This window comes from Cupressus sempervirens, chromosome 7 (genome assembly GCF_028749045.1).
Source record: "Cupressus sempervirens isolate cs-2001-9-10 chromosome 7, ASM2874904v1, whole genome shotgun sequence".
Lineage (NCBI taxonomy): Eukaryota > Viridiplantae > Streptophyta > Pinopsida > Cupressales > Cupressaceae > Cupressus > Cupressus sempervirens.
Genome location: NC_143124.1, coordinates 613,563,634 through 613,851,991, shown reverse-complemented (window position 1 = coordinate 613,851,991; position 288,358 = coordinate 613,563,634). Strand labels below are relative to the sequence as shown.

The following is a 288,358-nucleotide window of genomic DNA, read 5'->3' as shown; positions in this document are numbered from 1 at the left end:
AATTCACAAGATGTCCTTTTCATAAATACCATGCCTTTACACAAATTTTTTCTAGGTCAACTAAGACCATAACATCTAGGATGTTAGTCCTAATTGGTCAAGTAATTATTTTGTAAAAAAAATTCCTTTCCTTCAATACTGCTATCTTGTTTCACTAGTAAAACATGAATATCTCTTTTTTGTATAGTCTGTACTAACTTTTGAGGTTATACACATCATCATCAACATGTATACAATCTCCATCTAACTTCGCTAGTCATAATATGATGTCAGTTACAAGTTACATACAAAACAATACACATTTGTATACTAAATTCAAACTTAGAAAATTTTCTATGTATCAAAAGCTAAGTATCTTTATTTTTGAAGTTTTCAATTAGCATGTAAATCATGTGTTGTCATAAATGATAACAATTACATATCTTTATTAGCCAATTATCAACAAGAAGTACTATACATACTCCATAAAATAGCTTAGGGTTAGGGATTTTATAATGTGTGATGTGATAATTGGTTCTTGAAGTAATATTGAGCTATAAGGGATTACAAATTGCAATCAAGTTGTAATCACTAGATAAAAATAATAATATTGGACTCATTGTTTGGGGGGCATAGCCTAGGGATTGGGTGAATCACATTAAATATTTGTGTCTTGTGTTCTCTTCTATGTGATTTATTATTTTATGATATTGGCTATATTTTCATGTAGTTTTTATTTATGTTTGTGGTTAATCCTAACAAATGATATTAGAGCAAGGTTTTTTTTTAGTTATCCTCTACCAGAAAGTCTCATGGTTGAGCAAGAGTGATGGAATATGAGCATAAGCTAAAGTTTAACAATTATAATGTAAAAAACTTTCAGTTATGGAAAATGCAAATAGAGGGCTATCTTTGTCAGAAGGATTTATAGTGATCATTGGAAGGAAAAGCCAAGAAAAAAGGAACTTTGATAGATTAGGAGTGGAAAATTTTAGATAGAAAGGCATTGGAAAGTATTTTATTATGCCTAGTACAATTGGTGACATTTAACATTACAAAAGTAAAGATGACAGAAGAGTTGATGCAAACCCTAGAGAAACTATATTAAAAGCCCTTTGCTTCAAACAAGGTATTTCTCTAGGGTTCGCATTTAATATGAAGATACTAGAAGGTGGATCTATTACAGATCATTTAACTAAGTTTAATATAGTTAATACTCAACTATCTTCTATGAATATTAATTTTGATTATTAAATTAGGGCTCTCTTGATTTTGTGTATTTTGCCTAAAAGTTGGAATGGCTTGGTAATGGTTGTGATAATTATATTTTTGTATCTAATACCCTAAAATTTGATGATGTGATTGGTGTTATTCTAAGTGAGGAAACTTATAAGAAAACCTCATGTGGATATACATCTAGAAGTGCTTTAAACACACAAAGCAAAGGCAAGATGGCTAAGAGAGGAATTAATTTTGGAATCATGAAAAATCAAGACAAAAATCAAAGGGGAAGAGGTCTCAATCCAAAGGACAAAGAGATTGTTGGTACTATGGGAAACCAAGGTATGAGATGAAAGATTGTTGGACTCAAAAGAACAATAAAGGAGATAAATGAGAAGGGAACAAGGAGGAAAGTATTGTAAGTAACAAATCTGAAGAGGATGATTTTATTCATTCTTTAAAAAGTGTTGATGATTCCTAGGTTTTAAAATGCTACACCCCATACAGGTTATTTTATTGATTATGTCTAAGGAGGTTTTTGGCTTATTTATTTGGGGGATAATGAACCCTGTTAGATTATTGGAAAGGGAAAAGCTAAGATTAAGTTGTAGAATGGGAATCATTGGCTACTACATGAGGTAAGACATGTTCCAAGGTTGGGTAGGAATTTAATTTTAGTAGAGAAACTCGATGATGAGGGATGCATAGTTACTTTTAATGATAAAAACTAGAAGGTTTCAAAATGTCCCCTTGTAGTAGAAAAAGTTGTGAAAGTAGGCACCTTATATCTTTGTACAAGTCATAATGCTCTTTCTACTTTAATTGTTTCAAAGAAAAATGAATGTTAAGGAATAGTTGTTGTAGTTAAGCATGAAAAACAAATAGTTTTTATAGATTCAGATACAATGATATAGTACAATAGATTTGGGCACATGAATGAGAAAGGTATGAAATTAGTTCATTCAAAAAAAAATTTACTACGTCTAAAATGTATCAATATGGATTTTTGTAAAAGTTGTGTGTATGGAAAACAAAAGAGAGTGAGAAGGAAAAGAAAAATGACAAATTAGAGCTTGTACATGTAGATGTATGGGGACCAACTTAAGTATCTTCCCTTTGTGGTTCTCATTATTATTTACATTTATTGATGATGAAGCTAGAAATTTATAGGTTTATTTCCTTAGAAAAAAATTCAATGTATTTCAAAATTTTAAGAAATGGAAATACTTGGTTAAAAATGAGACTAGTATGAGATTAAAATTTCTTAGATATGATAATGGTAGTTAGTATTGTGGTTATGAATTTGAATATTAGTGCTTCACTAATAGTATTTATAGACTAAAACCTATTCCAAGGACTCCATAGGAAAATGGAGTGGTTGAGTGCATAAATGGGACAATAATGGATTGTGCAAGGAGCATGAGGTTACATGATGGGCTGCCCTTAAATATATGGTTGAAGGCTATCAATACTATTGTACATTTGATGAATATAGGTCCCTCTACTCCTTTGGGTTTTGGTATTCTAGAGGAACCATGGACTGGTAAGAAGGTGAGTTATTCTTTTCTCAAAACTTTTGGTTGTGAAGCATTTGCACATATAGATTCTGAAAATAGAACCAAGATGGAAGCTAAGTCAAAGAAATGCATATTTGTGGGATATGGAATTGATGAATTTGGTTTTAGGATTTTGAATTTTGAAAATCATAAAATTATAAGAAGTAGGGATGTCATATTGAATGATAAAGTGTTGTACAAAGATCTATTGCAATGACAACAGAAGAAAGAAAATAATTGTGTATTGTTGGATTATACTCCAAAAGATGATGTTCTAGTAGTTCCTTGTGCTATAGAACAACCACAACAACAAATATCACACACCCCAATGAATGTTAGATGATCAATAAGGCTAAGTAGAGCTCCAAAAAGATTTTCTCCTTCTTTGTACTCTATTTTATTAACTGATGTTGGTGAACCTAAATGTTATGATGAAGTTGTGTAGGTGGATACTAAGTTTTAGTGGGAGTCTACAATTACAAAAGAAATAGACTCTTTATTGAAAAAAAAGACTTGAAATTTATGTAATTTTCCTATAGGTAAAAGGGCTTTACATGATAAATGGGTTTACACATTAAAAGAAGAGGATGGAGGTAAGAAAATATTTATAGCCAGGTTAGTTGTAAAAGGATTTCCATAGAAAAGGGCCATTGATTTTGATGAGATATCCTCTCTTGTTGTTAAAATGACTTCTATTTGCATTGTTTTAAGTATTGTGGCTACTAAAGATTTCCACTATATCAACTTGATGTTGAAATATCCTTTCTTCGTGGTTATTTGGATATATATAGCACAATCACTAGGATCTAAGGTCAAAGGTAAGGAGAACTTAGTGAACATATTGTAGAGAATTTTATATGGCTTGAAGCAAGCACCTTGGCATTGGTCTGAAATTTGATGGTTTTATGCATGAGCATGGATACAGTAGGTTTCATTTAGACCATTGTGTTTATTTTAAGAGGTTGGATGATGACTACTACATTATTTTATGTTTATATGTTGATGATATGCTTGTACATGGGTCTAACATGGATCATATTAATGGGTTAAAATAAAAGTTAGCACATTCATTTTCTATGAAGGATTTGGCGGTAGAAAAAATCCTTGGCATTAAAATATGAAGAGATAGGAAGAACAAAAAATTGACCTTATCTTAGGCTAATTATATTGAGGTGGTGTTACAATGTTTCTCTATGGATAATGCTAAAGTTGTCAGCACACCTTTACCTAGTCATTTAAAGTTGACTAAGGAGATGTGTACAAAGACACAAGAAGAGGAGAATATGATTTTCAAGGTACCTTATGCTTCAATTGTAGGAATCTTGATGTATATTATGGTATATACAAGGCTAGATATTGCATGTGTAGTGGTATTCATTAGTAGTCATATGAGTCATCCTAGAATTGAGCATTGGAATGTAGTCAAATGGATTCTTAAATAATTTAGAGCAAAATATAGTAAGTGTTTACATTTTGTGGGCTCTACTACTGACTTACAGGGCTATGTTGACTCATATTTGGTAGGGGATATTGATGCTAGGAGGGGTACTATAAGTTATGTATTTACTATTCATAGGTAAATAATGAGCTAGGTTTCTTAGTTATAAAAGATGAATACCTTATCCACTATAGAGGTAGAGTATGTTTCTATTATAGAGGCAGACAAGGAGATGATATGGCTTCAGCTCTTCCTAGAATAATCAAGACACCCATAGAGAGATAATTATTTGTTTAAAGATAGCCAAAATTCCATTCATCTTGTAAATAATTATGCTCTACATTCAAAGAAAAAATACATACAATTGCAGTACTATTTCATTCAATTAGTTTTGGATGATGGATAGTTAAAGCTAGATAAGTTACATAAAGATGACAATCCAGCAGATATGTTTACAAAGGTAGTGAAAAGGGAGAAGATGAACTCCTCTTCAACTTTGGTTGGTCTTCTCAACTGAATAGAATAAAGGTATAGCTAAGTCTAGGGTGGTTTGATCTAGTGGGAGCCTCATGGAGTAGCGACATTGCTACAAATTCACTCTCCAAGTGGGAGATTATTGTCATGGGTAGAGCATGATTAGTCCCCAAGTGGGAGATTTTTAGTTTTTGGTGATTGATTAGGGAAGTTTTGTTCATACTTCATAATTCATTGGTGGGGTTTGGGGCTAGGCCAGGCCTCAAGCAAAGGTTTGGGGGTAGCAGCCCCCAACACAATTGTGGCCGATAGGGCACAGGTGTCCAAGTTTCAAGGGTGTAACCCCCAAGAAATTTTTTTGGCTTATTTTATTGACATTTTTGGGTCTACATGTTGTAACTATTTTAACCCTAAAGTGGTAAAAATAATTGTATAAAATGGCTTAGATTTAGGGATTTCATAATGTCTAATGCAATAATTACTTCTTGTGGTGGTATTGAGTTATAAGGGACTATAGATTGTAATTAGGTTTTAATCACCGGATAATAATAATATTGGACTCATTTTTCCTTGGATGTATCCTAGGGATTGGGTGAACCACATTAAATCTTTTTGTCTTGTGTTCTCTACTATGAAATTTATTATTTTCTAATATTGGTTATATCTGCATGTAATGTTTGTTTATGTTCATGGTTAATCCTAACAAGAGTAAATACCCTCAGCCTTCATACAATATTATTCCTACTATGCCCACTTCAACTAGTCCTCATTGATATCTTCAAGATCCTACCTTGCAAACACCATATTCTCCCTTGTCCTTAGAAGTGGCTCCATGTTGAGAGGAATCTCAAAAATATAGAGATATAAAGGTCAAGAAAGATCAATATCAAGCACCCTTTCATCTCCTTCAAGATGTCACTCTTCCATATCATATGTCTTACCCACCTCCTACGTATGATGAAGAAACCACTTCCACTATCTCCATTGAGCTTATTGAAGATATAAAAAATGCATTATGCCTATGCTATCTAAAGAAACTTGTCAAGATCAAAGTATCCTTTCTTTTTCTACTTTGCCATACTCACTTCAAAACTATGCTCAAGCTTCAAGCATTCCTATCAAAGATGTTTTTCCTATCAAATCTAATCATGAGTCTATTGATGGCCTTGGTCATGATGCTCACTCTAAAGATATTGATATCCCTACTTACTATCCATTTGCATCTCCTAAGTCTATTCTTGGTCCTTATCCATCTAAGCTAAATCCTTCAAAACTTGCATCCATATTAGGACTTTATGTTCTTCCATATCCTACTTTGACTCCTAGCTCATACCCTAGTTCTCCTATCATGCCTCAAGATCAAAAAATTGACTCATCCTTGGTGAATTTCCATCCATCTATCTGTGTAAACCATTCATATCAGCCTTATTCATCCATAAATCCTAAGTCTTTTGGAAGCAATTTGGATGATCAACTTAAGAACAAAAACAAGAATCCATTTACAAATGAATATTATTGTGTCTTGTCTAATTGATATATGAATACAAAGAAAGAAAAACTATTCAAGAGACCACAAAGGTCCACTACCCAAAGAGATAAATCAAATAAATATGGGTTTCTGAACCCATTATTGAACCAATGTGTGCTAACATATCCAAAGGAAAATCTAAATCTATATGGGTTCCGAAGTCTCTCTTAAAAGACTTGAAACCTAAAAAATAAATCAAAGTTCATATTCAAGTTTCCAAAGGCTTTAACTTCATCTTCTTCCAAACATATTCCTAAAATTATTTTGAAGCCTTCCACTCCATCTTCCTCCAAAATTACTCTACTAGCTCATACATCTAAAACTCAAACTATTTTCACCATGATAATTTCATCATTCCACTACCCTTCAAGGTGCATGCCAATGTTGATCTTTCCCACTTTCTCACCTACAACTATGTCATATTTTCAATCTTACACATACTTACTATCCATACTCCTTCTTTCCTTCCAAGGCATGCACTCTTATCCTCCATATGCTCTATCTAGTATCACCTCCCTTCCATCATCCTATCAACAGCTTTGACAATACCTTTTTATGGTCTTGGATTATCATCACTTATCCTTCTAATAGGAGTGCTATCTATCTTGAAAAATATTGACCTATTTCTATAAAAAAAAATTGAAAATTGGAAAATTTTGAAAAAAAACAATTCAAAAATTGGAGGAAAAAAATGTGCCTTAGTGAAAAGCACTTATTGTGATGCCTTCATAGAAAAATTAAAGATAAATAAGTTCATCCTATGGTGAAAACCACTTTTTTTATGCCTTAGATAAGTACCATGATGAATTTAGGATGTCATGGACTAGAAGGCTGGAAGCATCGGGCATGTTTTACTTGTTTTTTGCATGTGGGTATACTTTGTCAATCTTAAGTGTCATGAGCATTCATGCTTGCCCTACTTGACATTTTGGGTCTAAAATGTATTATCCTTGTCTGTTTTGTAAGTGTGTGCTTATGGCCATCTCAACATTTTGTGTCTCAATGCAAGCATAATATTGCCACATTAAACCTAGGGAATCTAATTACCTATTCATCTTGACCTATATGTCTTTGATTCATAGGTTGGGTTCCCACATTTCTATCTGATATAGATCATAGTCATATCCTCATAGTTGTACTAGTAATGTTCGTATGATCCTCAAATGTCCCTAATAAGGCTCGATGATAGAAACTAGGACCTATCTATGTATCCCTTGCAATTTCACCTTTTGCATACTAGCTTGCATTTTAGGGTTATTTTTGAATATATTTGCATTTTTGAATGTTGAGAGAGTTCATGGATGTGTTAGCTAAATATGTTCATTCTTGTCTTCTTCTTCATCATATCTTATCATCTTCTCTTGGCTTTTGTACACCTCTTTTTAATCCTATCATCACATATATCTACCCTTTTGGATCCTTTTTATAAAATTTTGACCTAATTTTTCAAAGTCTTCGATTTCTATGAAAAATTGAACACTTACCTAATTTTGACTTCCTAGATCCATTTTTGGGAACGAAATCAAAATCTAGATTCATCTTGATGATCAAAAATTGTATTTTAAAATACTTCCTTCTTCTATGTAGTTCTCTGACTTTCTGAGGCTTATTCTTTGAATATTTCTAGGGATATCATCATTTCTACTCTCTTTCTCTCTCCTTATTCATTTCATTTCATCCTTATTCTTGCTTTGACATACTTCTAATGCTTTATCTTACTAGTCAAAGTTTGTCAAATTGGGGCATTGTATCACTTCCTAATAGTCACTCTTGGGTTTTAATTAGTTATTTCTCATCATGAATGTTGATTTATTTCAATTTGATCTTTTTTTTTATCATTTCTATATCTCCTCTACCTCATTTTGATTTCAATCCTGAGGGGGTAGTAATAGTCTATCACCTTTGCAAATTGCTTGCTTGTTGTGGCTATCTATTTTTCAAGAGCATATGCTTGACATTTCCATTTTCTCTTGATCTATCTTTTTTTCTCAACATGTTAGTCCTCTTCTTGAGTTTTGATATCATCTCTCTCCTACTGTTTAGTATTTTTGCTACTAGATTGTGCACTTAGAATGGTTTTATATTTCTTTGCACTTCATTCTTTGAAGTTAGATTCTACTAGTTGCTTGGCTTCTTTATTCATTGATGTAATGTGTTCCTAGATCGATCACACATTAGTCAAAGAGGGGCAATTGTAATCACCCAAAGATGGTCATCTAGACTATGAAGCCCCTTTCTAGAAATTTTACATAATTTATCCATGGCTCATCTTTCATCAAATCATCAAAAGTATAGTTATTTTCTTATAACCTATTCTTTGACCACTATATCCTACAGTTCATATTTAATTAAAAGTAACATGTCCCCCTTTGATTAAATAAAAATCCCCTTTTATCACTTATCCTAAGTGTGCACACATAAAGCATTATTCCTATTTTAAAATAAAAGAAAAGTCATTTTTGTCTACACATGGATGCACAATTTTCTAGGTGGGAGGAATCTTCTATTTTTTTAAATAAATTTAATTCTCCTCTACACATTTCAAACCCTCTTAAAATTAAACTATTGATTGTGATTGGTGGATATGCTTCTACACATGGATCACTTAAGATGCATTCTCCTCCCTTGATTAAGCCTCTCTTGGCTTTTAATACCAATCATCCATTTTTCTTTAAAAGAGAGGGATCTCTCCTCATTATATAATCTTGGTCTTTCATGCTAATGATATGCTACATGATTTTTAGGTACTTTTGGAGATTTGAATACTTGGAGTTTTTTCATTCTCATACTAGTTTCTTCATACTTGCATCTTCCTTCACTTGCATTGAAGCTTAATGGCTTTCTTCATAGCTTAGTTCTCCTTTATGCTTTTAATATCTCACATAGTTTAATTAGGTGGTTATTGAAACTTTCTTGTTATCTTTCATCTCATTTAGTTTATATCTTGCATTCGCATTTCATACTCTTGATTATTAGATATTGGCACTCATTGCCTCTACTCTTTGAAACTCTCATTCTATGGTGCACCTTTCAAGGGTTGCATAGCTTGGTTCATTTGAAAGCCACCATACTTCTATTTTCACCTTTGCACATTATAGATAGAGAGCTATAAGATGCCTCTTAAGATGTCATAGTCTTTCTGTTAGAAATAGGGATTACTAAGAGGGGGCTCAATCAGTAATCTACAAACTTTAGTTACCAATTGGATATTATTACTTGATTTAAACCATGCATAACAAATAAATAAAGTAATGTTGAACAGTAATAGTAACAATACACAAAGATAACTCATAACACCATATTTTTTTAACTAGGGAAACCTTGGACAAGGAAAAACCCCGGTGGGGATGATACCCACTAGATAATATACTAATACATAAGTTCCTTGTTAGAGGATGGACCCTGTTAGGATTCAATGAGGAAATTTAGTATAATTAGTCCCTATTAGGATACTTTGAATCCCTATTAGGAGATTCCAACCCTATTAGGAGTTGTAGTACAGTGTATGCAAGATGAGCCCACTACCCAAACATGCACTTCCAATTACAAGTAGAGCTTGTTGCTCAAACAAGTTAATAGACTAAACATAAGTACTATATCTTATTCCTTGACTGATCTCTGACCTTCAACTTGATCTCAGATCACCAAATAGCTCGTATAAAACTTTGCATTTATCGCTTTCACAGTAAGTTTGCACATCACAATATTCACACAACTTACATTACAATTATGCTTTTTATCAAAAAATGTAATTTCACTTAAATACCATGCCTTTACACAAATTTATGTTGGGTAAGCTAAGACCACAAACCACTTTTCCAACTTAGAGTAGACATTTAGGATGTCAGCCCTAATTGGACAAGAAATTATTTTGTAAACAAAATAATTCTTTCCTTCAATTCTATTGTCCTATTTTTCTTTAAACATGATTATCTTTGTTATGTACAATACATGCTGACTTCTGAGGTTATAGACATCATCACCAATATGCATACTATCTCCATTTAACTTTTCTAGTCATAGTATGACATCAGCAACAAGTTATAAACACAACAATACACTATTGGAAACCAAATTCTATAATTAGACAATTTTTTGATTACCAAACACTAAGTATCTTTATTTCTGAGGTTTCCTGTGAACATGTACATCAAGTGTTGCTATAAATGACAACAATTGCATATCACTATTAGCCAATTGTCAACCATCTCCCCCTTTGGCATTAATGGCAACAAAATAGGAAAAATTGGCTAAGTGACAAAAACTTAATACCACAAAAATAAGTAACACTTTACATTACATCTATTATAATGTCTTCATCTTTACATATGCTCCCCCTCACAATATACTTTACAATATTATATTTATATGATTTACAATTTTCACATTGTATCTCTTCCCCTTTGAAATCAATGAAAAAGGTCAAAGTGTCAAGATTCTATCCAAAAACTGTCCAAAAAATGTTGTCCTTCCTTATGCTAATATGATCTTCAAGAAATCATGAAAATTATCCTTCAAATCATCTATATCCTTAGTCCATGTTTCTTTGGTAGATTTAGCTAAAGGGAGAATTGCACATAAATGATATGATGCAATCTCAACTGCATTGAGCTTTGAATACAAAAACTTGGAATATGTGTCCTTAGCCTTAACACATCCCTCTAACTGCTTTTCAACAAAAGATAATTTTAGAGCAATAAATTTTCTGAAATTAGATATCCTCTTCAAAATATTTTCCTTCCAAAGTTCTAGTTTCTTGATGTCACTATGAATAGTAGCCACTTGTCCTTCAAAATCATCTACTTTGTAAGATGGATGTTGGATCTCATGGGATAAAGCCTCTAGCTCACTCATCTTTATCTCTATCTGACTATCAATACCTTTAGTTAGTTTGTATGATAAGGTAAACTTAACATACAAATTTTTCCCATCTTGTTGGCATTTTTGAAGTTCTTTTACACAAGTATCAAGTTTAACTAAGTCATTCTTGATATTTTGATAGATGGTTCTAAACAAGTTAGCATCATGGGAAATATGTGTCTTTGTCTCTACAACATTCAACAAATTGGTAAACTCATCATCAAATGATTTCAAAATTGGTTTTATCCTTTGTTCAGGATCTAGTTCTATGTGTTGTACTACCAAAGTACTATGTAGTCTATCTATAACTTCCATTACGGTTCTTTGTAAACTCTTCACTTTCCTATTCTTCTTAATAAGCTTGGTCAAGGATGAGATTAGATCTATTTGATCATCATCATCAATAGATAAATTGGTAAGAGAGAGCAGAGTAGATAAACTAGATGGTTTAGTATCATCCTCCCTTTGTTTCTTAGTTGCGTCTTTTATTCTTTTCTCTTCTTCTTTCTTTTCTCTTTCCTCTCTTTCTCTCTTCTCTTCCAACCTCTTCTTCTCATCTTCCTTAGTTTTCTATCTCATCTCTTTTTCCACAATTCTTCTCTTTTCTTCCTCTTCCTTTCTTTTATTTTCTTCCTCAAACAATTTATGCTTGGCTTCTTCTATTTTCCTCTTCTCTACTTCAAGTGGCCTCTTCTCTTGTCTAGTTCATTATGTTTGAAACCACCAAATGGATTGGTACCATAAATGTTAATCATAAAATTGGTTTGATTAATTTGCATAGTGTCACCACTCACACTTCTAAGGTTTTAGGTGCTAGAGGAGATGATGTCTTTGACTCTGACATCATTTGACTAATTGTTGTTGCAATCTCATTCCTTAGTTTATCCTTTTCACCAACCATAAATAGAAATGGTCTTAATTTATTCCTCAAATATGGTGTGAGGTTATTCAATAATCTTTTTATTTATTTTTCATCATCAATCTTGCAAATATTCCTAAGCATAGACTTCTAAATTTCAAGATCTTCTTCCCTTGTAGGATCCTTCTTCTAAATGAGTCTCTCATATACTTTTTGGTTTATTATGCTCTTAAGATCCTTCAATTTTAGATTGTTCTATATAATATATCTTATAGTAGATATATCAATTTGGTCCTCAAAATTTTTATACAAATCATAAAAGTTGTTCATCTAAACAAAGTTACCTTCATTAGCAATAGTTGTATTGATCTTCTCTATCTTTGGCTTCCAAGGTTGCTGAGCTTTTCCACCTACTTGCCTGGATGGAGTCACTTTTTTTGTTTTCTTGGTTTCTTTTTCCTCATCTTCTTTATCACTAGAATCAATTATCAACAATGTTTTCTATTTTTTTCCTGGTCTGGTGGCCTATTGTTTGACTCTCTTTGTCTTAGTAGACACTACTTCCACCAATTTTTTAGATTTTCTTTTTATTTCTCTAGGTTGAACATTAGACACTGTTGCGTATGAAATTCTCTATTTCAAAGATGTCTTTGTAACTAATATTAAAAAAAGTTGAATGTTTAGTATACCTTGCTTCATTATTTTTCTCTCTGTCATTTTGGCCTCTAATAGTGCCTACTTCATTATAGACTCAATTTTCTTGTGTGATACCTTCTCTAAGGTTGCTTGATGAGTTTTCTGTGTGATCTTGTCATATGTACCAAATCTATATTTTGCTTTATCTCTATTTGAATTCAACAACAAATCAATATAACCAACTGCTATATCATCATTTAGTTCATAGCTCAAGGGATCAAGAAATGTTTCCTAAGGTTTCACTATTTGAATATAAGTATGATTTGTATCAACCAAAATACAAATGTCTTCCTTAAATATGTCAACAATTACAAGTGCAATTCTAAATCTTTGTTTTATTTCATTTTGAAATGTCCTCATTATCAGGTTGCCACTATCCAATATCTTGTCTGCAAGGTGCCTTCTACATACATCTATAATCTTCTCCATTGTGCATCTATCACTACTCATTATGTCTGTGACTAATAAGTAAGGAAATCTTTTAAGTACATGAACGATTATGTGATTGATCAATGACTGGAATCTAAACACACCATTCTTTGTTCTCTTGATCTTTTCTAGGTTCTCTAACAATTGCATTCTTATAATTTCACTAAGATTCACTTGCTCTTTCTCTACACATACCTTATACACTGCACAAATGAATCTTGTTGAGAGTTCATCAATCTTAGAACTTACACAAACAAAATAGGCAATAATTCTACTTTAAAATATTACATCATCTTTCTTGATGGTGCTAATCACCATAGCCTTTCCATTGTATACTAGTTTAGTATAACTTTCAACTTTCTTCTTGACCAATTTCTCACCTATAGGTACACTACCTTGCTTCTTAAGACCAATTACCTCATGAATAAGGTCGATAGAAATATCAACTACATTGTCTTGCATCCATAATTTACCAACATGTATCCTACTCAATATAATCTGTGTCTAACTGACAGTAGAAGTGATATTTAAACAAGTCTAATTCCCTTATATATTCAAATCCAGGCTTCATAGTCATGTTGTGGTTGAAATTAAATTCCATATCTTTGTTCATGAATTCACTACCAACAGAATCAAACTTACTATTCAAATAATTTCCTACATCTTCAAGATATACTACATTGTTTAGAGTGATAGACAATGTTGAGTTAGGGTTTCCTTTAGTAGGTTTTATGGAAACATTCTTTAACTTAGGTCTACCTTCATTCTCAACACTATACACTACTGACATATCCATGATTCTATCAATTATGAACTTTTGCCAAATAAATTTGGAAAAAAATGATAAAATACCTCTTTCCAAAAATAGGATTTTCTTCAAAATCGCTCTAATAATTTTCTTCTGAATGTTCTTCACTTTGGATATGTTCACAATGAAGTGAAAATAAATTACATACTCCATTTATTCCATCAACTTGACCTTGCATTAGTTGCATACTTTGTAACTATGAAAAAGTTGTCAATTACAGTATGTAATCAATTAACTGCTCAAGATGATCTATCTGATCTTCAGATGTCACCTAAGGTTTACTATAGCCTACTTTCATCATGAAAAACCTCCTCGAGATTTCACACCATGAAATTCTCTAAAAAAAATATTTTTCCATTTTATACTATAGAATTAACCTTTTCTCTAATTCTAGTAACTCTAAATCCCTTCATAACTTGTTTAAATGAGCTCCAAATTACAACTGAGCTTAGGTATCATCTAAACATAGATACATCTTTTCCCATCTTCACTACCTCTAATTCAGCTTCTAACTGAAGTTCTCAAATTCTAATTTTGTGGACAAGCTTAATTGAACTTAATTGAGTCAAACTCAATAATTGAATTTGATCTTCCTATCTCATCATCATCTAACTTTTCTTTTGAGATATCTACTCCTTTCATAAATGCTTCAATAAGTTTTTCTCAAAGTTCACTAACAATTTTTCTGTGTTCTTCATTGTCTCTATTAGTTATGGAGTTCCTTCCATGGTTCCTTCTATCTCTAAAGTTTCTATCCATTTAGTATTACTTCATTGTGTGTTAGAATTTGTTGCATAACTAACATACAGGTGCTCTGCTTCTAGGATTCTATTGATCATCAGGTGCATGACAATTTCAAGCATTGTGTCTTAAATTATTACACTTATAACATACGATCCATCTTCTATCTTCATAAGATCTTCCTTCTTTCAATGTCTTTTCATTAGATCTTGTTCTATCTATAGGGTTAGTATTTCTAGACATTTTACTATTTCTTATATCATTATCATACTTAGATTTCTTACAATTAATTGTATTATGACACATACCATGACAATTATGACAATAAAAGTCCTTAACATGATTAAATGACTTATTAGTAGAATTTCTTTTTATATTTAACCTATTTCATTACATAAAAAGCACTTACCTCTAAATTCATACCTGGTTGCCTAAGGAGATTCCACTTGCTTTGGTTCATCCAAAATTTCAACTTCCTTATTTTGCTCAATTTCTTTGGATTTTTCTGAGGATTGACTGGATTCAATCTTATCATCATATTTGTCTTTTTCTTTTAGATCTAATCTTAACTAACATTTCTTCGTAGACATGTTAATTAGATGACCAAGACCAATCTTATCATAAGTAGGTCTCTATATTGACATTGAATCATCAAGCTTTTCTCTGCTAGAATAAAGCTTATGAAGTTGTTGGTTACACTGTGTTAATTCACCTTTCACAATAGCATTGTACTTATGGAGTTCTTCATGAGCTTCTTTCAATGTTTCAAACTTAGATGTTTTATTAGCCAAACTTTCTCTCAGATTTGCATTTTCAGTCTTCAAATCATATTCAACTTTGCTAGGATCATTTCTCAAAGTCAACTTTAGATTTTTAATCTTCAATTTATGCTTCAAGATCTTCTATTCTATCTTTAATTTTGAATAATCATCATCATTTATTCTAGATTCAATAGATTCAGGATTTGATCCAAGATGTTCAATCTTTTCCTTTAATTGACCAATGTATACTTTAGAGTCTTCATATATGTCCTTCAGTTTATCTCTTTCTTTAGTAAGGAGATCAATCTGTTCAAGATCTTCTTCAAGATTCTTTATCAACTATTCCATATCCATAGGGATCTTACTCAAGCTATTAAGCCTCTTCAAAGTAACTGGGCTTTGATACCAATTGTTAAAAATAGGGATTATTGAGAGGGGGGGTGAATCAATAATCTACAAACTTTAGTTGCCAACTAGATATTATTACTTACTTTAAACCATGCATAACAAAGCAATAAAGTAATGTTGAATAGTAACAATAACAATACACAAAGATAACTCTTCACACCATATTTTTTAACTACAGAAACCTTGGCCAAGGGAAAAACCTGGTGGGGATGATACCCACTAGATAATATACTGATATATAAGTTCCTTGTTAGAGGATGGACCCTATTAGGATTCAACAAGAAAATTTAGTAAAAGCAGTCCCTATTAGGAGCTTTTGAAACCTTGTTAGGAGATTCCAACCCTATTAGGAGTTGTAGTACAATTATGCAAGATGAGCCCATTGCCCAAACATGAACTTCCAATTACAAGTAGATCTCATTGCTCAAACAAGTAATTAGACTAAACATAAGTATTGTATCTTCTTCCTTGACTAATCTCTGATCTTCAGATCGATCTCAGATCACCAAATAGCTCATATAAAACTTTGCATATATCACTTTCATAGTAAGTTCACACATCACAATATTCACACATCACAATATTCACACATCACAATATTCACACAACTTATATTACAATTATAGTTTTTATCACAAAATGTCCTTTTTATAAATACCATGCCTTTACACAATTTTATGTTGGGTCAGCTAAAACCAAAAATCAATTTTCCAACATAGAGTAGAAATCTAGGATGTTAGCCCTAATTGGACAAGTAATTATTTTGTAAACAAAACAATTATTAACTTCAATTCTATTGTCCTATTTTTCTTCAAACATGATAATCTCTATTTCGTACAGTTTGTACTAACTTCCAAGGTTATACATGTCATCACCAACATGTATACTATCTCCATGTAACTTTACTAGTTATAGTATGATATCAGCAAAAATTTATAAACAAAACAATACACTGCTATAAACCAAATTCTATCCTTTGAAAATTTTATGATTACCAAACACTAACTATCTTTATTTTTGAGGTTTCCTATGAGCATGTACATCATGTGTTGCCATAAATGAAAACAATTACAAATCACTATTAGCCAATTGTCAACACTTTCATGGGTATTCTTAAGTAAAATGGTTTATAGAAGTGTGTCACTTTTTGTACACACAATATCATCTCCTTGATTGTCTCTATAGGGGAAACATAATCTTCCTTTGTAGTGGATAAATCATTAACCTTCCTACAATTGAGAAATCCAACTCACTTTTGTCCCACCAAAAGTAAATACATAACATGTAGTACCCTATCTAGTATCAAGATCCCCTACCAAATCTAAGTTAACATAGCCTTGTAAATTAGTATAAAGCCCCCAAAATGCAAATAGTTATTGGATGTTTCTCTCAAATATTTGACAATCCATTTGATTGCATTCAATACTCAATCTTAGGATGACTCATTTACCTGCTAACAACTCGCAATATCTAGCCTAGTACATACCATGGCATACATTAGGCTTCATACAAAGGTACCCTAGACATCTTATACTTCTCTTCTTATGTCTTTCAACACACCTCCTTTTTCAATTTCAAATGACCAGGAAAAGGTGTGCTGACATGTTTGGCATTCTCCGTAGAGAAACATTGCAAGACCTTCTCAATATAATCATCCTAAGATAATGTCAATTTCTTTTTCTTACTATCTCCACAAATTTTCATACCAAGGATTTGTTTTTCTACCCCCAAATCCTTCATAGAAAATGAATGTGCCAACTATTGTTTTAACCCCTTAATGTGATTCATGTTAGACCTAGCTTCAAGCATATCATCAACATATAAACATAAAATAATGTAGCTGACATCATCCAACCTCTTAAAATAGACACAATTATATGAAAAAAACCTAGTGTATCCATGTTCATGCATAAAATTGTTAAATTTAATGTATCATTATCAAGGTGCTTACTTAAGCTATGTAAACTTTTCTTCAATCTACATACTAAATTTTCCTTACCTTTGACCTCAAATCTCTATGGCTATGCCTTTTTTTTTATCATCCAAATCACCATGAAGAATTTTTTTTTAATATAAAGCTTATCTAAATGAAAATCTTCAGTAGCCACAATACATTAAAAATTATGAATAGAAGTCATTTTAACAATATGAGAAAATATTGCATCAAAATCAATGCCCTTTTTCTATCCAAAACCTTTTAGAACTAACCCAATTTTATAACTTTTTTTACCTCCATCCTCTTCTTTCAACTTGTAAACCCATTTTTTCTATAAAAGCCTTTTACCTGCAAGAAACTTACATAAATCCCAAGTTTGATTTTATAGATAGGAGTCCATTTCATTTGTTATTGTAGACTCCCACTAAAGCTTTGTATCCACCTCGACAGCTTCATCATAACATTCAGGTTCACCATCATCTATTAATAAAATAGAATACAGAGAGGGAGAAAATCTTTTTGGAGATTTTAGCCTTGTTTAACATGTAACATTCACTGGGGTGTGTGGTATTTATTGTTGCAGTTATTACAGAGCATGGGAAATGGCTTGAACATCATTCTTTTGAGTACCATCAAGCACTAAATAATCATTTTTTTTCTTCTTACGTTGCTGCAAAAAATATTTGTACACCACTTTCCATTGAATATGACATCCCTACTTCTTTCAATTTTATGATTTTCAAAATTCAAAATCTTATAACCAAATTCATCAATTTCATATCCAACAAATACACAAGTCTTTGACCTAGCTTCCATCTTTGTTCTATTTTTAGAATCTATATGTGTAAATGCTTCATAATCAAAGGTTCTAAGAAAAGAATAACTCACCTTCTTACCAATCAATGCTTCCTCTTGAATACCATAGCCTAAAGGAGTAGAGGTATCTCTATTGATCAAATATATAGTAGTATTAATAGTCTCCACCCACATGTTGAAGGGCATCCCAACATGCAACCTCATGCTCCTAACTTTATGCATTCAATGACCACTCCATCTTCTTGTGGAGTCCTTAGAACACTTTTCTTCCTATGAATACTATTAATGGAACAATAATCTTCAAATTCATTACTACAATACTCACCACCATTATAATATCTGAGACATTTTAATCTTTTATCAATCTCATTCTCAACCAAGCATTTCCATTTCTTAAAAGTTTGAAATATATCAAATTTATGTCTAATGGAATAAACCCATACTTTTCTAGTTGCATCATCACTAAATGTAAAATAATAATGAGATCCACCAAGGGAAAATACCTAAGTTGTTCCCCATACATTTGTATGCACAACTTCTAATTTCTCATTTTTTTGTTTCCTTCACACTCTTCACAAAATTAACTCTCTTTTGTTTTCTATACACAACTTTCATAGAAATCTATATTGACACATTTCATAGTTGGTAAAACTTCTTTTAATGAATTAATTTCATACCTTTAATACTCATGTGCCCAAGTCTATTATTTCATAGTGTTGTTTCAAAATCTACAAGAACTATTTGTTCTCCCTACTCAACTGCAACAACTATTCTTGAACAATCATTTTTCTCTAAAACAAGTAGAGAAAAAGGAATAGTATGACCTATACAAAAATATAAAATTCCTAATTCTACACCTTTTTCTACTACTAAGGAACCTTTTAAAACCTTCCAATTTTTATCATGTAAAGTAATTATACAACCCTCATTTCCAAGTTGCCCTACTAAAATTATTTTTTTACTTAGTCTTGGAACATGTCTTGCCTCTTGTAGTAGCGAATGATTCCCATTCTGCAACTTAATCTTAATTTTTCCCTTTCTAACAATTTGATAGGGTTCATCATCCCTCAAATAAACAAGCCCAAAATCCCCTTGGACATAATCAAGAAAATAATCTCTATGATGAGTAGCATGAAATGAAGCCATAGAGTAGCATGAAATGAAGCCCTTGAATATAAAACCCATGACCTATCAACACTTCATAAAGAAAGAAGCAAAGCATCCTCTTCAGATTTATTACTTACCACATTTTCCTCCTTGTTCCCTTCTTGTTTGTCTCCTTCATTATTCTTTCAATTCCAACAATATTTATTTCTATGCCCTGGTTTCCCACAATACTAGCAATCTCTTGGTCCTCTAGATTGAGACCTCTTTTCATTTGATTTTCCTCTTGATTTCCACAATTTATAGAATTGTCTCCTCTCTCATTCATTTTATCTCTTATTTGTGTGTTCAAAACACTTCCTAATGTAGATCCACCTAATCTTTTCCTACAAGTCTCCTCACTCAAAATCATACAAAGCACATCATAAAATTTTAGGGTATTAGATCCATAAATGGAATTACTCACAACCATTACCAAGCCATTTTAGATTTTAGGCAAAGAACACAAAACTAAGAGAGCCCTAATTTCTTCTTCAAAATTATGTTGAAAGTTTTATTGGGAAGTAAAATATTGAGAGTGGGGGGGGGGGGGGGTGCGGTGGGTGAACCATGATCTATAAAACTTTTCACTTATTTAAACAAATAGTAAATCAAGTGCATTCACCATTGACCCATCTCATATCTAAATCATCAACTATATAACCATAAACTGTTATGCTGAAATTGATCTAAGTATGCACCACATTCATAAAAATGAAATAAATGTAAAAACATAACACACAATATTTGGTTACCCAAAAACCCTCCAATGTGAAGGTAAAAATGGGGTGGGGATGACACCCATAAATCTTCACTACTGTAGTAATAAAGTGTGTTTGTTAAGGCTACAATGTTTCATCACTTCTAATGATCTACCATGTGAGGGGTTAAATCTATTAGGAGATTTGAATAGGAATATTAAAACTACCCTGTAAAGATATTTTCCATGATGTATGGTTAGAATGTCTCATTACTAGATCCTTTAGTTAGCACTCTATTTCTAGCTTACAGATCTTCTATTTCCAATTTAGTTTTGATATCCTTATCAGATATTCTTTGTTCTTCTCTTTCACTACTAGGTTTCTCTATCTTATCTCTCTACTCCTAACAAACATAGTCTCCTTCTCTATCACTTTTTCTTTTCTCACATCCTTATGATTTAAGGTTTGGGATTGTTACGAGTTAGAGTTGTAATTGTACCAAAAGATTGACCTATCAATGCCCGATACAACTACTAGACTTATAGAATACATGAGGTGGTTAAGCCATGTTATGAATCTTGAAGAGGAATATTTCTAGTTAGTCCAAAAATCCCCCCTCAACATTACCTAAGGAGATTTGAACCTATGACCAAGATCTAATATCACTTGTTACAAGCTATAGTTTTCATTGCACCAAAAAATCGACATGTCAATTCCCAATCAACCACTAGATTTATAGAACATGGGAGGCAATTAATCCATGTCATGAATCCTAAAGGGGAACATTGATAGTAAGTCCAATAGGACCCCTCTTGAAATAACCAAACGATGTACCTTCTAGATCAAGATCAATGATCTAGATTTGTCCTTTTTTTCATTTAGTCTTTCCATTTTTATAATTGGTTGATCACCTCACATAGGGATCAATGATCTCTAAAAAAATGTCTACTTACCCCCTTAGATGTATTTATAATCAATTAATTAAGTATAGAAGTTGGACCAAAATGTTTTACATAAGTGTTTGTGCCATTACAAACACATATGTTAAAACTAGTTTACTCAACACTTGAATAACTTGATGCCTAGTCCATACTAATATTCATGTTGTCCCTTGACATTTGAATGCTCAACACATACTATGTCACTTGGCATAAACTATCTCTTCTTCACTTGGCATTTACTGACTTCTTACACACTCGGCATACACTATCACTTGGTCAAAACTAGAATGCTCAGCAACCTAAGACTTGATTGGCTTGTGCTTGAATATAAACAAGTCCATAACCATTAAACCTTTATTATGTGGCTCAATCATAATGATGACCAACCAACTCTTCCTAGGAAATGGCTTAACATTTAACACTAATAGGTAACATGGCCTAGAGATCAACAATCTCCCCCCTTTGACATTAGTGGAAAAAACACTTTGTCGTGACTTATTATTCTATTCAAAATTACAAAATAGCACTCCCCCTTTGATTATAACTTAGTCTATGTACACCATATATATGTATCTCCAAAACTTATTATTTTCCCCTTGTTATGATCTATGATATGAATTTTTTTCCCTATTATTTCCCCCTTCATTTTGTCACTCATGGTGTGGCATTTGTAGGGGTCAAGTTATATTCTCCCAAAAATGTTTTATGAACCTAAAAAATCATTTTCATTACATGATCCCAACTAGATGTGGCTGATTCCAAAATCTATATTTTGATCTCAAGCTGTGCAGTGAGATCAGCCAAATTGTTTGCTATAGAGAGTTGTGAATCTCTCTTCACTAGATCTTTTGTAGCTAAAAGTTCTTTTTGAATCACTTTCAAATAAGGTAGCAACATGGATTGAATGGAGATCAATTAAGCTCTTAAATTTCAATCTTTAGCTTTTAACTCCACTTCCTTGAGAAAAAATTTAATCTATTGAAATGAGTAGAATCCCTACTCAAAGAATGTTTTGATGATTTCAAGTCTTCTTCAAGTTCATCAATAGATTGTTGATTCTCCAATGTGAAGAACTCAACATCACAAATTTTTCTACACAAATAATAAATAATGTACAAAAATCCTACAATATTTACAAGATTGGAAAGTTTAGCCTATTTGATTGTTATCTTTGTTGAAACTTTGTGCTCAAATTTCTTTTTAGGCAATTTCAACAATTTTTCATTGGCCTAAATATCATCATTATTGACTTTCTCAATAATGTGAACCAACTAGTCTATTATTGGGTTTTCCTCATTTACATCATGAAGATCAAATGCATCTACAAAAATATCTTTTATTTCATGCAATACTTGTCGTTGTTGATATTCCCTTCTCAGCTCTTGGTGTTTTGTCTTTCTTTTCAATAGGTCTTTCAAAGTTTGAATTTTCTCAAGGGTTATGTTTTCAAGGTAATATTTTGGAATGTATGTGACCTCATCCAATGTCACTGGCTTCCCAGGTGACTTTTCATTTTTCTTCAACTTCTTTAACCTAGGAGTACTAGCACTCAACAATGATATTTGCAAGGGTGTTGCATTTATACTTGGTCCATGTGTGTGTTGACTAGTTGTAGCACTTGATGGTTTAGTAGATACTACCACAATACTCGACAATTGAACTAAGGTTTGAATTGTCTCTATATGATTATGACATTACTCAGTGTTTTGTCGATCTTTTTATCTCCCTAAATGTGAGGTCTTGAGGCATCATGTACAAATTTATCTACTTCATCTTCTTCCTTGTCAATGATAGTGGTGTCCTCAATAGGAGAGATCTGAATTGGAGTCATTGGATTCCCTTCCTTCTCTTTCATCTCAACTGTGAATGTAGGCATGGTGGCACTATCTAATAAAGTGCTCATAGCTGAAAAACTCTCTACCTTGGGATATTCTTGAATTTTAATGAGTGCATGGTGAGTGCATGGAAGAGGTGAATCAGAGGTTACCTTAGTGAGTGCTTCACTTTTAAGCTCTTTCTCTATCAAGATATTGACATTTTTTTTATTGCCTTCTAGTATATCCTCAATGGTGACAATTTATTTTTTTCACTCTCCTCCACTTTCTTTCTTATTGCATCTTCCCAAATTTCAGATGCATCCATGTCTTTTATGTTGTCTATCTCTATCTAGCCTAATGTATCTTCATCCGTGTTAATAACTTTTTCTAACATTAATCCAAAAATCACTTTCCAAATCATAGTGCTTTGTTGAAAAAATTCTTCAATTTTATTTTTTAATATAGAGAATTCTCTATATTTGGGAGAAAAACTCTATTTCTATATTGTTTAGTAAACTTTTCCCTTTTCTTTGGTGTCAGTTTAGGCATTACTTGGGCTAAAGTTCCTTCCCTTATTTTATTTTTAGTAGTTATGGTAGATTCCCATCATTCACTAACTTTATTAGACAACTCCTTAGGTATGATATTTACAAATTCTATTGGAGTCATCTTGAAAGTTCCCATCATTTCTATTATTGCTTCTTCTATTTGTACTTTATCAGTTTCACTTAGTTTCTCAGACTTTATGAATTTGAACCATGAAAAACCTACATTACTTTTAATTTTCTAGAAAATTTCATCCACATTAGTTGGATTCTTGTGTATAGCCACTTTGAATTGGCTAACATCATTAGAATCAATCATTTCTTCATCTTCTTTCTTACTTTGCAAAACTATCCTCCTCCTTGGTCTCTTTCTAGGTTGACTCAGTTCAGTCTTTTTTTGATCTTGCTTTATTTTTCTTGAGCTAGCCTCTTTTTCCTTTTTTTCTCCTTTTGTGGCTCGGCTAAAACTATAGTCATTGTAGCCCTTGTTCTCGGTCTAATACTAGGATGGGTAGGCTTCTTCAAGCTCTCCTTCACTGATGACTTGGCAATAGTAATAAGTTTTGGTTTCTCTACCTTCTACTCGACCACTACTATCTCTTTACCTTTCTTTTTTGAAACTTCTTCATCATCATCTCTCTCCTCCTCATCACTAGATAGGTCCTCAGCTTCACATTGTATAATTTGTAGTGGTGCACTCTTCTCTTCACCTTGACCTAAGGTCTTCTCAAGGTTTTTCATCATTTTCTTCATTTTCCCCTTTAGGGTAGTAGTCTTCAAACAAACGGTAATCTTTGTTTTGGCTTATTCATAATTACCAAATGCTTTGGCTTTCTCATCTACCTTTTTTTCCAGTAATGTCTTGATAGATGTAGATGTTTCATCAATGTTTATTTCATAAGGAAAGGATCTTAACCATTGTACCCTTGGTATTACAACTTGTACATAATTATAATCATTATGTATAGGAGCTTGATCCATATAGTGATACTCAATCACTATAGACATATATACCAAGCAATGAGAAGAATATATTATGACCAAATAGTGATATGTATAGGAGCTCGATCCATATAGTGATACTCAATTACTATAGACATCAATATTGATACTTGATATCAATCATGCATATAATTTATTTTCTAGAATCTATCCTAATACATCTTAATTCATTTAGATGTGGACTTTAACTTATCTTATGTTAGGAATCGGTGTGTAATGTAATATTTAAATGTACAATTGCTTAGATAACTTCTTTTCTTAGTTTGAGGTGGTGTGATCACCTGATCCATTAGATTGGGAAACCTTAACTTGAATAGTTCTAGTACTTCCATCTTCTTACTTCTTTCTCCAAGTTTTATTTATCTCTTTCTTTTCTTTTCTCTACATCAATTTTTTCTTCTCTTTTGTTGTGTTCATTACTTGATGTTGGTGCTTGGGTCTTGCAATTTTTTCCTACATGTACAATCTTGTGACAACTAAAAAAAACTAGATTACCATTCAACCAACTCTTGTATTTTCCTCTAAAATGTGTCTTCATACAATTTTTTGGAATATGACCATATTCACCACAATAATGACAACTATACCATGTGTTGTAATCCCAATTATAGGATTTACCTTGTTTGGATCCATATGTTTTCCATTTGGTTTTCTAATTGGATTTTTCTTTAGATCTACATTCTATGTTCATATTTTTGACAATTGTATCAATGACCTTCAATTCTAGGTACAAATTGTGTATTGCTAGCATTTGACCTACATTCATGTGTTTTGTGTCCTTGTTTCTTGTAGTTAAAATAATGTCCATTAAATTTTGCTTAGGATTTTTCTTACCATTCTTGCTTCTATAAATATTGGTTGTATGTCCAAGCTTCCCACTATGATGACATGTAGGTCTTTTTTTCTTTGGATTTTCATTCCTCTTTCCTCCACTCTTTGATGAATCTCCCTCTTTAGTGGATGATAGGTTCTTGGAATATCCTAGTTCAGAGGTGTCACTAGGTGTTCTTGGTGATCTCATCATCTCTTCAAAGTATCTTATAGCTTCATTAGGTTTTTTCATCCTTTCCATTAGTTTATTCTCAAATTTTAACTCATTCCTTAGTTGATCATTTTGTGATCTCAAATTTTTAATCTCCATATCCTTTTTGTTTAATTCCTTATTTGCAAGTAGTAGGTGATTCACCATGTCCAATTGGTTGTTTTTGAGCTTCTGCACATCATATGTTCTTTCATGAATTATGTTAGTCATTTGTCTCTTGTCTTCTTCTACCATGATTTTTTCTTCCTAAATTTTCTTTTTGTGTTTGGTCATTTCACATAGACTTACCAATTGGATTTCATGTTCTCTCTTCAATACTCTGACCTTTTCATTCAATATGTTGTTCGTTTCTAATAGGTCTACTATTGTTCTATCACTTTAACTAGAATTTCCATCTTCAAGTTGTCTTGCAGTGTCTTCTACATATAGAGTATCATTCTGCTAAATAGCCAAGTCCTTTCTCTTCTTTGATGATTTCTTCAACTCCTCTCTTGCTACTTCAAGATGCTATACTATGACCTAGATGTCAATTTTTTGATTCTCAATGATTTTTCCCAATTTGTAAACCACCATCTCCAAGACCTTAATTCTCAAGTCATTAGACTTCTTCTAAGAGAACTGAGCTCTAATACCAATTTTTGGAAGCCTTATTGGGAAGTAAGATACTAAAAGCGGGGTGAGTTGAGATCTATAAAAGTTTTCACTTGTTGAAACAAATAGTAAATCAAGTGCATTCACCATTAACACATATCATGTCTAGATCATCAACTATATAAGCATAAATTTTTATTCTCAAATAGATCTAATTATGCATTACATTCATAAACATGAAAATAAATGTAAACACATAACACACAAGATTTGGTTACCTAGAACCCCTCCAAGGTGAAGGTAAAAATGGGATGGGGATGACACCCACAAATCTTCACTACTATAGTAATAAAGTGTGCATGTTAAGGCTAAAATGTTTGATCATGTAGTGTCTCTCATGTTTGTAGTCTATCACTTGTCTATTTTCATTTAGGAGATACTCAATTCTCTTATTTTATGTACTTTGAGATGACTTGAGGGTCAAATGTTATACTTTGATTTAGTACCATAGATGCTTTACTACTATGTTGTTCAGTTTATCATATTTACATGTTGATGCCATTTTGAGATGATAGTAAATTTGTGATGATATCTAATTATCTATTATTTGGACATACTTTCTAACTATGTTATGTGATGGATTCTATGTTATGGTGATTTACGTCATTCTTGTCTCTTTATGCTTTATGCGAACATGAGTGGTGTAAATGCATTAATTAGGTATTTAATGTATTATTTCTTTGACTATGATATTATTATGTAATTGCACTTGATCATGTGTTTTAGTGTGCGAGAATTATATCCCTAGTAGTGGCACATGGAGTTAGTAATTCAACCATTCATATTTTACCAATGTCATCCATGTATGGCTGACATATCCTTATTTAATTGTTTAAATTAAAACCTTTCAATGATTATTAAATCTAAACTCATCTGCATTATGTGATTAGACCAGTAAGCATGTTTGTGCATTTAGAAGCTTGCATTGTCATGAAAGTTGTTTAGTGATTTTTTGTAATTTTGGGTTTTTGGGCTTTAAATCTTTTCGAATTTAATTTTTGGAAACTTTACCTTAGGTGAATTCCCATTAGAAGGAATAACCTATTTGTATTTGGGTCAATTCAGAGTCTAGCTAGTCTAACTGGCTATTTGCCTTGATCAACTATTCACTCAAAAAGTGAATAAGTATTGAAAAAGGGATTTATTATTCAATTCTCACTTTTGAAAATACAAATTTGAGAGCTTTTCTAAAATCCTCTTCCTAAAGGATTGGATTTTTATTTGTTCTAGGAGCTATGAGCATGGGATCTTCACAAGGTCAGTCTTGTTGGATCTAGCTCAGGTAGACCTTGCTTTGTTGTGATTTCCAATAGCTTCGGTGGGTGTTCTATTTTATTGTATAGGTTTCAATTTCTACCCCTTTTTGCTTTCAAGTAGGGCTTTCTCATTTTATTGTTTATGCTCCACTTCAAGTTCTATTTTTGGTAGTCATTTGTCTAGATGCTATGAACTAGTGTTCCCCTCCATTTCTATTTGTTTGTTCTACCCGGTTGGTCAAGTATGAACATTTTCCCAAATTTTGGGATGGGGGTTTGGGGTTCTACATCGTTATGCTAGTCATTTTTGCATACAGTGTCCAAACCCAAATATTATTGGATTTTTTGGGGGTTTTGTACCCAAAGGTCAAATGGGTTTTAATTTCTAATTTTTGAGATTTTTACCTCATTTTGCACGTCACCCATTTTTCTCAAGTTTTCTTGGCATGAGTTTGGTTGTGGACATGGATTATCCATTTGGATGTCATTCAAACCATTGTTGCAATTCTATTGTTGCATTGGGATGTGTGGCACATCCATACTTGAGTTATTTTCAATTGAGTTTTATTTATGCTTGTGTTCTCATCAGATCCTTGTGTTATGAACTTTGTGATGGTGGTGTGCCACACACGAGTATGTGCACATACATTTTTTAGGTGACTTATGAGTCTTGATCTTCTATGGTACTTTTAAATTTTATGATCATTGGGGTTGGGTTGGGAATTTGCATGCCTATGGGCACTCATCATTGGATGAGCATGGTTAGGGCAGGGTAGCGTATGGAGGGGGCTTCTACCTCACAACCTGGTGATCATTGTGCCCAGAGGGTTGGCAAAGGAAGTTTTAAATTAAGTGATAAATAAATGAAAATTCTAGGTGGTAATAAATTTAAGATAGTTAAAACTAGACTATGGGCCTTCCATTGGGGAGAGTAGTTGCCAATACTAGCTTGGGCTTTTTGATGCCAAGCAACTCTCCATGATATCAGCCCCTACTTAGTAGCCCATTGAGTGTTAGTACAACCAAACTAAGTATGCAATTCCTTCGAACCATAATAGCATCATAAGACCATCATGGGACCAAGCCACCCCCCACGTATAACATCCCAAGCTACCAACTAGATCATTGGTACTAACATAAAAAATGATGTCACTACTAAAACATACTACAACATAATCATAAGGAAATCTAACATGCTAAAAGTCAAACATAATATAATCCTACGAGTACAAATAAAATCATCTATGATATGCTAATAATCAAAATAAGGAAACACATCAATAAATAAAACCATCTAAACATGATATAAAAGCATCCTAATGAAAGCATAAATCACAAGAAGGCATACATTGGAAATCAAAGAACCAAGTGAAAACATCCAGAAAAGGTTTTATGCATTTTTTATGTCTTAGTTGTAGTTATCATACTATCTAGCGTGAGTGTTAGCCATGGACGTTGTGTTTTATGTGTGTTTGTGCTTGGATCATTATCTCCATCAGCATGATGGGAGTGGACCTATGGGTGCCATGTAGTTGGGAGGTGTAGCTACCTATACCATTGCTAGGGGCTGGTGTACAGAGATAGTCTTTTGTCCTAGTGTGACCTTTTCTAGATGTTTTCACTTGGTTCTTTGATTTCCAAAGAATGCCTTCTTGTGATTTATGCTTTCATTGGGATGCTTGTATATCATGTTTAGATGGTGTTATTTATTGATGTGTTTCCTTATTTTGATGATTAGCATATCATAGATGATTTTATTTGTACTCGTAGGATTATATTATGTTTGACTTTTAGCATGTTAGATTTCCTTATGATTATGTTGTAGTATGTTTTAGTAGTGACATCATTTTTTATGTTAGTACCAATGATCTAGTCAGTAGCTTGGGATGTTATACGTGGGGAGTGGCTTGGTCCCACGATGGTCTTATGATGCTATTATGGTTGGGAGGAATTGCGTACTTAGTTTGGTTGTACTATTCATTGCGATATTAATTTCTATTTTTTGTGATGTTGTTTTAGTACACTATGATGTTTCCTTCTATACTTTCCCTTCACTACTAGTTTCTATGGTTAGATGTAGTTTCCATCTTTTAGTAGTGTGTTTGAGTGTTCACACCTTGAATTATGGATTCAGTACTCCCCGGTGTGGAGGTTCTGAACTTAGTTAAACCTATTGTTCATCCTTAGGAGGTTTTCTTACATTTCCTAGGTGACCATGTGTTAGCATGGGGTGATACAATATTGTGTCACATGCCCATTTAAATTATTTCATGCCTTCCCTACTTGTGCCACATGCCTCTTAGAGAAATATCATGTGATACTTTCCAGTATCACACCCCCATTGAAGAATTATTGTACGATACTTGTAAAGTATCGCATGCCCTTAAGAGAAGTGTCACCCATTCCTTGAAAGTGTTTCCCTCCTTCTTGAGAAATATCACATGATACTAGAAAGTATCACCCAATGATAATTTAAAGTAGTGCCTAGTGTTTGCAAAAACCTATCTAGGCAGACAATGGGCACTTTACGGTATGACCTAAACTTCTCAAGAAATGTTTTGGCTACCCTCTTAGGTGCTCTTCAATCCTTTGGTGTCAAATTTTGAATTTGAGATGTTTCAACTCATATTCAGTTATGTGTCTTTCATTGTCAATATTTTTGGTTAGTAGTAGCATTTGGAGATCCCTTAGTGTTAGGATGTTTGGTTAGTCTTATGTTGCAATCTTTTTTATCCTTGTATGTTGTTGCTATGTGCATTCATACTTCTTCTTTTTTATTATTATTAAATTATCTTGGCTTATATTTATCCTTGTTTCCAAGGATCTCCAGGCGGGACATTACAGATCACTTCTGATGATCTAACCTATGAGGTTTATACCCTATTGGGAGCTTACAAGACTTATTCAGTCTACCTTGATTAAAAGATTTAAACTTGCAACTAAGTAAGCACTCTATTAGGAGATTTGAATAGGCTTTTTATAACCACTCTATTAAGAGATTTTCTTTGATACACTAGTTAGAATTTCTCAGTGCCTAATCCTTTGGTTAGCACTCTATTGCTAGATTATAGATCCTCTCTTTTCAATTTTGTTTTGGTCTCCTTATCAAATATTCTTTGTTCTGCTCCTTCATTTCTAGGTTGTTATATCTTATCTCTCTATTTCTAACAAACATAGCCTCCTTCACTATCACTTTGTTTTTGCTTGCATTCTTATGATTAAGGATTTGGGACCCTCTTTGAATAACCAATTGATGAACCTTCTAAATCAAGATCAATGATCTATATTCATCCTTTTTATATTTAGTCCTTTCATTTTTCTGATTGGTTGATCACCTCACATAGGGATCAATGATCTCTAACAAAATGCATAGTTACCTCAAATGTCTTTACAATCTATAAATTAAGTATAAAAGTTGGCCCAAAATGGTTTACATAAGTGTTTGTGCCATCACAAATACATATGTCAAAACTAGTTTACTTTGCACTTGAATATCCTAACACTCAGTCCATACTGATACTCATGATGTCCTTCAGCATCAGAATGTTTGACACATATTGTGTCATTTGATATAAATTATCTCTTCTTCACTTGATGTTTACTGACTTCTTATACGCATGGCATACACTGTTATGATCAAAACTAGAATTTTCAGCAACCTAAGACTTTCTCAGCTTGCACTTGAATATAAACAATTCCATAATCATTCACTATTCATTGTGTGGTTCAGTTGCAGTGATGACTGGCCAACTCTACTTAGGAAATGACTATGTGTTTAACACTAATGGGCAACATGGATTAGAGATCAAAAAATTAATACTTACAAAAGATAATTGACTAGTAACCATATTAAACTCATTTAAATAATTTGGAATAGGTCCACCTTTCACCATCTTCATATTAAATAAATACTTTATGAAAAATGTCTGATTTGAAGTGGGGTTTTTTTCATAAAACTTCACTAGGGTTTGCATCAACTCTTTCATTGTCTTAGCTTTCATAATGTCAAATGCCACAAAATGTGCCAAGCATAAATGAATACTTCCAAGTGCCTTTCAATCCAAAATATTCTAGTCCTCATCTATCATAGTGGTTGGTTTCTTGGATTTTCCTTGCAATTTCCACCATAAATCATTTTGATAAAGGTATTCCTCTATTTACATTTTTCATAGTTGAATTTTTTTCCCATTAAAATTCTCAACCTTTAGCTTACCCTCATGTGTCATCTCTCCCACTCAACCATGAGACTCCCACTCAATTGCGAGAATGTTAACGATAATTGAAAACAACCTTTCTCTTATACCACTTTTTAGGATTAACAAGATAGAAATGTAAATTACATGCAAATATAATGAATATCAGAAAATAATAAATCACACATAAAGTAACACAAGACACAAATATTTAACATAATTCACCCAATCTCTTGACTACGTCCACCAAATAGCAAGTCTAATCTTCTTATTATCTAGTGATTACAACCTGATTACAATCTGTAATCTCTTACATACCAATACCACCACAAGAAGCTACAATCTCATCATTCATTATGAAATCCCTAACCCAAATCCATTTCATACAAGATTTTTTCACTTAAAAAATTAGGGCTAGATTAAGCCAACCAATAGAAAAAATATAACTCCCAATGTCAATGACCCAAGGAACCCAAAGGGGTGTTGCCCCTTGACGCCACCTAGGGAATTTCCCTAGGAACTTGTAAATGGTGTTTCCCCTTGGCCCCTAAAGCATGGGAGTGCTACCCCAAAACCCCCATAGTAAAAATTGGGAGGAAACTACATTGAATGAAGTGGGCAAAAATTAACGTCCTTGTCTAATTAGGCTCCACATCACAACAACTCCACAATGATAGATTGTTAAAGGATTGGTTGGGTGATTAAAGAGGTTAATCTATGTGCATAGTGAAACTATACTAATTAAATTGTTGAGTGTATGTAGTAAAGGCAGTTCTAAATCATTTGAAAAATATTAAATAAAATAGATTAATCAAATAATCAAATCTGAAAATGAAACTTCATAAGAAAAATCAAGGGTGGGTAGGGTAGATGAATAAAAAGTGACAATTAGATAGGCTCAACATTAAATACAAAGATTATATAATTTTAGTAAATAAATTATCTAGGCTAATTCAATGATTTTAGAAAAATAAACAACAATTAACCTAGAATAAAATCCATATTTGAACTAAAAAAATTATTATAAATAAGGGGATATGTTGTACTCAATTCTAAGATTGATGTCACATAATAGTAGTTGATATCATGTTAAATTAGTTCACCATTATCCAAAATCTTACCATCATTCTTTAAAATAATCTTTTGGAAAGTGTAGACATAAAAACCTTTTGGTCCAATTTATCCCATGAGTTCAAATCCCACAATGGTTGTCTTCTATGTAGCGTTGATATACATCATGCAAGAATGGTCTTACAAAATGTGCACTTAAAATTGTTTCTTTCCTTCATCTTCTATGATGCAATGGCATCTAAGGGTCAAGGTTATTGACTCATATATGGGTTTGGGTCGAGATTTACTTCCAGGGGTCATAATTTTTGACTCAGATGTGGGTTTTGGCTGAAATTTTATAGGCAATTGCATTAGGAGTTATTTGGATTGTCGATCAAGCTCAACTCAATAAGTGGTTGTTTCCACATTTTTTTGCGAGCTTAAAATGTCTTCTTGACCTCTGAATTTGGCTTTTTGTGTTTTTATCTATTTTTTTAAAAAAATTGTTTTTATAATAAATCCAAAATCATAATTTTGATTTCATTGATTCGTTGGCAATTCTTCTTGCCTTAGTTGGGGGTTTTCCTTGGGAAAAATTGGGCTTCATAGGAATCATTTTTAAAATTACCGAAAATGGAAAATTTTGTTTCTCCCAAAAATCTACCAAGTATGGTATTTTTTGGAACTGTAATAAGTAGGTGTTTTATTCCATTGTAGAGGTAGACTAGAGTTGTGAAAGTTTTAATAAAAAGTTATGGTATTCTAAACCATCTATCTTGTGTTAATTTCTAAATTATTCTTTGATGAGATTGGGTTAGAGCATTTGGTATCAAAGCAGTAAGATGGCTAGAAGAGGAAGAGGAAGAGGAAGAGGAAGTGTCATGCTAATGTAAAGATTGGTACTAGATATGAAGAGGGAGATTGAACAACTCAATGAGTGACTAGATAATCAAGGAATACAAAGAGGAAATGAATTTGATGAAGACGGAGAAAATGTAGATGAAAGACTGGTAGAAATGAGCTATGAAGATAGAGTTCTCATGGCCTTAGAACAAAGGAGTGAAGCAATAAAAATTGATGTTTCATACTATGTTGGTAGTCTTAAGCCAGAAGAACTAATAGACTAGCTGAACTAGATGAGGAAATTTTTTGAATGGAAGCCTATGACAGAATAAAAGAAGATGAAGTTTTCATGCACAAAACTAAAAGGACATGCAATGATATGGTGGGATCACCTCCAAAATAAAAAATTTAGAAATGAAAAGGAGAACATTAAGACATGGATCAAGATGGAGAAAAAGTTAAGAGAAAAATTCTTACCCATGGATTATTCACAAACCCTCTTTTTGTAGATTCTATAATTTGAAGCAAAATTTGTTTTTAGTGAAACACTATATGAATGATTTCTACAAGCTATCCATGCACATAGAAAATCAAGAAAATAATGAGTAGATGGTTGCTAGATATGTGAATGGCCTAAAATTTTCTATTCAAGATGAACTGAGCATGCATCATGTTAATAGTATGGAGCAAGCCTACCAATTAGCTCTGAAGGTTGAAGAAAAGTAGAATAGGCAATATCACTAGAGGAATAGAGGTGGTCGAAGGGGTACCTCAATGCCATTTCAGGGAGGTTCTAATAATGGTTGGGGGGAGAGTTTTAAAGGTTTTGAAAAAAATATAGACACTAGGAAAGATCCTCCAAATCAAGAATGAGAAAGGGGGTTTCAGTGAGGTTGAGGCTATAGAAGTGAAAGAGGCTAGGAAAATTAGAGAAGGCCTCTCACTTGTTTTAAGTGTAGAGAAGAAGGCCATAGGGCTTTTGAGTGTTCCAATTTCAACATGCAAGATATAAATCAAGGAGGGCCATCTAAAGTGAACCTAGCCTAGGCTAATAGTGAATCTGAACAAGTATCTCTAGATATGGGAGAAAGTCTCATGATAAGAAGGATAATGATTATTCTAGCCAAGGAGGATGTAGAGGAGAAAGGTATTGATGATTCATGGCTCAGGACCAACATATTTCATACAATGTGTGCCTCAAGGGGAAAGGTATGTTAAGTAATTGTTGATGGAGGCAGTTCTAAGAATATGGTTTCTAAAGAAATGATGGATAAACTAAATCTCCAGTATGAAAACCACCCTCATCCTTATCAGATTGCATGGTTTAAAAAGGGAAGTGAAGTCACAATAGATAAGAGGTTCCTTGTTAAATTTTCCATAGAGAAGGTCTACAAGGATGAGCTATGGTGTGATGTGATTCTGATGGACATATGCCATGTCCGCTTGGGTCATCCCTGGCAATATGATAGAAAGGTTATTCATAATGGGGAAAAGAATACTTACACCTTCTAGAACAATGGATCTAAGCTATTCTTATTACCACTCAAGGGTGATGGAAAAATTGAAAGTATGCTATCTAAAAAGGAACTTGTCAAGGAGATGAAAGTGATAGGGTGTTGTTATGCATTGGTTGTAAAAAAGGGTAAAGAGGAAGACTTAACTATACCACCAAAAGTAGCTACAATGTTGGAAGAATATTTAGATGTTATTCTAGAAGAGCTACTTGATGGACTTCCCCCAAAACAAGATATCCAACATCATATTGATCTTATTCTAGGAGCAAGTCTTCCCAATCCAGCGGCATACAAAATGAGTCTGACACAACATCTAGAATTGGATAAACAGATGACTGAGCTCATACAAAAGGGCTTAGTATAGGAAAGCATGACCCCTTGTGATGTCCTAGCATTATTAACTCAAAATAAATATGGAACATGGAGGATGTGCACAGATAGTCAAGTCATCAATAGGATAACCATCAAGTATCATTTTCCTATCCTATGTTTGGATGACATGATGGATCTTCTTGCTAGAGTGATGTATTTCTCTAAGATTGATCTACAAAGTGGGTACCATCAGATCTGCATTTGAGAGGGGGATGAGTAGAAAATAACTTTCAAAATAAGGTATGGTTTGTATGAATGGAAGGTTATGCCTTTTGGTTTATTCAATGCACCTAGTACTTTTATGAGACTCATGAATGCTATGTTGTGTCCCTACATTGGTAAGTTTGTAGTAGTTTATTTTGATATTATATTGATTTTTAGTAAGGGAAGGGAAGAATATCTACAACACCTAAGGATCATATTGGGGGTATTAAGAAGAGAAAATCTCTATGCTAATTTGAAGAAGTGTAGGTTCATGCAAGCAAGCTTGGTTTTTCTAGGATTTGTCATTTTTGCAGATGGTGTCAAGATGGATCTAGAGAAAGTTTGATCCATTCTTGAATGGAATAGTCCATGTAGTATCATCGAGGTGAGAAGTTTTCATGGCTTGGCTACTTTCTATAGAAATTTCATTCATAATTTCAGCAGCATTGTAGTCCCTGTGATAGATTGCACTAAGGGTCAAGATTTTTCATGGACCAAAAAGGCTAAAGAGAGTTTCCAATACCTAAAGAAGAAGGTCATTGAATCTCCAATACTAGAACTACCAAATTTTGACAAAGTGTTTAAAGTGGACTACGATGCCTCACATATGGGCATTGGTGTTGTACTCAGCCAAGAAGGTAAGCCTGTTACATTTTTTGGTCAAAAATTGAATGACGTGATAAACAAATATTTTACATATGATATAGAATTTCATGCAATTGTGCAAGCTTTGAGGCACTATTATCATTATCTAGTAGCCAAATAATTTGTGTTGTTTGTAGACCATATTTCTCTAAAATACTAGAACATACAAAAGAAATTGAACACTAGACATGTAAAGTGGGTCTCTTTCCTCTAGGGGTTTACCTTTGTTCTGAAGCATAAATTAGGGAAATAGAATCAAGTTGCATATGCCTTGAGTAGGTGAGTTTTTCTTCTAACCATCATGGAAATAGAGGTGGTTGACTTTGATGTAATCAACAACTTGTATGAATCTGATAGTGACTTTTGGGAAGTTGTTGATCAATTGAAGAATCTAGTACCTAGGCACACAGACACTATTCAAGGTGAGTATCTAATGCAAGATGGTTACTTATTCAAGGGGAAGCAGTTGTGAGTTCCTTTAGGCTCAATGCGAGAAAATATTATACAAGAATTTCATAGTGGTGGTATGGCTGGGCATTTTGGGAAGGATAAACTAATAGCTTTGGTGGCATATAAGTACTATTGGCCAAATATGAAGTGAGATATCACAAGGTTTGTGGAGAGTTGTCAAATTTGTCAAGTAGCCAAAGGGCGCTCCTAGAAAATTGGATTGTGCATGCCATTACCAGTGATAGTAGGAACATGGAAAGACTTGAGTATGGATTTTGTATTAGGAATACCACGTAAATAGCAAGGTAATGACTCTATCTTTGTAGTTGTGGACATATTCTCAAAAATGGTTCATTTCATTGCTTGTAAGAAAACTAGTGATGCTACTAGGGTGGCCAAGTTATTCTTTTTTGAAATAGTCAGATTGCATGGGGTTCCAAAAATGATCACCTCTAATCAAGATACTAAGTTCTTGAGTCAATTTTGAAGGATCTTATGGAAGAAAATGGGAACAAAATTATAGTTTAGTAGTGCTTACCATCCACAAATTGATGGACGAACAAAAGTTTTCAATCATAGTTTAGGTACTCTATTACGATGTATTATTGGAGAAGACCAAACAATGGGATTTAGCATTGCCTCGAGCAAAATTTTCTTATAACATCTCAGTGAACAGGGAAACTGGTAAGTCACCATAGTTGTTTATGGATATAACCCTAAGGGCATTCTCAATTTGATGCAACTTCCCTTGGGTGACAAAGTTAGTGATGATAGAGAAGCCTTTGTAGAGAAGCTCCACTAGTTGTAAGAAGTTGTAAGATAGAAGTTGTAGAATAGTAATGAGTGGTACAAAGCTTCTACAAATGCTACTTGAAGGTATTACATTTTTAGTGTAGGGGATCTAGTGATGGTTTATCTCAGAAAGGAGAGGTTTCCTACCACTTATCATAAATTGAAATATAAGAAAATTGGTCCCTGCAAGATTTTGAAGAAGATTTATTATAATTCTTATGAGATAGAGCTCCCTGGTGGTCTTGATATATCTCATGTCTTTAATATTTCTGATTTGTATACTTTCCATGGTGATGATACCTCTGTTGAAAAGGAGGATGTGATCAACTGGACATACACAATAGCCAGCAAAAAAAGAGAAAAGGTTGCATAGATTCTAGACAAGAAGACTATTCGGACTTTCCATGGTGACTACAATAGATATCTCATGCAGTGGGAAGGGTTGGCACTAAAAGATAGCACCTAGAATATGGAATCAGATTTGCAAAAGCCCGATGAGCCTAAATGGCAGTAGTTTGACAACTGAAACTTATAGGAGCTGCATTCTTTTCAAGAAGGGGAGAATGATGCAGGGGCATCCAAGGGTCAAGGTTGTTGACTCAGATATGGGTTTTGGTTGAGATTTACTTCTAGGGGTCATTACTTTTGAATCAGATGTGGGTTTTGGCTGAAATTTTGTAGGCAATTGCATTAGAAGGAGTTATTTGGATTGTCGATCAAGCTCTGGTTGATAGGTGGCCATTTCACCATTTTCTATGAGCCTTAAATATCGTCTGCACCTCTAAATTTAGCTTTTTGTGTTTTTTCTAATTTTTTTAGAAAGGTGTTTTTGTAATAAATCTGAAATCATATTTTTGATTTCGTTGATTAGTTGGCAATTCATCTTGCCTTATTTTGGGGCTTTTCTAGGGAAAAATTAGGATTCATAAGAAGAGTTTTAAAATTTGCCAAAAATGGAAAAATCTATTTTCTCCCAAAAATCTACCAAATATGGTAATTTTTGGAATTTAAATAAGGAGGTGTTTTATTCCATTGTACAGGTAGAGTAGAGTTGCAAAAATTTTAATGAAAAGTTATGGGGTTCTGAAACATCCATCTTGTGTCAATTTTTGAATTATTCTTCGACAAGATTGAGTTACATCATTATATTATCTAAATACATCAAGGTTATGTCTAGGGAAATCAGTAAGGATATTATTTAATCAAATGATAAATATTTTATCCTTGGTTAAAACCCTTAGCTAGCAAAGTTAATGGTAATGAGTAGTATAAAAGGAAACATTCACGAACATATAAATGACCTCTCTTTTTAAAATTAATTCTTTTGTTCTTAAAATAATTGATAGAATGCACATTTGAAAATGTTCCTTGCCTTGATCTTCTAATTTTTGTGTACATCTAGGTGATATTTAGAGACACCACTAAGGAGCTTGTTGAATTAATAGGTGAACAATTTATCCTAGGTCAAAACCCTTGACTAATTGAGTTAACAATGTTTAGGTCTTTCTTAAATAGGCAATTTTATGTTGTCCAGGAAGGTTCTAAACACTCAAACTTAATACCTAGGGCCAACAAACCCTAACAATACATATAGAGTCAGCCAAATACACTTTTGACACTTAGTTTAGAAGTTTCAGGTAGCCCAACTTCGGAAGACCACAACTATCAAATTGTTTCTCTGATTAGCTATTATAACCACTTTCAAAAACCTCAGCTCCTGATCTACAAGATTGGAACAATGCAAGTGCCCATCTAGCAAGTTTTCAGGTCTCATTTGGGGCCTCTAAACCCTTCAAAACTAAGCCTAAAATTTTTATACCAAAACTACACATCGAAAATCCATAATAACTTTACAAATACATATAATTTGGCTATGAAACTCCACTGACAATTTGATATAACTAAATTGAACCTTCACCATTGAAATTAGAACATTCCAAGCTTGTATGACTAACTTACTAAGAAGCAAGCCTCCATAGACAATAACTCTGCATTAAGACAACCATTATTAAAACAACTAAAAGGAAATGTTTTTTTGGGTAATGGAGGATTGCTCTTACACCAAGGATGGTCCTGCATCAGATACCTACGGTAATTTGAGAAGTGACCCCATCATATCTCAAGTATTAAGAGAAAAATCAAGATGGCTAACCTCCTCCTTTTCTATCAATAATGAATCCTCTAGTAGCCTCCCTTTCCATTTGACCAAGTATTATTCATAAGTTTTGTTCCTTATACTTTTTCCAACATAGATGTCCAATATCTCCTCAATCTCTTTTTTAATTGAACTAGCTACTGGAATACTCCACTACACTTCTACAAATTCATCCCCATCACCTCCTCCATTGTACTCTGTCAAATCTGAAATATTAAATACTAGTGAAATATTTAATTCAGTAGTCAACTTCACTTCATAGGCATTTCCAGAATCATGCCTTTTCACTATCTTGCATGGTCCAAACTTTTTCATTTCCAGCTTATTATATGTACCCACTAGAAAATGTTCCTTTCGCAAATGAACCATAACATCATCTCCAATCTAAAATTCCTTATACCTCCTTTTCATGTCTTCTTTAGCCTTATACTATGCATTCATCTTGATAGTGTGTTTCCTCACCTCCTCTTGGATGTTCTTCAAATGTTTATCAAATTCTTCTTTTTCAACACTACGTATCTCTCCTTTATGCAACTGCCTCAACTCAAAAGCATTTTTAGGACTACTCCCACATACAATTTGGAATGATGATTTACTAGTACTATTGTTGATAAAAATATTACATGCAAATTTTTCCTGTGGTAAAATTAGATCCTAGCCTTTTGTCTTGTCTCTAACCAAACATCTCAGCAAATTTCCAAAATTGTAATTCACAACTTCTTCCTACCCATCAGTCTATGGATGATGTGATGAATTGAACATCCAATCTATCTTCAATTTCTTTCAAAATGTATGTCAGAAATGCCCAACAAACTTGGTGTCTCAATCTAAAACTATAGTCTTTGGTAGATCATATAGTCTCACCACTTCTTTGAAAAACAACTCTGCCACATGAACAACATCACTAGTCTTCTTGTAAGGAATGAAATGTGTCATCTTTGAAAGCCTGTCAACGACAACAAAAATAGAATCATGATCTTGTTGATTCCTTGGTAATCCAAGAATAAAATCCATGCTGACATCCTTCCACCACTTCTTTGGTACAGGTAATGGTTAGTACAACCCTGTATTCTACTTCATTCTTTTTGCTATCTGACATACTCTACAAATATGTAAAAACTTCTTCACATCTTGCTGCAGTTATGGCCAATAATATTTCTCAATAACCAAAGTAATGGTCTTATCTCTCCCAAAGTGTCTAGCAAATCCTCCACTATGCTTCTCCTTGATTAGATTCTCTCTCTTTGAGCTTTTAGGAATGCACAACTAGCTTCCTTCAAAAAACATAACATTTTGGATTATGAAATCCAACCACTTCATCCTATCAAGTGTAACAAGTTTAGTACAAGCCTTCCACACTTCACCAAAATCAGGATCCTCTTGATACAAATTCTTGAATTCATTTAACCTATGCACCTCAATATGCATCTCTATTAGAAATAGATGTCTTCTACTAAGAGCCTCTACAACTTTGTTAGACTTTCCACTCCTATGTTTCAAAAAAAATGTATAACTCTGCAAAAATCCAACCCACTTCAAATGCCTTTGGTTCAATTTTCTTTGACTATTCAAAAATTACAAAGCTTGATGATCAATATATAAAAAAACTCCTTAGGAAGAAGATAGTGTCTCCACTTCGTTAATGTCTAAACTATAGCATAAAATTCATAATCATAAACAAAATATTTTCTTTTGGCATCATTCAATTTCTCACTAATGTAAGCAACAGGTCTACCTTCTTGGCTCAAAACAACTCCTATTGTAGTACTACTAGCATCACAATCTACCTGAAACACCTTGTTAAAATTTGGAAGTACTAAAAAGGGTTTCTCTATAACTTCCTATTTCAATAGATTAAAACTCTTATCTTCTCCTACAATCCATTTAAATTCTTTCCTATCCACTCTCATTGTTTTAGTCAAGGGTCCACAAATACTGCTAAAACCTCTTATGAACTTTCTATAAAAACTAGTTAGTCCATGAAAAGATCTTACCTCTATAGCACTCTTTGGAGTAGGCCATTCAAGGATAGCCTTCACTTTCTTTAGGTTCATTTTTAGACCTTCTTTTGAAACTACAAATCCTAGGTAAACCAACTTCTCCTTCACAAAACTACACTTCTTTAAGCTTATCAGCAACTTATCTTTCCTTAACTTATCAAACACCTTTTGAATATGCATCAAATGCTCCTCAAATGACTTACTAAAAATCAAAATATCATGTAGATAAATAATGAAAAACTTACAAAATCCTTCAGTACTTCATTCATGAGCTACAAGAAAGTTCTTGGTGCATTGGTTAGCCCAGAAGGCATGACTAACCACTCATACAGTCCTTCCCTTGTCTTGAAAGCATTATTCTACTCATCACCTTCTCTGATGCTAATTTGATGGTATCCACTCTTTAAATCTATCTTTGTAAAATACTCAACTCCACTCAAATAGTCCATAATATCATCCGTCCTTGGCAATGGAAATCTATGCTTGATTGTGATCTTGTTAATAGCATGAGAATTTGTGTGCATCCTCTATCCTCCATTATTATTTGGTGCTAATATTGTTGGTACAACACATGGACCCAGACTCTCTCAAATCAATCCCTTCTACAAAAACTCATGAACTTGTACGTTCAACTCTTCACTTTTTGTTGGCATCATTCTATGTTGTGCCTTGTTTGGAAAACTAGCTCCTAGAATTAAACCAATATGGTGATTGGTCTTCCTCACTACAAGTAATCCATCAGGTACAATATCTAACACAAAATCAAAAAACACTCCCAACATGTTTGTAACTTACCTCCTCTACTTCTTCTTTACCATCTTTTGGAATTATAGAAAAACACATATCCTCAAACTTCATACCTTTGAGAAACTCTTTTCCATCAAAAAAACATATTCTAGTAGCACTACATACCTTTTCTTCTTTGTCCTTCAACAACTTTAACTTATGCTTCACTCCATCCTTTATTAGAGTGTAGGTATTTGCTCGCCCATCATGTACAACATGCCTATTAAACTACCAATGCCCTACCTAGCAAAATATGACATATGTCTATAGGTATGATATCACAATGCCACTAATCTTGATAGCTTTCGATCTTGAACTTTACTGAGCATTAATCATTGACCATGACCTTGTGGTCATCTTACACCTAGGAAATATGATATGGATGCGGGTGTCTCTACCTCTTTAGCTTCAACTTTGTGACCATTGTTTTTTACACCATATTGTTAATACTTCCACCATCAATGGTCACATCACAACACTTATCTTCACATTTGTACCTTGTCTAAAACAAGCTCCTTCTTTTATTAGGTTCATTCTCACCACTCAATAGGAACCTTCTATTAACTAGTTTGACTTCTCCTCTTTCAACATCTTCAGAATGTGATGATCTAGCATCTTCATCAACATGCACAACTCTATTTTGGCCTTCTATTCTTCATTCTATCATTTCTTGGCCCTGGGAACATTCAAATGCTCTATGCCCTTCTTCTTTGTAATGAGAACATTTCCCACAAAAGCTTCCTCTTCTAGATCCTTGTCCTTTACCTCTTCCTCTATGATCTCTATTGTTTTGATCATGGAAATGAGAGGAGTTATTTCCCCTCTATTTCTGACTGCTACTCCTAACCTCATCCTTGTTCTTCTAATCATCATTTTATCCTCTATAAGATTGTCTTCCAGATCTTCAACCGTGACCTCTACCACTATTTTTATTATCAATCTTTTTTATTAGGTTCTCCTCAACTATTAGGGAAAATCGGTATGTCTTTTCAATACTGGTCACTCAAACAAGACTCATCTCCTCTTGAATGCTTGGCCTTAGCCCATTAAGATAATAGACCACTTTCTCCTTATCAGCTTCTACATGGTTGGTTCTGATGAGAAATCAGTAAAACTCTTCAGTATACTCTTGAATAGATTTTCCCACTTGCTCCAACCCTTAAATTTTCTTCAATAGATCAAGCTCATAATTAATGGGAATGGCCTGTTGCTTCATTTTAGCTACCATCTAATCCCATCTCTCATATTTTGATCCAACTGGATCACCTGCCACCATATTTTTGCATGACCCTTCAGTTTGGCAGTTGCAAACTTGACCCTATTTGAATCTTCAACATCTTCATATTCGAAGTACTCTTCCAATTCATTGATCCATTTGATCAATTCCTCTAGGTTGAGATTTCACAAAAATGTGGGAACATCAAACTTAGGTATTTTTCTAATATTGGAAATGGTCTTTAAAATATTTTCCTACTCTGGGTTAAGAACTTCCTCTACTACGGCTTGGTTTGCATTTCCTTCTTCTCTTTCATCCTTTCTTTCATCATCTCTTATGGCTAGATTCATTCCTCTGCACATCTATTCTTACAATGCTTTCATTTTCCTCTAGAGGGTTCACAAATCCTCAAGTGTAACACCTTTGACTCTTCCACCACATTCTCTTTGTGGAGGCATTGTATTGAAACCCTAGTGCAAATTACCTCATAGTCAACAATCTGTCTATGTGCACAACCCAAACCACGATCTTGGTGCAAACTTTCTCACAATTGGTGATCTATCCACACACTTAGGAACTCTAGCTCTAATACCACTTGATGAAGGATTCTCTCCTTAATACCATAAACACATAACAAAAAAAAAAAGAAACAACAATAATTGTGAGAACAAAATATGGTCTTTTTATTATCACCACAAATGAAAAATTACAGAATTCAGAATTACAATATACTAACCCACATAGATGCCTTCATTATAGTAATTTGCAAGACAAAGCTGCAAACTATCACCCAAAGCTATCATAGAAAATGTTCAAGCCTTTCTTAAATAGGAAATTTTGTGCCGCTTGGGAAGGTTCTAAACACTCAAACTTAATACCTAGGACTAATAGACCCTAACGATACATATAAAGTTAGCCAAATACACTTTTGACATTTATATTAGAAGTTTTGGGTAGCTCAACCTTGGAAGACCATAACTCTCAAACTATTGCTCTGATTGGCTATTATAACCACTTTTTAGAAACCTTAGCTCCTAATCTACAGATTGGGATTGTTGTAAGTGTTTGTTCCTTGAGTTTTCATGCCTCATTCGGGGCCTCTAAGGCCTTATAAACTGAGCCTAAATTTTTTAATACAAAAATTACACAAAAAATTTGTAATAACTTTACAAATGCATATAATCTAACCATGAAAGTCCACTAACAAATTGATATAACTAAAATGAACCTTCGCCACTAAAATTAGAACATTCCAAGATCGTATAACTGACTTACTAAGTAGCAAGCTTCCATAGACAACAACTCTACATTAAGACAACCCTTATTGAAACAACTGAAAGGAAATAATTTTTTGGGCAATGCAAGATTTCTCTTAAACCTAGGATTCTCCTACTTCAAATAAAAAATATCCTTTAAATGCATAATAATAATATGTCACTTTAAGGAGAAAACCTCCTTATCCACTTCAAAAAGAATGCCTCCAATAATCATTAATAAGAATTAAATACTCAAAATGTGTTGATTCATGGAGGAATAAACTAGATACTGAGAGGGGTTGAATCAGAATCTATAAAAACTTATACCTTTTTACATATTCATCTGCATCTAATAATAACTTATGCATTCAAATCTATAAATGTAGACTTGTTGTAACATATAAATCAATTCAATCACATGCATGAAAGTAATAATACATTACATAGTATTTCTTACCCAGAAACCCTCCAAGGTAAAGGTAAAACTAGGGTGGGGATGACACCCACAAATCTTCACTAATGCAGTAATAAAATTAATGAGTTAAGGTTATAGTGTTTGACCATATTATATGATCTACTCTGTGAGGAGTCTATCCTGCTAAAGACTTAAGAAACTATTAGGTTTCACTTTGGTAGAGGATTTGACACTTACAACTAAGTAAGGACTCTATTAGGATATTTTCAAAGTTCTGTTAAGAGATTTACCCCAATTCAAGTCCATTAAAACTAACTCAGTACCTCACTCTCAATTTTCTTTGCAAGCTAATTTTGAGTCTTCTCCTCACTAATTGATCCTCTCCTCTGATCTAATACTCTTGTCTTTCCCTTCCACTCTCACTTCTTATGAATAGGTCACTTTTTTTGTTAGATAATAAGAGAACCCTTGAGTGACTTCTGATCTTCTCCTCTCTAATCTTTACACACATGAACACAATCACTTATGATCTAGGTTAAGATCATCACTATATAAAGATTCCATGAAGAGTCTTCTAGATGGTATCGTGTTTTTCATCTTCATCCTGATCGTTGAACATACACGTGGGGATATGTGATCCATGTCATGTAAATGTTCTATAACAACCTCAACAAGTAATAAATGTTCTATAAATACCTCTTCAAAACTTAAACAATCCTTCTAAGTCATCTTGATAAGAATTTTGCATAAAAATCTATTCTATTCTTGACGTTTATGTAGACTTTGCATTGCTCAACCTCTATTGTTACTAGTGCTCAGCACTGCTATTGCTTAGCATAGATTAATCTTCCTATGCTTGGTATATACTATCTGCAACACATACTATATCACTCAGTACTTATATACTTGGAATTTCACTAGGTTGTTGATGACTTTCTTAGTCGTTGAATGAGCTTGGTCACTATAGAAAGTTTCTTTGTGACCATACTTACTTTGCTTCTATAGAATTACTTTGTATATACTATCTTATGTACATGACTCGACCTATGTAGAGTAGCTTAGTCACAGTGATGATCATTTGACTCTACCTTGTAAATGACTAAGTGATTGACATTAATAGACAATAGTGGTTAGAGATACCAACAAAATATTCAAATAAGGTACATTGTATCCTATGTATACCCTCTTATTGTTGACATTGTAGTCAAGTTTGTTTATTAGTGACACACACACTTATTCAAATGGTTAGTAGCTACCAAGCTTATAGTACAACTAATAGTGTTAACCAAGTAATTTAGGATCTATTGAGTTCTACAATTGCTACCGAATTCCAAGAACAATATTCAATTTGCATTGAGAAGTATCTACCAAGTTGGTGATTATTAGTGTAAATTGGGTTTCATAGTGTTTATCGAGTTTCTCAGTACAAACCAATTTTTCTAGTGCTTACCGAGTTTTCAACTTTAGCAATGTCAATCTAGTGTTGACCAATCCATATAGTGTCAACCAAGTGATTCAGTGTATACCAAGCTCGCAGTGATAGTGTTGACTAAGCTATGCTATGTCAACCAAGTGATTTAATTTATATGATGAGTTTTACAGTGTTCACCGAGTCACTAGTGTAGACTAAGTTTAAACTACTTGGAAGTGATTAGTATGAACCAATCTTCAACATCTATTGAGTGCATGATGATGCCAAGCATTTACAATGGTTGTTGAGTGTTAGAACCTCACTGAGTTTGTCTTCAAAATCCGATTACCATCAATTCGGCTAACTCTATGTATTTTGGTGAAACTTGTATTCTAGCTGACTTTGATGAATTGTAATTTTGATTGGTATATATAATGTATTGTATCACATCCAAAGCATGATATATCATGGAATATATATGAGACACACTAATAGAAAAAGTGTGAAGGCTGCAAGCAATATAAGGAGTAGCAAAGATTTATCTATCACAACAAGGTGATCATTACAGTCAAAGGAATCTCATTCAACAAATCAAGGTTGCAAATTATAGATCAATTGTGGGTTCATCCTAATAGGTGGAATAGTTAAATCCTTTTACAAGTAACTCAGCTTATCTTATATTTCCAACAATTGGTATTAGAACTTTATGGTTCTTAGAGAAGAAGTTTAACAGTTTGAGCAAAGATCAAAGGAAATAGAGGTATTTAGACTTGATAAGGCTATTGGCAATGAAAAGCTAGATTTGGAATTGGCTATTGGGAAACTTAAGAAAGCAAAGGAGAAACTCTCTCAGTCCCTAAAAAGAAGAAAAGATCTTGTAGTACAAATGAATGACAAACTCTACATTGAAGAAAGAATTGAAGATATCCATTCAAAAAATAATTCAGATGAAGCTAATGAGGCAATCAAAGAACTATTAGAAAATAATGGTACACTTGAAGAAGAAGGAAGCTAAAAAGAGACCAATAAATTCATTTAGTAAGACTATGTGAAGTCATGAAAGAGAAAAAGAAGATAAAAGAAGAATAAGAAAGAAAGAATAATGAAATTCAGCATCTATCCCTTCAATAGGTAGACTTCATTAACTAGCTTACTAAAGCAAATGAAGAAATCGTGAATCTAAGATTAGAAAATGAAAGATTGCATAATGATCTAAACACTAAAAAGAAAACCAATGAGAGAATGATGAAATCTCAAGCAGACATGGATCAATTAAATGAGAAAATCCAATACAGACAAAAAGGCAAAGTAGGAATTGGATATATAGAAGAAGGTAAAGCATCCAAGTAAGGAGCTCAAAAGAATCAAAGACCTACTTGAAATCATTGTGGTAAGTTAGGTCGTACATCAAATAAATGTTGGAGCAATGGTAAAGCTAAATTCAATGGAAAATTCTACAATCACAATAAGTATGGTCATAGAGCTAATGAATGCAAAGAGAAGCCTAAATTTGAAGGAAAATGTCACAAATGCAAGAAGCATGGGCACAAATCTTCTGAATACAAAACTAAGATATTGAATCTAACAAAAAAGATTGTAAAAGCTATATTTGGTTGGGACTACAACACTTGGTGCAGATGTCACTACTATGGAGAATTTGGACACATTGGAATAAGTTATGTAAAACATCACATGAGGACAAGAGACGCCACTAAAAGATATTTTATTAGCATAGAACTTGGACATCTTGCCAAGAACTATATGAACACTAGAAGAATTGAAGATGAAAAGAAAACCAAGGTTGATAACATAAGAAAACATATGAGACAGTAGTTGATTCTAAAATCTTCTGAGAATGCAAGTCTGAGAAATGAAGAAAATGTCACTCAAGAATTGGGTGACTCAAGCATTTCTACTTGATATCCATAAGGATAACTAGAACTAAGATTCTAAAGTAGACATCTAACATCAATTCCAATCAATCAAATGGAAAGATTCATATCAGCATTCAAGATGCAAAGGGATCACTGAGTATCTAAGGAAATTCTAGACCTTACCAAGCTAGGTCGGGTTACAAGACTATGCCAAGAAAGGTCAGGAGTAACTAAGTCATTGTGCGGATACCAAATCATGAATGGCTCTACCAACCATTTAATTCAAACTAAGTAGAACATAGTTTTTCATCAAGCAAGCAAGTGTACCATGTATTCATGGCGATGGGAAAGTGAAATTTGTTAAAAGGGGTAAAATCAGATTCATTTATCACTATGAATTTTCAAGAGCTTATGCGAAGAGAAATTTTTGTGCATCCAACCGATCTATGTGAATTGTTGTTGAGGTTTTCCATGTTTTTCATAAACCCTATTGAGCAATGGCATCCTCTAGTAGCAAAACCAAGAAAGGATCCAAGATGTTAGTCTAAGAAGTTGAATGGAAAGCATCTGACTTCAAATTGAGTCTAGAAATTGCGGAAACACTTGATCCTACTAGAGCTTAGTCATAGATTCCATCTAAGGTACTTATGGTTAACAATATCCACTCACATTTTTTTTATTCAATTCAAGACATGGGAACACTAGATATGGATGAAACTTTGGAAAAGTTGTGTGTGAACAGTGTGTTGAAACCCGAGCATCAACACTTGGAAACCAAGGGTTTAACCCACATTCCACACATGCCTTGGGACATTTAGATAAAATAGATAAGGTTTATCCTTAGTTGTGTACACAATGGGAAGTTATGGTTGGAGCAGCTTGTTCTCATTACAAAGAAAACAATTCATCAAATTATGAGACTCCCAATGTTGACCAAACCAAAAACCACCAAAACCCTAAGTCAGGTAGATCCAAAGAAGAAAACCCTTTCCAAATGGGATGAAAGAGGTATGAAGATCAGCTATGTAGTTGACATGGAGTTGAAATTTGGAATTCATTTAGTTGCACACAAGATATATAGCTCTAGTCAACTCAACAGTGTATCATATGAGGCAGTTGATCTCACTCTCAAGGTAGTGAAGAACATGTCCGTTGACCTTGCCGAGTTGTTGTTGAACCAATTCAACAAAAATGTGGAGAGTATTGGGACATCAAATAATAACCCATGTAAGTTTGGTTCACTTTTAACTTGTTTATTCTTCTTTGTGCAAAATTTTTTCTCTTCAAAAGGTACAGCTGTATGGAGAAATCATGTGCCTATACTATATGAAATCAATGAGTATATAATAGAAATGGGTGAAAATTATGTTAGTATCATGGATAATTATTTTGATTCATTCAAGGAAAAGATGAATAATAGATTCAAAATTCCAAAGAAACTTGTAGAAGATTACAAGGATGATATCTTTTTTATGGTAGATTGTGACAAAGTGTATATTCAAGTAGTCAAACCGAGAGTGGTATGGGTCAAGCCTCTAGGCTATGAGGTTAATTTTAATGACACTATGGATATTATTGAGGCATTTTAAAATGAACCTATGGATCCCAAGGCCACATATTTTGGTACATATGATGAAGCCAAAGCTCGAATAGAACTAGAGATAAAGCTTCCTCAATTTGTCAGTAAAGGAATGAAGAGGATAGCAAAAATAAGACAAGCTAGTTCTACTCTCCTATTGATAGAAGGTAAAGGAGAAGATATAATAGAAGATGATGGAGAAGATGAGGAAAATCAAAAAAAAAATTAGAAGAAGAAGAGATGGTCAAGAAGAAAGGTAAGGTTATCATAACAAAACCTACCAAGTCATCTACTATAGTGTTTACAAGGAGAACATCTAGAAAGAAACTGAAATTGGGTGAAGAAACAGAAGATGTGATTTTCAAACAACCTCCACCCATATTTCAAGAGAAATTGAAAGAGATTGATTCTAGAGCTAGCATGGAAAATTTCAAATCATTGAAATATGAAACTAGAAATGCAGAAAAAAAGAAGCAAGTTGAAGACATGGTTATGTCTAAGATAGGTAAATGGAAATATTCACTAAACCAACTTGCACAGCAAATTCCCAATGAACTAATGAAAAAAATCAAGCCAAGATGGCAACATGCCAAACAAATTTTAAAGGACATACATGAGCAGACTCTGAGGCAACTCATGTTGAGTCTTAATGACAAAGAGGTAAAATAGTCCATGAAGTAGAATGAAGCAAAACTCACTTTGAAATTTAAGACCTACTTGATACTGGTTAATGGCATTGAACATGTGATGAGGAACGCCACTAATACATGCAAGAATATTTACAATGTTCATAAGAAGAGTGACTTTTTTGTTCATATTAGTGATAAAGATGATGATGGTAAAGATGATAAGGAAGGAAAGGAAAATGATGAGGAAGAAGAAATAAATTATGACAATATAGATGATGAGGAACAAGAATAGAAAGCCACCAAGGAGAATATCCCTGAGGAAACCAACCCTGAAAAGATTGCAGCAGCAGTTATAGCCTCGCTTCCTCATTCTCTGAGCAAAACTTTAAAGCCATCAAGCTCAAATAAATCTACTACAGATTTGGTTGTGATAAACACTACAAATCCAAGAACTCAACCAATCTTTTCACATGTTCATCTCAGTACCTCATTGACTGAAGTGAGTAGCACTTTAGCTATCGAGCAGTCAGTGGTTCCTCCTTCATCAATTTTGGCTACTTAACAACTAGGTATTTCTTCAATCAGTACAATATCAACTTTTTTTGCTAGTCCTTCCATTTCCACTATTGTTACTATTATGAGTATGCAAATAGTTAGTACAAAGATAGTAGAGAGCAAGTCTCAATCGAGTACTAAGATTTATAGCAAAGGCAAAGATAAGGAAGAAGACATTTATCTTGATGAAGATATAGTTATTCCACATTGGGATATCTATACTCTAAATCTTGATCAAATGCATATAGTAGGAGAGCTTTTGCAGAAGAAAGCTAAGCAAAAAAGGCTTAGAGAAGAGAGAAACAGAGAGCATCAAGTGCTTGAAGATGCAAAGAACATTCTTTCATATGCACTCAGGATTGAGGTTGATACTTCTCAACCTATTTTGGCTCAATTAGTAGAAGTGGTTCAAAAATTCAATGAAGATTTGAATGGGTAGGAAAAATTGTTGCAAAGAGCAAAGAAGAAATTTGAAAATAAAGTACTGGAGCTAACTACACAAAAGATTGCACTATATCAAGTAGAGTTGTCTACTATTCTAGGCTCATTGGAAACCTCTGCCAACATCTATCTTCATCACTTCTCTATTTGGTAAACTATGTGACACATCTATCTTCATGCAAGAAATCAAAAATAAAATTTCCAAGATGAATGAAGATCTAAAGGCAAGTGTACACCAGTTGTCACTTGATTCGAGCTTCAATTCTTCTCATTACACAAAGATCAGATTTCTGACTGATATGCAAGTAGAATTACTAAGGGAAGAAATTAGGATAAGGGATACACTTGTAGATATACAAGGCATGATTCTTCCAAACATGGATGCATTGTAGAAACACATTGCACATGATAAAACTCTCATTCATGATAACAACTTCTCCATAGCTGGTCACATGATGGAATTATCAATAGAAGTTCATATTGCATTACATGCAAGCAAGGTGTTGCAAGAAAATTGGGACAAAACAATGTCACTCATTTTAAACATACATTCTGACTTCTTGTCACATTTTGACATTACCATGTAGCTAACACCTTTGGCATTTATGTCAAAAAGGGGGAGAAGATGTAATATGTAAAAGGAGAGAATATGTGATGATACAATAAAAGGGGAGAAGATGACAAGATGTATATAATGTGTAAAGTATATTGAATATATATGTATGGGGGAGCATCATAATATTATACATATACATGTACAGATATTTAGATAAACATCTCTTACAAAAGCAATTTTGAAAAAAAAAATCAAAAAAAGAGTATGTTACCGAGTTGAAGACACAAGATGGAGACTAAAATTGTTTTGAACTTTTTGAATTTAGTTTTGATTGATAAGTGTTTTTGTCACTAATGCCAATGAGAGAGATTTTTGACATTATAGTCAAGTTTGTTTATTAGTGACACACACACTTATTTAGATGGTTAGTATCTACCAAGATTATAGTATAGTTAACAGTGTTAACCAATTAATTCAGGCTCTACTAAATTCCATAGTTGCTACCAAATTCCAAGAACAATATTCAGTTTGCACCAAGCAATATCTACCAAGTTGGTGATTATCAATGTAAATCGATCTTCATAGTGTTTACCAAGTTTCTCAGTATAAACCAAGTTCTCCATTGCTTACCCAATTCGCAGCTTCAACAATATGAATCCAGTGTTGACCAAGCCCTACAGTGTCAACCAAGTGATTCAGTTTATACCAAGACTACGATGATAGTGTTGATCGAGCTATGCAATGTCAACCAAGTGATTTAGTTTATATGACAACTTTTGCAGTGTTCACCGAGTGACTAGTCCAAACCAAGTTCAAACTACTTAGAAGTGATTAGTATGAATTGAGCTTCTACATCTACCAAGTACATGATGATGTTGAGCATTGACAATGGTTGTCGAGTGTCAGATACTCACCGAGTTTGTCTTCAAAACTCGAGTACTAGTAGTTGGGCCAACTTTGTGTATTTTGGTGAAACTTGTATTGTAGCCAACTTTGATGAATTTTAATTTGGATTGGTATATATAATGTATTGTATCACATCCAAAGCATGATATATGATGGAATATATATGAGACACACTAAGAGCAGAAGTGTGAAGGCTACAAGCAATATAAGGAGTAGCAAAGATTTATCTATCACAATAAGGTGATCATTACACTCAAAGGAATCTCATTTAGCAAATCAAGGTTGTAGATCAGAGATCAACCACTGGTTCATCTTAATAGGTGGAATAGTTAAATCCTTTCACAAGTAACTTAGCCTATCTTATATTTTCAACACTTATGACTAAAATAACACTATAGGAAACCTAAATATGAATATACATGCAAATGTATGACCCAAATAACTAAATAAGGTAATAATGATATTATGACTCAATTAGGAGATAAAGTAGCTATAATTTAACTACTCACTATTGTGTCTATGCTCTAAGATCAAAGGTGTCGCATTCTCCAATTCTTGAGAGAAGCATTTGTTGGTCCCAACTAGTACTAAGAGGGGGAGTGAATCAATACACACACTTTTACAAAATCTATTAGTTAATGCATTGAACTTTGTCACACACTTTGTTGCTACTTATTTAATGGTTAAACAAATAATAAATTATATATAGTAAAACCATACAATATTCCACACAGAAGCATACATTAATGACATAGATATTTTTATGTAGAAACCCCTAATGTGAGGGTGAAAATCGTGGTGGGAGTAATATACCCACTAGCTTTTCCTTGAAAGAAAAGGGTTCCCTATTAAAGGCTTACATTTGTTCTTTCTGAGAATGCATCCTATTAGGAATGTCATAAACCTGTTAGGATTATAATAGCATGTTAAGGCTACCTTGTTAGAGGATTTAGATCTCTTTTTCAAAGACACCTTGTTAGGGGATTTCAAAGACTTATTACAAGTATTCCCTATTAAATTTGTACAATGGATGTTATGGTTAGAAAGAAAACTAAACTATTGATCTAAATATATGGCACACCTTTCCTAATAGATAATCTATTGTTGCATCTTGAATATGTTTTGATCTAACATTGTCATTCTGGCTTGGGTGAGCCTTTCTGCTTCTTCCTCTCATGCGCTTCACACTAGCCTATTGATCACTCTTTATTCACAATTGACCTTCTTTTATAGGCTCTCTAGTTCACACAGTTGTGACAACAATTTTCTTGGCTTATCCTCTAGACAATAGTCTTTTCTTCTCCTTGTTTATAAAACAACCACACACACTAAATAAGTGCTAAGTGATGTTTTAAATGACGTTCTCTAAATATGGTTTGAAACCCAAAAGTTATCTCGCTCAAGTTGTAATTTAAATTTTTAACTACATAGTGAGAATAGTCACAAGTCACCTATGAATTTCTATACATAGATGCCTATTCTTATAGGCCATCTTGTCCTTTTGCAAATCTATAGCTCGACTTGGGACCTTGCATGCTTTAGTTGCACTTTGTCTCTTTTCTTTATTGCATGTTTTTATGTTATATCTAGACTTCTTGTATCATCACATCAATGGTGAATGCAATGAATCCATTATACTTTCATTCTTTACCTTCTCTCTTATGTCTTTGATTGGTACACCAATCCACTAGTGGTTGCACTTGCAACACATTATGAATTCTTGTTAATTGGTTTCCAATCAATGAGAATACATTCTTCTAACTTAATGCTTGAGTTCTTCACTCACCACTTGCTTGGTTGATATGGCTTAGTCCAACAACATTTTCTTTAATGCAAAGTGAGAATTCTTCTAAATTTTCTCTTCACCTTGTTATCTGGCATCTTCAACTGGTATATTCTTTCATTGAATGAGATATTCTTTGAGTCTTCTAGACCTTAACTTCTTTTTATGTGTTTGTAAAATGAATTTTGCTTCTAATATAATCCCTCCTTCATCAATCTCTAGTATATAGTATTGTTTGTGTAGGTATGTTGTTTCTTTTTACTTTCTTCAAAAAAGAAACATAAAAAAAAAGATGTATATTTGTCTTTGGATTCAATTATATCTTGTAGGTAACACTACCCATCTTGTAATATACTATGAACCATAGTATTTCGATGACAAATTTTATTATTTGTTTTTTTTAGATTATGGTAAAAGCAAGTTTTGAAGGGACCTAAAACCCTTAACAAAATACTAAAGATAATTAATAAATCACTACCAGGTTTTACAAGGACCTGAAACCTAAAGTTTTTAAAAAAACATCCAAACTAGGTTTTACAGGGACCTGAAACCAATAGTTAAAACCAAGCTAAATGACTAGGTTTTACAAGGACCTAGAACCTAGAGTTTTGAACAAACTAGAAAGCAAAAGGAAAAAACCAGTAAAGCTACCTAGCCTAGAAACCAACACATCCGATCCACAGCCAACACCTACAACAGCTCCTTGATAATGTTCACCACCTCTTTACCTACTTCAGCAGTACTCTAGATGATGTTAGTTGGCAAAAGAACAGGAGCACCAAGAGCCTCAGCAACCTTTTTCTTTGTTTGTTTCTTTAATAATATTTTCTTATATGGTTATAATCTCAAGAATACCAAATTTCCTACTTCAAATATTTTTGACATTGGTGTTTATTTTCCTACTACTTATTTGATTTTGTGTCATAGTCAAATACTCCTTGATTCTTAAAAGCACTTGTTGTCGATGATGCAAGTGGTCCTCTAGTACTTGAAATTTAGTTAGAACCCATAATTATGATTCCATAGAAGTAAGATTATATCCATATAGTCTCATGAAATGAGACATTTTGATGATCTTTGGAAGGGATTTATACCACTATTTTTCTCTAGCTAGCAAATCTATCCGTTGTGATTGCTTATATAAAGTGACGCAATGTGGATATCCTTCCAAACATTTATTAGCAACCTCAATTTGTCTATGAGATTGAGGATGATATGAAGAACTATGAGATAATGGAGTTCCCAAACATGAGAATGTTTTTTTCCAAAAGCTACTAGTAAAGATAGGTTCGTGAACACTAAGAATTACCATTGTTCTACTATGTAGCTTTTGTATATTCTCCAAAAATGCATTTTCCACTGCACTTTTTGTAAAAGAATATGATAATGCAATACAATGAGCATATATAGTGACGTAATTGACCATCTCCATAATAACATATTTACCTATACATCTTGGGAGACTTGTAATGAAATGTATAGAGACATCTTCCCAATGTGGCTAGGAATAACAAAGGAGTGCAAGAGATCTCGTGTCTTGATTTTATTGCCTTTATTTCTTTGACAAACCAAATATTCAATTACAAAAATTTCAACATACCCTTTTAGTCATTCATAAAATAATTCTTTATTGACTCAATGATATCTTCAAAAAGATTGAATGAAGACTTCTCAAGTTCCATGAGAATCTTTTGTTTGAGAGTGGATTTCTTGCATGAGTATAATTGATTATTATACCACAAAGCATCTCCCTTACAAAAGAAATTATTTGAACTATTTGGATCACTCTATAACCATTGAAATGACACACAATAATGCTTCATCTTTCACATAGTTCTTGGATAATGCATATGCCCCACTATTTAATTTTCCTTTCTTGTATACAATTATCTCAAGTTCATATCCGAACATCTTACTCAACCTTTTTTGTTTCTCCTTAGAAGATAATCTTTGTTTCAAAAATTTTTTAAGGCTATCATGAACCATTTTAATTTTGAAGTGTATTTCCACTACACATGGCCTCTATTTTTTACCTATAAGAAGAAAATTTATTTCCTTCCCATAAATAGGCTTCATTTATTTCTTACACTTTAATTGAAAACTTTCAAAAGAAATGTGTAAACCTTCTTGCATGAGAATTACTCCAATACCATTACCTGAAACATCACATTGCACATTAGAATCCTTGGTGAAGTCCAAAGTAGCAAGAGCTAGGTAGTGTGTCATCGTTCAACCTCTCAAATTTTATATTAGGTAACTTCTTTCATTGATATGAATCCTTCTTTAATAGAGAAGCGAGAGATGCTTTCATGTGATTATATTACTTCACATATCTTCCATAGGACCAAATCAACGCCCCCATTAATTTCTTAATGATTTTGGTACATGTCAATTCATAATAGCCCTAATTTTGTGAAGAGCCACCTTTACTCTTTTGTGTGAAACTATGTGTCCCAAATACTCCACCTCCTTAAGACCAAAATAACACTTGGAGGGCTTAGCATATAGATAATCTTCCTTAAGAACTTGTAGTACTAGATCAACATAATTTAAATATTCCTCCCATGTTTGACTATAAATAACTATATCGATGAAGAACACTAATACAGACTTCCTCAAAAAATTACTAAAGATGGATTTCATCAAATTTTGAAATGTAGATGTTACATTAGTTAGACCAAAAGGAATCATCAAAAACTCATAATTACCTTCATATGTCATTAATGTTTTCTTGGGAATATCTCATTTTATCTAAATTTTATAGTAGCTTGATCTAAGATCTAACTTTGTAAAAACTTAGCTCCACTCAATTCATTTAGTAAATCATCAATGAGTGGAATAAGAAACTTATCATTGATAGTGTTATATTGAGCAATATATAATTTGGACACATATGTCATATTTCATTCTTTTTAATATTACAATAGGTGAGGGCTACACATTTTGGCAATGTCATACAATTCCCCTTTCTAACACCTCTTTAACAATCTTTTCAACTTTACTAATTTTTATATATGGATACCTATAAGGTCTAATGTTTGGTAGTTGGCTTCCAAACACTAGTTGAAAGGCATGATCAAGATCCCTCTTAGGACGACTCCTTTATGAACCTCTCCAAAAAACTATTGACAATAAATATTCTTTGTAGGTTTATATTGATAAGGGAAATAGATTCATAGGCTTCCAAAGAACATAATTGGGTCACAAACCCATCCACTCCTTTGTTTAGCATTTTTTACATTTGATGAGAGCTTACGAATTGTGGGGTTTTGCATGCATCCCTCTTAGTTCCACTACTTTTTCTACTAATTTAAAGACCATGAGTAGTTATTTAAAATTTATCCCAATTATTCCCAATGTATTACTCCCAGAATAATAGCTATTTATTCCAAGGAGATAGCATACATTACACAATCAAGATGGTAATCTCACATGGATAACTAAATGCTACTTCAATAACTAATTGTACCACTATCTACAATCCAAACTTGAAAGTATAGAGTTGGGTGTATAAAATAATTTAGATGTGTAGACAACATTTTGTTGATGAAGTTATGAGTACTGTCCAAGTCTATCAAAATTTCTCCTCTTTCCTTTTTCAAGAAACCTATGAGTGTGAGCATTATTTGTGCGGTGGTAAAACAAGCAAGAGCATTGAGAATTTTTTGTCTCCTTTCCATGACATGAGAATCATCTAATTCTTTGTCACTTTCTAATGATGATGCTTCCCCTTCTTCCACACCCAAACCTTCAATATAGAACAACTTCCTTTCATTACATTTATGTCCTTAATAATGTTTCCTATCACAATTAAAATATAAACAATTTTCTCTCTTCTCATTTTTTGTGGTGATTATGGTGATTATCTAATGGGTTAAGGATGAGAAGTTGACAACCCTTTCTCTCTTATCCCGCTAAAACCTTGTTTTACATAAATTAACTAATTCTCCTCGACCCAATATGTCAAGAAAAACGACTCACGTGTAGAGGTAGGATTAAAAGTTCACACCTCATGTTGAATGTGGTATTTGAGACCTCCCAAAAATAAGTCATCCAAGTTCTTTTCCATAGTTGTATTTGTGCTATCATAGATAGATTTTGAAATTTTTGAATGTAATCGTCTACATATCTTGTTTGTTGAAGTTTGACTAGTTAGTTGAAAAATTTGTTGGTCACACTATTGTTATATTATAATCATACATCCTTTGTAAAAATTGATCATGAGACTTAAGAAACCATTTTTCTAGAACCATATAGAACAAATGAATTTCTTTAGATATAATTATAAAGATGTCATAGTAACCTTTTATCCACTTGGTATTTGGTGCACATTTTAAAATTCCCCTTTGCGTTATTGATGTTAGCAAATCATTTCCATCAAACTTGTGCATATTTGCTTTTGATATCCAATTCCTACACTAATGCATCTGCCCTCGATTTTCGATGAAAATAATATATGCATTCATCATAATATATGGAATTCTTTTCAACGTGGGCATTATATTTTTTAACATTAAAACATCATTCACGTCATTTAATAATTCACTATTCACGATGAGTGGTCGACGAAGCACAAAGTATTCATGGGAAATAGTCATCATACATGTAAATTTGTGAAGCAATTAGATTTGTGAGTTTTATGATCAGATTTATTTTTTGTGAGTTTAATTCGTAGTTTTTCTTAGTGTGTGTTTATGCGCCAAGGCCCCACTTTCATTAAAAATCTCTTTTGCATAGATGAATGCAAGTGCTTTGCAAGGGCAAGGGTTTGTGTCTATTTCCACAAACTTTGCCAACATGCTCCCTATGTAGAAACCTCTAATTCCAAGTGTGAGACCCTAGGTGACTATATTCCTATCTGATTTTAATAATTTGGGTAATCTTAAGCATATTGTAGATTCAATGAAACTTTTTTTTTTTAAATCATGAGTTTAATAAGGTTAAAGGAAGACATTATGGTCTCGTCCACATTGTGATTGATGAAGTCTTGAGTGTTGAGTCATTTGTATCTACTATTTAGAAATTTTGATTTTATGACATTCAATAGGAAAAGTTATTTTTTCTAACATATGGGAGACTTACTAATGTAACTTGATATATTATCCATGGTTGGCAAGTGTTTAGGAAACTCATCAAATCCTTGGAAGTCCAAACAACAAAGTGACAATAAATATTGAGTACTCATATAACGACTATAATCAGATTATTGTGACAATGAGTAGCAAGGTCTTAATTCTATTTTGTTGAATAAATGTGTGAAAGGAATGAAACTCAATACTTTTATGGATTTCCTATACACTTATCAACCAATGAGACACATACCTTTACATAAAATGAGTCTTCTTTTGTTTACAAAGAGAACAAACAACTTTCATTGTTGACTATCATAAATAAGAATTACCAAAAAGTGATATAATGGTTACAAGTGTGTATGGTTTCATCAAATGGAAAATTAAATACTTATATCCTTCCCCTATAGTTAAAGTACACACATTACTCATTATTTAATGAAATCTCAAGGGATTCTACAACCATCCATTAACAAGACTTCAAGTATTAATACACTAACTATAATTGTTAAAAATTAGAGATATACATAATGATTTGTGGTTTGAACAAAATGATATATCCAAGTGCATTTTAAACATTCCTCACACCTACTTCATAGCATAGTACCATTAAAAAACATTCCACTTTAGCAAACAAATCTTCTCACTATTTTTACCAGTGAAAAACATTGTAACAAAGGTCCTTAGGCATCATTACTAGTTTATCAATAATGCTTACTAACATGGTGTGTTCCTTGGAGGTACTAAAAAACACATCACATTGCATCATTCCACCAACGCAGGGACAAAAACCATTCTTAACCAAATTTGATTTCAATGATTTAGTGTTGAAATAAATCCTTATAGGATTAATGTGTATAGTATTATAATTCATTGATTGCAAATAATCTTAGGATTCAAAATTCAATTTAATTAGATAATGGTTGTCACATTTGATCATTTACAACTCTCTCTCAAAAACAAATCTTTGTCCTTCTACCAACTTGGAATATCTCATTTCCATGGTGAATTTCTAATCTTTTCAATAGCTATAGGACACCTTGACTGAAATTCATTGTTCATTAGAAATATGTACGCTATTTATGAACTTTTAGGGATGTGTACAACATCAAAACAATCAATTACTTCTTTACAGGAGTATAAGAATCTATTCTCATGAGAAAAGTTCCTTCTATCTCTACACACTACTCTAATCTCTACACGCTAATCTACTCATATTTAGTAGGCACTTGATACATAAGGCTTAAAATTATCTGCAATAAAACTTCCCTATGCTCTAGCCTTGATCAGTGAAGCATTAAAAGTTGAAACATTCTGTCTATATTCTAATAATAGTGAAACCTTTCGATGCATCTTCAAATAATCATGAACATTTCCTTCATACTCGCTAATTTATAATCTTTCTATCATCAATTAGTACTTGGACAATAGCATAATAACATTGTTCTTAGTGACTGCTAAAACCTTTAATATTGCAACTCTAATCGTGTCCTCTCACTATTTTTTTAAGTTTTTTTTTATGAATAGTCCTTTTCTATTATAGTAGTGCACAATTTATCACTACTTTAATATCATACTCTTTATTACGATGATATCCTTGTTATTGGAATTTACTACTTCCTTGTTATATGTTTCCCTTTGATATTAGATCCTTCCACTTTTGTCATTGGTTGCATCTTCAATCACTACTTTAAGCTTCTATATGTTATAAATATTCTTGAGGCATACGTATTATCACTATTCGTATAGTAGTGCACAATATATCACTACTTTAATATCATACTCTTTATTACGATGATATCCTTGTTATTGGAATTTACTACTTCCTTTTTATATGTTTCCCTTTGATATTAGATCCTTCCACTTTTGTCATTGGTTGCATCTTCAATCACTACTTTAAGCTTCTATATGTTATAAATATTCTTGAGGCATACATATTATCACTATTTGTATTTTTCAGCTTTTCTCTTAACACTTAGAGCTCTGATATAGTTGCATTCAATGTGTTGTCACTTTAAATGCTCCTAAATTTCACACGTAACAACAATTGATTTATTTCTTATGTCCATATTACTATATCTAATATCATTGAAATGTTCTCACATTTACACATGTTCTCCAAAAATTTCTTTTTGATTACAATAAACCTCTTGACTTTCATTATGACACGTTTGACATTACCATTATCATCAACATTATTTATGTTTGGCTACAAAGGTTGAAATCACTTATCCTCCATTGGTTGCTAGGAATAACCATGCTTATCATTGTTCTTGCATGATGATATATCAGAGATCGAATGACTTTGATGACATTGGAAAAGAACTTGGATGACATTATCAAAGTAGTTACAAAATTCCTTGAGGATCTTCAAATATCCACTTTGGGTTCAGGATTGATGAGATTAGTGGTTGATTGAAAGTTTGAATAATAAAAATATTAGTCTGATGTCATTTTCTCTTCAATTCTCTATGTCAATCACATGCATCTTCATCTAATTGATGTAAATCATTAAAAATCCATATTTGGAAGGTATATTGTGGTGTTATATTTCAATTGAACCAAATTTCAAGTCTTTTCATGCTCTAAGAAGAGAGATCCAATAGTTATTTTCAAAAACACCTTCAAACCCTGACTGCCAAAGGTTTCCATACAAATTGTTCGGTAATTTGAAACTCAATTGTCAAAAAAATATACTTCTCTAGTTTTTGGTAGATTTTATACACTTTCAAATGGTTTTGGTTTTACCTTGATTGGATTTGTGTGCAAGGATAAATACTAAGTGCTAGCACATTGAATTGAAAGAAACTATGACTTTAACTATGTACTTCAATGTCCTTGACAATATTAGATTGAATGAAGGGTTGAAATGAATGGATTTGGTTGGGAAAGGATTATAAGATATTGATACAATCTTCCATGATTATTTGAATATGAGTGTACACCTTGAAATGGCGCATAAGGTCTCAATTGCACTGGATTGTGATGTATCTCAAGATTGATAACAATGACACTTAAGGATACCAATGTATTGAATGTCCTTTCCTAAGCATTGCCAAGGATGCACAATGCAAGGAAAAGTTGTAAGGATCCTAATTTAACATTCCAACACTAGTATCCAAGATTTGGAGGTCCATTTTGATCCTATTTAATGATCTCAATTCTAATTGGTTGATACAAACTAGTTACTATTAATGATCTTTTTGGTATGATCTTATACTGCATTTTGTCATTAGAAGGGGGTTATGTATTGTCCTAATACTCTCTATCTATTCCTTAGGGAGTAACATCTCTTTTGGTTCCATCATATTGTCCTCTAAAGGTGCCATCTTCATTTATTTCTTATTGTTTGTTTATTGTTCATAGTCATATATGAACTACTTGCCCACATAGATCCATTGTACTCTTTTTTTTATTGAGGTACTTAGGTTTTCTTATAGTGTTAATAATCTCTATTCACACTCAGTTGAAGTTTTCAAGGAGTTATTAAGGCTTATGAGTCAAAGGTATCATATCTACTGTCAAAACTGGGACTGACCTAATTCTAGGCACTCTGTTTTGTCAAGGTTGTTGATCACATAGGGATATGGTGTTATTTAGGGTCCCTTGACATTAGAATGGTGTTTTTGCAAAATAAAACATGAATCTTGAGGAGCGTCATTCTATCAAGACCATTGGAAGCCACATTCGTGTACCTAAGCATGTTCATTCATATTTGTGTGAGCCCTATAGTTAGGATTGATACTAAGATTTAGAATCTAATATACGTCTTGTAAAGATTCCTCGTCATCAATTCAAAAAAAAAATCACATTTATCTAAGCCTATTCATTCAAATTTGGGAAGTTGTTCTCTTCATGCATCTAACTTTGTTCATTGAGACTCGCTTAAACCCACATATTTATAATTCACCATCAAGACCATCTAGATGTTTCCAAATCCTTGTCATTTATTATAAGGGTAATAGGCCTAACATTAGGGCTAGTCTTTAAATATAATTTTACTATTAATAATAGAACTAATTGTCCCTTTCAAAAGTCAATTATCTAATATTTATACTTTAATGTCAAGGGTCATGCAATGAACAATTACATTAATGTTCAAGTCTATAAGGTCATTTGGATGTATTTCAAGTCATTATGGGTCTTTATGTAAGACAATTCAAGTCATCTTTGCTAATTGTCCAAGTTGTCCTAATAGGGTCAAAGTATGAAAATATACTTTGGACAGTGTCAACCATTTGGAAAGTTGATATCTATTTAATTGGTGTAGCCTATTTTTGTTATCAACAATAGTATTCATCCATGGACATCAATAAAGAGGGAGCACATTATGTTGTCAAAGATTGTTCCAAGTTTTTTTTAAAAAAATTTAAAAGCCATCTAAATTCAATTATAAATATCGCAGTAAAATAAATAAAATAATTGTGTAATGTTTTTGTTCATTCAATTAAGCAAGCGCTAAGTCAAAGATATGAATGTATATATTGAGTCCCTTATCGACAAGTTGTTGGAGTTATAGAATGGTGTTACTATGTATGACATCTCTAAACAAATAGGACAACAATAATTTCAATTCCGTGCAATGTTTGTATACCCCAGGACTATCACATTTTGTGGTATGTTAAAATGTTGAACTTGCACATAATTATAATTATAAAATTACCATATTTAATCCAATTATGTAATGATCTTATAGGTCTTCAAAGGGAAAATTTGCATGTCCAATTTGTGGGCCAAAGATGAAATCTCATTATTCAAAAAATAAATAAAAGCAGGTGTTCGATGAATATAGGCACTTCCTTCACAAAAATAAAAAGTATCAAAATATTGAAAAACATTTTTTCAATGGAAAAGAAGAGACATCAAAACTACGAAGAATAAAACCACAACTAAAGGAGTTGGACTATAATAGAAATAATTGTGAAGGTTATGTCATTGTGTTTTATTTACTCGTGATGTAATTAATGATAATTGTTGTTGTTAACTTTTTTAATGCATATGCCTCATGAAGGTTGTCAAGACAGTAATGACCACCTTCCAAAGGGACTATAAAGTTACTCAAACAATCTAATAGTTTTTTGTACTATGGGCAACTACAAATTGTCCATTTGTTTGATAAAATGCATATTAGAAAGAGTATAACAGAGACATTGCATATTGTTTGAAAGAAAATGTTGTAGGTGTGGCAACCTTGTCGATCCTATGGCAATTGTTTGTTGGAATTTGATGAACCATCCAAACTTGCGATGGTTTCTTTCGTCGCAGGTTTGGCAAACTCGTTAATACTCTAATGGACCATTTCATTGAAATTTCAACAACTTATCATCACTTCACTAATAACAGAAAAACTTCTTATTGCTAATTGTTTCCAACATGGATTTCATTAGAAGATGTCTAGGTATTTGTCAGAACTTTCGACAAAAATATAGCAACAAGATAGTTTGCCCTTGTTTGTCGAAGGTTTGACACTTGTTGGTCGAAATTTCGACTAACTCTCTTCTGAAATTGATCTCAAATGTACTACTACTAAATCTCAAATGAATATTACAATCTAGATCACTATATTCTAAACTAAACAGTTCTCCTCTTGATAAATATTTTACTAATCCATTCTTATAAGAAGTTAACATACACTTTATGTTAAAATAATCTACTCCCATTCTTTGTATATCTCATTGCATCAATATATACCTTCTTTAACTAAATATATCTCTTTTTAAGAAAAAATTATTTTTGCCTCTTCTTGAGCACCCTACCATGATAATTTTAAAAAAATGATTTTATAACAAATCACACAAATGAAATGGAAATGATCTAAAAATTATATGGTAGACTATTCAATATCCTTCTCAAAAATACTTTAAAAATTAAAGTTTAATTTGACCAAGATTTGGAAGTTGTGTGATTTTAAATTATTTTTAGAGAACTTATTTGCATAATAATAACTTTCTCAATTCACCTCCAATAGCCTCATGAATTTGACTTAGTGTCTTTTAATATGGTCTTCAAAAACCATGTTAAAAAATAATTTAAAAAATTTGCCTCTAAATTTGATCAACTTTTTTTTGTATTTTTTAATACTAAGTACCATTCACAATGAAATAACTTGCACAATATAAGATACTCTTAAATACTTGATAATACCACTTTGAGGGAACAACCTCCTTATCCACTTCAAGGGAGAAACCTCCGATAATCTTTAATAAGAGTTCAACATGTTCAAATAGACACTACCTCCTATACGTATCCTCTTACGACTAAAATACTATTATGGCCTTTACACTCAATTTGGACACTTCTTTAAACCCTTCTATCCAAGGTATCCCATAGATTGGAATACTTGAATGTCGGCTTAGAGTTCCCTATCCATGGAGTGCAAAGGTGTGTTTGTACATATGAGAAGCTCTCAGCTGAGCCTTAGAGACACAACCCTTGCTAGTAAACAATGCAATGGGAGATTCCTTAGACAAGAACAAGAAAGTAAATGTTCAAAGGAGCTCTCAAGCATACAATACAAGAAATGAACTATGCTAATATGGAGTGCAAGGATGCAACTAGACTAAGCAAGATGAGCATATTACAATCATTGCTAATTAGACTATGTGAACTATACTATGTCAAAGGAAATCAAGCCATTCTAAATGAATGTAGTGCTAAGATGAAGGATGCAAGGATGAGATGAGAAGACTAGAAATTCTCCATAGGTCCTTCAAGAAATCTGTGAAGAAACCTTCAGCATAATATTAGCTCAAAAACCAGATACTTGAGAGGAAGAGAGCTCTCTCTTTTAAAGGAATACAGACGGTTGACATCAAGATCAAGAAATGGATGATCAAGGGTGGGGGTTGAATTTTAGCATGTGTAATAACCCCAACAGGTTATTACTCCTTCCAACACTAGAAATCTTTATACTTAGTTGGGGTTATTACAGTGGTACCAGAGCTTGTTTGCAAACTATTTGACGAAACGTCAGACAACTAAGTATAAAGATTTCTAGTGTTGGAAGGAGTAATAACCTGTTGGGGTTATTACAGTGGTATCAGAGCAGCATTCCTGCCATCCTGTTGGGTAGAAAATATTTAATCCAACCATATTCAGATATTATTTTCAGGAGAACAACACTTAAGGGCAGAGATATGGGTGAGAGACAGTCACAGAGTTCTCCGAGACTCCCCAGAGTTGATGCAACCAGAGAATTTTACAGAAACATGACTACCGGACAACATGGAATAGCTCAGTCACTACAAGATTTGACTACCTTAATGGAGATAGTTGTTCAAGATAGAGGTACACCGGATAATAGAAGTGTGGTAGGCTCACAAGGTGCTCCTAGGCGCAAATCATGGACAGCAAACAGGCCTACTCACCCCACCTTTCTACAAGAGGAGGGCTATTCAGACGTTCGAGATGAACTCAGGAAAATAAGGCATAACATGTCTGAACTGTTGGTTAAGCACCGTCGTACAAATGACAGGCTGTCTGACCTAGCTAAGGTGAATAAGTCAACTGGATTTCGATTTGGAAAATCTTCTCACAAAGCATTGACTGATACAATGGGAGATGTTACTAGGGACCTTAATGAGGAGTTCGAGAAACAATTGTGCAACCGGTTAGAGGTTTCGGTTTAGTCACAGGAAGAAGTGGTGAAGGATATTACACTGATGGATAGTAACTGTCAACTTGGTACTCAAGTTGAGACAGTTGTATACAAGTTTCCCAAGGGTGATGTCTTAGGTACGCAGGATGTTTCGGTTCCGATAGGCAATGATTACAGTGGAGTGAGTTCAGATGATGATAAGGATGTTGATGGTGAGATACCTGGTGGAGGTGAGCAGATATTAAGCATTTATGATTTTGTTGACAGAGAGTACCGGGCACAGTTAGATACTTCGTCACATGAGGTAGAAGCTGGTAGTACTTCACATGATTTGTCCAGCCAGCTGAAGGTAAGCGAAGATAGTATTGTGACTTCATTATCTCATCATGACAAGATGCGGGACATGTTAGAGGATCACATCCAGATGATTCAGTTACAGAGAAGACATAAGGAAGTTCAGGCAAAGTCCTCTTGTGTTGACTTACAGATGATTAGAGAAGGGATGGGAACGATGAAGTTGAGTTATTTACATCTTCTATCAGATCGTGACCATCTTCTTAGACTGGTCAGAGTTTTTTCAAATGCCTTGAGAAGGAAGGAGGGAATTGACAAGTTTTCTTGCAAGCTTGAAGATACTCAAGTTTCTCGGGTAAATATTCCCTTGGCATTACAGGACGGGAAGAGACATGGGCATGAGCACGACATGGAGTTGAGCTTAGTTTCATCTTGCACGCCTAACACTCAGCTTTCTACAGTAGACGGACCATATGTGATTGCTGATAATGTTGCGCGTTCATCTTGCATTCACATCCAGGATACAAGGGCAATGGCAGACAGGTATGTGGAGTTAGTTGGTCACATTACTCAGGTAAGGAGTTTGCTTGAGTTACCAGCTGTCTCTTGTTTATGGATATGGACTCAAGAACGTTTCAGCAGCATTTGGGATTCGATTAACTGGAGATCTTTTAATGGTAGCAGTGATTGTTTGGGTGCTATCATGGATTTGATTAGCAGAATACACGGTGTTGTCTTTCCTTGTGCCAGCAGCTCATCTGATGTTGGTATTAGTTTTTATACACCGGTGTTGGGTTTGGTTCATATATACAGACGACCCTTCTTGTTGAAAGGTGTTGAAGATTTTTCATATTTGGCAGTGTGTACAGATGAGTCCCAGGATCATTTTGGCCTTGATGACATCCAGGAGGATGAAGTGGACAGTTTTGAAGATTCAGCTTCCTTGACAAATTCTTTGGGTACAGGTGAGTTAGACAGTAGTACTACAGATTGTGACACTATGGATGTGGATATGAGTTTTGGAGATGATTCGCGAGATATGGATGATAATATTGAGGATACTCCTTTAGACAGAGCACCAGAAGAGGCTTGTAGGAGACAGTTCAGCCAGAGCCATCAGGTGACTAGCCAGTTGAAAGTTAGTGAGCGAGACATTGCTATCACTTGTGAGCATTTTGATACTACTCGTCAATTGTTGGTCGTTACTGGTTGGGGAACTTCTATGACAGATGAGTCCAGCGGTGGTTACTTTTCTTTGGCAAAGATTCATGCCTTGCATGAAGCTGTACGGATTTTGAAACAGGATTACTTACGATTGGTAGCCGACCGTGATCACTTGGTTGAGTGGGGGAGTACAGCCTATGAGGCACTCTTGGATCATGAAGAGGAGGTGAGTGAGCTTTCCCAGGAGCTCATAGCGACTACTGAGGCTTTAGAGAACACACAACAAGATCTGCATAAGTCGCAGTCTCAATTAAAGGAGGTTACCATGGATTTGGAGCATTTGCGATCAAAACCAGCACCGGCTCATTTGTCTATTGAGGTAGATGGTGGTGAGTACACTCCTACAGTTGCTACTAAGGAGCATATGGTTGGAACTGACACACATGTTCAGGATTTAGAAGTAGCTGGTCTTAATGAGCTTGAGACACCAGTAGAGTCAAGTCTCTAGATTGATTCTTCTCAGACAGACGACAGTATGGTACAGTTGAGTATGCCACCCTTACAGGAAGATCAGTTGTGGTGTACAGGGAAGTATATTGATGCTTCCTCGTATAATTTTTACTGCACTGAACCGTTCATGGAGTATTTACTGATTAGTGCTCGTGTTCATTTGAACTCGCATAAAGTGACAGAAGATGTTCTCATCCAAGATACTAGTATTATTTGCAAATTGGTTGAGAAGATTATAGTGGTCCTCTCTACTATGCTACTTCACGGGGATCTCAAGGAAGGGTTTGTTGAGCAGAATGCACGGGATCCTAATCAGCCTACAGCTACTCGGAGTTTGAGATTGGAGCCATCTATTGATTTTTCGTTCAGTGATGATGAGCTAGCGGCGGAGTTTGGGGGTTCTTACCGGCATTATACGGTGGGATACGCTCATCATTTTTCTTTTGACCTAGAGATAGAAGATTTGATTTCATGCAGGTGTAGAGCAGCTCCAGTTTCTTACCACCCATTATGGGATGGATTGGCACCGTCTTTTGAAAATAGAATTAGTAGTTGCAAACTGCACAGCCTGCAGTATCGACACACCCGGAGCGGTTTATCAGAGAGTGGTTTTGATGGCAGTGACTCAGGTACCTATTATTGTTGTATCTACAGTGTAGCTGGGTGTAGGTGTCAATTAGACAGGGACTTGAGTCTTGATAGAGTCGTTGTTTCAGTTGGCTTGAGTTCTACAGAAAGGTTTCTTCCACCATCATCTACAATCGGTTTTCATATGATTTCATCAGAGTTGTCAGTTGTTTGGATATTGAGTACAGTTTCTCAGCTGCTGGTATTGATGAATTCTCCACGGGAGTATGATGAGGATTGGGATGATACTCAGATTTACATTTGGGATCCAGGCAGACTGATTGGTTTATGGTTCAGCCATTGCTTGGGGACAAGCAATTTCAGGAAGGGCGGACTGTCATGTCCCCATTTTTGGTGACAGTTCGATTTAATTAATTTAATTAATCTGGTTGTCCAAAATAATGAATATTTTATAAGGACGACTAATTAATTATTTTAATTAAATAAATGAGTGATATTAAGTTAATTATTTATAAAGTTATCAAATAAATAAATATCAAAAGGTAACTTTATATTTAATTAATTTAATAAAGTGACTTGGATTATAAATTATATTTAATAAAGTCACTTAACAGATAAAATCAAGAATGTTCTAGAAGTCTCTGGAGAAGATGGGAGAAAAGAATAAATAGGCACCCCGGGGCTCCATTCGAATCAGGCAGTTGTTTATCTCTCTTTTGATTTCAGATTGTGATTCAATCACGGGTGCATTGTGGAACCTAGGGTTTCTGCAATTGACACAATTGGCCATTGAGAACGAAAACTCTCAATAGGTACGCAATTTTGAGGGTGTGAAATATCATCTGAATTATTGCAGATTGGAGGTGACATTTCAGTCATTTCATCAGGGCGACTATTTGTGGCTTAGGGCCAATTTGTGGTTCTTGCAACACTATCTTTTGAAGGATTTGATTCAGATTATCAGGTCAAGAGCAGAATTGAGGAGTTTGGTATCGGGCGGGTTTCAAAAGGAGTTCGATTGCTGATTAAGAAAAGTAAGGGACTTCTTTCTGTATCCTATATAGAAGTTCCAGTGTGAGCAGATCAGGGGTTAAAGAACGAATCTTCCAAAATATCTTATCAGCCAGCGTTCCGTAGCCGAAGGCCATCACAAATATGATATTATAAGGCGACATCATTTAAGATGAGATGGGGCGGAACCGAATTGAATTGAGTAGAAGCCGTTTGGATTAATATGCACAATATTAGCGGTTTGGATTAAGGAGATTTCTTTAGCGTTTTACATAGAAGGTTGCCGTGAGAACAGATCGAGATTAGAAGAACGAGCTCCAATGGACATCGATTGCATTGAATTGCATAATCCCTGTAATCAGGCCGGCTAGAGCTGGGGACATTCGCTGCACAGTTATATTAATGGTCGGGTATATTACTATCATGGACCTGCAGCTATTCCAGGCTTTACTTTGACTCGATTTAGAAACCCAAATTGCAGCAAGAGTGGAATCGGGATCTTACAATCTTCCAGCACTCCAGACGGGTATTGCATTCGAGTGTTACTGCATAGGGAAAATTCGTAGTAGCAAAGATAGGGAAGCGAAAGATGGAAATTATTTTGAAAAAACCAAAGCAACAGTCACATTATTCTGCCCATCGCAAGTGTTGCAAGGAATGATCTGTGATCGCTGGAGCACTACTTACAATTTACGAATCTCATGGTTGGCATGATCACCAGGCTGGCCAGCATTTGTCCCAGGATAGCCCTGCGTCCAAGTTTGAAGGCCTGCGATCAGACTAAGAGAGGCCGTGTGGGAACTTTACAGCCCCTACAATAATTATTTGATGGACCATGCTACTCTTAATTGGCAGACGTCTATACACAGGAGGCAGCGAGCAGTAAGCTGAACACCGTCTTCAGCATCAGCACCTCTATCGGCAAGTTATATAATTCAATTGTTCATAGTTTCTTGCTGTCTAGATTAGTGTTACGGTAATGTATGCAATTGGGGAAAGTTAGGAGAATGTATATTAGACTTGTAACAGATCCAATAAGATCTTCTCTCTCTGAATATTATTGATGTTACTAATATTCATTGTATTCATCTTAATTGGTGAATTGTCTAAAACCTTATTTTTGCCGTTTCATGACAAGTATTAGACGAATTGCCATAATTCAGTACTAGTTCTTAAGTGACTTAATAGTAAGGGTCATTCCAGTGGTATCACAGCTTGTTTGCAAACTATTTGACGAAATGTCAGACAACTAAGTATAAAGATTCACTGTAATAACCCCAACAAGTTAGTACTCCTTCCAACACTAGAAATCTTTATACTTAGTTGTTTGACGTTTCGTCAAATAGTTTGCAAACAAGCTGCGATACCACTAGAATGACCCTTACTATTAAGTCACTTAAGAACTAGTACTGAATTATGGCAATTCGTCTAATACTTGTCATGAAACGGCAAAAATAAGGTTTTAGACAATTCACCAATTAAGATGAATACAATGAATATTAGTAACATCAATAATATTCAGAGAGAGAAGATCTTATTGGATCTGTTACAAGTCTAATATACATGCTCCTAACTTTCCCCAATTGCATACATTACCGTAACACTAATCTAGACGACAAGAAACTATGAACAATTGAATTATATAACTTGCCGATAGAGGTGCTGATGCTGAAGACGGTGTTCAGCTTACTGCTCATTGCCTCCTGTGTATAGACGTCTGCCAATTAAGAGTAGCATGGTCCATCAAATAATTATTGTAGGGGTTGTAAAGTTCCCACACGGCCTCTCTTAGTCTGATCGCAGGCCTTCAAACTTGGACGCAGGGCTATCCTGGGACAAATGCTGGCCAGCCTGGTGATCATGCCAACCATGAGATTCGTAAATTGCAAGTAGTGCTCCAGCGATCACAGATCATTCCCTGCAACACTTGCGATGGGCAGAATAATGTGACTGCTGCTTTGGTTTTTTCAAAATAATTTCCATCTTTCGCTTCCCTATCTTTGCTACTACGAATTTTCCCTATGCAGTAACACTCGAATGCAATGCCCGTCTGGAGTGCTGGAAGATTGTAAGATCCCGATTCCACTCTTGCTGCAATTCGAGTTTCTAAATCGAGTCAAAGTAAAGCCTGGAATAGCTGCAGGTCCATGATAGTAATATACCCGACCATTAATATAACTGTGCAGCGAATGTCCCCAGCTCTAGCCGGCCTGATTACAGGGATTATGCATTTCAATGCAATTGATGTCCATTGGAGCTCGTTCTTCTAATCTCGATCTGTTCTCACGGCAACCTTCTATGTAAAACGCTAAAGAAATCTCCTTAATCCAAACTGCTAATATTGTGCATATTAATCCAAACGGCTTCTACCCAATTCAATTTGGTTCCGCCCCATCTCATCTTAAATGATGTCGCCTTATAATATGATATTTGTGATGGCCTTCGGCTACGGAACGCTGGCTGATAAGATATTTTGGAAGATTCGTTCTTTAACCCTTGATCTACTCACACTGGAACTTCTATATAGGATACAGAAAGAAGTCCCTTACTTTTCTTAATCAGCAATCGAACTCCTTTTGAAACCCGCCCGATACCAAACTCCTCAATTCTGCTCTTGACCTGATAATCTGAATCAAATCCTTCAAAAGATAGTGCTGCAAGAACCACAAATTGGCCCTAAGCCACAAATAGTCGCCCTGATGAAATGACTGAAATGTCACCTCCAATCTGCAATAATTCAGATGATATTTCACACCCTCAAAATTGCGTACCTATTGAGAGTTTTCGTTCTCAATGGCCAATTGTGTCAATTGCAGAAACCCTAGGTTCCACAATGCACCCATGATTGAATCACAATCTGAAATCAAAAGAGAGATAAACAACTGCCTGATTCGAATGGAGCCCCGGGGTGCCTATTTATTCTTTTCTCCCATCTTCTCCAGAGACTTCTAGAACATTCTTGATTTTATCTGTTAAGTGACTTTATTAAATATAATTTATAATCCAAGTCACTTTATTAAATTAATTAAATATAAAGTTACCTTTTGATATTTATTTATTTGATAACTTTATAAATAATTAACTTAATATCACTTATTTATTTAATTAAAATAATTAATTAGTCGTCCTTATAAAATATTCATTATTTTGGACAACCAGATTAATTAAATTAATTAAATCGAACTGTCACCAAAAATGGGGACATGACAGCATGATCCATGTGTAAGAGCAAGTCAACCAATGAAAAGGACTTGACTTTTCATATGAGACAAAAGCCTTTTCTTTTAATTTGAAAATAGGAAAAAGACTTTATGTGTGCACATTGTGTGGGTTATAAGAATGGGGTCTTTATATAATTAAAAGGGGACATGTTCTTTTAATCAAATATGGACTTAGAATATTATAATCAAACTATAGGTTAAAATCAGATAATTTGATTTTTTGCACTTTAGCCTAGGGAAATAATTAATTAATTTAGCCAAAAATGTTAACAAGGGTGTTAAAAGTCTATATGACCATTTTTAGGTGATTACATGACCAACATAGATATGAATATACAAATTCATATCAAATGCAAATAACTAAATAACAATATAATAATGATATAATGACTCAATTATAGTTAGTAGCCATAGTGGCTAAATAAACAACTAAAACGTTAAAAAAATGGAGTTTATAAGAAAAATATAAATTCTCCCCTTAGTAAGATGCAAGTCTTAGTTTATGATTAGACATTCCTAAGTTGACTACTTGCAACCATATGTATGCTCTAAGATTAAGAGCGTAGCACTTAAAATTCAACTATAAGGGTCCATTTGGTTCCTGGAAGATGACAAGAATTGGCTTTTTCAAAATCTAGATTTGAAAATTTGTGCGTTTGTTTCAAAATTTGCAAAATGGAATTAACATATGGGATTTCCAATTTTGCCTCAAAACAAGGTTTTCCAACTTCCTACTAGCAAGTAGGAATTGAAAATCAAAACCTGGTTTTATTTTTTAAGGAGTAATAACAATAGATTGGACTACTTTTTGAAATTTTCCTTCAACTCCAAGCTTATGCACTTCACACGCATCTTCTGAGTGAAACAAATAGTTTTAGTAAAATCCCAAAAATCGGAATGAAGATATGCAAAAACTTGATTTGGCTAAACCAAGGTTTGTAGAAATCCGGGTTTTTAAAATTCCACGAACCAAACGGACCCTAAACTTCTCCACACCTTTCTACTATCTTTAATGAGCCAATTGCACGCATTCAATGTTGATAGGTTGTGATACAATATTTAGAGATATTCCATGTGGAATTAGTAGTAGAGTAGGGTACAGCAAAGAATCGGGAATTAAGTAATAGTAGAGTAGTGAACCACAAAGAATCAAGAATTACTGTCACTATGTTCTTGCATTATGGCATCCTCATAAAGGTGTACACAAATGGGAAATGGCATGCGTATGCTAATTTCATGTAAACTTGAAACTCACTCAAAGCTAACTACTTGTGTTCAGATGTGAAATTTATTAGTATATACATAATTGCAATTAAACCTGAAATCCATATACAGCTAACTTGGGACTTGGGTTCACAAAATTTGCCACAGAAAAAGTAGTTGTAAGCTTACAAAATTTCCAGAGAAAAAGTAGTTGTAAAGTTGCAAAATTTCTAGAGAGAAAATTGGTTGCAAATTTTCCCTCCACTGTTTGTAGAACCTCCAGATATGCGTTTGCTAGGACAAATTCCTAGTGATCGGCATACAATAGCATTTCTGATGTTTTTGTTAACAATGATCTTTGCAAACAATGATAATTTTTGTTTCTCTTAATCATCTTCCATTTTTCTACTCGAATATTTATATTAATTTCAAAATGCTGCTCTCCACAATTCCATCTAGAACTTTAAAAAGAGATTGGTATGGATATTTTTCTCTCATCTTTTACACTTTCATTGTCATCAAAGCCAAGAAGGCTAAATGCTCACTGTATAAGAACACAAATAGTTGATGCTAATAGATAATCATAATATCTACGATGTTTGAAGCACTTTAAACATTCAGAAAAATGTCCACAGGCAGCAGGCATACACTCTGCTAAGGTGTAAACTTCAACCTGCCGAAAAACTTAAGTAGCTCAGAACAAGGAAATGAGGAAGCCCAGATGATTTAAAAATTGCTTTCCATACTTGAGTGTTTGCAAAACAAAAAAATAAATACTGTCAGACTTCTATACAATAGGCAAATGAAACACAAAAAATACACAACATCATTTTTCTGTGCCTTGATTTTTTTGTCCTTGTGGCTTCATTATGTCCATTCCTCTCATATTTCCATCCTTGAACTTCCACCGAATGAATTTAATAGGATTTGAAGTAACTAGATTTGTAATCAATTTATAGCATTTGACCTTGGGCAATGGAAATAACAAAAATCTGTACAATTATATGCAAGTGATGAATCATTAACAATGTAGCCCATCAATGTTGCTGATGGTATGGTACTTTTGTAAATCCTCTTTGATAGCAACTTCACCCTTTGATCAGCTTGATTGTCTGGGCTTTTCAGTTTCCAGTCAAAGCTTTTGCTGATTGAACTTAAAGCATGTAAGGAGCATCAAATATTGTACAGGGATTCAGCAATTTCACTTGTTTGTCACTATTACAGAAGTTGATTTCTTCTGTTACAAGAATTATTGAAAGGTATATCTCTATTTTTACAGGCAGCCGCAACGTTAGCCCATATAGATATGTATGAGAATCTGTCCTGATTCAGACTAGTCTCCCAAACACTCGCTCGCAAACTTGCATGTGATTTGCAACAACCCCACCTCTACCACTAACCAACCCTGTCCCCACCATAAATTAGTTCCATCCAATCCAGGATAACATCTACACTGAATCTCAGTGCCAAGTTTATCATACCTTCAAAGTTGCAAATCTTGACAAGACACTTTGTTTTCCAGCCCACGAGTACCCGAATGTTCAAGCACAACCTCCCAGGGGAATGCAAAGCAAATGATTTTGACACTGCTCTCACGTCTCAAATGGTAAGCATGATTTTTCGATCTCTCATACCATCTCCAACAACTTTATATTCCCAGTTGAATTTGCAGCCACTAGCATTTGTGATTTTCCTCTCCAACACACACTTGAAACAAATAGGCCATTATCATCTTCTGTCTCTTGACCAGATATAGGGTCTACAAATCCAAACTTATGCGATGCCATTGGCATTGGCAAAGACTTGTAGTATGCAAAAATCTGCCATTAATAGAAATCAATTATCAGTTCCAATCCCGATAATTAAAAATGTACTAAAACATAGATACATGAAGATAAATATTACAATCAAAATTTCTCTGTAACATGTATGGGAAGCCATGATAGATTAGTAGAACCCAAAAACTAGAACAAACCAGTATGCTTCAAATAGGTTTTTATTGGTTAGACTATAATAAAGTATAGTTATGTCCAAATGTGTTTCACTAAATTAATGAAAAAAAAAAGCAAAATGATAATTATAAACCATCAACAGAGATATGTATAAACCTTAAAAACGTTTAACAGTGGAGAATACCACATATTTATGCACAACAGCTAAAAACACAATAGAATTCCACAGGCAAGATAAAAAATAACAAATGATCATCAGGACAGAATAAGAAAATTACCCTAAATCACAGCATGCATCTGTTAAACATTGGTATTTTAAAGTCTGTCTGTACAGTGGAAAGGCTAATGGGTTCACAAAGCAGTCACAAACTGTTTTCTAAGAGGACTATGACAAAGAGAATGATGAAGCAAAAGGGTGCAACTAAAACAAGTCCCAACAAGAAGGAATCAAAATGTTCCTGCAAAAAATATTGCCTTGTCCTCTGCTTCAATATTTTTCACCCATCATTGTCATCCGGATAGAGTGAGAAAATAATTACAGTACAGTGACATTGGATTCCAAATAGAAAAATCACTCTTAATTTTGAAGATCTCAAAATTAGACTCGAGAATTATTGAATTAACAAGTTTCAGTTTTGGCAATTGCTAAAGTTTCTCAATGCTGCCACACCTCGGGGTTATGGACTAACATGGAAACTTTCTGAAACCTGGAAAATAATTTGGATTCTGATCTGTCTTGTGTACATTTAGAGAGTATATTTTAAACATGTTAACTGCTGGTCCCATGTTTAGCTATCTTTTCCTATAGTCATGATACTGGACTCTTCTATGATACTTGATCCATAGAAAAGTGTGATTAATGAATATCTTAGAAATTTGTAAATAATGAGAGGTGTGTAAGTGTGTATACATGTGATGTGAGTATGCAGAGTGAAGAATGACCCAACTGGGGCAGGTACTGAGGCTAGTAGAGTCAAACAAAGCTGAGTTGTGCAGAAGCATACATGTCTAGCAAGTACATAACAGAAGTACATGAATAGTGGCAGTAATATAGACAGAAATGCAGGAGAGATAAAAGCATCTCTTGTTGGATATCTAATAGTTATGCACATAAAGCATATGAATATCTTGAGCCACAAGAAATTTGACCCTTGAAAAGAAAGTTAAATTCTAGATTGATATGTTAAAACCGTTAATTACAATTGACAAACTCAAAAAGAAAATTTGGTTTGATGGAAGGAATAGAAATACATAACTTGGGCCTTCAAAGCTAAATCTGCACAATTTGGTCGACCATCTTTCATTACTTTCTTAGATTTAGAAAATTATGAGAAATTGTCACAATCATCCACAAGGGAGAACAATTATTGTTTTCAGCACCCATAGGGAAGGAGGGACAGAAGCTCTTCTGCTTTCAAGTCAAAAGGTTACTTTGTTTAAGACCAAAAATTGTGCCTTAGAAAGAGAAGCCAACAATTTCTCCACTATTTGAAATATGTACTAGAGATTCCAATCCAGGTGAATCCCTTTTTGGAGGTGAGCCCATCTGACAATGTGAAGCAAGAAAAGGTAAGAGCGTGACTTACTGGATTGAGTGTTGATTAGGAAGGTAAATGAATTAAAAATCATCCTTGAGATATGAGTATGAGTAATAATGATGAATCTAGAAAGGATCAAATTGTTGTCAAACAGCTTAACTAAACAGATGTTGTAGAAGTAAAGAGTGACCTGAATGAGGCAATCATAAAAGCTAGCTAGAGTAAAATAAAGCTGAGTTGCGCAGAAGCAAAAATGTCTACAAAGTACATAACAGAAGTGCATGAACAGTGGCATGAATGTAGACACAAGTGACTAGCTACTAGTTAAGTACAGAATAGAAAAAGTAACTTTTATGGATATCTAGCAGTCATGCACATAAAGACATAAAAACTCGTGAGCTGCAATAAACTTGGCGCTCGAAAAAATAAGATGCTCTGTTTGATATGATAAATCAAATTATTTACAATTGCCAAATTCAAAAAGGATATTTTCTTTGATGGAAAGATAGGAATACAGAAGTAACTTGGAACTTGGAAGCTAAATATGGACAATTTGTTTGACCATATTTCATTCAATTCTTAGATTTAGAATTGTAAAAATTCAACTCAGCTCTCCACGGGAAGAACAGCTCTCCTATTCAGCACCTGGAAGCTCTCTAATTTAACCTATTGGGAAGGAAGAACTAGTAACTCTTCTCCTTTGAAGTCCAAGGTAACTTTGTTCAAGACCCAAAATTGTGCTTCGGAAGAAGGAGTGGCCGATAAATTTTCCACTATTTTATTCATAGATTTTAAACAGAAAAAGGACAGTCACTCTTTCTCTCACTAAAATGTGGATAGTACATAGAGTGATATTGGAATTTGAGGGGACCAAAGATGTTGATCCTTTTCCACACCTCTCAAATAAAGATGAGACATGGAAAGAGGAGTCACTCATTCTTTCTTGTTTCAAAATGCATGTTGAGTAAAGTTAGAAGTCCTCCATTACCTCATTGCAGAGAAGGTGAAGGTGATATGGAACAAGTGCAACTGCCACTAATTCTGCCACGATAAAAGGTGATGGTAGGAGGAGAGAGAAACAAGGTTTTTCCCTTAGCCCGTGAAACAAGTGGAGGTTGGGAATAGACAGAAAAAACATTTCTTCTGATATCACAAAAAAAGTTGTTATTGCAAGAACTGATAACGAACCCTTCTCTTCTTCCCTCAAAAATAAATGTTCATTGGAGAAAAAGAAAGTTTGTCTCTACCACATAAGAAATGCATCTTGTATGACAACAATTGTCTAGTACATAAATAAGTTAATAACAGGCCAATTTCCAGCAATAAATACATAACACGTCAAATCAGCATGATACATGTCTGCAGGTCAATTCAACATGACACATGACTGCAGGTCAGTTCAACATGTATGACCGTTGAAATCTGTATAGTTGATATCATGATTTGAGTTTCAATGGAAACTAGGCAAAATAGTACTATACTCATTAACCTTCTATCATAGGACAACAACCATCTTTGGCACAATCATACTCATCAAGATCTACAGCAAGATATAAGCAAATAAACCTCAGTTGCTTCTTTCAAGGTGATGATGAGCTCATCCTTTTTGGCTAACTTATTAACCTTTGTTAGAACATTTAATCTTTACTTAGTTTAGGTTTCTTTATTTGTATTTTGTTTGGGATATTCCTTTGGAATCCCTACATGTAATTTGTCCTCTTGTATGTGTGAGGACAAGTCATTTCTTTTATTTTCCTTTTTTAAGGAGTATTAGTTTATCCTCCTTATGAGGATGGTGACACATCGCACATACATATTGTGAATGTGGCACTTATAGATATAGGAGTTGCTTTGTAACTCCTCTCCTCATCTCTATTTAAGAGACAATTCTCCTCTCATTCTTCACTTTTTTGATAGAATTGTGATGAGCTTCTTGCTCTCCTCTCTCTCTTCTTCTCTTTAGTCTTTGCCTCTAAGTTGCCGGTTTGGATTCTGGTTCAAATGCGGGTTCGAAATTCGTTCAAAAATTTTTGGGGCTGGGTTCGGGTTTGTTAAGATTTTTTTATATATATATGTAAAAATATGCTGCAACAACTAAGTTCATACACCACTATGCTAATACAAAGCAATCTAGTAAAATACACCACCACATATATTAACGATTTCGTTGGAATGACATGACTAAATGTCAAAATACACCATCATATGAATGTTTGGGTTTGTTGTGAAGTTTTCACACCATCGCCCCAAAATTTTTGGGGACCCCCCTTTTTTCTAATCACCTTGGCAAATTTTTGGATTGTCCAACAATTTTGAGTTTTGAAAATTTTGAGCCTTGGACACCATAGTTGGCATAATCACCGAATAATCGGCGAGTTTCTACTAATCGCCGAGTTTTTGGGACTAGCGAGTTTTTCCCAAATTTAATCGCAAGAAAAAATCGCCGAGTTTTTGTGAAAAATCGCCGACTAATCACCGAGTTTTTGCAAAAAATTGGGGAGTTTTTCAGAAAAACTCTTTTTTAATTTTTTTTTTTTCCGTTAAAAACAAAAGGCAAAAAGCCTATATATATTATGTAAGATAGAGAGTTACAATATGCTAGTAGAGCTAGGAAGAGGAAAATGTGATTGTAATGATGTTTTTACTTCTAGTTCGACAATTTATTTACTATTATGCTTCCCGCCATCAGCATTCAGCATGAGAATGTGATTTTGTACCCACTATGCATTTATATATATCTAAACTCCTGCTTCTTTCTTTTGTGTTCTCTATAATGAACTCATTAGATGCATCTTCTCATTGAAATTTGCAAAAAAAGGTATTTTGAATTAAATTTTAGCGGTTTTTTTAAGTTCCCAAGTTTTTTTTTTAAATGGCCAAATTTTTTCCGATTAAACTTTTGGGGGGCTCGGCGAGTTTTTGGATTTGGCGAGTTTTCCAACTATGTTGGACACCTTCAGGGCCAGTGGGGAGAAGGTTAGATTTATTTTCACCCGGTTTCAACTTGAATTTTTAGAGCCACCAATTTCATCCTTAGGCCGAACAAATTTTAAAATAGCAACAATTGGCAAGATAAAATTGTAAATTTTGTACTTAGACATTTTCTTTTGAAAATTTGGATATAATTGTATAAATTTGGATAATTTTCAAAAAATGAAAATTTTGTTAAATCTCATCTTTTGGAAAATCTTGATTATTTTTGGTGAAAAGGATTAATTTTTGTGATGGTGAAATAAAATTGCAAAATCGATTTTTGGCTTTAGAAGAAATTTTATTTTATTTTTGTCAAAAAAAATATATAAATAAATAAATTTGTTGGCATAGCAAAATCGATTTGGGTAAGAAATTGCAAAAATTGATTTTAATAGATTAAAATTGTCTTGAAAACTTTTTTCCTTTAATGAAATTGGTAATTTAATATTGAAAAATGGCTTTTGGTTAGCCAAAATCCTATTTTAATGACGTATTAATTACTAAATCCTCATTAAATGGAAATATTTAACACCCTCAAGGCCATTTAATTTTGTTTTGCAATTGGAGCTAATTGGTAAATTTAAAAGTGCAATTTTCTTTTGGCAAAATTTTTTTTTTTGAGCTAAGTATTTAATTGTGGGCCTTAACTTGAATTTAATTTTTGTTTTTTGTTTTCTCCTAGACCATGTAGGCCAGCTTTATGGAGAAAAAAAATTGGCTATAAAGGGAGTCTCCTCCCCATCTCATTTTCACAAATCATTTCTTCCTCTCCATGTGGGCGAATTTTGTGGAGGAGCAAATTTTTTCCAGACTTGGGCAAATTTAGTGGAAGGTAGTTTTTTGCATGCTTGGGCAATTTTTTTGCTTGCATTCTCCATTTTCAGACCTTGGCGATTTTTTTGTGGGCAGATTCTTGCATATTTTGGTGATTTTCTCCTCCATTTGTGGGTTGCAATTTGTGCCCTAGGTAGCATTTTGGGCAGATTTCAGACTTCATGCACAGGCAAATTTGAGACAAAGGCAAAATTTTCCATTCTTGGCATTTTATTGAGGCAGATCTGATTGTGACTTTTGAGCAATTCATGGTGAAGGTCTGATTTTTTCCTACTTAGGACTGCATTTTTATACCAGATTTTGGCAATTTTGTTGGGAGAAGAGATACATATGAAAGTTTGATTTTTGCATAGAAGGCAAGTGTTGGATAGTTTTAGGAGTGTAAATTTCTATTTGCAAAGTGATTTGAACTACTTGAAAGTCATATCCTAGGTTCCAAAAAGTCGCTGTAAGTTTATCGGTTAAGGTGAATTTTCATCATCTAGAGTTGCAAGGAGTGCTTAAGCTGACATCCATCTTTCGTTCTAGTCTAAGGATTGCTCCACTTGGTTCTTCTTGCCTTTAGGTCCACCACTCTACCATCCCGTAATAGGGCGACGAGCATGGAGGATGATAGTGCAAGTAAGAATCCCAAGCAAGCGAACACTAAGAAAGACAAAGAGGATATGATGCCCAATACTTCCTTCTTGAAAATGAAGAGAATAACCGACACCAATATCTGTACAGTGGACATGATACAGATGAGGGATAGACTGAAGGAAGGACAATCCCCTTGGCAAAAAGGATTTACAAGAGTAGAATTGTACACGCAGCGGCCTTTCCTCCCACATTGCCTTGTCCAGAATTGATTATGGAATGTGCATCCAGATTTGGTCTAAACAGTAATTCCATCATTTTTGATGAAGGGAAGAGAGTGTTGACCAGCATTGGCGAACAAGCAATTGAAGAAACTTTTAACATTCCCCAGTACAAGGGCATGACAATTGTAATGATGGATCAAGAAACTAAGTCATTTCAAGATAACCAAGAGGCCTATTACATGCATCTAAAGCAGAATTGGATACGCGAGGGAAGAAAAGAAGTTAACAGACCATCGAGGCTTACAATGGCACTTGATTTTGAGGATATTAGAGAAGAGGATGTCAATGAAATAGATTTTGGATCGAAGTTGGATGAGTTGGGAAAGGTTGCTATCAAGAAAAAGCATTTGGGCACCATTTCCTCTCTCAGTACTTTTATTGGATTTGCGAAGGAATATGAGAAGGATCATGAAAGGATACTACAAGCAGCGAACAGCGTGGCGAAGTCAGCAGAACTCAAGGCGAAGCACACACCTTGTCCTCCTATGGAAGAAGTTAACGAAAGGCTAGCTAAGTTCATTTCCTTAGCGAAGAAGATGAAAGAAAAAAGGAAGAGTTATATCAGAAGATCATTTGATGTAAGCCCAAGTGGCAATTTCCCTTTCTTCTAAAATAGGACAAGTGTCTATTTCTGATTGGCCACCATTTTGGTGCCTTCTCATTGGTTGCCACTTTTTGCACTTTTTTCATTGGTCCATTAATGAGGTGGCAGCTTCTCATTGGCCGATGGGGTGGCAACCCTAATTAGGGTTTTGAGGATCCAATCTGGATCGTTTATCTTGTTTTGATCTCCACTGTCCATTGTATTTCTGGCCCCTATAAAATGCCATTTGCTCTCGTTTGTAAAGTGGTTGGAAAAATTGTTGCGAAGATAATACCAAAATGCTATCTTTTTCATTGTTGCGATTGGCATATTAATCAAGAACATTGGGTGTTATTGCATGTTTTCTACTTCCACTTAGTTAGATTTCCTTTCAAGTTGTTAAAGTTGGTTCCATTTCAAGTTGCTAAGTAGGAGTGAAGTTGATGGATAGTTGTATGGTAGCATTGGTAAATGTTTGATAGAGATCAATACTAGGCCACTAGCATCCTAGCGGCTGGTTGGGAAGCTTTGTGTGGTAAACTAGTTTATTATTCCTTTGAATCATTGCACCTGTGGAAGTGAGGCCGCTGGTCAGCTCTCATTTGGTTCGATCCCCGTCCATTTGCTAACCTTCCATTCATAGGAGTAGGAGTAGAATAGTAAGTAGCTGGGTAGTCGAAGCTTAGAGAAGCAAGTTAGAGGAGTAAGTTAAGTATTAGAACACATCCATTCACCTCCCATAACCATCGCTTTCCCATCAACATCATCACTGGCAGACACATCCTTCATCAACATCACCATCAACATTATCTGCCACTTGCATATTTCACAAACCCATCATCATCTCCATCATTCCACCAAAGTTCAAGTCATCCTCGAATGAATAGCGTAAGGCCGCCTACGTGATTACTAGCAAATCACATCGATAAAACTGAGCGAGTATCCAACGGTGTAAGGAACATTGGAGCTATTGCTTATGTCTTCATTAGTAATAACTTTTCAAGAGAGGAGTTGCATGTTTGATATCCCATATTGAATATTCAAATCCTAATATGTTATGTAAGTGATACAAAACTCGCATCAACAGGGTTCAAAACTTTAAAACACCAATGTCAACTATACTAATGTAATCAGTCATAGACTCATATGTGATCAAATATCAACGCATCATAAAAAATCATCAAATAATATCCAAACCAAGCCAATAAACGGGGACAGGTTCCTTCCAATGGGGACCAGACCAAGCCAACAACAAACATACGCATCCAGACTGTCGCTGCCAAATGTGGGTTGCAATATGGAGAAATCCCAAACGGCATCATTTTGGGTTTTAATATGTAAATCGCTACCTAAAACTAAGTTGACAAGTCAATAAGATGATGTGGCCTTGAAATTCACCCAAATTTGTTTCACATTCTTCCTGGGCTCTGCTGACAATAACCAAATTTGCTCAAAATTCCCCTAAATTTGACCAAGGTTCAAAACTATGAATTTACAAGGAAGTTTGATGGTAACTTCGAACTGACTTCGAATTTGAGCGAACTGAATGTCGAATTTCTTGGTTTTTGAGCGAATCTGGTAACTTAGCTTTGCCTCCATAATGCAAAAGGGGTTTTCTTTGTTTTCCTCCTTTCAAAAGCTCTTGTGTCTCCTCTTGGGTGATTGCTTTCAAATTGCTCTCTACTTTGGTAACATGATCAATCAACATACTTGAATTTGTTTGGTTCTCCTGGGCCTTTTGGCCTGTTGTTTCTTGGTAGTTTGTAATGCCCCACCATTTGACCCAAAAGAAGTTAACCTAAAGTTTTACTAAGTTTGTCAAACTTTTTTTTTTTTAAAGTTAAAGATAATAACTTAACAATAGTTATAACATAGCGGAAGCAATTAAAATTCACATAAACAAATACCATAAAACCAAAAATGACAAGTCAACTGAAGGCAAAGAACATAATCAAACTCCAAGATCAAAATCACGAATTCACGTCACTTGACAAATTCAGATGGGTAAACTAATTCAAATACTTGTCCTATTTTCTATGACAATTGGCTTAGGGTTTAGGATTCGGACTCAAGAGTTATCTCCCCACTTATACCATTGAAATATTGCGATAGGGTACGCTCATCCAAGCAATTCAAGGAAGTCAATACCCGATACTTGCAATCTGCATAAAATCCACGCATGTACAAACACAATATTCTAAACTAAATAGGCAATGGTACGAAGTGGTTCATCATGTAGATCCCGACTAGCAGGTGACTACGACTAGCGGTCCATATCTATTTTTAATGATTCCTTTCTATGCATTCCCCAACTTGTAAAGCCTTAGTTTTGTTGTCTTTTTCATTTTTTTAGCCTATTTACTAATCATTTTTATTATTCTTTGGTAATGCCTAAGAAGATTTTTATTTATTCCCATTCATGATTGCTGCCAAAGTTTTTACCAATTATGTGTTGATATGCCTTTATAATTTATTTTATTTTATTTTATTGGCTTTAGTATGCTTCAGTTTTATAAATCAGGACATCCTTTCATTAATTGTCTTTAGATAATTAGTTTTAAGATTGCTATATTGAAATCAATCTTGAAATTTCTACCTAACTCAAAGTTCAACGCTTTACTTTCATAAGTCTTAAACTTACTGTACCTATCAAAAAAGTCTTCAAGTTAGAGTTATTTAAGAAATTTTATTTATTTAAAGTTTTTCAAAATAAAATTTTATTGAAGTTTTAAATTGTGATATTTAATGCAATTTATTTGTTTATTTCTTTAAACCTTTAAGATTATCGTTCAAGCTTTTTAGTTTTTGTAATAATAAGAACCTTTTTTAAACACTTAGTTTTACTTCCAATTTATATTCTTAAAACACGAGAATTAAATTTTCATTGATTTTAAATAATTATTGATCTTTGTATTGTTTTTTTAGTCATAAATTTAAAGTCTCAATATATCTAATCTCTTTCATTTTTGGGGAAAATTTGTTGAATATATTATTTTTTTTTTTAACTTAATTTATTTAAAAGCATGTTTTTTTCTTACTGTTTTATATTTCTAATAATTATGTCTACATTGATTCCTGAAGTTATACTAAATACTTCTAACTAGCATTCATAGAAAGTGCATTCTTCCTCTATTTTTCTTTTCAAATACTTTTTGGATGTTGCTAGTAATAAAGGTTCACAGCCCACTTCAACCGCTCCTTGAGCCTACCAAGGCAGAATGAATGCTCAAAATGAGGAAACACTTGGTTTAACTGGTATTTCAATGCTTCCTGATGTGTATGTTCTCATTGGCCACTGTACTAAAGCCTATGAAGCTTGAGAATTTTTTACAACGTACGTTAGTTCAAAATTCAGCTTCAAGATCAACTCAAAGACTTTAGCTATACGGATTTTAAAACCATGGATGACTACTTATCAAAGTTTGACTCTTTAAGTGGTCAATTAAAATGTTTAGGGGTGCAACTTGCAGATCTTCATTTGATTCATATTATGCTTAAAAAATGTCTTCCTAGGCAATTTTAGCATTTTATTACTGATATTCATACTCAGCTTGTCATTCCTAGTTTAGTATTCAATTAACTTACGATGATTTTCATCATATATTATGTCAAGAGGAAATTAAATTAGCTGAATTTGGTGCTCTTAAAAAATAGTGAACATGCTTTTATGTACAAAAATCAAAATCAAGATAATTTTTTTTATTCAATAATAATTATTATTAATCATTTATTCTAATAATAAATTTAAATCTAAATCCTATAATAACAATTCTAATTATACTCTAAAAAATAATTCTTCTAAGAGGCCCCATTGTACATGTGGTAAGGATGGTCATGTGACCAATAATTGTTCGAAAAAAAAGAGGTAAAAACCCATAAGCCAAAAAAATCAAACCTGATTATAACAAAAGCATATTGGTGGCTCATCTTGTCATACATTTACTTGTAGCTACTATGTTTCAAAGTCTCTTGAATGAATTATTGATTCTGGTACATCTCAATGTGTTAATTCCCATAAAGAATTTTTTTGTTGTATGCAACTTCATACTACAAATATTCTTGTTCGACATGCTAACAATTGTACTTGTAAAGTAGAAGCTATTGGTGCTGTCTATGTTCCTAATGGTAGATTACATGATGTGCTTTATGTTCCTGAATTAAAGTCAAACCTATTTTCTGTTGCTAGACTTTGTCGATATTATAAGATTGAATTTTATAATGATGTGTTATATCATTTTGATCCAAAGCGTAGCCAAGTTATTGCTTATGCTAAAATGGCCAATGATAATTTCTTCAAATTTTATGAGTTTGTTCATTCATAGCATTTCTTACTACCATTGACTTATATATTTGACATAAAAGACTTGGCCACAATTTTTCTAAAAATATTGCCTTGATACAAAGCAAATATGGTAAATGGATTTCCTAGTATTGCTCCTTCCAAAATCATATGTACAAGATTCATGAGTGGTGAGATGCATAGGGAGCCCTATACTCATGGTCAAGCTTGGAGAGTAAATCATAAGGAGCACCTTGTTTATAGTGACCTTTTGGGACATGTGGAGAATAACTCTATCGAAGGATCAATGTATGCACTTACATTTGTTAATGATTTTTCATGGAGAACTTGGATCCATTTTCTTCATTTTAGGATCAATTTCTTTATGTTTTTACTAAATTTCATATCTTTGTTAAAAGACAATTTAGTTTAAGATTAAAATGCCTAGAGCTGAAAATGGTTAGGAATATGTTAATAATGCATTTAATAGTTATTTGAAATCTTTTGGTATTAAACACGAGCTTACCATTTCCTATACACTTCAGCAAAATGGTGTAGTAGAAAGGAAGCATGGAGCTATTGTTTAAATAGCTAGATGTTTATTGCATGCTAAGAATATGGATTATAAATTTTGGGTCAATGCTATGGCTTGTGCCACGTATCTCATTATTAGGACGCCAGCAAAATCTTTACAAGACATTACTCCTAAAAAGGCTTGGTCCAATAGGAAACCCAATCTTAGGCATTTATGGCTTGTTGATTCAATTGCTTCTGTTCATTAACCCAAAAAGGCAAAAGTTAGGTTCCACATCTTCTCCTTATCTATCTTTTGGTTATGATGAACATCTAACGCATATAGAGTTTACAATTTTATCAATAACAAAGTTAAAGTTGCTAGAGATGTTTGTATTACTGGAAAGTGGAGTAGATGATTGCTCCAAAGTTCAAGATAGGAAATCCTCTCAAGGTAAAGCTGTAGCTGTGGAGAACAATCCTCCTTTTTTAATTAGTAAAAGGCTCAAGCCAGGATTTGTGTTACTTTAGATAAAAATATACATAATAAAAGATAAAGATAAGATATCAGTCTAATCAAAACTAGCTCAAAGCTCCTCAACAAACATTAGATGGCCAAGAGCCCAAAAAAAGCCACCAAATTCTAACTAAAGAACAGAATGGTGCATACTTGAACAAAACCTAAGAAGCAAAATTTCCTTATCTGAAATAGGCCCAACAGTATGGGCTTCGAAGTTTCTAATCAAAGGACAATCCTCCTTTCTAAACCCTCCTAATAGTTCTATTAATCATAGTGATAGTGATGATGATCATGATAATTCTACTCCTAATGATTCTTCTTCTACTAATGGTTCCATTACCTCTAAAAGGAAGCTTAAATAGTTTAAAACTTTGATTCAAGAAAGTGATGATTATTTAGCTAAAATGGGCAAACTTAAGGATAGAAGATTAAATTATTGCATCTATGCTTTCATGTCCACTAATATCGATGCAAATGATCCTAATTCATTTGAGCAAACTAAAAACCAACCTAATTGGAGAAAAAAGAACATGAAGAATATGATACTTTGCTTGTTAATCAAACTTGGGAGTTGGTTCCTCTCCCTCAATATAAGAGTCTCATTTCTTGCAAATGGTTATATAAAACTAAATTCATCGACAACAATGATGTTACTAAGTTTAAAGCTAGATTAGTTGTTAAGAGGTTTTACTCAAATTGAAGGTTTGGACTATAATGGAACTTTTGTTCCTACTACTAAAATGCCTACAATTAAACTTTTTCTTACTTCAGCATCTTGTATGAATTGGCATATTCATCGTTGAAAGTGTTTTTCTTACTGATGAATTTACATGAGGAGATTTATATGTCTCAAACTTCTAGATTTGTTAAGGAAAGTAGTAAAAATTTAGTCTGCTTTTAAAGAAATAAATTTATGGTTTGAAACAATCTCCTAGAGAAGAGTATTCTAAGATAAATAAATTATTTATTTCTCAAGATTTTATTAGAAACAAAAATGATCCAAATCTAAATATTAAACATAGTGAAGATGACAGTATAATTATTATTTTATATGTAGATGATTTGATACTAACTTCAAGCTCCATTAATTTGATTCTAGAAGCTAAATTTCAACTCAATCAAAAGTTTCAAATGACCGTTTTAAGATTTTTATATTATTTTTTGGGAATGTAGAATAACTAATGGTATTTTTCTATCTCAAAGTAAATAGGTTCAAGTTCTTTAAACAAGTTTAAAATGAATGATGTTAATCATGTTTCTACTCTGTGAATTTTGAACAAAGTTAATGTTTGATATGCAAACTCCTTTAGTTGATCCTACTTTATATAGACAATAGCTGATTTAAATCTTACTAGCAAATATTGCTTATATTAGTTTCTAGGCTTATGTCTTAAACCCCAACTAAAATATTTCGAAGTGACAAAAAGAATTTTGAGATATATTTGGTTTAATTTAGGATGCAAATTGTGATTTCATTTAAAAGGATTTGCTGATTCAGATGCAGAAAATGCACAAATACACAGTCAATGGAAGAAGTCTAAATAATATCACTCTCATCTCAGCTTATTGCTATTACAGCTTGAAATCCACTTCCTTATTGTGCCTATTGTAAGACAGATATTTGGTAAAATGTTGAATGAATAAATGAATAGGCAAGACTGTCATAAATAGTTTACAAAGATATCATTGTTAGAAACATTCTATATTTACAAAATTTAAAATATTGACCATTAAACTAATAATCAACAGGATATTATTGAGATATTATACTGATAACCTGCCTAAATGGTCAATCGATTTAGGACACCAAGAAGCCCCCTGAACTTAACAAACTTTTCTGGAAAGAGGGAGCTGGTGAGAGTGTCGGTAGACTGATCTGTTGTAGGAGTATACTGCACATCTATGGATCCATCTTCAACCAGCTGACAGATGAAGTGGCAATGAATGTCAATATACTACATTCACTCATGGAGACTGGATTTTTAGCAAGTTTGATGACTCCTTGGTTGTCACAAAAGAGGGGTGAAGGTTCTATTTGAGGCCTATAAATGTTGGAAAGCATCCTTCAAAGCCAAACTGCATCACATTCTACTTTGACTATTCCTCAATATTCAGCTTCTACTGAGGAAGAGATATGACTTGTTGCTTCTTACTGGTCCAAGTCATAGCATATGTGTCCAAACTGAAGACATACCCAGAAGTGGACTTTTGTCATCAATTGAACCTCCTCAACCCGAATCTTTGTAACCAGTAAGGCAGGCATCTTCGGTGCATCCGTAGAAGATACCAGAGTCTAGAGTGCCCTTGACATAGCACAAGACACGCTTCGTCACAGCCCACTGATATAAAGTAGGACTTGTCATGAAGCGAGATATGTAACTCACTACAAAGCTGAGATCAGGTCTAGACATAGATCAAGTTGCCAACTAGTTGCCTGAATGGGGGTTCATTGTCACTAGGAGAACTAGATTTGGCTAACTTTAGATCGAACTCCATAGGTGTAGAAGCAGATTTGCTATATTGCATTCTGAATTTGTCGAGAAGAGCTCCTGCATACTAAACTGAAAGATGAAGATGCCATGTGACTATTGCCAACCATTGACACCTAGATAGTAGTGCAAAATCCAAAGGTCGGTCATGTCAAAAGACGAACATAAATTTTGTTTGATTTCTTGAATCAAAGATCGCAAATTGCCAATGGTGATCAAATCATCAATTTTAATAACCTGAAGGATAATATCACTACCAATCGTCTTGACATACAGATTTGAGTCAGGACTCCACTGGAAACCCTAATCAACAACATAGTTATCATAATACCATGCCTGAGGAGCCTACTTGAGGCCATAGAGTACTTTTCCTAGTTTAAGTATCTAGTGTTCTTTACTAACAACCTTGAATCTAGAAGGTTGTTTCATATAAATCTCTTCCTATAAGTCACCATTCAGGAAAGCACTCTTAACGTCCATTTGATGGACCTTCCAACCACACTGAGCTAACATGGCTAGGGCTAATTGGATGGTCCTCATCTTTGATGTTGAAGCAAAGGTCTCCTCATAATCAATTCCTTTATGCAAAGAAAAGCCTTTGGCAACAAGACTGGACTTGTACTTATCTAGAGTACCATCATTCTTGTATTTGACTTTGTAGACCCATTTGCATCCAATGGGTCTCTATCCTAAAGCAACAACTGACAAAACCCAAGTGTTATTTTTCAACAAACTATTGTACTCAGTCTTCGTAGCTACTTCCCACTCATGTATCGCTTTTGTCTCTACGTATGTTTGAGGCACATGTGTACTGCCAATGCTGCCCATGAGAGAGAAATTTGTAAAATCAGAAGGTTTTCTCTTTTCTTGAACAGTTCTACCATCGATGAGCTCATCATCATGAATATCGTCAGTCATCGTATCTCACCAGTTAGGTCGGAGACTAGAAGTGCCAACATCAGAAGCAGGTGGTGTAACAGGATCATCATGAAACAAAAGCTCAGATGAATCCTAAGAAATATCAAGTGTTATGGTCGCATATCTAGGTAGGTTTGAAGAAGAAGGAACTAGTGCAAAGGCGGGAATAGTAATAGTTGGATCCTTCACAAGTGAATTACACCCATTAGGTGGACCGGATGGAAGACGGATATCCAAGTCCTAAGCTTGGGGAGACTAGCCTACTCAATTCATAGCTGGAAGAGAGAGATGAAATGGCCCTCATTTCTCATCAAAGACTACATCACGACTAAAGATGAGACAATAAGTTTCGATGCCAATCAAGCAGTAGGCTTTGCAATTAACACTAAAGCGAGTAAACATCAATTTTTGGCTCTTAGCATCTAACTTCCTGGCACTTGCCCCAATGACCAAGTATAGGTTGTGCACTTCAGTGCCATCCATTTTTGGCTAGTTGATTTGGCAGGTGAGTTGTTACACACTTCTTAGCGAATTTTGACTTCCATGACCATCATCCTACTGTGTTAATCAACCAACACCCTTTGTGGGATCTGGGTTAGTGCACACTTTGTCACCATAACTCGGCTCTCGATTCATCCCGCATCGCCAGTTCTGCTTACCAAACACGACCCACTTGGAGCTCACGATTTCATGGCACAACGCATACCATCATGAATCCAGACAATGCAATGGAGCCAAAAACTTTGAGATGGCTAATTCAATGTGCTTGACCAAGCCTCTTCCATAGTCTACTTCCCGACAACTACTATAGTAGAGCAATTGAGAAAATATAAGGCAATGTGGACAGCCTGAGCACAAAATTTATCTAGACCCTGCTTGTGTTCAAGCATAGATCAAGCCATTTCAGTGATCATGTGGTTGTGATGCTCAACAACAAGGTTTTGCTGAGGGGTGTAGGGTGTTATTAATTTGAGCTTTATTCCATGTTGATCACAAAATGGGAGAAGGTAGAGGAACACAAATCTCGCCCATTTCAGTTCAATAAGCAATAATATGTTGACATGAGTCTTTTCCTACAAATGAATTTAAGTTTTGAAATACAACAATCATAGTTGGTTTTTGACAAAGGAAATATACCCACATTTTATGACTGAAATCATCAACAAAAAGTAAAAAAATACATGTACAAAGTAATAGAGGGAATAGCAATAGATCCACAAACATCAACATGATCCAATTGTAATGCTTTAGAAGCTCTCCAAGAGACTCCATCTAAATAAAAGAGCATAATGTTGCTTCCCATCCTGACAGAAGCAATAAACTCCGAGATTTTAGGTTCGAATTTCTTGCAATCCGATGAAAAAAGATTCCCAAACAAGCTACGAAAAATAGCGCACATTCAAGTGTCATACTATTAATGCTAGAATGTACTAATAGAGGAGCGATGGGCTGCTAGAGAAAGCTCCTCAGAATCCCAGATCAACAAGTCCGATAAGACTATGATCTTCAACACCAATGGCAATTGTTGATTGATTTTCCATTCAATGATATTATAGTGACGTGAATTGAAGATCGCGTCAAGCTAAGGAGAATGTCTCAAAATTTGACTAATGGAGCGAAGATTGAGTTCCATGCCTGAACTGTATAGTACACTCAAGGAACTTCAGTTTCCTTTGCCTAGACTGAATCTAGATATTGCCTTTTCCAGCAACAATGTACTCTTCAAAAAAAATTGAATACGAGAATCATTAGAAGTCTATGAACCAATTCTGAGGATGAACAATGTGGCGAGAGGCACCTAAATCTATATACAAAGAAGAGCAATTGACATGATCGGTAGGTCTTTTAGCCATCGATGCATAAAAGGTGATTCACCTGTCGCAGTGTGCTCTGCAACATGTGCTTGAGGCTATGAACTAGATTGCTCGCCTTGAGCAACTAAGCATTTCCAACACTCCAACTTCATATGACCAAACTTCTGGCACTAGTTGGTCTTAACATTTTTTTTCTTTGGGCCTTCTAAGGATTGAGCAAACGGATTCTACTAAGAAGATTGAAAGAATGGACAGTGGCTCGTGCATTTAGTTGAGAAGGCTTAACTATTAGGTGATGAAATCATACTATTGCCAAATTGTTGTTTTCAACGATCTTGTTGAAGATGCATTATACAGATATTAGAAAAAGAACTATCAGAATAAGTGGAAGCAGTGTTGAGAGTTTTAACAAAGTGTTCATAAAAAGATGGGAGACTCTTCAAGGTGATTACCATGTGTCTTCTTTGCTTCCAACCAATCACAAATATCTTTGATTGTGTTGAGATGCTCATGAAAAGATACTTGATCATCCATCATGATTGAGAAGAGTATGTTCTTTAGAAAGAATGCATGGCTTTTGTCCAAGGTTTCATGCAAACCTTTCAAATAGCACCAAATTTCTCCAACTATTTGATCGGAAGGAACCTAAAGGAGCTGATCATTAGTGACAGAAAGTCTAATGAGCATGACAGCCCACTGATTCTTCTCAACAAATTTATCCTTCTCTATGTCTGCTTCCTCAGGACATTTGGTTGACAATTGAGATCTTGAAGATCCCCAGATGACAATTTTTTAAAATGGTCATTAGACCCCATGTGGCAAATAAGCTGGGAATTATTCATGAATGAATAAGTCACACAACTTAGCTTATATTGGAACAGTCAAATCAATAGTGAGGGAGCGGATAAATTTTCCTATTACTTAGGCCTACAATCCCACCAGCTCAAAGTCTCTACCTCGCAGACATGATAATCTTTTGTAAAGCATGGTAGGTTTTGGTATATAAATGGATTTGTGCAGGGTGACATATCACATATAATGAATCCTAAAAGGAGAACTTAGGTTTCATGAAAGAACAAAAACCAGAAATGAGCTCATTGCCCTTGACTTATGCAAACTTCAAGAAATCTTCAGTCTGTTGGTACTTGGTAGTATTAGTTATGTTGAGAAGGTGTTTTATGCCTTGCATATAGAAATATTTTGTAGATTATAACATTGTGGTCCATGTCAAGAGAGAACACTAAAAAATGGGCTCAAGCCATGAAGCTTAACTATGCATTTACTGTCTTTTCCTTAGATCACCCAAGAGGAAGAGGACTAAGAGAATCTTTGGGTAAGTATTAGAGTCGTTGGCTTGTTCTCAATTCTACTCTTAAGTTGTGGGCACGTCAAATTTTGCAATGTCAGTAATTTTAAGTAGTTAGCATGTCTTTTATGCAACTCAAGTGACTCCTAGTCTAAAGAGTTATAATTTCCCCACTTTTGAGATTATAACTTAAAGAGACATGTACTCTTAAGTGATTTTCACTGAACATGTGCATAAAGAGTCAAGGGGGCATTGCAAAATAAAGAACTTACTGGCTCATTTTGTAGGGTTTTATTTGGAGCATTGGAATGGTCTTGCAATGCAACCTATGGCTGGGATTAGATCATTCTTTTGAGAGTCATTATATAACATATTAGGATTCTCTTGGAGTTCATTACGTTAACAGACTTTTTTATATTGCTACCGGACTACAATCTTTTCCCTTGACACCCATAGTTTTCATGGACTTTGGTCTATGATGCTCCAGAACATCAATTTCGGAGCTGCCTATTCTTATTAAGTTTTGAAGCCTATTTGGGATGAGTGATTCAGAGGAATCAGAATTAGATTTGGACAATTGACAGCAATATTTGTCTGCGTTTTCTTGAGAATCATTGAAGTTACCATCAGCAAGAACAGGTGCATCGTCTTGATACAACTCAATACTGAATTTATGAGGATTTTGGCAGGGGGGGATAGGGGTTTGAAGGCATTTTATGAGGTATTTGAGCATTAACCAGTACATTACTGATTAGTTTCATCTCAGGAAAATAATATAAGCTGTTTCTAAAATTTCTGGGTAGTTGTATGGGTGTCTTGTAACTTTTTGGCATTCCAAAATATTCAAAAATTTCTAAAAATTCACAGAAATATTTCGAGTGTAGATCTGAGTTTCAGTTTGTTGAAGGTTAATTTATTTGTGAATAAAATCAGAGGATTTTTGCTGCCAATTTGTGCATATTATGTTATTTTTCCATTGTCCTATACGGGAATATTACTTTGGGATTTGGGTATATTTTCCTACAGGTATGTGAATTTGCCGATATATTTAATGCAGGTGTCTGCATTAAATTACAGATTTATTTAAGGCAGGTAGCACATAGGGAAGGCCATGGTTTAGGGAGCAACATGATCAACTAGGCTCACTGAGTGAATTTATTAAATATTTATTGAGTGATTGTAAAATGCATTCAAAATTGATAAGGTATTTAATGCTTTACTTCATGTGTACACTGATCTTGGGCCAGAGGTTTGGAGAGATCTAAGAGGGCACACCTTGGGGAGCATGCTACACACATCACATGGCTTTAGAGGCAAGCTTGGAACCCAACATTGTGCATTGATTGTTTTCATGGGGTGTTACTTATTGGAGGTGAGGAGGTTTGTTAAACTTCTAGCAGATTTTTCTTCTCCTTGTTGCTCTCTAGCCTATATAGAGAGGGCTTGGATAGGAGACTATTTGTTATTGTGCGCTTGAATATTCTTTCAATGTAGATGTAATGATGTCAAAGCCATATTGTATGTGTGGGTTAAAAGAAGAATCTATGTCGATGCAAGCAAGTTAGAGGCGGATGATACTTTAGGTGGAACACATATTGAGGAACAAGAAATGAGAAATATTGGCTTGGATATTAAACAAACAAACTTGAATCTATGAAGGGAAGAAATGTTCTCCAAGAGAAAGCAATGGAACAATGACAACAATGGTTCCCTATCGATACTAAGGTGTGCATCTCTTAGAAGACCTTGGACCTTGCAAGTGGATTATAATAACTTTGGTTCCTGAACAATACATTAGTTCAAGGTTTTCGAGGTTGGATTTTTTCAAAATATATTTTCGTAATGATTATTGCTGTTTCATTCTCTTATGTGGTTGTTTCATTACAATCTTACATTCTTGGTATTTCTATGTGTTAGTATTATATTGGAATATTGCTGTAAATTTGTGTAGATCGAATAGATTATAACACTCTTCTTGTATTTTAAATGTGGAAATTGTTTACCATATGGGGTACATAGTTTAATGCATACAGGCAATAGACAAGAACATGTACAGTACTCCTTTTATTATTTGCATATATACCGAAGGGATTACATAGTGCTTCCAATCCTGATTACAACCATAATCCAAAGTTGTACATATACCATTCCGAAGAACCTTCCCGAAGGGGCCCATTGGCTACATAACAAGAACCTTCCCGAAGGGGCCCGTTGGCTACATAAAATTACCGACGACATCAACCCGTCGGCTACTCAATATTTACCGACAACATCATCCCCCCCAAAAGAAGAAGTCGTCTCCAGACAACAATTACAAAATATCCGAGACAGATTAACAAAACGGAATATATTAACTACAATAAGATAGATTTGATTCTATCACACCACTTTTACATTCATTCCATGCCTGCATCAAACTGGTCTCCAAAATATGTTGCATCTATAGCCTTTGCTAACACAATACTATTTCCTTAGCTGACCTTGACAGCCAACCGTGCCGCTTTCTCTATTTCCAACTCCTTGGTACATTGAGCCAAGTGTCGTTGTACTGCCTCCAACTGGATGATCAAGTCCTCCCAAGCTCTCTATGCATCCACCAAGACAACCTCACGTCCAACACCTACTCCAAGTGCCTCAAAGCGTACCACCCCTCTCGAAAGGCTTGCTCTGTTGATCTCTCCACCTCTGGCACACTATGCCTGCAGCAGCTCTAGGTCTTATCAATTGGTCACACTTCCCATGACTGATAACTGCACCGACTAGGGGTCTAAGGGGCGTCGCCCCCAGCGGGGTCTTGGGAACACACCATTTTTGTGATTTTCATCCAATTCCACACTCTTTTTGGCAAACTGCTTAAGTTTTACTACCTATTTATGTCTGTCCCTTCCCTTTGGCATCATGTGTTATTCATATTGAACATTTTTGATTTGTTATCGTTTTTTTTTTTTTATAGAAAACCTTCTATCACCCTTCCTCTGTATCTGTATTGTGGTCTCTCTCTATTATGTTACAACCTCGCTGCCAATGTATAGCTACACAATGGATTGCTTCTGCCATAGCCATACTGTCTTTCTGCTACCGTACGGCCTCCCCACTCCGACTGTTGCTGCCAATACCGTACAGTATGGTTCTTTTGCTACCGATGTCTGTACAAGTAAGCCATACGGTCTTTCTCCTTGGTCGTACAGTCACTCAACTCCAAGCAATCTGGTCTTACGGCTGTATGGTGCTCTTACCTTTTCTGCAACTTTCCCAGCCATGGCCGTATGGTGTGTCCTGATTTATTCCCCTATGCTCCAAGTCTGTACGACATACCCTGCACTAGATGGTCGTACAGCGTACCCTCCTTTCTGCTTTCCTTAAGTCATACTCATCCGACTGCCATACAATGCAATGCTTAGACATAGCTTCCCCTTAACTGTTTGTTGTATTGTCGTACAGTACATCTCTTTGGTTGTACGATACTTCTCATGTCCGTACGGAAGGCATTTACATGGCCATACGGTGGTGGCTTCTTGTCCATATGGTATCCTAGTTGGTTCATACGGTCCTTTCCTGAATCCATACGGTTGCTTTGTCTAGGCCATACAGTACTTCCTTGCCTACTTCCAGAAGATTGTACAGTGGTAGCTCCTTGTCCGTATGGAGCCTGCAGTCTGAACAGTATTTTTCCCTTGCCTTGTGCTTGCCGTATGGTGCACCTCCAAGTCTCTTCCTGCAAATTTCCAGCCGTACGGTGTATTCTTCTCTTTTCCACATGGGTGAAAGCTCTCTCTTCTCCCACCAATACGTTTTTTGGTTCAATATCATCTCCAAGGCTCATGGTTTGTACTATGGCCTCTTCATATTTTATCGGCTTATCTTCACTAAACGTATGGGTTGGTGTTTCATCCACCTGCGCTTCTCCTTCCTTTAGTTCACTATATTCCTCTGGGAACTCGTTTCTTCCTTTTTCTTCTTCAATGCCCAACATGTTGCAACTCGGGAAGAATTCGTAATCCTCCATCTCCCAGTGAAATAGTCCATTCACCGAATCTAGGTCGTCCTCGTTCAACCCTCCTTCCAATCTCAATACTCCCTCTTCATCAAGTTCCATTCTCCTCTTCCCCTTGTCATCCCCTCCACCTTCGCCTTTGGAATCCGACAATGCTGCCTCCTCGCCTACCATTTGTCTGTGTAGGTCAATTATGAATCTTCTGCCTCCGCGCTCCATTGATAGGGTATTTCGTTTCCAGTCATGTTTTACTTTTGCTTGTACCAACCAACTCCGTCCAAGAATAGCATCATATCCTCTCTTCAGTGGAATGATGACGAAATTGAGTAGAAATGGTTGTGTTCCATTAGTTATTGGTTGTGCCATCAGGACGTCGAGAGGTTTAATGCCGTGTTGATCCACCGTTAGTAACTGGAATGATGGTGGCCACAGCGTAGGTTGTCCTAATTTTTTCCATACATCTTCTAGTAACACATTCATGCCTGACCATCCACAATTGTGTCTGTCAAAACCGTTCCCAGAATGCCCATCTCTATTACTGTCAGATGCCTTCCCATTGTGAGTGCCAGAAGCATTGGGCTTGTTGCCGTCATTCTACTACTGTCCCTTCTTGTTTCCTCTGTCTCTTTCAGAAACGATGTCATATTCAGAATGGTTGTCCATAACTGGGGCATTGTGAGAAGGTCGCTTAATTTGATCGGGACTTCCATTTGCATCACCTACCTTATTATGTTTTGCTCAATGCAGTTCCTCGTTGAGGTACCAGTAGTGTCCTTCAATTGGGATTTCTCTGCCTGCATTGCTTTCTCAATTTCCACCCGTGCTTCTTTCAATCTCTTCTTTTCTTCCGTCAAGTCAAGGTACAATTTTGCTTGTTTAAGGGTGATTGCCAAGACGACTTCTTTGTCCGCACCGTTACTGATCAAATTCACTCCTGATTTCGGGCACTTGGCATCTTCATGATCTCCAAGACCACACCATCTGCATAACAACTTTGGTGCATTTGTTGATGTACAGTTCCGTGCAAAGTGGCCCCACAAATTGCATGCTTGGCATTGAACCATCAGGTGACCGTTCGCATCGTACTGAATTCGGCTGTGGCCCCTATTATTATTGTTGGTATTGTTGCTTTGCCCTCTGCTATTATTTTTGTACCCACCCGAAGTGGCACCATCATTGTTTGTGTTTCCGTTCCCTCCTGACGTGGAAGTTACCTATGTCAGGAGCACTTGTTGAGGTCCTCTTGTTTTCATATTGAAGGGGCATTCTTTTGTGGAATGTCCCATAATTTGGCAAATATCGCAGAACTGGTTTTTCGGACAGGATCCCTTCGTGTGACCTTCTGTCTTACATTCTGTACACCATAGCTCATTTCCCTTTGCCTCTTTCTGCATATTCTTAAATTCCTTTATCATTCTGATCATATCCTTTTGGAGAGCTCAAACCTTCTTGCTGCCCTTTTCATCATCACTGCTATCTTCTTCCACAGACGCGTCATCTTAGTCGGATGAGCTACTTTTCTTCTTCTTTTTCGTTTTCTGTTCTCTCTAAGTCCATCACCCAATTGTATGCTTCGGTGTATGATGATGGTGGCACAATCTTCATTTTCTTCCTTAACTCTAGGCATAGTCCCTCAATGAACCATCACTTTTGCAGCCCATCTTTTGGCTTACTTTCCATTTTATTTATTAATTCTTTGAGTTTTCTGGCATATACACGGACGGTTTCATTTTTCCCTTGCTTTGTGGTGTAGATTTCTGCTACGATTTTATTGTCGTCACGCAGCAATTGAAACTTGGTGATAAACCTATTTTTAACATCCATCCATGTAGTTAATTTCTGAGGATCCATGTCAGCAAACCAATCAACTACTACACCCCTTATGGTTGCTGGAAATTGTCACACCCATTCATTTGTGTCAGTTACGCCATTCGCCGTCCAAATTGTTTTGCATGTCTTACAATCTCTGATTGGATCGATCGTTCCATTACTATCAAACTTTGGCAACTTCTCCTTTGGTCTTGCCATTGTTACTTGATTTTGTGTACGGGCGTTGTTCAATACTGCTCCACCGGCAGCGTTCGGCACTGCAACACCGGCCCTGTTCTGCACTTCGACATCGGTGCTCTATATCCCGGTAGTGTGCACTCCGACACCGGCACTCTGTATCTCGACGATTTGTACTCTGATACCAGTGCTCTGTATCTCGGTGGTTTGCACTCCGATACCAACACTGTTTTAGATAGTCGTCTTATCAACAACTACGTTCTTTGGTGAAGAAGGATCGTCGTTAAGCGAAGTTGTCCATTTCGAAAGTGTATCGTGGACGAAGAGTTCACTCCATGCTCATGCTCCCTCAGCAATTCGAGCCGTGCGAGTTAATTCCCTTCCATCTAGATTCTCTTCCCTCGGCATATATAGGTTCAGATATTCCTCCCTTGCTTCTTCCACCAAATCCAACCGCTGTCGAGTCTCTTCCAACAATTCCTCGATGCTTCAATGTCCGTCGGCAATCTGTTGAAACCTCCGTCTGCGCTCAGCCTATTGTGCCAAAATTAAATTTTCTTGTACGGTGCGTATTCCATCTTTTCCCTTTATCTTATTTCTATCCTTGTTAAGCTGATTTGGCATTAGTCTTCATTCCTCTACCTTCGTTCCAGGTCCATGGGCAACAGTGCCAAATGTTTATTGTATGGGGTAAATAGTTTAATGCATACAAACAATAGACAAGAACATGTACAGTACTCCTTTTATTATTCACATATATGCCGAAGGGATTACATCGTGCTTCCAATCCTGATTACAACCATAATCCAAAGTTGTACATATATCATTTCGAAGAACCTTCCCAAAGGGGCCTGTCAGCTACATAACAAGAACCTTCCCGAGGGGGCCCGTCGGCTACATAACAATTACCGATGACATCAACCCGTTGGCTACAAAATATTTACCGATGATAGAAATTTCACATTTTTTTCATTTAGCACTAAATCTTAGCTGGCTTGTTAGCTCTATGAAAGAACAGGACTTATTTATATTAATCCTTATTGAGTGGAGTTTATTGAAGTGCTCATGTTTTTAGGATACAACCATGGCAAGCATGTCTAGGACGGAGGTGGCAAAATCCAATGGAGGCAACATTTAGCTTGCAACTTGAACATAGATTTATTCTCATGGACAAAGATCTATAAGCGATGATAGCAAATTAAAAACCATCTACATGAAAGATGGTGATGAGCAAGTGCTTGACCAGAAGGCAAAATGTTCCACTAAGTTGTCTTACAGCTTTGGTGATCTTGAAAATTGCAAAAAATCCTACTACCAAGAAGCTTTAGGATTCAGTTGGGCAATTTATATCAAACAAAGTCACTTGTGAATAATCTCTTTATATGGAAGAGGTATTCACTAAAGACACATGATGACAACTTAAGGACAAAGACTTTGAAGGTGTTCAAGACTTTGGTGAGCCAATTGATGTTTGCAGATGCGAAAATGGATGATTAACCTATTCTTGTCTTATTCTTCACTCGATAGTTCAAGCAATCTCGAGTTGATGACCAATAGCACTACTTAAAGCTGAACATTGACATGGCAATGAGTTTGTTACATTCTAAACAGCTAAGGCAAAAGACTTTAGATTTGAGCAAAGATGCCTAGAAAGGAACAAGCCATTCCCAAGACAAAGGGAAGAACAAGAAAAAGAACTCATACTACAAATCAAGGAAAAGATCTTAGTATTCTCATAGGTGAAAAATGCAATAAACGAGTCAAATGGTGATACAAACTCGAGGGCCTCCGACGAAAATTGTAATGACACTTTTCTTGCAGCTTTTATTATGAATGCATGAGTACATGGATCATAGATTGAGGAGATACTTTTCATAAAACTCCCAATAGAGATGGTTCTCAAAAATTATTAGAGGATCAATGATGCCAGTACATAATTGGGAGATAACTCTTCTCTAAAAATCATTAGACAATGAAAAGTCATGCATTTGAGCATGGAAGGACCAAGACCCTCTCCATTGTTGTGCAAATTCTATGTTTAGAAAGGACCCTTCTTTTGATGAGTAAATTTAATGATGGTGCTAGTGCATGTTTGGGCACATAATTCTTCTCTCAAAACCTTTGAAAATGGTAAAGCTATGACACATTTAGAGGTGGTAGGACCATGGCCCTCTCCATTGTTTTGAACAATCCAAATTTAGCAAGGCGCATTCTTTTGGTGAGAATATTGATTGATGGTGGTTGTAAATATTCAAAAGATAACTATTCTCTCAAATCGATTGGGGTATGGCAAAGTTATTCTTGAATTTGGAGATGAAAGGACCAAGACCAACTCCAATGTTTTGCACATTCCAAATTTACCAAGGAACCTTCTTTTGGTGAGTAAGTTGAATGATGTCGGTGCACAGGTGGTCTTCAATTGGTGCAAGGGCAATGGTATTGGCCAAGGGAGCTCAATTTCATTGTCTTTTTCAATTGGAGAAATAGACCAAAAGCTGAAACTTTGATTATTGATGATGAGCAATAAGAGAAGGTCAAACACTTCCTAGAGTATTACAAATGAGGATAATATGAAGGTAAAAGAGAGATCCTAGAGAAAGATTTTATAATAAAATAGCAATTACGCACAAAATCACAAATAAACCTTAGAACACTTTGAACAAGGCAACTTTTGCCTTCTCAAAAAACATTGTAGCCAAGCAAAATTATGGGATTAGAATATCATGAGAATTTTGCTCAGGCTTTTTGGATGTCCAAAAATTTGTAAATGTGTGAAATATAAGGAAGACAAATTTTCTATGTTCCGCAAGTTTCTAGGACGGGGATGGCAGGGGTTAGTGGGACAGATTTCCGGGACGAGAAATTTTTTTGGCAATTTTGCAAACGGGGTGGAGGGCAAACGCGAACGGTTATATATATAGGGAAATTCTAAATATACGCTAAAATTTGCAAATATACATGTTATTCATATGAAACTAAGCACAAAGCATGTCATTTAAACAATATAGAACCTTAACATACACCATTTGAATGTCATCTAGGAAATAAAAACGATTTCAGTACTCAATTGTCAATATGTGCATCAATATGTGAACAAAAATATTTAAATATATGTTTAGTAGTGAAAAATATCACAAGAATTTGGGAATCTAAATATGCCCAAAGGCCAGAGGGCTGCCATAAAGTTTCATCATGTTCAAGTTCAACATAGAAAACAAAATATCGAAAAATGAAGCAGACTGCTGCTCCTACTCTTCCTCTGCCACCATGGAAGCAAAAAAATACCTCTTCTTCCAAAATAAAAACCATCACAAGTTGCAACACACTCCAACTTTAGGCAAAACCAAGGAAATGTCAAAACAACCACAATGTGGTCTTTTTTTATCTTTTAGGGCATTGGGAGGGGCGGGGCCCATTGGACAACCAAGTAGGGACACAAAATAAAGTTTTTTGATTTAAAAAATTTTTTACAGCTTCACAAAAACTGGGATACAGTCAAGGGACTTCTGGACGTCCCCTTTCTGTACCAGGGACGGCTGGTTGTCCCTTTTTTTCTCCGAGAAATCCCCAAGTATCGAGGACATCTCCTGCATTTTTTGCCTAATTGGGGACGACAGGGGATGTTCCATACTAATCCCCCCATCTCAGAAACTTTGGCTCTTCGGGAAGGAACAAATCTCCAGGGTACATAGAAAATTTTAGAATGCAATAAATAATATAGATGTTTTGGAAAGACAAATAACAAGCATCAAAGAATCAAGTCAAGAGAAACTCAAAATTGGCATTTTAAGAAGAATGGGTTTATTCCTTGAAAATGACTTCAAGGAAATAATCAAGGTTCATGCAAAAGACAAGGACCATGATAAGATAAGGTAAGATAATAATATTAATGTCCACGAAAAACCAACAAGGTTTATGGGACTGAGCATACAAACATAAGAGCCGGCCAAAGCAGAAGCACCAAACGGTGACTGGGAAGAAACAAAAGCAAGAAACAAAACAAGAAAGAAGACAAGGTAAGGACTAAGAGTCCTTGTCACAAAGAAATCAATAATAGAGGGGTAAACCCATGAACGATCCATAGTCTTTGAATGTCGTGTAGAGCCACTGTAGGACTGTCGCTACCTGGAGAGACTGGTGTAGTGTCCAACCGATCTAGAATGAGAAGTACTAGAAGGCCTTTTCAAACCCCGTGGAGGAGACAAGGGAGAGAAAAAGGCAGTAATGAGCTGGTTTGAAGTACACCCCTGAGGTATAAAAGACTGCAGGGTAATCTCTTGAAGATGGGTGGCCTCCTGAAGATAAAGTGCAAGACACCACTAATCGATATAGCTGAAGAACATCGAAAGAGAAGAACAGTCTCTAAAAAGGCAGTAAAACCTCCCTCTGATCTCATTGTAAAGAGGGCATCGAAATATGAAGTGGATCTCAGTCTCAACCTCTGCCAAAGTACATAACTGACATATCTGATCAGCCCAATCCATATGGTGATCGGTCTGAGCCCTGAGGCGATGAGAACCAACTCTGAATGAGCCTAAGAAAACTGTAAGGCATGATTCCAGGGCCGACAAAGATAAGCAGGGCAAACAATAATACCATCCTGAATCTCAAGAAAATGCTGAGCATAGAAGGCCATCTTAGGTCATAGACCTCCTCGGGGATTACTCCAAGTAGTGGTAATGTACTATCTGACATGCCCATTCAACTCCTGACGTGAGGGGAGAAGATGAGCAGGTGCGTCAAGTGAAAACTAGTAAGAAGGAAGACAATCTATATCAATACCAATCGAACCCAACAAAGAGGTGGCCTGGGCGTACCAACAATAAGACCTAGTAGAGGTGTCAGATCTCAAAATCTCAACAGAAGAACAGTATGCCAGATGAGAGTATCTGTGCCAATTAACACCCGACTCCATAAAACCACAAAGTCGATGAAGAAACCAAATCAAGTCAAAAATGGCGGCAAGTTTGAGAGGATGAGCTCCAAACTTAGCTAAAACAATGCTATGAGGGGTGAGTCTGTGACATCTTATGATACGCCGTAACATCAACGTCTGAACCCTCTCTATAGAAGCCCAATCAAAAGCAATAAGAGAAGGCCCCCAAACCACCGAGTCATAGAGAACTATCAAACGAACGGAGTCCAAAAGGGACAACTTGAATGAAATATCCTGGAAATGATGCCTAAAGCACTATCTTTCCAACAAAGCCAGAGAACCCATGCCCTTATTAACTTTGGACTGAATAGCTTGTCTCAAGCTTAAAGCACGGCCCCAAAAACTTCACACTGAGATACATATAGGAGAACGTAATCTCAACCTCTTGACCCTAAAAGAAGAAATGAAGATGAGAGGTCTTTAAATAGTTAAAGACCATAACCCAAGTCTTAGACAAATTGACCACAAGTTGCTGCTAATCACAAACATAAGCCAAACTATCAAGGAGTCTCTACAAGCTATCGCAAGAAGAGGCCAAGAGAACCACATCATCAGCAAAAAGGAGAATGGAGATCAAAACCTGATGCAAATAGCACCCATCTCTCGGTTGGGAAGAGTTCACAAGGAAATCCTCCAACTCATCAATATACAAACCAAACAAAGTAGGAGAAAGAGGACAGCCCTACTTCACCCCAATGGTGCTCTGAATCAGAACAAAAAAGCTCTGCGAAGTCCTGAGCCAACCGGTTACCCTCTCATAAAGCCTCATAATAGCAGTTTGGAACATATCTGAGATCCCAATCTCCTAAAGTCTCTAAAATAAGGCCAACCTAGGAACAGAATTAAAAGTCGTACGGAAGTCCACAAAACAACAATATACCTTCTAAGAGAGGTGCCTAGCCTCCTCAATAATAGCCCACAGCATGAAAACATGATCCATAGTCTGATAGTTTGCCCAAAAACTAGCCTGCCCTTTAGCTCTACAGCCTCTTCTATCAAACTCACTAGATAATCTAGTGTTCAAAGCAATGGCATAAAATTTGGCAAAAGTATGTCCGTTCATAATAGTTCTTTAGTTACCCGAATTGGAAGCAGGCCCAGACTTGTGAATAGGGTAAACCACATGTCTAGACCAGGACTCAAAAAACCCAGTGCAAACCACTCTATTAAAGAGTATACGAAGGTAAGATCCAAGAACCGAAGCACCAAGTTTGAAAAGTTATGCCTGGAAACCTTCTTCATCTGCTACTCTACTGCATCTCAAAAATCTGATGGCCTCAATATTAGTGGAGTAGGAGAACAAATGGCAATATGGAGGTGGAGTGGAGTGAAGAGGTGGTTGCCTAGGAATGTCATAAAGTATAATGATATGGGAGGTCAGAGAGAGGTGGTCGAGAGTGGAGGACAAGGGGGAACAACGAGGGAAAAGGGTACGCCAAAAGATCTGAGGATTCTAAATAAGCATGGAGCAAAGGGTTCTGCACTGAAAAGAGGCAAAAGAATGCTTCTTGTGGCGAAGAAAATGAAGGTACTAAAGGCGCAAAAGGGTGAAGGCAAGGGACTGAGCCTCAAAGGCAACGCGAACAGAGTGATTGAAAGCTTTGCAATCAATATCAAAACATTTATTCATAGGACAAGTATTTTGACGCTTAACTTTGAGAGAGGGAGGGGAACAATGAGGAATAGAAAGGAGGGCACAATCCCAGATGGCAAAGGTAAGTGAATCAAACATGTCAAAGGCAGCAAGCGACTCACTAAAACTAGCAGGTGTCAGAAGTCTCCTAAGGTGGTAAATAAAAAGCTCACCATCACTCTCGAGGTAATGAAAGCGAGTAGGAAAGGAGACGGTATCAGCCGAGCAATGAGAGGACAAGGAGCGCGATGGTGAGGTGAAATGCAAATAGAAATGCTAAGAGCATGATGAACCAAGGGGAGATGCAAAATGGTGAAACTGCGAATGGAAGAAATTAAGGAATGAGAGGAAATGACATAGTCAACCACACTCGCACCACCACAGTGCGGACAGTAGGTAAAGAGGTCTGATCCATGAAGGATAAACCGTTCAGAATCAACAAACTAGAAGACTCACAGAGCTGGAGGAGGTGACGGCCATAACATGAGAGCGATCCAAGAACATCCTTCGAGGTGTGCTGAAGTCCCATACTAGTCGGGTCTAACTCAGAAGTGCAATTCGAATTTGAACCACGATCATGCAAAGGAGTTTGAAGATCACTGGTTTGAGCGTAAAGTCTCCAAGAATAATAATATCACCCAAAGCCTTAAACTATGAAATGCTCTCCTGAAGGTCACAGAAAGGATCTCCATTCTCTGGGTCATGAATGGCATAAGGAGGAGGTCGGAGGAATAAAACAAAAAGCAATAAAAATATCTCTGTCAGTATTTTCACCGACCAATCCAGACCCACATAAATCTGGCAAAGGCATCAGAGTGAACAAGTGAAGTGAAACTGAAAATATCATCATGAACCAAGCAAGCAACACCCTCGGACCCACGGACCCCACCAAAAGTCCAGACCTCATCTCTGCAAATTGGCAACCACTGATAACCAAAATAACCTGGAAGAGGGCACATGGGGCTCTCGTGAGTCTCAGTAACGGCCAAAATATCTGAGGACCCCATTGCATCTTGAAAAAACCCAATAATGACCATAAAGAGCCATTACCATTCCAAAAGTTGACAAGAAGAGAAGGGGGCTTCCTCTTGTCAGACTGTTGTCGAGACCATCATGCTAGTTTGAAGGTTGTCCTCTCTACCCAACCAGTAGGAGGAGAATCACAAACCCCTGCTCTAAGATTTCTAATAACAGCGCATTTCCCAACACGTCTAGCATCTGCCACAATTCCCCGAGCATGTTTGAGTTCTGTAACCTGTGCCTTAGTAAGATCTTCATCCAAATAAATTTTAGAGGGGAGAGAACAACTTTCTCTTTGCTCTAAGGGCACGAAGCCTATCTGAAAAAGAGAACAATCTAATGAAAAGGGTGTCCCCCATACCAAACCAGCAATGTCCAAGGTAATATCCGAGATACCAAGTTTATCAGAGAGAAAGGAATGTCCAGCAGCAGAAAGATCGGAAGTGGGTGTAAGACCACGAACACGCAAGTTGAGCTCATGTGCACGTCGTACATGCTCATCATCAATCTTACCTTGGACGATCTTGTCTATACTCAGCCTAGGTGTAGTACTATCTGTGTTAGTGCAAATCAAAGCCCATGATTTCACTTTCTGTTCAGTTTCTGCAATCAAAGAACAGTGAATTGTAGCCATTTCGGTTTGTTGTTCCTTCATTTTATCCAGCCCATCAAGTTGTTCAATAACTGCCTCGAGATTGGATTTTAGCCCTGTTGTTTCAGAGATGAAGGTGTCCGAGAAATGTTTGATGTTCGATTCAGTTGACTGTTTGAGCTCTGAAAGTTCCGCTGTCAAAGTCCCAATTTGTCCTCTCAACATGGTGTTGTCAACCTCTAGCTTAACCACTCTATCGCATAATCTCTAATAAGTCAGAGTTTGAACCTGGGGAGGGTAGTTGTCTCCTATAGTCATTGTAACGGCTAGGAAAGATGAACAGGGAGAGAGGTCAGGTGTCCTTCACTCTACCAGCAGTGGGCACAAACAGGTATGGCAAAGTGAAAAGTTGCAGAAATCGTAGGAAGTCGTAGGTGTAAAGCCCTGCACAAATTGTAGCGTCCAAGAAAACAACACCAGTAGCACACCGAAGCATGGGATATAGAGAGAGGAGAGGAGCCACTTGTAACTGTATCAGGATCCCCCACTCAGATGGGACAAGGGTCGTCAGACAATCTCCCTTAAGATCCAGTACCAAACTCCGCAAAAATCCACCATCAACCCTTAATCCTGATGCAAACAAAGTAAGAAAATTGTGACCCGTAACCCTCAGATGCCGTGGAAACAAAGAGAAGAAAATGACGACAAAGAGCAGCAATAACCAACACGTAATCACCTGTCTCCACGCAGACAGAAGCCATTAGTGATCGCAGGAGAAGAAATGAGGCTCAGCCGTGGACGCGACACGACGAGAAGATGGGCGACTCAGAAAAACACTGCGGGAAGAGGTCATCATAGGTAGTTTTTAGAACATAATTGGTAAAAGGGAGAATTAGTTGTGTGAGCCACAAATAGTGAAAACAAATGGAGTCCTTTAATGCCCAAGTTTGCTAGAGCCCTGTTGTAGTTTACTTCAAATCTCGCTCTCCACTCAAAACACATAAAAGAGTAGCACATTGAGTGAAGGAAGCGAAAGTTCCTTTGTTAGACATCACTCTCAGCCCAAAAACTGGCTGGATCTTCGGTGAAAATAAAGCTAAACTTTTTGTGTGACCCCTAACAAACATTTTAAAGAACCAAAATACCTTTTTAATATCCCCCTTTTGAAATAAAATTTAAAAATGAACAAAAAATTTAATTAAAACATTACAGAAGTTTGTATGCCTATAAGGAAAAGAGGAGATAAAAATTTACATCATGAGTCCAAAATCATAGAAACAAGGGGCAAATAGAAAAGCAACTGAGATACAAAGAGAAATTCAAAAAAAATATTACTAATTGAACTTTATCCAAGTTGTAGAGGACTCCTTCACTATCAACGTGTTCACATTGAAATTGTGACAAATCAATAAAAAAAATTCTCAACCTGTAATAAATTGCTTTTCTGCTCAATAAAAGTAAATAAAGCTTCATTTAAATTATCATGAGCCACAAGTACTGCTCCTTCCATGTAATTACCTTGTCCTTTTGTTCCTTGATCATTTTGTGTCTTTGCTTGTTTAATGTTTTCAAAAATCTTCTCCACTTGATTAATTTGTCTATGGTCGTTCATCGGTGGTTGCCCTTGGTGTTTTTATTGTTTTCCCGCTCTCTTGGCTTGTCACGTGGTTATTTTTTGTCTATCTTCTCCTTTCTTCTATCATGGCTGCTATTTTCTTCTCTACTCCTATGGTTGTGGACTCCTGTGGTGTTTGTTAGTAGCTGTTTTACTACCTACGCTTTCTGGACTCCTGTTTGTTGGTTGTCTTACTTGCGAGTGCTCGAGGCTTTGGTTTTCTGACTCTATTGCTTCAATTTTGGGCTTTTCCTATAGGATTGTGTTTTCCTACTATTCTTTGTCATTTTGTTTGGCTGGGTGGTGTTTGTTTGGCTTGCCAGCTCTTGTATGTCGTACTGTTTGGTCGGGTGGTGTCGGTTTGGTTGGTTGTTTTGACCTAATTGTCTCCTACTCGTGGTCTTTGTGCATGTCAAGATCGTCTTTGCTTTGTCTTCGCGAGTGGTCTCTACAGATTGCCAATCTCAGCAGACCCCATGGAGTCTAACCAATCCCAACCTTAATCTATAACCTATTAGAGGCTCATAGATCGGATGATTAAGCTAGAATCTAAGAACTAACATTTACAGAACATTGTGCAATCCCTTTCTAAGACCTTAACAATTTACAACAGCAAGTTGGCTCCAATACCTTGATTTTCAACTACTTTCACTATTGAAAAGAAAGCATTAAAACTCATTTTGCTTCTATTATTGATTAGCTTGGGGAACTCAACACCATTAAAGACAAGAAAACTGAACTTGTCATGAAACAAACTTTCATGTCAGAAATGGAACAACAGATTAAATCGTGTGCCTCCATTTGTAACAACACCAGCTTTGCACTCTATCAGGTGTGGAAAAGATCATACAGGAGAAGTTTGTTGATGAACATGTGAGACGTGCCCGCAAGCTGAATCTAAGAGTTTGCAATCTTTCTCTCTTCCACTGACCCTACTTCATTCAGGTATCCTTTCCTCAGTAATCATCTTGGCATCTCCGACATTACACTCAACAAGAGATGGGTTGGCCTTGATGGCACCCTTTTCCTCATGTTTCTTTCTTTGACTAACCGGTTGCAAGTTCTTAGAGTGAAGAGGAAACTTTTCCCTCTTCTTACTAAGATTTATCTTGAGGAGGATCTCACGAAATCACAGGTGGCATTGAAACACTCTAGAGGATTCATTGGGGAGGCCAGGAGCAATGGGAAGTGGTTGATTATTCGGAACCTCTGAGTTGTTATTCACGATTACCCTCGCCCTGGTTAAGAACCGAGACTAGCCTACAAGGCCAAATGACGGTCTCGCTAGCAGTTGAGCAGAAGGGAGCCTCCCATCGGCTCTCTACTTGTCAACAACAAGAATGCCAACAACACTTTATAGTCCTTGCCAAGTCTTTTTCAGGATGCGGTTGGCTCTACTAATATATTGATTATCACTGAGACTTGAAAGATTCTTGTTCATCCTCAACTTGGATTCGTCGGGCACCAGTGGCTTTTTGTCTTAAGAGATGGAGTAAGCACCTCTGGTAGGGTTAGAGGGTCGAGCAGTGTTGCCTATTTGGTTAGAGACTATCACTTCAGTGCTACCTCAGTGGTGATTTAGAGGTTGGCTCTCCTCTGCATCCCTCACCGCACCACCTCCTTTTCTCTTAGTCCCAAGTGCTGGAATACCCATTCTATAAACCAATGGTTTGACAATAACTGCGAGTCTTTCCATCACCACGTGCTCGGCCTTCACCACTCACTTCCCTTCCTTTATCTAGCTAAGACTCTCGTACCACCACTTTCTTCGCCTCAAGAAGCGGATGTACTTTGCATCGCAATGTAGATCCCTTTGTGCCTTGCTCCTGCATTCCACAAGCTCTTTTGGCATACGTTGTTCCCCGGCCCTTCACCTTAGACCACGGCTCCCTTATTTGTCATACCTCTACTCTTTATGACATTCCCGACCAGCCCTCTCTCCATTTGACCCCTCTACCCCACTGCCATCTTTTCAGTTTCTCTAGCATTTGCAAGGCAGTTAGATCCATGAGTTGCAACAAGGCAACAGATGAGCAAGGGTTCCAAACATAAATCTTCAAGCTCGATATATCAATTTCTAGTTCCTTTCTTTGTGTCCTTTAATAGAGTGGTTTACATTGGCTTTTATGATTCCTAATCGAGGCACATTATCTACCTGGTCCATAAGGTTGGATCAGCTTCGGACTCTGACAATTATAGGACCATTACAATTGAGCATACTTTTGCCAAACTTTACACTACTACATTGAACACTATTTTATCTAGAGAGCTTGACAGAAGGTATTGTCATACAAGGGTACAACTTGGGTTTCGTGCCAAATTCCAAACAATGGATCATATCCTGTTGCTGTGGAATATCGTTGAGGAAGCTTGACACCACTCAGCGAAAATCTATTGTTGTTTTGTGGACTTTTGCAAAGCATTTGATTCTATTCCTCGAGTGGTGTTTTTTAGAGGCATAGAGACATTCGAATTTTTGAGACATTACTAGTGCTTATTATGTGACTCTATGAGACTATGATGGGCGGGTTTAGGACTCGAGGGATTCTTCAATCCAATTCCAAGCACCACTGGGGTAAAGCATGGCTGCCCTCTTTCTCCCACCTTGTCCAGCATCTACATTGACGAGCTTGAGGCTTTCCTTAGGGATTTCTCACTACTCGATGATGGTTGTTACTTGCACCAAGTTCCGATCTCCATTCTCCTTTTCATCGACAATGTGTTTCTTTTGGCCTTCTCTCTGGAGGGTCTTGACCGGCTTCTTGACAAATTGGACTCCTTTTGTGACTTGCACAGTTAGTGGTGAACTTGGGCAAGACCTGGGTGATGGTCTTCAAATGCTTGAAGACCTCCCAACTCCACTTCTATTTTCAAGGCCTGGCGATTGAGATTGCATCCTCTTACACCCACCCCGAGGTTAAGTTTTCCATACCCTGTTTTAGTTTGAGACTTGTTGTGCAGCCCAGGGTTAACAAGGGATTAGGCTCCCTGGCCATGTTGGAGAGAGAATGTTGCAGACATCACTTTTAGGACACTATGTCCAAGTTTTCCCTCCAAGAACCCTTAGTCAAACCAACTGTGTTGTACAACTCTATTTTGTGGGGACCCTGTCACCTGGATTTTGACCAGGCTTCGGTTGAGATGTTGAGACACTTCTCCTTCACTGTATCATTAGATGCCATCAGTTCTAGGCTCATCAATTCAGGCTCGAGGCCATCTTTGATCTAGTAAGGTTTCTTCACCGTCTTCGAGGATTTGCGAATCCGGCTAATGGTCGTCACAGATACTCCTACTTGGCCTATTACTCTTGTTTATGTTGTTGGTTCTGATCCGGCCAGCAGGACCCGTTGTTGGTGCACCTAGACCATTACTTTATCCGGCTCGATCAAAATTGGGATTGATCATCTCGCTACTTTCAATTCTGCAGGAGCATCCTAGGTGTAAGTGCAATCTTAAATCACCCAAAAATAGTTCAATTTCCAGTTTTGTGTTCTCAACAAGGGTTATTCCTATGCAAAGTTGCTATTTGTGGAAGCTTAGTAATTTTAGTAAGTTGGTCTTATGTCCTCAGATTTTTCTAGTCTCATATGTGGAGGTTCATCTAAGACATATTAGCCTGCAAAATGAGTTTCATTGAAATATCATATATGTATTCATGTTGTTACTGTAGATTTTCGGTATGAATTTTGGCTATCCGAACTTCAGGCTGAGTGATTAAGGCCTAAATGGCTCTAAAACAAGGTCAAACCTTGGCTAATGGAATCTTGCACAATCAAGTGTTGTAGAACTTTAGCTATCATTTCTGAAAAGGTGTCATAATAACCCATTGGGTCAACGATTTGTTAGTCATGGTCTTAGGAAGTGGGCTATTCGATTGTAAATTGTCTTGAACCGATTCTATGTAATAAAGTGTAACAAAATAATATAATATGAGGTTGGTCGGCCTCAAGAGTTAAGGCTTAGTGTCTAGAACCTTCTCGGATGGTGAAAAATGCCTATATAAGGAAGGCCTGTAGGTTGTCTAGGGTAGTTCTGGGTGATAGTCGCAACTCTGTCTTGCATATTGTTCTAAGGAAGGCACCCATGTGGGTTTGCATATTGTAATTCTAAATTATGTAATTCCACACTTGTGGATATACTAAGAAGCTCATATTTTGTTCACTCAATTTGTTGTTTACGTAGTTCTGTTGTGTGTTTTTGGTATATTTAAGGGAACACTCTGCATCAAGTGGTATCAAAGCGGACGCTCTTGAGTGTGTAAACAGATCACCGACCGTAAGGCGATTTGCACCAAGATCGTGGTTAGGCTAAGCACATGGTTGGATCGCCAATTATGAGGTAGTTTGCACTAGGATTTCAGCAGAAGCACAAAAATGTCTCCACGAAGAGAGTGGTGCTGAAGGTGTTACACCTGAGGGTTTTAGAGCGCTCCAACGACATGCAAGCATTGCAAGAACAAAATTCGTAGAGGGATGAATCTTGCCATAAGAGATGAGCATAAGGATAAAAAACGACACATTTGATCAAGAGGAAGAAGAAGTTTTGAACCTAGAAGAAGAAAAGCTTTTTAGGGCCATTTCCAAGATTGGAAAAAGACCTATGTTTGAGGTTCCCACATTTTCCAAAAAGCTTAACCCTAAGGAATTGATCGATTGGATCAATGAATTAGAAGAATATTTTGAGCATAAAGATATATTGAGGATCCTGATAGGGTCAAGCTTGCGAAGGCCAAACAGAAGGGTCGTGTGAAGATCTGGTGGCAAGAGATTCAAATGGAGCAAAATAAAAGAGGGAAAAGATAAGATCACAAGATGGGATCGAATGATAGCTAAATTAAAGCGACAATTCATTCACGTTGTTAATGAGTTTGATCTATTGAAGAAAATGCAAGGGTTGAAGCAAACGGGAAGATCAATTCAGTAGCATATAGAAATGTTCTACCAAGTTCTAATCAAAATCAGCCATGCAGAAGCATACAAGGAGAAAGTTACTTGCGACCTTAATCAAAGAGGCCAACCGTTCAAAAGTTAAGTCTGGTTCGAATGAACAATATTGAGGAGGCATACCAATTTGCCCTAAAAGTAGAAGAGAAGTTGAACAAGAAGTTTGACAGTCAACAAAGCGAAAGAGGTTGCGGTGGAAGATCTAGTGGACGGTCTTATGGAGGTCGAAATGATTATCAGAAGAAGGATGAGGCTAGCAGTAGCAATCGGAATCAGAGGAGAAACAATCATTCCCATGATCAGAATAATAGAGCTCAGAAAGGAAGAGGAAGAGGGCAAGGCTCTGGTAGAGGAGGTTTTTGTGGAACATGTTTTTACCGTGGAAAAGAAAGGCATAGGGCATTTGAATGTCCCCAGCACCAAGGAAGGACGAACAAGAGAAATGAATGCCAGGCCAGAGTTGCGTATGTGGATGAAAATGTCAAGTTATCACATATTGAAGATGTTGAAAGAGGAGAAGTCCTAGATATCAAAAGAGTCTTGCATAGTGGTGAGAATGAACCTAATCAACAGAGGATCTTGTTTCACACAAGGTGAAAGTGTGAAGATAAGTGTTGTAATGTAATAATAGATGGTGGAAGTACTAAGAATCTGGTGTTAGAAAAGGTGGCCACGCACAAACATTGGCATCCATATCGCATTGCTTGGGTGCAAGATGACCAATAGGTCATGGTCATTGAACAGTGTCTAGCGAAGTTCAAAATAGTAAGCTACCAAGATGAGATACATTGTGATTTCAGCCCTATGGACATATGCAATATGTTGTTGTGTAGACCGTGGTAGTTTGACAGGCATGTTGTACATGATGGTCGTGCAAATACCTACACTGTGACAAAGGATGGAGTGAAACATAAGCTAAAGTCATTGAAGGATAAAGAGTAAAAGGTATGTAGCGTTGTCGAGTATGTTTTGTTGATGGAAAGAAATCCCTAGGGGATATGAGGCGTGAGCATGTTGTTTTCTATAATTCCAAAAGATGCTAAAGAAGAAGTAGAAGAGGTGCCTGCAGAAGTTGCAAATTTCTTGGAAGAATTTCAAGATCTTGTATCTAATAATGTGCCTGATGGATTACCACTAGTAAGGAAGATTAGTCACCAAATGGACTTGATTCCAGGAGCCAGTTTGCCAAACAAGGCAACGCACAGAATGACACCAACAAAAAGTGAAGAGTTGAACAAACAAGTGCATGAGTTGTGGAAGAAGGGGTTGATTCGAAAGAGTCTAAGTCCATGTGTTGTGCCATCAGTATTAACACCAAAGAAGAATGGAGAATGGAGAATGTGCACAATTTCTCGCACTATCTCAACACAATCACAATCAAGTATAGATTTCAATTGCCATGGATCGATGATATCATGGACTGCTTGAATGAAGTTTTGTATTTCACAAAGATAGATTTGAAGAGTGGATGAATGAGGTAAGGTAAGTTTGTCATTGTTTACCAAGATGATATTTTGATCTTTAGCAAGACATTTGAGTAGCATATAATGCACATTCGTAAAGTGTTTGAGAAGTTGAGGGAAGAAAATTTGTTGATAAATCTAACGTGTAGTTTTGTGGAGGAGTTGGTGTAGTTTATGTTTGTAGTTTCAATACAAGGTCTAAAAATGGACCCTGAGAAAGTGAAGGCTATCCTTGAATGGCCTACCCCAACAAGTGCTATGGAGGTAAGACATTTTCATGGACTGGCTAGTTATAGGGAAGAGTTTAAATGGACTATAGGAGCAAATAAGAATTTCAATTTATTGAAATAGGGAGTTACAAAACGACCTATTTTAGCACTTCCAGATTTTAATAAGGTGTTTCAAGTAGACTGATGTTAGTGGTAGTGCAACAAGAGTCGTTTTGAGCCAAAAAGGTAGACCTATTGCTTATTTCAATAAGAAGTTAAATGATGCCAAAAGAATGTATTATGTTTATGATTAGTAATTTTATACTATAATTCAAGCATTGAAGAAGTGGAGACACTATCTTCTTCCTAAGGAGTTTGTCTCGTATACTAATCACCAAGCTTTGTAATATTTGAATAGTCAAGGAAAATTGAACCAAAGGAATTTGAAATGGGTTGAGTTTTTGTAGAGTCATACATTTTGTTTGAAACATAGTAGTGGGAATTGTAACACAATTGGTAATGCTCTTCGTAGGAGGCAACTTTTGCTAACAAAAATGCAAATTGAGGTGGTTGGGTTCAAGAAACTCAAGAATTTGTATCCAGGGGATCTTGACTTTGGTGAAGCTTGGAAAGCTTCTCCAAAACCTATTACACTTGACAAAACAAAGTGGTTGGATTTCATAATCTAGGATGGTATGTTGTTTAAAGGAAATCAATTGTGCATTCCAAGAAGTTCTATAAAGGAGAATCTCATCAAGGAGAAGCATAGTGGAGGACTAGCTGGGCATTTTGGTAGAGATAAGACCATTGCTTTGATTGCTAAGAATTATTACTGGCCACAATTGCAACAAAATGTCAAGAAGTTTATGCAACGTTGCAGAGTATGTCGGACAGCAAAAGGTGTGCAGCAAATTACAAGTTTGTATCAGCCATTTCCTATACCAGAGAAGCCGTGGGAGGATGTCAGCATGGATTTCGTTCTTCATTTGCCAAGAACTCAACGAGGGCATGATTCAATTTTTCTGGTGGTTGTCAGATTTTCAAAGATGGCACACTTTATTTCCTGCAAGAATACTAGTGATGATCATGTGGTGGAGTTGTTTTTCAAAGAAGTGGTGAGACTATATGTTCTACCAAAGAGTACAATTTCAGATCGAGCTAGCAAGTTTGATGGGTATTTTAGCATACATTGTGGAAGAAATTGAAGAGATATTTGAAGTTCAATTCATCACATTACCCACAAACAGATGGACAGACAGAGTTGGTGAATCAGAGTTCGGGGAATTTGTTGAGTTGTTTGGTTGAAGATAAGCCAAAAGCATGGGATCTGATTTTACCACAGGAAGAATTTGCATACAATAATTTTGTCAACAAAAGTACTGGTAAATTGTCATTCAAAATTGTATATGGGAGCACTCCAAGAAATACTTCTAAATTGAGGAAGTTGGATAATGGAGAGATAAGTAGTGCTAAACCGGAGAATTTTGTAAAACATTTGAAGAAAATCCATGAGGAGGTGAGGAAGCACATTACAAGGATGAATACACAGTATAAGGCTAAGGAAGCTGACAAAAGGAGGTGTAAGGAATTTCATATTGGAGATGAAGTTGTGCTTCATTTGAGGAAGGAGAGATTTTCAATGGGTACATACAATAAGTTGAAAATGGAGAAGTTTGGACCATGCGAAACACTAAAAAGGCATGATTTTAGAAATGTCTATGAAGTAGAGTTGCCTGCTGAACTGAATATTTCACCAATGTTTAACATTTCAGATCTGACAGAGTATTATGAAGGCGGTGATGGAGATGAGGTTGCCGATGTGCAATGGAGTATTTTAGCAACTACTTCAGCTACAAAGGAGATCGAGGAGATACTAGATAGTAGAGTTGGAAGAAGCACAAGGAACGGAACATATGAAGAGTATCTGGTCAAATGGAAAGAAAGCCTAGCGAAGGATTCATCATGGCTGGCGAGGGAGGAGGTTGACAGTCTTGGTTTTCCTCCTACTACCTAAGACGTGACAATGTCACTTCCCAAAATTACCTAGGGTGTCTAATGCAAGAGCATCCTGAGTGTAAGGGATATCTTGCATCACCGAAAACTAATTCTATTTCTAGTTTTGTATCTTGAATAAGGGCTATTCCTATGCAAAGTTGCTATTTGTTGAAGCTTGCTAATTTTAGTAAGTTGGTCTTATGTGCTAAGATTGTTATAATCTCATGTGGAGGTTCATCTTAGACATATCAGCCAACCAAATGAGTTCCATTGGCATATCATATGTATTAGTGCAGTTATTGCAGATTTTTAGTAGGAATTTTGGCTATCCAAACTTCAAGCTCAGCGATGAAGGCCTAAATGGCTTTGGAACGAGGTCAAACCACGGCTAATAGATGCTTGTGCAATTACTAACTATAAAACTTCAGCTGTCGTTTTCGAAAAGGGATTATAATAGCCCATCAAGCCAATGGTTTGTTAGTTATGGTCCCCAAAAGTGTCCCATCCAAAAATGTAATTTGTAAATTGTCTTGAGTCGATTCTATGTAATAAAGTGTAATAAAATAATATAATATGAGGTTGGTTGGCCTCAAGAGTTAGGGTTGAGTGTCTAGAACCTTCGCAGGCGGTGAAAAATGCCTATATAAGGCACGTAGGTTGTCTAGGGTGATTATGGGTTATAGTCGTAGCTCTATCTTGTAGATTGTTCTAAGGAAGGCGCCAATGTAGGTTTGCATATTGTAATTCTAAATTCCGTAATTTCACACTTGTGGAGAAAATAAGAAGCCCATATTTCATTCTCTCAATTCGTTGTTGTTTATGTATTTTTGTTGTGTTAGTGGTATTAAGTGGAGTACCATTCATCAAGTTGTCACTGGATACTCCTGCTCATCTCCTTCCTTTTGAGTGGAAGTTAAACGAGCATGTTGGACTTGATATTTACATGCACTATATTATCACGACTTGGACTAACCCTCTGGGGTGAGCTGCATAGGAGGATGGCCTTTTATGTTGTGCACTAGATGTACATTCAAGATGTGGTTATTGTACGCCCCTTTCACCTGACTTAGTGTTAGAATCACGCCCTCCGTATCTGTTTGGGTTCCTTTACAATCAATGCCTACTAGCTTCGTATTCAAGTTGACCATCAGATCAATAGAGATGACTGGATATGCCACCTTTGTGCCTTGGCAGAGGGGAAATAGAGACTCACTTCATCTTTTGTTGTCCCATCTACTATGAGATCATAGGGAGGTTTCATTGCCTGATTAGAGAGTACAGACCCCTTTCAACTTTCTTCAGATACACCGACAAGCAGTGCCTTGCACTTTACCTCCGGGAGACCACATAGCTTCATGACCACAATTTGCATCCTATGTTCACTTCAAGCCAAGTTACTGATCAGCTTATTGCCTCCTTTTTGTCACCTGTGTTGTCATCCTAGGACACGAAGAGGTCACTCAGCACTCCTACCTCTGGTCACACAAGATCTAAGTCCTCATTGTGGGTACACTCGATAGTGGCATTCCACTTCCAGTGGTACTCTAAGACAGTCGAAGGCTCTTTTGCGCCAGACCATATCCTTTGGTGTTGAACTTCCTCCTGCCTAGGAATGACCTCTAGTTTTCTCTCTTTGATTCTTTTTCTTTCTTGATTTCTCTGTCCCAAACACCATTTGGTGCCCCTATTATTGGTGGTTGCCCTATTTGTTTTCTTTTAGTCTTTTTGACCCCCTTAGTGGTCTCTTGTTAGACATTAATAAACTTATAAAAATCTTATCTCATATATAGTAAATGTCTCAAGCATCTAGTTTTCAATGTCTATGATCCCTAGGATTACCACCTTCACATTTCTTATTAATGGTATTATTTCTCTAACACTTCTATACCTCGATCACAAATGTCTTCAAGCCACTTCTCCAAAATCTCCCCATGTAGCACTAGCCAACTTGTATTTTCTCTTCGAGGAATTCTAGATTCTAGCGTATGAATACCATAGGCTCTATAGTGGATTGTAAAAGATAAGAAATACATTCTCTATGTTGCTCATGATTAATTCCAACTTGTTGACATCACTCTACCAAGAACCTAGTCCCAAAAAGCTTTGAATAATCTGAAAATTGGTAGGATCTGCAACTTGCATAGACTTAATTTGCGAGGAATAGCCACTTTGGTAATCAAATTTCTCATTGCAATCTTTGTCATCCTAGCTTGGATTTGGATTGCTTCACAAATGGTTCCCCAACTAGTTTATAAAGCCCATTAAAAATCAATTCGATATGAAGGCACTTTCCTCTTTCTCCCTTTAACCTCTTATTCCCATGTAGTAAGTTCCTCTCGAATCTCTTTTCCACCAATCTAGAACATCTTAAAGAGCAAAAGTATCTTACATAAAGACAACATTCTAGCCTCTTATTGTCTACATGTCAATACAACTCCTTTTGAATTTGCAAGGCCATTTAAATCATCTTCTTTTAAATTTCCCTCAAAAAAATCATTTTTCTTCTTCTTTCCCTCTGCATCTTTTCCATTTATTTTTTACTTTTATAACTACTTTTGAAGAAGGAAATGTTGTTTTAGGTGACAGCATTACTAGCATCTTCCCTCTGGAACCATCATTTTTTAGTTCATGAATAACCAAATGCACTTGAGAACAATACTAGCCCAATCCTGACTTGAAAATATCTCTTTTTACTACCAATTTATAAATCACATGAATTGGTGCCTCTATCTTACTCTTTGCAAACTATCATGATAAGACATCCTTCAGTAGAAAATAAGCAAAGGACTCTTAAATGGTTCAAATCCCATTTAAGAAACTCACGATTTATTTGCACAATTGGTCCAATAGAATTAAATCCTCGGAATAGGCATATATGTATCCCCCTACCTTGATTGCACAATGGCCTTTGTGTTGTAAGTGCATATCTAAGGATATTGAAGTCCAAGATGGTCATTTCCTCAATGTTTTTGATAAGAAAAATAGGTTTTACAGGAATCCTAAAACCCGAGAGTTAAAACATATCATAAGGCTAATAATAAGCAGTTAAAGCCCGGCCAGAAAAAGAAGGCCAACCAAAGGGCCAGTTCAACAGACAGACAAAAAGCCAAAGGCTGATAATAAGCAGTTAAAGCCCAGCCAGAAAATGAAGGCCAACCAAAAGGCCAATACAACAGACTAAAAAACCAACTAGCCAAAAAACTACAGCAACCTAACAGTCCAAAAGATAGGAAAAGAAAAACCAAAGTTATTCCTCTGTCTTTCTCTCAAGCTCCTGCATCGTTTCCGCTGCTTCATAGGCTTTGTTAATCTCCTCGACCATCTGTTCCTGCTTCTTCTAACCATCCTGCTCCATGATGTTGAAGGTGATGTCATTCGTCACATCCTCTTCCATTCTGGCTCTTCCTCTGCCCTCATTTTCATCCAGAAGACCTCTGGCTTTCAGCATTCCAATAAGGGACAAGATATTATCATTGATAGAAGTCAGAATGGAGATCATCTGATTTGCCAGATTATGATTGTAGTTTTCCAAATTCTGGATTCTCTTCTCAGCCAAACTAAGTCAATCCTCATGGTCGTTCAAATTACCACAATCTGGCATCTTCCTTTTGTTTTCCAGCTGGCCTATTTTTTCTCTAAACTCCAACTCATGGCAAAGCCATTTGTCAATCATGTTGTTTCTAGCATTATTAAGCAAATTCATGCCAATCTCCCTTGCATTATCCATTATGGCCACCATTGTTGGATAAATGAGATCCCCCAACTGGAGCTGACCCTATTTTTCTTCTAAAATTTATGGGTTCATAGCTCTCTTACTATACCCATTTTGGAAGTTCTGACATTAAAGTTTCTCCAGGCCATTAGCCTATCCTTAATTACCACCTCTCCTCCCTCACCATCTTTCTTCTCCTTGTCCTGTTCCTGAGGATGAATAGGGGAAAGAGGAATGGCAAAGAGCTCTGACCCAGAATCCAAAATCCCCTCTGCATCCTTCTCTTTAGACCTCCTCTGTCTTTTAACCACCGACTCCACTATCTTAGTTTCTGCCTCCTCTTCAACCTCTTCATCAGTTTTCATATCATCCCCTTCCTCATTGTACTCTTCATCTCCCTAGCCTAATGATTTAGATCCATGTCCTCTAGGGCTCTTCCTGCTCGGGGTTTTCATCGACAAGGGCAATTTCTTTTCTAAATCATTCGCCTTCTTTCCAGGCATAATGTTCTCTTCACCCTCTGAACTAATACTTTGGACATCCTCTAAATCAGACGAGAAGCTAGAGCTTCCCATATTCACAGAAGCGTCCACGCCCTGCAGGGGGGTTTTGCTTATGGTCTGAGCCTTGAAATGCTCATAAATTAAAAGCAATAACCCCTCATGTAGGGCCAGATTCGCAGAGGGTTTCTTCTTGTGCCCAAAAATACTCTTACACATTGAAGTATATAAATAAAAAGGGAATGAAATCTTGACGCCATAGCGAAAGTGATTGAGTAAAACAAAATGGTGTGTTCTTACTCTATTGAATCTAGTGTCCAAAGAAAAATACTCTATAATGGCCCGTAAAACATACCTCCATAATTTCTTGATAGAATCCATTTCGTAGTAAGTTTCACACTTTACTAGTTCATTTCTCTCCTCCGTATTCTTTGCAAATTCCTTCACAGCATTCACTGACACCTTGTTATCTCTGTAAAACTTCAACCCCTCTGACAAAATTTCAGTTACAAGAGCAATGACTTTCTTGGTGACCTGAAACGAAACCCCATCCACTTTAACCCTCCCATCCTTCCATGAATCAACCATACTGCTAGTGATCGCAGTGTTCAAGCCATGAAGTTTAGTAATATACTTGGCTATACCACCCTTCTCTAGCTTATCCTAGACTTTAGTCCTTTGCTTCCATTTTTCTGCTTCGCCAACAGGTTCCTTCCTACTTCTTTCCCCCACCATTTCTGAATTTTCAACGTTAACTATTCTCATAAACTCCGACCACTGATATCCCTTCTCCAACCTCTAAAAACCCTAATGGCCGCCTCTCTGATAATCGCCAATATGTGTTTCTTTTCCCCAAAAATGGTAAAGAAAGAGAAAAAAAGACCTAAGAAACGTGTCGATTTGACACTGATAACCTCATCTAACTGCTTTTTCTGTAAACACCATAATTATAAATACTCAAACCCCAACTCTCATTAAATACCATTATAACAATTAGATATCCACCGTACCTCCCTAGATTTTGTCCAGCTCAATTAGGCTTTTCGCTTCTTCCAGGATATTTCCGCCGAAATTCCAAATCATCCCCTTTTCTTGCCTAACTACTTCGTTGGCAAACCAGTCTGCCACAGAATTTGCCTCCCTCTATTCATGGGTGACGTGGACACTTTCAAAATTGCCAAGAAAGGAGCGGGTATCTTCAATAATATTAGCTATGGACCATGATGGTTGGGTGACCCCTTTAATACACCTTATGATGTTATTTGAATCCCCCTCCAACAATAATTTTTTAACTCCCATGTCCAAAGCTAATTTCACTGTGTGGCATGCAGCACTGGCTTCTGCATAATGGTTTATCTGATAACCCAAAGGATGGGAAAAAGCCGCCACCCCTCCACAATAGCTATTTCTAATGATACCTCCACAACCCGAAGGTCCGAGGTTTCCTTTAGCCGCACCATCAAAATTTTCTTTATGTCATCCCTCAGGAGGGAGCAACCATTTCACGTCCTGTCTTTTAGTCCTCCTGTCCTTATCTTTCTCCTTATTACCACCATTTTCAATATCTCCCCCCTTTCTGACTTGGTAATTTTCCTTTATGCTTCTATATATCTTTTCCCCCAGAACAAAAGCAGGTTCCTCTCTATCTCTGAAGACTATTGTTTCTTTCCTTCCAGACTCCCCAATAGAAATGAGGCAAAGACCAGGTACTTAAATCCTGCAAATCTGTACCTTTAAACATACTATTCCATTGACAAAAGAAATCCAGTACATTACCTAGCTTGCACTAACTTACCCCAAGATTCTTGGTTAAGCTATCCCAAACCTCCCTTGAATAAAGACAATGGATAAGCATATGATTAGCTGATTCCATTTGAATTTTACACAATATGCATCTATTAGGCATATAATGTCCTCTTTTGATTAAATTATCCTGGGTAAGAATTTTATCTTGTAAAGCCAGTCAGAAAAAAATATTAATATTTGGGGTTAGACCAGGTACCCAGGCTTTGGCCCAAGGGAGCTTCTCATTCAAGCTCCAAAGAGAGTTATATCTCGATGCAACCGAGTAACAACCATTTGGGTTGTCTCCCCATATTAACTCATCCCTCTTGTTATTAAGAATCATAGAGTTCAGCATTATCATAACCGGCTTGAGGTCATTTGAAATGAAAGGCAGGTGTCTCCAACCCTGGTCAGTTCTATAATCACTAACTTTCAAACCAAATTGCCTAATACAAATATTTGACCAGTTTTCAAAGATAGGATTATTTATAAGGGGGCCTTGAATCAACCAATTATCATGCCAGAATAGAATGTCATCACCATTACCCACTTTCCACTTAATCTTAGCTTTGGCCAAGTCCCTTGCCTTAAGGATTCCATTCCAAATGACAAACCCATTCGGGATGTCTTCATTATTGAGCAAGAACTGAATAGTAGGTCCTCTAACATACTTATTAACAAAAATATCGTCATTTCCTCAATGTTGAACTTAAATCCACTGTCATTTTACACTTGTAGATTCCCAATTGAATCAAGAAACAACTCAAGAGAAAGTGTATACCAAACATATGGTGAAGTATGTTCATAAAATATTGTCACTTGGGTAACTTGATATCATGTGATTTTTATTCTACACTCACAAACCAGGTCCATAAGAAAAGTGTCATCCACTCTTATAAAATAATTCAGAGAGCCAAAATAATCCAACTGCAAGAGGTTCCTACAAATGCAAGTGAGTTGATGTGACCCAATAATGTTCATTCTTGAAGGCATGCCATGATGAGTCAACAAATATACTACATATGATATCATTAGAAACTGACAAGCTTGTTGAAATTTCATCAGCATACAATGCTTATGAGAAAAAACATCCATGGCTTGAAACTGCAACCTTCTTCATGGCCTATGCTTTAGTTGAAAAGTGATCATGATCTCAAATTCATCCCTAAAATTTCACCCAATATTCTTGGGAAGACCTGATTTCTTTTCCTTTTGCCAAAATGTGGTAACTTGATTGTGATATTTCACCAAATGTTTCTCCCAGGCCCTTTTACACTCCTCTAAATCCACTTCAAATGATTCCTCGTACATTGGTATGGAGAAGGCTACCTTGATGTCATCTAAGTTGAGACTACACAAAACACATCCACCAAAAGATCTTATTTCTCTCTTTGCAAGATCATACTACTTCACATACACTAGAAAAAATTCTAAGCTTTCTGCAGCAATTGGCAACAAACCCAATTGTACAAGACCACAATCCATTGATATGTTTGCCCACTTTGCTTCCTTTTAATGTTCCCCCTCAAGTTGAACACCTTGTTGGCTAAAAGTTTTGTAAGTTATTGTGACCACAACTTGCAAAACTATGACTTTAGGCAATGTCTCATGAGATTTCTCTCTCCTCTCAGTGACAGCAAAGGCTCCCTTCTTACCATAGGTGGCTTCAATAGAAACTTAACTAAAATTACAAGAGGGGTGATATTCTTAATCTATTCCTCTTTTTTAGGAATGATTCTGCAAACAACTTATGAGTAGCACTAGAATTTAACAAAAAGCACCTATTGCTACAATAATATAGATGGCTCATGAGTTCACATAAGAACAACAAAAAAGACACCAATCTAATTTATATTGGTCGAACAGTTGCATAAACCAAAATTCTCTTGTACACTTATTCCAAATGAATATTTTATAACCTGAACAAACAAAGCAGCACAAAGCCTCTTACTACATATTCACTAATTTTAATTTAGTCATTACTAAGGCAAAAAGTCTTTCAGCTCTAAGTATTTGCAGCCGTAATCAATTATAGCAATTTTCCTTTTTGCAGCATAAAGTCTTCATAAAGTTCCAATTGAACTATAACTCTAAATGCAATAATACACACCTCCAAATCTGCAAGATTGAATTCAAGTCCCTATTGAACGAAGCATAAAACTCACAATCAATATTCAGAAAATGTCGTCACATAACATCTTGAATCAACACAAAGTCTGAAAGCAAGTTGCCTCTTTCATTGAAAGCAATTTAATATATATCCAAGCACAAAGTCTTAAGAGTGTATATACAAACTGACAGAACTTTCTTGCATTGCCAAAAGATGACAATTACAATGAAGCTCCCTTCTATAAATAGGTGGGGCTAAGAGAGAGGTCAGAGAAACCCAACAAATTTTGACCTATTCAAAAACTAATAACTATGTTTGACTTATTCAACATTGCAAATCCTAATGTCCTACAATGTGATTACATGATATAGCTTCACGGGTGATATTATTATAAACAATTACATCTTATTACATTTCATATAATCTGTCGAAATGAAATTACAAATACATAATGAAAATGGTGTCTAACAAGACACGAAAACTATTTGCCCCATCCTTTCTCGACCGTCAAGTTACTACAAGGATCTCCATGATTGATGTATTCAAGTTTGGTGAAAGCATCTTGAACTGGAATAAAAACCTGCATTCTTGATTGTTCTGCATTTATAATGGTCATACTGGGAAAGCATCTTTTCATTTTTCTTTCCATCCCTATTTTGAAAGCTCTATCTATCATCATTTTTTATCACTTTTCCCCCTCGTATGGCTCCATCATGTGGTCATTCTTCCCTTATGTCACCCTTTAGCCTTGAGATTTGTTTGCAAAATAAGACCAATGCATTAATCTGTTGCTTAGGTAGATCTTATGGCTAAACAGAAGAAGTCGCGAATCTTTCTTCCAAGCTAGAACTTTGCAAATCTATAGTATGCATGATGGACATGACTGGAAGGCCTTTGAACAAATGAAAGATGGAAGAAAGTGGATGAAATCAGTCTTTTAAATGGCAGAACAGATGAAAATTGGGGTTTTGCTGGAGCACTACAAGTGAACTAAATGAAAGTATTTGGTATAAAATGAGATGCATAAGCATATATATATACACAAGTGGGAAAGTTTTTCTCTTGTAATTGGGTTTTTTACTTCCCTATTACAAGTCTTTTGGAAGGTATTTGCTGCTTACAAAAGGGTTTTTAAGTCCATTTGCGCGCACCCGCACGCCCGAGACACACCCCCGCACCCGAGACGCACCTGTCGAGTTTGTTGAACAATGTGGCCACGGTGCGGCATTGCTCTGGCAGTGGTGGCGAAGCGCGAGTGTGCAACATACCCACACCTGGGACGTACATGAACTCAATGCGCCAAGCTTTTACCCCACGTGCACACACCTGAGTAACACTGGTAATGATCTGCTTTTCTATTCTTAGTTGTCAATATTATCCTTATCAAATAAATCATTTCAAGAAAATATTTGCACCTTTGTTATATCAAAAATATTGGTAACCATTCTTTGTCATCACTTTTCGTAATAAAGGAGAAGACTCCATCTATCCTCCACTTTGTCAATTGGTGCTATCCCATTATGGTTGTGCAAGTCATCCACTTATGATATATTGTTTGATGCTAATAGACCTTGTCCATTCATCGTCCAATAGTGTAGCCAAGGGCTTTAGTCACAATTTCGTACAATTTAGACAACATTGTGTGTGTGCACGAATTGCAACATGTGCATGTTGCAATTGTTACACAAAAAATGTGTTGGTACATTCATTATTTGCTAATGAATTGATATAAAAACTCAAGACACTACAAATAAGAGGAAAGACTGTTAATCGTAATAAAAGTATCATAAAGAATCTTGAGAAAAGCACCTAGCATTCAGCCTGAAAGAAGTGGAAAAATAAGAGCGTGTCCAAAGAAAATTGAATTTTAATGGCATTTCAAGGAATTAGTTAGTAATATAAGAATTGTAGAAACTTGAAAATAAATGCTCCTAATGCAACAACCTATGCAAGGTAAATAAGCAAAATCAAACTGTTCAATTTGACAACATTGTGTGTGAGTGTGTGCGTGCATGAATTGCAAAATGTGCATGTTGCAATAGTCACATAAAAAATATGTGAGTCTATTCATTGTTTGCTAATGAATTGATATAAAAACTTGTGGCACTACAAATAAGAAGAAACATTGTGAATCCTAATAGAAGTGGAAACATAAGCGTGTTTCAAAGAAAAATGAGTTTTAAAGGCATTTCAAGGAATGGGTTAGTAATATAAGAAGTAATGTAAAAACTTGAAAAATACAATGACCCTAATGCAACAAACTGTGAAAGGTAAACAAGTTATAACAAAGTTGTTCGATTTTGACAACATTGTGTGTGAGTGCACGTTGCAATTGTCACGCGAAAACATATGTCAGTCCATTTATTGCTTGCTAATGAATTGATATAAAAACTTGGAGCACTACAAATAAGAGGAAAGATTGTGAATCCTAATTAAAGTATCCAGCAAGAATCTTCAGGAAAGTGCCTAGCATAAAGCTTGAAACAAGTGGACAAAAAAGTGTGTTTCCAAAGAAAACTGAATGTTAATGACATATCAAGGAATGGGTTAACAATATAAAAAAGTAATTTACAAACTTCAAATAAATGCTCCTAATACACAAACTTTGCAAGATAAATAAGCAAAAAATATAAGAGCTTTGAGAGGACACCTATTCTCTCCCATAAGACTTGTTAATAAATACTAAATAACAAAGATTTCATATACTTCAGGCATGGCAGTTACTGCCTCATGAATGCTGACATTCTATATACTCTATACCTCCATCTCTCACTTGTTCTTTCCCTCACATGTATGCACACTCATTTACAGAATAAGATGCAAAGTTTACATATTTTCAACTTACTGAATTTGTCTCTGAACCACATGCAATGTATCCGTCAGCAACAGAAAGGCCTACAAAATTCTGAAAAGGAACAGTGACAGGTAAACATCAATTTCAGTATTTAAAGATGCAATTCCCAAGCTCTGGTGACATTCATTAAAAGCATTGCAAGATAAAGTCCATCTAAATAGCTTTCAAAATGACAGAATGTTCACAGGCATTTTGAGAAAAAAATAGGGCAAAATTGGTTCAAAATTATTTCTGTAGAACACACCTTTTCATTGGTATGGCCAGTAAATGTCAGAGTGCAAGCATTGTTGGATCCTCCACCAGACTTCGCTTTTGAAAGATCCCACACTTTAAGGGTATTATCTGTAGATGCAGAAACTAGTGTGCTTTTATCTATAAACTTTACATAACTAACTGCCTTCCCATGGCTTGCCAAAGTGCACCATGGAACTTTTGTATGACGCAGATCATAGCAATAGACCTTGTAATCAGCAGATCCAAATGTAATCATATTGCCAGAATCAGGTGGAAACTGAACGCAACAGACATTTGCCACTGTCTTGATTGTACCAATGCTGCTCTCCTGCAAACAATTACAAAACCGTAATTAAAAATTTTGCATACAACAAAGCAACATGCAGAAGAAAACTGGAACTAAAAATCAGGAAATTGAAATTGTACTTTTAAACATGGAACATTCCACAAATGGAAGCAAACCCTACCTGATTAATGCTCCAAAGTTTAACAGAACAGTCGTCGCTTCCACTAGCTAGCTTTGTTGGGTCTGCATGAGAAAAATCCACAGACCATGCACGCTTCTGATGTTCCTTAAACTGTGCAATTGATTGGCCAATACTAGCATCCCAGAGCTGCAATAAATTGGCAATATAGAGCATAATTAGGTACTAGATATTATTCTTAGCATGAACATTAGTTTCCTGCATTTATATCCTTTCAGAATATCAAAATATGGAATGGTATGATATGTTGATTAGCGTTCTTTGAACAAATATGATTCAAATCCAACTTTCCGTATGTAACAGTTTTTATAACAGTCAGAAAAAATTGTAGACACATCTAACAAGTGTTACTTTCAAGGAAGCTGTCACGAACAAACATTAATATAAATATATTTTAATGCACAAATAATTTGTTCAAGTTAGAAATTGCTTGAATATAAATTTATAATTAATTTCTATATAATTCTGTATTTAAGTGAATATATTATTCAATGCTCCAATAATTAATTATGCTAAATACATTAAGTTTCCACAATCCATGCGCATGTAATCAAATTGCTTCTCTCCTAAACTTGATCCTAATGAGCATGTGGATCTACTTGGAATAGGGTGCTTGACACCAATCTATAAGTAGGTTTTGTTAACAATTGAGGATATTGTGGGCACCTGGGAATGTGCAGAGATGTTGTATAAATGGCAGGTTTCGTCATCAATGTCAACATATGTTCATTAGTTCATGACAGACACAAATTTTGTATATCGCAGGCTACTTATCAGTTCAGCAAGGACAGTGGTTGACACATCTGGCTATGCAAGCTTACATTTGTGTAGCAGGATGAGTTTAGACATCATGTCTATGCTTGCTATACTTTATGTGATGTTTTGGTTGAGTTACAGATTGTTTTGTGTAGACTGGTAGCAGACCAGTCTACAGGAAATAATCACATATAAAGTTAACGATATTTTTGTTATGTCTTATTGGTGAACAGGAATTAATACTGGCCAGCATGGTATATGGTAGAAGACTTGTTCGTACGTACATGTTCAGAAGTGAGAAGCACTTGGCTTATTCTGGGAAGGTCTCTAGCATGTAGCATGTGATGCATTTTACTGGCAGGCAACTGTGTTTCTGTAGCATGTGATTTATCGTTAGCAAATGTAATATTCTCATTGTAACATGTGAAAAACTTTATATAGTGGTTGTATTGATGCTTATGAAGGTGTAAATGTCTTGGCATGATCCTCTGTAATTAATTGTATATTGGGGAAACTCTAATAGGCTGACCTAATAAATTATTTATAAAGGATATAAAGGAAAGACGTTTTCCTTGTTTGGCTATGTATGTATTTATGATATGTGCGGAATGTATATGATGCAAGCCTTGATGCTGAATAATCAAAGCAAAGCAGAGATGATGTTGGATGATTGAGTGGCATTGTAAATCAGTCAGTTCATGACCACTGGATATGTTATCCTGAAAGAATTATCTTTCACTTTTGTTCGAGCACTTAGACAGTGGGTCTACTTGTTCTTATCAGCCTTTAACAAGGTCAGAACCTCTAACAAGGGTTCAAGGTCTCCTAACAGGGATTTCTACTTTAACAGGAACTGCTGTACTGAATGAATTGTATCTGACTCCTAACTGGATCACATTCTCTTAAGAAACTTATGTATTAGTACACTATCTTGTGTGTACCACCCCCACCGGGGTTTTCCCTCTAATCAAGAGTTTCCCTAGTCAACAAAATCATTGTGTTATATTGTATGGTTACTTATTGTTGTGCATCATTGTTTTAATTGTTGGTGATCAGTTTTATAAGTTTGGAAATAAGTATATTTGTTCATAATTGTTTCACCCCCACCCACCCCAATTATGTGTGGTCTTTACTTCTTAATAGGTTCCCTAAAGGTCTTAGGACACCGTCCCTATTCTGTCTTGGGATTTACCTACTTTGGGGGGATTTACTCCGCCTCTCCCTACAAAATACCAACCTATCATCTCATGGGGCTATAGCAAGATCCTTACTTCTCTCTGAAACTCAACCCTAAGTAGCGGTAGATTTACTTTACGCCACACAAGGTAGGTGAATCCCAAGACAAGATTGGGATGGAATCCTAGGCTTTGTGGGAACCTAGTTATAGATTTCTGTACAGCGCCCTAAAAGTAAATCCACATGCTTTTTAGGGTTGAGTTTAGGAGAGAAGTAAGGAATAACGGCTTAATGACCAAATGTATCATGAAATATTCATTAGTTTCTTGAGTTGAATTGATTTATACAGATAGTGATGTAAATTAATCACTGAACATTGACAGCCTCCTAGTTGGGGACATTATAGAGGCCTTGATATCAATTATTATGACCAATATTTATATCAATGGCTCCCCAACAGAGACAAGACATTATATTTTTATTTTAGTTGGAAATTTCCTTTGCATACTACACTAAATATCTTGTCTCTGCTCCTTTTATAAATCTTGTCATATAACCATGAAGCGTCTTAGTAAACAAGTCTTGAACTTCTTCCTCTTGAATCAAGTTTAGCAGTTTCCATTATCTTCAATTTCATGATAAATATTTCCTATCTATCTATCTCTTTCCTTTTATCCTCTGAGGGTATGTTCTCAAACTTCTTTTCTCTTCAGATTTGGAACTAGATGAATTAAAACAAAACTCTTGTCCAATAGATAGGTAGGAGCTAGCTCAACATATACAATAATCTTTGTTCTTGACTTCAGCTTTTAATGTATGGAAAAGAAAATATACACTAACATAAAAGATTATAGTCTTATGTACGAAAAGGAATTTGTACAGTGGTTTCCTAGACATGTGGCTTGTCTTGCTCCTAAGGACTCTACCAAAGCAATTTCTCAAAAGCACAAAAGATGGCTCCAAAGAACTAGTCTACAGTAAATAAAAAAATATATGGATTCATATAGAGCTTGTTGGTTCATGGCTTTCCAACAAGTATTCAAATATTAGGATAAAACCCAAATGAATCTATTATCCATTAATAATTTTGAAAAAATCATGATTTACATCCCCATATATCAACACATCAATCAACATAGTTGACTAATTAATCAATTTAGTTAACCTTCAATCAACATGGTTAATGTTGGTAAACAGATTGTTCACTTCAATTAACTCTTTGAATGCCCAATACTTCTGAACAATGACTGATTACAACAATTGGGAAATTGTAGTTAAAACGACTAATTTCCTTCTGAATTTTATAGGTACAGCTCCCTTATGGTTATGATTTGCAATGAATTTACTTGTTCCTAATTCTAAAGGGGTTTGTTCTTGACCAAAGAACAAAAGAGGTCAACCAAGTTAGGCCTAAACAAGAACTAACTCAGGCAAAGCTTCAGGTGTTAATGCTAATCAAATCTGTGAATTCACGCGTCTTATGAACCTGCAGAAATTGACAATATAGTGATGAATTCTATCTATGAATTAACTATTTAACAGAATGATTCTAACTCTAATATGCAAGGGACTAACTTAAAGAAAAATGCAAGATAGGATCTCTTTAACCTTCCATAACACTATTATTATCCTCAATTCATTGTATTGAATAGGGGAACAAAGCTTTGTTTATTCATTAACTCAATTCAACTGAAAGAGATATCTTAAACTAACAAAAACAATGGAACAGGAAATAATTGATATAAAACACATTCAACTTGTCTCTACAACATGAAGTATCTCACACCAAAAATTAGCCAACCATTCATTAATCTTTCAGTTAAGTATATATAGGATTCTGCGATGACCATTACAAAAAGGAACTCAACAGGTTCATCTCCTCAAAAACGACAAATGGCAAGGAGCCAGTTATCAATTACAATTGCTCATCAAAATACAAAAGGGCGGGAGAGATGTCACTTCACCTTCTTTCCTTCTTCCAACTTCCCCTTATAGGCCTTGGCGGTGACAATTATTGGAATAAGATCTTCGTGTTGGTAAACATGAACGTTCGTGTATCTCACAAGCCACTTGGAGTGTTCTCGGGCCAAATCTTTGATAGCATTCAATCGCCACGTGTATACACCCACTGAGCTGTTGGAGATCCGACACTATCCTGATGATTGGTAGATTTCTCTATTAGCTTATCCAGATAACTAGAGAAATTATTTTGCATGGAAGCAACTCCTACTATCTCCTTCCCTTGTCCACTGGTTTGGGAGTCAGTGTGTAGGCCTTTTAGCAATTTATAGTTTCTGTCCTGTTCCTCCATAACTTTGCTCTTTGTTTCTTTTAGTCATTCTACTACTAAAATCATTTCGGCCTTGAATAGCATACTCTGTTGCCATTCAAATAAGGGCTCATCTTCCTTTGGTGGAGTCTTTGCCTCCACTGCTTCCTTAGCTTTCATTTGGATGACGATCTTCAATAATGAGATGCACTCCTCACTCTTGGCCTTTTCTGTTGACATGGTAGCCTAGTTAGCCGAGATGTTATCTTTCTCCATTTCAAGCCTCAGCACTACATTTCCGAGTAGCTCTATGACTACAAGTCCTTCAGACTTGAGTTTTCTACTCCACTCCCTACCAATTTGCCCAAAGTATTTGTCTTCTTGTAGTTGGGAGATGATAGCTTGAATGTCTGTGGCTGTAGGGTCGTTGATGGGTGACACTCCCGAAATACTTGCAAACAAGGTAATTAGTTGCCTAATGAAGCAAATAAGCTGATGAATCTCAGCCTTCATTCTGACTTTGGCAGTTTGAGACCTTTGAGTTGTCCTTCTATCACTTCATTTGTTGATTTCCACAGGCCTACTTTGGTGTCGCATCTAACTTCTCCGAGGTCTATAGACTACAACGCGAAGTCCTCTGTAGTCAAGTCTTCAATTCTTCCTTCCTTGGTGGGCTTAGCAATCTCCATAGTTAAGTGTCTTGTACAGTCTTCTACTTCTTGAATTTACTCAATGCTGACCCAAAATGGATAGCTAGAGATAAAGTCTCTTTGTTTGGGACTCCCTCTCTTTTCCTTTCCTCTTTCTGTCTAAGGTATCTTCGAGCCATGATTCTATGCCAATTGGTGCCGGAGAAATGATTTTTGTAACTTTGGGCACTTTCCATGCTTCAGATGCTTTCTCTGATTCAAATGCTTTCTCTGCTCTAGATGCTTCTTTTGTTGCTTCATCTAACTCTGTAGATTCACTTTCATTACTTCCTCCACCTCCAAGGTCAACCACTTGTATTTGGGGGCTACTTGGAAGGAGTAATGTGGCGCTTCTGGATGGAATTGGACTGTTGTGGAGTGAGAGAGCCACCATGACTGCACTGTTCCTCAATTCTTTCGCCTTCTTCTTGGACTCTGTTTCTGTTCCAATTACAAGCACAGAACCGTCCTGACAAGTTTTATCAAGTGGTATGTTCTTGTCAAGAGGTTGATCACCTCCTCGAGTTAGTTGAGAGGGTCCTTGAGTATGAGGTAGGACTATGCCTGAAGCAACACTTTGAGAAGATGAAGGTGTTCCCACATTTGGGGAGGACTAGGTGGACATGCCTTTGCTCCTGCTTCGTTGTGTCGTGGTCCACTCGACCCACTTTCCACTTCTCTTGTAGATTCTGGCCATCATCATATCTAGATCCTCCACAGCATCTTCATAAGGTTCTGAACTTAGGGGAGTGTTCCTCATCTTGGTCAAATAAGTATTGCTATACATATTTTAACCATCGTCTTCAACTCCATTTACATCAACGTTTACCTTCTACAGTTTTACTTGGTCGACTGTCGACCTCGCAAAGGCTCGATCACGGCTTTCGAACTCATCTTTGCAATCGGCCCAATAATCTTCAATGGTAGTGATGTGTTTTATCATGCTCCCAATTTGTAAGACATCTTTGGCATACCCATTCGGGTCGAACATAGGCCTCAAGACTTCATACATGTCCAGCTTGTATTTCCTTTCAAACACCTTCAACATGTTCTTGGCATCGGACCAGATATCACAACTGAAGGCTCCAACACTCATGGGGAATTCGTAGCCTTTCTTCTTCAGGCTTCCGCTCAATATGTTCACTTGCAGGGCTTGTCGTATAATCTCGATCAACACAATCATGTCACTTGGATAAATTGATAGCTTCAAGGGAAATCCATCAAATGTTGCAAGACACAAATAAGAAAATGATGAGAACTTAATAAAGTAACATCCAAACTGACTGATGGCGGCCATGGCTTCTAGGCTGAATCTCCTTTCCGGCATCCCTATAGTTCCCTACAAATCCTCATGGTAAACGCATCATAAACTTTAACAGAATCTACATAACTATTTTGTAATTGGAGACATGGATAAAACTCATAACTCTTAACATCATCAGGGAAAGTCTCAAATCTTGGAAGGCCATGCTATAATTGCAATGAGGCCAGCATGTAAATCAAGAAGGAAGACATATAGAATGTATTGTAAAACTTGGTTGACTGGAGAGCATTGGACAGAATCTCACTTACCTCTTGCGCCCAATCAATGTACTGGGTGTTTGAACATATAACTTGAACTAGAAAGAAGTATTGCTCAATGAAATTTAAAGCTTCTACCTCACCTCTCAACCTATGCAGAAGGACCAAAACGTCAATTATTTATGGCTTAAGGTTGGTTCCGAACAAAGTTTTAGGAACTTTGCTCTTATCACTTTGTGGCTTCTAAGACCAAGTTCTCATGATCTTCTTCCTCCAAATCATCTTCTTTGCTGAAAATTCTGAGGCAGCCCCACCGATAGTTAAGTCAGAGAACTCCTTTCACTCTAGCACATGAAGACAATTCACCATTGTTTGCCTATCAATTGAGATTAATATTGTATCATCAAGCAGAACAATTTGCCTGGTTTCTAGGTTGTAGTGGTGAATGCATTCGTAAATCAGCTCTGGGGCTTAATTTGCAACTCGAAAGCCAGTAGCCTCGACTAAACCGTATCCTTGGAGTTTTTCGGTAATGGGGTGAATTCATTCAGATTTCACCCTCCTTTGGAAATCTTTCATCTCGTAGAAGTGGAGGGATGTGTCCATGAAATTCTGCAATTGGGACTTGATCCCAGTCAAACCATCGAAACCCGTGAACTTGGTTGCCATGAGTTTGTGAATAAGATTTTGAATTGAAAGATTGAATGAGACAACAAATGCAACAGCCACAGACTCTTCAAAGGCTATGCGTATAGATAGAATGAGGAAGCAAAGAACAGAAGTAACTCATTCAATTGCTTGTGCATCTTTATATGAGGGTCTCGGTTCATCCTTATTCTTCAAGATTCACGCCACATAGATGAAACATAAAGAAATATCCGTTGGATAGTAAATGCAAAAGATCAACAGACATTTAGGAGTCTTTTCACTGTTTCGTTGAGCTCAACGATAACTTTCTATAAGCCCATTACTTACTTTTCCGTTTCCATTAAGTTTCAGAAAGTTGCCATCGGAGTACTCCATTGATAAAAATCAGCCGCATGAGATTCTGACACTATCCTCTTTCTATAATGGTTTGATTCATTCTAGTATCATTCTGACATGCTCCAGATCTGGTGTGGGGAACAAATTCACTTGCTAGCTCAATCTTTCTTGAATAGTTGAAAAGCTATCTTCATGGGTTGGAAACCTGCCAAGGAGAAGACATTTTCCATTTTTCCGCCAATGCTTCCTTCTAGGTCGAATCTTTGACAATTGCATTTCTAGTAGTTGGGAATGCTTAGTTAAGGTGCAAGGACCCGTTTGAGGGACATTCAACCTCTTGTTTTTCAATTCAAACTGCTTTGCGGAGAACTTTCTTCATGGGTTGGAAACTCACAGAGAAGACAGTTCTAGGTTTTCCTCCAAGGTCGAATATTGGAGTAATAATGAATCTGACTAATGTTTAGGATTATTATCTTGGCTTCAAACATCAATTTCTTTGAAATTTTGCGCCTTTGGGGACTTCGTGAGTTTTATGTGTCTCGAAAAGATCTTTAGCAGGAAGTTGCCTTCATGGGTTGGAAACTCACCAAGGAAAAGACAATTCTCGAATTTCCACAAACGCACGTTTTATCAAGAGATGGTACGCCATGAACCAATAGAGCACACATATCTGATCTGCAATGAGTAAATTTGATCTCTACAGTACTAGGTACTAACTTCCCCGACCAATCACAGGGTAAAAACAAACTCCCACCCGGCTATAAAGAGAGAGAAGGCAAAAAGGGAAAATCTAATAGAGATCACCTAGCATTCAATGCTGTAGACTCAAAAACATTTTAGGGAAAAGACTGATCTTATCTAAAACACAAAACTCACTTTTGTTTTCCTATAGACTGGAAAACAAATGTGGGGCAACAATTAACTAATCAATAAAATCGATCGACCCAGTTAAACTCATAAATTAAATGAGATAACTAGCTAATTACCTCCATCAAAATGAGTGATTGCTAGCACCTCTCCATATCAGTTCCACCATCAAAAGGGGTATGGTAAACAACAGAAATTGACTAAATCCCTTTTCCTTTGAAGATAAATCTGATTCTAAAGAACAGTGATTTGAATCCTATATAGTACAGGGACACAATTCCAAGCAGCTTAATCTAAAAGAATGTTAGAGACACATTTTCTCGTCTATGTCCAGATGGTATAGTGTTTGGGACAACATTTGACAAGATGCAAAAGCGTTAGCAAGGTTTTGTAATTTCCCCTAGCTAATCTTTATGAAGTTATAAGATCTCTCCAAGGTATCAAGTGGAGTTTTGACCAACCTAGCACCACTTTCATTGGGTTGGTGCAAAAAACAAAATGACCATATTTACAGTGAATATACCAAGGCCACAACTTATGAACCAAAGAAAAAATTCATAGAAGAACTCATCTAAGCAACAAATTGAAGGCCATTATTGGTACCCACAATTGCAATGTCATTGTAAAAAAAAATGGTGCTGGTTGAACCGAGAATAAAAAGCTGACATTGAAAAGTGATCTCAGAGTCATGTATAGTATAAATTAAAACATCAAATAGTTGGAAATTCTAGTTATAGATTTACAATTGACAAAAGTTGCTCTAGTGGCACATAACTACCAAGCATTTAATAGCTGCTACATCCAAACCAGCAGGCAACAATGCTTTCTTCCATAGAAAAGTAAAGTATTTTGGACAACAATTTCAAATAGCTAATCATAGATGAAATACTCTGCAAGTAATCACAATACCTGCAAGGCAAATGGCATACAGAGAAGCTCATGGTAATACTGGACAATGTGTTTTTGACATACTCTATTAGACAAATGATTTGGCCAAATATTGGATAATACATTTACAAAGCACGAATTGTTCTTATAGTTTACAAACGAGATATTCTAAAAAGAAATATGTTTACCGTACTAGTAAAAAAATTAACGCATACAGACAATGGAATAGAATAGCAGAATTATATTCGCATATGCCAGACATACATTATGCTTCATAATATCGGTAATACTAGATTATTCATAATTTACAATGATCCCAGATGGGATATAAATACTATCCGCCGAACCTTCCCGGAGGAGTCCGTCGGCCACAAACATTATGTTCGCTACAAACTATTTACTCGTCGGCTACAAAATACAAAACACCGACGACAATCATTCCATCGGCTACAGAATACAAAACACTGACGACAATCATTCCGTCGGCTACAGAAACACTGTCGGGACCATCCAATCGGCTGACACCATCCCCCCCAAAAAGAAAAGTCGTCTCCGGACGACAATTACAAAATATTTGAGACAAATTAACAAAAAAAATACATTATCAGAGTGATTACAACAAAAACAATCTGCTTCTGTCACATCACTTCCACATTCATCCCATTACATCTGTAGCCTCTGCAAACATAATACTATCTCCTCAAACTGACCTTGATAGCCACCCGTGCTGCTTTCTCTGCTTCCAACACTGGGTCCACTGAGCTAAGTGTTGCTGCACTGCCTCCTGGATGACCCACTCCTCCCGAGCTCTCTATGCATCCACCAAGACAGCCTCTCAGCCAACACCTACTGCCAATACCTCGTGCCTCTGGTACACAAACGCTCTGCAGCAGCTTCAAGTCTTCTCAACTAGTCAGACTCGCACGACTGATATCTGCAACGCCTGGGGGTCCAGAGGGCAACGCCCCTAGCGGGGTCAAGGGGCAGCGCCCCCGCGGGGTCCGGGGTCTTGGGGTTCAGTATAGACCTAATTAGCACTTAAAAACCCACACAAAACTGCACAGAACACACCATTTCTGCCATTTTCTGCCGATTCTACATTCTTTCTGGCAACCACCTGATGCTTCCCTTTCCCTTTGGCATTTTCTGTCACTCATTCTGAACAACTTGAATCCGTCGTCGTTTTTTTTTTAGAAAACCCCGCACACCCATCTTCTACACAAACTCAAACAATCTCTCCTTCGCAAATGAGAAAAACTCCAACAATCTTTCGCTGAAACCACTCCTCCGGCAATGAGAAGCTCAACAATTCTTCTAGCAATGAAAACAGACAGATAGATCATGCTGCGGAAGACCTCCCGCAAAACAGTCCGTAGACATCTGCCGCGGGACAGTCCACGGACAGCTACCCGCGGGACATGTCCGCGAGACAGTCCGCAATCCTCTGCCGCGGGACTACCTGCGGGACAGTTCGCGAACAGCTACCCGCGGGACATGTCTGCAGACCTCTGTCGCGGGACAATCCGCGGACAGCTACCCGCGGGACATTTTCGCGCACCTCTATCACGGGACAGTTCGTGGACAGCTACCCACGGGATATTTACTATTTTTTTTTTTTTTTTTTAAATTTATTCTTTCTTCAAAAAAAAAATACAAAGCACCTCAAATTTGCCTCTGACCATCGCCATTCGGCAACGACGAGGGAGTCCCCTTCTGCGACAACGACAGAGTCTTCCTAGCACCATATATTTTGAATTTGGATCCGTTGACTACCAGAGGTACCTTCTGCCCGTCCAAAGTTGATAATCTGATTGCTCCATTGTCGCCGACCTTTCGAATCTGATATGGTCCAACCCATCTGGCCTTAAACTTTTCCACTTTGATTTCATTCCGACCGTCGTACGCCTTACGTCTGTTCTGTGCCACCTCCGTCGCCCATTGTGCCTGCGGTCGCCGCACAACTGGATTATTTCCTTGCTGTCGGTGCCCTTCCACTAATTTTATGCTGCGGTGTAACCTTTTCTTTCCGCGCAGTCCATTCACCATGTACCGGACAGTGAGATCTTTCGTTTTTCTATGTTCGGACTGTATGTTCTTCCCCTCAGCTTCAGCTATGGCAGCTTTTCCTTCTTCCGCTTCCCTGCATTCCTCCGGACATTCATTTTTCTGTGTTTTGTCACATTCGTCGACCGTTAACATATTGCTACTCGGAAACAGCTCGTAGTCTTCTATCAGCCAGTGGAACAGGCCATTCACTGAGTCCAGGTCGTCGTCATTCGATCCTCCATCAAGTCTCAATACTCCTTCGTCTGGTTTCATTCTCCTCTTTCGTTCGTCATCACTTTCGCCGTCACTTTCTGAATCTAACGATGCTGCCTCCTCACCGACCATTTGTGTATGCAGGTCAATTGTGAATCTTTTGCATCCGCGCTCCATTGATAGGGTATTTTGTTTCCAATCATGTTTTACTTTTGCTTGCACCAACCAATCCTGTCCCAGAATAGCATCATATCCTTTTCTTTTCAATGGAATGACTACGAAATCCAATAAAAATGGTTGCGTACCAATAGTTATCGGTTGCACCCTCAAGGTTCCCAACGGTTTGATCCTGTGCTGGTCCGCCGTAAGCAACTGGAATGTAGGTGGCCACAGTGTCGGCTTTCCCAACTTCTTCCAGGTATCCTCCGGTAAGACATTCACGCCGGACCCTCCTTCAACAATGGTCTCTGTCAAAACATTTCCCAAAATCCCCATCTGGACGACCGCTAGATGCCGTCCGAATGTGAGTGCTAGCAGCATTGGGTCTGTTGTCATCACTTCCCTACTTTCCCTTCCTGTGTCCTCCGTTGCTTTTGAAAATGGTGTATGATTCAGAATGGCCGTCCGTAACTGGGGCATTGTGAGGAGGCCACTTATCTTTACCAATATCTCCGTTTGTAAGATCTGTCGTGCAATGTTTTGTTCTACGAAGTTCTTTGCCAAGGTGCCGGTGATGTCCTTCAACTGAGATGTCCCTGCCGACGATGCCTTTCCAATTTCTGCTTGCATTTCCCCCAATTTTCTTTTTTCCTTTGCTTGCCTCCGTGTAATTGCCAGAACCTCCTCTACATCTGTGTCGACAGTGATCAAGTTTACTCCAGACTTTGGACACTTGGAATCTCCGTGATCGCCAGGTCCGCACCATCTGCATAATAATTTCGATGTGTTTGCCGCTGTACAATCCCGCGCAAAATGACCCCACAAATTACATGCTCGGCATTGAACGATTGGCCGTCTGTTTGCATCATACTGAGTTCGACTTCGGCTCCCATTATTATTGTTATTGTTTGCATTGTTATTTTGCCCTCTGCTATTATTCATGTACCCTCCGGATGTGGCACCACCAATGTTTGCATTTCCGTTACTACCCGACGGGGAAGCCTGCTGCGTAAGAAGCACCTGCGGAGATCCTCTTGTCTTCATGTTAAAGGGACAGTCCTTTGTCGAATGGCCCATGATCTGACAGATGTCACAAAATTGGTTCTTTGGACACGATCCTTTAGTATGACCGTTGGTCTTACACTCCGTGCACCACAGTTCACTGCCTTTTGGCTCCTTTTGCATGTTTTTAAACTCTTTCATCATGCAAACCATATCCTTCTATAGGGCACGAACCTTCTTGCTGCTACCTTCATCATCGCTGCACATCTCCGGCAGGCTCCTCGTCATCAGAATCAGAGGCGCTAGTTTTCTTCTTCTTTGTCTTCTATTCACTTTCAAGATCCAGTGCTCTGTTATACGCGTCCACATATGACAACGGTGGCACAATTTTCATTTTCCTCTGCAACTTCGATCGTAGGTCGTCCACGAACCATCTTTTCTGCAATCCGTCCACCAGCTTGCTTTCCATTTTGTATATTAAGTCTTTTAATCTCCTAGCGTAGACGCGGATAGTTTCGTGCTTCCCCTGTTTGGTATTGAAAATGTCTAATACGGTTTCATTATCATCCCGCAAGAGTTTAAATTCCGCCAGGAACTCCTTTTTAATGTTATCCCAGGTATTCAGCTTTTGTGGATCCGTATCCGAAAACCAATCAATCGCCACACCCCGAAGGGTTGCCAGAAATTGCCTGACCCATTCGTTGGCATCTGTGATTCCATTTTCCCGCCAGATCGTCTCACATGTCTTACAATATCGGATGGAGTCGATGATACCATCGCCTTCAAACTTCGGCAGCTTTTCTTTGGGTCCCGCCATCACAACACTGGAGGTCTGCACTGCCACACCAGAGGTCTGCACTCCCGCATCGGCGGTCTGCACTACCACACCGAAGGTCTGAACTCCCACACCGGTGGACTGCTCTCCCACACGGGCGGACTGCACTCCCACACCGGCGGATTGCTCTCCCACACCGGAGGTGTCGACAGTTGCGAACCTTGGTGAAGGAGGATCTTCTGAAGTTGTTTCCCACGGAAGTCTATCCCGCACGAAGAGGTCACTCCATGCTTGTGCTCCCTCGGCACTGCAAACCGTACGAGTTGATGCTCTTCCGTCTGAATTTTCTTCCCTCAACGAACACAATTTCAAGAACTCATCACGTGCTTCTTCCACCAATTCCACCCGCTGCCGAGTCTCCTCCAACAATTCTTCTGCACTCCGGTTTCCGTCGGCAATCTTCTGAAATCTCTGTCGGCGTTCGGCTTGCTGTGCCAAAATTAAATTCTCTTGCGCAGTACGGGTTCCATCTTTTTCCTTGACCTTATTCCGATCTTTGTTAAGCTGATTTGGCATTAATCTTCATTCCTCCCACCTTCCAGATTCATAAGGCAACAACGCCAAATGTTTATCATACTGGTAAAGAAATTAACGCATACAAACAATGGAATAGAATAGCAGAATTATATTCGCATATGCCAGACATACATTATGCTTCATAATATCGGTAATAGTAGATTATTCATAATTTACAATGATCCCAAACGGGATATAAATACTATCCGCCGAACCTTCCCGGAGGAATCCGTCGGCCACAAACATTATGTTCACTACAAACTATTTACCCGTCGGCTACAAAATACAAAACACCGACGATAATCATTCCGTCGGCTACAGAATACAAAACACTGACGACAATCATTCCGTCGGCTACAGAAACACCGTCGGGACCATCCAGTCGGTTGACAAAATATACAAATTGTTGTTTTTCTAGATCGCTGCAAATGTACTAAGCACTGCCTTTGTTTTCATTGTGTGTGTGTTCCATATGGCAAAAACCTCTAATTTATAATGAGCAAAGGCTAAGAAGAGCCATGTCCCGTCATGGGACATGTCTATTTGATAACTTAATATTAATATAATAGCAAATAACAATATCTCACATAATACATTATTTAATTAATATATATAGATAAATATTATATCTCACACATATATATGATATATGTTCATATATCTGCACTTCAGTCTCACAGTTTATCCAACAGAAGATGCCATATATCAACACTCCCTCTTAGCTAGGGAGGATAAACACAAGACAGATATTACACCATTGGTAATATTAGGAATGACAAAATTTAAGGATATCTTTGATGAAAAGATATCCACCATATAGATATCAATTTGATATCATAAGTATTGGTTTTCCAAAATATCAACACGTGGTATTCACCAAGTACTCAAATAAGGTTTGATACCATATCTGATGTCATAAGTATTAGTCTTCCAGAATACATGATATTCACCAAGTACTCAATAAGGTTTGATATCACATCTGATATCATGAGTATTGATCTTCCAAAATACATGATATTCACCAATTACTCAATAAGGTTTGATATCACATCTAATATCATGAGTATTGGTCTTCCAGAATATCAACGCATGACATTCACCAAATACTTTTAGAATAATGACCTTCCAAAATGTTGAGATGCAATTCACCAAGTACTATAAGTAATGGCCTCTGGAACATCAAATCGCATGACATTCACCATGTACTCAAAAAAAAAAAATTATTACGTATGTGCACACGCATTCTCGTTATGCTTACCATATAGACATCCACCATGCAAAGTATAATCTATCATGATCTGCATAGACATCATAAGATATCTATCATAATAGAAAATTGGGTTATTGTAAGATCACCACCTTTCAATAACTTCTGCATATACAAGTGACGATCATTTGGAAGTCATCACTTCCTCATGATGTACACAGGGGTTAGGCCCATTAAATCATGTAATCACATGCAGATACCAAAAGTTTACATGAAGTCAAAACTCCCTCTGATTCTGATATGATCAAGATCTTCAAAGACCACCTGATACATATCCTCTATACACTCCTTCAGATAGATGTGTCAAACTCCCTCTAAACATCAATCATCTGAGCTCCTTTATTATTGAAGAAGTTCCAGAGTCCCTCTGAATCTCCATTTTCCTGCAATAGCATTTTCAGAGGAAAAGATCAAGGACCTATATAGCTCTTGGTTATATAAATAAGAATGTCAACATGAATGTTAGTAATTTAACTCATGACCATTACTAACAATAAGATAAATGATTGTAACATCTCTCTTTATTTTCAAACATAGAATTAAGATAACACAATACTTAATTTATATATATATGACTTTCCCTTAGATGACATATTCGCCTAGAAGTTCAATATTTATAATTATATCAAAATTTCATTTCATTTCATTTATATTTCAATAACACTATTAGAAACTCACAATAATACTAATAACTTATATTATTTAACATATTTATATGTAACAAAACATAATATTATGTTATTAAATATCATTCTTCAATTAAAATATTTTCCTTATAAATTCTCATTTATATACATCTATATAAAAAAAGATGTGTAAGGAGGACTTAAAAATAATATACCTTTTATACTTAACTCCCATTTTCCTTTATCATGTGTCAACTACTCTAATTGAGTGATTCGTCATATGAATTTCGATCCTCTTTGATTGTAATATGGTGTTTTACCTTACTGTTACTTCTATCATAAATCTCCTTTGATGACATTAATGGCACTCTTGTTCTACGTGGCATTCAACCTCATACAGCTTTAATGCAAATTATGCTTCAATATCACATCATTGATTTGAAATGAGATCAATATCAGCACTTCGATAGTTTCAAATTTTTATCCCCAAATGACTTTGGGGAAATAAGTGCAGATTGATTGCCAACTAAATCATTAAGTTGAAATGGCAATGGCCAAATCTATGCGGATTTGAACTTATCATCAAACCTGTTATAAAAGTGAATTCAAATGCATTTTTGCTTAAACTTTTAGTTGGATCAATGGCATACTACATGTGTAAAGCAAGCTGTTATGCAAGATTAGTAGTGGGCACTCATCTCTGAATCGATATGATTAAAGTTTATGGTAGAGATAAATCTCTGGTTCTGTCACTCCAGACGTTCCATCCCTTGGGAAGAATGATTTTGTCCATGAATGTGTATGCAAACACCACTCGGAAAAACTCCTCCACGCTCTACCCAGATATAAAGCTCCCGATCCTATCACCTTGCATTTCAGAAAAGAGAATCATGTTTCCTCCATTAAACTGCTTCTTTTTTGCGTTGTCAACGCTCCTAGTGCATTTGATATGGCATGCAAGTGACATCCCTAACACATTTGCATCATTCTCTCAGTTTTTAATGCATTCCTCATCTACTCAAATTGCTTTTTTGGGTGATTATTTTTCCTCGGGCAACTCTGAATGGGTGAATTCAACTTGGTGTAGAGCAGTACACACAAGCAAAATATCTGAATAACTCTGCAATGAAGACTTTAGTCTTGTCGTCAATACACATATTGAATTCCCCCAACTATTCAATCTTATGAAATACATTATCCTTTACCACGTGAACAACTCTGCTCTGCTCCCACAGATGCTACACTTTTAACGTTAATGCAACCACCATGACATTTTCTTACTGTTACATTTCTATAATTTTATTTATTGCTCCTCTATTTGTATTTTTATTTTCCATGCTTTGTGATTTCATCAGTATTGTTTCTGGTATGATATGTATTGCTCCTTTAAAGAACCTCTCTTAGTCCTGATTGTCAAATGAGAATAACAATCAATGCATTTTACTTATTCCTTTGATAAATTTGCAACCTAGCTCTAATACCATGTTGTTTTTCTGGATTGTTGCAAATGTACTAAGCACTACCGTTGTTTTTGGTATGTTTGTTCCAGATGGCAGCAACTTCTAATTTATAATGAGAAAAGGCTAAGAATAGACATGTCCCTTCATGGGACACGTCTATTCGATATTTTGATATTAATATAATAACAAATAATAATATCTCACATATTATATTATTTATTTAATATATATAGAGATATATTATATCTCACACATATATATAATATATATTTTCATATATTTGCACTTCAGTCTCACAATTTATCCAACTGAAGCTAACAAACATCAACAAAAATAATAGGGAGAATCTATTATACAAGATATTTACATTATCTAGAAGTCTCCACTAAAATAGAAATAAATTAACTTAGGAGATATTATTTTAGTACCCTCAATGGCCAACTTATCAATGACACCAAGCTATCCCATAAACTTGACAAACTTCTCTGGAATTAGGGACTTGGTGGGAATATCAGCAATCTGGTCAGCTATAGGAACAAAGTACAAATCCATGGATCCCTCTTCAACCAACTGACAGATAAAATGACAATGAATCTCAATATGCTTAGTGCACTCAAAGAAGACTGGATTTTGACAAGTTGGTGACCCCTTAATTAAAGCAAAAGAGGGGTGAAGGGCCTTCCTAGGACATATGGATGTCGGAAAGCATCATTCAAACTCAAACTGCATCACAATCTACTTTAATTGTTCCCCGATATTCAGCTTACATTGAGGAAAGAGATATGGCTTGCTACTTTTTACAAGTCCAAGTGATAGCAACTACGCCCAAACTAAAGACATACTTGGAAGTTGAGTGTTTATCATCTACAAAGCCTCCCAAGTCCGAGTCTATGTAATCAGTGAGTCCGGCATCGTTGGTTCCTCCATAGAGAAAACCAAAACCAAGAGTGCCCTTGATATAGCGCAAGATGAGTTTTCTTGCATTCCATTGATCTAAAGTGGGAGTTCCATAAAGAAAGATATGTAACTCACTACAAAGTTGAGATCAAGTCTAGTGGTAGTCAAATATTTCAAACTATAGACAAGCTATCTGAATACTAATTCATTCTCAACAGGAGAACCAGATTTGAGTGATAACTTTAGACCAAAATCCATACGTGTAGATGCAAGTTTACTATCCTGCATTTTGAATTTGTTGAGCAAAGCTCAAGCATACGTAGACAGAGAGATGAAGATGTCATGCAACTATTGCCAAACCTCAACACCTCAGTAGTAGTCATGTTTAAAGTGGAAGAAAAGGTACCTTCATAATCAATTTCTTCAAGCTAAGAGAAGCCTTTGGCAACAAGATGAGTCTTGTACTTATCTAAAGTACCATCTTCTTTGACCCATTTGCAGCCAAATGGTTTTCTTTCTTGAAGTAACTAAAGGAAGAATTGAAAGAACCCAAGTGTTATTTTTCAAAAGGCTATAATGCTCAATATGTATAGCTTCTTCCCACTCAAGCATCCCTTTCGACTCTATGTATGTTTGAGGTTCATATATACTCTGAATATTGGCCATGAGAGAAATATTTATGGATTTTGAAGGTTTAGTCCTCTTCTAAGCAATTCTATCCTCAATGAGCTCATCATCATGAAGATTGCCAATCATCTTAGCCTGCCATTTAGGCCACAAAGTTTAAGTGCTAACATCGGAAGCAAGAGGTGAAAGGGGATCATCATCATCAAACAGAAGACCAGATGAATCCTAAGCAAAATCAAATGGTGAGGTTGCATTTCTAGGTGAGCCTGCAGGAGAAGAAACTAATGGAGAGGAAAAATCAGGAATAGGAATAGTTGGAGCCTTCTCAGCTAAAGCCTTGCCATCAACTGGACCTAATTGAAGACGAATATCAAAGTTTTCAGCTTGGAGAGACTGATGCTATGAATTCATGACCAAAGGAGAGCTAAAATGAACCTCATTCCTCATCAAAGAATACATCATGACTTAAGATAGGATGATTAGTTTTGATCTTAACCAAGTGGTAGGCTTTGTGATTATCACTATAGCCAATTAGCATGAGTTTTTGGTCTTGGCATCTAACTTAGTACATTTAGCATTAAGGATCTAGACAAATGCAGTGGAGACAAAAACTTTGAAATGACAGATTTGGGACTTGCGGCTTGACCAAGCCTCTTCCGAAGTCTGCTTCATGATAGTCATTGTAGACGAGCATAGAGAAGATAGATGATAGTGTAGGCAGCTTCAACCCAAAATCTCTTTAGAACTTGGTTGTGTTCAAGCATGAATCGTGCAGTTTCAACACTTAACGACACCATTTTCGTAGGGGATGTAGGGTGTTGTTACATCCCAAATTTTGACCTAATTTAAAATATAGTCGTTGAGGTTCACATGAAGTCAGTTGATAGTTTTATCTATTATAATCTTGTGAAATAGTAAGATGGTTAGTCGTTATAATTTCAAGTGAAGATAACATGCTAGTTGATCATTTATCACGAATTCATGGAATTGAAAAAGATGGTTAACCGTTATGATTATTTATGATTAAATAATTTATTATGATAATATAATTTAACTGCAGAGAATTTCCTTGTAGGAAGCGCATCAAAGGGGTGGAAGCATTGTTAGAAAAGAATTAGACACAGGATCAGCACCATCACTAGGCAAATGTGTTGAGGACCTAGCAACTTGAACATCAAGATACAATTGATAAAACTGCATGAGCTATTAAATAAATAATTTAAAACATAAAATAATTTAGTTAAAATAATTTAATTTAATTATAAAACGTACCTCAAAGGATTTAATATGATGTTTCACCTTATTATTATAATAGATATATCTATATACGTATGTATAGATATAAAAATGAAATGGCACCATTATATTATAATAATTTAATAAAGTGATGTCACCCCATTAATATATTTACATAAATATAAGATTATAATAATATTCAAACTATAATAAAATTTGAATTATAATAATATTCGAATTTTAATCTTCCAGCTCTCTTTCCATTCTTTTCATTCTTTCCTTGTTTAACCAATTAAACACTTGGTGTTTTAAAATGGGCAAATATTCTTTATGTTGCGGAAGTCAAAGAGTCTTCTTAGACCATTTTATATTTAAGTCGGGTGAGACAGACAAGAAAAACTCTTATTTCCGATTTCCCTGTTAAAACCACATTCTTTCCTTTCTTTTCCAATCGATTTAATGCTTGGCAATTTGAAATTGGCATAATAATCTTTAAACCGGCAGAAGCTAAGAAGTCTCGATCACTCTCCATATATGGAAGTCGTGAGGGAGAGACGGAGACCACATTCCTTATACCCGATCTTCTTTCTGCTGCTACGTTTTTCAGAATTCTCCTTGTCTCCATAACACCCGACCTTCACATTTTTACCATGGATTGTTTCTACTGATACACTGCAAATTGATTGATAGGCTTATTCAAGTAGTACGATTTCCATTCCTTGCCGTGCAAGTATTTTGGCTAAGAAACAGAGATTTTATGCACTAAAAGTGACGTCTCAAATCAACTGGAGGGGACCAAATCAAATATCAATTCTTCTGAACAAAACCGAATTCTTATCAGCTAAGCAATCAGAAGGAAAGGAATGATATAGTAGTATCTGGAGCCCTAAATGATAAAGTGGTATTTGAAGCCCTAATTGATTCAGCAGTGTCTGGAACCCTAAATGATACAGTGATATCTAAAACCCTAATTGATTCAATGGTATCTAGAGCCCTAAATGATACAATGGTATTGGAAGCCCTAATCGATTCGGTAGTATCTGAAGCCCTAATTGATATAGTGGTAACTGATGCCTTAAATGATCCAATGGTAATGAATGCCCTAATTGATACAATGGTATGTGATGCCCTAATTTTATATAGTAGTATTTAATGGTAATCGTCATTTGAATTGATATAGCGGTATTGGATGGTAGTCGTTATATGATATTGTTATAGTGGTACTTGTGGGCTAATCTGGGTGATTGCAAAAGCATTCTTACAAAGATTTATTGGTTCAAATTCCATGGTATGTAGATTTTATTTTCCATAGTAATTTCATTTATGGTGTTTCAATTCTTAGATATGAAATTTTGTCTAACTGATTTTAATGGTAAATCTCATTCACATGAACATGACTTGTATAACTGTCTTCCTATGAAATTGAAGTAATAATTGTATTTCTTTGAGTATGTTGTTAATTAAGACCCCGGAAAAAGTGGTTGTTACATATGGTATCAGAGCACTAGGTTCAACACTGAAACCTTGGGCCCAACACTGTTTTTGAGAAACTGAAAATGTAATGTTGGAAAAGATTTATTTTTACATAATTGAGTATTACAATCAAAAACTAGAAAAAAATCACATCAGGAAATCATCCAGAATAGACGAGAAGGGCTAAGATGATACGAAATGGATAAATGTATAAACTACAAAATCATAAAGATGAATTAGAACTAGGGAAAATGACATTATTGGCAAGTCATGCAGTAGTGATCGGGTTGTTGAACCCATCAGAAATCCCTGGCCAAGGTAGTTTATAGGCATGTGTGTCATCTTCTAATCACAAGATTGTCAATGGCGCCAGTTAATAAGGCGAGACACGCCTATTAACTGAGTGAGCATTCTAAACACCAGTATGCTCAGGTGGCTGGATTGAAGAACGTCCCAAGCTTGATCTCGAGGTACCGAGGGCCATTCTAATTTGATAGAATGTGTGGGGATAAGTATGGTCCGAGGTTGGGAGGTTAAGCCTATGTCAATGCTTCTCCTCTCACCAATGTTGAGGCTTGTGCAATCGAAAACAGCTCCTATAACCTTGATGAGATGTTACCTAAAACCCTTATGATGGCTAAATATTTCTTTTCAGTTGAATGTTCCCAGCATTTAGTTTATGCAATTATATTCCTGTTTATATGAAATGGTAGTAATATTTTGTTATCTATTTTGAACTTGAACTTAAGGAAAACAAAATCACAAACCGTGATCCTTTATGATGTTGATTAAACAAGAAGATCATTTTGTGCTCCAGCATGGAGTAAACACACTTGCATAATTGAAACTATCAATGCTTGTTTGTAGATGTAAACTTTTGTTTGACTTAAGTTTTTCCTTGAAACATTACACTGACGAGATGGGCATGAAAGCCTAAGTCACACAAATGGAAAAGATAAACTTCCAAATATTTACAGATGACTGATGAGGTACTCATGAGAGTTTGTTTCAAATGCTTATGACCTTGATTAGATGTATGATGATCTTGCATAGTATATCATGTTTTTACTCTTTGTCACACTACTATGCATGTATATAATACACATGCGATGTTGACTTTACATACTGAGCTATTGTATATTGTTTTGGAGATGAAATGTATATCCTATAGTGAGATGATTATTCTAATAAAATGTTATGAGATGGGCATGAAGACTGAAGTTACATAAATGGAAAACATGGATCGATTAACCTTTTTCAGGTGTTCTATAAGTTTGCAAGGATGATCTACCCAGTCGTAAATGTCATATGCCAAATGGTATGTATAAGTGACTTAAATTATGATCAAGTTGTGATCCAGAACTTGCTAGTTGAAGAATTCCAATTTTGTATACTTATCTTACTCTCAATTATTGAACCCTGAAAAATTCTCTTATATGAAGATATCAATGTGGAATCGAACTAATGATATGGTGAGTGTCTACATGAGTATGATAGGAATATGAAATAGAATATCCTACAACATGATCAACTCAAGTGATGCTGAGCCGACCACAAGTACGGTAAAGTGAACTCAAGTGAGTGTGTGTTTAATTATATAATATCATGCAAGCATTTTTCTGGAAGTATTGAAGTAAAACTAGACCTTGATTTTTGGTCATGACTTAGATTTGACTCAAATTTTAATGATATCACGATGCTATACACACACACACACACACACACACATATACATCTTGTATTTGGAATATTCTTTTAGTGACTAATTTGCAGAGATCATCGAGGACTATGAAACACAAAGGGGAATGGTACATTACATTCCAAATTTTGGCTCAATTTTAAATCCTCCTTTATAATGTTCTTTACAATTTCAAGTTCATCGAGGATGATGAACCACAAAGGGAATGGTATGTTACCTCCCAAATTTTGACCTAATTTAAAATATAGCCGTTCAGGTTCACATGAAGTCAGTTGACAGTTTAATTTGTTATAATCTTACGAAATGGTAAGATGGTTAGTCCTTATAATTTCAAGTGAAGATAACATGTTAGTTGATCATTTATCATGAATTCATGGAATTGAAAAGATGGTTAACCATTATGATTATTTATGATTAAATAATTTATTATGATAATATAATTTAACTATGGAGAATTTCCTTGTAGGAAGCATGTCAAAGGGGTAGAAGCACTGTCAAAAAAGAATTAGGCACGGGATCATCACCATCACTGGGCAAATGGGTTGAGGACCTAGCGACTTGAACATTAGGATACAATCAATAAAACTGCATGAGCTATTAAATAAACAATTTAAAATGTAAAATAATTTAATTGAATTATAAAACGTACCTCAAAGGATTTGATATGATCTTTCACCTTATTATTATAATAGATATATCTATATACATACATATAGATATAAAAATGAAATGGCACTATTATATTATAATAATTTAATAAATTGATGTCACCCCATTAATATATTTACATAAATATAAGATTATAATAATATTCAAAATATAATAACATTCAAATTATAATAATATTCGAATTTTAATCTTCCAACTCTCTTTCCATTCTTTTCATTCTTTCCTTCTTTATAACTGATCAAACACTTCGCATTTTAAAATGGGCAAATAATCTTTATGTTGCAAAAGCCAAAGAGTCTTCTTAGACCATTTTATATTTGAGTTGGGTGAGACATAGACAAGAAAAACTCTCATTTCCGATTTCCTTTTTAAAACCGCATTCTTTCCTTCCTTTTCCAATCAATTTAATGCTTGGCAATTTGAAATTGGCATAATAATCTTTAAACAAGCGGAAGCTAAGAATCCCCAATCGCTATCCATATATGGAAGCCGTGAGGGAGAGACAAAGACCACATTCCTTATACCCGATCTTCTTTCTACTGCTACGTTTTTCAGAATTCTCCTTGTCTCCATAACACCCGACCTTTACATTTTTACCATGGATTGTTTCTGCCAATACCCTGCAAATTGATTGATAAGCTTATTCAAGCAGTACGATTTTCATTCCTTGTCGTGCATGTATTCTGGCTAAGAAACGGAGATTTTATGCACTGTAATGACGGTTCAAATCAACTAGAGGGGACCGAATCAGATATCAAGTTCTTCAGAACAAAACCGAATTCTTATCAGTTAAGCAATCGAAAGGAAAGGAATGATATAGTGGTATTTGAAGCCCTAAATTATACGGTGGTATCTGAAGCCCTAATTGATTCAGTGGTATCTGGAGCCCTAAATGATACAGTGGTATCTAAAGCCCTAATTGAATCAGTGGTATCTGGAGCCCTAAATGATACAGTGGTATCTGAAGCCCTAATTGATTCAGTGGTATCTGGAGCCCTAAATGATACAGTGGTATCTAAAGCCCTAATTGATTCAGTGGTATTTGGAGCCCTAAATGATAGTGGTATCTGAAGCCCAAATTGATTCAGTGGTATCTGGAGCCCTAAATGATACAATGGTATCAGAAGCCCTAATTGATTCAGTAGTATCTGAAGCCCTAATTGATACAGTGGTAACTAATGCCCTAAATGATCCAATGGTAATCGATGCCCTAATTGATAAAGTGGTATGTGATGCCCTAATTCAATATAGTGGTATTTAATGGTAATCATCATTTGAATTGATATAGCGGTATTGGATGGTAGTCGTCAAATGATATTGTTATAGTGATAGTTGTGGACGAATCTGGGTGATTGCAGAAGCATTCTTACAAAGATTTACCGGTTCAAATTCCATGGTATGTAGATTTTATTTTCCATAGTAATTTCATTTATGGTATTTCAATTCTTAGTTGTGAAATTTTGTCCAATTGATTTTAACAGTAAATCTCATTCACGTGAACATGACTGATATAGTTGTCTTCCTATGAAATTGAAGCAATAACTATTTCTTTGAGTATGTTAGTTGTTGATTAAGACCTCGGAAAAAGCGGTTGTTACAATTGTTAAGTGGCACTTTATGCCATGTTGATCACAGAAATGGGAGAAAGCAGAGGAACAAAATTGTCACCCATTATCAGTTCTAAAAGTAATAATATGTTGACTACTCTCTTTTTCTACAAATGATTTGAAATTTTGAAATACAACAAATACCTCTGATTTTTAACGAAGGAAATACACCCACATTTTATGACTAAAACCATCAGCAAAAGGCAGAAAATACCTAGACCAAGTAATAGAGGGAGTAGTTATAGGTCCACAAACATCAACATGCACCAGCTGTAATAGCCTAGAAGCTCTCTAGGAATTTCCATCTGAAAAAGGAGTGTGATGTTGCTTCCCAACCTAACATGCTCCACAAACTCCAAGATTCTAGGTTTAAATCTCTGGCAGTCCAATGACAAGATCTTCCCAAACAAGATGAGAAAGATAGTGCTCATAACTTTGATGCCAGAGTTTACTAATAGAGGAGCAATGGGCTGCCATAGCAAGCTCCTCTGAATCCCTGGAGTTAACAATTCTGAAACGACAATGATCTTCAACACCAACGGTCGTTGTGGATTGAGTTTCCCAATCAATGGTACTGCATTGATGTGAAATAAAGACCACATGAATCCGAGAAGAACATCTCTGAATTTGACTAAAGGAGTAAATATTGAGTTCCATGCCTAGATGATAAGACACATCAACAAAAATCAATTTTCCTTCTCTAGATGGAATCTGGAATATTGCCTCTTCTAACAATGGTGTAATCTTCTTCAAAAATAACTGAATCTGAGAACGGTTGGAGATTTGTGAACCAATCTCGGTGATGAGTGAAGCAGTGGGATGCACCTAAATCAAAATACCTAGTAGAGGATTTTACATGATCTATAGATCTTTTAGCCATGAAGACATAAAAGGAAAATTCACTTAGCTCAGTATGTGCTGCAACATGCCTTTGAGACTATGAACTAATTTGCTTGTCTTGAGTAGGTAAGCATTTCCAGTACTCCAACTTCATATGACCAAACTTAGGTCAGTAGTTTCACTGAACATTTTTCTTCTTTGGACTTTTTGAGGACTATGCAGATGAATTTGCTGGAAAGATTGAGAGAACTAATAGTTGCCTATGGATTTAGCTGAGAAGACTTGAGTGTTTAAAAAATGAGTTGGTACCACTATTGAATTGTTGTTTCCAACAATCTTGTTGTAGAGGCATTATTAAAAGATCAAAAAACAAAACATTAGAATTAGTGGAAGCAATGTTGAGAGTTTCAACAAAATGTTCATAGGGAGATGGGAAACTCTTCAAGGTGATCACCGCCATGTCTTCTTCCATTTTGTGTCCAATGGTTTCCAACTGATCATGAATATCCTTGATTCTCTTTAAGATGCTCCTATAGGGTTACCTAATCATCCATCATGATCGAGAAGAGCATGTTCTTCAAGAAGAATTCACAGTTGTTACATGAGGTTTCATGCAAAACTTTCAGATGGCTCCAAATTTTTGCAGTCGTCTTACCAGAAGGATCTTACAAGAGCTGATCATTAGTGACAGAAATTTTGATGAGCATGATGGCTTCTCGATTCTTCTCATTAAATTTATCCCACTCTTTGCCTTCATCTACATGGCAAGTAGATGTGCTCAAAACAATATTGTCAATACATTTGTACTCAATGATCCTCATCATGCATTGCTTCCATGTATTGTAGTTTCTACCATTGAAATTTTTACTACCTCCCAATTGAATATTGGACAAAGATGTCATTGCATGCTTTTTGAGGCACAGAAAATGAGAAACTTAGTTGGCTAAATGCACAAATTTGAATGTATCAATATCAAAGACGAGTGCAAGCATAGATTTCTATGTGACTCTGTTGGCACAAAATTCAAGGTATATAAACCAAGAGACCCAAAAATCCGAAGACGAGGTCTTCAAAAACCTACCAAGAATCTGTAAATAAAATAAAACTTCAGCTGGCACAAACTTTGAAGGACAGAAAATGAGACACCTAGAAATGTTTGAAGGAAACCAAATTGATGTCTCAAATACCCACAAAGAATCTATAATCTGATTAAGAAACTGTAATATGATCAAGCATCTAACAAAACAACTGAAGATTCTATTAAAAAAACCTAGGCGCTGGTTGAAGAACTCCAAGAATGGCATATTGTTGTAAAAAAACTATGAAAAACAGTGAAGTGTCATATATGGTAGCATGTCAGGTGGTAATGTACCAGATGGCAGCGTACTAGATGTCAATGTACTACTTACTAGCAGATACTACTACAAAGAGAACTAGTCATCGAAACCAGCATACCATGAAGATAACAACATAATATTGGCAAGAAATAACTTTATTGATGGACTCCAAAGTTTACATTACCAGAGGTATATTGCTCTTACCCTACCCCCCTATCCTTACCTCCTACCAACTATACAGTGCTTCGAGTTGGTTGTGCAAATCAACTGATGCGACTATTCATCACATAACAACTTCATTACTAATTACTTTATTTATTACCGCCTACAAATAGATGCCCTAGACAATGAATGATGAAGGACTGACATGGTTGAGCAAAGAAACACCATTGACATGGTTGAAATAGCAAGAAACGATAGCATTTTTAAAAAACATGAAAATAACACTTAAGTTGTAGCTTTTCAACATAGAGAAATGACATCAAAAAGCAGCGGATGGACTTGACGATGGTCTCTGCAGAAAGAGACCTTGAGGAGCCATCATGGGTTTTAAAAATCTGGAACAAACACAAACGACGTCCTGAAAGACGGACGCAAGCAGAAGATTATGTGAGGGAGGAGATTGTGTGGGGCTGGAAAAAAACAGCTAGGTAATGACCCAAAACTTTTAATCTGCCAAAATAGCCTCCCAACCAGTTGATGGGTTGTAAGAAACCCTCCAATCTTTTACAAAAAAATTTAAAAACACAAGTAACTTCAAAAACGAAATTATAATTTGTTTCAATAATAATAACTTGGCTCTGATACCATATTAGATAAATTATCTGGTAAAATATTGGGTAATACAATTACAAAGAATGAATTGTTCTTATAGAGTTTACAAACGAGATGTTTCTAAGAACAAACATACAATTAATAGAAAGAATCTACTATACAAGATATTTACAATATCTAGAAGTGACTATTTATTTTGAAATCAATTTACTTTGGAGATATTATAATCCCGTGGCATGTTTTCCTGCAAAAAAACGCAAAATTGTGTGATATTATACCCCTGGCTTGCCAGAAAATCATCCCAATGTGTCCAAGCATTTTTTAAAGGATTTTATGTGTGCACAACAGCACATGAATGTTATTAGCGTGTTTTGTAGATTCCTAGGAAAATTACAAAATCACACTTACCACTCTTTAGCTGTTCAAAACTCCACAATTATTATCTATAAAAGAACTACTTTATGTGAGTCTCTTGGCATCTCTCTCATTGTTTAAATTCCAAATAATGTTAGAGAAAAACAAAGAGCTTGTTTATTAATTGGAGTGAAATGAAATGTAAATCAACAACTTTCAAATCAATTTGGTCTATTATAAATAGTAAAGCTATATATTGTAAATATCATGACAAAGATTGCATAGTAATTGCAAACGGACATGTACAGGTTGTCTCTGTCATCCCTATAAAGATATTTTTATAATATGTTTATTTTATGCTAACAACTTGTCTATGCTTTATCTTTATCATTTTTATAAAGATATTTTAAATGGTCATACTTAATTTACTCTGATAAATATTTGATTCTCCGTATTATTTAACTAATATTTTTCTATCATTCTATATTATGTGTTTTTGAAATAATTCAAAAATTTCCCTTTTATTCTTAATTGTAATTCAAAGATACTGATTTCAATCTTTAGAGGGCGCTGACATAACTTTTTTTGTTATTGAAGGGTTTTCAAAGTGACGAGTTGATTTTTATTTTGAAGTATATTATGAGCAATGACTTCATTTTATTTGGGTGGAAAGTCTTAAGCCTTGTGAATATTGATTGCTTCCATTCAAAACAATTAAACATAACATAAAATTTGAACACAGAGATCAAAGTTAGGCTCCTTCAGAGCTTGCACTTGTTTTTTTGTCCATGATATGTATTAAACTCACACTATCCTTAATACATGATGGGAATCAGTAATATACTTTACAAATTCAGTGTATATGTGTGTTTTTTAAGAATAGTCTTGATAATTTGCTGAGTATTTCCCCAAGTGTTTGCCGAGTCCTGGGTTTTTTTAAATTTTGGGGCTGCCAGATTATTGCCAGAGTCCAAGTTTTTCAACTCTGAAGATAATACTAGTATTGATCATAGTTGGGTCAATGGCATGGGTTGGTAACATTATTTGTCACAAAATTGAATCTGTATGTTTTCAGAGCTTCCAGACTAACCATTCAGTTATAATGCTACAGACAAACACAAAAAATATTACTTAAGACCTGCTGACTATATTGGCCAGCAAATACAAGACAGTACAAAACTTTGTTTGCAAATTAGAATGCAACACAAACACTTCACCTTATTGGTCTACCCCACATAGTAGACTCAGCATGGGATTGAATGGGGGTCCTGAAAGCACAAACCTGAACAACACCATCATAATCAGTTGATGAAATATGGCTTTTTATGTAACTGTTCCAGCAGATACTACTAAGCTTCGATTTGCTTGTCATCTCAACAGCAGGATAATGAATATCTACATTTTCATTCAAAACTGCATCACAGCCAAAGATCTTGATCTTCTTTGACACCCCAGCAGTTGCAAAGAACTCCTGATCGCGATCAAAGCCCACAGAACACACCACATTTGCTGTATTAAGTAGGTCTCCATGTTGCAAAGTTGCCCGCACTTCAAATCGACTATAACGAGCATACTTACATACAGTATCAAAGAAACATCCAAGACGATCCACACAATCATTTTCATCACCTTTTAGTACAGGATCATCTGTACTCAGTGTGTTGATGCTAGAGCTTTTATTTGGAATACTTTGCCCATGCAAACAAGAATTAGAGTCTAACTCAGTAGGCTCAATTTTACCTCGCACCGAAAAATAAACTTGCTCTAAATGCTTGAAATTCTTTATCAACTTTGCACCTTTAGAATTCATTGCATTTGACCTACTAGGAATTGCCTCCAAATAAGAGCCCTCATCTTCTGTTCCACCTCTAAATGACTGCTGATAGATCAACTTCTTATCAGAATTCAAATTTTCCTCCGCTTCATAAAAACAATTATGTGACTTGTTTATCATCTCTCCAATTATGTCATTCTTACACAAGATCGCTGAGTTGCTCTGTATTCTAGCTACAGGATCACTACATACCAAGGAGCGTCTTTTTTTGACCTCCTTTATATCTGATGTAAGGCAGGCAACAGTTTGAGCTAATTTATGGGCCTTTTCCTGCTTCTGCTTTTGCAAAGACAATAGAAAATCCAACAGCAACTCTGACTCTGCATCTTCTTCATCAACTGTGACAGCAGCTTGTCTCTCGGTTAATGCATCCTGGGCTTCATTAAGGAATTCGGACTGAATTATCTCTCTGTCAAGCAAAACAATGGTCTTAGCCATTGGAAAACAGGAAAGGGCATTGGGATCATTTTCAAACAGAAAACTCATGCAGGATTACTCTACCCTTTTTATTTAAAAATTTTTAAGTTTCCTTTTAACACTAGCAACTCTAGAATTATCCTAAATCTTATGTTCCAACAAGTTCCCTCCTTTATAACCAACATCACAAGTTATATTTATGGCTAAATAAATTCATCCTCGTAGCTTAACAAAGAATAGAATATATGTCACATAAATATACACCATCATTATCTAACCATGGTGAATAAAGAATTGTAAAACATGCACTAATCCTAATATTATAGGTATAGTATTCAAATTATTGAAGTAAATTTCTATCAAGAAAACAACTTCCTAAATGTTCTGTCATATGATGATGTCTTTCATAAGAAATTCTCCAAGGAAGTCCATTCATTATGAAAAAAGCAAATACTATTCTAAATATGCTATCATTAAATTCTCTGCCAGAACTAGGAAGAATCAAAGCAAATTATGTTAAAAATTGAGTACAGGGTCATCAATAATTACATGCATCTACTAGTTACAAGGGAATGACCAGATAACAAAGAAGACAATCTGTTAGCTATCATCCATGTCAAGACACATTAATTAGAGTTTTATATGCCATAAGCAGCTAAACAGCAGAACACAGAGAAATTGCTTGGAAGTGCATTGTTCAATTAGAAATCTTTTAAAAATCAAAAGCAAACAAAGATATAAAACAGAGTGCTGGATAACACTCTTACAATAATTAAATAGCTACAGACGAATGATCATCCATATCAAGACATGCCTTGAAAAGCTTTGACAGTCATCAGGTGCTGACAAGCAGAATATTAAAAAAAAAATAGTTTACAAACTTGTCACCGTAATAGTAACATGCCTTCATAAAATGTCCAATGGCACCAACATTAAATTTTTGTGTACAAACCTTGTACTATAGCAAGAATAAAGCTAAAATATTCTGATGTAGGTTGATTCAAAAAAGACTCGACTCTTTGATTCAAAAGAAACTAGAGTTAATATGTTAAACAGGAAATTGGTTAATGATCCTTTGTGAGAGACAATTGTTCCCCATGATTGAACTCAGTATGAATCTCAACCATGCTCCAAAATTAAAACACAACTTTTTATTGCAAGCACTCCACTTGACCCCTCATCACACCTTGAATGCAATGACAAATACTATATATCCAAGTTTGAGTGCTTGACACTAGTGAATGCAATGTGTTGCCACTTTCAACATGCAACAATGTAATATGGTGCTGTATGTAAAAATGTGAAAACAGTATACTATTCACATCATACGACAGGCATATTCTTTTTCCTTTCACACAAGGGTGCATATGACATTTTTTTTAATCATGTCACCAAAGCAATGTACACATCATAAACACCACAAATTCTCTTACTTCAAGTTATAGGTGCAAATCAATTTCTGTTTTCCATCATGAAGTGCACATCATTCTCAGAAGGATTATTTACCATTTTCAAAGTTTCTCGCTATACCTACAGCCAAGTTTCTTTAGTGCATATGAATTTTAATTCTCCTTCCACAAATAACAAAATAAATCTCATACTTAGCCTTAGGTCTTGAAGCAGGATCGGGGTGTAGCAGCCAAAGACAAATGCCAGCTTCCCTTGGATATTCTGATAGAAAACGAGGAGGAAGAATGCGATGGCGGAGCTCTGTCATAGCTCTCAATTGTTCCTCCCAAGAAGTAAATGTACAAAACAGCTGCCAAAACCCAAAACCAATACATTTACAAAGCAATCCCTAAAAGATAATTTCACGAAAACTTAAACATACTCTCATATAAACAATAGAGATATTCCACTTCATGGGGAAGAATGAAGATATGCAAGCAGGTTCAAGGCCCTAACATTCTAACTAATTAAACTCATAATCAACTGGCTTAACCTTCTTCATACTAAAATGAAAATGTCAATTTTCATCAATTTCTATACTAGTAAACATTTCTTTCACTTATCAATAGTAAATCACAAGAATTTAAATCCTATCTTTACCATTCTAGAGATGGTGTGATTTGGTTTGTTCACACAGCTTTCATTTAGGATAAGCTAAAAATTAAAATAATCAATCCAATACTTTAGAACGTGTAAGAGGTTGTACAATTGACAAGATTTATTATTAATAGCAAGACTTAATGTTTTAACAGTCAACGCAAGTCACTAACTCCTACAAATAGGTTCTTAGTTCTGCTGCCTTGGCCAGGTCCTGAAGGAAGCACCTGTTCAGATGTTGCAAAAACCAGAAAGTGAATAGGCAGACCCTTATATATATAATCCCATGCTTTGCACAGCATCTCACATAGAACAACAGATCATTCTGATATGAAAGTCCAATCAGTAAAACCTCTTTGTACATACAAAATACTTGTTAAATTGTTTATGAAAAGCTACAAGAAACTGAAACTGGCATAACAGGCATCAAATAGAATGCGTAACTATCCATGATGAACTACCATAGAACAAGGCAAGAGAGGAAGGTAGACAGTGATTTGCTTTAACTCATTGCAATTTTGGGGGCACATTTACTTCTGTTAGGCACAACCAAGAGTGTAACATCCCACATCTGTGCCGTTATTTTTTTTGTTTAATAAACAGAATATTCACAATGAAAACAGCAATTTCAGGTAAATGTTTGTATCCAGCTTATTAACTTTGCTTCTATAATTTTTTATGCAGCTGGTATGCAAGCCAATGGCTTTCTTAATTTGTCAAATCTGGCCTATTGCCTTGCTTAGTTAGTCAAATCTCACTATAGCACTAGTTGTTACCTTTAAGCAAGCTTCAGGAAGCTTCAAGAAGGTCCAAGAGCAAAGAACTATACATCGTGTGTAGTTGTACTATGTTTCTTTGGGCTTCCTCTTTCAGACATCAGAACCAGTGCTTGTTTACTACTAAATTATTGAACTACCAATTAAAGTTATAAACATAACATAACAGCAAATATAAATTCCAAGAACAAAGAACTAAATATAGTATGTAGTTGGACTATGTTTCTTTGGGGTTCCTCTTTCAGGCATCAGAAGCAGTGCTTGTTTACTGCTACATTATTGCACTACCAATTGCATTATATAAATTTATAAACATGACATAAATGTTGTCCTCAAATTTTGACATCACAAAATTGAGGCAAGCCTATGCAATTTCTCATAGATTTGTAGGTGTATCCTGTGTCTTTTAATGTATTAGTAAAGTGTCATGAAGGCAGGTCATCATCCCTGAATTGTAATTTATGTGACTTTATTTATGCATTCTTTTTGAAGATTTCCGTCAAGTTAAATCCCCATATGTTTGTAAGTAGGAGTTTTTCTTCTCTAACTACAAGAACTTGATTCTTGGTATCTTTCACATCTTTTCTTCATATTTCTTTTTGTTATAAATAGTTTTGAGTCTTGTTTTTCCCTTAGGATAATAGCCCTTGAAATACCGCTTGTTTCAAGCTAAACTTAGGTCTCAAACGGAGTTATCTAGCTCAAGTTGTAAGGGAAAATGTGGGGTTTTTCAGAGCGACAGCACATCATCGTAAAAAATCCTCCAAAAGTGGCTTTTTACTAGCAATAGCGAGAAATAAAATTATTTTAAATGTTTAAAGTGGATTTCGACATAGATTTTAACGTTTTAATGAAACAAACCTTTTAAGTCTATTTTCATGTTACTTTATCGAAAACTATAGATAGTTATTAAGTTTAATTACATGAGACACTTAAAATGCATGACGGTGGGGTTTTTATCACTCATTGCATATCATCAACATGCAAATAACCTTTTAAAAACCCATTACAAATAAAATATAAGTCGTAAATTCATATAAGTGGGCCTTTTATATGCAACAACACATTTTTATATCATTTAATATGTGCATGGTAGCGTTTGTAATATGCTTTTCCATATTTAAATTATTGTTATAGACCTTTAATAATTTAAAGGCTTATAAGTGAGAAATTTTATTTCCAAAAGCACATATTGTTGCATTCTAAAAGTCCATTAATGTGTATTTTATCTTTAGTGATGATTTAAATGCATAATGGTGGGAATTTTGAACCCAAAAGCACATGCTTTTCCATTCTAAACACACGTATTTACTTCCATTCGCACTAAAAACTCATAAAGTGGCAATTTGGAGAGCAAAAGCACATGCTTTTGCATGCAAAGCCATGTCTTTACTTACCTTGAAGGTAGTTTTTGAATAAAATGCATATGAGCAGCAATTTTGGAGGCCAAAACATGTGTTTCGCATATTAAAATACATGTCTTTAATGACTTTCTAACCATTTGAAGCATTGGGTGGTGATTTGGCATTAAAAAGGCACACATTTTTCATCTCAAGAAACTCATCTTTACTAACCTTGCATGCGTTTTAAGCATGGGTGACAATTTGGAATTTAAAGACATGTTTTGAACTTGTAAAAGCTCGTCTTTATTCCAATTGAAGGCATTTTTTGGACTAAGCATTGGGTGGCGATTTATGAGAGGAAAGCACATGTTTTTGAGTTAAGAAAACCCAATCTTCTTGGGCGTTATTGGCTGGATGGTGAAATATCCCAAATGGATATTTGCTCTGCTGCTGCTATAATATTTAATTATATAAATTATATTTTCTTGTAGATTTTTCTTTGATCTTATAGAGCTAGACAGAAGTTGCAGAAGAATGTTGTTTCTTTTTGTATTTTTCAAAAAATAGGTATTACAATGAATAAATAACAACAACTGATAAATAGAAGTGATAGAAATAATATGCAGCAATACATACTAATCCGGAAATGATTCTAAAACCACACCAGCAAAGTCTGATTTATTTCAGAATACTACTAATACAGATGTGTTTCAAACAAGATGGATGCCAGCTGAAAATGGGATCCAGGTGAGCTGCTGTAATAAACGCCAGGCTGAACCAAAGTGGCTGCCTTCCCTAAGAATCCACTGCCTGCAAAGTGTAACTGCAATATTAGAAACCAATCCACTGCCTTGATCAAACTGTATGCATAGGAACCTTCGAATTTGATCTTGTTGAGGACTATGTCCCAACAAATCCACTCTCAGCACTAGGTTTTGCGTCCCAGGTGAGGAATGCTCTTCCAGAGCAATGGCATCCAAGATAGGATGATAAAATGATAAAAGATACTCATCTTTAGGTTGCCTTCTCCTTATATCCGCTCTCCAAGGCAATTCGAACCCTAAAAGAACCCTAAAGTGGATTTCATTTGAACTTTATAATATAACATTATTTTCCCAATAAAGGCGTCCAAATAGAAGGAAATCATTACTTTATTAATGTCAAATAGCTCCAAGCATCAAATAAGTCTCGGCAAGTGATAATCAAATACTAGAGACTGAGCTCTTTCCAACAAGCTATCACACATAGGCAAATCGATCCAAATGGAGCCAAAAAACTCCTTATTACTCCAAAATGGCTAAACACTTGGCCTTATTTAAATTATTAAAATGCTAACTGAGGAGAATATTTAAATATATTAAAATATTTTCCAAGTAGCCAAGGAACAACCCAAAAACCTCTAAAACATGAAATTGAGTTTGTCACCTACCTATGACTGATACCGGACAACCTAGGCCAACTGGCAGTCACACCCTCAAATCTAGGGATACTCTTAAAATATAGGGAACACACCCAAATCTCCTAAAATTGAGACTAGGGGGTGATCTCATAGAACATCAACTCTAGAGACGTCACCACCTCCTAAAAGGTAGGAATCTCCTCCTCCAATTAAGGAACTGACTCCTAAAATCAAGGAACTGCTCTCAACTGGTCTACTATTGCCTATAATACCAAATTCGCAGGCAAAAAGCCCTAACTGAGTCCCTAATCACCAATGCCAGCCTACAAGACTCCATAATAGGCTAACTCTCATGTCACTGCTAGACAGAGCTAAAAAAGGGACATGACAGACGAATTTTGGAGAGCAAATGAGATTCATTACCAAAAACTTAAAATTTGTGTCTTTAATAGGGAGGTTTTTGCCTCAAATTCCACAAGGATCAATCTTGGCTCATCAAACTCACAGATTTGGAGGTGTTTTATTCTCATTAAACCCTGTTTAGGGCACATTTTTGCCCAAAAATGCCTTTTGTTTGGTCATTTTTCTTCACCAACTCTTCAAGTTCTTGCCTCAAGGTATGTTCTAAAGCATTGCATTTCATTTCCATCTTGCTTACAACTCTTTTCAAGTTGCATTTGATGCCTCGGACGCCATTTTTGATATGCATTACATATTGCATATCAAATTCCACAAGTATCAATCTTGGCTCATCAAACTCGCAGATTTGGAGGTGTTTTATTCTCATTAAACCCTGCTTAGGGCACATTTTTGCCCAAAAATGCCTTTTGTTTGGTCATTTTTCTTCAGCAACTCTTCAAGTTCTTGCCTCAAGGTATGTTCTAAAGCATTGCATTTCATTTCCATCTTGTTTACAACTCTTTTCAAGTTGCATTTGATGCCTCGGACGCCATTTTTTATATGCATTACATATTGCATATGATTTGGTCAAAACTGTTGCTTTTTTATCTCTAACTTCCCACACTTAACAAGCAACGGATTTTGACTCAAGAAAGCATTCGCTTTGTAAGGATTGAGTCAAGATTCAAAATCTATTTAAGTCCCATTCATGCAATCTTTCTAAATCCAAAAATCTCATTGGATTCATTTTCAGATTTTGCATAAGAGATTAAAGAGACTCATTCCTTTGCTTCTTGAGGAAAAAAGGTAAGATTCTTTACCAATTTCATAGGGCATTGTTGTATAGATTTGTTCTTTTGTTTTTACAAATCATTTCATTTCAATTTTCAGATTTGCATTATGCATATGATGTGTTCCTTCTATCTTTCATCTAAATTCTTTAAGTTGCACATGCAAGTACTTCGCCTTACTTGTATGTGCGGTCGGGATTAAAACCATGCTCTTGAAAGAAACTATCATAAAAAGTGAGCTCATTGATCACATGCTTTTGTGTCCAAAAACCCTACTTCCATGCTTGCATGCGCTCCATTCATACTTTGCATACCACTGCCACATGACTTTAAAACTTGTAATGGTGGTTGTTTGCATGTCCTTGCACATTTACTTATAACAAAAATGAAAAAGTTCATTATAAGTAGATGTCTTTCCATCCATTCACATGCATTTTTCCACATAATATCAATGCTGTCTATAAAAAGTGAGCTCATTGATCACATGCTTTTGTGTCCAAAAACCCTACTTCCATGCTTGCATGTGCTCCATTCATACTTTGCATACCACTGCCACATGACTTTAAAACTCGTAATGGTGGTTGTTTGCATGTCCGTGCACATTTACTTACAACAAAAATGAAAAAGTTCATTATAAGCAGATGTCTTTCCATCAATTCCCATGCATTTTTCCACATAATATCAATGCTGTCTACATGTGCTTACACACTTCAAAAACCCATTTTTGGATTTTTCAACATTGAAACGCATGTTTTTGAGCTCAAACATTTGCATCCATCCGTTGTCCCAACAATTTCCAGCCATACCTTTCATGCAAAAGTTTCATAAAGTACCAATATGACCAATACCATAACTCCGTATCTCCTTCACAAGTAACCTTGTATTGTGAAAATATTAGGGACATCAATATCTCGCACTTGGATAACAAGGACTTTTTGAACAGAGTAAATGTTGTTGCTATAAGTGATATGACATGTATAAAACAAAGTGCAAATCATCTAGTCTCTAGTTTTCCTTTGGCTTCCCATGAACTTGAGTTCCTATGTGCTTGGACCAAGAAGTTTAATCTCTCATCAAAGACTATCAAGGACCAAAATGGGAAGACCATCATCGATCTAGATCCAAAGACTCTTGACAGAATCTTTCGAGTTCCACTGGTGCCTAACCATATTTACACCACCCTGGGGGACGGGGGGACAAGTTTCTGGGACAGGGGAACAGAGGCGCCTTATTTTGGGGACGGCGGGGGGACCGAGGGCATTATATATATTATACATATGGTACTTAAAATGCTAGTTATGAAAAGATTTATTGCAATATAAGATATAAAAATGTAAAAGAGTAAATACTTGAACATTGCATTGAATTGGAACGTCAAACATTAAACATAAATAGTCAAATCAGCCAATAGTTAACACTGGGACGTCTCCCCATCCTCGACAAAGGTGGTGGAATCTGTTGGCACCGCTGGGGACGAGGGAACATAGTCCCCAAGTCCTCAATGCATCCAAGTCCCCGGTGTGTGGGGCAAAAAGGGGGGAGACGCGTCCTCATGTTACTATGTGACTAACATCACAGGACATAAAGTCTTGGAGATATGGAACAATGATATGGCAAAATGCAGTAGGCATGTGAATGCTAACTGGTTGATAAACAAGAGGCCCAATCTTGTTAGATGGCCAAAAGGAGTGTGTCATTCTGATTTCAAGGAATGAACCAATGATCTTATCACACTACTTAGTCGCATTGTTAGACTCAAAGAATCCAACACCTTTGAGTCATGGATGTATAAGTTAATCTCTCTCATTGTTCGCTCCAAATGAAAGATCTTTTTGGGACAGATGATTAGTGATATGTTATCAGTGCAGCTCATTCAACTCTCTTCAATTGGGATCTTCTACATGAACTCATACCTGGTGTACAATGTTGCTGCCATGGGTTTTTTCTCAAGAGTTTCTACAAAGGGTGATTGCTTGACAGTGCTAGTTTGCAAGTATTTTGATCAGCTCACCTTGAGGTGTAACCGGATGCATTATAGGAGGGTGCAAGATGCTTTCTTTGGGCATTACATCTATCTATTCAACAAGGAACTTTCAAAGAAGTGTGTGTCTAATGGGGCTTGAGCGAAAGTGAATGAGTATGGTTGTTTGTTCCTCCAGTTTCCGATCTTCACATATATGAGAGTTGGTTATTTCAAAGATGAGTCATACACTCTTCCAAGATACCCCACTGACCAAATTATCCTCATGGAGTTGGCAAGGCAGTTGATGGCAGTACAAACTTACCATTCTTCCTTGCATAGACCAAGAGTTGGGATTTCATCAAGAAATCCTTAAAAGATTGGTGATTATTCACTGGATACTATACCTAAAGCCAAGAACATGGAGTCTAAGCTTCAAAGGATTACTTTGAAGAAATTCATGACACGAAGCGTTTGGATTGGTAGGGCATAAAAAAAAAAATCAGAAAATCCAGCATTCATGTTCATCATCTTGAAGACATTTGGGTTGATTTGTGCACAGAGATTGACATTTCATCGGATGGACTATTGTCCGTTGACTCTAAAGCAAATTGTGGACTTCAACCTCATAGAGATCCCTGCAGGGGTTCAAGATGATGATCAAATTATGGATCCAGAATACAACAAGCATCAACTTGATAGGCTACCTATTACATCTCCATCCTACTCATCCAAGGAGAGCATTTCCATAGGGGATCATTTTCAACTCATTCTTGTGAATACAAATATCTGGTCAAATAAAAGAGGATTGAGAAACATAAAGATTAAACTTGGAAGAGATTTTGATCTTACTGGTTCAATTGGTTTAAGGGTTGAAATGAGATGCAAACAAAAGGATGGCACAAAGTCTTCAGCAATAGACATTTAAAGCTTACCATCAAGGACAAAGCAAAGGGAAGTGTGCTTGAGGTGAAATTTGCAGAACCTCAAAACATTCACATTGACCTAAGTGGTCATAAACTTCCTCCACCACCAAGAAAGTGCTCTCCAAGGAGACCTCCTCTGGAAACATTGGTTGCTACTATTCTTCCCAATTTTGCACCAGCTTCAGCAGATTCAATGGATGCACCCTTGCATGCTGCCATGGATACTTTTCCTCCTAAGCCAACATCATTTCATGTGCATCCAACTTCGATCACACCAGCTATGCCCATTTCTTTGGTTGCTCCTACAGTTCAAATAGAGTATCACAACTTTAAAAGTGTATTTGCTACCTACACCATGCCAATTCCTAATGTCACAATTCCATCCATGGCATTAATGGATATTTAATCAACACGATTTGAGCCAGTTCGTTGCAGAAGTCAAACATAGTATCCCAGCTCCAGTGGCAATAAAGTCCAAGACCCCAACTATTGTGACTACAATTGCATAAACCCACCTGATATCCACTCTGGTTACCACTACTATTACAGGGCCCTTCACACTTCCTCCTTAGCTCACTACAATTGCTGAAAAGAGAAGGTAGAACTTCCACTCAAGGACCATGATTCCAACATGGTTACGAAGGCTAAGGTTTTTAAGACCAAAAAGGCCGAAGTGGTGGCAAGGATCTTAGTGGGTGTTGACAACACCAAGTATGCAAATGTGGTTGAGCCTCTCATTGAAAAGTCAGTAAAGCAAATGAAAACCAATTATTACAAGTTCATCATAGTTAAACATAGTAAACAACCTCGCTTGTCTTGTTAGCAGGATGCACATGATGCTGTGGGAAACGGAAAAACAAGCTCAACGAGGAGAACACTAGACGGTATGGCATCATTGAGAAGATGAAGGTTTCTTCTCTAGCAATTGAACCTTCAAAGCATGCAGTGCATATTAAGAGGAAAGCTAAGGTTGTGGATAATTGGTGTGATCACCTAGTATCTCAAGGAATGGATGTGATCGAGGACAGTTTTAGAATACTAAGGCGTGGGAGAGATGTTTTAGCTAGGTTGAAGGAGCTTCTTACTTCTTTTCATCAACAACACAAATCTCTCAAGGTGGACATGAATGTATGGAAGACCATGAATGAGGTTGACTTAGATGTTTTGTGCGCCTATGGGATTTTCTCTTCGGTGAAGATGTATTATAGTACCTTGCATCTAATGAACAACAGGGAAAAGGTGTTGCAAAACCTAGTGATTGAAGGTGAACCAATGGTACAATTTTGCAAGAAAACTTTGATTTTGGAGAGATTGATACTCTCACAAGTTATAGATTTTCACTTCGTAATCTACAACGGAATAAAAGAATGTAGCAGTGTGTGATGTCCCCATTTTCCAATTAGGTTTGAAAGCTATACACTGCAACTATTCGTCAGTACAATATGGGAAAATTGTATGTAAAACATATTAGCAAAATTAGGTTTAAGTAAATACTACCCTAGCTACCCTTCCTAATCCATCGGGAGAGATCCTTTCTCCAATCACCTAACCCTCTGGTGAGAACTACGTCTCGATTAGGTAATTGTCGTAGAAAGAGATTCTCCCTTAGGCCTCTTTGGGATCTCTGGTAACACTACTTGGTAGAGATCCCACCTCTACCAAGTCTCGTCTCTAACATTTGCATATGTTTGACCACTACAATATATATTTTCTCTACAAGATACTCAACATATATCTCTCTCTAGGATTCAATTTAGAATCCTGACATTCGATTATGAATGCCCTCTAATCTTTTATTCCTCCAAGAGGAACTCAACATTCTTAAAGAATGTCCTCTACCAAGATTCATACTTGGCCTCTATGAAAATTATAGAATTCTCATCTCATATATGGTTATCAATTTTTGATTGATAATTTAATCTATGATATAATTCATATGTCATATACCTCAACTACCTTTGGTTCTGATATGATGGTCTACTTTTTATATTATTCTCTCTGTTTGATATTAGAGTTAATTATATCCCTGTGATACTTTCACTAATTAATATTCTGACTATTTATCTTCAGTCTTAATTACTCTCTTTTTGGCTATCCTGCTGGTTTGTATCTTCTCCATCCAGGTCACTATATCATGTTCTTTTATAGATGTAGCTCCATGGTCATTCATCAACTTCATCTTTAGTCACCACTGTGTGTTACACATCCTCCTCCTCATTCCATATCACAAACTGTAATGAATGAACTGTTATGATCATGGCAAGATGCTACCGTTAAATCTATGTGTATGCATTGAGTAAGACATATCATGTGCATTGCTAGAAACTTCTGTTTCGTATAAGCTTTGATAATATTAATGTTGTATCCACTCTTCTCAGTTTCAATTATCCTTAATCCCTCTTTTTGATTCGATATATGTGATTGTTAGCTATCTATGTCCAATGACATAGCGCAAAGTTGGATTTATGAGATCTATATCCTCTGTTTGTTCAAAATTTAGCATTTTTGGCACATGCTTGGTTACCGACTTTGTCTATCATACCTGACATACTCTTTACTATAATCTTCCCCGTCAATTTCTCCATCGTATATTATCACCATCCTTGTAATGTTATTTGACCCCCATCTAACTTGATCGGTGATCCTTCAATAATTGTTTGATCAACCCCCAGGTTTATCTACTGTCTTTGCGAGTTGTATGTGATGTTGCCCGGTGATAGCTTGGTCTCCCATGGATGGTGGTCGTGTCTCTAATGCTATGCAGTCCTTCCCGCTTTGTTATTGGTCTTGTCTTTATTGTCTCGTCTTTAGCCCAGCCGACAAATACTATGCATGTCTGTCCTCTATGTAGACTATGATGTATTGTCTCACTCCTTTCATTGATGTCTTTTGTTGATATATCGATGGCTATATGTTGTAGTGGTATTTCTTTGTTTATTATTTTTCCAAGCCGATGCTTCCATCATTTCCTAATAGACTATCAAATTCGTTGAGGTTCTTCTATATTGTTGGATTGCTTCCCCATGGCTGTTGTAACCCATTTATGGTTCTTTTGTCTGTCGACAATGTCCTCTCTTCATTCGCTTATGATCATGGTTGTTGTCGTCCCTCTCTCCCCTTTCTATAACTCTATTATATATTATTTGATGTCTCTCCAATGGTCATATCAGTTCAAGTTTCTCATTATCTTTACTAACAAAATATTATATTTTAATATAATATAATATTTTTAGTTATAGAATTTTATTAATGTTTCATGAGATGATAATATATTGTTAATGTTTCATTCTTTATTATATATATAATATATTTAATAACAATTTATATTATTATGATTTGTTGGCATATAATTAATCAATCAATTATTTTATATATTTAAATTAAATTTTGATATATAATTATCTTGGGAGATGGGATATTACACAGTGTTACTTAAGAAAACAAATGTAATGTTCCCATTATAAAATAAATCATTTATAAAACTATTGTTAATAGGCCGATTGATTTAATATATCTCGAACCCATTTTTATTTTGTTTCCATAGTTTGCATCACCGTCAGCTATCTTTGTACACCCTCGGAAAGTTTTCCTGACGGGTATTTAAGCACGGCTTGTAGGTAGTCTCTAGATATGCATTTTATTTGGATTATTTCTGTATATTGCGAATTCCTGTTGGAATTCTCTGTAATTCGCCATTTCGGAAGTGAAAGGTCTTCCCTATTTGGCTCTTCCGGTTTCAGTGGAATTCAACCCTCACCCTATTCCATCGCCTATAGCACTTCGCTCGGATCTATCCAAAGCACCATCTTTTGGCAAATACTAACTGAAGGTTTTTTGTGTCCTAATTTCCATTATTGTTTAATTCTATCTGCTGAATTTAGATCTCTAAGTTTAGATTGCATGATTGAGTTTCCACCATCTGCACACCATTCATCTTTCTATACTCCAGGAGAATAGTCGAACAAGAACAATACACTATTGTACCACATCATTGTGTTCTGTACGGACTCTTGTTACACAGTATATGTGACCGTACGGCCCTCCTACTACATAGTGTCTTTGAGCATATGGCCTTCTGTCACACACCCATCCACCTCCATTGTACTTCTCCACCGTACAATAAACATCCACCATATGGCCACCTCGTCTGCCACCGTACGGCCTGTAGGTGCCTACCATACGGCCACCTTGGCTGCCACCGTACAACCTGTAGATGCCCATCGTACGACCACCTTGTTCTGCCACCGTACGGCCTCCATCATCATTCGTACTCCCCTCCATAACCAGCACTACCATACAGCCCACAGATCTAGTGTATCTATACTTTGTTCATCTCACACACAGAGGTCAGGAACCACACAATTGTTTGTCGCACACCCACAGAGGTCAGGAACCTTACAGTGGTATCAGAGCTTCGATCCTGCTAGCCTGTGGACAGTGAATGAGAGTTTATAGCCAGAAGAGAAGGACACATTCCGTTGATAAAATGGTTCCCGAACCGGAACCAATAGCTATCGAACTCGTGGCACTACTGAGAGAACTTGCTAGGAATCAGGCATAGATCACTGATACTCAGCGACTCGTGGAAGAGACTCTCAAAAAGTTGGCAGACAATAAAATATCCGGAGAATAGAATAGTCACAATGTGGACTCGGTGTCAGGTAAATCAAACCCTTATCCAACACACTCTCGACCTTTCATGTTGTCTTTTCCCCCACGGACGGAGGCACCACACAGAGGGAAACAACCAACTTTTAAAGAGATGCAAGAACAACTGAGAGAAGACTGGAAGAATGCGAATTTTGAGGAGGATATATCCTACAAAGATTACGCAAATCTTACAATGAGATATTTAGGAGGCACAAATAGAGGATACTTTAAATGATCTCAGAAGAAAGTTGAGTAAAGTAAATCTGTCTCCATTTGATGGATCTGGATCCATATCTGCAAAGCGTGGGTAATGAAGGCCGATACTTACTTCTAGCTAAATCCTATGCCAAAAGAAGAAGCAATCAAATTTGCGGCACTACACTTGGAGGGAGTTGCACATGAATGGTGGCATCACGGCACCATCACACTGGGGAATGATCAAATAACTACTTACGCAGAATTCACTAAGAGATTGATAGAGCGATTTGATGATAAAGATCCGGAACTCACTTTCAAAGATTTGGCACAACTAAGACAAACTGGATCGGTCGACCAGTACATTGCGAAATTTAAGAAACTCTCTTCTTTGGTCACGAACAATTTTGAAAGAAAACGGAGAGTGCTCTTCATGGACAGATTGACAGAACTACTAAAAGGTTGGGTAAAAGGGTTCAATCCTACCACCTTGTCAGATGCTATTAAGAAGGCACAGAGCATGGCATCATCATCGACGTCAACCTCCTAAAGTTACTCACACCCAAACCGCCGGTGTTTCCGAGGGATGAAGATAATAAACCTCCACCGAGATTGCCGTCATTGGACGAAGCTACCAAACAGGAACTCCGAAGGAAGAAATTATGTTTCAATTGCAAGGTACTATGGGAACCTGACCACAAATGCCTCGGAAAAGGAAAAATACACTACATTGAGGTCGTGTCCGATGATGATGATGAACAGGAAGAAACGCTTGCCGAAGACAACCAACATCATGACGACACCGACATGGTTAGTTTGAACTGTACGAAAAGAATTGCAACTTTGGTACGGTGCGGAGGAACTATTGCCCTAGCTGGTTGCCAGAGATGCACAGTTTTTCATGTACGAGGTACCCTTCAAGGACAAAAGGTTACAGTGATGCTGGATAGTGGAGCCACTCTAAATTTCATAAACTCAACTCTGGTGAAGCAAAGAGGTCTACCTATGGAGACGCACACAAGATTTCAGGTCAAGGTTGCCGGAGGGACTCTTCTGCCATGCACGCACCTTGTTCCTCAGCCAAGTATCACAATGGCGAATCACACAGTGACCAAGGATTTCTTCATAGTGGACTTTGATGATATGTAGGTTATTCTAAGCATACAGTGGATGGAGACACTTGATGAATACACTCAGAGTTTCAAACGGATGGATTTCACTTTCTTTGTCGATGGAAAGAAGGTTGTTCTTCACATAATGGAAAATGAGGGTTTGAAAGAAGTTTTTGCGCATCAAATGGAGGCAATTTTTCGACGTGATGACATTGCTTGGGCCGCACATTGTTTTGTTTTGACAAAACCTATAAAAGGGCAACGAACACCTCTCCAAGATGACAATCTCCAAAAGATTTTGAGCAACCACGATAAAGTTTTTATAGACATTCTTGTCGGCATACCACCACATCGAGGGTTTGAACATACAATCGAGTTGGAAGCAGGAGCCAAACCGGTCATAACCACACCGTACCGTCATCCCAAGAAGTTCAAAGATGAGATTGAAAAGACGATTCAAGAACTGCTAGAGAAAGGATGGATCTGTCCCCAGTTCTAGACCTTTCGCGTCTTTGGTGGTATTGGTCAAAAAGGATGGGACGATGCTCATGTGTGTGGATTATCGTGCGTTGAACAAAAATAAATAAAGAATAGATATTCAATTCCAAGGATAGATGAGTTGCTGAATGAATTACATGGCGTAGTCTATTTTTCGAAAATAGATCTCCATTCCGAATACCATCAGATCCGCATGAGGGAGGAAGACGTAGAAAAGACGGCCTTTCGTTGTCACTACGGGCATTATGAGTTCCTGGTCATGCCATTCGGATTGACAAATGCACCTGCTACATTTCAATCATTCATGAATCGCATCTTCAACAAACAATTGCATAAGTACTTATTGGTATTTTTTGATGATCTTATTTATAGCAAGACATGGGAGGAGCACATAAAGCATCTGGAGGAAGTCCTAAGGATCATGAAGGAACAATCTTTGTTCGCCAAGCAATCCAAGTGTGAATTCGGTATGACAAAAATACTGTACCTGGGGCATGTCAGTAAATATGGATTTCAAGTTCATCAAGAGAAGATTTGGGCTATCCTTGATTGGCCTCCCCCAAAATCACTCTCGGAATTGCGAGGATTTTTCAAACTGTGCAGTTATTACTGGAGGTTCGTTAAAGGATTCTTTCAGCTCAGTGCACCCTTAACAGATCTTACAAGGAAGGGGTCTTTCCAGTGGAATGAAAAGGCACAACTCACTTTTGATAAACTGAAAGAGGCAATGAGCACTTGTCCCATACTTGCATTACCTGATTTCACTCGACCATTCATTTTGGAGTGCAACGCATCCGAAGAAGGCATTGGCGCGGTACTGATGCAAGATAGACACCCCATAGCCTATAAGAGCAGGAAGCTTACACAAACGGAATGCCTATATTCCATCTACGACAAAGAGATGTTGGCCATCGTACATGCACTAACCAAGTTTTGACAGTATCTGACGGGTGCCAAGTTTATCGTCTGTACGGATCACAACAATTTGAGATATTTTCTAGAGCAACAAGACTTGAATGAAAGGCAACAAAAATGGGTAAGCAAGGTTCAAGCTTTTGATTTTGACATTGAATATGTGAAAGGAAAGAACAATGTGGTTGCAGATGCCTTGTTCAGGAAACCCACCATCTACTCACTAAACCAGATTTCAGTTGATTGGAAAGCACATTTGTTGGTAGAATATTCCAAAAACACATTTGCCTGCGAGCTAATGGATGGCAACACCCAGGATGATCGGTACGAAGTGGTGGATGACATTATCTACTATAAGAATCAGTATTTTTAGTGCCAGAATCCAAATTGAAGCAGAAAATCTTGAAGGAAGTACACGACTCACCCTTGGCAGGACACCCGGATTTCCTCAAAACTTACAGAAGTCTCCGGGAGAGGTTTTCATGGAAAGGACTTAAAGAGAACATGTTGTAGTATGTAAGAGAGTGTGTGGTCTGCCAACAGAACAAATTCGAACATACTCTACCTGTCGGGTTACTTTAAACCTCTGCCAATTCCAGAACATAAGTGGGAAAGTATCTCGATGGATTTCATAACAGGGCTTCCCAAGGTGTACGGAAAGGATTGTATTTTCGTGGTGGTTGACAGATTGACAAAGTAGGCACATTTCTTCGTCATCCCCTCAAATCTTCAGGCGGTCAAAGTTGTTGATCTATTTTTTAGAATAGTCTTTCGTCTGCATGGGTTACCCCAAAACATTGTCAATGATCGGGATGGGCCCTTCATCAGTATCTTCTGGACAAAATTGTTTCAGATGGCAAGGACAGAATTGTCACCAAGTACTAGTTACCACCCACAAACAAATAGACAAACGAAGATTGTAAACAAGTGGCTCGAAGGTTACCTTCGGAACTACGTTTCGGCACAACAATGAGCATGGGTCAAATGGTTACATCTAGGGAAATATTGCTACAATACCATGTACCCATGTCCATCGGAATGGCACCATTCAAAGCTCTGTACGAATACAAACCCCTTTCCTTCATCGACAAAGTTCTAGGTGATAGCCGCGCACCAAGGGCGAGGGACTGGCTTCAAGAGGGTCAGGACATACTGAGATGCTTTAAGGAAAACTTATAGCGGGCACAAAATCAACAAAAGATGTACACCGCGAGACACAGAATGGAGAGGAGTTCCAAAGTAGAGGACTTAGTCTATCTCTAGCTCCAGCCATATCAACAATCCTCATTGAAGGAAAAGGGAAAAGAAAAATTGAAGCCACAGTTTTATGGCCCCTATCGTGTAGTTCGTTGCGTTGGTTAAGTCGCATACGAGCTAGAACGTCCAGAGGGAAGCCGTATTCATAACATCTTCCATGTTTTATGCCTGAAGAAGGCCTTAGGGTAGAATGTCATGGTAGCCATAGACCTTCAACCACTCAATGAAGGAAAGCTCATAATGGAACCAGTTGAGATCATCGAAGTACATGAGAAGACTTTGCAGAACTGCACAGTGAAGGAATATTTGATGCATTGGAAACACTTGCCATTGGACGACATGACGTGGGAGGCCAAGCACATTCTCCAGCACCCGGGATTGCATTTGCTTGAGGTCAAGCAAAATTTGGGGCGGAGGACTGTAATGTTCCCGTTATAAATAAATCATTTACAAAACTATTGTTAATGGGCCGATTGATTTAATATATCTCCGACCCATTTTTATTTTGTTTCCGTAGTTTGTATCGTCATCGGCTATCTTTGTACACCCTCGGAAAGTTTTCACGACAAGTATTAAAGCACAGCTTGTAGGTAGTCTTTAGGTATGCATTTTATTTGGATTATTTCTATATACTATGAATTCTTGTTGGGATTCTCTGTAATTCGCCATTTTGGAAGTGAATGATCTTCCCTACTTGGCTCTTTCGGTTTCAGTAGGATTCAACCCTCACCCTATTCCATCGCCTGTAGCACTTTTCTCAGATCTATTCGGACCACCATCTTTTGGCAAATAATAATTGAAGGTTATTTGTTCCTAATTTTCATTATTGTTTAATTCTATCGGCTGAATTTAGATCTCTAAGTTTAGATTGCATGATTGAGTTTCCACCATCTGCACACTATTCATCTTTTCATGCACTAGGAGAATAGTTGAACAAGAACAATACACAATTGTACTACATCATTGTGTTTTGTACAGACTCCTGTTACACAAAATAAGTGAGTGTGCGGCCCTTCTGCTACATAGTGTCTCTGACCGTACGGCCTTCTGTTACACACCCATCCACCTCCACCGTACTTCTTCTCCAGCGTACAGCAAACATCCACTGTACGGCCACCTTGTCTACAACCATACGGCCTGTCGATGCCTACCGTACGGCCGCCTTGGCTGCTACCTTACAACCTGTAGGTGTCCATCATATGGCCACCTTGTTCTGCCACCGTACAGCCTCCATCATCATCTGTACTCCCCTCCATAACCAGCACTATTGTATGGGCCACAAATCTAGTGTATCCGTACTTTGTTCGTCTCACACACAAAGGTCAAGAACCACACAATTGTTTGTCGCACTCCCACAGAGGTCGGGAACCTTACAACAAAAATGTTTTGAATAAGTTGTCAATTCTTGCACAAAGCACAGGAGAACCAGATTTAGCAGTTCTACAAGAGTCATTGCATTAATTTGGAAAATTCATGTACATGTTGCGAAGATCTCTTCAAAGTGCCTTGGGCACTTATTTCTCATTATTTTTAGGGGTAGAAGTAGTTTATGGCAGATTACATGTAAAAGCAATATATATTGTAAATAGAGGAAACATGCGCACGTATACAAGCTTCATGTAATTAAGATGCAATCGCATTAGGTATGCAACTTTGAATAAGTCACAATTAGTTAGATGTTTTTTAGAAAAAAGTCAAAGTGGTTGAGGGTTTCCCCTTTCTTCTCCACCTTTCTCTCTCTTATTTTCCTATGTAAAGGAAAGAGAGCATTGTAAATAATCATCTTTTGTTTTATGCCTACGTCGAAGTTGCTTGTAACTTGAAGACTTTATGTTTCTCGATACAAAATTTTTGAATTGAATAAACAAGCAGCAGTTCTCAAACTTTGCGTTGTGAAGCTTGAAGTTGATCTTTGTATTCTTATGTTGCATTGATCTGTTTACCTTTGATTTAGTTTATAGTTTATTCATGTGGAGCATTGGAGGGTTCAATTTGATTTCTTGAAGACTTTGAGCTTCTAGAAACAGAATTATTAAAGTTTGATAGTAGCTGCAAGTACTCAGAATTAAAGACTTTGTGCCTTAATTTAGAGTATATTATTTTAACTTGGATAGTTGACAAGAGACTTTGTGCCTTGGGATTAATTGTACGAGACTTTGGGTTCTTATTGTTAATCAACCAAATATAACTATACTTGTTGTCTTAGGATTTCTTCTTAGGTCAACCACCGAGCCACCGGTATTATCGTAGCAATAAGTATGTTTTGTTAAATTGCAAGTAGTTGTTTTTCCCATACAATCATTCCTGAAAAAAAGAGGAGCTGATTCAGAGAAGCAACAATTTGTTAATTTCAGTTAGGTCTTCATTGTAGCCACCTACGGGACAAAGGGAGTCTCCCTTACTGCTGAGAGGAGAGATTTATCTCACAAAACAATTTCCTAAAGTCATAATTTTGTAGGTTGTGGTTTCAATGACTTGCGAAGTTTTTAGCCAACAATAACAACACGTGTCAATTGGTAGGAAACAAATAACAATGATTGCTTTAATTGTGTTTGACACAATCATATCGAACAAAGAAAATTGTCCACATATCGGACTACCTTCCTTCACCTCAAGAATCACATGCGAAGTGTTCAATTGCAAGTTAAACATACAACTATTTTCTAGCAACTACCCACAAGCCAACAAGTAATAGGCAAAATAATCAGCCATTGACTTGGTAACAAAAGATGTCTGAACTTTTATAACTATTAAAAGGTCAGGCTGACCCTCTCCTTTTTAATAAATCAGCAAGACAAAAAAGATTCATCTGACAATCCAAATAATATAAACATGGCTACATGATCCCTAAAAATGGATCATAGATTCCTATTTTATTCCTGTTTTTCCTAGCTTACATATTTCCAAATTTGATCAAACTTCCTAAAGAATTTTGATTATGTATCACATGTATGTTTCTTACAAGTGATATCTATTTCAAGAAGAAGCAAAATATACTTTACAAACTCCTAATGAAACCATTTCAATTTATTAAAATATTTCCATGAACATAGTTGGCTAAAAAATTGTGAGTCACTATGACCACAACTTACGAAATTATGACTTTAGGCAATGTCGCATGAGATTCTGCTCTCCTCTCAGCAATAGTGGAAGCTCCCTTCTTACCCTAGGTGGCTTCAATAGGAACATAACTGAAATTACAAAAGGGGTGGCTCTCTTAATCAATTCCTCTTTTTTCAGGAATGATTTGCATACAACTACAATTTTCCAACTTAACAAAAGTTTCTTGTTGCTACAATAATATCGGTGACCCTAGAATTGACTCAAGAACAATACCAGAGGTAGAAGTTTACTTTTCATATTTTGAGAAAAAAGTATAGGAATCAGAGACTCTTCCGATTGTCCCGAATTAAGATTCAAGTAGAATAACCAGTAAGGCACAAAGTCTCTCAATGAACACTCTCAAATTTAATAAAAACACTTACAACTAAAGCCCAATGTCTTCAGCTCTTAGTAATTGCAGCCACTACCAACTATAACAATTTGTCTTCCTGCAGCACAAAGTCTTCAAAAGTTCAAATTGGCTCTCAATGCAATAGGTAGCTCAAAGTCTACACAATTGAATTCATTTCCTTCTTGAGAAAAGCTTTAAAACTCACAATCAATATCCAGAAAATGTCATCATATAACACCTTGAATCAGCACAAAATTTGAAAGCAAGTTGCCCCTTTTATTAAAAGAAATCCAATTTACATCTAAGCTCAGTGTTAGAGTGCAAAAAAGAACTGGCAAAATTTTCTTGCATTTCTGAAAGATGATTATTTACAATGAGCTCCTTTCTTTATATAAGAAAAGGTGTGGAGAGAAAGGTGGAGAAAAAAGGGGAAATCTCTTAACAACCTTGACTTATTCTTTAACTAACTAACTAAATTTGACTTATTCAAAGCTACAAGGCTTAAAGCACTTGCAACATGATTACGTAAGACAACACTATCACATGCAATTGCATTGTGTTTTTACATTACATGTAATTTGTCAAATACAAATTACAAATACATGATGAGATATTCTAAATGTCTGACAAGACATGACCTATTACATCATGATTTATTGGTCACCATGCTGCTACAAGATGCATGATGGTTGCATTGCTCAGGTTTGGTAGAAGCATGTTGATATGGAATAAGAACTTGCATCCTGGACTGTTTTGTAGTATAATGCTGGTTTGATCCTGAAAAGCACATTTGTTTCTTTTATCTCTGTCATTAAAGCATTCTCTGCATACAATCATTCCATCTTTCATCACTTCCTTTGTATGTTGTTGTTCTTTAGTCACCAGAAAAAGTCATAAAATAGTCTTTCAAGCTTAAACTTTGCATATCTAGAAGAGTATGCTTATAGGATATAAGTAGAAGACCTTTGAGCAACAGATTGTGAAAGATTTTAGGCAGAACCAGCTCTTCAAATGAGGGAAAAACTCAAAAACGAGATTATCTGCAGGCACTACATATGAGGGTACAACGAGCATAAAGCAAGGAAATAAGGTGCATATGCATGTATATACAAAAGGGAAGATTATTTACTCATATGTGGGGTTTTGTCTGTCACATTACAAGTTAATAGGTAAGCACTTGAACCTCACGAACAGGATTTTTATGTCCATTTGCAGCCTTGGTAAAAGCATTGAATGAGTGTAATGTGCTTGAAAGGTGGGCTTTTATCTTGCACTTGCATGTGAGAACAAATAAGTTGCTTCTTCATAGCAAGTCAATGTTTAGAATGGCGGTATTTAATCTCGACTGCATATACAAGAATGAAGAGATTCTTGCATATGCAACTTGAAGAATTTTAGGCGGAAGAAGGATCATTATTAAAACTAAAAAGCATAGAAATCTGAAAATGAAATGAAAGACTTGTATTTTTAAAAATATATATACAACACATGAAAAACAAATCATAACTATAGAATGCCCTTAGAATTGTAGGGTGGTGCATTGAATCTTGGGTGGGAATTCTACCTGTTCAGCTGAGGACTAGCTATTATGTTTGTCCCCTACCCCAAAATTGCACAAGGAAAATTTACCTACTTTGGCAAAAAAATAAGATAAGTTATTCCCAAAACCTTTGAAGCACTCTAAAAGTAAATCCAAATGATTGTTGGATTAAGAAAATGGTCCCTAAAAAATGTTATATAGATGAAGATTTTGACTCAATCTTGTAGATAAATGACTGCATATTCAAGTCAAGATTGAATGTTTGACAAGTGTACATGATGGAAAAACAAAATGCATAAGTTTAGCAACAAGATTGAAAGAATCAAATCTGAAAATGTTTCGAGTTTGATACAAGATCCAATGGAAAACAAAAACGGCGTCCAAGGAGGAAGAAATGTGGATTTGAATGAATAAAACAAGCCGGAAATCCTGTTTTTATGCCCTAGGTGAGTTTCTCGCTTCAAGTTGCAAGTATAAAAGCTTGCATTTGCTTCAGCAAAACCCGTTTTTGCAAAAAACGTGCCCTAGACGAGCTTTCAAACTCCAAACACAGCTCTTAAAACTTGAAATTTTTCATCTCCAAGTTGTTTTTGGTCAAAAACATGCCCTAGAGAGGCTGTTTTTTTGCAAGATGCTCTTAAAAGCATGCAAATGCTTCAAAAATCACCACCCAGTCTTCTTGGAGTCATATGCAACAATAGAGGGAATAGAAACATGTTTCTTGATAGCATTTACACATATTCTCTAACAAAATTGCGACTTCCAGCTCTTGTAAGATAAAACACACTTTTTCATATCATTTACATGTAAAAACACTTAGTTACCCAGGTTCGCTGTTTTGGCCCAAGAACCATGCCTGGGTTCGAACCAGTTCGAAATACTGGTCCGGTTCGACCCAAGTTCGATCAAGGTTCAATTTTCACTAGGCTGGTTCGAACGCGCAGTTCAGAATTTGAACCCGGGCGAATTTTGGCTGCCCAGATCAAATTAGGGACAAATTTGGGCAAATTTGGATGAATTTGGACGAATTTGGGATCTAAGATTCAAGTTACATAATTTAGATTTTATTTTAATTGTTTACATGTCATGTCTTCATAGATTGCTAGTTCATCTGCTTCAGAGAGAAATTTACATGCTAATCCCCGATAGAAGATTACATGCTAGATTAGTTGCTGATTCTATATGATAGATATAAGACTTTACTTAAACACACAAACTGAACATATAGGAAAAAGTAAGGGAAGAGTTGCATAGATGCAAGGAAAAGGTCCGCTCTGAAACTGAAAAGAAAGTCACTGTCAACATTATCAAACGTTTCTTGTAGCTCAATAGACAAAGAACAATACCCCATCCAGAAAATGTACTTTGTTCATAGAGTATGTAATAAAAAGATGGAATAGTGTCTCATACATTCAATGTACTCTATGCAGTGATGCAAATTACATAATGAAACAGAAAAAAATTTAAACTTTAAAGAATCAATATTAAGAAAAAAAGCAGATAGAATTTTTTAATATAAAACACAACAGAAATGTTTCCAAAGAACAAAGAAAATTAACTGCCATATAGCTTTAAAATATGAAAAAAGCTAACATGAGACTAAGTACATCAAAACAACCATACTAGTCCACTAAAGTACAATACATTGATTAAAATGTATGATGAGTAATCAATTCTAAAAATATAGTAAATTGCTAAAAAATCCTCAAAACTAAAGATTAAATTGTGCGTCACGATGTTTTTTGAATCGTGCTGTGTACACATACCTCAAATAATAGAACCCCTAAAGCATACATGTCAGATGAAAATGTCGGTGTTCCACCATTAAGCTCTTCAGTACTGCTATACCAGTTCTTCTCCAGAAGCAAAAAGTCTTTTCTGTCAAATGCTCCTAAACTACTTTGGTATTGCTCCCAAGTTTGTTCTATGACCTGCTGCTGGCCTTCACTGAGCCTGTTTCTGGAACTCTGAACATTCGCTAAAAGCAAATTTTCATCTATAATACCTTCTGTTGTATGATCTAAAGAAAAAGGTTCATAGGCTTGTCCAGGAAACATATCAAACGAGTTAGATTTGCCAAAGGATCCCAATCCTTCATTTTGAAAACTAGCATCAGGTCCAACATAAAAATGATTGCTCTGTTGGTTGCCTGAACCAGATATACTCAGCTTCTGATTTGGTATCTGAAATGTACCACCATAGCCCTGCCCATTAGCAAAATCTGTTGTCGAGCTCTGTCTGGGTCGTTTTCTATTTTGATGGAGCTCTGGTGAATGAATTACACGACCATATGAACTGTACTCTTGATTTTTGAAAAACTCAAACCTGGATTGACATGGAGACTCAAGATATATGACTCGGTTTAATGACGAAAGCACAAAACAAGAAGGGCATATGTTTCTTAAAACCATTTCCTGTGAGTGTGCATGTCCTACTATTTCTAATATTTGTTTGAAAAAATGTAAATTCTCGATTCTATTGACTTTCCGTGATGTCTGGCTGAGCCACTGCCGCAAGTTAAGGCAATTCTGTGTGCTTCCATTGCTGGTTTCCATGGTAGCATGCAGACCCAACTCTGATGCATGAACACTTGAAATGCTAGACAGTTGGCAGTTCCCTTCTCCATGATGCTTGCACAATTCTCTTTCTGACTTCTGGCTTCTTGCCTCAGACATGGAGATATCAGAATGAACTGTAACCTGTCTAGCTGCTGCACTTCTGTTGTCATTTAGAGAGTCTTTAACCAAAAATTGGTAAGAGCAAGAAGATGATAGAATTTTGGTTCGTATTCCTTCCGACATTTGTGTCACTGGTTTGCTTGCTGGTGATGGCCCACTATAGCTGTTGTTGCTATTCAAAACATGAGCATTTGCATGAGAGGTCTGTAGCAAATGTTTGCTGTTGGAAAACTTTTCTGGAAGGCCAACTTTTAGTTTTAAATGATTTGATGTTGCAGAGCTGTCTTGTTTCATTCTGGCACAATGGTCAAGAGCATTCTGCCTATTTTCTACATCCTCTTGGAGATTGAAATTACAACCTCGAAAGGATGATATTTGAGAACTATGACCTGCTTTTTCCATAGAGGTTTCATTGTGCACTCCAAAGCTTCCCGCAGAAGCTGCCAGATGATATAGATGATTCCAGGGTCCTAAATTATTTGGTCGAAATCTAACATGACCTTGATTAACACGATCAACAGATTGCTCGTCATAGTATATTTTTGATTCCTTACTTTTCCTGACATTGGAACCCTCATTTGGCCTATTCGAATGACTAGTAGATGGTTTTAGATAGTTCTCTGATGTGCATACCTCAAGCAAAGCCCCAGAACTTAAGCTTGCAAAAGGTGTAAATCCAGCACTAAATTCCGGTTCAGACACAGAGAGGTGGGGAGAACATGTATCTGTATAAAAGAGTTCTTTTACCTTGGATTTTGGTTCTGCTGTCTGTACATTGTTGCCAACAGACATCTGCAGATTGGCCGCAACATGAACACTGTCATCTGTGTGCGACTTTAATAATGAAATTGCTTCTGGTAAGTCATTTGTTGGGCAACTAACGACACCTCCTGCATCTGATGAATAGCAATACTCAATCTGAGAAGTCGGGATGTGATTTTCTTGTTGACTGGTTACAAGAGATTTACTGAGGCCCCCATCATCAGTCAACTTTCTAGTAAAACCTTCATCTTCTTTTACTGGCATTTGAACAGAATCAAGGTATCTTGGTCCAAAAGCATGCTTCATAATATAATTGATACAACCAAAAGAGTATCAAGAGTCATATTCGTATCCAATTATCTTGTACTTCTCAGAACAAGTAAGCTGCCAAATTGCCTCATTTCTTCATACCTGCAATTCCAATTGATTTTGGATTATCAATTCAACATTAGAAAATCCATACAATTAAACTATACCATGGGATTGTTTCTACAGCAATTCAAACAATCTCACTGGATCAACTCAGTGCCACTCTACTGGTAAGAAAAGCATCACATTCTCCATTCATTGCCATCTATAGAAACAGTAGAGAAATGATTCAATATTTGTAGGTACAAACAATTGTATACCCAGATGTTCAAAACAACAAAAAGAAAAGATTCATGCTATTTCTTCTAAACACTAATTTAGTGACCTCTTGAATAACAAGAAAAGGCAAATAAGTGTTATAGTCATTACTGCTGTAATTACCTTTTCCAGCACAGATGTAAAATATTCTTGAGAGGGGATTGCAAAAGACAATATGCAAAGATAAACTTCACAACTAAAGATGAAGCCTTGAAGGTTTGGATGATACCTTTTAGTCTTGTTAATGCTCCAATTATCTGTAAACTGGTGCAAAAATATGTGTTGGTTTGCCACAAGAATGCAATGGAGCATCTGAAATGAGAGAGGAATGGACCGTACTTGATCCATGTAAAGGATTTTGTTATGTATATCATTGTGTGATGTGACCATTCTATCTTCATCAAGAGCTGCAAGTTACAATCTATGTTCCTCGGAAACGCATAGTCAGAGATTTTTCAGTCTCTCCAAGTATACAAAGGGCATCCCCTAGCTGACCCCTATTCCTTGCACTAGCCAAAGAGCAAGGGGATGGCCAACTTTCCACACAATTGTGCACTGGAATTTTTTCCCAGAAAGGTCCTGAGTTGAAAAATGGTTTTTTATTACTTACCATGATTGCTTTATTCTTTTTGTTTTGTGGGGCCGCACACCACACTAAGCTCCAAATAAAATAAAATAAAGAGCATCCTTATCTAATTCTGACTTGTTTTTTCATGCCAAAAACATTTATGGGGAAGTTGGACGAAACAAAAATCATTTTGTGCAGGGTTTGAAAGTGCAACTGTAGAAATCAGCAATACTGAGTCACTGACCATTGCAAAGTGAGGTGGCAAGAAACTGAGGTGTTAAGTGGTCCTTCCATAGTTCTCTGTTTTTGTCACTTGTTCTTTTTCAGAATTTAAAGAAAAAAATGTGTGATTTTATTATTTTCTAATTTCGGCCTGCACTTGCATTATTGTTTCACAATACTGTTGGATCTCCGAGGACTGCTGCAAATGTACTAAGCACTGCCATAATGTCTGGTATGTATGTTCCAAATGGCAGCGACCTCTTATTTGTAATGAGAAAAGGATAAGAAGGGACATGTCCCTTCATGGGACATGTGTATTCATTAATTTGATAATTAATATAATAACAAATATAATCATATATATATATATATATATATTTCTCTCACATAATAAACTGATATCTCATATGTAATTATATCTCATATATAATTATATATAGCCATAGTTTTATCCGACTGAAGCTACCAAACATCAACACTACCTCTTAGCTAGGGAGGATAAACACAAGACAAATATTACACCACTAGCAATCTTTATGAATGGCACATTAAGGAAATCTTTGATCAGAAGATTTCTACTATTTTGATATCACATTTAATATCATTAGTATTGGCCTTCAGAATATCAACATATGATATTCACCAAATACTCTGAGTAATGGTCTCCAGAATACTAACACTTGATTTTCGCCATGTACTCAATAAGGTAATGGTCTGCAGAACATCAACATATAATAATTACCATTTTGATATCACAATTGAGTATTGGCTTCAGAATATCAACCTATGATATTCATCAGATACTCTTTATGTACTGGCATCCAGAATGAGAAGCAAGATATTCACCAAGTATAGTGAGTGATGGCCTCCAGAACATCAAATTGTATTATATTCACCACATACTCTGTGTAATGGCCTCTAGAACATCAATTTGCATCACATTCACCATATGCTCAAAAAATGTTTATAAGGTATGTGCACATGCATTCTCATAATGCATACCATATAAACATCCACCATGCAAGGCATAATCTATCATGATCTGCATAGACATCGTAAGATATCCATCATAATAGAAAATTAAATTATTGTAAGATCGTCACCTTTCAATAACTTTTACAAATACAAGTGACATCATTTGGAAGTCGTCACTTCCTCGTGATGTACACAAGCGGGTAAGCCCATTAAAATCACATAGTGACAAGTTATATTCATGAATCACAATCCTCTTGACTGCCATATTTTATTAATCATTGAAGAATACATCTCGACATGGTTTACTCCCTCTGAATCAATATGATTGAGATCACCATAGGTTGAATGAATCATCTCCTCTATCTGCTCCCTCTCTTTCAAGGTTGCCTTTAATGAAATCTCAGGCTCTGTCATAACCCCAGCTGGTTATAGTTCAACGATTTAGCTCAAAGACATCAATTTCCTTAAACTAATCAGAATTATGACATTTTGGCATATAGGTGGCAAACAATTCAGTTATCATGGTATATATATGTTTTGAATTTTATCACAACGCTAGGAAATGTACTGGTCTACTCAAAATTCACTAAATGAATCAGACTTTCAGACTTTGGCACTGTTGAATACTCTACAATTGATATAAACCCTCCCACACGTATGTGCATACAAAGTTCTGAATTGAAAATATTCTCAAGCAACTAACTCTGAATCACAATAGAACTGAAATGATTTTTATTAATTAGCCAAAGGCTGCAAAGATACCAACAAATTACAAGGGATGAACCTGGTAAAGAAGAGCTTTTAGAATAGTTACAGCAGACCAATTATGCACCCCTGATTCCGTCTAGCAAATTCCGTTTGACCAAATAGAAGCAGACATTAATCCCTTGCAGCCTGTTAAGTTCAAACAGTCCTCCAAAAATGCAAATTGTACCTCTCAATATAGCTGCCCAAAATCAGTTATCTCCAACGTCCAACGTACAAGTGTTGTTGCAGCAAATTGATGCCAAAATGGGTTGTACGGGCGCCCAGATTTCTTCGCACAAATTGCCAAACTGCAGATTAGTCTCACAGGGATACAACCGCCACAAAAAACAATATATTGGTGTCCAAATTCAATGCAGAAAACACCCAGGATATTTAGTGCCTCAATCGCCAAAATACAAGGTGAATGGGAGCACTGAAAGTGCAGATGTATCAACACCAAATTCCAGAAACAAACCACAATCAGGCCAGATTGTTGATGCCAAACAAATAATAGCACGCTCCAGATTTAAAACACTAGTAAAAGATGAATTCCACAAAAGACACCTTCTTTCCAGCCACAGAATGTACAGTAGGGAAGTCACCTCCAATTCACAGCCTAATCCAAATTCTCCAATGAACAATCAGCTCCTCAACACAAAACTTCTCAACCACAGTCTGAAACAGTAGAGAAGTAACGACAATTTGCTATACTTCAGCAGCAATTTGCAACAATACTCAGAAATAATTCCAATCTCCCAGTTACAGTTAATCACAGATAGGAGATTTAACCAATGAAACCACTATACATCAGAAGTGGCTTCAAACAATCTTCAGAAACTCAGAAACCCTTATACCTCAATAAGGGCACAAAATCAGGAACCTCAAAAAAGCCATAGAGGCAACAAAAGCAAATAAAATATCCAAGCGTGCTTTTCTCAACAAATAAGCTTGTATTTATAACCTCCAAATTCCCTTTTGTTGCCAAAATGTAACTCTACTCAAGAAGCTTCACCACAACATTAATTAAAAGCTTCCTTTAGATTCTTTCATTTGACTTGGCTTAACTAATTAATAAATGGCACTTTCCAACGATAACTCAACTCTCAACTTAAGTGAAATTATTAAGTTAAGTTATAACTTTATAATAAGCCATTTAATAATTATTAATAATTTGGCCACATAAAATGAAATAACTCCCAAAATACTCATCATTTAAATATGTCGTCTGAAATAGGAGTCATATCTAGTATTTCTCCATGTGACCAAATACCCTTTCCAAAAATAGATAGGGTCCATCTCGATCAACACCAACTTACCAAAAATAGTAAGTACACAAAACTAAGCCCAAACGAAGTCCGATCTGAGCCAAATAAAGACCAACCTGTAGCTTACTGAAATGTGGAGAAGATAAAACCTTCCCAAGCCAAGCCACTGCCACAAAAGACCCTCTATCCACAATAATTAGCCTACGAGGATCACAATAATAAGCTAATCCCTGAAACTCCACTGCTGGGAAAAATGGGGACATTGCAGGCTCCCTCTAAATCTCAATCTCCCTCTTTTTCAAGCAAGAACATTCTCGAAGGAAAAGATCAAGGAAAATAGCTCTTATAGTACACATTGAAATAAAAGGTAATAATAAGAGAGTAATTACAAAAATAACTAAAGTTAGTTCTCAAGGTATAATAATCATAAAATACTTATCCCTCTCCTTATCTTGAATTCCATTTAGACTCAGCTTCAAAGATCTCAACTATAATATTATTTTGTTGACAAGCATCTTCAAGAAAAGAATAACAATCAGCTCCAAATGAAGGTTCATATGCATCAAATATATATATATATATATATATATATATATATATATATATATATATATATATATATATATATATCAATCAATTTTCATGTTGCCATTGCTATGAAAATGAGATATTGCAAAAGATCCTTTCAAATTATTCCTTCTCATGATTGTGTATGCTTTCCTCCACATATTTGTGTATATATATTTCTCTTTGAATTCATCATAATTCCTTCTTGGTATTCTTCGTGCCTTATACTAATCGTACTCTTCCATCCTCAAATCAATTATATTCTATCTATACATATTTTCCATTAGTATATGATTAACCCATATTTGATTTCCAATATATTTTAATTCTTCCTTATCCCAATTGCTGGCTTGCTATGGTTGTCTCTTTATGTTAACCAATTTGTATCGATTATCAATTATACCCTTAGTCCATATTTAGCGACGTTCCTAAGCTATTGATATGTACTTGATATTAAGTAATAATACAATTCTTAATTAGTTCTAAACCCACGTATCTAATTGCTTTGTTTAATCCCATTATATTTTATGCAAGAACTCGACTCTCTTTGCCAATTTATAAAGTCAATAGGTTCCTTATTGTCCATACAATAGAGCACTTCTCCCAAATTGCAACCTTATCTATGGACCCCAAGTTGTTGACGTAAAAAAGTTTGATATTCAATCTTGTTGGTTGTTGATATGCACTCAGTTGTATCCACTATTCATGATGCTTTCATAGCCTTTCTAGGCTCCATGATGGCCATATATTTTTGCAATCAGGAGAAAGACAGGTTGGGCATGGCAATATTCGCCAATCACATTTTCTTAAAGGAAATTTGAAGCAACTCTTTGCCTTGTTTCAACATCCGAAGGGATGAATAATTATTAGAATATTCCCTTAGCACACCCACATCACTATTTAGAGATCCGCTTCATTACTATAATCTCCAAATCATTTTATACCTTGAGTTGTGATATAAGAAAAGGAGTCAATCATTCATGCTGTCAAATGGATGATCTTTGTCATATTACAAAATACAGCCGATGGCATAATTCATGAAAACTAGGTCATTCTCTCGACAGACATCAACTTGAGCGTCGCAATCATATTGGTTTGAATGGTTTCCACCTTGAGGGACTCACACCAGTCAACATTAAGGAGACCAATAACTCCTACCGCATTGAAAACATGAGTAGAACAAACAACTTCAATGTCCCTTACCAAGTTGAGACCTATTCTCAAGTCCACCCTTTCCATGTACTCATATGAAATGCCCTAAGCCTCGCACAACCTCCCAATCCTTCCTTTGATGCACCCAGTCCATCTGAACAGAAGAAACTTGATGCAGGAGCATCCTTGGTGTAAGAGCAATCTTGCATCACCCAAAAAAAAAAAAAATTTATTTTCAGTCTTTTCTATTTTAATAAGGACTAGTAGACAGGGAGGTTACTATCTATGGGAGCTTTCTATTTTTAGTAAGTTTATCATACGAGCTCAGAATGTTCTCATTTTCTACAGGAAGGTTCATTTTAGAGTTGTAAGCCTACCGTAAAAATCTCATTGCTCCAGCTTAAGTATCGGAGAAGTTCTTGCAGATTTTCGGTGGAAAAATTTGCAGGAAAAATCTTTACGCTCACTGTTGGAGGCCTTAGAGTGCCCGGATGAGGTCCGAAAAACTCGATGGAAGGGCACTTACGCCATTCTGAGCCTGTAGATTAGGAGCTGGCATTTCCAAAAGTGGTTATAATAGCCAATAGAAGCAACGGTTTGAGAGCTATGGCCTTTCGAAGTTGGGCCATCCAAAATATCTAAAATAAATGTCAAAAAAGTATTTGGCCGACTCTATATGTATTGTTAGGGTCTATCAGCCCTAGGTATTAAGTTTGAGCATCTAGAACCTTCCCAGGCGGCATAAAAATTGCCTATTTAAGTAAAGCCCGAACATTGTCTAGAACAACTTTGGGTGATAGTTCGCAATTTATCTTGCAGATTACTATAATGATGGCAGCCATGTCAGTTAGTATATTGTACTTGTGACATCTGTAATTCCGCATTTGTGGCGCAAATAAGAAGTCCATATTTTATTCTTGCATTTGTTGTTGTTTCTTTGTTTCTGTTATGGGTTATGCTATTAAGGGGAGCACCCTTCATCAAAACTTCAACCTACTCCTTGCTTCTTTCTCTATAGAAGCCACCACTTTTACAAGCACTTTGTTCTATAGTCGCTAGCACCATATTGACTTCGATAACATCAACAAGAAGACCAAGTCTTCCCCATTTGGCCGTCATCTGCAGCGTATCAAACTCTAACATTGTAAATTGGGGATCACAACCATTTCAGTGTCGTTTCATTGACCTAAAATCATGACCATATTGTCTATAGCGTATTTTGTAAAGGAATATATATTGAAAACTTCAACCATGGCTCTAATACCATATTGGATTTATGAGGATCGCTGCACAATGTACTAAGCACTATCATAATGTCTGGTATGTATGTTCCAAATGGCAGCAACCTTATTATTAATTAATAATGAGAAAAGGATAAGAGACATGTCCCTTCATGGGACATGTCTATTCATTAATTTGATAATTAATATAATAACAAATATAATCATATATATATATATATATATATATATATATATATATATATATATATTACATAATAAACTTATATCTCATATGTAATTATATCTCATATATAATTATATATAGCCATAGTTTTATCCAACTGCAGCTACCAAACATCAACAAATACAAGAGGAGCAGCAGTAGTAAGAGTAGTGAACATAATATGAAAGAAATAAATCAAAACGCACAAGAAGCAAGCTTAGTTGGGGCTTCATTAATGTGTGGGAAGCTTGTGGGTGAAAGGAGACAACCACAAAATCCATTTGAGTGTCCTACCATTCTAAAACCTTATTCAAAGGGCCCTTTCCATTCCAAAAAAAAACTCTTCTCCATTTATAACAGCCTTGTATCAAAATAGAAAGAAAAAAACATGGGATAGTACAGTGTGTTTGTACCACATTTGCAAATCAGATTTCAAAGAGAGTTACAAAGAGTATATTCTCATCTCTTGGGCCTTACAAGACATGACATCAAAATGTGACCAAATTCAAATAAGGATGTGAAGGTAGACGTTCATATATTGCATCTAAAGGAAGAAGCAAAGCCTAAGAGGGTCCCATGCCAATAGAATCAGGTATCCTCTGTCCTCTATAGTTGGTGCAGCAGTCATAATTATATAAGAGGAAAAGAAAAGAGTAGTGCTAGTGAGAAAACAAATACACTAGCAAATATATACCATATGCAAGCACAGGATTTAATAGTCCTTCATTGCCATTTTTTTCTATGCCCATGTCATCCCACTCCATATAGCATGTTTTCCTTCAAACAAATGTTCAAAAATGTAACTTTTGTTGGTGCCTCATTCACCCTCTTGAAAATATACCCTTCTTGACAAAGAATATTAGAAAGTGTGTTTGGTGATAAAGGACACAAGGTAAACTTGGATTGGGAAGGCCTAGCCTATTGACATAGATGGGTGGACAGCTATTAGACATCGGTCACTCATCAATATCATAGTCACATGTACAGTTGGCTCTTAACCTCTTAGAGATGTTGATTGTTCTCAAAAGTGCAGGGATGCAAACTTCCAACTTCAAATTTTAAGAGAGGCCATAAAGGAGGTTGCAGTCTCAAATGTTGTACAAGTGGTCATCGATTTGACACGTGCGTGAATTAGTTGGCATACTTTTGGACTGTGCTTTCAAGCACAAATGCAAGTGGTGGTAAAAGGTAAAGATATTTGGATGCTTATATGCAACCATCACATCTCATTTTCACTCCTCAAAACATTTTCAAAGAAAGAATTCCAAAAACCTATGGAGACTGGGTACGTCAATTATTTTTTTTTTTTAGAAAGGACACTTGAAATGTAAGAGGCTCTGCAATCAATCACGTGTTAATTCAAAGTGGACAAAAGGCCTACTGTAAACATTGCTGAAAGATAAAGTATCAAATAGAAGATCCTTGATAATGATTGGTGGTCAACTCTTAACTATGACAATGTTAATTTTATTAATAAATTAATTTGTTGATTTTATTATTAAATTTCTAATTCTACTTTTCTGTAGTCTTTTTTTCAAAGTTTCTGTTTGGCTCCTTAATCTTACCTACTGTAAATGCCATTAGGTATCCTGATGTGGGCTCTCCTAGTTCAAATGAAGCAAGAAATTTGTAACAAGGATCCTATTTAGGAATTGTGTGTGCAGCATAGAAAACCCATTGTGATGTAATGATAGAACACTACAAACACTCCACTTCATATGCAGCCTTGATCTAAACCCCAAATTGTACGCACGAATTACTAAGAAGTTAACTCCTTGTGATGACAAAAAGGTGAAAAGGGGGATAATGAATCTTCTTTGAAAGAAGTATTTAAGTGACAAGTCTACTATACACCTCATGCAATGGCTTGCCTTTCTAGACTTCATTGTCCAACACTCAACAAGCTAAAGGCAAGATAGATAGAGTTACATTAGCTCAAACTGATCCACTTTGGAAGGTAAACATGACACAACAAGAATACAACAAAATTGAGAATGCTTGCTATTTTAAATATCCCAAAAACTGGATATTTACTCATTTTCTTTTTTAACAGTATATTCAAGACTAAACATTTCAAATGTATTAAGAACACAATTGAAACTAGTAGAAATCCCCGCAGATATTTGACTAGCTTCTTCTTAAAAATAACATTCAAACTCAAATATAGGCAAATTGAATACGATACAGCAATAAAACCAAAAGATTCTCCACAAGATAATAACCCATCATTTCCAAAATAACATTCAAGGCTCAAGCATATAACAATGCATTACAAACCAGTAAGATAAAAACCAGCAAACTCTTATAACTCCTTAAAATATGTTATTGCATTATACAACAGCAATACAATAACCAGCACTAACAAATTCAATCTTAAATACAAATTAACAGTCAAATTGGAATACTAGAATAAGAACCTATAAGTGCATATGAAACACCTGAACTGATGTCTTCCCGGACAATGGGTTTGCATCCACTGTCTATCGGCATGAGGGGCTACGTCCTCATACCAGCTAAAAGCTGAAGCTTTCCAAATACTCTCGCAAGAGAGAACTGAAATCTGAAATAATGAAACAAGCATGCCTAGGAATAAGCCTCTTTCCCTTTTTAATACACAAACTGAGACTCTTCGACTCCCCTCTGGCTTTCATCCTATTCTCTTGTGACTCTTCAACTTCCCTTTGGCATTTCATCGTATTCCTCCTTAACCTTTTGCCTTCTTTATAACATTAAATTGACCTTTTAATAATTTGAGTCTACGCTCTCCTAGTCAATTTTAGCATTATATATAATAAGACTTAAATATTTCTAATGTCCCAAAAAGGGGACATTACAAATCTCCCCTCCTTAAAATTGCTTGTCCTCAAGCAATTAGTACCAAGATCCCATACGTATGGGCAAGTAGACCTATAGCCCAAATTGAAAGCAAATCCAGACACACTACGAAGCAAAGTGTCACTCTGCAACCCATCCATCAACCCAATCCTTGGGTCCCATATAAAACTATGAAATATCACTACACCTGTAGACTGTACAGCTTTGCTTATCCTCGCATCCAATCTCAAACTGAATAGAGTTGTAACAAAATCCTCACTAAGCCATTGATATATGCTATCAACACCTGGATCCCAAACCCTGTTGTCATAACCAGTCAATATGATAAGGTAGAAATGTATCTATGAACTATGCATAACCCAATAGATGTTGACAACTGAACCTAAATAGATGATGTAATGAACAAGCCGCTCAAAAACTGAAAGTAACACCCTGGGTGCATCAAATACCATATTGTCATCATCAAACTAGAGAACCTCTAGGTACATAGATACTATGAATAAGAATGAAGCTGAAAACCCGTTCCTTGAGATTGAAACATAACTCCCATCAATACTACACCAAAATCTATCCAAAGGCTGATGTATGGAATCCAACCAACTCCTGTATGGGGTGAAATCGAGAACCCTACTAGAACTGATCCAATGACGATCAACCATAGTAAATTCACCACTTCCATCCTGTGACCCATATTCATTGCTAGAAATCGTACCAAGATTCCATATCCTGAAATCAAAATCATCTTCTTCATGATAATCAAAAGGAGAGTCCTCATTAATCTCAAACAGAGGATTATCGAAAATCCAATCAGCATCAACTTCAAAGACTAGGTTGTCAATAAGCTGAACAAAAACTCAAACTTTGGTACTTGGTCTTTTAGAACAACTGTCCAAGTCACAAGTTTTATGAATGCTATCAAGCTCAACAATGACTTCTTTGAAAAACTCTTGCATCACCTTACCCTCATGTTCCCTAGAGTGTTTCGTGACCCTGATCTGATTTTCTACTTCCTAAAGAGAAAATTGAGTTTCATCCAATGCCTCCTAAGTAGACTTAAGCTCCCTGTTAAGCTTTGTAATCCCATTCCTTTCCTTTTTCAGCTGATCAACATGTACTCCAACAACCTTAAGAATGTTATCCCTGTCAAAAAGAAAATATAAATAATCTGATTTCATAGTTTCAAGAGTTGTTTTGATCAATTGCAAATCAAAAACAAGTCAATCTGCTTCCACTCCCTTTTGAACCCTTTTGTAGAGATCTTCCACCATCTTGTGAGTGCTTTCATAACATACCAACGATGCCACAACCATGTCATTACTAACCTTCAACTAATTCTTTAAGGTATGCATTTCATTATTGTCCTGTTGAAGCAGTTCATCATCTTGCAGTGTCATCTTAGATTGTTCCTCTGAATTCCTGTCATGGGCGTAGGTAATATATGGTTCATCACACAAAGACCCCAACCTGCTATTACCTCATGTGCAACGGACCTCATCAACCTACTTGTCAAAGCTGATCTCGAAATCACCAACGTAGAAACTTGTACCTTGTGTCACCTCTTCTGCTTGATCACCAGAAAGCTGCAAATCAATGAAAATTGACTGCTCTTCTTTTTCAAGGTCCCTTATTAGATGATTTTGGTCTACTTGAAATTCATCATACATAATTTTGCACTAGTCTTTTGCAAGGAGATCATGAGCTAAATCAACATACTTCATTTTTGCCAAATAGGTCTTATTTTGCTGCTCTAGATGAAGCTCCAAGTAAACGCCGAACAATAAGTCATTATGAACCCGGTTAGAAAGTTTTTTATATTCTCTGTAAATGTCGAGTATTTCTGCCCTTATATTAGAATTCTAGACAGACAGCTCTTGTAGCTTTATAGTACCTTTTCTGATCCCTGTAACTAAATATCCTTCTTCGAAAGATGTCCAAACTATATCAGATTGGTCATATAAAGATTTGGAGTGTATTCGTTGGTTCCTACTTTGCAAGAAATTCATGAGATCAACCATATAATCTTTGTCCTTGTTCACACAATTTTTTAATTGATTTTGATGGTTGTTTGAGGACCATCTATGCTTGGACGTCTTTTCATGCGAGTGACTTGAGCAGTCTTTGTGCACTGATGTTTCTTCCAACATGTCACCTTCACTGGAATAGGAATTGGAGGAGTTGATTCTACTATTTATAACAGGACTTCTCCTATTTTCCATTTGTCCTAAAATATTCCTCCTTGAATCTAATGAAAGAAGTTGAATTTTTAATCAAGGAATTTTATCAAGCAGTTGGCATACGTAGGACTGCTGTTAATTAAATGACTACCTGTAACTTGGGTTAGTGATCATAATCCAATCTAACCATCACTGTCCAGCATATTTGATTTAATGTTTGCAAAGGCTCATAATATTTATATGTTAGATACATCCAATTTCAAGACTGAGTTACAACAATATGATAATGCAACAAGCTCTAAAATAATTGAGATACAGTCGGATTCCTATATACTATGGAAAATCATATGGAAGCAACTCATACATTTAAGAAGCTTATGGGAATACAACACATAGACTGATGTTACAATGAGTCACATTGCATACTTCAGAAATGAAGTACCCGTTCTTTGCTGGGAGAGGTGAATCCGTGCAACGCTGGTGTGAAGATTCTAAACTGCTGACATGTAAGTGTTCCCGTGGAACCACCTGGAAGCCTCCTGCAATTACCCACGGACTCCTTGTCTTCGGCTAGTTGTCGTCAACAACCTTACTACCTTGCTACATTAGAAGTAACAGTTGCGTGAGCTTCCAAGGAATTGAAGTTGGATGTTGGTTTGCAGTTAACTTGATTCCACGCAATCCTACTCGCTAGTTGTTACAAGGTGATCCCTGCCTCAAACGAGGTTTACCCACTAATCCCTAACTCACGTGAAGAATCATTATCTCCTCTTTGGATACAAATAACTGCCTTCCATATTTGTCGTCCATATGTCAACGTGACTACACTATTGTGTCTACTCCTATTAAATTCATAATAGCGTCTAAGTCTGGTGAAAGCAAGCGGCTCCTAACTCATTGCTCACTCTTCCACGTAAACTTCAACCATAGCTCCACGTCATCAATATTCGGCAGTTACCCTATCTTGACCTCCGACAGCCTTTGGTGTATTGCTCAAGTATTGAGAATATAATTTGATACAAGTTAAAAGTCTTTGTATTCTACCGCCAACTTTAATTTGTTGCTAGTTGATGAAAACGTGGACCCCAACTCTGCTTGTTATCTCTGTTTGAAAAAGCAAATCAATGATTCACCAACTGATCACCATATTCTACTTTGAAGAGTCGGGAGTGTTGATAATGCCACATATTTCTTAGTTTCTGGCAAGGTATCCAAGATCCAACGAAAATACAGACTATCGTTACTAATCTGACGCGTAAAGAATCTGTTAAACACCTGCCATTACAGATTATTATCCCGATTTTCTGCTTATGCAAAATCCATTTCTAGTTCTTGTATTCCCAAATGCGTGATGACTTTAGGAATTCTACCAATCATTGCCTTCAGTATGCTCGACCAAGCTTCTATAAATCCGGTGCAAGCAGTTACCTGAACTCCTATGCATGCTAGCTACTGGTTGCCTGGTGTGATGATATCAACCTAGAGGCTCACTATTCCAACTTCCACACAGATGCAAGTAACCGCAGTTTGGATGAATGGAGGCCCGTGTAGTTACACCATGGTCTATTGTTATGTTCCTTGACGTCCCGACAAACACCCTTAAATCCCGTGTATGGTTCCTTGATATTAATGTGACGTAGGAAGTTGAAACCGTGGCCAATTTTCTTCACTGCAAAACATGAGACTCAGCTCTCGATGAATAATCTTAGATGCCTAGCAAATACTAATGTTTCATAGGCTTATAGAAGCCAAATAAAAAATGCCTTGCAATATAAACAAACTCAGTTACTAATATTGTCGAGATGATAAATTTATTCACGGCAAATAATTCTACAGTCTTGACCTCTATCGACACATAGGGGTGAATATGTTTATTTGCCACAATTGCAATATACATCTTCCTTAGGAGTCTTTTCAAAGATTCCCGCTACCCAAACTTTTGATTAATGCAGACCAAATAATTCCTCACCATTACTCAAATTTGGTCCAACCATAGTACCAAGTCTCCTGTGTCGATGCAATATGCTCTGCTAATAGAAAACTCCTCTATTCACAAACAATTATGCTTTCCAGAAGAGAAATATGACTTAGAATGAGAGGAAGTTATCACTTGTATATCTAGATGCTTCTACTGATTTGACACTATTATTCTTCTTGCAAACTCCAGAATCCATGTTGCCATGCTTAACTATAGACTTGAATATTTTACTAATTGTTTTCGCCCATAGAAGCTTCATACCTATAAATGCTTCATGTCTTGTTTCCTGAAACTTTCTCTTTTATAAAACCCTCATGCTAAAACTATCTCTGGTGGAAATTTGAGTGCGTAACCTCATACACTATTTGTATTTCTGCAACTAAGTTCTAATCAATCTTTTGGCTATACCCCACATGATGGCAGGAATTAGACTCTGATACCGCTGAAATATCCCAAGCCGGATATTTACTCATTTTCATTTTTAACAGTATATTCAGGACTGAACATTTTAGATGTATTACAAACACAGTTGAAACTAGTAGAAATCCCCACAGATATTTGACTAGCTTCTTCTTGAATATAACATTCGAACTCATATATAGGCAAATGTAATACAATACAACAATTAAACCAGAAGATTCTCCACGAGATAATAACCCGTTATTTCCAAAATAACATTCAAGATTCGAGCATATAACAATGCGTTACAAACCAGTAAGATAAAAACTAGCAAACTCTTATAACTCCTTAAAATATGTTATTGCATTATACAACAGCAATACAATAACCAGCACTAACAAATCCAATCTTAAATACAGATTAACAGTTAGATTGGAATACTAGAATAAGAACCTGTAAGCGCATATGAAACTCTTGAACTGATGTCTCCCCGGACAATGGATTTGCGTCCACTGTCTACCGGCACTAGGGGCTACGTCCTCATACTAGCTGAAAGCTGAAACTCTCCAAATACTCTCGCAAGAGAGAACTGAAATCTGAAATAATAAAACAAGCATGCCCAGGAATGAGCCCCTTTCCCTTTTTAATACACAAACCGAGACTCTTCAAGTCCCCTCTGGCTTTCGTCCTATTCCCTTGTGACTCTTCAACTTCCCTCTAGCAGTTCATCTTATTCCTCCTTGACCTTGTGCCCTCTTTATAACATTAAATTGACCTTTTACTAATTCAAGTCTATGCTCTCCTAGTCAATTTTAGCATTATATATAAAAAGACTTCAATATTTCTAGCATCCCAAAAAGGGCACAGTACACTATTCAGTTTCTTTGACGAGTTGTCAGTACCTTCGTTGCAAATTGGAATTGGTCCACATACAACTTCATCCAAGCCAAAGTTATAGGCTTACCTCTAGATGAACAAAGAAGTTGTTTATCGTGCATTGTGGCTTACAACTTCAAGACCATCAAATTTTAGAGAATTCACAAACTCGATCTTTCCAAACTAATAGGACAAGACACAAGATAAATAGGTTGCAATTCCGTTGAATAAAGTGGTTTGGCTTAAAACCAAACTCCAATATTAATGTAGTGTTAACAGATGTCCATTAGAGGCAGCCTCATACTTTCAGTTTCTATAACTATGTTTGAGGGATTTTGTCATTCTGTAATCCAAACGTATAGCCTTTAAGCATAATATTGTATCTTCTAATTGTATAGCATATGCATATTGACAACAAATTATTGCAGCAATTATAGTTTGAGTTTTAATATTTATTGATTTGTTCAACTCTCATGTGAACTTGTGATATCCCCATCCTAATATAGGGTAAAAACAAAAAAACAAATTATATTAATTACAAAAGAAATATTTGAACAAATAGTAATTAAAATATAAATAAATAAATAGTAAAATATGATAAAATAAAATCTCTAAAGAGACTAAGTAACAATTAAATTATTTTGAATCTCTTAAAAGATCACTCCTAAATCGAATAAGATTTATGAAAGGAAACAAAAAAATAGAAATAACTACCCTTATTGGAGAGAGAAATAATCATTGAATAGATAGCAACATAGAACAAAAGAAAGCTAAAAATTGTTTAGTAAAATAATACAATTATAGTTCTTAAAATATAAATAAATTAAGTAAAAGAAACTATATAACAAGATTACAATAAAGCTAAAAAATAATACTGACAATATTAAATCTATCAATGATTATGAAATAAGCTTAAGGACATCTCTTAGATTTCCAAAAGATGCAACATTTGGATCTTCAATGTATATATATCAAATCCATATCAGGGGGAAACTGTGGAAGATGAACCACATTATATGAGGGGAGGTGAGGATTAAGAAATATTAAAAGGAAGCTCAAGTGATGACCAGGATCAATGTTCAAGCATATAAGTCACGAATAAACAGAGAGGCAAAGAGGCATGATCATATTCTGAATAGAGTATCGAAGCAAGTTCAATGTAAAATATGAAGAGAGTGTGAGGAACACACCATAGATGGGAAGCTCTGAACTTTCGAGCAGAGATCTCAGAACGATCAAACATTTTATTATTTTACTCCATTTCTATGTGGTCCATTCAAGCAAGGAGAAGGGTCGAACAACTCTGAAATAATAAGCAAGCTTTCTTAAAGATGGTGGACAATGACAAGCAGAGAAATGGCAAATAAGCAGAGACATCGTGGAGGAAAAGTTTCAGAATCAAACCAAAAGAAAATAAATAAATAAACTTATACATAGCGTAATAGTGAGTAGAATCGATGGAGGATTTCTGACCATAGCCACATCATTATACGGGGTCATCTTACATCAAAAACAAATCTCAGTAAGACAAGGAAAGTCACGTAATGTAGAATGGAGAATAAACAAAAACATAGTATTTGGTCCCCAGCCTGCCAACGTGGATAGACAGCGACAAAGCTAAGGACATAATCATACAAAATCACAATACCTTCAGAACCATCACTACCAGCATTACACACCAGCAGTTGGAAAACACAAACAGAGGATAGAATATCCATTTTACAGGTAGAGTGGATAGGATGATACAAAGGAAACAAAGGATTCAAAGGACATCTACCAAATGTAAATGATTTAACTAAAGAAACGTGAGGAGAAGGATAACGAGAAGCAGCGATTAAAACCAAAGGAGTAAGACACTCGTGATAGCGTGGCAAGCTGGTCAACTATAGATGCAGTATTATCCATACCACTCAGCTCTAATAAATAAGAGAGAATAATATTAGAGAGGACAGGGATACATGTATACATCAGAACAGAAATATATATCCACATCACAGAATATAGGTGCAATATAAGATACTAGTATTGGTATTATAAACTCAGTACCTTCAGAAGCAAGTATAGGAATTGGAGATAGAGAGGAATTAGCTACAGTAAATAGAGACCATTTGGGGACTGGTCATTCGTTATGACAGGCCATTATTCTGATAAGAATTAAATTATCAACTAAGAAGATTATATAAAGAAGAGAGACTAAAATCCAAATAAGATCATAGAGAATTCAGTATAATCTCAGAGGCAACATAGAGTTGTGTTATATCTACCTTTTTATCAAATAATTTATAATATGATAAGAGCCAAGTTAATCTTGGTAGAGGGCATCCGTTATGGATTTCGAGTTTCTCCAAAAGAAAACTTGGAGATTAGAAGACATTCGGAAATGAATGTCGGGATTGGAATCCCGGAGAGAGATTTAAAGGAAATCTCTTAGAGACAATATATATTGTAGTGGTTAATCATATGCATATGTTAGAGACGAGACTGGGTTAGAGGTGGGATCTCTACCAAGTAGTGTTGTAATGAGCATAATCATTACCAAAGATCCCAAAGGCCTTAGGGAGACACTCTACACATGACGATTTCCTAATCAAAAATTAGTTCTCATCAGAGCGTTAGGTAATCCAAGGAGAGTTCCTTCCGAAGGATTAGGGGGGTTAGTAAGGGATAGTGTTTAGTTGTTATTTAATTAGTTCATTAGTTCTAATGTGTTCTAGAATTTTAATGTGTATATTTTTATCATGGACTAATGATCTATCGCAGGTTCCAACATTCATTCCTTGAGCTAGAAGTAGGGACATTACAGAACTCCTAATTCAATTTTACTGTTGTGTATTAAGGGTTCTATAATATATATGATGAATGTCTTATCAATGTTATAATATGAATATTTGAAACCGCCCTGCATTTTTTCTATAGCCACACCCTTTGTTGTTCCTTGCCATCTCCTAAAATGGCCTCAAAAAATGTATTGCAGAAAGATGCCCCCACCTCCTATCCTGGAAACTTGGCGGAACATAGGTTGCATTTAAAATTTTAATCTCATGATGTCTTGGAAGAATGATTTTAAGAATACAACTTCAAAGTTGTGACTGACACCTCTTAATGGACATTTCAAACACCAACAGTATACAAGGGCCATGTTTTTGGTGGGTTTAAAAGCCTAGAAGATGGATGTTAGGGCTAATTACAGCTGTTATACTGTGTGGATATGGGAACATAATCTTAATCTTCTATTACATTGAGCCTTTGCAAAATTGAAATTGACACATGGAATGGAAAAACATCAGCCTCCCTCATAACTCTACAAAGATAAAAGGAAATAACAGATGAAAAGAAATATTAACATCTATGAAATAAAGCATTCAATTGGGTCGCTGAGAAGTAACAAGTAATAGATGATGTATTTTTATTCATATAGATGAAATCAAATGAGCATGAATTATAAACTTGTTGAATATATGAATGAAATTAAAATAAAGCAGACTGTACAGTATAAATAATATTGATATCAATTCAAACAGCATAAAAGTAAAACGACGTAATCAGATTCATTTCCCTATAATTAAGGGCAGTTTGTACAGAATTATAAGTTAGGATTTGTTCACATAGAACTAAAAGGAATGGATTCCTAAAATAAAGGGATGGTTACATGGTTACAAGATTCTTAAATAAAGGAAAGTTAGCACCTAACTGCAAGTATAGTTAGGATATTTTGCCATGCTATTTAAATAGATTGAGGATGTTGAACAGTCAGCCATAGGTTAAAGGTTATTACTCTTTTACCCCCTACCCTTCCCTAGTATAAGATGTATAATAATGAGGGAAACTTGCTAGCTCAAATGGTTGGTAAAGTTATGTTAAGGCTATGGGCTTGTACCATGTAGGTCTAAGATTCAACTCTCGCCGACCATATTTCCTTGGTGGTCACATTGTTGGGGCCCATGTAGTCAGCCATGTTGGCAATTTGGCTAACGTAGTGTATTAGGGTTGTCATTTATGGCAACATATAGCTTATTTTGAGAAGGCAAAATGAATGGATAAGTTTGAAGTATGTTTGGGTTGTCAAATCATGTTCACTATTCAAAAAATTGTCTAAAGTACATATCAACAGAACAGTACACAGTTGGCAATACTTTGTTCCGCGCAGATCATTGGAACCGCAAGGGATTGTGCGCACTTATAGGATGGAAGAATATAGTGTATATGACATGTGGGTAAAAGCCTTAAAGGTTTTGCAATGTACAAACGGAGTTATTGCAGGTTTACCAATTACAATTTAACAAGACAGAACATAGTTCACTATTCAAAAAATTGTCTAAAGTACATATCAACAGAACAGTACACAGTTGGCAATACTTTGTTCCGCGCAGATCATTGGAACCACAAGGGATTGTGCGCACTTATAGGATGGAAGAATATAGTGTATATGACATGTGGGTAAAAGCCTTAAAGGTTTTGCAATGTACAAACGGAGTTATTGCAGATTTACCAATTACAATTTAACAAGACAGAACATAGTTCACTATTCAAAAAATTGTCTAAAGTACATATCAACAGAACAGTACACAGTTGGCAATACTTTGTTCCGCGCAGATCATTGGAACCGCAAGGGATTGTGCGCACTTATAGGATGGAAGAATATAGTGTATATGACATGTGGGTAAAAGCCTTAAAGGTTTTGCAATGTACAAACGGAGTTATTGCAGATTTACCAATTACAATTTAACAAGACAGAACATAGTTAAAGGCAGAATAAAGGCATTTTGACTAAGGAATTGTTTTGGTTCAACAAAACAATTACTTGACAATGTTGGGATGACATCCTAGATGTTAACCCACACGTGGCAAAAGATAATTCAAAAGATTTAGCAAAGTATCAAGCAGCAAGGCCGACAGGATGAAAGATTTTGGTATGAAGGAAGAACATTTTGTTTAGCAAAGTGTGGCATTGTATTGTAATGATATAATGTTTGAATGTGCACTTTCTATGATCAGTATTGATGTGAATTTGATGCAAGTATAGAGCAGTACAGTTGCATAATTATTTTCGAAGAAGGCACCAAAAGGACAAATCAGAAATTGAAGATATCAGCAATGTGTAAAAGGTTTTTGTATCCATCTCTTTTGATAGCATTCAAAAGATATTATTGTTTGTTTGAGCAATGGGCTTTATTTGCATATTTATGTATTGTAATACCAACTCCAAACAAGGTTGAGGCTTATAACAAGGCCTAGTCCTCTAACAAGGACAGAGACACTATACAGATGTAAGACTCCTAATAGAGTCAATATCTTTCACAAGATACTTTTGATTAATGGATCATTTTGTGGGTACCATCCCCACTGGGGTTTTCCCTTGGCCAAGGTTTCCCTAGTTAACAAATAAAGGTTTTAAGAGTTGCATTTTGTTATGGTTATGTTTACTTTTCAGTTTGATCATATATGCAAGCTTAAAAAATGTTAATAATATCCATAGTTGGGAAAACGTTTGTGGAAAGCTGATTCACCACCCACTCTGGTATTCCCTATTTCTAACAATTGGCATCAAAGCACAGTTACTCAGAGGAGGCCTAGCAGCTTGGGTAAGATCTCCATGGATATGGATCAATTGCAAAAGAATCTTGAGGAACTTGATATAGTTACAGAGGAAAGAAATAAACCTAAAGATGCACAAGACTTCATTCAGAAATTGAAGGAGCAAATTGAATCATCTAAATTGAAAAAGAAAAGAGTCACATGATCAAATCAAGGATAGTGAAGCAATTTCAAAACTTAAGAAGGAGAATGAACTTCTAAACATGAACTTGAAATTACAAACTTGAAGATGAGCATGATGAAAGATAAGAAAAGTCAGTCAGATTTGAGATCTGAGAATGCAGATTTGAAATCCAAACTTACCAAGGTGACAACTGAACTTGAGACTATAGAGTTACATTATATAGAACTTAAGAAGTACAACACTATTGTTAAAGGAGAACTTACACAAACAAAGCAACATCTTGAGAAGTTATATTCAAGCACTGAGAAGCTTGATGAGCAAATTATGGCACAAAGACCTATTGGAGACAGTAGAGATTGGATTTGTTGAAGGAGAATCATCTAAAGGATATGAAGTTACTAAGGAACAAGATCTAGTGAATCAACAGTCTAATCAGCACGAAGATCTCAACAAAGAAGTACTTAATCAACTTGAACAACTTGAAGAAGTAAAGAAACAATTTATTGGAAGATGCTTTGCATGTAATCAGCCTAGACACATGAACACGTGAAGAAGAACTTCACTGGTAAGTATACTAAACCCTTTTTTGGTTATTGTTATAATTGTTTTTCTTATGGACATAAATCTAATGAATGTAGGAAACCTAGATATAATAATATCGATAGAATGTATGGAAGTACTAACCCTGCAGCTAGTAGGCATTTGGGAGCAACAAATGTCATAAGAAATGGAGTTGTGTTATAATTGCAACAATTTTGGACATAATACTAGAGATTGCAGACTAAGGACTAATCAATTTAGACCTAGATATAGAAACAATGTTATAGCATGTCAGATTTGTAATAATTTGGGACATACAACAAGGTTTTGTAGAATGAACATGAGAACACCTAATATGAGATCACAAAATATGAACTTTAGAAAGAATGTGAACAACAATATAAGAAGGAATGGAAGTGTAAAAGGAAGGCAAGTTAAAAGTCTTGATGATCTGATTTCTAGGATCTAGGACTATTACAGAGAAATGCCAACCGATTACATAAAGTTAACTTAAACTTTTAATGAATCAAATTAACGTAATTGAAATAAGAGAACAACAAGATTAAGCTGATAAAAGAGAAATTGAGAGAAAGAAGACGCAAACAATTTGATCTCGGAGTTCATCCGTATGGACTGTCTCCGGGTCTTGCTCCAATAGGGGGACCGATTCGATTATCTCTAAAATCAAGTACAAATGTTTACAAAATCACTCTTTTCAAGTACAACAGCATCACGCTATTCCAAAGTACAGGACTAATCACTTCACAAATCTCCCTTACTCTCAACACTCGGGCATTCTCTCCATTTTCTGAATGCCCTCTAAGAGTCTCCTAACCCCCTTTTATAAAAAAAATTAGCCAAAATAAGGCTATAACAAAATGATATGATATTAGACCCTTCAACTAAATGCCCCCTTTGAATTAACCTTTAGCCATTTTCTAAGTTGTCGGTTCGTGGTTCGGTTTCGGGTTCGGGTTCGAGAACTGGTTAGCTGGTTCGACGAAATTTTGGAAAGGAGTTTGGGTTCGTTTGGGTTCGTTAGTACAAAAACATGTAAAAATTATAAATATATATATATATATATATATATATATATATATATATATACATTTTTATGAAGCATGAGTTAAAATTAGAATGTAGCATAGTACCATAAACACATTTAAAACTTTAAAACAGCATAAACAATAACATATCAATGTATCATGGTGAGCATACCATCATATAGTAACATAATTCAATCAACTTCAACATCAAAGATGAAAGATTCAAAACATTTAAAATATCAAGTTCAAGTGTCATTGTTTCACGTTCAATGTTTAACAGTAACTAATAGAATGAAAATCTATTAAAATTCTAAATTTCTAGTTCTAAGTTCTTCATTCTTCATCTTCATCTTCTTCATATTCATCTTCTTCTTCTTCATCTTCTTCTTCATCTCCTCCTTCTTCGCCTACGCTATTACTTGCACCAAGGCCAATGGGATCAGCAGCAGAATCAACAATGGTATTGGCATCAAAGTTATCAAAATCATCAATTGTAAGCGCAGCAGTGGAAGCATCCAAGTCCGCAATCTCTGCATCTACATCCCACTTCTTTGTCTCCCCTTCTTTGTATTCTTGACTCTTGTGTGAAAGAAGGCGCAAGTTGTTATGCACAAATACCAGGTTCTCGGCTTTTTTTTATTGCAACCTATTGCGCTTCACCGAGTGGATGAAAGAATAGGTGCTCCAATTTCTTTCTGATGCAGAAGAACTAGCAACCTATAAAGACAACATAGGGTAGGCAATTAAAAAGGAATTAATTCAATCTTATTAAAAAATTCTTTTGAAGATAAAGTGAGCTAATTTAAAAATAAATAAAACTTACTTGTGATATAACTTTGATTGCAAGGGTCTGCAATGTTCGGAATTTTTGGCCATGGAGGTACCACCAACCATGAGCATGCTTCTTGAACCGATGACGAAGAGCATCATTACTTAGACCTGTAGCATTGACAAATGCTATGAACTCATCCATGATTACATCTCTTATATCATCATCAAGAAATATTCTTCTAAATGCTGCCTGGTACCCGTCAGACACTTCCATATCTCTGTATGGTGGCAACCTTCCTGGTAGATCACAATATTGTGAGCTATAGTATTTGGGGGTCAAGGCATAGGCAAGCAAATGTAATGGAGTGGTCATTTTGTTCCATCTTTCATCAATAATTTTTTGCACTTGTTTGAAAAAGGTCTCTTGCAGATCTTGCTCCTGCTCATTTATAACTTGCCTGATCTTCTCAATCATTGAATCTATGCCATCATAGATCTCTCCAAGGCAAGGCCTATCCATGTCAGTGTACCTAAGCATGCTCATAATGGGCTCGGTGATCTTAAGGAGATATTCCACACGTTCCCACCATGAGTCAGCCAATAGCCTATCCTTTATTTTGTTTGCCCTTTCAGTGTTCTTTTGCTTCCATACACCCCAATTGTTGCTGATTACCATACCTTGAAGTGCATCTTTCACTTGCACAAGTCGTCTTAAGACGATTATATGTGATGCAAAACGGGTCTCAGCAACCTGTGACATAAATTAGAGCAAAAAACAACTATTAGATACATATTTTAGAAAACTAAGAAAAGTATACACATTGGCAATTGCACAAATAAAATATGAAAAATCAGAAATTGTCAAATATTAAAAATTAAATTACTAATTTGAGTTCAAGTTCATTTACCTTCAATAGCTCCAATTTTGAGTAGTTCCTGAAAAGAGATTGAGTCATGTGGTGGTTTGTGACAAACATTTGTATGTCCTCAGCCTCTTCATACACTGTTTTGATCCACTCAATTTGGTTCCCAATCTTTTGTAGCATAAGATTGAGTGAATGGACTGCACAAGGTGTCCAAAAGATATGTGGATATCGTGATTGAACCAACAAACCTGCTGCTCTACAATTCTTTGCGTTGTCCGTTATGACTTGGACAACGTTTCTTGCACCCACTTGTTCAATGGCCTCAATTAAGATATCAGCAATAAATGGCCCATCTTTTACTTTGCCCTCACAATACACCGCTTTCAGAAACATTGCCCCTTTAGGGGACACCGCAAGGACATTGATCAAGGGACGGTTCCTAGAATCCTTCTGGCCATCTGAAACAATTGTCACCCCTGTCTCAACCCATGAGTCCCTTATGGGCTTCAATTGATTTTCAACCCGTTGGACCTCATCATCCAACAAGGTGGTGCGCACTTTCTCATAACCGGGGCCACAATACCCTTTTGGAGCTTCATTGGCACCCCTCAACATGTCCTTCCAAAACGGAGAGCGGACAACATTAAAAGACAACCCATTTGCATAGAGGCATCTTCCCACCTTAATGTCAGCAATATCCCGAGCCTTGTTTTGAAAAGAAGTTTCTATTGGCCCCTTTCTTTTGTGTACAATGGGGACAGATTCAGTGTCAGTGTCCATTGTAGTATTGAAGAAGGGATGGTCTTGTACAATAACATCTGAGGGGGGCTGCATTCCCTTAGCTTTTTTACTTTTATTGCTACTACTACCGAGTTCTATTGCCCTGTGTCCTTCTCTCTCTTCTGCTGCCTCATGCTCTTCAATATATTTTAACACGGTGTGATTTGGTATAGGGACACCATTTTTGCCAGGGCATTTCTTGACTCCTCTTCCAGTATAACCATATAGATGGCCTACCACACGATAATAAGAACTATTTCTTTCTACATCACATCCTCGACATCTCCAACGGAATGCACCACCTCCTGGAATGGGTTTTATAATGTCTACATACTTCCATAGAGGAGAATCAGAGTTGGTTTCCATTCTTTGTTCGGTGTTGCCTATTGATGAAGAGGTAGATGACATTACTTTCGAACCTTTCCCTATGGCAATAAATTACTAATTAGATATATGTTCATAATCTATATGCAAGAAAATGACGAATTTTGAAATAATGGAAAAGATTCAAGAACTTAGAACATATGAAGATTGAAAGAGAAATGAAAAAAAAATGGAAAAACTAGAACAAAACAATAGTAAATGGAATAAGATCTTACCTCTTGGTCCTTTTCTAGCCATTGCAAGTTTGCAAATGTGTATAAATGATGCACAAACACTTCAAGAACACCAACAAGTCAATCTTCAAACTCCTCCTTGCACAATCGGATGCTTGCTCAAAAACTTATGTGCTCTCCTTCAAGGCAAAACAACCTATTTGGAAACAACAAATGACTATGAGAGAGCAAAAAACCAATTCATAACACCTTTTTAGAGTACGTGGACCCCAAAAATTATTTTAAAATGCAAATAAATAACTTTAATTTCGCATCCGTGGGCGGGTTCTTGGCTGGGTTCGAACCTGGTTCGATTTTCCCAGACTGGTCCGCCCGAGTTCGAACCAAAATTCGAAAATCGAACCCTGGGCGAACCGTGGTCGAACCGGACCCGAATCTCGAACCGGTTCGAACCAGTTCGAGGTTCGGAGGGGGGGGAGGGGTACCCGTGTAACTTAGGCCATTTTTGAAGATTTGGCCCCATGTCAATTTTGGGGTCAAAATAGTAACAAATAACATTATTTTACTCAGGTTGGCAGGCTACGGTTAAAACATAAATAAGAAATGCTATTTATGTACTGTTAAGCGCGCAAATGATGGAGTGGTGGTTGGAATTTTGTTTGGCCGGCCGGTCGAGGGTTCAAACCCCATCGGCAGCCTCCCTTTTACCAACTTTGGCGCCAATGCATATTTAAAAATGAACTCCCGCCCATATATATCAAAAGCTATGCTTGGTCTAACAATTAAAGTTTCAAATTTGGAGGTAATTGGTCATGAGTTCAAATCCAACCATGAGCTATCTTTTTTGAAAACAAACCTTCCTTCTAGATGCCACGTGTCAGATGTTGATAGCTTGAAGCTGCCCTGTCACTTTGCTGACATCATGATGACATCACCAATATTCATCTCTTACCCCGAACTTCAAAATGTCATAACTTCCACGTACAGACTCCTTTTTTGATGAAACAAACATCGTCGAAAAGCTCTCGACGAGCTCTTTGATTTGAAATCCATTGTTGACCACTTTGGAGATGATTACTTTTTCACCTTTTGACGACTTCTGTACCTAGTTTGACCAAACTTTGACTTGCTATAACTTTTGCATACGAACTCCGTTTCCACCCGTTCGAATTGTGTTGGGTTCAAAATTTTGAGAACTTTAACTTGATGCTGATTATTGGAGTTTTGGAGATACTTCAATTTTGACGAAAATATCCCCCAGATCACTTCATAAAACATTTGTTAAAGAAGGAACACCTACAAGCAATAAGGTATGGGTAGAGAAGACTAAAGACACATCAATAAACAAGATGAAATCGGTAGTCGTAGCTGAAAACCCTTTGTCAATTTGAGAAATCAATTTATTAGGGGAACAAGGGATAATGCACTTGAAAATTAATCAAACCCTTGAATGGTATAAAGTTTTGCGCACTTGGGAGAAGCATGGAAATGATATTAGAAAGCCATATCTAAGAGCACATAAAGAAATATGATTGTATGTGAGCATGAGAAAGAAATTTAGCCTACTAGATATAGTATCAGCTTTTTGAGTTATGCGTAAATGAACAATTAATGCGGATGAGATTTTGTAAGGATTTAAGTGTTGAGATCAATTAATTTGCACACCATTTAATTGTTTGGAGATAGCAAGAAGTTTGAAAGAAGTAAAAGCGATCTGAAGCATTTGGGAAGCAATTTGATCAAGTTTTCATCAAAGCCCTAAATTTGCGATAGCTGAGGTATTTTTCGATTTCAAGGTTAATTTGTGAAGTAAATTTACAGCAGAATATTGTAGAAATAGATCCTTCATTAATTCATAACATCGTGGAGAAACCTAGGCATAAATTCAAAAGAAACCCTATTGCACCTTTGGAAGATGACCCTGTCGGGGCATTTTCGCAAATACTAGACGGAGTTTTAATTTTGGAAGATTATAGAGCATACATTCACTGCAAATTTGAGACCCTAGGAGACACAAATATTATGAGGGAATTTGACAATGTGTATAAACAAGATATGACATTCAAGGAAGGTTTTGAGCAACTAGGGAAACTTAAGGTTGCATAGTACATTTTTTACCACGAATGTAATTGTTAGTGAAAAAAGGATTTGAACTTGTAATAGCACTTGTGGAATTTTTATGTGTTTTCCAAGTTACTATATGAATGAATATATATGTGAAATAGAGAGGCATGTCTCTTGAAGAGACATGTCTCTTTAACATATTAACTTACATTAGTCATTGTTATAACACACGTAATATACCCTCAATATATTATAATTGTTATAAAACTATATATATATATATATCACTCTTAATATAAGTTAATTATTCAATATATAATATTTGTCATATATTATATATCTCATATATAGAATATAATTTATCCGACAGAATTATAACATTAACACTCCCTCTTAATAAAGAAGGATAAAACAAATAGATATTACACCATAGGTAATATTTCAAAAATAATACATATAAGAAATCTTTGATCAGAAGATTTCTAGAATATGATATCATGTAAGTATTGGCCTATCAAAATACCAACATATGATATTCACCAATTACTATTTGATATCATATTTGGTAACATGAGCATTGGCCTATCAGAATATCAATCAAATGACATTCAGCAAATACTCTGAGTAATGGCCTTTCAGAACATCAACTAAATGATATCCACCAAGTACTCAATGTGGTAATGATCTATCAGAATATCAAGGCAAGATATACACCAAGTACCGAAAATATATCTATACAAGCAACTTGTAGATAATCAAATTAATGATATCAACCACCTAGTTGTTGATTTATAAGATAAAGCCTTTACATGAAACAATTTCACAAAAATGAATCATGCTACAAGTTATTGTAAGGATGTCACTTTACAACAACTTCTCCTAATACAAGTGATAATCATTTAGAAGTCGTCACTTCTTCATGATGTACACAGGAGACAGGCTCATACATGTATGACATAAAAAAGTTTGCATGAAGTCTCCACGAATACTGTCATGTGGTGTTGTCACAACATTCACCATTAAACATATCAGAGAATAAGGTTTCTCCCTCTTAGTTTGATATCAACTTTTTTGACCTCTTAGCACAAGGTTCTCTCTAATGAAGCATCAGACTTCCTCTGAATCTGTTATCATCCTTCTAACCTGTTGGTAGCAAGTCATGTCATGCTTCCTTAGTTCAATGGTTATCTTGATAGCATAAGGCCTTCTAGCCTACATACATGAGACTTTATCCCATGAATCATAGTCCTTTAGCTGTTATAATTTCTGACTAGGGTAGAATCCATCAATCAAGGTCTACTCCTTCTGAACCAAGATCATGAAAAGTTTGATTTAAACATTTATTATTTTCTACTCCCTCTCCAAGGTCAGACTCCCTCTCATAATTTTAATAAAGGATATTTGCTTTAAGAAACTCACATTATCCAACCTAATCATCAGATGATTTGTGAATCCTAAATCACAGCTTCTTTGAAGTTACTATCATAAGATTGAGTTTGCACAATATTTGGTAGCATGCCTAATGTACCAATCTTCTTTTCTCGAGGATAATAAATACTAATCTGCAATAATAATATAAGTTGCTCCAATGAAGGTCCATATGCATCATTCAGAAAATGCCTCCATGTAAGAATTAAACAATTTGAGTACGTCTTTTCTACTCCCATATAAGAATGTTTCAAATGGGAATAGAACATTGGTTATCAATCCCCCTTACAATGTTGGATTCCCACTCTTATATTATTGAACATATAAGTACATCAACAACATTGCATATTATATGGTTGGATTCACCAAAGTTTGACTGAATCATACCTACTCCCTCTCAATCAAGGTTTTCTCTAATGAAATATCAGTCTTCCTCTAAATCTCACATCAATCATCATTGTCCTGCAAGAACATACTAGAAGAAAAGATCTTGTAGTGCATATTGATATACAAATAAGAATGTTAGTAATTTAACTCATTCCCTAAAATAATACTTGGTGAAGTAAGAGGTTAGAACATTTCATATTCTTATGTAGCCATTTATATGTAGACTCTCTTGAACTCTCACTCTAGCACTACTAGCCACTTATATGAGAGTTATTCATCTCTTGCATTGGCACGATAGTTTTATTACTCATATAGACATTTATACAATGATACTCTCAATCCCTATACTAGTACTCAACCATTCATATAAGGATGAGAGTAGTTCCTACACTGGAACTGTAGAGTTTTAGTTATCCAATTAGATCTATTAGAAACACGTTACTATCATGCAATACCTTGATTAATACTCAACAAATAATAATGTTGATTCATTAAGTCTCATTATTGAATATCACCCTTGAATATTATAACTAAACACTATCCTTTGTATATATTCCCATATTTAGTTAATACCTCTAATATACCCATTTAATAGATAATGAATAAAAAAAATATTACAAATATAAAAAGGAAGCTTCAACTGTAAATTTACCTTTTAATGGACTCGGTACCCGAAACCCTTAATTAATACTTGGTGTATGTTAGCACTTAAATTGGTATGTTCTTTTCAAAGTCTTTCCCACACTCGGTGATTGATGGTCTTTGCATGCAGGTAGATGAGATCTCCTACTACTTTCCCTTGGATTGTTCAGTATGTTTGCTTATTTCAAATGAATGTCTATGGTTGTCTTCTGTTTGAATTGTTCAACATCCAAGCCAAGTGGAGGCCTATCAACCCGCAAGACTGAGTGTCTTTTGACCCACATTATGTATTCCCATGGTCTATTTCCTAATTGCATGGCGGATATTTGGTTTCGCTGCTAAGACTTCATTCCAATCTATCCTCCAAAAATTCCCTTTGGAACTATTGCCGAGTTATTCTTGATGACATCCCTTTCAATCGCCTTGCTGGAGTATTGTGATCCAATCGAAGTAAATGTATGTATGTTATTTTCTTTCTCTTTCCTATCCAATGGTCACCTCCCCTTGTACCATCCACAGACTTATCCACAAGGAAGCTTTTCATACCTTAACAGCAGGGTTTTTATGTTCGTTGTAAAATTTTAATCCGCCTCTTACACAATACACAAAGACCTATTTGTAGCTTGCCCTAGACCTTATAATCTTTCTTGCACAGGGGAGAAGTCGATACATAATGCCTGGAACCAAGACCCACTTTGATTGAGTGGTAATTTTCACATTGTCATTGTAATAAACGTTTCTGGACGTAAAAATCAAGTCTTCTGCAACACTTTTCATGAGAATCGGGCCTTTGATACTTGAAGATACTTCGACATTGATATCAAAAATAGTCAATATGTGATCGATCATTGCCCATCCTATGACATTATTTGTATCCTATACATGATAGCAAATGTCAGCAATACATTTCTTATCACCAATCAATAATCGTAATTATTTATTTCATGATTTAGATGACAGTCAATGAAGGTAAGGAGGTTGATCTAGCGGATGCTCTAGTCTTACGTCATAAGCATAATCATTGATTATTGTAGTCTATGACACTACATTCCTTACAGGCAAGAAGGGTACCTACTCTAATACCATGTTAGTGAAAAAAGGATTTGAACTTGTAATAGCACTTGTGGAATTTTTATGTGTTTTCCAAGTTACTATATGAATGAATATATATGTGAAATAGAGAGGCATGTCTCTTTAACATATTAACTTACATTAGTCATAGTTATAACACAAGTAATATACCCTCAATATATTATAATTGTTATAAAACTATATATATATATATATATATATAAGTTAATTATTCCATATATAATATTTGTCATATATTATATATAGAATATATAGAATATAATTTATCCGACAGAATTATAACATTAACAGTAATAATGAGGAATGGATAAGGATTATTCTAGGCCGTGTACATCATAAAAAAAAATTGATTGGAGATCAACCCATTGAAATTACTAGTGACCTAATCCATGAAGTGACAGGACTAGGCAACAAAGGAATAATTCTCATTAATGAAAAGAATGAGAAAAAGACTCTACAACAAAACAGCGAAACAAAATGGAATGGAAGAGGAATGATGTTAAGCAAGGTTAAACAAACTAATGTAAGGTTTATCAGCAAAATTTTGGCCAATAAGATGAATCCAATTCTAGGGATGATGAAGTGTCAGCAAGATTCATTAATGCAGCCTATAAGATGTGTGTGGACAGAAAGCAAGTCAATCTTTGTGAGATTTTTAGACAGCAACTGTTTGATAACCTAGAAAGGATAAAGAAGAATAAGTATGCTACTTTCAGATTTGAATCACTACTCACTTATCTATTCTTTCATATTCTGAAGAGATTTCCCAACATGCCTCAATCTAAATGAAAATCTGTGAAATGTACTCTGGGGTTAGTGAGCAATTGTTACAGAAAAACTTCAGAGGTATACATGACCAGCAGTATATCAAGCATGATAAGAACATTTCAATCAGAGATGAAGAAAAGGATAAGAATTCCACAATCTACTGTGAACAAATACGAGGATGATATCTGTTTCATGATTGAAACTAATAAAACATGGATGAACACAGTGGAACCAAGAGTTATGTTTGTTGAGCCATCAGGTTATGATTGATGGGTATGCAAAAGAGATACTGAAATCTGATATTAATGAAATAGTGATAGATGAGGCAAAACAGAAGAAAGATTAGCAGATGCACAACAATTACAAATTTCTAAGGCAGCTAAGAAGAAAGTAGACAATGTGATAGAAAATGCTTCAGGATACACAAATGTATAAGGAAGAATTTGTTAAAGCTAAACAAGTAGTTTCTGAGATGAAGGCAAATGGACAAAGCAACATTCTATTACTGCAACCATTGTCTATAGAACCCTCACCTAGCACTCCATCAGTAACGACCACACCTGCAGCACCCTTAGCCTCAGCAGACCAGCCTGCAGCAGAAGAAGTCAAGATCATTAATATTCAACATGTACCTTCTACAAGGAAATCTACAAGGACTTCACCATCAGTAGATGCATCACCAAAGATCACAGTTAGTCAAGAGAAAGACGAACAAACTCCTTAAAGCTCAAAGAGGATCAAGGAAATGGCAAGTGGACCTGGACCTAGGAAGAAGCCAAAGGTATTGGCTACATATGTTGGAAAGAAGACCAAAGCTCAGGAAAAGGAAGAGGTACCAGCTAAAAGGATGAGAGGACAGATCTCTCCTCCTGCACAACAATCAAAGAATGATCAACCAAAGCAAGGAAGTGGTGGCAAGAAAAGAAAATGGAAGCTAGAGATAAGAAAGATGATTGAGATGATTATGAATTAGGGTAACTTAATCAAGTTGAAACAATTCTATGATAATTATAATGTCAATCAAAAGAATAACTTGGATATATCTGTCATTAAGTATATGATCAAATTCAAGAATCCACTAATTAATCTTAATTGGAAGCCTGACAGAAGAAATGTATGAGAGACTGAACAAATCAGGATTAAGGGCAGTGGAGGAAGAAAAGAAATTAAGAGAAGTATGTATTCATAAATGTTGTATAATAAACAATGATGAGCAAATGGAGGAAATCAAACAAAAGCTAAATCCCCTACTGAGAGACGAGATGAGAGCCAAAATGATTATGGGTGGACGGTATAAAGAAGTAAGAGAAGAAACAGAAAAGGCAATATACCAAATACTGAGTAAGTCTGATGTTATGCAACCACCACTACCTCCAGCAGCAGCAAAAGAAGAAGTAAAACCTGCCATTATTGTTATGGACACTGAGGTTAATGATACTCCTGATATACCAGATGAACAAGATGACAACATGGTCATAAAGGAGAAGAATAACAATTGACACCAGTGAGGACCCCTTTGCAAGTACATCAGAAAATCCATTTGAAAATCAGCAAGATTTCAATGTTGGCAATTTGGTCATTGACAACATTGTAGACTATTCTAGTTCTGAAGATGAAAAAGATGAAAAGGAAAAATATATTTAAACTGAGAAAAGAATTATGTACAATGATCTGTCAAATCAAGGACTATTTCTCACTTGGCCACAGCAAAGTTTGACAGTATCAACATCGGTTATTGAGAGCGCACACACTAGTTCTACATCACAAGGACAAGAGAAAGGACAAGAAAAGAAAGAAGAAAAGGCTGAAGATACACCAAAGAACATGAAGCAATCATCACATCAGCAACAAGAAGAAAAAAGAATAGAAAGAATCAGGGGAGAAACTCAAATGCAATTGGTAACACCTGTCAAAGTGGTTGCTCAGCCTAGTTCTACCACCTCTCCATCACCATTTGAGCTCAAACTGAATAGAATGAAGGTGGAAGAAGACATAGATGTTGAGAAACTATGTCAAATTGGTGTATATTCCATTAGCAATATTGCAGAAAAGACAAATAAATTAAGCAAGAATGCACGAGGCACCTTAGAAAAGATAACTGCTAGACTCCAAAGCACCATACCTGTACACATTACTGAACAAGATGTGGAGAAAAGAGAAGAGAAGGTAACAGAAGCTTTTGATAACCAATTTTCTACTCTTGAGGATGCAACATCTCTTAAAGCACAAACAATACATAATGCAAATTTGTTTAGTTCAATCCATCGAAATATCAAAAATGATCTAACTGCCTTAGACATTTTGCATATAGGAATTACGAAGCAATATATCTGAAGGAAAGGATTTGTAAGGAAAACGTGCTTTGGCACATAAATTCACTCAAGACATCTCCAAAGAAATAAGAACAGGCAAAATGAATTGGAGAAGATGGTGAATGAGTTGAAGAATCCTAAGGATAAAATAATAGAAATTGAGCAAACGACAAGCACAACCTATGATGAGTTAAGAACGTTTGAACTGAATAGAGATAGAACCTTGAAGAGATTCTCACTATTAAGAGAGCACCTGACTTTGAAGATTGACATTGTTCAAAGGAAGTTGGAACATATCTAAAGGCAAAAGAATCATAAGCAAAATTTGCCTTTTCTGACATCAATGCAGCAAAAGGTGCAGCTTATGGGTTATGTGCCTTAACCACTGTGGCAGTAGTCAAAGACTTTTGGTATAAAGAGCTTAGCAGCCTAAAGAATCATTTTGATGATTACATGCAATTTATTAGTACCCATCCACCATAATGGAATCAACAAGGTAGAACCACAATTTTGACATGTATATAGCTTTCGACTCACCTTTGTCATCGATGTAAAAGGGGGAGAAAGTGTTTGTATGAAAAAAATTGTAAAAAGATAGCATGGATAGTATATATGTAAAGGGAGATATTAGTTAGAAGTACAATCTCAAGGGCAGCATATAGATTTTTGAAATTTTGATGGCCATGTGAAATACTTCACCAATTTTGGACACTTCGCCAATTTTCCCATATGTTGTCATCAATGCCAAAGGGGGAGATTGTTGGCAATTTAACTATGGTAGTATGTTAGGGTTGTCATTTATGGCAACATATAGCTTATTTTGAGAAGGCAAAATTAAAGGATAAGTTTCAAAAATAGTTATTCAGAAAATTGTCAAAGTACAAATCAGCAAGCAAATACACAGTGGGCATTATTTTGCTCAGCGTAGATCACTGGAAGCACATGGGATTGTGCACACTTACAAGAAGGAAGAATATAGTGCATATGACATGTGGGTAAAAATGCTAAAGGTTTGGCAATGTACGGACGAAGTTATTATAAGTTTACATATTACAGTTTTAACAGGACAAAACAGAGTTGAAGGTAGAATAAAGGCATTTTGGTTAAGGAATTGTTGGGTTCACGAAAACAATTAATTGACAATGTTGGGACGACATCCTAGATGATAACACACGTGGAAGAAGATAATTCAAAAGATCTAGCAAAGTATCAAGCAGCAAAGTCAACAGGATAAAAGATTTTGGTATAAAGGAAGAACATTTTGTTTAGCAAAGTGTGGCATGGTATTGTAATAATATAATGTTTGAATGCACACTTTCTATGATTAGTATTGATGCGAGTTTGATGCAAGTACAAAGTAGTACGGTTGCATGATCAGTTTTGAAGAAGGCACCAAAAGGACAGATCAGATATTGAAGATATCACCATTGTGTAAAAAGTTTTTGTATCCATCTCTATTGATAGCATTGTAAAGATATTATTGATTATTGCTTGTTTGAGCAGTGGGCTCTTCTTGCATACTTTTCTATTGTAATACCAACTCCTAACAAGGTTGAGGCTTCTAATAAGGCCTAGTCCTCTAACGAAGACAAATACCCTATACGGATGTAATAGACTCCTAACAGGGTTAATATCTTTCACAAGATGCTTTTGATTAGTGGATCATTTTGTGGGTACCATCCCCACCAAGGTTTTCCCTTGGCCAAGGTTTCCCTGGTTAACAAATAATGGTGTTATGAGTTGCATTGTGTTATGGTTATGTTTACTTTTCAGTTTGATCATATATGCAAGTTTACAGATTGTTAATAATATCCATAGTTGGGCTGCCACCCCTCTCACTATTCCCTATTTCTAACAAGCCCTCAGGGACTAATCTCGCCCCAGCTTGCCTTCTCTGTTGCCCCGAAACTTGGCAAAAAGTAAGCACCAGGCAAGGTGCAGTGGGATCGCTGGTATATCCCAAGGTTAAAAAACAGTTAAGTAATAATTTCTAAAGGTTTTTACTGGAATGAAGATTGTGATATTGCTATCAGTATTTAACTGTGATTTTGAGTCAAACTCATTGACCCATGTTTCATGAGACTATAAGAGAAAAGTTGGTCATTTCTCTAGAGAAAGTGGCTCACTGGAAAACGTGGTCTGTTCTAAGTATTCATGATACTAGAACAGATATCATTTCTGCTGTTTTAACAAGTTCTCACATGAGAAAACATTTGCATATTGATACGACAATTCTATATTATTGTCCATATTTGTGCACTGGTTGAAGAAAGAATCTTCAAGTTTGGTATCACGACAGTGGTGCCAGAGCACCAATCCTGCTAAAATGAATCACCCAAGTACACAATGCAGAAGATCAACAGCATAGAACCGCACAACAACTATTTGTTGAGCCTCAAAGTGTATGTAAACGCATAGAACCGATGGTGGAGAGTGTAAGGGAAATGTCCCAAGCAATTCAAGAGTTGCTTACAGTATGCAATCACATTTCTCATGTAGATTTAATCCCATATCTCCTCCATTCCGTTACCAAAATCTGCAAATGCGAGCCCATGATGCATCTCCTCCACCATGTGGGAACCCTCAGTAGGAAGACTGAGACTCCAACAATGATCCTATCAGGAGTCTCTGGAGAATATATATTGCCAATGAACGCATACTTTAATCCCTACAGGGCAATGAGAAATGATATCACTGGACAAGACCACACCAAGACAAGTCCACAACACTAGACACCAAAGATTGAAGTTCCAAATTTTGATGCTATACTACAAATTCTTCCAGAAGCATGGCTGCATGGATTAGAAGTGTATTATTTACGCAACGCATGTCTAATGTGGAAAAAAAACCAGTTTGTTTTGCTTCATCTTGAAATGGTTGGTGGCATCACCATGACTTGCACATGCAATATCATGGACATGATGAACTATTCACTTGACAAGAAACTACTTAGATTAGTTATTGTCTCCGGAAAAAGACTGCAAATGAGAATCTGTGTCATGGAGAGAGAATTTGTGGAAGAATGACTATAATACAAGGTCCAGCAGATTGTTCATGTGAATTCAAGTTATGTTGACAACATGAAAAGCTTCCCTGTAATATCCCCAATATATAAGGTGACATAAATTAAATTATTTTTATTAAGTTGTCAAATATATAGGAAATATTTTTAATGATGACATAATATTGATTGATTAAATTAAATAATAAAACATTGTTTAATGTCACAAAAACTATATTATCCATAATGGCTAAGCTGGGGAATAAATCAAAAATATTGGAAGCCAAAAACAATTTTATGTTGATTTTTTAAGGAATCCGATATATATTTTCTAGTGTTATATTTTTCATGTCCACAGCATCACCATAAACATTAAAAGCTTAAGTTTTTGGTCAGGATTATTACCACCGAATATTGTTGACTTAGCTCTCTTAAGCCAGGCTGGGATTATTATTGCTGCCAATTGTTTCTCATTTGCCAGCAGAATATTGGAACAGTAGAGATTGACAGTATCGTGGCTAAGTTGGATTTCTTACCTATGCAACCAAATATTTTCCAATTCGTATTTGTTTTGCCATCACGACATAGTAGACAGCAGAGCTATTACTGTTATGACTACCTTGCAATAGCCTGTGCCATAATTCAAGAACCGGGCAGTTGGTGATTCCAGAAGCGATTTGAGAGTTATTAAGCTTCCAATGATTTACAGATTCGGCCGAAGAAAGCATTTGTTACTCTATAAGGAAGTTTGCACCTTCAAATGCCAAGCTTTTCTATCTTTATTGCATCAAATAGTTATTAGAATATTTCATCATATTAAGTCTGTTATTTTTAGTATTACTTGGTTGTTCTATTAATGGTTATTTTTGTAGTTATTTTTAAACATCTTTTGATAGAAGACATAGTTGCTATTTTTAGCTTCAATTGAAAGCTTCAGTTAATGGTTTATAAACAGCCTTGTAAATTGTTATTTATACCTTGACTATTCATCAATTCAAGCATGCAATTCAGTTTTCACGGTATCAGAGAGGGTGCTTGTAATTCTTTAAAAAAATAGGAACTTTCCATGATCCTTCTTTTGTACAGATTGGACTCGCGTGTTTAAAGAGTCAGATTTTTTTTTTTTTTCTGAGGATTTGTCTGATTTAAAAGAGTTGAATCACGGGTTTGTGCAGTCGCGGAATTTTTTTCCAATCGTGCTTCTATTGCTTGCAGTTTTTTCCATAGCCAGTCCCTGGTATTTCTAGCCCGTCCCTGGTATTTCTGGCCCTCACAAAGCTTGCATGCAACTGTAATTTTTTCAAAGATGTTTTTTTGTAAAAATGCATCAATTTTCTGGCAGAGGGGTTTCTTTGTGACTTTCACATCATCCCTTCTCCTTGTGACCTTCATTTGTTTCACATTTTCTGTCTACCACAACACAAGTGCCATTTAGCAAAACAACTAAAGAGATCTGATAACTCTTAAAGGATCTTCATGAAATATCCAACAAGAGCCAAGCTTCCTTTCTGAAAAATATGTTGATTTCTATCATGATGGATGAGAAGATGTCTCTAAGGACACATCTTATGAGATCAAGAACATTTGTTACCAGATAGAAGCTATTGTCTGCAAGATGGACGAAGAAGATATGGTAGTGATCACGTTGAAATGCCTGCCCCAATCCTATGAAGATTTCATTGAGATGCTCAATACCACTTCTACTAGTGTTGATCTAAAGTTTTTTAATCTCTGCAACAAGCTTCTGGAGCACGATAGATGGAAGCAATTGTTTGGAAGTAGTGTTAAGTCATCCTCCACTGAACAGATAGCCTTCACAGCCAAAGACTTGGATAAAAGTAAAGGTAAACTTTAGTCCTTCCAGCAGAATGGGCAGGGTCAGCCTTAGGATTCTTCCAAGAAAAAAAGTGTACAGTGCAATTATTGTTACATGTTTGGTCATATGAAGAAAAATTGCAAGAAACAGATGTATAGATGGAAGCAATTGTTTGCAAGTAGTGCTAAATCATCCTCAACTGAACAAATGACCTTCACAGCCAAAGCCTCGGATAAAAATAAAGGTTAACCTCAGTCCTTCCAGCAGAATGGACAAGGTTGGCCTTAGAAGTTTTCCAAGAAGAAAAGTGTCCAATGCAACTATTCTTACATGTTTCACCAAATGAAGAAAGATAGCAAGAAACAGTTGGCATCTGAACAATCTAAATTGGGTGGATCTCAGCAGAAGGCCCATGTTGCTACACATTATGATCAGGAGTCTGCCTCATATATGTTCCTAGCCACACACCCATCCGATTATGGGAAACCATTTGCCTGGTACATTGACTACGGTGCCTCTCAGCATTTCACGCATCTTCAAGATTGGTTCAAAAAGTTTACACCTTTCACAAATTCAGTGACTTTCGGTGGAGGCAAGGAGTATGTTGTTGTGAGAAAGGGCAACATTCCGATTTCATCTTAAGGGAGAAATTTGATTTTTCTCGACGTACATTTTGTGCCAAGTGTGGAGCTCAATTTGATGTCAGTCAGTCAGATTATGTATCACAGTTAGTCAGACTATGTATCAGTCTCCATAGCTAGATGTCATCTTCAGTCCACATAAGTGAAAGATTGTTGACAGGGAGTTGCGCACTACAATTGTTTTTTTATTGAGGATCATGGTCTTTATAGACTTCTTGATACAGGTGATTCTTAGGAGCAGGCCATGGCAGCCAAAAGTACTTCCATCAGCAGTCTTTGGCATCAACAGTATGGGCACCTTAATGTTCACCATCTCTGTTAGTTAGTTTGAGAGGGTCTGGTTGTTGCATTGCTTGAGATTTAAACTCAAAATCATAGAGTTTGTGAGGCTTGTCAGGCTAGAATGTAGCATCAAACTTCATTTTCACATGGTGACGATTGGAGAGCATCAAGATCTTGCAGTTGGTTCATGAAGACATTGTGGGGCCATGAACACTCCATCAGTCATTGGGTGTAAATGTTTTATTTCTTTATAATTTCAGCTAAAGAATGTGGATGTCTTTTGTTCAAAAAGTTTCAAAAGTTTAAGGCCTTAGTGGAAAAAGAATCAGGCTATCAAATGATCACTCTTCAATCTGACAATGGGGTTGATTTTGTTCTTTTAATTTATCTGACTTCTGTGTGCATCACATGGCATTAAGCATTAACTTACCACACCTTACACCTCTTAGCTGAACAGTGTTGTTGAGTGTAAAAACTGTACAATCACTAAGATGGCTCAATCTATGTTGGACTGTAGAAATGTTCCAAAGAACTATTGACCAGAAGCAATCTCTACTATCGTTTATCTTCTAAACTGATCTCCCACACAGACCATTAAGAAGATGACCTCAGAGGAAGCTTGGTTTGGCTAGAAGCCCAAAATCAATCATCTCAAGGTTTTTGACTCTATAGCTTATGTTTAAATTCCAAATGCCGAATGCACCAAAATGGATTCCAAGGGTCAAAAATTGATGTTCACGAGCTACAGTGATAATCATAAGGCTTATCGATTGATTGATGTTGACACTATTCATCTCATATTTAATCAAGATGTGGTGTTTGATGAAGAACGAGGGACTTGTTGATGTCACTTTTGTACCACTACATAACATATAGGAATTGAATACTTGATATGGAATATCAAACACTCAACCCTCCCTTGAAAAGTAAATACTCATGAAGAACATGAGAAAAACTCCAAGGTTCCTTACACCTTTGGATACTAACTCAGTTATATTAATGTGATTTGTTGGTTAATCACGTAGGCGGGCTTATGTTGTTCTTTCAACGATGTCGAACTTTTGTCCTCATGGCAAAGGTGTCTTAAAACATTTTATAATCTTTGGTGTTGTGTAAATGAAGCTGTGGATAGCACTCACGCACCAAAAATTGCCCCGCCCCATTGCCAATCATTCCTAAGGCCTTAAGTCCAGGATTTTCATATAGTCTCGCAATCAGCTAGAAAATATAGGATCCCACGTAGAATTGTTTTTGGTTTTGCACTATCCTAAGTTGCAACTCTAAATTTTCACTTATTTATCTAGCCCAATCAAATTTTCTTTTTCCATTTTCAATTTCATCAATAAAATAGTACATCCAATTCTTGAATTGCATACCTTGAGCTATGCCCATGATCCAGCTGAGAAGCACAAGAAGGTTGCCATACTCTGATTTGAAATTTGACTTGGTGAGCTTTGACAACTTGGTAACTCCCTTCTTGCCTTCGTGTAACCAATTCTGCTTTAGATGAATGAAAATAGGCCTCTTGATTATCCTGAAAGAACTTGGCCGCCTGATCCATCATTACCACTATCATGCCTTTATGCTGGGCAATATTGAATACTTCTTCGACCACTTGTCCACTGATGTTATCCAACACTCCCTTCCCTTCATCAAAAATGATGAACTTGGTAACCGGGATGCACACTCCATTACCAATTTCGTACAAGGACAGAGCGAAAGTCATTGTGTGTACAATTCCGCTCTTATAGATCTTCTTCACCATGGGGGATTGTCCTTCCTTCAATCTATCCTTCAGTTGTACCATGTTCACCGTGCCGATATTGGTATCACTTACTTGATTTCACTTTCGAGAAGAAGGTGGTCTTAGGCATCATGTCTTCCTTGTCTTTTTTGGTATTCGTTCCCTTTGGGTTCTTGCTTGCACTAACATTCACCATCCTAAACACTTATTTTTGCCCCTTTGTTCTAAATGATATGGACTACACTTACCAATCTCCAAACTTCTTTTTATCGATGGAATCTAGGTTATTTTTGCCTCTCCAAATCCTATCTCTACACTTATCAATCTCCAAACTTCAATCCTACAGGTGGGACTACCACTTATTTCTGCCTCTTCGTTACCTTAGGATTAACTACACTTATATCTCCCAACTTCAATGCCAAGGTGGTCTAGCTTATTTTTGCCTCTCCAAGTGTCCTATTATGAAATCTACACTTGTATCTCCCAACTTCAGCCTATCAGTGGAATGAAGTGGTGGATGAATAGTGCAAGAAGAATATAAGGGAAACAAACCAAGCAAGAACAAGGAATAAAATCCGCCTTTAAAACCAATCTTCACCTATAAAGATAAATGAAAATCTTACCTTAAATCTGCCTTCTACCAATAATTAGGCCTCTTCAAATTCGGATCTGATCTCAGAAATTCCAGTCGTCCTTGCAAAATATGATGCCCTAGCAAATGAATTACTTGCAAAAATCTGCCCGTTTTATCAAATTTCGACCTCCTTGCCAAAATCGTCCAACTTGAAGGAAAATCAATGCCCTAGGGCAGAAAAGTCTGCTCCAAATCAGAATTTCCTCCGTATAAAATCACCCACACTTGCCAAAAATCAGATCTCAAATAGCCTTGCCTCTCCATTAAATAAAATTGCCATAACCTGCCCTAGGAGAAAAATCAGACAGCCAAAAAATTGTTGCCAAGAACAAATTCGCCCCTTTAGAAGAAAATCGCTCAACCAAGCAAAAGCAGGTGGGAATGAATGAGAAAATAAGAGAGGGGAAGCCCCTTCTTATAACCTCGTGTTGATCTCCAGAGTGGGTCAACTTGCCTGGAGGTGAACAAAATTCTTGTTAAACCCCCAAAGATGGCCCGGTTTTAAATGAAACATAAAAATAACTGAGCCCCATAGCGAAATTGGCCCACTTAATTGCAAGTTTGACCTAGAATTGCAAAATAGAAATAAGGTAAGCCTAGGAGATGTCAAAATTTTCATTTAACAACATTTTGGCAATTAAAATATCATTAAAATCGAATCTAGCAAGCCAAAATCAATTTTCAATTCCAAATTACCAATTTCCTTTAACATTTCTAAAATTTTCTAGGCAAAATTTCAACTAAATTAATGAGATCTTGCAATTTAATCCAATTTCAATTTTGCAATACAATTTCAATTTTTTAACAAAAATAAATCCTTTTCCTGGCAATCGAAATTCAAACTCTAAATACAATTTAACTATCAAAATTTCTTTTCATCAAAAAATTTTCAACATTTTCCAAAATGACTAAATCTAAAATTCATTTTGAAAAAGCTCAAGCTTATACAATTATATCAAATTTTTCGAAAAATCCATCTAAGTCCAGAATTTTCAAATTTGTCCTGCCAGATATTTTAACCATCGAAAAAATGTCGTTGAGTGAATTTTGTTTGGCCTAAGGACAAAATTACATGTTGCAAAAAATCATGTTTCGCACCAAGCGAAAACAAATCAAATCCCTCCTGGCCTAAAGGTGTCCAAGGTGTAAAATTACCAATTCGAAAACCTCTGGACAACTCCAAATTTTGCTAAGGCAACGGAAAAATTCCTAACACCTGCAAAAATTGCCAAGGCTTGCCCGAAAAAGGGGGGCCCCAAAAATTTTGAGGCAACGGTGTGAAAACCTCACAACAAGACTTTTCATGCTTCTTCTCATGTTTTGAGCCCTAAGGCTAAGGATTTTGGTGTTTGACTCTCATTCAACTTCCCTAATGGGAGGGATTCAGATAAATCTAGGGTCGTGGAGTCTACCGCGCATGACATTGCACCACCCAAATTTTGTCAAGGCAATAGAAATTTGCATTCAAATGAGTTTTCTCCAATGATCCTAGATGATGGTGTTCATCTTGTAATGGATGTTGGTTCTTCTACTCTCCTACCTAAGTGGTGAGCAAAGACCATCCATGATCTTCACGATGAACTTATTGAGGGTGAATCAGCTAAGACAAAGAGCAAGCAACATAACACAGTTAACTTTGCTTTTATAGCCAACATTTACAGTATTTACAATCCTTTGACATATTCAGACGCTAAAGGTGTACCTGAGTGGGAACTGACTATTGTAGTTGAACATCATAGTCCTAAGTCTCTTGAAGAACAACACCAAAGAAGAAGCCCACTAGCGGCAAATGAGTGAATATAAAGTCAAGTATAAGAATAATGTAACTCTTAATAAGTACAAGGCTTTGTTAGTAGCTAAAGGGTTTTCACAAGAGGAGGACATCATCAATTAGGACACATTTGCTCCCATGACCAAAAATGAGCATAATTTGGCTTGTCCTCGCTCTTTCAACTTAATTTGGATGTGAAGTCCATGAAATGGGCCTCAAGCATGCATTCCTCAATGGTAATTTGCAATTAGTCTATAGACGCAACCTCCAAGTTTCAAAGTTGTCGATAATGAACACCAAGTTTCTTAGATCCAAGGACGTTAAAGAAGCCATCTCACAAGGAGGTTTTAAGAAAAAATGTTCAAGAAATTGAAGAAAGGGAAGGTCCCCTTTGCTCTGACAAGACAAATAATCCTCTAAAGACAGCCACCCCAAATAATGGGGATTGACAAACAAACTAAGATGTTCAAATTTATCCTTGTCCCAGCATGGCACATTTCGAGAAGGATATGGCTAAGATCTTAGTTTGTAATGCATTTCAAACCAAATTCTTCCTAAAACTATCATATCACTAAGAATCCATGTTAATAGCATGTTTTCAAAGGATATTCAATTAACTTGAGTTTTTACCTATTCTCCACAGAGTTTCCGAGATGGGGACGGGGACGTGTATCCAGTACAGGTACGGGTCGAAGCCAAAATTTAGAGGACGGGACCTTAGGAGACAACGATAAAAAACATCGGGGATTTTTTATATAGAGAGACAAAACTCAAATATGCATATCATAACATTGATAAACCATTCACCATAGACATTTTAGAAGATACGTGGAATATTACAAATGGCAAATACTAAATACTTCCACTATAACAATATCACATACATATATAGATAAAATCAAAATGCCTAAAGGCTCCAAGTATCATGCTGAAATCATAATGAAATAAAGAGAAGACCAACTAAAATATTTAGTAAATACTAAACACAATCTTTCCTCATTGCTGCTACTGCTCTTATGTTTTTTTGCTTCCTCTTAGCAATATGCCTAAAGGCTCCAAGTATCATGCTGAAATCATAATGAAATAAATAGAAGTCCAACTAAAATAGTTAGTGAATACTAAACACAATCTTTCCTCACTGCTGCTACTGCTCTTATGTTTTTTTTTCTTCCTCTTAGCAAGTCAAATTTAAAAATGAGTTCGTGTTTAATGGACTACGGGTCACGCGGACAGCAAAAATTAGTAAAAAAATGATTATTTGGGGGTGTTTTTCCTTTACTAGATTGGCTGGAAAAAAAGGGGACAGCCAGCAGTTTCCGGGACGCATAGGGGATGGCAAAAACCGTCCCCGGTACTGCTCGCTGTCCCCAAGTTTCCAGCCAAAAAAAAAAAGGTCGTTTCAGGGGCATTTCCAAATTTTCCAGAAAGGGGACGATTCAAGGGACGGCCAAAATCCGTCTTCGCGTCCCCATTTCATCCCCGATACGAATACAACTCCAAAATCATAGGGGACACATCCCCATGGAACATAGTTTTTATCCTATGTACATGTTCAATAGTTCAAATAACTTGGGAGGGTGGGGGTGAATTAGTTATCCTAAAACAATTTTCTCAAACTTAATTAATTTGGAGCAATCTAATCCAACCAGATAAATGAATAAATATGAAAATGTTAGCATATAAGACATCATACACCATGAACACTAGAATCTATGTGGAAACGCAAAATGGGAAAAACCAAGGAGAAACTAATTCTCACGAATAAAAAGCTAGTTAAAATGATTTTTACAAGGGCTCAATGTCAAGTCGCTCACTCAACTACCCTAATATAAAAACAACTAATTACAAAATAGTCTTAGAGACAAATGCGAAGTGATAAAGCTACATCTACATATGCATGAAGTTAGTTCCAATTAAGAGCACAATAACAAATCTCTACAACAGGTCTGAATAGGAATCTTTTGCCAACTTTCAACAACCCGTGCAATAACAAATACTTCTCCTATCACTAGCTCTCCTATACCTTCACTATTATCTGTCATAGTTCTTACTCTACCCCTACACTTTTGTTGATAATTGTAGCTCATAAAGGTAAGTTAGAAGTAGAGTTCAAATGGGACTCTACTTTGAGGAAGTAGAACTCTACTTTACCCACCTAACCAATTAAAGTAGTTGCCTAAGAAGAAGAGTTCAAATAGGACTCTACTTTATGGAAGTGGTAACCTACTTTACCTTCACTATTATCTTTCGTAGTTCTTACTCTGCCCACACACTTTTGTTGATAATTGTAGCTCATAAAGGTAAGTTAAAAGTAGAGTTCAAGTAGGACTCTACTTTGAGGAAGTAGAGTTCAAGTAGAACTCTACTTTACCCACCTAACTAATTAAAGTAGTCACCTAAGAAGAAGACTTCAAGTAGGACCCTACTTTACCTTCACTATTATCTTTCATAGTTCTTACTCTGCCCACACACTTTTGTTGATAATTGTAGCTCATAAAGGTAAGTTAAAAGTAGAGTTCCAAGTAGGACTCTACTTTGAGGAAGTAGAGTTCAAGTAGAACTCTACCCACCTAACTAATTAAAGTAGTCACCTAAGAAGAAGACTTCAAGTAGGACTCTACTTTATGGAAGTATACTTCAAGTAGGACTCTACTTTATGGAAGTAGACTTCAAGTAAGACTCTACTTTTCCCAACTGTTGTTATTAAAGGAAGCTAATGGTTAAAATAGAATTCAATAATCTTTCTCAAGGACATTGAGAGAGAGAAAATCAGAGAAGACATTTCTGATTTTCAGCAAGGTAGAAAGAAGGAAGTTTACAACAATTAACAACAAAGGAGAAGGTAGCAATAACGAGTATATTCTAGGTTAGTTGTTTTGTTTGTAACTTGTTTCAGAGCTATTTTCCCATGTACTGGGAGCTCTTGTAAGTTCTGAAATTATTTTGAATGATGAACTTATTGAAGAGCAAATGAACTGTGTTTTTCTTTTCTAAGTTTTCCGCAGCTTTATTTTGTTAAATAAATCTAGTAGTGTAAATCTAGATCTCATCTATCTACCTAGATATTGGATTTAAGAAATTAACAACTTCACCACAATGCATACAACCATATACATATGTAGAACCAAAAAGATGTTCTATGTATATGTATATATATGAAATATATATATACATATACATACATACATATACATATATATACATATATAGATATGCATACATACATATACATACATACATATAAACCTCCCCCACTCCCCTAGACCACAAAAAGTTTGAACTGGTCCACGGTTCTGGTCCAGTTCGAACTTGGTTCAGGTAGGGTTCTTTTTTTGCCCTACGGGTACAATCAAGCTCGAACCCAAGCGAACCAACACCAAAAAGTTTGAACGGCTGGAAAGTGTTTTTTTAGGCAAAATTGAAATATTTTTTAACATCCATAACCCTAAAAGTTATTATGAATTGCTTTTGGTGGCCTTTCATTGTCATTTTATGTTTCCAAACAGGTTATTTTGTCTTAAGGAAGAGCACATAACTTTAAATATTAATAGTTTTTCTGATTTTCATTCCATTAGTTGAACAATGAACATGAAACAATGATACTTGAACTTGATATTTATAATTTTTTGATTCTTTGATGTTGACGTTGATTGAACTATATGATGGTATGATCACTATGATTACAAGTTTAACTGTTTATGGTGTTTTTGTAGCATAAATACATGTTTATGCTACTATGCTACATTCTAATTTTAACTCATGCTTCATAAATATGTGTGTGTGTGTGTGTGTGTGTGTGTGTATTTATTTTTATTTTTTTCTTTTTAAATAATTTTTACATGTTATGTACTCACGAACCCAAACCCCTTTCCAAATATTTGACAAACTTGCAAACCAATTCTCGAACTTCGAACTTCAAACCGAACCCGAACCCGCAAATTAGTGTATATATATATATATATATATATATATATATATATATATATATCCGGGGAACAATTCAAATAAGCTAGCATAGAACAACATGTCAGCTTGACTACAAAACATAATCTTAACATTTTCAATAAAATTCAGCACACTAGCATTGGACCCAAAAGATAGGTCACACAATGATCTTCATACCACATTACCATAGGACCTAAAATAGGTCATACATAAGCACATTACATAGCACAATTACTGAAAGATAAGCATGAGATGTATTCTAGAATCAATGGGTATACCACAACCAAGACCAAGTCTTGATCACCACAAAATTCAGTACCGACCAAAGGATCGCAACAAATAGAATGTCATAAACTGAATAAAAGTGAAACACAAAAAAAATCTGACATACTGTATGAATGTTCGGATAGCAGAGATGCCAATAATGAGCTCTGAACACAGCAGTCAATATCAAACCTTTATCTCCATTATTTTGTACTATCTTCCATATATGTATCAAAAACAATATGCAACCATATCGGGAACAACGATAGCATTCACAAAGTTTATCACCGTTAGATACTATATAGGATAGATCAATATTGTACATCATCTTGAGGACAACCATTCAAATCACAACTTTTAACATCAATGACAGCACTGTCAAAATATCTCCAACAACTTCTCAATAATCTCCCCCTTTGACATTGATGGCAATACCACAAAAACAGCAAAACAACTCCCAAAAACTTCACACAGCCAACACTCCCCTTACTCAAGCAATTCCTTTTTCGATTTTTCTGTTCATTTTCTCCCCTCTTTTTGCAATCAAAGGCAAAGAGCTGAATAAAAACATTCAGGAAATAAAGTAAAAAATAACAATCTTCACAAGAAAAAAAGGCACCTTTCTTTTATAATTGGCAGAAACCTCTTCCAAGCTTCCATAGTGGAACACATCCTCACACACATATTGTCGTATCGAACCAACAAACCAAATGAAGATGACTAGCCAGAGACGGGCACTGATGTTCACAATCCTCTATATCAGAAAGAATCCAGAAAGATAATCTAAGCGGATCTCAACAATCTCCTTTATTAACCAGAAAGTTCTGACCAATTCTTCCCTCTGTCTCTGACTAGATAACAACTCAGACTGCAATTCATAAACTCTCATTTTGTGTTTTCCATCTTTAAAGAAATCAAAATTTTGCCCAATATCATTCAGCTCAAACTTTATAGCTTTAATCTTACTTCTCAAATTGTCAGTAGTTGCAAGCCACTGAAGACAATACCTGTAGATATCAAACATCTTTAATGCACTCTCTTGTCTCACCAATTTGTTTGGATAACTTTTGTTTAGCACTGACACATTTCCTCTCAATCATGTCTTTGTTCTTATGTTCCTTCAAACTTCCTTGCAATAACATTTCAATAACTTCTAGCATCTAGTAGCAAATAAGAAACAACAGAAACAACAATAGCCATTCTAAGCAAATAATCCGCCAAAGCACTTTCAATTTTAGGCCTACTAACCAGAGAACGAGCATACCACATTTCACCAATCCTTTCTAAACAACCTTCCTCCAACATAGACTGAACTACATTTGAATCAATAGAACCAGATTTAGATGCACTCTTCTTCCTTTTCCTTCTCTTCTTTTGATATAGTAATGACTTATTTTTCTTCAAGTTAGTCTTCCTTCTTTAAGGTTTTGGAGGGTAACCACCAATAACAATCTCCAATTCGTTCTTACCAGAGGAAGAACCATCCTCAATATAATTGATAGGCATAGCATCAAATAATGTCACACCAGAGCACAAATTCATCTACAATGATGAGAAAAAGACTTTGCATGCACCCATTTTATCTTCCATATACTCCAAGTACTTGTAAACTTGTTTTTCGAAAAGGATGTTGAACTTCCACTTAACATATTCTCATGTGATATGACATGATAGATTTTAATGACGTCTATGAGGCTAAAGTAGCCTATGGGACCCACACGATCACCCCCCAAGGTAGGAGCGGAACTAATCTAGCTGCAGAGTTTTGGTTAACTTGTCTCTCCTTCGCTGAAGTTTGATAATTAGAGCCGCTGTTCTCTCCACGTGATCCTCCTCAAATAAGTAGTTCAAGTCCCTATTTTGCAATATCTCCGTATAACCAAATCTAATGTCACTGTATGCCAAGCAATCTTTGATAAAGTGTTGCTATGTCTCTACCACTCCCACATTACAGAATAAACACATTATGTCTACCCACTCTTCCTTTGGAACTTGCCATCTACCAGTTTCACATCGCAGCTGGTGTGAACTAGTTCTAAGTTGAGCTATCAACATTTTTGCTCTCCAATTAATAGGTGCTCTTATATAGGCCTTTTCCTCATGACTAGAAGTGGGGTTAAATTCTTTAATGTAATAAGATTTTTTCCGCCCCATGTTTCTTGTCCATAGAATATTGCAAAAAAATTCCATGACAAACTTCTTTATTTTTTTAATATTATCCAAGCACGTATGGATGTTGATATCCCATTTTTGCATCCATTTGTCATTTTGTTTCATCCATGTGCTTTTCCACCTAATAAGTTTTTCATCTACGACTAGCTTGGGCCAGCAATGTGTTTCCAAGCCTTGGGTTTTCTTTAGACAGCTTAGCATCCGGACCAATGCGATGGCTTCTAATGAAAAGGAACCCACCTCAGCCAATAAGATTTCATACGGTACGGTGGTCTTGACTTTAAGATTGCATGTGATGAAGTGTTTTCGAATTCTTTCTACTTGTCACCATTTTTGTTCAAACATACTGCCACCCCAAACTTCACATTCGTATAGAATAACCAGAGTGACCATCAAACCAAAAAGAGTTTTCATGGTCGTCCAATCCCATAATGCTGCATTCCTACACCTATTTTGTAGAGAATATAATGCCTTCTAGCCCCCTTGAATCCTTATTGATCTGCACATATCCCAATTGAATTTGTTATGAAAATCTATGCCCAAGTATTTGTACTCTTCCACAATCTCAAGAGGGTTACCTTCAAACAGGAACTCGTCCTGTATACCCCTATTCTTTTTCAGCAAGAAGATCATAACTTTAGTTTTGCTAGTGTTCACTTGCATTCTACCTCATGGCAAAAACTTTCTAGAGTTTTCAAGTGTTCTTTCAAACCTTTAGCCATTCTAGCAAGTACGATGAGATCATCTACATATAAGAGCAATCTTATCACAAAGTGAGCCAGCTGTACCCCCTTACCATTGGTCTTGTTTGTCCATTCTTCTAGCTTGTCAATATAGAGCCCGAATAGTGTTACAAATAGAGGACACCCTTGTTTAACCTCGGTGTTGCTGCCAAAATCTTCTAGTAGCCCTTCCATCGTTCTAATTTTAGCTTTGACCTGCTCGTACAACCTGCAAACAGCAGACCTAAGTTCGTTAGGAACTTCCAACTCTTCCATTCTACCCCAAAGTTTGTTACATGGCACAGTGTCAAATGCTTTTTTAAAGTCCACGAAGCAACAGAAAGCCTCAGCCCTGTCATGTCCACATTCTAGCTCAGTCTAACAGAGACATGTGAGTTAGCTTATTATGGGGTTTTGTAGGCTGACAGGGTTGGATAGAGACCCAGTATGGTTATTCAGTGTTGGGGACTCGGTTTTTTGGTGGGTATTGATTAGTTGGGTGACGTTCCTTGTTTTTAGGAGGCAGTTCCTACATTTATGGGGTTCATTCCTACTTTTTAGGAGGTATGATCATGCCCAGGGCTGGGTTTCCATGAGATGACCCTTTGGGTTTAGTTTCAGAGGGATAGGGCTTGTTTCCTAAATTTTAGGAGCATCCCTAGATTTTAGGGATGAGACTGCCAGTGGATCCTTGATTTTCGACTTCAGTCACAGATAGGTGACAGGATGATTTTATGGTTTGTGATGTCAATTGGGCAGTTTGTGGCTATTTGGGTTATATTTTTAATATTTCCTAAGTTAGCGTTTAATATTTAAATAAGGCTAAGTTAATAGCCATTTTGGAGTAATAAGGGAATTTTGGCCTCATCTGGATGCATATCCCATGTTATGATAGCTCGTTGGAAAGGTCTTGAAATTCTCTAAATCTTCCTCTTTGGTCTCAGGGCAATTCGGTGAACAGATTTATTACTATGGTGGAAATGGTCATTTTCTAGTGACATGGTCACTTTAAAATAAGATTTAATTCATTTATTTATAGCCAACGCCAATTGGGGGTCACTTTAGGGTTCGAATTGCTTTGCAAGGGGTTATAAGGAAATGGGCGTCATTTCTCATGATTATGCATATTTTTCAAACACTTCTTTTCAGATTTGCTCTGCTTGAGCGATTTGCATTCTGGGACACAAACCCCAGGGTAATTGCTGGCTAGGACGTAACGCTCAGCAGCATTGGGTATTGGTTTGTCAGTAGTTTCAACAGTATTCAGGAGGAAGGTAGACGCCACTTCAGCTTGGCCTACAGTTTGTTTTGTTGGGCATGTTCTTTGGCGTATGGGAGGTGAATTCTAGCAGGCGTACACTGCCATTTCTTGCAGCCGTACTCTGTCATTTGCAGCACTTGGATACATAGAATAAACGGTTACTCAGCAGCAGATTCTTGCATCTTATCAGCCCATTTTCATCAGCCAGTTGTGGCATCATTGTTAGAGGAAATGTACTGGATCTTTATTTGGCTCTATAATTCAGAGATCTGCCTGGTACGATTTGTATCAACTCTGACTTTACTGCATATTGTTATTTATTTTCAGACTCTTTTCTTGCCATTTGCTACTTCTCATTTCTATGTGGAATAATCATCAAAAACACAAAAACAAACAAACTCTTCTGCATTTCCGTCTAGTTCTACAAGAAAACATTAATAAACAGGAAAAAAACAAAAAAATAAAATAAATTTGCAGCAGATTTGTAGCAGAGATCCATCAGGGATCTTTCAAGCCCCCTGAGTGTCCCAAATTTTCTCTATCAAATATCTGGGAGTGATGTCGTGATCTATAGTAGAGTGCTTCAGTCTAAAGCCTGCTTGCCCTTTTGCTCTTTTGCATTCTGTTTCAGCCCATTTACTGTTTTTTTGTTCTACCATGCTGCCAAATAACTTTCCAAATAATGGATTGATCATGATAGTTCGGTAATTAGACGAGTTGTTTATGTCTCCTCTTTTGTGGAGTGCAATCACGACATTTGTTGTCCAATTTATAGGGAAGCCTTCTCTATTGACACTGTTGAAAATCTTAGTGATGTGTGGTGCCAAGGTTATAGCACCCCGCTTTAAATATTCAACCTGTAGCCCATCTATATCTTGAGCTTTACCCACAACAAACCTCCTTATACCTTGAATAATATCCTTCTGGCTGAATAAATCACCTGTAGTCTCAGTTACCATGGTTCTATGTTCTCCCAAATCACACTCGTAAAGGGTCCTAGCGTATTCTAGCCATTTGGTTCCTATGATGTTGTTCTCTATCTGTGTTTTTCTCTGCTGAAGCTCTTTCCAAAACTTTCTGGGGCTGCTTTTACCAAGATTAATCAACTCAATCCTTCTCATGTACACATGCTCCTCTTTCTTCTTTTTAATCAGCTGTTCATATTCCTTTCTACTTTCTCTGTTCATGTTCTTTTTCCAACTCCTTTTTGCCATTTTGCACTCCTCGTCAAACCACGGATTGGCCGAAAAAGTGTTCTTGTCTTCTCTTGTGGCCTTAGATCTTTTACAGTCCTCCAGGGCTTTAATGATAGTAAGAACAAGATTATCCTTGTCCATGGAATGTTGTTCATCAAACTTGAGATACTTTCCCTAAACTTTAGATAGCCGTAAAAGAGAGTCTCGAAAAATATTATGATTTTCTTGTGTCATTAAAACTTTGTCAGTTGAGAGCATCTTCTTCTTTTGTAGAGGTTTTGAGACATTATGTTGATCCTTAATGTGAGTGGCTACCCTTATCGAGATGGGGTTATGATCGGACTTTAGCTCCATGGGGCATTCCTCTATTTCAAAGTTAATTATCTTTGCAACATAGTCTTGCGAGCATATGACATAATCCACAACACTTTGCCCATTGTGTCTTTTGCATGTGATTCCACCTGATTTAGGCCACTTTTCCATATCATTGCATATGACCATGTTATATAGGCAGCATAAACCTAGTAATTCAGCCCCAAAGTGGTTAACCTTTCCCATGTTGTCTTGCGATGATCTTTCCCATTTTTGTGTCCCTTCTTCTAGCCAAACTAGGTCTCTGCTTTCCTTGTAACTCTCCTTAAGAATGAGAGTTTGATTGTTCGCTGTTCTAGCATTGAAATCACCTATTATCATTATTTCCCCTAGAGAGCTAAAAGTTGCTATGTCTTTTTTTAAGTGCAGCAAACGGGTCTTCTCGATCCAATCTATGTTTTTTATATATTTTTGAGCCTTTTGGAGCAAAGTAGCAGGCAGCCACCATTGTAGGAATCTTATTCTCTATCATTTTTATCCATATATACTGCTTGTTTACATCTTCTTTCTCCAAGTTTATAAATCTGCTCCAAGTTTCTTTAATTAGAATGGTGATGCCTTTGTACCCTTTACCATTTTCTATCTTCTCGTTCCATAGTGACACCTTCTTATACCCCTCAAAATTTGGAACCCTATATCCATCATGTTCGTGAGTCTCAGTAAGCATAATGATATCATTATCTTTAGCTACCAGCCCTAACCCGGGTTCTCTTCTCCAAGGATAACCTCTACAATTTCAACTAATTATAGTTAAATGTTCCTGGGTAGGCCCGAGTTTATATTTATTGTGTGTGATTTTATCGCTGATTTGAGCTCTTCCATTTTGTAGCCAAACCTATTTGCCATTTTCTCTTGCTGCTTTCACTTTTTCCCATTCCTTCCTTCTTTCTTCCTGATGAGTTAAGGTGAGGTCATCATCGAGATATATATGTGTACCTTTGAGAAATTTCCTATTACTTAAGATGTTGTTTTTGTCCCTTACATTCTTCATTGTCACTCTAACATGTCTGTCCTTGCCTCCCCTTATCCATTTTCCAATTCTCTATGCTTGTATGGCTGTTCCATGCCAGTCTAATTGGTCTTCAAAGAAGTCTTTAACTAGATCTGTTGTGTTTTCTTATTCTCCATAGTCCCATAGTCCTTTGATGACGATATTTGTTGTTTTCTCACTTCTTTCCTTTTCCTCTCTAATATGCCTCCGTACTTGTTTTTCTATGCTGTCATTAGAAGTGTTTGCTGGCCCCTTTACTATGTTGGCCCATGATCTAACTTCTTCAATTTGTTGTCTGAGTTGGTTTTCTTTTATTTCCATATTGGCCATGGCATCATGTATATTTTTCATTTGCAAGTTTTTGTCTTCGTCCCTAGCCCCTCCTTCTCCCATGATACCTGCTGCTATCCTCTTTTCCCCTACTTCTTTCCTTAACAATATTAATTCGTACTTCTCCTTTTTCCATATAAATTGCAATTTCTGAATTTGTTCTCTAAGCGACTTGACCTCCATTGCCACTTTCCAATTATCTTCAATGACTCTTTTCATTGTGATACTTTCTGTTTGGCTCTTCTCTTCGAGTGCCCACACTCTCTCTTTCATGGCTACCAAGCCATTCACAAAGATGTCTGGATACCACGTCATGGGTGTCCTCATCAGGCTGTAATTATTTGACAACCCATCCTCCACTATGTCCATTGCGTGAGAGTTATCTGCCTTCCCTTTACCTTTGATATCATTAAACCGCTTAATTGTTTCAGAGGTTTCAATTGGTCTAAAACTTTGTTCCCCCGGCTTTGTACTATTTGGGACGTGTGGTATCGGTTTCGGAAGTATAGCTGCGAGCTTCCCTCTTTTAGCATACTTAATCTTCCATATCTTCCTTCGTCTAATTATTCTTTTATATTGTTTAGCATTCACGTAAATATAGTTTCCTCCTGCGGGTGGTCCACTGACTTGTGGAAAGCTCAAAATGTTTGTGGATAGATTGTCATTTACTCCTACAAGAATGAAAGGACTCATGTGTCCGGTTGGGGGCCCTGGAAGAATGAGGAAGCTCCCTTGATTCCACTTGATGAGGCTATTTTGTATTAAACTATCTCTGTGTGCCAGAACCATGTCTTTAGTACCTGAGATATCATTGTGCCCAGCAGCCTCCACCAGACTTGCTTATTGTTCTACTATTACAAGTGCCCTAACCATCTGATTCCCTACCACACAGATCCTGTGATGTGCCTGGTGACCCCATCTAGCTCCGACTGTGACTCCCTTACCGTTGGTGGATCAATCGATTAGACTTGTGCAAGTGTCTTCTCATCTGTTTGAAACCCTACAAGTTCTATGATTCCCCCATTTATGCCTTCCGTGGGAACCATGTCCCCATCTCTAATATCTTAAATAGAGGTTTTTTTGCTTTTGTTTTTTATGATTTTTGTGTTATGTTTAGGATTAGTGACACACATTAAGTGTAGAAGTTTTATGCATGATCCCATATGAAACCAACAAAGTAATATTGGGGAAAGCAACGTGTAAGAAAGCGATTGCAGAGTAAGGCACTTGAACATACCGCCTGGTATCTCAATGCTATTAAAATAGTAGGATTTTGTTACCAACCCATAATGCCCTGATGTTCCTGGTCGGCTTCTTCCTGATTTCTCGTGTCACCTATTGCTGGTTATGGGCCCAACCTTCCTCCTTCGGTGTTGCTCAATCACACTGTGGACCCGGTTTCCTATTGCTACCTGCTGCTACCTCGCTACATACGAGAGAATAAAGTTACCTATTTCTGGTTCAAAGGTGGAGGAGACAATTTCCCTTCAATTGCCAACAGCTACGTTACAACCGGAATTGTCTCTCTCTTCATGTGTATGCAGCCACTTGTCGGTAATGAACTCAAAAAAATAAAATACCAAACACATGACTAGAACCCACACCAAAAGGGATAACCCTCAACCAATGACATTTTGACATTCTGATTCTCCGATAACAGACTACACAAATCAAACTGTACATTCTTCTTCACATTCTATGTGCCAAAAATACATCAATAGCAGATGTAGCACCTTTACGATTTTGAAAATAGATTTCATAAGAGATACTATATGCAACATAACTTGTTGCAAGATCAACAAGGGTATTTATCTGCAAAGCACAGGGGTCTTTGTCGATGCCAGTAGTTTCTTCAATAGCTTTTTTCTTCACCGTTTTCTTTCCTAGTAGGTCACCAACAGTGTGTAGACCAGTAATATCTTTAATTGCTTCTTTTATGATTACACAGGGTTTGTCAGATATGACACCACCATCCCTCAACTGACTCAGAAAGAACAAAATAGACTCTTTATCTGCAAACCAAAGGAATTCTCCCCATAAATCCATACCCAATGTTCGAATACAGTGTAACTCGTCAGCCTTCAACCCTACTTCCATTTCTCGTATCTTCTTGTGATCAAATTCTTCCAACTCCACTTTTCAACCTTTGCAGAATAATGTTGTTGAATTCATTAACAACCAATCTGGATTTCATTGTCGCAGTTGACTACATTCTTCAAACCTTTAATTATTCTACAACTTCTTCATTTCCTTCTTCGAAAACAATGACAAATTATTTGAAATTAAACATTTTTATCCTTAATTACTTATAATTACTTATCTCACCAGTAATATATGTCAATGATGTCAGCAATTGTACTCTGCCTTTCAATCAACGAGAACAAACTCAACATACTTCAGACAAGATGAGTTACATGTATTCTTTAATGGAGGGGAACTGACAAATTAAGCATTACAGAACTCCCCTTGAGCCAAAAGGGTAGGCTCAGTTTCCAAAAGTGCATGCACCAAGCTCTAATGTCACAAAATTTTCTTCGCATTTTTCCTTTTTTTCTCATACCATGACTATTTTCTTGTTGGATTCGTGTAATTCTACAATCATCTTTTCATTTCCAAACTTTTCCAAAGCAGCAACAGATATGAATGGCATAATATTCAGGTTGACTACATTTTAAGGATCTGATATTCCTATGTCCTAACTTTACTCACTGAACCCTAGCTCTGCATTGATTAGCTCTGTGACCATAATCATGACATAAATAGCAATTACCATGAAAGATAATATTTATCTCATTCATCTTAGCCGCATTAGACAATTGACTTCTGCAATGACTTGCCTTGTAGTGCCACTCCAACCCCACCATTACAAGTTGGTGATAAGATGTTATGTCATGTTGTTATTTACTATTTGGATAGTATATTCATGATGGTGCTTTTATGAAATATATGAGATGTTATATATTGAAAAAGATTGGATCAATATGGTAGGATGATTGTCATTAATTCCTAGACACTGTGCATCATATTTTGTTAGGTATTTTATGGAGATCTAACTTGAGATATGCTCATATTGCTAGAAATGATTAAATTAAATGCAATATTAAGGTGGTTATACGTTGTGTATGATGTACCACACCACTGCTATGCATTTTACACATTGGTGTTAGCATGAACTGAGACAGATTCGTAGTCATTTGCGAGATCTACACATTATCCTGCTCTCCTTCATTGTTATTATTTGTGTTAAATGTGCTTCGGCTATTTGTGTATTGAGCATCTGCACTTGATATTTGCATGTCTACTGAAAAGGTACCAGGTGCATTCGTCTTGAGTTTCAGGATTGAGTGTGTACCTGTATCCAATGGGTCCACGAGATAGTAGTTTTGGCCTTTACATGTTGAGCCAATGCTGTCCCTGTACAAACGATGTATTCATAATTGATACATTATATCCCTCTAGTATGTGTTTGGTAAATCTGAATTCATATTGCATATTGTGAAAGACTAGTTGTGTTTTTGTGCAATAGAGTTGTCGCGGAAGAGGATTTAATTTTAAAAAGTTGTTTTTAATTATTATAAAGTTATATTATATTTTCTGGTATAAAGTAATATTATGTTATATTAAATTACTTCCTTCATACTTGATATAAGACACCATAAACCAAGAATACCAGAATTCATGTGGAAATCCAAAGTGGGAAAATCCACAAAGAAACTAATTCTCATGAATAAAACACTAGTTAAGGTGACACTGGTTATGGTGATTTTTACAAGGGCTCGCTGTCAAGTTGCTCGCTGCAGGTAAGGCTCACTGTCAAATGGGCTAACTACCCTGATACAGAAATAACTGACTACACAATAGTCTTACAAACAAATGTGAACTGATAAAGCTGCATCTACATATGCATGAAGTCAATTCCAATTAAGAGCACAATAACAACTGTCTGCAACAAATCCAGATGGGAATCTTCTGCCAGTTTTTTCAACATCCTCTGCAATACTGAATACTTCTTGTCACTAGCTCTCCTCTGCCTTCACTATTATCCTTCACACTTCTTACTCTACTCGCATACTTCACCACCATACATACACCCACATACAAATTTGGATAACATGTCCGAATCCAAAGAGATATTTTATGTGTATACATACATACATACATACATATATATATATATATATATATATAGAGAGAGAGAGAGAGAGAGAGAGAGATCCTGATAACTTGATCATATTAATGTTCTGATTTTTCAGATTAGACAGATCTAAAATGCATATAATTTCCTTTATCTATGGCCTCACAATAAATACATCTCCCTAGAACAGATCGGCGATTTGTAGGCATATTTATATGCCTTGTATTTGACTATAGTAGTTAATTAATAATTAACTATTAGTTAATGGACAAGGGCGCCGATTTGTAGAGGAGTAGGTTATTTCATGGAGGGCCGACCTAGAAGGGGTTGTGTCGTATGAAAAGACAAGACCCTTGGTTAATATATATAAGTACGAGCAAGATTGTGGATAGAGAACACACAATACAATCTTAAGTCTGCTCTTCTAGCAATCTGCTCCTTGGCGATTTAGTACAGAAATAAAATATAATTTCCAGAATTTATTGCAGATTTCCATAACAATAACATTCAGTCCAGAATTGTAGTGGATCCATTTTCAGCAAAGTATTAATTCTCCATCAATATTTTATCTTCAGAATTTGCAGAAAAACTTACATGGTATCAGAGACAAGTTGTCGAACCTAGGCTCTGCAAATTGACAATCAGATTTGAAAATATCTAAGCAACATCATTCTACCTTCAATGGCCAACGCAATCAGACCCGAAGACATGTTTGATGGAAAAGAACACTTCGTTGCATAAAAATTCAGAATTATGATGACTCTTGAAGACAATGATGTAATACAGTTTGTTGATAAGGAATCCAAGCAACCTGATGCTGATCCTCATAAAACTTACTGGATTAAAGGAAACAAGAAAGCCATAAAAATCATATTAGATGGAGTTAAAAATGAAATAGTACCTATGCTAATGAAACATCAGACAGCATTTAATATGATGAGTGCATTAATAAATGCATTTGAGGTTAACAATGCAACTAGAACCCTTGCACTAAAAAGGCAACTAAATCATATAAAAATAAGGAAGGGAGAATATATGAATTCATACTTCCTAAGGGTGGCTACTCTAAGAGATGAACTTGCAAGTATATGGACCATAATTGAAGACAAAGCTGTCACTTATGACTATAGACGGGTTACCGGCTTCATGGGAAACACTCTCACAAGGAGTAAGTGCTAGAGACAAACTCCCAGACTTCAACAGACTTAAAGGAGACTGCCTTCAAGAAGAATCTAGGCAACTTAAGAAAGGACTGAAATCGAAAACTGGAGATGAAGAACTTCATGTTCTCAACACAAATTCTTACAAAGGAAAGAAGAAACACTTTAAGAGGAAGAAGGCCCCTCAAGGCAATAACAAATTCAAGAGGGACATATCTAAAGTCAAATGCTTCAAATCTAAGGAACATGGACATTATAAATCAGACTGCCCTGAGAATACGAAACAGCAAGTAAATTTCATAGAGGTAACTAAGAAAAAAGAAAACTTTGATCTTGAAAATTATGTATTGTATTCAGCATTATCAAATGATGTATCTAGCAAACTCAACTCTTGGGTAATTAATAGTGGATCATCCAAACACATTACGGGGTATAAAGAAGTATAGGATTCATTGACGGACGAAACCAATGAAAAAGTTACCATAGCTGACAGTTCTATACATCCGGTCAAAGGGGTTGGAAGCTGCATCTTAAAACTAAAATCAGGCATCTCCTTACACCTCAAATGAGTACTATATCTACCCGGAATCAAGAGGAACCTAATTTCTGTCACAGCACTTGAGGATGATGGATATAAGGTAGCATTTATGGATGGAAAGGTAATGAGCTGGCCTAAAAACTCTTCTATTAAGAAATCAAAATTGATTGGTCAAAGGAAGGGATACCTGTATGAACTATGTTTGGAATCTATTCAAGCATTAGTTCATGAAGCTGCAAATATAAACAAAGTATGGCATAGAAGGTTAAGGCACCTAAACTTCAAAGCCTTATCAACTATGGAGAAGATGGTTATTGTTTTACCTAAGTTGAACAAAGATCATTCAAGCATATGCAAAAGATTTGCACTAGGTAAGAACATCAAAAGTCCATTTCAAAATAGCACTAGAAAAGCTAACAATGTTTTAGAATTAGTCCACTTAGATTTATGTGGACCTATGCATGTTCCTTCTCTCAAAGGACTTTTGTACTATGTACTCTTTATAGATGACTTCTCCAGGAAGATATGGATTTACTTCTTGAAATGTAAAGAATTAGAAGAAATCCTTAAAAGATTTAAAGAATTCAAATCCTTAACTGAAAATCTATCAGGAGACAAAATTAAAACTCTTAGGACTGGTAATGGAGGGGAATATACTTCAGATTTGTTTAAGGATTTTTGTAAAGAAGTAGGGATTAAAAGGGAGTGTATTGTTCCTTACAATCCTAAGCAAAATGGGGTAGCAGAAAAAAAGAATAGGACAATTGTGGAAGCTGCAAGAGCTATGCTACTTGACCAAAACTTAGGATCCTATCTTTGGGTAGAAGCCACATGTACTATTGTCTATATTCAAAATAGATGCCCTCACTCCCACCTCGGAGATAAAACTCCTGAGGAAGTCTTCTCTAATTCTAAACCAATTATCAGTCATCTTAGAATATTTGGGTGTCCTGTTTACATTTATATTCCCAAAGAGAAAAGAACTAAACTTGAACCTTCAAGCAGAAGAGGTATTTTTGTTGGATACAGTGAAACATCCAAAGCATATAGAGTTTACAAACCTGGTTAGAAAACATTGAACTCAGTAGTGATGTAATATTTGAAGAAGATTTAGCATTCAAAAGAGCCCTAAGTTCTGAAGATCCTTCACATATACCTAATTTTGAAAAAAATCATGAAGCTGAGTTTCAGAGCAAGAACATTGAAGAAATTGAAGGTGAAATTCAAAATCTTAATGTTGAAGAAACTCAAAATCCTAAGAAAAGACCACTTTGGTCCTCTAAGACTATAGAAGAAGCACGGGACTTCTCTGCACCAAAAGGAACCTTCAGAGAAAGCAAAAGACCCAAAAGATTCTCTAGCTATGCTGCAAACATGAGTGATTTATCTAAATCAGAACCAACCAATGTTTCAGATGCTATTAAACATACAGCTTAGAAGGATGCTATGACAGAAGAATACCAATCCATTATTAAGAATGATGTTTGGGAAATTGTTTCAAGGCCTAAGGGAAAATCTGTTGTTTCTTCTAAGTGGATATTTAAAATCAAGCATGCTATGGACGATACCATTGAAAAATATAAGGCCAAATTCATAGCCAGAGGATTCTCTCAGAAGGAGGGAATTGATTATGAAAAAACATTTGCTCTAGTTGCCAGATACACCTCTGTAAGAGCAGTCCTAGCTATTGAAGCATCAAAGGGATGGAAAGTACATTTGATGGATGTGAAAACAGCATTTCTGAATGGAAAGCTTACTAGAGAGGTATATTTAGAACAACCTGAAGGATTTGAAATTCATAATCCTAAAGTCTTTGTTTGCAGGCTCAAGAAAGCTCTCTATGGGCTTAAATAGGCTCCAAGGGCATGGTATGAAAGAATTGATAAGTATCTCACCAGTTTAGGATTCTCCAAAAATTAAGTTGATCCAAATCTCTATTATAAAAAGGATAAAGATGATATGATAATTTTGATATTATATGTTGATGATTTACTAATAAAAGGTGATGATCATCTTATAGATCAATGCAAGAAAGATTTAATAAGAGAATTTAATATGAAAGATTTAGGACTCCTTCATTACTTCTTAGGATTGGAAGTATGGAAAAACTCTGACAGCATCATACTTAATCAAGGAAAGTATACTTTAGACATCTTGAAGAGATTTGGAATGTGGAACTGCAAACCTAGACAAACCTAAGGAAGCAGCAGTCTAAGTGCAAATGTGAAGAGATTTGGAATGTGGAACTGCAAACCTAGACAAACCTAGATTTGAAGAGGTTAGTCTTCTCCAATGGAGACTAACCTAGACAAACTTAAGGAAGCAGCAGCAAAATCACCTTCCATAGATTCTACGATTTATAGACAAATGATTGGGTCTCTCATGTACTTGGTAAATATAAGACCTGATATTTGCTATACAATTAATGCCTTAAGTAAGTCTAAGTGTGAACCAAAGGAGATTCACCTGGTTGCAGTCAAACAAATTATGAAATACTTACAAGCACTCTTAACCTTGGGCTCAAGTATGAGAAAGTTGGCTTGGATTCACATGGATTCACAGACTCAAATTGGGCTAGAAATGTTACTGATAGCAAAAGCACTTGAAGATATTGTTTCAGTTTAGGCTCAGCGATGATATCATGGATATGCAGAAAGCAGGCATCAGTAGCACAGAGTTCCACATAAGTTGAATACATTGTGATAATCAACCCAATGAATCCCACTATCATTCATTGTGATAATCAGAGTTGCATCAAATTTTCTGTGAATCCAATTTTTCATGACAGATCCAAGCATATTGAAATTCCTTACCATTATGTAAGAGATATGGTAGACAGGAATACTGTCAAGTTAAGATACATTTGTATTGCAGATCAGATAGTGGATATTCTTACCAAACCTCTCTCGAGTGAAGATAGATCACTTCAGAAAAGGACTTGGTATGGTTGAATTATAACTCATTTGTATTCTTTGATTATTAATAAAGTAATTGTGTTAAATTATTATTGTCAGGCTATTGACTATTATGGCTTCACAATTTGTGTTTATTATCTAAAGAGGTGACGATCTCTGTGATAATGAATAGACATTATATGAGATGACGATCTCTGAGATAATGTTCTAAAATAGGAGGGAACTACTAGTAGATCTGGATGAATTAAAGATTGTATTGTGTTATAGACATTTCTATGCCTATGAGTCACAATTTGGATAAAGGAAGAATTTAATCATTCTCCGGATTTTATCCTGTGTACTGGCAGATCTTAATTCAGGATCATATTGTGATATAGGCTTGTCAGTGCCTATGAGTCACAATTTGGATAAAGGAAGAAATTAATCATTCTCCGGATTTTATCCTGTGTATTGCATCACATGTAATACTATTATCACAAGTATTAGTGATAATTCATATTATAGGTATAGTAATATGACAAAGTATCATGTGTACCATGATACTACATGCTTGGAAGAATCAGATAGATATAGAGTGCAAATCTATGCTTAACAATGTTGCTAGATATGTTTCTCTCATTTATATTATCAAGTTAAGAGGGAGTGTTAAATCCTAATAACTTGATAATATTAATGTTCTGATTTTTCAGATTATACAAATCTAAAATGCATGTAATTTCCTTTATATGTGGCCTTATGATAAATACATCTCCCTAGAACAGATCGGTGATTTGCTAGGCATATTTGTATGCCTTGTATTTGACTATTGTAGTTAATTAATAATTAATTATTAGTTAATGGACAAGGGCGTCGATTTGTAGAGGAGTAGGTTGTTCATGGAGGGCTGACCTAGAAGGGGTTGTGTCTTATGAAAAGACAAGACCCTTGGTTAATATATAAGTAGGAGCAAGATTGTGGCTAGAGAACACACAATACAATCTTAAGTCTACTCTTCTAGCAATCTGCTCCTTGGCGATTTAGTATAGAAATAAAATATAATTTCCAGAATTTATTGCAGACTTCAAAAACAATAACATTCAGTCCAAAATTGTAGTAGATCGATTTGCAGCAAGGTATTAATTCTCCATCAATATTATATCTTCAGAATTTGCAGAAAAACTTACAAGATACACACACATATATACATACATATATATAGTGATATACATATATATACATATATACATATAGAGATAAACATATACATATATATATATATATATATATATATATATATATATATATATATATACGTGGAACAATACAAATAAGTTGGCCTAGCACAACATGTCAGCGTGAATACAAAAATTAATCTTGACATATTTGATAAGATTTAGCATATTAGAACTAGACCCAAAGATACGTCACACATAAAGTTCTTTGTAGCATTTACTACTGGACCCAAAATAGGTCATACATAGGATAAGATGTTACATAGCATAATTGCCGAAAGATAAACAACATGAGATATATTCCGGAGCAACATGAGATATATTCCGGAGCTGATGGGAATGGCACAACCAAGACCAAGTCTTGATCGCCAAAAAAATCAATTTCAATAGGACACAACAAATACCATCTGTAATAAACTAAATAAAATAAACTTCAAACATATTGTAAAAATGTCCAAATAGCAGAGATACTCAAAATGAGCTTTGAACATAGCAGCCAATATCAAACATTTGATCTTCATTATTTTGTACCAATTGTCTTCCATAGATGTACCATAGAAATATAATGTCATATCTAGAACAAAAATAACATCCACACAATCCATCACGATAACATACTACACAGGATAGATTAATATTGTGCATCATCTGGAGCACAACCATCTAGATCACAAGTTTTGACATCAATGACAACAATGCCAAATATCTTCCACAACTTCTTAACACAATCACCTAGACTTTTTAATGTTAACCTAGACTCGCCAAAGATAAGGAACCAAGCGAACAACATGAGCCTTTAACCCCCCTGCAACACATACAACACTTCATTTCACAACTTCACCCCTTGGATCCAAATTCTATTGTCATTATAAACATCAAACAAAATATACTAGTTAGTAAAGCAACAACTCAAGTTCTAGCAACCACACTGTCACCCAATGGTGGTAATGCTAGATCCCACTATTGGTTTCCAAAACCACAAATTGGAATCCTACGAGTCTTGGCAACTCAATGCTGGGATATCCAACCGTTTATGGCCAACTTGACGGGATTGATTGATGCGATCCAAATCCCTTGCACTTTTGGCTCTGCAAAACCAAGGCAGGTGTACCTAATCCTGGACAACAACCTTAAATCCAAGATGCTTAAAGCAGATTGGTTAGAACACGAATACAACGAAAGTTTTCCAAATGGCAAGAATTATGGAAAACCTCAAACTTGCAATTTATGAATTAATAATAATAAATGAAAATATGAATGTTTTCAAATAAGAACAGATTAATGAACCAAATGAATATATTAATTCTTCAAAGGGAAAGATATGAAATAATTGCCAGCATATGGATTATGAATCAAGAGTAAAATAAAGACCAGTGCTTAATTAAATGGGCAAACAGGGTCAATATTATAAGTTGAAACGTATGACTTTATAAAGTTCAATGTACTTAAACTATAAACAAATTAATAATCCAGACGCGACGGATAAATTATACGAATGCAATTTTAAAATAGTCTAGGATGCACTTTAATTCCTGTAATATGGAGACAAACTAGACATAAATACGAAAATAATTAAATATTTCACAATATTTATGTTTACCAAGTTTAAAATGCAATAATGACCAAGTCCACTTGTCCGAACATTAAAACATTTATAGAATTTTAAAAATAATTATAAAGGACACAACTTAAAAATATTTCAACTCCAAAATTTAAAAATAAATAATTATGCTGAAAATAAAATCGCAATACACTCCTTATAGATGATCTATCTACTACGAATCATCCAGATCGCATAAAATTCACCCAATAATTCAAATTCACGAGCTTTGTTCAATCGCTCATTCCTTTACCAATGAAAGAATATAATATATCAAATTGTGCATAGGATATGTAAAAAATTTAATATGAATATGAATTGTATCTATCTCCTTTTGTATTACATATTTATACGCAATAAAATGGCGCGAAATGAACAGGCACAACCCTTCACAACACCTAATTACAACCACCTTTGTAATGAATCCAAAACAAATTATAATAATTAATTTTAAAAAGGCGGCTTGGAAAGTATAATGGATTTTCTAAGGTTATTTGATGAACTAATGACAAATCTATGCTTTGACAAAATCTCTCATGCGGCCTCCGAACATAGGAATTTTTGTGTTCTATTTCCTCGTGTGGTTCCAACCCGAGAATCTGGGTTGTGAACCTCTGGACTCCATGGCAGACAAGGTGGCATAGTTTCAACAGATGATGTAGTCTTGGTATCATCACGGGAAATATCATAGATGTAATTTCCATCTTTCGAACTAGAAGTAAATGTACGCATCACATGTGCAGAGACGGCATTGTTGGAGCCATATAGTGATTATCTAAAATTTAAAATATTCCCCATATTAGATGTCGATGATCACCTTGCATCTATGATTGAATAAGATGACTCGATTCTATGCAGGCTCCTCCTCATCTCGTGCTTGTTCTCTTTGATTGGCATTGAAATTTCTTCACTCCTTGTCTCCAACTTGCAGACGTTACCAATGACTCTTCCATATATGCTCAAAGATCTGCAACAAAACATAAACTCACATTAGAAATAAATTATTAAAAGATATGATTGATAATAGACAATACATCTCTCCCGCTCAAGAGGCCCTACGAAGACCGGGAGACAAATCCTCCATACTTCTATACTGCTGCAAAGGATGAGCACAGTAGTCACTTAGTTATGCCACACGATGGAAGATGTGTTTCACATAGTGTGTGATTGCCGCAGTTGCAGGTATGTTGGGCTTCAAATATGGCTAACATCCTCATGGTGTACTGCTGTTGAATCTAATATGTCCTGCATAGTACTTCCCAAATACATCATTGTTTGTCTTACAGGCCTGCATCTTCTAAATCCAAACTTTACTTACTAACGAGATTACTATTATTCATGACTGAGGATAAACTGTTGGGTATGTTACACATACTGTGATTACATACTTGCTGTTGTCTTCATCACCGTCTGATAACCTAGTATATCAATTCAGATATCATACTCTTTTTTATTGCTACTGCACATGAACATAGTTCTTCAATATTAAAAATATATTTGCTGTTGTCATTCATTCATTATGATTCTTAAGAAGATATGTCTTTATGCATATCAGTCCATTTGAACTCTTGTTTTTAATCAGTGCTCTGTATTATTGTTTCCAGCATTACTCAATGTATTGATTATAGCTATTGTTGTTCAACTTCCTCAAATCTATAAGCTCTCTTACTACTCATAGTGTCTTCTAAGCAACAACAAATTCCTGTCCATAGACAATCATAATGATTATGACTGCTGTTAGCCCATAACTAATTTTTTGTCAGAAGAGTTATTCACATTCTTTGACATCAATCTCAATGCCTCATCAATCTCCAACATTATTTTTAAAATGGAAGCCTTAATTTGTGAAAATTTGGGCTCCATCACCCACAAGCACCACAACAGTGCTGCAACTTAAAGGCAAACTGTTTCATTTTCCATAACTTTATTTCATCTTCTACATGTTTTATTTCATGATGCGTGTTTGTATTTGAATAATATATCTCTTCCTGATATTGAATGTATAGAACTTCAAATTATGAAATTTGAATTCTATTCTTCATATTTCTCCACAAAAGAGTGAAAAACGTCCCTTCTGTTCATAGTTTGCTTCCGACATAGAATGTTGAATCCTGTATTCGGTGTGCTGTCCCCCAGATTACTCTTTGGATTGAACATCTTCCAACAGTATGCCAATTAAATGTCTGGTTAGACAAGGTTTTCATGGCTTATGCAAGGACTTTGATGCAAGAAATGAAATTATGTGTCATAAAAATCATCTCAAGTATAAGTTGAACTCTCAAAAATTAACATTGAATCACTAAACAAATACTTTTCTATCTTAACTTGTAAAATTGCTAGGGATTATCACTCAATTTTGATTCTCTTTAACCTGAAATTTTAAAGTATGTGCCAAATGCAGGACTTGATTCCTATCTCATCATTGATACAATAATGCCAACCTTTTGTCTCTGTGCCCAAGATAAGATGTGATAATAAGGATGCTTTTGTCTGATATTAGAATCCTAATTATGTGATCTAAATAAGTGCTTCGCTTTTTGGGTGAGCTTCATCCACCCCATGCACCAGACATGGTGCATCAAACAACTCTCTAAATTTTACACTATTCTAAAGCCAAAGTGCTCTACAAAACCAAGGCACTATATGACCCATAAATTAGTTCTCCGTCTTTAAAATATAACTGTTTGGATTTTTATGGCAAACTTAATGAACATTGCATTATGATATTGATGGGGATTGGAAAGATGTACTGCTACCTGTTGATTCCTCTAAGCAATATTAAAAGAGGATTTGCATTTGCAGGTAACCAGCAAGCAGCTGTAATTAAAAGCACCTGCAGAATTAGAGAATAGAACTAAGAGCAAATGCCTTAACCTATCGTTGCTGTTCTGGACAGAATATAAGAATTGGCCAGTCTGCCATGTTGGAGAATGCATAAACAAATGATCGTACTATGAACTCTCGTTTTAGTTTTAATTCTAGCTTTGCATAAGTTAAGATGTATACTCAACGGATTTTAACTAGAACCTGTACCATTAGAAAATGGTATTTATTGGTTTTCTTACTTATGTTTAAGGTGTGTTTTTCAGTCGACTCCTAGTAGCCAAAAAATGATGTGAGTTCTGGAATATTTGACAAGATATATTTGCAGTAGCAATCTGCATTCAAATCGTTTCTCTTAAAATACCATTTTACATGAAATATCTGTATTTTAGAATTTCATTCCACAATAAAACGTAAGAGAGTTTAGGATATTGTTCTAAATAGATATATATAGATGTGTGCAAGAGAGATTATACTCCCCACATATACTTCCACTCTCGTTTTGCGTGTGGTTTGAGGGTGTGTGTCGTGATCAATCCAATACAGGTAACAATAGCAGAAAAGTGATAACTAAGGCATTACCCAAACCAAAACAGCTTTGCGATCGCGACACAGGCTTTCATGGGCAAGTATTCAGGTTAACGGGTTAACATCCACCCTATCTAGAGAGAGATGATGCTGCTAAAATTCAAGAGAGCAGACGAAACATTAGACTTTAGTTATTATAAACGTCAAAACGAAATCCTATGCCACTTCATCGCCGATAATGATCCTAACATAACAGACACGGGATAAGATGATCGTGATGAGAATGGTAGATACATAAGGTTAGCATAGGAAAGAAAAAATGTCCAATGAAATGAAGCAAGGATCCAAATCTATGGGCATAAGAGATTAACGAAGTTCAAAACACGGAGTCAGTTTGATTTGCCCCTTTAGAAACTGACTGGTAAATTGAAAATGTCAATTTCAGCAGCATCATATTAAATGAATTAAATCTGTAATAAAATGAAGCTTTTTTAAAAATGCACAAGCGCAAGCGCTTGGTGACCACAATCTCAGATTGATACCTCGATCTATTCGCATTTTAAGAGAAATAGCAAAGTGAATATCAAACATTTGCATAGAATGCGTATTGAGATTAGAAAGGCGATGAAATAATTGAATACCTAAATTCAGAGCCAAAACGGTGTACGCAGTGTGTGGTGCCGTGTTATCATTAGGGGAAAATACCCACTCCTCCACTCATTTCCTTTGCCTACACACAGAGCCACACCCCGCCGCTCCTGGATTTGTGGGCTGTACCTGTAGCAAACAGAATTTGAACCCAGGGCTTTGAAGATGCCACGTCCGACGTGAATTGGTTAATCAGACTATCCCACACTCTGTCTGCATGATACCATGGGCTATGACGTGGCGCCCATGGCTACCCGCCACGCGGAAGCTATCGAGCTAATACGGGTCACAGCTCCCACCAAGAGAAAAGAGAGAGAAAAGAGAGCTTAGGCTATTTTCCACTATGAATGAATGGGAAATGGGAAGACTCAAATCAGCAACAAACGGGAATGTGGGCCCTACAGAATATCTTTATACAGTCAGTCGGAACTGTAAAAATTACTCGTAGAGGACCAGAGTTGGGATCTATGACTGAGGGCAAGGACATTCTGACATTATCATTTTCGTAGAAATGCATGAACATGATGAATGTGCAGTGTCAAACTTTGTAGGATACAATAAAATTGAATTGAAAAAACTAAATTTGATAAAGGGTTTAGGGAGGAGCCACATTTCTAGTAAGAGAATTGTGGGATGAAGCAATAACAAAATCATGGACGAAACGCCTTTCGAGTAAGATAAAACATGGAGGGATTAGTGTGAGATGGAATTATAAAAACTAGAGAAAGAAGATTTAAACAAGTAATGTATATGAATAAATGTAATAGACAATAAGGTTATTTTAGGGGGGTGCTACGTTGCTTTGTTTAAGAAAGTTTTCAAATCTTTAATACAAGATAAATCTAGATAGTAAAGATTTCTATATGACATTAAAAAGGGACATTGTGATTTCAATACTTTAGGAGATATAGTTTAATTAAATGACTTTAATGCAAGACAATATTGAAACAATTTAGTCGGATAGAGAAGAAAGGGAGGACAAACAAAATGGGGACCAACTTTTGAGGAAAACTTAACAAAATGGAAAGGAGAGTGTCTCATTTTGGGGAAGAATTTTTGGAATTATAGAGCTTACATGATATGGTTATTTGCAATGACATGAAAATTTGGTCAAGATTTGTTTCATATCTCAATTTTATAATATGAACTTACTTTCATGATATTTTATGGACTAGTTCGATTGAACTAGAATAATATTCAAATGTTAACTATTGATTTAATAATACATTGATGTTTGTTTTACATGCAATGCAATTAGTAAATATTGAATTGATTATTAATAATTACTTGAAAATGCAAGTATAAATTTTATTTTTAGATTATGAATATGTACCAATGTACTAATGAAAAACTTTAGTGTTATGAGCTAAACAAGTTTGAAGATGAGAATGTGGCCTAGATAGAGGTTATCTAGTATTTTCAAGTACTTCGTTTGATGGTGTAAACATGTAAAAATGTCTTGATGTCTCCAAGCAAAACTTTTACTATTTTTTCTCTTCATTAATTAAATAATTTTAATTATTTTCTTTTGTTTCAAACTCAAACTCAAAATTTACCCATTTTTCATGGTTAATTATTTTTTAATTATTTAATTATCTATTTTCTTCTAAAGTTAAATAAATGTTTTTGCTTATTTAATGAATCACTTCAATTAAATGATCTTTACAATTCAATCAAATCAATTTTATAGTTAGCCCCAAGCGATCATGTTGAAGATAAAGGAGATAATGCATGTGAAGTAGTCGTATCAGTTGTTATGTTATGAGTGATGTCAAGCCTAAATAGGTAAGACATTATGCTAATTCAATAAGGTGCCAAATCATATGAACGATGTAGGGTTGATTGATGAAGAGGATTTGTAAAGATATTGATGAAAAAGAGAATGGAATGAAAGAAAGTATTGATAAGTATGAGGATTTCAATAGGCACTTAATGAGTTTGACTTTGACAATATAATGTTGAATTGATTATTTTAGATGATTTGATTAAGTATTGAGATCGTGTATAAGTAAGATATGTTGGTTGGCAATGAAGGAAAGAAGTTATGAAATGGAAAGACAAAGAAATTGTAAGTTGCATTGAGCTAGTTAGTGAGGTCAATAAATGAAGGACTAATGATCACTGAGATATTACAGTAGTCACTGAGCATAGGTTATGTTCAAATAAAGGATGAACAATTTTAATCAAGCAAGAACGGTGTTAACCAAGCTTAGTATTGATCGAACGAGTGTAGTATTAGCCGAGCAAGGGAAAGAAGAATTTTCTTGAGAAGATTCAACTGAAGGCTGACATTTGATGAAAATATTGATTGTTCGAGAAGTTTCTTAGATAAGGATGAAGTTTTTTATGAGATTTGTGATAGGAGAAATTCAAAGAAGATCTAATGGTGAAGATTTAATTATTTGAAATGAAGCTCAAAGTTCAAAGAGAAATCATAATACCCGAGTGTCTAGATTCAATGTATCGAAGCTAGAAGATGTTTGAATGGTTGTGATTAAGAGGGAAAATGTTAGAGAATCTGGTGAAGTGGCAATAACCTATCTATTTAAGGGATGAACAAGATGTTCATAGTTGCTAATCAAAACCATTTGTGAAAGTGAAGATAGAAGGTGAAACTGAGCAGAGTAACATTTTGAAATCTAGTAACTGAAGTGTGAAGTTGATGTGTATGTGAGTGGATCAACTAGAAGGAAGGAAAAGGGAGAATAGAGGAGGAAAGAATGAGTGAAATGGAGATCTAAAACAACAAAGGTGGTTACATAACTTATTAGATCATTTCACTATTTTGATTAAGTAAAAACAGGTTTTGAAAGGACCTGAAACCTTTTATAAAAAGCAAAGCAAAGTATCAATAAAAGTCCAAGAGAAACTGTGCATCAGCACCAAAGAGATAAACAAGCCATAATAGAATGCACTAAAATAGCAGGCAGATAATAAAGACAACAAAAAAATAGCTGAAAGACAACAACATGACAGCTATAAAGTCTTCAACAAGTTAGCAGTCTGATCACCCAAAATGTTCATGTTCATAGTAGAAGCCCTAAGCTCATTGATTTCTTTATCATCCATGACCTTTGTCTTCTTCGAGTTTTCCCTTGTGTGCTTACTGGGGCCATGATCATCATGTTAGAAATTTGTTCAGTGCTCCCCTCAGGATTCATGACAAGGGCTTAACTGCCTCATGTGTACTATAAGTTGACTGGTTGTATTAGGCATTAACAAATTGGTCTTTTGGTGCAACGAAAATCCCACTCTAACAAGTGGTATCAGAGCCTGGTCATAGGTTTGAATCCTCAGACCCTTTGGGTAACACTGAGGGGGAGATTGTTAGAAATTTGTTTAAATCACGCCCATCAGGATTCGTGACAAGGGCTTAACGCCTCTTGTGTACTATAAGTTGAGTGGTTGTATCAGTCATTAATAGATCGATCTTTTGGTTCAACAACAACCCCACTCTAACACATCCTTCATCTCCTTTGTACCCTGGTTCTTTCTCCCCCACTCCAACTTATCCAACAAACCCTTGATATTATCAACAATAACTTTCAAAATAGAACAACTCTGATCAACAATCTTTTTCAAAACATTCTCAATGCCCTTAACTCTGCTGCCCAAAATATCAATCTTCTTCTACATATCCTTTACCATTTTATCCTTTCACTGTTACTCTCTAGCAATTGTAGCATAAAATCTCTTAACCTAGTGGACTTGAAAGTCTTATTTGTGAATCCTTATTAGGGTGACATTCCTTTGAATGTTTGTAATTCATTTAGAGCAGGTCACTCAATTGAGGAGTGATAAGGTATAGATGAACTTTGGTGTAAATCCCCTAATAGGGTCACATTAATAATGTGTATGTAACCTTTAATTAGGTTGGCTCCTAATCGAGCTCACTTCAAAAGAGTGAAAATTTTGGTTTACCAATTCCTTGGTGGTTTTTTCCCTTGATAGGGTTTCCAAGTTAATAATACTTATGTCGAAATTGTGTGGACAATTGCATTGCATGTTATTTCATGTTTATTGTTTAGTGTTATAAATTGGTAATGAAGAATATTGTTAATAGTCAAGTACTTCGATACTCGATATACAAGCTAACAATTTACTAGTAATGATTGAAGTGGATATAATTATGAAGTTTAGATCTATTATCAAGCTTTTTTATTGAAAGTTGAAATTGTTAAGTTGTTGAAAAGTATATTAAGGACCTATGGATAATTGATTCACACACACCCCCCCCCCCCCCCCCCCCCGTCAGTTATCGAACATCTCTCATAATTAAATAATTAGTTTGATTACTTTGTTAGTAATTTAAGTCTTCTTTAACTATTTTTATCGGTAAAGAAAGCTAAGGGTTCTACACCCATATTATTAAGACCAAGATTTTGAACACAGTCAAACCAAAAGTAGCTACAAATAGGGAGCCACCTCCTTGAATAATTAACACACCTAAATGTTCATGGCCAATCTATCATGCATCCATCTTTGTTCCACCTCTAGTGTATAAATGAAGAAGCATTTTGAAGTATCTTCTTTTTCCTTTTTTCTTTCTTACTTTTTTTTCCTTTTGCCACTCTTCACCCTTTGTCTTTACAACCTCTTGCTCATTGTCAATAAAATCATTAGAAGTTAATCCCCTTCATCCAAGCTATGTGATCATCGATCTCTATCATTATCTCGACCAACATCACAAAGACCAATACTAATATTGTCTTTATGCAATGAGATTTTCATTTCCAAAGAATATAAAGTTGAGGGAGCTTGTTAGTCCATCTCCTCGACAACAACTTTCCCTTTTCTTCTGTGCTCTCAATTAGAATGATACTCTAGCTACAATTTTCCATCGAGTTGTGGTTACACCTCCTTCTACCATGTTATTGTTGGAAACTACAATTAGAACAATTGTTATGTTGTCATTAATATCAAACCTTATTGGTGAGATAGTTTCTACCTGAGTAGAGTGCCATATCAAGATGATTAATGAAGAGGATTTGAGAAGAAGAGATAACAAGAAGACCTAGTGGAAAGGTTGAGTTATGTAGAATTACATTAGGCACTTGATCAGTTGGACTTTGGCAAGATAATGTGTTGTTTAATCATAACACCAAGTGGATAAGATAGTTATGTTGAAGCCTAGTTGAGATTATCAATGAAGAACCAAATGCATAGGTTAAACCAAGCTACAAAGAAAAAGATTAAGGAACTTATAGTTGAAGTTGAATTGTACTAGTGTCAATCGAGTGAACAATAGAAGAAGAGTGAATGTAGTGTCGATCAAGCACCTGTAAAGACTAAGAATTAGAAAAGTTAGACCAAGTGAAGACTGTATAAGCCAAGCAATATAGTTAGTAGTGACCGAGTTATCTAGTGATGACCAATGCCGAGGAACACAATTTTGGCCAAGTGTCAGCATTTAATAGTTTGTGAGGAAATTGAGATTCTTAGCTAACACAGTTGAAATTTTGGATTGGTCAAAGTGCATGAAGCATAAGTATTGATGAACTAGAGTATCTAATGCAAGAGAAATCATGTTTGAGTGTTTCTAGGCATGAATTTAAAGAAAAAATTTGAGAAATGTCTAGAAGGAGAATGAAGAAATGAAATGATGGAAGGATTAGATGAATTTGACCTAACCTAAGATTGACAATGATTTTTAAGTGACAAAAGATCAAATCAACCTAATTAAGGAGACATAAGGATTAACCTAGAGAGGTTAGCAATCACTAATTTTGTTGATTGGTGAACTTGAGTAGAAGATTGTGAAGAATGAGAAAAGTAGAGGTGAAGGGTGATTGCGTGAAGGATTTTCCAAGTAGATCATATATAATGATGAAGATAGGAATGGAGTCTAGTCAATCAATTAGTAGATGAGCTACATTATGATCTTTATTTGCAAAGTGAGTTGTATTTATCAGTTCAGCCTGATGTTACTTTCTAAGTATTGTATCAATTAAACTCCTTTAATCGAGGTTGACCTAATAGTCATTTGTAAATTCTTTAATCAAGGCGACATTCTAATGGAATGTTCTTAAGTCCTCTAATAAGGCCACTCCTAATAGGGTAATTAAATCCTTTAATAGGGTCACACCTAACAGTATGTATTGTAACCTTTAATAGGGTTGGCTCCTAATAGAGCTCACTTTAGAAGAGTGAAATTTTGGTAGCATGTTACTGGTGGTTTTTCCCAAATTGGGTTTCCACATTAAATCTTGGTGTTATATGTATGTGGATGATGTTTGAGATTTTTTATTGTTTAATGTTTTACATTATGCAAGTAGGTTATTATTGGGACAGTAGATAACAAGTTTATGTTATTGAATGTTATTTTGATATAGAGACCAAGTGGATTAATGAATATATTTAAGTTGTTTGAAGTATTCAAATATTTAATTGGTACATCTAGACCTGGGGATAACTGATTCACCCCCCTCCCCTCTCAGTTATTCTAAATCATTCTAACAATTGGTATTAGAGTTGTGGTGCTTGCAAGGAAAAGTTTATAGGGACTTAAAGCTAAAGATCAAGATGTACATAAAAGAGGCACTGAAGTTGAACAAGGAAAATTTCCTTGCATAGCAAAGCTTGATGAGGCCACACATTTTTGGAATTGGAGATTCAAAATTATACTACTTAGATCATGAGTACATAGTACTACCCACACCTTTGACAACCAATAGATAAAGGAGAAACAAGAGCACAATCATGCAATGTTGGAAAGTGCATCTGCCTCACGCTACTCAAAGTTTGATGACATAAAGAATTGCAACATTGCAAAGAATATGTGGGAAAAGTTGACAAAGATCCATGGAGGAGATAAGAATGTACTAAGAGCCAAATCATAAAGCTTGAGAGGAAAGTTTGATGACATGAAGATAGTAGAAGGAGAGAACATTACTCAATATGTTGGAAGAATCAAAGAAGTGGTGAATGCTATTAGAGGAGCTAGAGGAAAGATCAGTGATGAGACTATGATCAACAAGGTACTGAGAACTTTACTTCCTATTTATGCTATTAGAGTTTCTATAATACAAGAACTAAGATGTACTCCTAGTAATGATTTAACCTTGGATAGTCTAGTTGGTGTACTTATTTCTTTTGAATTATCAAATTTTGATAATTTTACTGCCCCTGCTATTGAATTTGCTTTTAATCCACAATTGGTTTTACATAAGTCTAAGAAGAAGAAAGAAAAGTGTGAGGTTAGTGAGAGTGAATCTTTTGATGATGATCTTGAGGGTCTTAACACATTAATGGCTAGAAGGTTACCAAGAGGTAAAGGAAAATTTAAAGGTAAACTTCCTATAACCTATTGTTTATGCAATAAGGTTGGTCATATTGCTGCAAGATGTCCTGACAGGGATGACAAGGATGAAAGGAAAGACAACAAGTTCAAAGTAAGAAGAGATGGAAAAGACAACAAAGGATATACATACTATAAAGATAAAGGTAAGAAATCTTGTTACATTGCTAAAGAAGAGACACATAGTGATTCTAATAGTCATGATGAAGAATTATTTTATGTTGCTATGAAAGATGATTCTAATGAAGATGAGAAAACTACACTTACTTCATATGTGAATAAAGGTGATAGATGGATAATTGTTAGTGGTTTCTCACATCACATAATTGGTGATAAAAGTAAGTTTGAAATCTTAGAACAATATAAAGGAAGTTGTGTTAAGTTTGGTAATGATGCACCATGTCTCATGAAAGGTAAAAGATCAATAAGATTGACTGATATGATCAGATGTGATAATGCTTATTGGGTTGAAGGACTTAACTAGAATTTTTTGAGTGTGGCACAGTTTAACAACTTAGGCTACAAAATTGAATTTCAACACAAGAATGTCAAGATCTACAATGGTTCTGGAGAATTGATTGGAAGTTGTGATAAAACAGAGGTAACTTGTTCTATCTAGACCTATATGATGATACATGTTTGTTTGCATAATGTGATGATATTTGGTTATGGTATAAGAGGTTATGTCATGTCAACTTTGATAATTTGGTAAGCATTAGTAAGATGGAGAGAGCAAGATGATTACCAAGATTGAAGAAACCTAATAGTGTGATGTGAAAACAATGTCAATTGGGAGAAATGACAAAGTCTAGTTTCAAGAATAATACGTATACTTCTGATGTTATTTTAGAGTTGGTTCATACTGACCTTTGTGGACCTATTGGAGTGCAAAAGTACAGTGGTGACAAATACTTTATTCTATTTGTTGATGATGACTATGATGTTTCTTAAAATATCTTATGCATTTCAAATGTTTAAGTGGTATTTGGCTAGAGCTAGAAAGGAAACATGTAAAAAGCTTCAAGTGTTTGAGATATGATATATGAGGTGAATTCATAGCTAACGAATTCAACACATTTTGCAATGATAGAGGAATCAAGAGATAGATGTATACACCAAGGACCCCTCAACATAATGCTATAGCTGAAAGGAGGAACATATCAATCATGGATTGTGTTAAGATATTGATGATGGAAAAGAATGTTGCACCAAAATATGAGAGAGAAGATGGCAATATTGTAGTTTATACCTTGAAAAAAGTACAAGTCAAGAAAGGTACACATATCACACCCTTTGAATTATGGTATGGATATGCACCTAATATGAAATATTTCAAAGTTTTTGGAAGCAAATGTTATATACTGAAAGACAATAGACATGGAAAACCTTATGCGAAGAGTGATGAAGGTATATTCTTAGGATATTCCATTAAAAGAAAAGCATACAAGTGTTTGAATTCTAACGCTTAAAAAGTTGTGAAAAGTGAAAATGTGAAAGTTGATGAATATGCAGATAAGAATGAAATTGAATGTAAGAAGAAACTTGAAGATTATAGAAATTTCACATACATTGATGAAGGTGAGCCCATTACTTTACTTGAACCTAAGAAGAAAGTTGTCGAGCAACAATAACTTGTGCATGTCAATTTACAACAACAACATGATGAGTGTCAGGCAATTGGTGTTGAGCATCAATAAGTGCATGTTGAGCATCAACAAGTGATTGTCAAACAATTAGAAGAACAAGATGAGATACATGAAGCGCTACCTAAAGTGACTATAGAAGATGAACATGATGAACCAGTGCAAGAAGTAAGAAGACTTGAGCCTACACTAGCAAAATATGTGAGAAGACATCATATGCCTGATCAAATCATTGGAGACAAAGATTATGGAGTTACAACAAGGAACAAGTTGAGGAACCAAACAGGCCTACTATGTGAATTTGAGTGTAAATTAGTAAACGATGCTTTGGATTATGAACATTGGATTCAAGCAATGAATGAAGAGATTGAAAAGATAGATAAGAAAAAAACCTGGTCACTAGTACCTAGGCCAAAGGACAAGAATATTTTTGGAACAAAGTGGGTATTTAGAAACAAGCTGAATGAGAAAGTTGAAGTCGCAAGATAAAAAATGGGACTAGTATGTAAGGGATATGCACAAGAAGAAGGAATTGACTATGGAGAGACATTTTCCCTAGTTGCAACATTAGAAGGAGTGAGAACTCAACTTGCATATGTTGCTTACAAAGGATTGAAAGTATATCAAATGGATTTCAAATCTACATTTTTGAATGGAACTCTAGAAGAAGAAGTCTATATTGAACAACCTGAAGGATTTCTTGACCTGAACAAAAGAGATATGGTATATAAGTGGCACAAAGCATTACATGGATTGAAATAAATCCTTATAGAATGGTATGAAAGGTTGCACACATATTTGGTGAAGATCGGTTTTACAAGGACAAATGATAATGGAAATCTATACTTGAAGACTGGATCTAGAAAAGGGATATTGTTAGCTGAGATATTTTTGGATGATGTTATTGTTAAGTTTCAGGATTTGCACCCTACTGAACTAGTAATGTTCAGTAACCCTTACTTAACATGGGAGTCATTTCACTATGTGAGACTGACTAATGAAATGAAACCTCTGGATTCTAGGCCGACTCCTATTGAATCTTTCAGTGATAACCTCTAAAGCTTAAATAAAATTGTCAGGGAAAAGGAAGAGAATGATGGAAGTAAACCTAAAACTTAAAGCTTAAAATAAGAAAAGGAGGTGATATACCAAAGTGATTATGAAGACGTAACTCACATGACAGAGAGGATTATATAGCTTAAATGAAATGCAAATAAAACACAACTTCCTGTAAAGACTTGCACAAATGATTTATGATAAGGTCCCAGTACTGAAACAACAAAAGAAAGACAAACTAACATCTCACTTTGATCAATTTCACCTATAAACACATATCATAACCTGCAAATAAACTTACTTTTCTACAAATAGGTGCTCGAATGAGATAGAAAAAACAAGGAATAAGGAAAATTCTCAAGTTATTCTTTCAAATCACTCATAAAATGCACAGAGGACTTGCAGAAAGAAAGAAGGCTTCAACAGTTAACATAAAATAACATCATCACACTACTTTCATTTATATTATATCTCCAAAAGGTGAATTACAGATTCTGCAATAAAGCTTAGGACCCTGAAAAATGAGTCTCTAAAACTCCTTATAAAATCAAAACTCCCAAATGAGTTAGAAAAAACTCATTAAGTACAATGCCCAACTCCTTGGGTCGTATGCAGAATGATAGCCCCAAAAAGAGGACTTAATCCCTCACATAATGAAGTCCTACCCTTGGAAAAACTACATTATCTCATAAAGAACCCAATGACTCACTAATAAGTGCCCTAAAAACACTCTAACAACCAATAAATCTCCTCCAACTACCAAGGCAAAGTCAAACTCGACCCCAAAGCCTATATTCTCTCCTAGAAGGATTCATAATGTTTGCAAAACTTTAAAGGCCATAATGGGAAAAAAAAATGACTCATTTGATTCCCTTTGCATTAATAATAATAAAATATTCAATGACTTATAATAACGTCATTTAAATATTTATATTTCACATTAACGTGTATGCAAAAGGAAAACAAATAAATAAAATAAAGTTCTTGTTATTTTGCATTTTAGAATTAAGAAAATAATATTAAATGATTAAAATTAATCATTTTAATATCATTTCAATGTTATAGTTATGCAAAAAAAAAAACAAGTAACATTATAAGCCTTGAAACAAAAACTTCTAAGGCATTAACAATAAAAACAATTCACTCCTCTCAAATATGAATAAAATTTGAAAGGGATCAAAATCCCATCAAAAGCTTTAGATTCCAAAGAATTATGCAATTTTGAAAAGGCATAGCAAGCCTTTAACCCTGAAACTTTGGTCATTCTACCATTCGCATTTGATAAAATTGCATGAGGGTTTGTTGGTCTGTGTATGCCGCCATTGGAAGGAGTTATTTGCCATTTGAATGCTTCTCTAGGTTTATCCTATTGCTCTGCAATAAACAGAGGTATGAAAATCTTGAATCTACCATTCTTTTCATTGCTGAAACTTTAAATTGGAAGTGTTTTCTTTGATATTTGAAAGCTGCCATGTTATATTTTAGTGTGCCATGAAATGTTGGTATGGGTTTTAAATCAACCATTTTCTTTGAACTTGCATAGCCTTTATTTGCATTTCGAATGTTGAAATATACTGTTGAAATTCTTCTAATTGCAGGAAAACCCATCTTTGAAACTTATAGCGCTGGGGGTTTTGTGGTTGTATTAATTCACATATCCTAATAATAATCTGTGTCTTTACCTTTTAGATCTGGGTACCAAGTCTCAATATAATGTTACACCCAGTTGTGCAGCTTTCCACGTAAAGAACTTGACTTACATTATTTTTTCTCATAGAGAAAACACTACTCTCACTGCTATTTTCAGCACGATGACTCCATACAGCAGGCACTACTCTGCCGATGAACCATAGTCACATTTGCAAATATCTTTGTTCCGAGGAAATCATTTCATTCAGTTTACAATCTCTTGGTGACCCAAGAATGTAGTCTATTCTTGGGTTAATAGTAAAATGCCCTCCGTTAACATATTGCTGGAGCAACAACTTAGTAACATTGTTTACACTGCTGTTACTTGCACTACTAATGACCACATGACTATAATATATATCTATTGTATTATTTTTGTTCTTTATCTTCACATTCTGTTTTGAATTAAGACCAGCATATGAATCCGGTGGCAAATGAATTGATCATTGAATGATAATTGCAAATTTATAATTCATGTAGAACTGATTGCTTTGGTTCCAAGTTCTTCAAATCTACACAAGTTGAATTGGCATTTTGTTTAAGAAGAAACCATAGATTGTTAGGAACCCAAATCTGTGCATTTGTTATCATCAGATAATTCCCAATTTCTCATGCTTATAACAATACAATGATATTGTGTTTATCATTTCATTTGAATTTATTCCATAATCCAAAAATGCTTTTGCTAATAATGCATTTTTTACTACCAACAGTCCATCTTATTGGTTTGAAACAACTTCTCCTTTAAAGTCATAATTGTAGATGTTTAAAATTGAAGTTGAGATATATTTTGATGTTAATTTACAACTCCAGTTTGCTTCATCTTAACTGCAATAGTTATCCCATAGAAAACTTTTAGTAATAACTCCTCTCATACATCTGCATCTTGAGGCTTTGTGATAACTTTTTCCTATAGCATACTTCCATTTCAATAAATATTCCTTAACTCTTAGCATAGCTTGAAGCATTTTCCCTTAATGATCTCTTATGCTTTCCTGCAATAGATACACTCTTGTAATCTGTGATGTTAACCATTATTTATTGCTATAATTCTATAGCATCTTACTTAGTGAGGTTCGAGCACGGGCTCATGACACTCACAAAATAACATTTATTTCTTTTAGCTTCTTTTCTCTCGTAGTGAACTACATCAACAGATAGAGTATGTGTAGTTGTAGAGATAGGTAGTTATTGCTTAGATCCTTTGAGATCTAACATTAGTTGTTTCATGTTTTTCTTGCAGTTGTTGGAGATCATGGAGCTCGGAGTTGGAGTCTATTGTACCAGCAAAAGAGTGCATAACTAGTCAAAGCAACTGGCAATGACTGGTTATCTCTATGCCTATTTCTTTCATGCATATGTATCTGTTCATGTATTTATTTATGAAAGAAATGTAGTATAGTGAGCTATACTCACGGCTTGTGTGAGATCTTTTTCCCTTTTTTTTTCGTTCAGCATATTAATTCATTTCATTGCTTGAAAACATCAATGTATATTTGAAAGTAAATAAATACAAAGACATTTCTATTGTTTGAATGAAATGAATGGCACTTCTGTACTTTTATTGCATGTATGCTTAAAATTTTACGCATGTGCAAAATTTTAGTAATAGTCATATTTGGAGAACAAGACTCATTGTGTAAATCATTTTCAGATGAAATGAGGCAAGAGTTTGAGAAGTCTATGTTTGGAGAGATCAAATTCTTTGTTGGTTTGTAAGTATATAAACTGAAGAAAACTATCTACATTACACTATCAAAGTATATCAAGGAAATACTGAAAACTTTTAGAATGGTAAAATCAAGACTAATTGGAACACCTATGGCTTCAAGACATAAATTTTCAAAGAATGATGATTTTGTTGATGTGAACCAAACCTTATATAGATCAATGAATAAAAAGTTGCAATATGTTGTTCATAGCATACCAAATATTGCACTAGTAGTTGTGATAGTTGCTCAGATTTTTTGAAAATCCTAAGGAGAATCATATGATGGCAGTGAAAAGGATAGTGAGATATCTAAAAGGAATAGAGAATTATTGATTGTATTATAAGAAGAATGGCAAGTTTGAACTGAAAGTGTATATTGATGCAGATTGGGCTTGAAATGTTGATGACAGAAATAGTACAAGTGATGGAACTTCCTTTCTAGGAAAGATACTAGTTTCATGGACAAGTAAGAAGCAAAAGTATATTTCCCAATCTACAACATAAGGTAAATATGTAGATGTTGTAGTGCCTCTCCCATTTGACTTTTGTAAGTCATCCTGATGGATGCAACCTTGCTGATCTTTTATTGTGATGGGATCATGATTGTGACCTTGAGTGGTCTACACCGTTGAGGTGTTTGGATTTATGTTTCTGTATCAGTTGCTTTGATTATGCTTTTGACTGATCTTTGAGATTATGATGTGATTTTTGGTTCACTGAGGTTTGTGCCAGTGGTTACCAGGATCGATGTGGTATCATGAGGTTGTTCTGTGATTACCTTGAGATGTGTGCAGAGATTGCACTATGTTCTATTACCATACTACACGGAACTAGGTTCCTTTAGTAGTGGTTAGTCATGTTTTTGACTGTGTTCGCTTATGTGTTTTAAGTGTCTTATTAAATGCTTAAGTAATTAGAATGGATTGTTCATGTGGGATTATTTGGTTATGTGTTGCAGGCATTTACCTTGTTATATTTTTGATTAGAGAGATATTTGTTACTCATGTTATGTTTACATTTGAAAGGACCCGAGGCTCAGATGTTACTCTTTGATTTCAATATCATAGATATTAGACTACTATGCTGTTCAGTTAATCATATTGCATGATGATGCAATTTTGAGATGATAGTGTGTTTTATGATGATATATGGTTATCTGGTATTTGGACATACCTCTGATTTTGTTATGTGATGGATTTAATGCTATGGTTATTTACTTCATTCCTACGTTGCTATGCCTTTTGCGAACGTGAGTGATGTGAACAGATTATTTTAATATAATTAAATAAATGGTTAAATTAGGTGATTTAATGCATTTATTGCTTCGGCTATGTTATTATATGCAATTGCACTTGATCGTGTTGTTTAGTGTGCAGGATGTATATCCTTGGCAGTGGCACATGGAGTTAGTGATTCAACCATTCATATTTTACCAATGTCGCCCTTGTATGGTCGATGTATCCTTAATTAAATGTTTAATTTGAACCTTTCGGTGATTATTAAATTTGAACTCATTTGCATTATGTGATTAGACCAGTAAGCGTGTTTGTGCATTTAGAGTTTTGCTTTGTCGCGAAAGTTGTTTAGGAGATTTATGTGTTTTTGGGTTTTCGGGCTTTTTAATTGATTTATTTTAATTTCTGGCAGCTTTGCCATAGATGAATTCCTATTTATAGGAATAGCCTATTTTCATTTGGGTTGATTCGGGTTTTAACTAGATTGGCTGGTTAAATGCCCTAATTGATTATTCACCCAAAAAGTGAATAAATATCCAAAGAGGAATTTAATTCCTCACTTCTCACTTTCAAATTGGAAAGTTGGAGAGTAAAACCCAAAATCCTCTTCATGAGGATTTACTGTTTTGTTCGTTGTGGGAGCTACGGGCGTGGGATCATCGTGAGGTTGAGCTCGTTGGATCCAGCTCAGGGAAACTTTAGATTGTCGCGATTTTCAGCCACTTCTACGGGCATTTTATTTTATGGTTCAGATTCCTGTTTTTCCCTGTTGGCTGTGAGGTAGGGCTCTCCTGTTTTATTGTTTCTACTTCGTTTCTACTTCTATTTTTGGTAGCCGTTTGGTTGGAGGCTAAGAACTAGTGTTCCCCTCCGTTTATGTATGTTAGTTCTACTCGGTTGGGCGGGTATGAACATTTCCTTGTTTTTTGTAATGAGGGTTTGGGATTTTATGCCATTATGTTGGCCATTTTTGCATACAGTGTTCGATTTTATTTATTTTTGAATTTTTGGGGTTTTTGAACCCAAAGGCCAAATGGGTTTTAATTTTGGAATTTTTCTAAAATTTGGAGTTTTTACCTTGTTTTGCGTGTCACCTTGTTTTCTTGGGTTTTCTTGGTACAATGTGGATCGTGGACCTTGATGATCTATTTGGATATCAGTAAAACCACTTTTGCACTTTTATGTTGCATTGGGATGCGTGTTGCATCTGTACTCCCGACGTTGTGTTCGGTTGAGTGATTTTATACTTGTTATGGTTTTTGTTGGACCTTTGCTTTTCTTTCATGAGCACTAGGATTTGTGTAGAATCCATACTCTCGGATTGAGGCCGGTTGAGTAAGTTCATGACTTTTGATCTTATTGCATCATTGAGATTTGTGTAGAATCCATACTCTCGGATTGAGGTCGGTTGAGTGATTTCATGATGTATGTTTTTATTAGCTTTGGGATTCATGTAAAATTCATCCTCTTGAGTTGCTTTCGGTTGGGTGTTTGTTTTGCATTGTGTTCTCATTCCTGTCCTTGTGTTATGATCTTCGTGATGGTGGTGTGCCACACACAAGTACGCGCGCATACATTTTTTGGGTGACTTGCGAGGCTCGATCTTTCGTGGATTTGCCAGAAGTTATGATCATTGGGGTTGGGATGGGAGTATGCATGGCCACGGGCACTTATCGTAGGATGAGCATGGGTAGGGTAGGGTAGCATATGGAGGGGTCTTCTATCTCGCAACCTGGTGACCTTAGTCCCATAGGGTTGGCAAAGGATAGGAAGTTTTAAATAAGTGATAATTAAAAAAAATGTGTGACTAGTAATAAAACTTAAGATAATAAAATGTGTGTGCGAGGCCCTCCGTTGAGGAGTTGAAATGCACGATCCAAGCTTGGGCTTTTCGATGCCAAGCGACTCTCCATGATGCTAGTCCCTACATAGTAGCCTATTGAGTGTCTGACCAGGACCTATACTCCTTGCATTGTCTTAGGTTCTTGGTTGCAGCCATCATATTGTTTGGTGTGAGTGTTGGCCATGGATGTTGTGTTTTATGTGTGTTTGTGGTTGGATCATTATCTCCATTAGCACAGTGGGTGTGGACCTACGGGTGCCACATGGTTGGGAGGCATAGCTACCTTCACCACTGCTAAGGATCGATGAACAAAGACGATCTTTGTCCTAGTGCGACCGTTGCTGGATGTCTTCACTTGGTACTTCGAGTTTCAGAGTATGCTTTCTTGTGAGTTGTGCTTTCATTGGGATGCTTGTATATCATGTTTAGATGATGTTATTTTATTTGACGCATTCCCTTATTATGATATTTAGCATATGATTAGATGTTGTGAATTGTTGTATTAGCATATCTGTTGCTTATTGTTGTTTAGCATGTGATAGGTGATGTTATCTACTGTAGGATTATCTTATCCATTATCACTAGCATGTTAGATTTTGTTATGCTTATATTGTTGCATATTTTAGTAGTGACATCCCTATTACAATAGTACTGACGATTTGGTTGGTGGCTTGGGATGTTATGCATGGGGGATGGCTGAGACCCACGATGGTCTTATGATGCTATTGACGGTTGGGAGGAATCGCGCACTTAATTGGTTGTTTAGTTCTTATATATATTTCTATTCACTGCGATGTTTATTTCAGTGTGTTCTTTGCTGCTGTAGTTTAGATGGATAGATGTTCTTCTTTCTGTGTTATTCTTGCACTCAAGTGTTCTTTCCTCGAGCCTTTGTGGATCCGGTACTCCCTGGTGTGGAGGTTCTTTGCTCTATTTTTGGTCCTTTTTGCTTCTGGGAGTGTTTTCGTGTTTCTATGGGCAACATTTGTTCAGCATGGTGTGACATTTTAAAAAGTATCGCACGCTCATGCAAACTATGTCATATGACACTATAAAGTATCGTACGCCTTCTTAAGAAATGTTGTATGACACTGGAAGAGTGTCACACGCCTTCTTGAGAAATGTCGTACGATGTTGGAAAGTGTCGCATACCTTCTTGAGAAATGTCATACGACACTGGAAGAGTGTCGCACGCCTTAAGGAGAAGTGTCGCCCTCCCTTAGTAAAAAGTGTCGCACAATTTTTGTGAAAAACTTGCGTGGGCCGGTAGCGGGCACTTTTCTTCATGTTTCAAACTTTTTGAGAGTGGTCTTGGATACCCTTTTGGGTGTTCTTCGACCCTATGTTGTTGCATTTTGAATTCTGTTGGTTTCTCTTGAAGGCAGTTTTCGTGTTTCTGTTTTAGTCTCTTAGGGTTTAAAATATATCATTTAAAAGAAATTAAATATACGTCAACTTATACTTCAAGAAATTAAATATACGTCAACTTATACTTAAGATATATTTTAATATATGCGACAAATCGTTTGAGATAGGTTTCAGACCTCTCAGAGATAAGTTATGGATTTTAGGAAATTTCAGGGCTTCAGAAATCCAAACTTAGCCAATTTTCAAGACTTCAAGATTTCAGGCTTAGCCAAATTTCAAGTTTTTGCATTTTACCCCAGCTTGGTGTTTTGTTGATGAGTGGTTTTTTCTTGTGCCCTCATTATGTGCGTTGTCGTTGTTGGCTTTGTTTATGTGTGTCGGCTTGGTAGTGGCATTTGGAGTTTCATTGGTTGTCGGGATGGTGGTGAAGTCTTCTATTGCAATCATTGTGATCCCTGTATGATGTTGTCATGTGCATTCATACTTGTAAAAAAACAAAAAATCTTGGCTTGATTTGAATCCTTGTTTCCAAGGATCTCCAGGTGAGGCATTACAGATGCAGTAGTTAATTATTTTAACATAGTGTGGATCAAGAAATTGTTGAAAGGAATGAAGGAAGATATCATTGAACCAGATGTTATATTCTATGGTAACACAAGTACTATAAACATATCTAAAAATCTTGTGATACACACCTGTAATACCCCTAAATTGGCACATTGGTATTCTGAACCAATTTTGGTTTATCAATCTTACTTAAAGTCCTATTGTACTAGACAATTCTAATTTTGATAATCTCTGCTCGACCTAAGTGTCAAATGCAAAAAATCATTTATCTATATTAATCACTTGCTTTACTTAATTTCTAAATATTAATTGAGTTAGCTAAATTAAACATATTAATTGAATAAATTTAATTATAACCTAAGTACTTTAAATAAATTAAATCAACCCCTTAAGCTAATACACATAAAGAAGGAATTAAAATACTTTGGTTTAATTAAATATGTGTCATACTTTTTAAAATTAATTAATTATTTAATTAAAATATCTAATTATGACCACATGTTTGAATGGATCAATATCCTTTCCTATTTCATCTCACATGAAAAAGGGAATTACTAATATTGATTAATTCAAATATATGCTCATAATTACTGAAACTAATTAACTAATTAATTAGAAATTCTAATTATGAGCATATATTTGAATGTATCATTGTTATCTCCTATTTCCTCTCATCCAACTCCATAAAAAATGGAGGACTCAATCTTATCTTCAATCAGGACCATACACTCAGTTCGATCTTGACCGTTGATCAAATTCTAGGATTCGATATAAGAAGCCTTCAATCTCTCATTTCGAAGGATGTACATCAACATTATCAAATTAATACTAATTTGATTACTCAATTGTCTTGTATTCAAAATTTATCTTGATTTCATATACTCATTATTTAGATTAAAATGCATTCATCTAGTTCTATTTTCAATTGTTTTTAGATTAATTTCACTTGCATTTAGATTAATCAAATATCTTTGCATTTGAAAAACATAAAAAAATATAGATTAGATTGCATTTGCATTGCTTTCAAATTCTTCTTACTAGTTTGGTTTGGTTGTTGATCTCTTAATTCTGAGAGTGAATAGCAAAACCCCGTCTAGTTAGAAGGCAAAAAATCACTTTGTTGGGTCATACCAAATGGATAATCCCATGTTCATTTAAGGATGTTTCTAGCATGTAAAGATCATGTTGAAGTATGTGTGGATTTAGAAGCCCATAATTAGCACTCACATATTCACATATTCCATTCTCACATATTGTGTGTGGATTTAGGTAAAGCTTTTGTGATATATCAACTATTTGTTCTTTTGTATTCACATATTCCATTCTCACTTCTTTGTCTTGAACCAACTCTCTCAAGTAATTATAATTGACTGTAAGATACTTTGTCTTTGTGTGCATCACATGGTTCTTTGATATGTTTATAGCACTTGTATTATCTCAATCAAGTACCACAGGTTTAGTAATTCCTTCATTCCTTTGAGTAGTTGTTTGATCCATACCACATTTGTAAAATTTATTGTACCAACTACATATTCAACTTCAATAGTAGATTAAGATATACAATTTTATTTCTTACTGGTCCAGGTGACTAATCTATTTCCTAAGAAAAATTATCCACCACTTTTACTCTTTATGTCATCAATGTTTCCAACCCAATCAAAATATGTATAGGCTCTTAATTCAAACTTATCATTCTTCTTTTAGTATAGACCATAGTCTTATGTTCCATTCAAGCATCTTATGATCCTTTTAACAACCATCAAATGATTCTCCTTAGGATTTTCAGAAAACCTTGCAACAATCCCAATAGCTAATGCAATGTCAGGTCTGCCATGTACTACATATTGCAATTTTCCAATCACAAACCTGTACAATGTTTGATTTACTTCAGCAGAATCATCAATTTTGGAGTTTGTGTCTTGTTACCATAGGAGTAATAACAAGTTTTGAATCCTCCATACCAAAAATTTTCAATATTTCCTTTACATACTTAGGTTGAGTAATGTAAATACCATATTTCATTTGATATACTTTCAAACCAACAAATAACTTTATTTCTCTGAACATAGACATCTCAAATTCTTTCTTCATTTCATTTGCAAATGTTTTACACAATACATTTTGTCCTCCAAATTTGATATCATCAACAAATATTTCAGCTAGTAAAATCCCTTTACCTCCTTTTGTCTTCAAGTACATATTATTCTTATCATTAGTCTTCGCAAAACCAATCTTCCCAAGATTATTGTAAAACCCTTCATACCATGCTCTTGGGGCTTGCTTTAAACCATATAAATCTCCATGTAATCTATATACCATATTCTTGTTGTTTGGATCAACAAATGCTTCTAGTTGTTCATTGTAAACCTCTTCTTCTAGTATACCATTCAGAAATGTTGACTTCATGTCCATTTGATAAACTTTGAAACCTTTGTATGCAAAGTAAGCAAGCAATGTTCTTACTCCTTCCAATCTTTCAACTGGGAAAAATGTCTCTCCATAGTCAATTCCCTCTTCTTGTGCATATCCTTGCAAAATAATCTTCCATTATTCCTTGTGGCTTCACCATTCTCATCCATTTTGTTTCTGTTCACCCACTTGGTTCCAATTACATTCTTGTTCTTTGGTCTAGGTAATAGTCTAGTCCATGTTTTGTTCTTCTTAATCTGATCAATCTCTTCTTTCATGGCTTTGCCCCAGTCTTAATTTTATAATGCATGCTTTATTGACTTAGGCTCATGTATGCTCAAAAAACATGTATCACTTCTCAACCTATTCCTTGTCATTGGTCTAGCTTCTTTATCTCCAATAATTTGTTCAGCAGGGTGATGTCTCCTGACATACTTTGACAATCTTGGTTCTTCTCATCTTTATTCAATGGGTCTATCAACTTCAGAATCATTATGTACTCCTCTATCAAGTAAATTAACATTCCTTTCATTTATATTGATCTCAATATTAGAATGTACCTCTGCTTCTATCTACAACTCAGCTCTTGAATGCAACTCGGCTCCTGAATGCAACTCAACATCCATTGTATGTGACTTAGCAGTCACTAATACTTGTTGTTGTTAATTTACACCTTGGTTCACAACTTCATCAACATTCATGTCTTTATAGTAGTATATGAAGGTTTTGTACTCTTTAGGTTCTCTTTTAGGTTCAGCTTCATGTACCTCTATATATTCATCAAACTTCACATTTGCACTTTCCACAACTTTGTTAGTGTTAGTATTTAAACACTTATAGGCTTTACTTCTTGTGGAATATCCTAGGAATATACCTTCTTCACTTTTAGCGTCAAGTTTACCATTCTTGATATCCTTAAGAATGTAACACTTGCTTCCAAATACCTTAAAATATTTTACATTGGGTGAGTATTCATACCATAGTTCAAAAGGTGTGGAATTTGTACCTTTCTTGACTTGTACTTGGTTCAAGGTATAGACAGTTGTACTTATAACTTCTCTCCAGTATTTCAAAGCAACATTCTTCTCCATCATCAGTGCTCTAGCATAGTCCATTATAGATCTTTTGCTCCTTTCAACAATCTCCTTTTATGGAGGGGTCCTAGGTGCAGAAGTCTCTCTCTTGATTCCTCTATCATTACAAAATATCTCAAACTCATTCGATGTAAACTATCCACCTCTGTAAGATCTTAGACATTTCAAGCTTTTACCAGTCTCCTTTTCAAGTCTTTACAGACACCACTTAAACATTTGAAAAGCATCAAATTTTTCTTTCAAAAACATAATTGTCATCATCCTAGAATAATCATCAACAAATATGATAATTTACTTGTCACCTTTGTAGCTTTGCACATCAATTGGTCCACACAAATCAATATGAACTAATTCTAAAATTTCTTTTGAGGAGTGACTCTTACTTTTAAAACTAGATTTTGCCATCTTGCCTAACTAACATTGTTTGAAAATCACATTACTAGGTTTCTTAAGCTTTGGCAAACCTTTGACTCTTTTCATGTTACTGATACTGACTAAGTTATCAAAGTTAACATGACATAACCTCTTGTGCCATAGCCAAACATCATCAAATTCTACAACAAGCTAAGTAGCATCATTCATGTCAAGGTAAAATAGATTACCTCTAGTCTCATCTCCTTTTCCAATTAGTTTTCCATCAGTGTTATAGATCTTTGTTTTCTTGTTATCAAATTCAACTTTACAACCTGAACTATTCAATTTTGGCACACTCGATAAGTCATAGTTAAGTCCTTCTACATAGTAAGCATTGTCACAAATGATCTTTTCTATTAGTTTGATTAATCCTTTAACTTTTATCAGATAGAGTGCATCATTACCAAATCTAACACTATTTCCATTGTAGTACTCAAGGGTAATGAACTTACTTTTATCTCCAATCATGTGATGTGAACATCCATTGTCAATGATCCATCTATCACTTTTGTTCACATAAGATATCAATGTAGTTGCATCATCTTCATCAGAATCATCTTTCATAACAACATACACAACTTCATCACCATGGTCATTAGATCCATCTTTTGTTTCCTCTTTAGCAATGTAGCAATACTTCTTTCCTTTGTCTTTATAATCTTTATTGTTCTCATCACTTTTACCTCTGTATTTATCTCCACTTCTATTGTTCTTCTTCTCTTGACACCTAGCAGCAATATGACCAACCTCTTTACAATTGAAACACATGATAAGTATCTTACCTTTGTATTTTCCTTTGCCTCTATGAAATCTCCTCACCATCAATGCTTCAAGATCTTCTACATCATCTTCATTTGTATCGTTGTCAGTAGAAACATGCTTGACCTTTTTTATTTTATCTTTAGGTTCTTTTAGTGTCAGTTTAGCTTTGAAAGAAGATTAAAAAAATTTAGTTTTTAAATTATCAAAATTAGAAGTTTTAAAGCAGTGAGTCTACCTATCAGTCCTTCAAGGGCTAGATTACTACCAAGAACACACCTTAGTTCTTGTATGGCAGAGACTCTAATAGCATAGATAGGCAACAAGGTTCTTAATACTTTGTTAATCACAATCTCATCTTCAATAATACCATTTGCTCCTCTAATAGCATTCACAACATCTTTGATTCTTGAGCAATACTGGACTACAGTCTCACCTTCTTGCATTCTCATGTCATCAAACTTTCCTCTTAGACTATCAACTTTGGCTCTTAGAACATTTTTATCTCCTTTATAGATAGTCTCTATGGCATTCCACATCTTCTTAGCATAATTACATCCTTTGATGTCATCAAACTTTGAGTAGCTTAGGGTAGAGGCAAGCTCTAACATTTCCTGATTGTGTTCTTTCTTCTTTTTCAGATCATCAGTAGTAAGGGCTCCAGTAGGATCAACATGCTTGGTGGTGATGGTAGATTGTGCATAACCTCCAAGACCTCCTAGATGTAGCTTGATCAAACTTTTCCACACAAGAAAGTTTTCCATGTTTAGTTTGGGCACCTCCTTTCTATACATCTTGATCTTTAGCTTTTAGTACCTTCAAACTATTTCCTCACAAGCACCAACTATCTTATACCAATTGTTGGAATTGTTTAGAATAACTGAGAGGGGGGGGTGAATTAGTTATCCAAGGTCCAAATGTACAAATAAAACTTTTTAGTGCTTAATAGATTCATATCCATAAAACCATATCATGCATGCATCCATTAGATCATCCAATGCCTTAACTTAGTAGGTCACTATCCTAGAACAAAATGCAAAATTGTAAACATGAAATACCACAAACTCATTCACACAATTTGATACAAGGATTTTACATGGAAACCCAATTTGGGAAAAACCCACGAGTAACATGCTACCCAATTTCACTCTTTTGAAGTGATGTCCCGTTAAAGGCCAACCCTATTAAAGGTTACAATAGACACTATTAAATGTGACTTGGTTAAAGGATTTCAATCATCCTATTAGGAGTGAGCCTTGTTAGAGGACTTTAGAACATTCCATTAGAATGTCACCTGATTAAAGGATTTACAAATGATTGTTAGGTCAACCTTAATCCAAAGGATTTTCCAAACTAATACAATTGTTAGAAAGTAACAACGAGACTCGATTTGATAATAAAATAAAATTCACTTGTAGATTATAGATCTTTGGTGTAGTCCTCCATTCTACTTGGCATTCATACTCTTCATCTTTGACAACTTGTTCACCCTTCAAGCATTCAACCTCTTAAGCCTTCTTGCTTTTTATGTCAATTGCAGTCTCTTCTATTCAGTCACCATATGAAGCAACACCCTAGACTTCTTGTCTTCCTTAGATTCTCGCACATGACAACCTTTGCTTCTAGCCTGCTATCTCTATAAATAGAGAATTTAGATCTTTTTTTGTTTAACCACAATGAATTTAGATTTTAGGGTTAGGTAAGATTCAATGAATCTACCAACTTTTCATTTTAATCCCTCTAGAAACTTCTTCTACAATCTTCCTTGAATTTGCCTCAAAATAGGTTTTCTTGAATTTTGTGCCACCAACTCATCATACTTATCTTCCACATGCTTCACATAATTTTAGAATTCAAATTAGTCAGCTCAAATTTCTCAAATCTTCAATTTAACACTTTTTGTTGTCACTCGGCATCTACATTGTTCGCTCAACAATAACAATCTTTTGATGCTTGGCCAACACTTGATTGCTTGACACCAACTACATCTTCTTAACTCAATAAATACTTTTATTTCCTTGATGCTTAAGACTTACTAAATTTTACTGACACTCAACATATACTAACTTTCTGCTTGACCTGAACTAGAATTTGCTTGGCTTACACTATTTGCTCGGCCAAGCTTGGCAAACACTTTTTATGGAAACACTTCTTTGTGTCTTAGCTAAAGTCACCATTTACTTAAGCCTTAAGTAGATCAACAATACATAATATCATCAATGTCTTACTTGGTCTTAGTGGTCCTTTTATACACTAAATAACTCAACCTTTCTCTAGGTTCTCTTGTTTTCTTCTCTTTTCAAATCCTCTTCATCAATCAAAAAAATGATAACATTTAGACCAAAAAGTAATTGTCTCACCAACAAGTAGCAGGTTTGATATCATTGACAAAATAATGATTATTCCATGATAGGCTCTACACTTCAAAAAATCTCTTTTCAACAATTACAACTTATTTCTCAAATTAACTACTTTACCATCTAAATTTAAATATTTTTTAGATTTAATAATAGTTGAGAGGTTAGTCATACGAGGGAATCTCTTGCTCCTCCTACGATGAAAACTCCTACCCCTCTTGAAATTTCTCTCACACGGGCTTCTAGGTCTATCACAGTAGCTTCTACGATGGCTCTAGCTTTAGCTAAGGCTACTACTCATGCACAATCTACTTCATCCCATGCTACTTGGGCTTCTGACCTCGGTGCCATTTTCCCTCCTATTGCGGCTATGACTACTACGACTCGGGTTGTTGGTCTGCACCTTGTGCTCTAGTTGTTTGTGTTGTGGAGGTTTCTCCTGACCAATCCGCCCTCTCTTATGTGGATGTGGCCGCTTATGAGGCAGGTATTTTTGCTCCTGTGTGGAAGGGGCTCTGTTCGGTTGAGCCTTCTATTAGTGATTTAGTTGAGCCTATTTTGGTATGTAGTCCACTTGTGCTTCATCTTGAACAAGATATTACTGATGAGATCAATTCATATGTGGTGGATTACTCCTCTACAATTGCTATTTTTTGTTTTAGGGGTTTTTGGCTCTCTCTTTTAGATTTGCATGCTTGGTTTTCCAAATATTGGGAACCAATCATTTTGGATGTAATGTATATTTACCTTGTGGCCAGGGGTTTTTTTATTATGAAATTTGCTAATGTTGATGATAGAAATGCCATCTTGTGTTGTGGTTTCTCCTGGGAGGAAAGGTTCCCCCTGATGGCCAAACCTTGGTATCCGACATTTAATCCAACTATTGAAACCTTTAATACAATTCCTCTTTGGGTGTGATTGTCGAATCTTTCCCTTCACTTTTAGCAAGATTCAGTCCTGGAGGCTATAGGTGATGCCATTGGGGATTTCATATTGGTTGATTTAGTTTCTTCCAATGTCTATAGGAAAATGTATGCCCACATCCTAGTAGAGATAGATACCTCCAAGGGGCTCCCAACATTGTTGAATTTGACTTCTCCAAATGGTTCTTGGATTCAGCT

At 35.8% G+C, this 288,358-nt stretch overlaps 1 protein-coding gene across 2 annotated transcripts; it reads right to left on the bottom strand.

Annotated features, from left to right (window-relative positions):
• Positions 1–76,439: 76,439 nt before the first annotated feature.
• Positions 76,440–262,158, bottom strand: LOC149548211 (protein SPA1-RELATED 4-like). 2 transcript variants are annotated; one of them, XM_089792255.1, is made up of 9 exons: positions 261,789–262,158; positions 223,317–223,373; positions 188,619–190,703; positions 165,196–165,353; positions 162,626–163,586; positions 132,539–132,685; positions 132,082–132,399; positions 131,829–131,888; positions 76,440–77,710 (listed from the first exon to the last, which is right to left on the bottom strand). In XM_089792255.1, the coding sequence occupies exons 3-9, from the start codon at positions 190,596–190,598 to the stop codon at positions 77,519–77,521; spliced, it is 3,816 nt and encodes a 1,271-aa protein (XP_089648381.1). In that variant the 5' UTR covers positions 190,599–190,703; positions 223,317–223,373; positions 261,789–262,158; the 3' UTR covers positions 76,440–77,518. The 2 variants fall into 2 exon arrangements, with proteins under 2 accessions (XP_089648381.1, XP_089648383.1); XM_089792257.1 differs by lacking the exon at positions 223,317–223,373.
• Positions 262,159–288,358: the final 26,200 nt, after the last annotated feature.

Excerpts from the sequence above, each read along its gene's own strand:
- LOC149548211 (XM_089792255.1), bottom strand. The coding sequence starts at position 190,598 with ATGAAGCATGCTTTTGGACCAAGATACCTTGATTCTGTTCAAATGCCA. Across the intron at positions 165,354-188,618 it reads TAGGGGTTCTATTATTTGAG|CTGTTTTGTACATTTACTTC; the intron begins GTATGTGTACAC and ends GGGTTTTGGCAG. Across the intron at positions 77,711-131,828 it reads GTGGTTCAGAGACAAATTCA|ATTTTTGCATACTACAAGTC; the intron begins GTAAGTTGAAAA and ends TATTAATGGCAG.